At 44.1% G+C, this 288,358-nt stretch overlaps 1 protein-coding gene across 2 annotated transcripts; it reads right to left on the bottom strand.

The window, feature by feature from the left end:
• Positions 1–68,763: 68,763 nt before the first annotated feature.
• On the bottom strand, positions 68,764–251,687 carry SEMA3E (semaphorin 3E). 2 transcript variants are annotated; one of them, XM_028728769.2, is made up of 17 exons: positions 251,056–251,687; positions 148,302–148,462; positions 138,172–138,231; positions 135,609–135,728; positions 108,478–108,571; positions 101,781–101,909; positions 98,382–98,524; positions 95,984–96,098; positions 95,070–95,139; positions 94,127–94,271; positions 88,769–88,991; positions 86,582–86,673; positions 84,494–84,535; positions 81,817–81,983; positions 77,971–78,038; positions 73,169–73,308; positions 68,764–72,042 (listed from the first exon to the last, which is right to left on the bottom strand). In XM_028728769.2, exons 1-17 carry the CDS (start codon positions 251,165–251,167, stop codon positions 71,590–71,592), a joined length of 2,334 nt encoding a protein of 777 aa, XP_028584602.2. In that variant the 5' UTR covers positions 251,168–251,687; the 3' UTR covers positions 68,764–71,589. The 2 variants fall into 2 exon arrangements, with proteins under 2 accessions (XP_028584602.2, XP_028584603.2); XM_028728770.2 differs by having other exon boundaries at positions 101,790–101,909; positions 251,056–251,686.
• Between the last annotated feature and the right edge of the window lie 36,671 nt (positions 251,688–288,358).

Genomic DNA, 288,358 nt, shown 5'->3' with positions numbered 1-288,358 from the left:
CACACATTCTCAAAAGTAATATACACCCCCCTCTCTCCCTGCTCCACTTTTAAAGGGGCTTCTTATGAAACGAATGCCTCAAATTGCTTTTCTTTGCCTAAATAAGTCAGAAAACCTAAAATATATAATCCACCAAAACCAAGAAAGACAAGGTCTAATTAGTTATAAATTCTCCTTCACATAAAATTGTTTTACAGCCTTTAAAATGGTATCTGAAGAAAATGGTATCTGAAGAAGTGGGCATGCACACGAAAGCTTATACCCAGAACAAACTTAGTTGGTCTCTAAGGTGCTACCGGACAATGTTTTTTATTTTTTAATTTATTCCGACTGTGTCAGACCAACACGGCTACCTACCTGAATTTAAAATTGTCATTCATGTTATATAGTGTGGAGCTTTCTTTAGAACAACAACCAAGTAAAACGAAACAAAACTGGACAAATCTTTCCATCAGAACTGGATTTGGCCCAACTTGGTAACATATGGAAATTCTGACCACCCAAATGACACTAGTATCATCCCGTTCAGAAACACAGATGATGTCACAGCTTGTTCAGGGCAAACTCACAGGAAGCACAGAACCCAACAGTGGGAAAATGACTTATCAGTGGCTGCCATGTGGCTCATGTACCATTTGGGCCTCAGTCGTCACCAGCATAGCATTTCCCATAATACTGATATGTATCAAAGCCATTTCAGTCTTCCTCTGCAGCTGACTCTCCTCTTGCAGCACATTTACTCAAAACGAGTTACACCATCAGGGATACAACAGATTGATTTGATTGAGGATTGAATTGAAACATTGGGATGAGTCACTTGTATGACTGGACCAGGACTGAAATGACTGCTGGAAAGTTCATGTTGCTTCTCAGCACCTGAAAACTATTTTTTATTTATTTACTTTTATTCCAGTATTCATTTGGAAACTTCGATTATCACATTCTAAGATTTATTAAACTGTTATTTGCTATTTTCTTGAAATGTAGAGTGTATTCACACATTCAGCTGCCAGTCATGAAGTGTAAAGTTATGAAACACAGGGAAACCATGGTCACTTCCAAACTGCCAGCATTTTGTGTGCCTCTCTCACCTGCTCAGGTAGATTCTGGTATTTATCCTTTGCACAACAGAGTGCATGTTTATATCCAATTCCCAAGAAAGTGGGTGCATTGTGATAAATAGCAATAGCAATAGCAATAGCACTTCAGGACTTTTCCATTTTTTTAAATTTTAAAGTGTGATTAGAAAAATGATGGGATAAAGCACTGGAAAATTTGGAATAAATACCACTTGATAGTGATATCATATAACTTGCATGTAAATTTTGTGGGGGGTGGGGACCCAAGATGAATGCTCAATGAACAGGTTGTCTAGAAGCAACCTAAGTGATGAGGAAGTATATGTGAATGAAGCCAAGTTGTTGCTGCATTGATATGATTGATAGAATTTGCTGATAGTTTCAGAATACAACCTGCAAAATTACCACATAGTCAGAAGGTGAATGAAAGAAGTTCACTTCTGAATGGCGACCTGTGATTGTATGCATATAACCATTTAGTTTGATCTTCTCTACAGCCTTTGCAAATAGTGAGGATCTTTGTTGTTCTTATTGCTCTTGTGCTTCCTTGGATTTCTGATCGGGTGCTGAAGTGTGTTAGCATTTGGTAGGACAATACAGATGTTCAGCTTATCAACTGGTCATGTGGACCACCAGCAAATGACCATCATATAGATGGTAATCCGAATTCAGCCAAAGTCTGTATGTTGTTGTTGTTTAGCTGTGTCCGACTCTTCGTAACCCCATGGACCAGAGCATGCCAGGCACTTCTGTATTCCACTGCCTCCCGCAGTTTGGTCAAACTCATGTTAGTAGCTTCAAGAACACTGTCCAACCATCTCATCCTCTGTTGTCCCCTTCTCCTTGTGCCCTCAATCTTCATGGATCTCTTCATGGATCACTGCCTTGTCATGGCGAAGGGGCTTGAATAACTCGGAGAAGCTATGAGCTATGCCGTGCAGGGCCACCCAAGACGGACAGGTCATAGTGGAGAGTTTTGACTAAACATGATCTACCTGGAGGAGGAACCAGCAAGCCACTCCAGTATCCCTGCCAAGAAAACTCCATGGACAAAAACAACAGGCATATAAAAGTCTGTACAGATGTTACTAAACACGGACATAGGAAGATCAGAGGTCTAATACAATTTAATATAACTCTTTTGATATTTTGCCTGTTCTGGACTGGAGAATATGTGCTATGTGAACTTAGGGAAAGCAGTCTTATAGGTGATTATATAGTCTTTACATAGATCACCAGATAGTATAATAAGTCGATATCAATCTGCTGTAAATGTGCCTGTATGCTTTCCTCTCTTCAGTATCCAAAGTTTTTGAGTAGTTGCTCCTGCTTCTGAGGCAATATGGAATGTGCAAAAATACTAGGCAGTAGAGAGAGACATTAGTGGGACGCGGGTGGCGCTGAGGGTAAAAGCCTCAGCACCTAGGGCTTGCCGATCGAAAGGTCGGCGGTTCGAATCCCCGCGGCGGGGTGCGCTCCCGTTGCTCGGTCCCAGCGCCTGCCAACCTAGCAGTTCGAAAGCACCCCCGGGTGCAAGTAGATAAATAGGGACCACTTACTGGCGGGAAGGTAAACGGCGTTTCCGTGTGCTGCGCTGGCTCGCCAGATGCAGCTTTGTCACGCTGGCCACGTGACCCGGAAGTGTCTCTGGACAGCGCTGGCCCCTGGCCTCTTGAGTGAGATGGGCGCACAACCCTAGAGTCTGTCAAGACTGGCCCGTACGGGCAGGGGTACCTTTACCTTTTTAGAGAGAGACATTATTCTAAATTGAGATTTAGCCTTTGTATGCTGAGTTACTTTTAAAGGTCATACTCATTTTGCAGAATTAATCCCACGGTGGTCTTTAAAAGGTACAGATAAAATTAATAAGAGAAGCAGCAATGACAAATACAATAACAGTAAAAATAAAGAAATATTATATGGAAGGTATTTGCTGAACCTCAGTGTGTTATTTACATGGATCAGCAAGGAAGGATGATGAGCTCATTTGGGTTGATGTTAGACAGACAAAATGATAGCTATTTACTCTTTATTTAAAATTACAGCTTTAACTTTCATTGCTACTCTCGTTCCCTTTATTCCAAAGAAACGAATAGGGAAATATTTAAGTTGTGCATCTGTAGCAGTGACCAAAGGAGGAATGACCACTGGGAAGAGAAGAGAGAGAAGAAACGTGATGGTGCATCTGCAGTAACACAACCGGACACATTCCTCTGCCCCGGCTGCAACAAAACATGTCTCTCCCTTTTCGGTCTCTACAGCCACAGCAGGTGCTATAACCTTCCACCAGTTTGACTTTGTTCCAAAGACGCTCTCCTCCGTTGTCTCCCGAGCAGACAGATGCCAACAAGAGTTCAGGCTGGAGTTCAGGGGATGATTTTGGTTGAGGGAACACCAAGTGATAATTTCTCTTGCTGGTCTCAAGCAAATCAGTTGCTCTTTGCCTAACCCTAACCATTCCTCATACAATTGCTCATAGGTAAAGGTAAAGGGACCCCTGACCATTAGGTCCAGTCATGGCTGACTCTGGGGTTGCAGCGCTCATCTCACTTTATTGTACAGCTTCCGGGTCACGGAAATGCCGTTTACCTTCCCACCAGAGCGGTACCTATTTATCTACTTGCACTTTGATTGCTCATACAAATAAATAAAATAATAGCAATTTCGAACTCCTTGGAGGAAAGGCAGGTTCAAATGTAACAAATCCATAATTGTTATGTTTGAAACTCAGCTACATTAGTGCCTGCTTCTTAAAACTGTAAATCAAGTTTTTGACTAGCTGAACAAGAAAAAGAGAACATCTCATTTGTACATTTTCTCCGGTTATTTTTCCTTGTGAGTACTCCAGGAAGGTGCTGGCCGTTATTTCACAAGGAGGAATGTCAGTGGTTGGCAAAAGGCATTATAACCCTAGGGGATACCTCTTTAGTCCTATAACTTAACTACTTCAGCTTGAAATAAGCCGTATGGGGAATGAGAGTTCAGTAGACATTCTGCCGCTTTGCCACTGCAGTCAGAGCATCTTCAGAGCATAAGTTATAAGAGTCCTCAAGTGCTAGGATCTATCTTTAGTTCTCTCTTGTGAGTAGCTGGCACAGTGGAAGATTTAATAAAGTGTGTCAGCCTTCTTTTCGTGGAGAGGGTGTCTTCCTTTTATATTTAGTAGGCCAGCATACGAAATTAATAGCACTCAATAAGACTCCTTAAATCCTGACATCTCAGAATTAATGCTCTGCTTAATTCACACTACATGACAACTTCTTTACCAGTTATTATATCTGTTACAAGAAGTATTATTAGCTCTCCGTACAATACATCCTGAACGCACGAGCCCAGAACCTATATTAATTTTGAACTTGGTCACATTTTCCAGCCACATTTACCCCAAGGAGGTAAGAATATCCTGTATCCTAGGTATATTAGCCTATGTAGGTTAGGCTGAAAAATGAATGACTTGCGCATCAGCTTAAACTGGCGAGGAGAGCTCAGGTCTTCTCATCCCAAGTCCCACACTCTTATTCATTCCACCATGCAAGCTCTCTTTGGGCCTTTTCACTACAGTGGTACCTCTGGTTAAGAACTTAATTCGTTCCAGAGGTCTGTTCTTAACCTGAAACTGTTCTTAACCTGAAGCACCACTTTAGCTAATGGGGCCTCCTGCTGCCCCTGTGCCGCCGTTGTGCAATTTCTGTTCTCATCCTGAAGCAAAGTTCTTAACCCAAGGTACTATTTCTGGGTTAGCGGAGTCTGTAACCTGAAGTGTCTGTAACCCGAGGTATTATGTACTGAAGTTCTCACCCTGGGCCAGCAGGGGGATACTGTAGATAGTTATGCAAATAAGGGATCAAAAGTGGCGTTCAGTGATTGGATAGTTTTAGAAAGTTGTTACAGTTATGTTGTACTGGAGCTCCATATAAGCAGGCTGGCTGAACCCTTCAGTTCAGTTCTGTTCTGGCCTGTGAATAAACAAGAGCTGTTTGAAGAATCGCTGTGTCGTCTGATATGTTCACCCACAACTTATCACAAGGTACCATTGTATTTGCACATGGGCAAACCCTTGATTGTGACTGAGCAACCACAACAGGGAGTTGCAGCAAACCTCCTTTCCCTGATGAGTGAACCTGTGTGGCATGTTGCAAACACATTTTTGGCATGTTCCTATTTTTACCGTTTTATCTGTACATTAAACATGCAGAAATAGATCTAAAGGTCAGCGGAAGAGCACAGGTGCTGAGCTGGTATCTTCAGTTACAGGCTCGTAAGCAGAAAGGTCAGGAAACTCTTAGACCCTGGGATGTCGCTCAAAGAACACGATAGCCCTGGGCGAGATGGGTCAATTGTGTAAGCTGCATTATTGTAAAGCATTTGGGGACCATCCTGAAGTAATAGAACAAACACTTTGCATGCAGAGGATCCTAGGAAAATGAGAATGTGAGAATGCATGTGGCCACTTAGAGGAAGTGGAAAACTGGGTGGGGGAGAGAATGGGCATTTAAGAGAGCTGGACGTGGATGGAAATGGCAGGGGTAAGCAAGGATGAATTTCAAATATCCACTTGAAAATAACCAACCAGATCTTGGTTCTCAGGCCTCTAATGTGTCTTAGAGTTCAGTGCTTGTAAAAATCAAAGCACAGAAGTTATATATATATCTGAGAAAAGACTGCATTTCTGCCACTGCAATTAAATGAGACATTCGCATTTGAAAAACAGCACATCTTTAGATAGTTATAATTAACTGATAACACTGCACAAAGGTTGATTGTCTTTTAGAAAAGAGGTTAAATGGGTGCCAGAGTGCACTGGTGGCTGTGGAATTTGAAAGATTAATTATGGAAGTTGAGCTCAGTTATGTAAATGCAATGTGATAACTCAACACCAGTAGTCCTTTTCTCTTTGTGATATATTCCTGTATGTAGAGGTCCTATTGCTTTCCAGAATCCATCCTACAGAAGACAATATAACCACCGCTGAAAAGTAAAAAAGACTCTCTGAAATAACCTGAGTTAATTTTTCTGCAGTGGTCATATAAAGCTCAGCAGCAGCTGGTGGGGTCAAACAAAAGGGGCTGGTCATCACTATACTGCCCTACTTGTGAACTGCTTCCTTTGTGATGGTACTCACCAATAGCGGGTACCTGCTAGGCCTGAGCGATACATCGATATATAATCCAAAACCGGTTTGAAGTCCATATCGTGATATCGGTTTTATAAATTTTGACCTGGCAATATATCACAAATCACTTGTGTGTGTGTGCGTGTGCTTTGCAAAAATCACAATTCAGGAAAAACTGTGAAGCAAGTCAGTGCCTCTGCATAGTTCCATCCTTATTTCAGATATATTGGTATATCATGAGGTTTAGCTGGTGATATAGGCCAATGCTGTAAACCAGATATCGCCCAGCCCTAATACCAGCCCCTCTTTTTGGCTGCCATTTTGTGTTCACACCCACAGAACTTTTATCAATATATGAGTACTATATTTACCCCCCCCCCCCAAAAAAAAAGGGCACTGGCTAGAATTATCTGCTGGCTACTGTTGGAAGAAGAAGAAGAAGAAGAAGAAGAAGAAGAAGAAGAAGAAGAAGAAGAAGAAGAAGAAGGAAGAAGAGTTTGGCTTTGATATTCCGCTTTATCACTACCCGAAGGAGTCTCAAAGCAGCTAACATTCTCCTTTCCCTTCCTCCCCCACAACAAACACTCTGTGAGGTGAGTGGGGCTGAGAGACTTCAGAGAAGTGTGACTAGCCCAAGGTCACCCAGCAGCTGCATGTGGAGGAGCGTGTCAGCTTGGGACCAACATAAAATCACGCTGTCATCTTGGGACCAACATAAAATCCGGGCCTGGATTCTTACAAGAGACGAGGCCATGGACCGGGCACAGTCCACCTCAGCTCGCCTCTCCACGTGGCTCCCTAAAGTGAAAGTGGTAAGATCACTTGCCAACTACCTGATAGACCTGACAGAGCCCAATTTGAGAAGAGCGTTTACCATGGCCCGTTTCCATTCTATACCCACGGCCTTCTTGCAGGGGATTTACACTAAGACCCCTATTACTCAGCGTCTATGCCCATGCACAATGAATGAAGTAGAGGACTTCATACATTTCTTTTTCTACTGCCCTATATATGAGATAATAAGAACTAAGCTCCTCCTCTTGATCCCGTCCACCATCACATCTAAGGAAGACTGTTTGAAATCGCTTCTTGTGGACGCAAATCCCCAAATTACACGTGGGGTGGCAATCTATATGGTGCAGGCTTTGAAACTCAGGGCTACTCTGACTGGGTAGTGTGTTCTAGACCTGGACCTGTTTTAATTCTTTTATAACCTTTTAACCTAATGTGCCAAGCCTATTTTGGGCCAATATATGCTTTTATACATCTCCATTTTAGACTCCTGGCGTTGGCAACTAAATTTTTACATTATTGTCTTAGGGTAATTTTAAATGTCATCACGCCAGTATTATCGCTTTGAATTTTGTTTGGTTGCTTGTCTCTAGCATTTTTTTTTTTGTCTTATCCTGCTATGGCTGTATGCTAATGCAATAAAGGTTTTGTGTGTGTGTGTGTGTGTGTGTGTGTGTGTGTGTGTGTGGAGGAGCGGAGACACGAACCCGGTTCCCCAGATTACGAGTCTACTGCTCTTAACCACTACACCACACTGGCTTTTGGAAACAAAATGCTGGGCTAGATAGAAATTGAAGGGGTCCCACAGGGCAACTATTATGTTCTTTCTATTTAGATATCCAAAATTCTTCATGCTCATGAGCCAGCACACAACCGGAGGCACTTGAAGTTATAAGTTATCATTCAAAGCAAGACGGTGAGGCAGGTACTTAAGATTAGATCTCCCAACTTTCATAAAAGAGGAACTAATATTTATGAGGCCTTCGAGGTACAGCAGACACACCGTGAACTATTGCTGGGTGATCAGAGAGGCAACACCATGACCTCCCTGTTCTCCACTCACATTTGATTTTGAAATATTGAAGAAAGGATACAGCTTGTGCATTCAGTTCTAGGAACCATTTGTCAATGAATTTCTCTAAACCAAATTTCAGGAGTGATTTAGAGATTCCTGCTCAAAACATCATGTGAACCACTGCCAACAGTCTGTAGTGGTGCAGCCCAGACACAGGTTTGCTGCCTCAGGAAGAACTGGGCCCAGATCTCCATTCTGGACACCAATGTTTTCTTCCCCTTTCCATTGAGGATCTACTCCTTCCTGCCCTGAGTATCAGAAGCAGCTCAGTGAAAATGAAAGAAAAAAAAACCCTCCAGTAAATCCAGAGAGTTATATTGCTGAGAGGTTCTGAACAAAACTGGTTAGCATGACACTTTCTCCCTTTTTTTTGGCTCCTGGTTTATCCATGAGCTCTTCTATTTATCGCCAAATGATGAATGAGGCAGAAATCCTTAATCGACTTGATATTTCAAAGAAAAAGAAAGGATAAATGCTTTGCACAGTGTTGGAGTCGGCTTAAGCAATTCCGTGGCTCAGGAGGTCACAGAGTTAAATACTGAAGAAGGCTTTTTAAAGAAGTAGTGGATAATTAAATGCAGTATTATAAACAGGCTGAGTAAGAAAAAGTAGAAAGAGCAGAAACTTCCCCAGAGACTCTCTGCCAGTTCTTTTGAAGGGAGGCCTCCTTCTGGCGCAGTTTCACGCTCCTGCTTCAATGCTGTATGGCTGGGCGGTTGAATTTAAACATAATGGAACTCAGAAGTTGCCTGACTGACCATCCTCTGTTGACTACACCTAATATTTGAAAATGGGCTCCTGATAGCAATAAAAAAGTAACACAGCACACTGTTCACCCTGCTTTCCCCCTTCCAACTTTTAAGGCAGAGGAGAACTCAGTGGAAAAGTCTGGACAGCATCTTCTCCTTCCCTGGGTTAAGTGTGATTTGGCGTTCTCTCTTTCCAGGTCGCTCAGGGAAAGTCATGGAGTGTGGAGGCTTTCAACTGGCAGAGCCAGGCTTCTTTCCACATGGTCAGTGTAATGTGTTTGCCATTATGCCACATCCATTCTCCCATGGAGGAGATACATGCATTTAAAGCAGGGGTCAGCAACCTTTTTCAGCCATGGGCCGGTCCACCGTCCCTCAGACCATGTGGTGGGCCAGACTATTTTTTTTTTTGGGGGGGGGATGAACAAATTCCTATGCCCCACAAATAACCCAGAGATGCATTTTAAATAAAAGCACAGATTCTACTCATGTAAAAACACCAGGCAGGCCCCACAAATAACCCAGAGATGCATTTTAAATAAAAGGACACATTCTACTCATGTAAAAACACGCGAATTCCCAGCCCATCCGTGGGCCAGATTTAGAAGGCGATTGGGCCACATCCAGCCCATGGGCCTTAGGTTGCCTACCCCTGATTTAAAGGCTCATGCCACATAAATTTGTGGCATTAAAATTGTCTTTAATGAACCAAATGACTGTTTGTTGTCTTTCTTTCTCTCTCTTTGCCAGCACAAGTCAACAGCTATTTTCCCAGAAATTCTCCAAAATAGTAGTTTTGCAGCAGAGATGAGTCAATTTACACATTACTCCAACACCGTACATCTGTGGCCTTTGCAAACTGGGGTTGGTGCTATTTATATTAAAGCAGCATAAGACAAAGAATGAATCATGGATGCAAATGCTTCTGCTTTCTCTGGCAAAGGCTGAGCACAGTTACTGAACTGAAGCGAAGCATCATTGCAAAAATTGTAACTACAATGACCAGAAGATTTCCTAATGTAGTTCAGTGTTTCTGAAACTTTTTAGCTTGGGTCACCACTAAGCTTATTCTCTCATCTATTCTCCTCCCCCCAAGTTAGCAGCAACCTTCTGTTCCACATCAGAGTGTGTGCCAACAAACCCGCTGCCATGTGCAAATATTTTTGGATTGGGGTATTAGTCCAACTTCAGCATTGGAAGAAGAATAAGGCAGGGCACCACAGAAGACGGCAACATTATGCCCTCCACACCATTTGCCATACTGGCTTGGGCTGATGAGGCTTATAGGCCAAAATATATGGATGGTTAAAAAGGTAAAGGTAAAGGGACCCCTGACTATTAGGTCCAGTCGTGACTGACTCTGGGGTTGCGGCGCTCATCTCGCTTTATTGGCCGAAGGAGCCGGCGTACAGCTTCCGGGTCATGTGGCCAGCATGACTAAGCCGCTTCTGGCGAACCAGAGCAGCACAGGGAAATGCCATTTACCTTCGCGCTGGAGCGGTACCTATTTATTTACTTGCACTTTGGCGTGGTTTTGAGCTGCTAGGTTGGCAGGAGCAGGGACCAAGCAACGGGAGCTCACCCCATCACGGGGATTCGAACCGCCAACCTTCTGATCGGCAACCCTAGGCTCTGTGGTTTAACCCACAGCGCCACCCGCGTCCCTATATGGATGGTTACCCCTGCTCTATCCTGAATCCACATGCAAGGATACATCAAAAGAACAAAGGAGCAGCTCTTATTGGGCTTGCTTCTTCTCAAACCATGTGGGAATGTTGGGAAAGTGAGGAGGCAATTATCCCCACAAATCCATTGTCAACCAGTGAGACTCATCAGCCCGGGACATTCAACTCACTCACTGAGTGAGAGGAGTGAGTGGAGGAAGACTATGCCTGCCCCATCCATTCCTGAAACCTTGTGCACAATATTTCCAGGTGATCTGCAGTGAATCCCGGACACATTCAGCTTCCCCCCACCCCATGAATCTGCTTTGGGGCTTCTCCCAGACTACCCCCACCTGCACATTCAGCAGGTGGAACAGAAATCCCTGTGTTGGCAGTGTGATGCTGGAATGAACGCCATGGCAGAGGCTGGCAAGGTTTGTTCAACTTGTAGAAGTCAGTTGGCTGATAGCCTGTTAGTCTTCGGCCCACCATCTGTTGTTGATCCTACCCCACGCTTTGAACAGTGTGATCAGCAGAGGATGCACAGCTCCAGGAGAGTCTTCCAGCAGAGCATCAGAGTTTTTCTGCTTCCTAGAAGTCAGCATTCTCCAGAGTTTCTACTCAGTTCCTTTCAGATAGGGCCTATTGTCTCAGGACACAAGGCAAGCATAAACACTCCAGGCACGTTAACGTTGTTGTTGTTTAGTCATTTAGTCGTGTCCAACTCTTCGTGACCCCCTGGACCAGAGCACACCAGGCACTCCTGTCTTCCACTGCCTCCCGCAGTTTGGTCAAACTCACGCTGGTAGCTTTGAGAACACTGTCCAACCATCTCGTCCTCTGTCATCCCCTTCTCCTTGTGCCCTCCATCTTTCCCAACATCAGGGTCTTTTCCAGGCAGTCTTCTCTTCTCATGAGGTGGCCAAAGTATTGGAGCCTCAGCTTCAGGATCTGTCCTTCCAGTGAGCACTCAGAACTGATTTCCTTCAGAATGGATAGGTTTGATCTTCTTGAAGTCTATGTGACTCTCAAGAGTCTCCCCCAGCACCAGAATTCAAAAGCATCAATTCTTTGGCGATCAGCCTTCTTTATTGTCCAGCTCTCTCTTCCATACATCACTATTGGGAAAACCATAGCTTTAACTATACGGACCTTTGTCGGCAAGGTGATGTCTCTGCTTTTTAAGATGCTGTCTAGGTTTGCCATTGCTTTTCTCCCAAGAAGCAGGTGTCTTTTAATTTCGTGACTGCTGTCACCATCTGCAGTGATCATGGAGCCCAAGAAAGTAAAATCTCTTGCTGCCTACATTTCTTCCCCTTAACTTTAACTTTAGGAGATGCTAAAGTCTCTTTCTCCGCGAATACCTCCCACTCCTGCCCATGCTGCTGAAGGGAGCCTTGGCTTTATATTCCCCTCTGCGCGGACACATATTCCTTAGAGAAAGGGAGAGGGGGCAAGTCGTGCTCTAGGCATGGAGCCTTGGGCTGTTTCTCTGCCCCCCATTGCGGCTGTTGGGCTAACTAAACAAAATCCAGACATGGGAGATGGCTGCTCAAGACTGGGCCGAAGCAAGTAGGGCCATTTTGCCCATTTCAACAATTACGTCACCAGGGTTGAGTGTAGAGACAGTTCCACTTTATTCCACTGCACCCCCCCCAACCTGGCTCAAAGGGGGTGATGGCTGGATTGCAGCTTTAGCAGGAGAGGGGGGGAACATTCATAGTATGGTGGGGCACAGTCTAAGCTGTAGGAACCTGAAGCCGAAATCTGAGGTGAAAATGAGGGTGCCTTTTATTAGAGCACGCCCTGGGAACTCACACACTCAGTTTTGTTCCTACAGTGATTTTGCAATCACGTTTCTACTAGCAAAGGAGATTTAGCCCAAAGTGAAACAGTCCCTTAGTTAAATTATCCTAAGAGTATTGATCGATATTTCCATCTGAAATCCTGGCAAGCTTTTGAATCTGCTTTTCATAGCTGAGTCCCTGACTTGACAGACAAAAAAAACCAAACAAAAAAGTCAAATGCTGCCTTTAAGTCAATTAGTTTTTTTTAAAAAAACCCTATGCCCCTTTCTTTTACCATAAAACATCAAGCAACTGAGACAGAGAAAATGGATGTATTATATCAAGTTAAAGAACATCTGCTTATAGTATTTCATAGAATCATAGAGTTGGAAGGGAATCCCAGAGTTATCTAGTCCAGCCCCCTGTAATGCAGGAATCTCAACTAGATCATACTTAACAGGTCAACCTCTGCTTAAAAACCTCCAGTGGTTCCTAGGTACCTATAATGGTTCTAGGGGTTGCTTGTGCGTAAATTGGTGCCACACCTGGCTGGTTGCCTGAGTGAACCCTTTCTGTCTGGACAGCCACTCGCCCGTGGCTGTCTCAATCGCTGGCAGAATCCGTCAGTGGGCGTTTCTTAAACTTCTTCCAGCAAAGAAGTTCTTTGACGCCTAGTCTCCGCCTACCTTCCCTGCGCGGAAGCCTTCTGCACAGGGAGGGTGTGGGCATCGGAGGACCCGTGCTCTCCCCGCTGGTCCCCAGTGAGGAGTCTTGGAGCCACCTCGCCGATTCCCCCATCTGCCCCCCTTCTCCACTGGCGCTACGCTGATTTCCTTCCCCAGAAGATGTGCTGCTTCTCTCCCTCCCGGGAAGCTCTCCGGAATCCCTCTGGAGCCCTCCCTCTCCCTCTGGCTCCGATGGCAGTTCCCTGACAGTACCTAATATCACTCAATGAAAAATACGACAGTCTATATAACAGCAATGGAGCCATATATACTCTCTCTCTAATTAATATTAAATAGTATAAATATTTATTAAATATTAATATTAAATATTTATAAAATATTTATATATTTAGAGAAGGGCTGGAGAACCTGTGGCCTTCCAGATGTTGCGGGACTACAGCTCCCATCATCCTTGATGACTGGTGATGCTGGTTGGAGTCCAAAAACGTGGGCAGCCAGAGTACCCTCACCTCTGATTTAGAGGGTTCAAAGAGCTTCACTCTCATTGTCTCAACAACTTCACAACAGCCATGTAAGCTACGTCAGTATTTTTATCCGCAGATTTCAGATGGAGGGTTGAAAGAATGGCTTGCGATGTGTCCCCTAGTGCTGAGGAAACATCTGTAGCGGGGCATTCATAGAAATATTTCACACTACAACATAAACACACACTTCAAAAGTATAAGGAACTGAATGGTAGTTATGCCTGCTTACGTTATTTAAGTCACAGTCTAAACCTGCTGAGAAAGTCAAGTCTGGAAGCCAACAGAACCAAGTTATTTTTAGGATTCTTGTTCTCTTCCATTCCTATTAATGTTTCATGTCCCATCTTTTAGTCTTGTGGATTTTGTGATCATTTCCCAGGAAATAGTTTGTTCAGTCTTATCTTTCCATATGGTTAACTTTAGGTGCGCCTACTTCTAAACTTAGAGCCTCCACTGGGAAAGGAAAATGACATTTCATACACTGATGTAGAAAACGAATGGTTTCTTACAAGTTAATTTTTGCATGTACCTTATTAACTCTATTGCATTTTTCAACATGTAACTATTTTATTGACATATAATCATCAGAGAGAAAGGGACACATTTTCAGATCTCACTGGTCAGTGGATATATTTAAGTTTTCAAATGGCAAAACCCCAGCATATTTTAAGGACAAGTAAATCTCAACAGAGTTCAATGGGGCTTTCTCGCAAGGAAAACGTGTACGAATTGGGAACCTCTCTCTTTGTGATTGTTTTTTTTTTTTTTGGAAAATAATATTTATTACTTTTCCAACAATTTAAACACTACAAAACAGAACAATACAATACCGTACAAAAACACTACATAACACCAACACATTAAACTAACAAAACAAAACAAAACAAAAACAGTTTAAAACACATCAAACAATTTCAATATCTTATCTTTCATTCACTTATTTCAACAACATCCTCACGCCTCCCTTTTTGTATTCCACTTCTGTTAATTGTTTCAGCAATTCCTTTCCATCTTCCTCTGTTTTCTATCCTATAATTATATTAACACATTCTAACCTTATTTTTTCCTTTAATATTCTATTAATATATTTATACTTAATTCCTTATAACATTTCTACTAAAGCCATGTAACTTCATTCCAACATTCTTCTAACATTCATTAATTTTACAATATTTCAGTAAATAATCTTTAAACTTTTTCCAGTCTTCCTCCACTGACTCTTCTCCCTGGTCTCGGATCTCTTTGTGATTGTTAAGGCTAGCATGAGCATATGCAGATAATGTCTGCTCCTGGATGGCTGGGGTTTGCCCACTCACTTGACAGACTCTAGGGTTGTGCGCCCATCTCACTTAAGAGGCCGGGGGCCAGCGCTGTCCGGAGACACTTCCGGGTCACGTGGCCAGTGTGACAAAGCTGCATCTGGCGAGCCAGCGCAGCACACGGAAACGCCGTTTACCTTCCCGCCAGTAACCTGTCCCTATTTATCTACTTGGACCCGGGGGTGCTTTTGAACTGCTAGGTTGGCAGGCGCTGGGACCGAGCAACGGGAGCGCACCCCGCCGCAGGGATTCGAACCACCGACGTTTCGATCGGCAAGCCCTAGGCGCTGAGGCTTTTACCCACAGCGCCACCTGCGTCCCATTCATCTTCTTAACCCCCCCTCAAAAAAAACCCCCACAAAAATCCTTCCCAGCTTCAGTAACTAACAGTTCCTTAGTTTTACACAGAGAGCTTGAAAAATGCAAGAAAATAGTGAAACAGGTTGATGGTGTGTGTGTGTGAGAGAGAGAAAGAGAGAGAGAGAAAGAGAGAGAGAGAGAAGGAGGGATGCAAAAATAACTCTGAAAGTGGGGAATGGCTTCTGTCTCTCTCTCTCCTTCTACCTCCCTTCTCTTCCTTTCTACCTCTTCCTTCAAGCAACCCCCCCCCCTTAACAGTCACTGAACTTTATGGGGACAGGGAGAATGTGCCCTTCTCACTTTCATCCCCTATCAACAAAACATCTATGCTTCTTATCTCAACCCTGTTCTGTCCTCTCTACCCCCATGGGCACACTAATTTTGGGAAGGGCAGGCTGGGGCTGCCCTGCTCAATGCATCAGCTCAGCCCTACAGAGCAGTGGCTTTGCTTGGGTTCCCATTGGCGAATGCGCTCCCACTTATACCAAAAACAGTGCTGAAAAGGGGAATCCCCACTTACGCATGTCCTGTAACAGAATCCAGCATGTGTGGCTCCCACAGGGAAGTTGCAAAAGGATGTAGTTGATCAAGGGAGCCATGGACTCAAAAAGGTTGAAAACAACTGCTCCATAGTATCTCAAGCTGTGTGTAGCCCTAAAACTGATGCAGCCATATACAGTGGTACCTTGGGTTACATATGCTTCAGGTTACATACGCTTCAGGTTACAGACACTTCAGGTTACAGACTACGCTAACCCAGAAATAGCACCTAGGTTAAGAACTTTGCTTCAGGATGAGAACAGAAATCATGCTCTGGTGGCACGGCAGCAGCAGGAGGCCCCATTAGCTAAAGTGGTGCTTCAGGTTAAGAACAGTTTCAGGTTAAGAACGGACCTCCAGAACGAATTAAGTACGTAACCAGAGGTACCACTGTAAATCTGCCTGCTCAACTATTGTCAATTCCACACGCTGAGGATCTCCGATTGGTGACACAGCTTAATGCAGAATTGCCTCTGCAAGGAAAGTTGCTTCCAAAGGGAAGAGTGAAGATCTTGTTAAGCTTGCGGCGTTTTTTGTCAGATTGAATGATGACTCACTGAAGCACCTGGCACAAATTTAAAGCACCTTCAAAACCTTGGAGTACGCAGAACGTTTGCATGGACATTAGCTATGCAGATGAAAGCTTGCATATCATTCCTTATGAACCTTAAGAACAAACAGTGCTATCCAGAAAGAAGCTTTTTACTGTACTGTACTTTTTTTTGTACTGTGAGCAAAATGTATACAAATGAACATTTTGTATACAAATGAACATTTTGTCTTTGGAAATACCCTTCATATCCGGATAATGATAAAACACCAAGAGTGCAACTTGGAATCAGTCCAGTATCTGCTCAAACAAAATACTTCTCAATGGGAACAGTTCACACTTTCAGTGGAGTCATAAAACGATGAATGCGTGTGAATCAGCCTTAAGATAAAAGTAGTTGGCAATGTGTAAAACTGCCACATTCTGACACAGACAAGGCCTTATTGTGGTTCTGGCCCTCTAGCCAGATGTTAAGTTAAGCAAAATGTGTTCAAGTGAAAATGTCTGTCAAACAGCCGGAATCTAATCCAATGATAAATTTAGCCAATGCAGTCTCACTGCCCTGAGCACTCTTGCACTCCTTTTTAATGCTAAGAAAAAGAGAGTTAAGGAATGGTTCTGATAACCATATAGCCATATGGTGTGTTTTTATTAACGTCAGTAATGTGTTATTAAAATGCAACAACAGAGGGCGCAACAGAGAAATCAGCTACCAGAAACTGTAGACCAGACACCCCCAAACTTGACCCTCCAGATGTTTTGGGACTACAACTCCCATCATCCTTAGCTAACAGGACCAGTGGTCAGGGATAATGGGAACTGTAGTCCCAAAACATCTGAAGCGCCGAGTTTGGGGGTGCCTGCTGTAGACCTTGTGGAAAGAAAGCAAAAGTGAAACTAAATGGTACTCTTCCTGTTTTGATGTTTTAGAGTGATACATTTCTAATATCGTTCTAATAATGTTTAAAAGGTGAGTGGACTGTAAACCCCTAGTGACACCAGCTCCTTGCTATGGGTATCTTCATCCATAACTGACCTCATTGCAGTGGGGTTTTCACTTTTCTCAAGGCATCAAGTTTGTGTACCATTTGTTGTTGTTTTCCTCTTCAAAACCTTGACTAGTGGATGTAGGACATTGGGCAGGATCAAGAGTCATATAGGGGCATAGGAGCCAACTCAACAGTTGAGGGGCCTGCCCCTCCAAAGTTGATGGCCATTGCCATTGGAGCCAACTCCTAGGGGCTATGGGGTCTCTGCCCCCATGAAATATTTGAGGCCCCCCCAAGTTAGTAGGCATTGCCCTTCAAACGGTATGCGATGCGCTCTGTCTTGTGATCGATTGTGCGGTGCAGGGCTTACCTGCCCCTCAATATTTTATTCAAGTTTGCACCCCTCTTTAGACTCCCATAAGGAGTCTTTTGGCTTTGACCCAGCTCCTGGCAAATAGAAGGGAAAGAAATGGAGGCAGTGAGAGATTTTACTTTCTTGGGCTCCATGATCACTGCAGATAGTGACAGCAGCCACGAAATTAAAAGACGCCTGCTTCTTGGGAGAAGGGCAATGACAGGCCTAGACAGCATCTTGAGAAGTAGAGACGTCACCTTGCCAACAAAGGTCCGTATAGTTAAAGCCGTGGTTTCCCCAGTAGTATGGAATTGAGAGCTGGACCATAAAGAAGGCTGATCGCCGAAGAATTGATGCTTTTGAATTATGGTGCTGGAGAAGACTCTTGAGAGTCCCATGGATTGCAAGAAGATCAAATGCACCCATTCTTAAGGAAATCAGCCCTGAGTGCTCACTGGAAGGACAGATCGTGAAGCTGAGGCTCCAGTACTTTGGCCACCTCATGAGAAGAGAAGACTCCCCGGAGAAGACACTGATGCTGGGAAAGATGGAGGGCACAAGGAGAAGGGGGCGACAGAGGACGAGATGGTTGGATAGTGTTTTCGAGGTTACCAGCATGAGTTTGACCAAACTGCGGGAGGTAGTGGAGGACAGAGGTGCCTGGCATGCTCTGGTCCATGGGGTCACGAAGAGTCGGACACGACTAAACGACTAAACAACAACAACAACAAAAGGAGTCTTGGTTGGGGGCTGTTTGGACTGCCATGCGCCTAGCCTAGCTCAGGGTGGTGGTGGTAAAACCGGCTGTCATTTAAAAGGGATAGCAGTAATGACACTTCATTTTGTTAGAAAACTGAAAGCAAGCCAGCACTGAAAGCTGGTCAGATAAATCATAAATCTTAAATGATTCAGGTTGTTTCTATTCCCTCTAGCAAGGTAGCATGGATCTGAAAGATGGAGAGCCTCAGGTGCCAATGATTTTGAAAGTCTACTTTTTCATTCAGAGTTTATGTTTCCTGTCCTGAATAAAATGTACAGGCCTATGGAGGTGCAATATAGAATTATCCCTGCATGAACAAGTGTTAGGATTTTAAAGAATTCAGAGAGTTATACTGAGGTACATACTGTGCCAGGAAGCACCCGAGGTTGTGGGCAGCATAACTGGAACAAGGAGGTGAATTTGGGCTAGATTATGACAAGAAAAGCTCAGAACTGGTTACGAGTTCAGGACAAATAGCAGGCTTGAGAAGGGAGCTATTGAACTGCTGGCTGACAGCCTATTCTGCCTTCCTGTAACAGGGCTGTGTCTGAAAAATGGTAGCCAAACAAAGAAAGATCAACTCAAGCAAACTTGTGCTCAAAGGCAGTTTGGGACAGAGAAACAATTTTTCCCTATCAGCCCACCCATTTTCCCTCCAGCAGAAAGCAACCTCCTTTCTTAAATTAAGGACCCATACTTAGGGGCCACTATGGCCCTTGCCTGGCTTATTCCACAATGGGATCTGCCATCCTGGAAGTGACTCAGGCACCATCCAGCCTAACTCCCCATCCCCGCAAACTCGCAACACCACATTATGCATAAAATCAGTACAGTGAAGACCAGCAACGCTTTGGCCACAATGGAAAATACAAATGAACCGATGTTATGATGCTGACCAGAAGAGGCAGTTCCTTTGCAGCCTGAAAGTTGGCAAAAGAAAGAGAAACTGTCTTCATTTAGAGTTAAAGGTAAAGGTAAAGGTACCCCTGCCCGTACGAGCCAGTCTTGACAGACTCTGGGGTTGTGCGCTCATCTCACTCTATAGGCCAGGAGCCAGCGCTGTCCGGAGACACTTCCGGGTCACGTGGCCAGCGTGACGAAGCTGCTCTGGCGAGCCAGAGCCACACACGGAAACGCCGTTTACCTTCCCGCTAGTAAGCGGTCCCTATTTATCTACTTGCACCCGGGGGTGCTTTCAAACTGCTAGGTTGGCAGGTGCTGGCACCAAGCAACGGGAGCGCACCCCGCCGCAGGGATTCGAACTGCCAACCATGCGATTGGCAAGTCCTAGGCGCTGAGGTTTTACCCACAGCGCCACCCGCGTCCCTCAAAAAAAACCTACCCTTCAAAACCTTTCCTATAATAAATGCATTTTAATTATTTTTCAATGTTTTTAATCATTCTCACTGTTTTTTTTTATTGATTTTTATTTTTATTTTTTACCACTTAGAGGTTTTGCAACAGTCAAGCAGTATATAGATTTGTTAAGTAAATAATTTCAGCTGCAGTCTCAAACTCTGTGTTTGTTTGCTGCTTGCCTGAGACTGATGGTCTATTACTATTAATAATTCTTCATTAAATTTACATAGCACTTTTCATCCAAAAATCACAGGGCAGTTTACAGTATAAAAACTATAAATTATGTGCTTGTTTAAAACAACTTCTGCAATAGAGGCTTTAATTGGAACATGGAAGAAATTTGAAGAAGTCTAAATTTTAAAGATTAACCAACTATACTTTAATAAAATAGAAGTGACTGAATACTTTGGTCTGAGTAGACTTTGGGGGTTTTGAAAACTTGGCTTTCTGTAGCACACTACAGACAGAGTCGGAGAAACACTTATGTTGAAGTGATTAATCTTTTTGAGAAATCCTACCATCTGTTTGCCCTAAGTTCATGCTGCTTAGCTGGGTGGCAGAATGGAAATCGTCTTGGAATGAAATTATGTTTTCCTAAGCTTGTTTTACAGTTGAACGCAAAGGGCAAAAATCAAGGTGTTAGCTGTGCATCTCCATTAGGCAGCACATACAAAAATGAAAATGAAAAGACCCACCAGTGCAAGTGTATTAAAAAGTGAGATACTAGAAGGTTTCTGATGCTTGAGGATTTTATTTTTTTTAGCCTTGCTTGCCTTAAGAAAACATTATGTCCAGTATATAATCTAGCTCTGCCACCTGCAGGTATCATACCTGCTTGTTGTCAGTTCTTCTTAACAGATTTTTCTCTCATGGGGATCCACAGTCACAGACATTCAGTTCATTTCCCATACTGCTGGGTCAAGTTGTCTGGATATTCTTCTATTGATCCCAGTAAATCAGTGGATTCCGATTCAATACCCGATGGCTGGATGTTGGCATCCATCGTCTTGAGAGACAACAGAGTGTGCCTTTGGGGGGTGAAGTCCAGCCACTGTGTTAGCAGCACCAAAGTGACCTCCCTAGGGCCAAGCCTGAGTGGTGTGTCTGGGGGTCATGGGCTGCCCAGATGACAAGAAGCCCCTCTTGGCTTGGCTGATGTGGTCCAGAGGAAAGCAGAACAATATGTTTGATACCAGCTTGGCTGCAGGAGTTGCCAGAAGGAGGCATACATGGCACTGTCCAACCATCTGACTCTACTTCAGATCTGTGTAGGGTTCAGTTCTGAGACTTGTCTTCTCCTGCAAGGCAGTGGAGCTACCTTCCCAGGTTGACAAGCCCCGTCTGCCCCTCACTTCCCTCCACAGCACATACAGAAACCGCCTTCTTGTCCATTGGACCCACGATTGGTCTTGTTTGCTCAATCCACCGGAGCCTGTCTAGGCATGCAGGTGTGATGGCCTGGGACTTGGGGTCGGACTCGGAGCCAGAGGGGTCTCAGTCCGCACTGGATCCTTTGCCTCAGGTGGCAGCTGAACCTAGTCTGGGGCCTGATTCTGAAGAGCCCCAGTCTGCACAGGTTCCCCTGCAACAAGCACCAGCTGGGCCGAGTCAGGGGCCTAAGCCTGCCCTGGCTCCAGATGCAGGGATGACCTCGTTGCCTTCAGCTGGGCAACCACTTACAGCTGCTCCACTACCAGTTGGGTCAGGAGAGGCTGAGGCGGCCTCTGGGTCTAGTAACCCACTGACATCTCCCAAGCTGCAGAGATGGAGGTCTGAGAGAAAGAGAGACCTGAGTACTTGCAGGAGGAGTGCTAGCCTTTGGGTGAGACAGGGAGGTGAGTCACTGGGGGATCAGGACTGGCTGTTACCCCGACAGAGATAAAAGAGTGCTGGTCCCTGCCCCAGGTTGTGGGAGCAACGTTGCTGCTTGCCAGAACCTGCCTGTGATCCTGTGCCTGACCTTGCCTGGTTTCCTGTCTTGGCCCTGTCAGACTGACTCCTCACAGAACCCTTGGATTCGGGACCGGACCTGGACTGTGTTACTCGGGTTACCCCTGGGCCCAGCACAGCAGGGAAAGTCCTTCACTCTCTGACAGTTTGAGACCCATTGGCTATGCTCACTTGGTTTAGCCCGTCAGTCAGAGCTAAAGCTCATCCCACTTAAGGGAAAGTTTTAGATGGCAGATAGGATGAGCAACCATGAGGGAGGTGTGTTGCCTGTTCTAGATGGGTCCGCATCCTCCTTTAGGACCAAGGATTTTGCACGCTTCCTAGGTAGTCATGAGGCAGCTGTCACCTGGGTTGCCTATTCAGATTTAGTTGGTGTACCTAATCATGGAAAAGAGGGTCCTTGATAACTTGATGACTATTCTAATGGATTTGATGTGAGGCTGTGCATGAAAATATTTTAGAAACTTCAGATGTTCATGTGGTACCATGTGCCACAACTGACCCCAACTGACCCCTTTACTGGTAGTACTCAGATAATGAAATGCCTAACCCCAACCCTAACCCCAACCCCAACACTAACCCCAACCCTAACCCCAACCCTAACCCTAACCCTAACCCTAACTCTAACCCTAACCCTAACCCTAACCCTAACCCTAACCCTAACCCTAACCCTAACCCTAACCCCAACCCCAACCCTAACCCTAGCCCCAACCCTAATGCTAACGCTAACCCTAACCCTAACCCTAACCCTAACCCCAACCCCAACCCCAACCCCAACCCCAACCCCAACCCCAACCCCAACCCTAACCCTAACCCTAACCCTAACCCTAACCCTAACCCTAACGCTAACCCTAACCCTAACCCTAACCCCAACCCCAACCCCAACCCCAACCCCAACCCCAACCCCAACCCCAACCCCAACCCCAACCCCAACCCCAACCCCAACCCCAACCCTAACCCTAACCCTAACCCTAACTCTAACCCCAACCCCAACCCCAACCCCAACCCCAACCCTAACCCTAACCCTAACCCCAACCCTAACTCTAACCCTAACCCCAAACCTAACCCCAAACCTAACCCCAACCCCAACCCCAACCCCAACCCTAACCCTAACCCCAACCCCAACCCCAACCCCAACCCCAACCCTAACCCTAACCCTAACCCTAACCCTAACCCTAACCCCAACCCCAACCCCAACCCCAACCCCAACCCCAACCCCAACCCCAACCCCAACCCCAACCCCAACCCCAACCCCAACCCTAACCCTAACCCTAAACCCAACCCAAAACCAAACATCCTTCTAGTTTGACTATTTTAATAGGAAAAGTGGCCTCTAAATGCTTTAATTAAACATAATTCATTTTTCTTTCCCTATCCATTTCTGCTGGTTCCTAGTGGAAGAATTCCCTTGAATTCTGAGAGAGCGAGAGAGGAAATCATTGTAATGTGCACATCTTATGTCTGGGAGAATATTTTTGGCCATGGCATCAGGGAAGCTAATAGCTAGAGCTAGAAAAGGAGGAACACACACACACACACACAAATTAGTAAGATCTGCATGCAGAGCATCACTCCACATATAAATCTTCCAAATGCCAGTCTTGCTTTTATATTCAGTACATTGTGCTGCTAGTTTATAGATTGCCCATAATTTGTCGCTTGCAAGTGTTCATTTTATGGCCATGCAGTCTGTCTACATTGTGTTTTCATGATAAGGCTGTATTTCTAAAGATTAATGCATACTGCAATTTAAGCTGCACAGAAGGGGAAGCTGTTGGTAGCTCTTCTTAAAACTGTAGCAGGAATCAAAGTGGTACCATTTGTGACCAGTCTTTGGATGGGTGTTCTTTCCTCTCAGAGGGGAAAAAAGAGAGAATTAGACCTGTGCACAGCACCATCTAGTGAGTTGGGAAGGAAAACTCTTCAGCAGAGCAAATCATTGGGCAAGTATTCATGTAGGAAAAAGGTATACAAGCCAGACATAATGTACCAACCATGTAAAGGCAGCTCACAAAGCAAGGAACTCAACAACTCAACAACTCCTGTTGTTTTTGCTTCTGCCATGGCCAAAAAAATATGGTGGGCAGTCTACAATTCAGCTCTTGGGCCACAATTAGTTCAGGCATGCCTGAAGGGTGTGGTATCAGCGGCAATTTACATATCTTCTTGGAAAACACTGTTCTGAATAAATCCCATTTTAAACCAACACTTGCTAAGTTGTCTTACAGGGCAACTTTACAACAATTTTTCTCAGCCAAGTGGCACGACAAAATTCCCATCAGGTATTAGATGAACTCATAATTCTTCCAATATGGCAAGATGTTCTACTTTTCCTGAAAAAGTGAGTGCCAATCATGAGCAATTGGAAAGAGCTGGAAATTCCTTCTTGTCTGTGGGAGATATTATTGCATGAGGTCTGGGAACGTAACTTCATCAACAGCTAGATGCCACAGAAGTAGGGTAAGAAACTAAAAAGGACTTCTAATCTGAGGTTTTTTGCAAGATACAACAGAGGTGCAGAAAAGAAAGAAAGAAAAAAGATAAACATATAAAGATTGGATCCAAAAGGGCTCATCCACACAGGGAAGTATCTTCTGCCCAAAGAAAATTTATTTACTAGAGTATGCACAAGAAAAGAAATGAAAGTACTGTAGTAGCTATGATACAAATGGCATCATGATAATGACTACTGGACTTCTCTATTACAGCACAGTAGAAAGTCTCTTGCTAGGAATTGCTGAAGAGTTTTAGCAACTGTTTTCATTCCATTTCTGCATCTTTAGATTCAGTCCATTATATTTGCAGACAGGACAGCAAACCCACCATTTATTTAGAGAGCTTTGAACAGTGCTGAACTAAAAATGTTGAAGGAGCCCTCCCCCATTTCTGAATGGTTTTAAAACCATGTTTTTAAAAGTATTCTTGAAGCTGTGGGGCAAGAATGTCCCACATTTCAAAAAGATAGTCGCCAAAAGCCATTAGCTCAAAAGAGGCCTAATTAGTAAACGAGGGCTTGGCATTTTATATTCCCCCCCCCTAACTTTGTCATAGACACCTGGGACCAAAGAAAGATGCAAGAGACATAGTAAATCAACTGTAGGAAGGGAGGAAGTGGGGGAAAATGTTCTGAATTTTCCTGCGACTTAAAAACAATCCAGCTTGAATTCAATTAAGGATGCATTTTGTGGTAAATATTAGGGTTTTAAAAAATAAGATAGGCTTACTATTTGCATAGTTTCGGGCGGGATGAGATATTTTATTTACTGCTCACAAGAAGGCTCCTCTGTGTTCAACAAGGCTTGTATCCTAGCTCAGTTGGTAGAGCATAGCAGCATAGATCTTAAGGTCATGAGTCCGAGCTGCTCGTTGGGCAAAATATTCTTGCATTGCAGAAGGTTGGACTAGATGACCCTAATGGCCCCTTTCAACTCTATAATTCCAGCTCTGTAGCAAGGGTAGCCATGAACATGACTGACAGGTGTTGCGAGACTCTAACACCCATCAGCCTCAGTCAGCATGGACTCAGTCAGTGGAGATGGGAGTTGGAGTCCGGCAACATGGACAGTCATCTTGTTGGCGATCCCTGTTGGCCTTGAATTGCAGTACAGTGGTACTTTGGTTCTCAAACTTAATCCATTCTGGAAGTCCGTTCCAAAAGCAAAGCGTTCCAAAACCAAGGTGGGCTTTCCCATAGAAAGTAATGCAAAATGGATTAATCCGTTCCAGACTTTTAAAAACAACCCCTAAAACAGCGATTTAACATGAATTTTACTATCCAACGAGACCATTGATCCATAAAATGAAAGTAAGAAACAATGTATTGCAGTCACACACTCATCAATCAGTAGCTGAACTGGGTTCCACACAGTCCCAAAAACAAAAAGCCACAAAAATGCAAAATAAATAGCAAAAACAGACAGACCTCAGCATAACACTGAAAACGGAAGTGTGGCACTCAAAACAGAGCACGTTCAGCTTCTGAAAAAAGTTTGCAAACCAGAGCACACACTTCTGGGTTTGCAGTGTTTAGGTTCCAAGTTGCTTTGAGTATCAAGGTGTTTGAGTTCCAAGGTACCACTGTAAGTCTAATTGAACTCCATGTAATTTACTTCTGACTAGACATGCATAGGCTTGCACTGTTAATTTTATGTTCTACATTAAATCCAAGGTCTTACTATGTATTTTTTTTCTGTTTAAAGAAGTATTTTTTTCAAATAAAGAAATGTTTTCACCAGGAGCTAAAAATCAAAAGTAAAGTACTTGAATATTAGAACAGCACTTAAAGGGCTAATGGAAACAAATTCTATGGGTATTTTGTGGAAGCGAGAAGATATTGTTCATTTAGTCTGGTATTTCTTGTATTTGCCCTCAAGTTGATGCTACACTTTGTCTCTACAGATTATAAATATCACCTGAAACAGATGCAGCCATGTGATGAAGGTCTGTATTGATATTGTGATGTAGATCAGCAGTGCCACATAGAGAGTCTGGGGTTTCATATCGCTGCAGAGAAAACAATGTCTTGGGCCTTTCATCCCAAATCCTTAGTTTAACTGTTTTCCACAAAGACCATCTAGCCAGAGGTGCCAGGCATGCTTACCGTGCCTCAGTGTTTGGGACAATGAGGCACAGCAGAGACTGTGGTGTCATCGTGATATATGGTTTATTTACACATATATACAACCTGAACCTAGATGAAGGGATTGCCGAGGATCCGCATCCCAAGTGGGTCTGGCCTCATCCATAAGCGCAGCATTGGATTCAAAGAACAGTGAAAGCCATGCATGGTGTATCCTTTATCAGAACCTGCCACCATCAGCCCACATCATGTTCTGTGCCCCTTTTCTCTGCTTCCCAAACAGCTTGCAAAACTAACACTTTCCCCCCATTTGCTTATGTAATCTACCCTGAAATTCTAAGCCCCCTTGGTCTCTGCCTACAAGTCGGAGAAGACCCTGCCCCTCTGGCAGTCTTGCTCTCTCTTGATGGGCCATCAGTCTTGTTTCTTCCTCAATGGCTTACACTCCACTAGCTCTGCCAGGCTAGTCCGGCTCGTCAGTGGCGTAGCGTGGGTTGTCAGCACCCGGGGCAAGGCAAGTAATTTGCGCCCCCTAACCCGTGGATTTGCGCCCCCTAACCTGTGGATTTGCCCTAACCCCAGATGTTGCGCCCGGTGCGGCCGGCCCCCCCTGCACCCCCCACGCTACGCCACTGCGGCTCGTTAGCATAAGATAAACCCAAGAATTTCTGTGTTTGGCACAGTTTAATCAAACCTTGATTAATTCTAAGGTAAATCATTAGGTCCAGTCATGACCGACTCTGGGGCTGTGGCACTCATCTTGCTTTATTGGCCGAGGGAGCCAGTGTACAGCTTCTGGGTCATGTGGCCAGCAAACCAGAGCAGTGCACGGAAACGCCGTATACCTTCCCACTGGAGTGGTACCTATTTATCTACTTGCACTTTGACATGCTTTCAAACTGCGGGACCTCACCCCGTCGTGGGGATTCGAACCGCCAACCTTCTAATCGGCAAGTCCTAGGCTCTGTGGTTTAACCCATAGCGCCACTCGCGTCCCTTGATTAATTCTAACATTTACTAATTCTAACATTTACTTGCACCCACAAAACCCTGGCACCTCCGCACATATGGTAAAAGGTAAAGGTCCCCTGGACAGTTATATCCAGTCAAAATTGACTATAGGAGGTGGCACTCATCTCCGCTTTCAGGTCAAGGGAGCTGGTGTTTGTCTCCAGACCATTATTCCAGGTCATGTGGCCTGCATGACTAAACCACTTCTGGCGCAACAGAACACCATGATGGAAGCCAGAGTGCACAGAAATGCCCCAGGGTTTGTTTTTTTTATGGCACACACAGAAGGAGATTAGTGTGATTTTCATGCAACATGCTTGATCTTTTTATTTTGGCAAAGTTTTATTGGCTTTTCTTTGGTTTGTTTGTTTGCTGAAGTTGTTGAGCTTATCACATATGGCAACCCTTATCCTAGGTGTATCTGAAGAAGTGTGCATGCACATGAAAGCTTATACCAGGCTTCCTCAACCTTGGCCCTCCAGATGTTTTTGTCCTACAACTCCCATCCTCCCTAGCTGGCAGGACCAGTGGTCAGGGATGCTGGGAATTGTAGTCTCAAAACATCTGGAGGGCTGAGGTTGAGGAAGCCTGGCTTATACCAAGAACAAAATTAGTTGGTCTCTACGGTGCTAGTGGACATTTTTTTTTTATTGTTTTATATATTTTGACTGCGTCAGACTAACACGGCTACCTACCTGAATCTAATCCTAGTGCAATTGCTAATTCATTCACTGAATTCATTGTGGAATAGGTTTCTGGCTTGGAAGCCTTTCAGCCCAGTATACATCAAATTACAGCACCAGGAGAGTGTCGGGGCCATGCCTCCAAGCTGATAAACCAGTCTTGTTGTGGATTGAGTCCTGCACAACATCTCTAGGGTACAAAGTCATTGGCAGGCCAGTAGATCATAAGTCAATGAGGTTCTGAAAAGGCCTGCAATCATTCAGAACTCATCAGTCCCATTTTGAATAAGGTAGGTTTTCAACTAAGTGCTCATAAGAGAGTAAAATTTTTGGAAGTCCCTGATCCCACGCCTCAGTTCAATATTCTTGCAGTTCAACAAAAACTCTGTTTCAAGGAAAAAATTGGGATGCAATACTCAACATGCTCAGATATTCTTTTTTTAAAAAAAAAATTAATATGCTGACTTCTTACATGTTGGGTGAAATCTTAAAATGATACAAAGATTTTGGAAAGGTGTATTAAAATTGTTAAATTTCTCTCTTCTTTGCCATCCTCATGACATAGGCCAGTGGTGTCCAAACTTTTTTCAAAGAGAGCTTTTTTTAGGATTGAGGTTGTTGAGGATTTCTTAGGATTTTACCCCAGAAATATAAACTGCTACAGTGGTTGGATTAAACCGGCCGGCAGGCCGAATTAGACCCTCAAAACGGACTTTGGACATGCCTGACGTAGGCAATATAATTGTGTAAAAGAAAAGCAGATGATTAATTAATTAGCAAATGCAAGCACAGTAATTATTTCACACAAGTGGCAGAAGACCATCTGGAGAGAAGCAGAGCAAAAAGAGATGGAGCTTGATGATAATGGCTATTGTTAATTACAGCTTGGTAATGACGGAACATTGATGAAGTTTGTGAATGAATTGCTCCAGCACTCTTCCTTAAATTCGTAGTATCTTAAGAACAAGCAGCAGCATCTGCAGCAGCTACTGAAAAAGTCTGTCCCATCAACACGGTTCAAGTACAAGTTTAATGTAAGAAGCACACGTTCTGGGTAAGGTTGGATGGGAGGTAGGTGTTAAGTGCTTTGCTGGATTTCCGCCAGAGCCTTTTGCATCCTGCCAAATCATTTCCCAGTGACTGGAAACTGAAGATTGAAGTTGATACTACAGCCTCTGAACCAACTCCTTGAAGTAGCAGGAAGTCTATCGTGCTCTGTATCAGTAGAACCACTTGAAATACCAGACCCATATTGATTTGTATGCTGTTGGTGGAGTTTTGCCATTGTCTTGTTGGGCTGTGTATGTGATAAAGGGGAGCCATACCGGGGTGAAGGTGTCTTCTTCTATTTGTCCCCGTGTCAGTTTCAGTTTATTGGTTAATTTTTCTAGTAAGGCTGTTTCCCATACTATTTGGTACCATTGGTCCATGCTTACAGTGTCTGGTTATGGTGTTTCTGGCAGCTGAAAGTAGGTGGGTTATGAGTTCTTTGTGGGGTAAATGAGCATTATTGTCTTGGAAGATGTTTAGTAGGGCCAATTCTGGGGTGATTTCTAATACGTGCTTAGTTATTTTACATATTTCTCATATGGCTGTTGTCCAGAATAGTTGGATTTTGGGGCACTCCCACCACATGTGGAGGTATGTCTCAACAAATGAAACTGATCTGTAAAAAATGTTACTTGGAGAAAAAGAGAGAGAGAGAGACATTGCACATAGTTTTGTAAACTAAGAAAATCTTTAATAAAAATACATTAAAAAAAGAAAGAAATACCAGATCCATAAAAAGCTTCCCATTTCAGCGAAGACAAAGTGAAAACAGATCGCTTTGCAGCATTTTCAATACACTAGGGATCCAGAGCCAAAGACTGGACCAGCTGTTTGTTTTGTTTATTTATTTTATAATACTGGGTTTTCTGAAAAGGTAACAAAAATCACAACAAAACAAAAAAGCAAACACTAAGAAATACTACAACAGCAAACTAAAAAATAAAGAGAGAGAAAAAGTTTGCATCAAAACAATAACATATCCATAAAATGGGATTATCCAAATCCCATGACTTCGCTCTTCCTCCCCTGGTTCCTTAAAATTCTTTTTAAACTACATATCATTTCTACTCCAAATTTCTATTTTAGCCTCAAGTTTCCTATACCATCTCTAAAATTACAAGTGTTTTTAAAATCCTGCCAATGTATTAAGATGTTTGCAATGACCGCTCCCCACATCAAATGGGGGTGGGGGCGGGCACCTTTTGCATGGTCATATGCAGCCCCCCAGATCCCAGTGCGGCTCTTGGTAGTTCGGGCTGGCTTCATCCTCCCCAGGCTGGATACCTGGAGGTCTCCGCCTACCTCAGCCAATCGCCCAATCCTGCTTGGGAAGACGTTGCCAGGAGATTGGCGAGGTAAGGGGAGGAACCACCCTGCCCACACAACAGAAGGTAAATCTTACCTGCGAAGCATCAGTTGGCTCCAGAGCTTCTCCTACCCTGCCCTCCCTCAGGTAAGTCTTCTTTTGCAGGATAACTTCTTTTCCACAGGTACACAGGCGCTGCTATGTCAGAGTCGCTGTTGAAGGGCCGGAAAGGAATTTTCCTGCATTGGCAGGTTTTGCCTTTCCCATAGCAAAATGTCACAACTTTGGCGGTTTCAGGCGTTGGGCGGAATCCTTTAGTCTATCTTCCTAAATGGGGGGGAGGTGCGTGAAGCGGTGACCCATGCCACCCTTGCGGCGGTGATCTCAGGGTTCCCCATTAAAGGGGTCTTGAGAGGAAGCATTGGCCATATGCCGAGAGGTTGTCATTGCTCTCCCCTGTGACAGCGGCGAAAGGGGGGGCGGGCTCTCTGCTTGAACATATGTTCTCCAGAGCCAGTCCAATTCCCACACATTCTGGATAACCTTGATGTCTCCCAGACCCCCAGCTGGGGACTGGGAAGGATAAACACGCCTGAGCCAAGGCCTCCCTACATCTGAAACTTAATAAAGTTGTGGCCAATTTTAATAATAATAATAATAATAATAATAATAATAATAATAATAATTTATTATTTGTACCCCGCCCATCTGGCTGAGTTTCCCCAGCCACTCTGGGTGGCTTCCATAGAAACCAAAAAACACTAAAATATCATACATTAAAAACTTCCCTGAACAGGGCTGCCTTAAGATGTCTTCTGAATGTCAGGTAGTTGTTTATCGTTTTGACATCTGATGGGAGGGCGTTCCATGGGGCGGGCGCCACTACCGAAAAGGCCCTCTGCCTGGTTCCCTGTAGCTTTGGTTCTCGCAATGAGGGAACCGCCATAAGGCCCTCGGCGCTGGACCTCAGCGTCCGGGCAGAACGATGGGGGTGGAGACGCTCCTTCAGGTATACAGGACCGAGGCCGTTTAGGGCTTTAAAGGTCAACACCAACACTTTGAATTGTGCTCGGAAACGTACTGGGAGCCAATGTAGGTCTTTCAAGACCGGTGTTATGTGGTCTCGGCGGCCGCCCCCAGTCACCAGTCTAGCTGCCGCATTCTGGATTAGCTGTAGTTTCCGAGTCACCTTCAAAGGTAGCCCCACGTAGAGCGCATTGCAGTAGTCCAAGCGGGAGATAACTAGAGCATGCACCACTCTGGTGAGACAATCCGCGGGCAGGTAGGGTCTCAGCCTGCGTACCAGGTAGAGTTGGTAGACAGCTGCCCTGGATACAGAATTGACCTGCGCCTCCATGGACAGCTGTGAGTCCAAAATGACTCCCAGGCTACGCACCTGGTCCTTCAGGGGCACAGTTTCCCTATTCAGGACCAGGGAGTCCTCCACACCAGCCCGCCCCCTGTCCCCCAAAAACAGTACTTCTGTCTTGTCAGGATTCAACTTCAATCCATTAGCCGCCATCCATCCTCCAACCGCCTCCAGGCACTCACACAGGACCTTCACCGCCTTCACTGGTTCTGATTTGAAAGAGAGATAGAGCTGGGTATCATCTCCATATTGATGGACACCCAGTCCAACCCCCCTGATGATCTCCCCCATAGCACATTGTCTTGAGTCATTATTCTGCTCAAGGGTTGCCTGGGCTTGGGGGGGACTCCGCCTGTCCACGCAATACTTTCGTAAATATATAATAAACATTTCCCATTCTTTAAAAAAATTCTCTTCGTCTTGGTTTCTGAACTTTCTAGTCAGTTTCGCCATTTCAGCATAGTCCATTAACTTGGTTTGCCAATCTTCTTTGGTTGGGACGGCTTCCTCTTTCCATCTTTGGGCTAACAGTATCCGGATACTGTTTTATTGTATTTATGATTACGTTTGCACAGGGGCGAAATGGATGTGGGGAGATGTCGTCAGTACTTTTGTCCCGGGTGAAGCCTCCAGACGGCGCCACTGAGGTGCCTAGCCTGCCAGCCATTTTACTGTCAGGGCTTCAGACAGACCAGTAATTCCTGCCCCTTTGTGTGCGGCTGTGAGTGGGAAGGGCTTCATTGACATGTAACCCCGAAAATTCTGGATGCCCACCAACTGATGCCGAAGATTAGTACCAGTTTTGTTCCATTTTGTGCTGTGAGCTCCATGTTCCATGTTGCCCCCAAACTGAGTAATTGACACAGCACATCGGAGTCACAGGTTAATGCCCCCCCAAATCCAGCCTTGCCTGATTGACTCCAAACAGGTGCCAAACAGGTGATAGTTTTGTGTTGCAAACCAAACGTTTTGTGCCTCCCTGGAAATGGAGTCATTGACACTCAGACTAGGGTCACAAGTAGATGGCCCAAACCCCAACCTTGTCCGACTGACTCCAAACTGGTGTGCTGGTTTAGTGCTGTTTTCATAGAATCATAGAATCATAGAGTTGGAATAGACCACAAGGGCCATCGAGTCCAACCCCCTGCCAAGCAGGAAACACCATCAGAGCACTCCTGACATATGGTTGTCAAGCCTCTGCTTAAAGACCTCCAAAGAAGGAGACTCCACCACACTCCTTGGCAGCAAATTCCACTGTCGAACAGCTCTTACTGTCAGGAAGTTCTTCCTAATGTTTAGGTGGAATCTTCTTTCTTGTAGTTTGGATCCATTGCTCCGTGTCCGCTTCTCTGGAGCAGCAGAAAACAACCTTTCTCCCTCCTCTATATGACATCCTTTTATATATTTGAACATGGCTATCATATCACCCCTTAACCTCCTCTTCTCCAGGCTAAACATGCCCAGCTCCCTTAGCCGTTCCTCATAAGGCATCGTTTCCAGGCCTTTGACCATTCTGGTTGCCCTCCTCTGGACACGTTCCAGTTTGTCAGTGTCCTTCTTGAACTGTGGTGCCCAGAACTGGACACAGTACTCCAGGTGAGGTCTGACCAGAGCAGAATACAGTGGCACTATTACTTCCCTTGATCTAGATGCTATACTCCTATTGATGAGGCCCAGAATTGGATTGGCTTTTTCAGCTGCCACATCACACTGTTGGCTCATGTCAAGTTTGTGGTCAACCAAGACTCCTAGATCCTTTTCACATGTACTGCTCTCAAGCCAGGTGTCACCCATCTTGTATTTGTGCCTCTCATTTTTTTTGCCCAAGTGCACAATCCCCACATTCTGAGCTGCCCCCCCAAACTCAGTAACTGATGCTCAAACCAGGGGCCATAGGTACTTGAATGTCCACAGAATGAAAGATGGAAGGATCCCCAAGGTAGTGCTCTGCAGGGAGCTGACTTCAGGCACCAGGCCATTGGCACATCAAGCCTGGCATGTGGGAATCCAGACAGTTGCAGAGCTTCATGCTCTGGCACCGGGTGCAAAGAGCAGGCGGGGGCATGGCTGGCGTGCCCCTGGGGGGCGTGACACAGGTCCCGGGGGCATGGTATGCTGCCCGCAGGGGCATGGCACGTGTCCTGGGGGACACGCCCCCGCCTCCTCTTCCTCCGCCAGTGCTTGCAGACAACCACAGTGTCTAGCGATAGATGGACAGGTGACCAGGTGAGAAATGGCCGCTGGGAAGAGTGCAGAGGGAAGAAACATGATGGTGCATCTGCAAAAGCACAACTGGATGCCTTCCTCTGCCCCAGCTGCAACAAAACATGTCTCTCCCATATTGGTTTCTACTGCCACAGCAGGCGCTGTAACCTTCCAGCAGTTTGACTTGGCTCCAAAGGCGCACGCCTCCATTGCCTCCCGAAACAGATGGGTGCTACCATATCCTTGCAAATGGCTAACAGCAGGCTGCTGCAAAAGACTATTGCAGCTGCCTTTCCTGTGGGCAAAGGCAGCCGTAATAAGAAAGCAGATCTCTAACTCAGGAAAGTTCGCTGAGGCTTTAAAGTGAACAGGAGGAAGCTTGAATCCCAGCCAGCCCAGAGGCAAGTTACTTACCCAGTTACAAAGTACGTGATTAATTGTGCCTCTGTTAGCACATTCCATCACCTCGGAAAACTGGGACATATCTCACAACAGCATCTGCAGTGGGAAAAGCCACAGTGCAGCAGCCTTATGTGTAAAAGTAGACCATCTTGACTTGGGAAATGTGGCATGATTGTCTTTTAAAAAATCCCTAGAGACACTTCAACTTTGTTCATCAAAATGGAAATAAATTTTGCTTTGTTTCTGTACAAGAAAAATGCTAATGCAGATAAAAATCTAACCCTCTGTCATTCAGCAATTTATTTTCAAAGCTAACAAAAATGGATGCAGTTGTCTGTAAAGAAGCAGGGCTTTCTTTTTAAAGGGAAGATAACTTCCTTTTTGAAACTTGCAGTACCCAGAGGGAAATGTTGCTTCTCTCAAATTGATCTGCAGCCTTTATTTCTCAGAACAGCAAGCACTGGATTATATTGTCTGGAACTTTGCAGACTGTATTGGCTGCAGAAGGAAAACGACAACTCGGCTGGTGAAGGCTGAAGAGGGCAAAGAAAAGCAGAGAATTGGAGGGACCGTCTTTCTAACTGCAAAGAGGACATTGCTCCATGATGCTGGGTCAACCACAGGGCTGCAGGCGGCCTCTAAGGTTTCCTGGCCCTGAGTTGTTCACCTGGGTCTTTTCCAGGGAGTCTTCTCTTCTCCTGAGGTGGCCAAAGTATTGGAGCCTCAGCTTCAGGATCTGTCCTTCTAATGAGCACTCAGGGCTGATTTCCTTAAGAATGGATAGGCTTGATCTTCTTGCAGTCCATGGGACTCTCAAGAGTCTCCTCCAGCACCAGATTTCAAAAGCATCAATTCTTCACTGATCAGTCTTCTTTATGGTCCAGCTCTCACTTCCATACATCACTGCTGGGAAAACCATAGCTTTAACTATATGGGGTGTTAATCAACCACAGGCCTGGTTGAAGAGGAACATTTTTGCCTGGTGCCTAAAAGTGTGTAATGAAAGTGCCAGGCGAACCTCCCTGGAGAGAGCATTCCACAAATAGGGATCCACCGCTGAAAAGGCCCTGCTCTTGGGTTGCCACCCTCCGGACGTTGCGTGGAGGAGGCACATGAAGAAGGGCCTCAGAAGATGTTCTCAGGGTCTAGGTAGGATCATATGAAGAGAGGCGGTCCTTGAGGTATTGCGGTCCCAAGCTGCTTACTCATTGGGATTTTGTGATTTTGTATGTGATTATATAACGTGTAAGGGATGCGGGTGGCGCTGTGGGTAAAAGCCTCAGCGCCTAGGGCTTGCCGATCGAAAGGTCGGCGGTTCGAATCCCCGCGGCGGGGTTTGCTCCCATTGCTCGGTCCCAGCGCCTGCCAACCTAGCAGTTCGAAAGCACCCCCGGGTGCAAGTAGATAAATAGGGACCGCTTACTGGCGGGAAGGTAAACGGCGTTTCCGTGTGCGGCTCTGGCTTGCCAGAGCAGCTTCGTCACGCTGGCCACGTGACCCAGAAGTGTCTCCAGACAGCGCTGGCCCCCGGCCTCTTGAGTGAGATGGGCGCACAAACCTAGAGTCTGTCAAGACTGGCCCGTACGGGCAGGGGTACCTTTACCTTTATATAACGTGTACTGTATATAGTTATGATCAACAATGAGCTTTGACTTCTGCTAAGCCCTTTCCTCTTCTGTTCTATGTGACTACATGGGGAGAAAAGATGTCCTTATGTCACCTGCATAGCTCCTCTGGAGAGGAAGAGCAGATGGCCGGCATCCTCTCTCTCTTTCCGAGTTTACATTAGCACTGCGGTGCAATTTGCACTTCATTTCTCATGATTACTTTTAAGCATTTTGCAATGGAAGAATGAGTTTTGATCTACTTTCTGGATAGTTGCGTCTTTTTGTAGAAGCCTATTCTACCGTGATAAGTGCACAAAAATGGAAGACTTCGAAATGGAACAAAGTGCGGAGGCTCTTTGACCTTGGCTATGTCACTTCTCTCTAGCACCCAACCTCCTTCAGAAATTAGCAAGCAGGTGTAATTACCCTAATGGATACTAGGGCTTTGCCACTGAGCTTTAAAAGTAATTGTCGGATGAAGCCAGTTATTGCTGCCTTGGAGGGGTGTTTTTTTTAAAAATGTTTAGTTTTGATAGATTCCTTTCCCAACAAAAGCTGTCCAGGGATATCAACAGCAAGCGGTTGAGAGCCTTTTCAGTTATTTATCACTGTAATCAATATATACAATACAATAAAGGGAGCTTTCTTTTATCCAAACCTTCAGAAGCAAAGGTTAAAAAAACACACACAGCATTGGATGTGCTGATTTCCCCCTCTCCAAAAGGCTTCATTTCTAAGTGATCATTACCTACTAAGACAATAGTAATTGTAGTGATTAACTTACCCAAACTACTAATTAGCAAGAAGAGTAGAAGACAAGGAAAGGGTTTGTAGGCAGCCAGAAGGTCTCATTGCTTCGCCTAATTTCTTCTGATTGCAAATATTTATTCCTATTCACAGATGGAGAGATCCACAATAAAATGTTTCACCTCCCAAAGTGTAAGGGTGGGCATGATCCAGCCTTTGCTCAATTTAGTTAAGTTAAGTTAAGCCTTTGCTCAATTTAGTCCTATACATGACGTAAATCATCTGGATCTCTTCCCAGGTCAGCGTACCTAGGGAGGCTGGTCCCCAGGTACTAGGCAGACTTCAGCATAGCCTCCCCAAGGAGCAGGCCAAACCTTTTTTTTTAACACCCCCCACCCCAAAAAAGCCACACACCTTTTACTGTCCTCCACACATTTTGTATTTCTGTCTGAACTTTGAGAGGCTCTGCAAACATTTCTGTCCGTCTCCTATCCTTTGGCCAGGATGGGAAGGAAACCAGAACATGGTCTCACACACTGCTGTGATATCTCTTGGGCTCTGTGCCCAGGACCTCTTAGTAGCCCCCAAAGGTACAATGGGCACCAGCCACCATTTATTGCAGGTTGGCATCCAGCTGTCTTGGGAGCAGGGGTATAGTGGGGGGCAGGGGGCCCGTGGCCCCAGGCACAGGTTTCTGAGGGGGCACAAGGCGGCACAAAACCAGGCGCCACCACAACAGGCTTCCTCATCAAGGCCGGAACTGTGGGGAGGCAAGCCAAGTCATGCCTGGGCTGGGCCTTCAGGGCTGGGGCAGAGGAAGCACACCCTTCTGCTCGTGGCCTGCATGCGCCCCACCCCATGGCTGCCACCACCACTCACCAAGGGGGGGGGCAGAGAGAGGCAGGTGAGAGAATGGCAGTTCTCCCGTCAGACTGCCATAGCTCAGTCGCTCTGGCATTGGCGGTGAGAGCCGGGCTGGCATGGTGCGCTCCATTCACCCTCCACGGCCCGCTGCCTGGTGCGCCCTGCCCCCTGGTGCACGCACACACACCCAACGCACACATGCCTCCCTCAGGAGCCGTCAACCCATGCTACACCACTGCTCAGTAAACAATGGATGCATTGTGTGCCTTTGAGGGGTGCAAAGTCAAACTGTCAGAGAGTTACCACGCCTTCTGTGGCTATAGAGGCTGATATGGGAGAGACACGTTTTGTTTTTTAAATTTTATTTATTTCTTGATAAATGATACAGAAAATAAACGTAAAATAAACAAAGAAATACTGATACAAAATTGACCCCCCCCTGCAAAAACCCCCACATATACACCCTACACTACAAACATAAACCCTACACCCCCCATGACTTCCCTCCACCATGACTCGACTTCCTTTAGTTCAAATTTGAATATTGTCATTGCATTCTTTGGATAATACATCTTATACCAATTTCTAATTTATATGCTCGATTATACTTTACATACTTAATCCATGCATATCAACATATTCTTCTTAGAGCAGTGTTTTTCCATATACTCCTCGAAACACTGCCATTCTAATCTGAATTTTTGATTTGTCTGGAGCCTTTATGGCTTCTGTTAACTTTGCCAATTCTATAAATTCCCTTAATTTGCATATCCAATCTTCTTTTGTGGGTATTGTCTCACCTTTCCATTTACTAGCAAGGACTATTCTGGCGGCTGCCGTGGCGTATAGAAAAATTGTTTTCTTTTCCTGTGGGATGTCCTTCCCTAGTAAACCTAGTAAATACGTGTCTGCTTTCTTTTCTATGGGGATTTTAAGCATCTTTTTCAACTCTTCATGTACCATATAATACCCCCAAAATTATTAGTCTTTTCACAGCTCCACCAAACATGAATCATTGTCCCTTCGGCTTTATTGCAATTCCATACAGATTGGACTTTAATTTATAAATCTTTGAAAGTTTTGATGGTGTCAGGTACCACCTAAAGAACATTTTCATAAAGTTCTCTGTAATGGTATAAAAGGTAAAGGGACCCCTGACCATAAAGTCCAGTCGCAGATGACTCTGGGGTTCCGGCGCTCATCTCGCTTTACTGGCCGAGGGAGTTGGCGTTCGTCTGCAGACAGCTTCTGGGTCATGTGGCCAGCATGACTAAGCCGCTTCTGGCAAACCAGAGCAGCGCACGGAAACGCTGTTTACCTTCCCGCTGGAGTGGCACCTATTGATCTACTTGCACTTTGATGAGCTTTCAAACTGCTAGGTTGGCAGGAGCAGGGACTGAGCAATGGAAGCTCACCCCATTGTGGGGATTCGAACTGCCGATCTTCTGATTGACAAGCCCTAGGCTCTGTGGTTTAGACCACAGCACCACCCGCATCCCTTTACTTTAATGGTATAGCAGCGATAAATCTGATATCCACTCGCCAAAGCCTCTCCCACTGTTCTAGGTAGATCATATGGCCAATATCCTGTGCCCATTTGACCATTACCTCTTTTACTACTTCATCTTCCAAGTCCCACTCTAGTAATAAGTCATAAATTTTAGATAGCAATTTCTTCTTATTTTTTAACAGTGCCGTATGTAATATAATGTAGATTCCTCTTTACCAAAGCCTCTTTGGTAGAGGCATGTTGGGAGAGACATGTTTTGTTGCAGCTGGGGCAGAAGGCGTTGTGTTGTGCTGCTGCAGATGCACCATGACGTTTCTTCTCTCTGTGTTCCTCCCAGTCTTCATTTCTCCTCCAGGAAGAACTTTCAGACCGTAAGAGCAGTTCGAGAATGGAATGGTCTCCCTCTGGAGGTTGTGGGCACTCCTTCCTTGGAGGTTTTTTAATCAGAGGTTGGATGGTCATCTGTCATGGATGCTTTAACTGAAATTCCTGCATTCCAGGGGCTTGGACTGGATGGGGGTTCCCTTCCAACTCTACAATTCTATGAAAACCTAAGAAATAGCCATGCCACTGCTCCATAGTACACTTGAACTTCTGATTCTGTAAGCCCTGGTAACATGAGGCGTGGAGCATTGATTTTTGTTTGCTGTTTTCTACACAGAGATGATAATCTTTGGCGATTTCAGTCCCTGTGCTGCTGCTGAGTCACTGCTTCTGTAGTACTTGCCTACATGTTTCATGAGTCATAGAAGTGCCACAAATGATCAACACTAGCAAGGAAGGAGAGGGACACAGGTGGCGCTGTGGGTAAAACCTCAGCGCCTAGGACTTGCCGATCGCATGGTTGGCGGTTCAAATCCCCGCGGCGGGGTGCGCTCCCGTCGTTCGGTCCCAGCGCCTGCCAACCTAGCAGTTCGAAAGCACCCCCGGGTGCAAGTAGATAAATAGGGACTGCTTACCAGCGGGAAGGTAAACGGTGTTCCGTGTGCTGCACTGGCTCACCAGATGCAGCTTTGTCACGCTGGCCACGTGACCCGGAAGTGTCTGTGGACAGCGCTGGCTCCCGGCCTCTAGAGTGAGATGAGAGCACAACCCTAGAGTCTGGCAAGACTGGCCCATACGGGCAGGGGTACCTTTACCTTTACCTAGCAAGGAAGGAGAGGGGGAAAGCAGTACTGTGTGAGGAGAAACACCATAGCTCTAGGTAGGAACTTCAACCAAAAACAAATATACATTTCCACATGCTTTCTCATGGCAGAACTCCTCTGCCAAGTCATCACTCATCATCTTGTTATAGTCAGACATGCCCTAGAATGATTGAGTGCAACAGAGGCTTTTGTCGAATTTTTCCCTGGAGTTTGCAACGCGCATGGATGTAGATTGAAGTTGTGGGGGGAATAGGAAATCAACAAGGCAAAATGTAACCAGGATACCCCAATATCCAAGACCAGTGTTTTTCCTTTTCTTTTCTGGGTGGGACGCAGGGGTACGCATACCCCTAAACATTTTGTGAACTTTTGTACTTTTGCCCATTTACTGTATTTATTTTCCCCAACTTGAACTATAAAATGGTGATTTTCTTGAGTCAAAATGAGAGTACCCCTAAACACTTTTTTTTAAAAGAAAAAAAGCTCTGTACAAGACAATCTTGTGGTTCCTGGCATCCTTCTGTTTCAGGAGACAATGGAAGAGTGTGCCTTTGGAGGTGAAATCAAACCATTGGAGAGTCACAGCGCCTGTTGTGGCTGTGGAGACCAATGCAGGAGAGACATGTTTTGTTGCAGCTGGGGCAGAGGAAGGTGTCCAGTTGGGCTGCTGCAGATGCACCAGGGCCTTTCTTCCCTCTGTGCTCCTCTCAGCATTCATTTCTTCTCTCGTTATTGCTGTGGCTGTCTGTCTCCAGGCACTGCAGTCATCGGCAAGCAAAGGATTCCCACCTGACAGGGTTAATGTTGCCAGGCTTCATGCCACGTTTGCAGAAATCTTTGTAAGGTAGAGTTGGTCTGCCAATGGGCCTGGTGCCGGAAGCCAGCTCCCTGTGGAGCACATCAATCAGACCCTCTCTCAATCTATTCATCATTCCTTACTCAGCACAAATTTCTAAACAAAAAACAACACCGACTTCATCAAAAGTTTGGGAAATATCAGCAGGGGAAAATATCACAAAGGTTGGGCTGATTTTCTTTCTCTAATATGTGGTGACTCTGTATAAAAGCTGACATAACCCTTTCTGCGAAATGGTAAAGGTAAAGGTACCCCTGCCCGTACGGGCCAGTCTTGCCAGACTCTAGGGTTGTGCGCACATCTCACTCAAGAGGCCGGGGGCCAGCGCTGTCCGAAGACACTTCTGGGTCACGTGGCCAGGGTGACAAGCTGCATCTGGCGAGCCAGAGCCGCACACGGAAACGCCGTTTACCTTCCCGCCAGTAAGCGGTCCCTATTTATCTACTTGCACCCTGGGGGTGTGCTTTCGAACTGCTAGGTTGGCAGGCGCTGGGACCGAGCAACGGGAGCGCACCCTGCCGCGGGGATTCGAACCGCCGACCTTTCGATCGGCAAGCCCTAGGCGCTGAGGCTTTTACCCACAGCACCACCCGCGTCCCCTGCGAAATGGTAATGGAAGCTATATATTAATCAATTATATATATATATAATTGAAGAAATATTAATCCTACAATTACCATTAGATCCACTTAACATGTCTGTTAAGTTTTGTACGGTCTCTTGTGCCTGAAAGATAACGTGAATTGCTGTTAAATGTATTAGTAGCTATAGGGCTGATCTTTGGTAGATTCTTCCAAAGAGGAATGATTACAAAAAGCATGAGAGTGAATGCTTCTTATCGAGTTAACAGCTTATCAAAGATCTCACGATGAATTTGTAAGGTTAAGAGAAGCCTGGAGTCTATTTGCACCATATCTAATGAATCAATTTTCTCTTATGGGTAATAATTCTGAATGCCTGGATATTCTTTAATAAACTAGAATACGATAAAGTTGTGAGAGCGGTTTTCTGATTAAGGTTTCTGGCATTTTCAGCCTTCTGTCATTATAAATTAAAGGCAATTGGACTGATGGTATGAAATTTAGAATGGGTATCCCACACAAAGGATAATCTGGGTACATTCTGATTATATTGTATCTTATAGTAGACTTGTTTCAATGTACTGGCTATTTTAGTGTTAGTTTTAAAGCATGTCTTGTTATTGTACATTTTTACATTTGTGAGGATTCTTTTTAAGGAGTGGGTGTCAGTTTATTAAATGAAAAAAGTATTTAATTGGCACTAAAAAGAGTATAAGGAAGGTGCCACGGTAAATAGGGTGCCACCACCCAAAAGGCCCTCTCACCAGTGACCACCTGTTGCACCTCACTTGCGTGTACCAGAAGCCTGCTTCACAGATGAGCTCCGTCTTAATTCTTTACCTCTCCCCTTTTCCTGTTTCGGAAAGAATTCTAGGGCATGTTCTAGGTAGTTAGCAAGCCTCTTAGACCTCACTATCACAGCATACAAAACTGACAAGAGTGGGTGTCAGCATGCTCACAACACTTCCGTTGTAGGTGCACAAGTCTTCCAGGCAACTTGCCCGCCATTACTAAACTCCTCCTTGAGGAATCTCTGACAAGCTGGTGAGGAACTCTGGGTTTCCTGCAATGCAGCTTGAAAACCACTGCACTAGATCCTTACTCAACCCTTGGGCCATGACAGATGTTACAGTTGCCATGGGAATGCTGCTAAAAATGGCCTTCCTGTGGAGAGTGATCTTTCCAGGGACCAGCCAAGAGACGCAGTTGCTACCTAGAATTGTGTCACAGAATCTCATGCCTTGATGCTCTGCTCACTCTCCTAGGAACCATTAGAAGGAAGAGGGAGATTTGTAAAGCGTGTTCTCCATAACAGAGAGCTTGTGTTGTGGTGGGGGCTTGCAACCACCCCACTGTTATTTGGTTCAAGGCCACGAGCTGTGATTGGGCACAAGTGTGTTGCTGGGGAGTTTGTTATGTTGCAAATTGGTGGGAGAGGTCAGAGGGCTTAAATACAGGGCACACAGCTTGGGGCTTTCTCTTGGGCTGAGTGCACCGGATCACCCGCCCACCCTCCCTGAAAAGGGGGGGGGGGTTCAGCTCTCTGACCTTGCTATGCCTGTCATGGGGTCGTCTGCCTTGGGGCAGGGGCCTGGTAGGAATTTTGTCCATTTGGCTGATTGGCTGGTGCCATTTGGTTTTTGCCTACTGCGTAGCAAATCGTCACAACTTGTAAGGTTGGCGGTTAGGCATTGGTTCAAATTGGTTGGTGGAGGGTAAGTGCCTACCCCTCCAATGGTGGTGCTGCATAGGGAATTCTGTTAAAGGAATCCAGGGGCTTGCCTTCCTTTCATCCTAGTCCCTGGCATCGGACTTGGGCCGTGCAAGCCCCAGGGGGCATGTAGGTGAGAGATGAGGGACTGATGCCCAGCTTCTTTTCTCCCCAATATTGTTTTCCCTGACTGGCTTCCACTGGAATCCAGAAGTCAGTTTTGTCCTTGGGGCAAGGACAGATGGTTATAACCAATGCCTAAGCAACCACTCACATGTGTGTATTTAAATAAAGTTGTGGCCAAATTCATGCCAAAAACCTTAAACAAAAATTGATGTGTGTGGTGTGAGTTATTGGGGTGGCTTGGGGACCTCGACATGCAATGTGCAGGACAGTCGCCACAGGGAGGGTAGTTGAGTGAGGTGTGCAATACAATCTTGGTGCATATGACAAGCCGTGGGTGCGTTTTGCACATCCAGAAAGGATCAGATTCACACATCAGAAGGTGAGTGATGATCACCAGCATGAAACGGAAGTTGATCAGGATCCTATAAAAAGCAGCCTGTCAGCAGAAGAAGGGAATGGAATCTACTTTAAGGCCTGTGGAAATAAATTTGATTCATTGAATTCAGTGGGTTATGGCAATGCATGGAATTAATTTAACTGTGTTTTGTCAGCAAATCTGTTCCTTCCCAACTCCACATCTAATTGCCCCTCAAAGCGTATGTTCCACTGCATGTGTTCACTGCTGATCCTTATTTAGCACTTTAAATGAAATAGACAAAATAACTCAGTCAGAAGAGTGTTCTGTTGCCAGGGGAAATAAAGCTCCATTTATCTAGTGAATTGCAGTGCCAGAAAAAGGATGCTACAAATGCCCTGTTATAGTGTTTGGTCATCATTCTTGATCCTCAAAAGACCAGTCTGTGCTACTTTCCATTTGTTCCTTCCCCAGTCTCAACATAACTGCTTGACGCAGCTCATATCTTCTGAGTCTCTGTGCCATATGGAAAGAGAACTGTCAGGAGTTAGCCACTTCACATCGGTGAACAAAAAATCAGGAGTGTATCCATTGCCTGGGTTGGCCATGATTACTTAATTCATAAATGCAGCCTTACAAGTAAGCAATGAGATACTGGGCATGGCTGTTACCTCATCTCCATCACTTCCAATCAAAAGGTTAACACAGCATGAATAGCAGGACAAAACCCCTTCTCCCAGTTGGGTGAAACAGCCAAAGTGGTGTCAAAATGTTCAGCATGCTGGTTTCTTCAATGAAAGGCCACTATTTCAGTCCAGTTAATTAAGGAAGGGTGCTTCCATACAGGAAATGGATTGATTGCCTGTCTCTTGCTATGATTCTGGGATGGATCATTTTATCATGACTGGGCACAGGTATTTAAGGGAACCTGAATTAGAGCAACTAGTAAGAATGTAACGCACTTCATAATAATTAAAAGCCTGTTGGATTGTTTTGTTTTTTTAAAAAAATATTGATAATGTGTCTGGTCTAATAATTGTATTTTGATTGTAAAAGAAAGTTAGGCTAAAATTCTGTACCTGCCTCCAACTTAAGGGGACCTGCTTCTGAATAGATATGTATAGGATTGCATTATTAATTTAAAAACTATCTACATTTTGTTTTAATGCACAAAAGACATCGACGCATTCCTAAAGTGATAAGCAACTTGCCCAGGGTTGCCTTATTTGTTATAGTTTTATTTTTGCTATAGTTTTGTTATATTTTTAGCTTGCAGATGAAAGCAATAATAAAAAAGGATACAAGTGTGAAGCAAAATCAATAAGTGCCACCAAATTGTTCCTCCGGGAGACTATAGTCTGTGACAAAATGCTACTTTGAAGCTTTCAAGCGACTTTCCTGCAAGCTCAACACACACACACGAGCAAAGAAATCCATACATTTATTCAAGCTCGAAGGTTTATGTTCTTAAGGCTCTGTCTTTTGAAATACACGATTACTGTGCAAAAAGAACTCCATTAATGAAGACCTCAAAAGAAATGTTCAGCGCAGTTATACAGAATTGTCCCCCTCCCCATACAAGTTCATTGTTTCTCCATCATTAGCATAGATACTGGTAACAGGCTACGGCCAACGCCTTGGTTCTCTTTTCCAAGATGTGAAACGGCATTCTTCTGGTACTTACGAAGGCGATGGACCCAGCTGAGGCTTGGAAAATACTCTAACGATTGCTGAGGTGGGTGGTGCGCAACTCAAACCTTCTAGAAAGCCATTGTAAACGCAGGGTACATTTCAGCATGGTATGAGAGGAAAGTGGCTAATTGCTACCTTTAACTGAATGTTTCAAATGCAGAATTATATCTTTATTGAAAATATATAATTACTGGATATGGAACTGCATATGTATGTGGTGTAAAATCCTCACTTGGAAGCCTCTGAGACCCTAGTTAAGGGTTGCTTCTCTTGCCACCCACCCATCAACTCTGGGCTCTTTTCTTCATGGGCAAAGTTCCTGGCCTAAATTTCCCCCACCTCCCAGATTCAACTTCTTTTATCCTGCTGGACAGAATTTGAAAAGATTACAGAATAAGCCGAAGCATAGGAGGAGGACACAGAAACCAGGTGATTCTGGAGTTGATATAAGGGGTGATCACTGGTTATAAACTCAGGGCAGTCTGAAACAGCGGGAGGGGTAAGTGGTTGGTCTGATAACACCAGCAGGCATTGTTTTAGGGTTCATTCACACCCCCACTTGCCCTGCTGCTTCCCCCTGGGGAAACCCACTGTTTAACACTGAATTGGAGCAAATGTCAATCAGGCAGTGGTGGAGGAACCCTCTCTGCACCCGGGGCAGGATGCCGAGTGGCGGGGCGAACCACCCGGTAGCGCGCACGTGATGTCTGTATAGACTGCGCATGCGCGGCAGCCCATACGGAGTGTACACGCATGGCAGCCCATACGGTCGCCGTGTGAGAGGCAGTCCATACGGATGCTCAGATGGACGGCATGTGAGAGTGGCAGCCTGTAGGGTCGCTGTGCCAGAGGCAGCCTGTACGGACACCTGTATGGACAACATGCAAGAGTTGCAGCCCGTACGGATGCCCAGATGGATGGCATGTGAGAGTGGCAGCCTGTACGGATGCTGCGTGAGCAACGCCCATAGTAACTGTGCGTGCCCTTGGCCGCTCTACTGCTGGGGGAAGGCAGGGGTCATCTTGTCACCACCTCCCAGAGTGGCACCCAGGGCGACCCACCCCCTCCGCCCCTCACTTCGTACGCCCCTGCAATCAGGTTGTCTCTAGATTGACATTTCCTCCAATTTAGTGTCAAAGATGGGTTTCCAGGGGAGAGCAGGGGGGCAAGGACAAAGACCCTGGGACCCATGTCTAGTACGGCATAAGCAGAAAAGTGCTCCAATCTTTTTTTTTATAATAACATTTATTACTTTTCCAACAATTTAAACACAACACTACAAACAAAGAGAAGAGAAATGAAAAAAAAAACACACCAATACAATACAATACAAAAACACTACATAACACTGACACATTAAACTAACATAACTAAGCAAAAACAGTTTAAAACACATCAAACAATTTCAATATCTTATCTTTCATTCACTTATTTCCATGACCTCCTCACACCTCCCTTTTTGTATTCCACTTCTATTTATTATTTCAGCAATTCCTTTCCATCTTCCTCTGTTTTCTATCCTATAATTATCTTAGCACATTCTAACCTTATTTTTCCTTTAATATTCTATTAGTCTATTTATACTTAATTCCTTATAACATTTCTACTAAAGCCATATCACTTCATTCCAACATTCTTCTAACATTCATTAATTTTACAATGTTTCTGTAAATAGTCTTTGAACTTTTTCCAGTCTTCTTCCACCGACTCTTCTCCCTGGTCTCGGATTCTGCCAGTCATTTCCGCCAGTTCCATATAGTCCATCAACTTCATCTGCCATTCTTCCCTGGTGGGTAAATCTTGTGTCTTCCAATACTTCGCGATAAGTATTCTTGCTGCTGTTGTTGCATACGAAAAGTGCACCAATCCATGGTGCCTAGGCATGGGGCAAGGAGCAGTGTGGATGACCTCTTAGTTAAGCAAACTCAAATGACCTCTGTTCAAGACCAAGAGTCTATAATGTGTCTATCCTTTAGAAGAAAGGACAGCTGGGAAGGACTGGATTTGCTCACTGCTCCTGTACAAATCAGATTATCAGCAAAACTTATCCTATGCAGGCTACAGCTGAATACATTTGGGAAACATCTGTGCAAAGCTTGTGTGAGTGTGTGCTTCTACATCTAGCTCGGGATATGTGTGCAACAAAACACTAAAATACAATAACCTATTAAACATTAAAAGCTTCCCTAAACAGGGCTGCCTTCAGATATCTTCTAAAAGTTTGATAGTTATTTTTCTCTTTGACATCTGGGGGGGGGGCAGCGTTCCACAGGGTGGGCGCCACTACCAAGAAGGCCCTCAGCCTGGTTCCCTGTAACTTAGCTTCTCGCAGTGAGGGAACTGCCAGAAGGCCCTCGGCACTGGACCTCAGTGTCTGGGCAGAACGATGGAGGTGAAGACACTCCTTCAGGTATACTGGACCGAGGCCGTTTAGGGCTTTAAAGGTCAGCACCGACACTTTGAATTATGCTCAGAAACGTACTGGGAGCCAGTGAAGGTCTTTCAAGACCGGTGTTATATGGTCTTGATGGCCTCTCCCAGTTACCAGTCTAGCTGCCGCGTTCTGGATTAGTTGTAGTTTCCAGGTCACCTTCAAAGGTAGCCCCACATAGAGCGCATTGCAGTAGTCCAAGCAAGAGATAACCAGAGCATGCACCACTCTGGCGAGACAGTCTGTGGGCAGGGATGGTCTCAGCCTGCGTACCGTATCAGCTACCATTTTATTATCCCATAATGCAATGCTAGGGAGCATCCAATTGGCAGTGCTGGAGAACTCTCCCAGGGGGGTGTAGCCATGAGTAAGGGGGATTAAGCACCAGCTCAGGTAGATCCAGCTGAGGCCCTTGGCTGCTGGGGTGCTCAACTGCCTTAAATGGGCATGGATGCTGGGACTACCAGCTGAGGACCTCCTCTGAGCCTTTTGGGACATGGCATCCTGATTATGGGACACCCAGACAATATGTGTGCAGAAGGCTGTTTCCACATGTGTGTGTGTGTGTGTAACCAGATTGAAGCTTTCAGTCAGATTCTACAATCCAGGTTCTACAATACTTGGACTAGAAACAAGATTTGAATGGAGTCCGAATCTCTGAGTGCTTTGGAGAGACCCTGGGCTTGTCCGAGGTGAAACGGGATCTGTACAAGGTACCTCAAATCAAAGCAGGGACCCCCTGAAGTTTTTAACCTTCTCAGATAATGAAAAAACCAGGGAGGGGGAGTGGGTTAGAGCAAATACCAGGGCAAGGAAAAGGGGGAGCAAGAACTACATTGTGATTGACAGGTCAGGCTTGTGATCAGAGGGGGTGATTTTACTCAGACTCTCCAAACCCAGCACTTTGGGGGAGGAAAGTTAATCCCTTTGGGTTAATCCCAATCAAATATAAAGAAGCCTGGCGCGCGCACACACACGCAATGCTGAACCTGTTTGCCTGTAATTTAACAGGTTCCTTATCTCAGGACACCTGTCTCATGTCTGCGGTTTTGAGGCCAATTTCTCCCAAAGCTCTAGGGGAGAGAAATATTCCTTTTTTACCCCTTCCACCCAAAGAAATTGCAAAGGCTACACAGGTGGAGAAACCACTGCGCCTATCATTCTGAAATTTGGCAGGTTTCATCCCCTCAGGAGGGGCTACTATGCTTGCAAATTTCATCCAAGTCTGCCAAAAATAAAAATTATAGACATTTCCTTTTTATATTTTTAAATGAAGATTTAAAAGTGTCCAGTGCAACAAAATTCTGAATCTAGTTGTATTTTGAGAGGATTAATCTACCTTTTAAGGACTACTGTGCTTGCAAATTTCATCCACTTACATCAAATGGGGGGTGGGGTGAATAGCAAATAGGGAATGTATTAGGATGGGACAATGCACACAGTGACTTGCGATCTCGGTCACACGCAGTCTGTAGTCCGCTGGCAGCAGGAGTTCAATATGGGTATGTCTTTGAGTTAACATCTTACATCAAAAACTTGACAGTACCTAACTATCGAAGGCTTTTCACCAAAGCCAGACTGAATGTCTTCCCCTCTGCAGTGCTGGATGGTAGGTTGAGAGGAGTTCCCTACCAGGACAGACTTTGCTCATGTGCTCAAGACATCGATTCCATAAATCATATTTTGTTACATTGTGCGAAGTATGAGCAGGCCAGGGCTGAACTGATACTACCCTTGCTGGTGCCTTTCCCGGGAAAGTCAGAGGCTCACTATGTCAGGTTCCTACTGGAAGACCGGGCAAAAGCTAGACCGTTGGCAGTGGCAAAGTTTTTATCGGTGGTTGCAAGAACAAATGAGCCCTATATTCCAAACAAAGTGTTTGATTAACCTGGAGGTAGGCTGTATGAACTCTGTATTGATTTGCAATGTTTTGTTGGGTCTCTGGACCGTAATAAAGATAGTTGTAGTTGTATTAGGATGCAGCGAGACTGAGGCACCTGAGCCAAATCAGGCAGCACCTTGAGGCAGGCTGTTTTCCAGAGAATCAAACTGAGGCCCCAACCAAATATCGAGGTTTCTGCTCTCCGTACTAGAAACATGTTACTGCATGCCTTACTTATCTGAAGGATATGAACACAGTCTACTTAAAGTATAATTGTTTAATACACACTGAAATGGAGAATGCCTGTGTGTATTGCTGAAAGGGCTTTAACATGGGGAAATTCCACTGGAGTATACTCAGTTTTCTGCTAGCTAACACGTGAGTGTTTAACCTCAGATCAGGTAACAAAGGTTTGCCATTTTGAAGAGAGTTTCCTTTGAGTCTTTTTCCCCAGGCTCCATGGAAGTAAGGATGCGTAAACAAAGCTCTCCAGGAGCGCACCGCCTTAGGCTGTAATGGAATTTCATGTAGAGTTATTTTTCAGGTGCTGAGCCTGTGCTGGACAGCACAAAATATTGTATGGAATTATTTGGATCTTTGATGTTTTTTGTTCTGTTTGGAAGAAAATTCTGAAAGTAAAACTTTAATTAAACTTTTGGGCCTCGGCAATGTTTTATTTCCAGAAGGAGTCAGCTTTTATGCATTCACTTGCTTCAAGCTGAACAATATTACTATCTGCAATGGTCTATTTGAGAGAGAGAGAGAGAGAGAGAGAGAGAGAGAGAGAGAGAGAGAGAGAGAGAAAGAAAGAAAGAAAGAAAGAAAGAAAGAAAGAAAGAAAGAAAGAAACAAACTGAACCATATTCCTATGTTGTAAAGAACATCAAGGCACAGTACTTGTACAAAGGCTGATTAAAATACCATTTGCTATTTGGGAACAGTATAAGGGCATTTGCTTCCTTTATATCTTGGGTTCATATTAGTCAGCTCGGGGGGGGGGGGGGAGAGACATACTGTGGCTATAATAAAGCAAAATATATCCACAGCCTAAACATGCAATGTAGATACTATTCTACACCTCCTTTTTGAGCAGTGAGGATACGTCATGACTGAATGGACCCCATTATTGTTGATGATTGAAATTTTCGAATACTATATTATGAGTTGGAAGGCTGGAACATAGAGGACTCATACCTAAAGGAGCATGCAATCATTAAAGGGAGAATAAATATAGAAACTCTTAAGGTCATTTCTGGTGAATCATCCTTTTTTCATTTGAAGTGGAAGTTTGAGAGAAAAATTTAAGGGTGTGGAGGTATTGTTAAAGGTATTGTCAACCAAATGCTGAATACTTGTGATGCTACTAGCACTATATCATGTTGTGACTTCCTTCCAATAAAAGAGTTAAATCCATCCTGGTGTTGGTGGTGGTCTCTGTTCACTGCATAATTTACACTGCTAACCATAGAATCAAAGAATCAAAGAACAGAGGTTGGAAAGGACCTCTAAGAAGAGATAACTTCTTAGAGCAGATTACCAAACATTCAGAAAGGAGAGATGTGGTAGTCATGGCAGACTTCGACTTCCCCAAGTATCTGTTGGAACTCAAACTCTGCCAAGAATATAAGGTCTGACAAATTCCTCCATTACCTCACTGACAATTTCAATTCCCGTCTTTATAAACGACTTGGATGAAGGAATTGAGGGGAAGCTTATCAAATTTGCAGATGACACCAAACTGGGAGGGGTAGCTAATGCTGCAGAAGACAGAAACCAGATTCAAAGTGACCTTAACAGATGGAAGAATTGGGCCCAAGCTAACAAAATGAATTTCAATTGGGACAAATTTAAGAATGATAAGCACTTCAGTGGCTCATAGAAGCTTTCCTCAAAGGAGAAGAGAACTTTACAAGCCCTGAAATTCTTCTCCTGCTCTGATGAGAATCCAAACTGGAAAAGAACTCTGGCTTCCCTGACGGACAAGTCCTTTGCGTGTGGCACAGAGAGACACCTCTCTTATCAAGCAAAGCCTGGGGTGGCGAGGGATCATGGGCATTTTGGTAGCCCAAGATCCACATGCTAAAAGAGTTGCCTCCACACTGGATCACTGACATCTAAAGCTCTTAATCCTGAAGTGGCCGGGTGCGTATGGGGACAGGGAGCCAGCACCACTGGTTGTTGGGTAGAAGAGGAGGAATTCCTTCTTCTGCACAAATATTAAAGGTGCAGAAGTCCTGCATAATAGGCTGCTCTTGTTACACGATGCAGCTGATGGAGGAAGCTGGGTTTCCCTATGGCCATCTATCAAGTTGAGAAACATTTTCCCAGCTCTTAACTCACGGCTGTGGACCTGTAGCCTACTCTCACTTTCTGACTCAGCAGCAGCTCTCCAGTTACCACCTAGGAAAAGGTGAGCCAAAATATGTGGTGCATGACTCAGACTTTTTATTATTATTATTGTCGTCGCTCCTATGGGACACTTCTGGCTGCCACGTCTTTTATTACCTATTGTGACGTTACTAGCTCCGTTATTTGCACAGTCATTCAAATTTTACAGCCAGCTCATTCTCATCTGACTGTGGTTGTCTTAAGTGCCAGATTCTGATACTGAGTTGCTTAAGAAATAAATATCTGCCAGTCAAACGCAGCATAAACCGGATGGCTTCTCTCTTCTTCTACCCTTTTGTTGTAAAATATCTTTCTCTAGCATTCCCCTCCCTTTATTAATAGTCTTACAATACATTACATAAATATATGATACATCTCATAAAGTAAATTGAAGTTTCAATCATATACACAAAAAAGGAAAGAAAAACATATACTTTATCTTTTCTTACCTATATATAAACCTTGAACTTCTGCTGTATTTATGTTACCTTTTATGCTATTATTAACAAAAATTCTTATCAAAAATTATTAACAAAAAATATCCTAAGGACTTTGGACTTCCTGTCAATTCCCGTTGTATAATTTTATTTTGATAGCGAATGTACCTACCATTATTACTCTATTCTTTATATGTTCTCTAATACAGTCTTACAACAATTTGTACCATTGATCTTATTTCTCACATGTTTCTTTATCCAAAGTCAATCAACTGCTGCCATAGACGATAAACCACTGGCATATTTTTGCACATATCTCTTATATTTGTCCCATTTCCCCCCCAAAATTCTTGTCTTGAATTACCCCTTAAACTGTTGGTCAATTGCACCATTTCCACATATTCTTGTAGCTTATTCTGCCATTCCATTAAACTCAGAACATTTTCCCCTTTCCAATTTTTTGCTACTATTGTTCGGTCCGCGGCTGTTACGTTGTGGGCGAACATACCAGACGACACAGCGATTCTTCCAAGCAGCTCTTTATTTGTAAGCTGGAACAGAACTGAACTGAGGAGCTCAGTCAGCCTGCTTATATTTAGCTCCAGAACAATGTAACTGTTGCCATTTTCTAAAACTATCCAATCACTGAACGTCACTTTCGATCCTTCATTTGCATACAAACTATCCAATCACTGAACGTCACTTTCGATCCTTCATTTGCATAACTATCTACAGTATCCCCCCGCTGGCCCAGGGTGAGAACTTCAGTACATAACAGTGGTGGTGGCGTATAAAAATATTTCTCTTAAGTTTTTCAGGATATCTTTACCAACAATACTTAGCAGAAACGCTTCTGGTTTTTTTTAAAAAAATGTTATTCCAAAGATTTTTTTCCCAGATCGTCATATACCAGGCCCCAAAATTCTCTTATTTTTCTACACGTCCACCACATGTCTCCATTGCTTTCCCCACACCTCCAGCAATCTCTCTCTCTCTCTCTCTCTCTCTCTCTCTCTCTCTCTCTCTCTCTCTCTCTCGCATTTCAGCAAATTAAATGCTGGTCTTTCACTATCCTGCCATAGTTTCTCATGTCTTGTTAATATGTGGCTTAGATTTCAGTGACGGGTTATGCCTTTGCTGAACATATATTATTTCACCTACAAGACTTCTGCAGACTGGGGCATTGCTCCTGAAGCAAGGACTGCACCAGGTTTAGCATAGTGGCATGGAGAGACTCCCCAGTGCTATTGCTGCTGTCTGGAGCTGCCATCATGTGTTAGTGGTTTCATTGACGGAGGTTGCTACCGCCTGCACAGGGTAAAGCCTGCAGAGTTTTGCCCCACCAGCTTGCCTGGGAATGCTGGCCTTCTTCCTAAAGGAGCCAAACAGCCACTTGCCTCTAATAATAATAATAATAATAATAATAATAATAATAATAATAGTAATAATAATTTATTATTTATACACTGCCCATCTGGCTGGGTCCCCCCAGCCACTCTGGGCGGCTTCCAACAAAACACTAAAATACAATAACCTATTAAACATTAAAAGCTTCCCTAAACAGGGCTGCCTTCAGATATCTTCTAAAAGTTTGATAGTTATTTTTCTCTTTGACATCTGGTGGGGGGGGGGGCATTCCACAGGGTGGGCGCCACTACCGAGAAGGCCCTCAGCCTGGTTCCCTGTAACTTGGCTTCTCGCAGTGAGGGAACTGCCAGAAGGCCCTTGGCGCTGGACCTCAGTGTCTGGGCAGAACGATGGAGGTGAAGACATTCCTTCAGGTATACTGGACCGAGGCCGTTTAGGGCTTTAAAGGTCAGCACCCGACACTTTGAATTATGCTCGGAAATGTACTGGGAGCCAGTGGAGGTCTTTCAAGACCGGTGTTATATGGTCTTGATGGCCTCTCCTAGTTACCAGTCTAGCTGCCGCATTCTGGATTAGTTGTAGTTTCCGGGTCACCTTCATTTTTTTTTTTTAAACAATATTTTTATTGGTTTTTTCCAGATACAAGCTATAGAAAAAGAAAAAGAAAATAAAAGACAAAAAGCGAAAGAAAGAAAAAACCATCTTTCCAAGATATTTTTCTCATAACCAACTGGACTTCCCCACGTCTCCCTCCCCCTGCATTCTTTACAATAAAGATATCAGCAAATTATTACCTTGTTTCATGCATTCCTTTGTACTTTCCAATAGTTATACTTTATGTTTAAGAAACTTATTGTCTAATTACTTTGCCTTAAAATAAAAATGATGTTACTTTAAACATTGGTCCTTTCGTACTTATAAACTTAATTTCCATATCACCAAATCTTGTTGCTGAAGCCAAATTTTCTGAGTCATGCAAACTCTTAACATTCATATAACTTATAATATTTTTGTAGATAGTCTTTAAATTTTTTCCAATCCTCTTCAATTGTTCCTTCTCCCAAATCTCGGATTCTGCCAGTCATTTCGGCCAATTCCATGTAATCCATCAATTGCGTCTGCCACTCTTCCAGTGTGGGCAAATCTTGTGTCTTCCAATATTTTGCAATTAATATTCTTGCTGCTGTTGTTGCATACATATAAAAAGTTCTGTCGTTCTTTAACACCTTCTGGCCGTCGATGCCCAGGAGAAAGGCCTCTGGTTTCTTAGGAAAGGTGTATTTAAGCACCTTTTTTAGCTCATTATGAATCATTTCCCAGAAGACCTTCACTTTTGGGCAGGTCCACCAGAGGTGAAAGAATGTCCCTTCAGCCTCCTTGCATTTCCAACATTTATTATCAGACAAATGATATATCTTAGCAAGTTTGACTGGGGTCATGTACCACCTATATATCATTTTCATAATATTCTCCTTCAAGGCATTACATGCCGTGAATTTCATACCAGTGGTCCATAACCTTTCCCAGTCTTCAAACATAATGTTGTGCCCAATGTCCTGAGCCCATTTTATCATTGCTGATTTGACTGTCTCATCCTGAGTGTTCCATTTAAGCAGCAAGTTATACATTCTCGAAAGTACTTTAGTCTTTGGTTCTAACAATTCTGTCTCTAATTTTGATTTTTCCACCTGGAAGCCTACTTTTTTATCCAACTTAAAAACCTCTTGTATTTGAGCATAATGGAACCAATTTTGCACCTTATTTTTTAATTTTTCATAACTCTGCAACCTCCAATTTTCTCCAACTTTTTCTAAAATTTCCCCGTATTTCGGCCAACCAACCTCCATATTGGGTTTTTTCCAGGCCTTGGCCTCTGCTGGTGATAGCCACCTCGGGGTCTTACCTTCTAGTAAGTCTTTATATTTTGTCCAGACCAGAAATATTGCTTTTCTGACAATATGATTTTTGAACATTTTATGAACCTTTACCTTGTCGTACCACAGATATGCGTGCCAACCAAAAGCGTTGTCAAACCCTTCCAGATCTAGGACATCAGTGTTCTAAGTTGAGTCTTTTCAGTCTCCAGTTTAGGTATCAATGTGATGAAGGCTTCTTTCCACGTTTCCGGTGCCTTCTTCCCCTCCATAATCTGGTTACAAACCTCCATTAGTGGTTGTATCAAGTAGTCTTTTAATGTCTTATAATATTTGGAGGTAAGTCCATCAGGGCCTGGGAATTTGCCCAGTTGCGTATTCTGAATGGCGCCCTCAATTTCCTGTTGTGTTATTCTGTAATTCAAAATTGTTGTCATCTCCTGGGATAGTTTTGGTAATCCATTGGCTTTTATAAATTGGTCTATCTCAGTCTCTTTCGGGTCACCTTCAAAGGTAGCCCCACATAGAGGGCATTGCAGTAGTCCAAGCAAGAGATAACCAGAGCATGCACCACTCTGGCGAGACAGTCCGCGGGCAGGTAGGGTCTCAGCCTGCGTACCGTATCAGCTGCCATTTTATTATCCCATAATGCAATGCTAGGGAGCATCCAATTGGCAGTGCTGGAGAACTCTCCCAGGGGGGTGTAGCCATGAGCAAGGGGGATTAAGCACCAGCTCAGGTAGATCCAGCTGAGGCCCTTGGCTGCTGGGGTGCTCAACTGCCTTAGATGGGCATGGATGCTGGGACTAGCAGCTGAGGACCTCCTCTGAGCCTTTTGGGACATGGCATCCTGATTATGGGACACCCAGGCAAACCCCCTCAGTCACACTTGGGACTGATGGGAGCTGAAGTCTAGGAACATGATGGGTGGCCCAGGATGCGCACACTCTGCTGTACAGGATGTTGCTTGAGTGCCATAAATGTCAGGGAGCAGTTGGTATCAAATGTGACTGTCTCTTTGGACTCTCAAGGGAGGAAACTGCTGAAGATACTGGGTCAGGCTGTCCAGGAGGATGAGGAGGAGAAGGAAAGCAAACGTGGCATTGTCCACATAATGTGTGATTTGTAACTCCTGGTATTTCCCCCTGTTCTCGGTTATTATTGTTGTATTGATATTCTCCTACAGAGGCACTGCAATATCTTTTAGTTTAATGTTCTCATTTTGCTGATCTGCCATCTCTATATTAGAGTTATTACAGAAGTAAAGAAAAATGTGGCATGCCTTTTTTTAAAAAGAAGTTTAAAATATTGCAGTTTTCAGGAAGAAACTTTACTGGTAAAAGGCTCTCATATCCCCCCCCCCCCCAGGAAGGATGTATTAGAAAAGTACTCTCTCTTTTAGTCGAGTTACGGTTAATTATTATTAACTGCAAAGTGCTGTTTATAACAGCATCCTATAATTTGCAGGTCCAGCTCTCACAGAAAGCAAAAGGTCATTTCATTCATTTCTACATCTTGACTCTTCCACAGGAGAAAAGGAAAAGAAATAAGCACAATTTGCCATTTGGCCAACACACATGAATGGGCCGTGCTGTGTTGACTTGCCTGAGGCTGCAATCCTATGCTCACTTACCTGGGGGTAAGCCACAGGAGTGAAGTGAGAGCTGGACCATAATGAAGGCTGATCGCCGAAGAATTGATGCTTTTGAATTCTGGTGCTGGAGGAGACTCTTGAGAGTCCCATGGACTGCAAGAAGATCAAACCTATCCATTCTGAAGGAAATCAACTAAGAGTGCTCACTGGAAGGACAGATCCTGAAGCTAAGGCTCCAATACTTTGGCCACCTCATGAGAAGAGAAGACTCCCTGGAAAAGACTCTGATGTTGGGATGGATGGAGGGCACAAGGAGAAGGGGACGACAGAGGACGAGATGGTTGGATAGTGTTCTCGAAGCTAGCATCATGAGTTTGACCAAACTGTGGGAGGCAGTGGAAGACAGGAGGGCCTGGCGTGCTCTGGTCCATGGAGTCACGAAGAAGCAGACACGACTAAACGACTAAACAACAAGCCACATGAAATTCAATGAAAAGGCTGAGGAAGCATGTATAGGATCACAGGGATACTTAAGTCCCATCCATGCCTTACTTGTGTGGAGTGTGTTATTTGGAAATAGGGCTTTTAGCTCCACTCCTGATGTTACATTGTTCACTGTTGTCTGGAGTGACAAGCCCAAGGGCGGAGCTTCTGCTTGTGTCAGCACTCCCCACTGGTTAGGGTGCACACGCCCCAGTTGCACGGAGCCACCTTTGCATGTGAGTAGTTTGTGCTTTGCACTTTCTCTTCAAACATGCAGCTGCCTAGGGAATGAGTCACAATATTCGGGGTGTTCCTTAAAATATAGGTCTGCTTCAAGTACACATGGTGATCCCCTACATGAGAGTAAGACATGGAGAGGCCTTTTCTTTAACAGCAAATGTCTATATTTTTTAATTCCCTGTATGTACATAAGAACAACCCACCCATTAGCTGTACTTTGTAGTGCTGCCAACATGGATCTGAAGCAAAGGCAATCTTGTGGCATCTGAACCAAAGTGCAGCCAATTATTGAAATTTGCATTACTCTGAATTTTCCAGTGGAGTTTTCCAACCAAGAATCTGTGCAGAACTGCATATATCAATGAAAATAACATAAAAATACATTATATTTGAGGAACCGTTTTTTTGCGGGGGGAGGGGGGTTTAAAAAGAGAGAAACTGAAATATGCAAATGTGTCCATCCCTAATTTTCATTTAACTAATGGAGGCTGAAACTCAAATAACTTATTGAATTGCAACTTCAGAATAAAAAGGAGCCTGTTGGTTTTCACAGGGCTTTTGGGAGTAACTATCGATCAGGGCATGACTTGGAGCGCAAATACCACTGCTCTGGTGAAGAAGGCCCAGCAGAGAATTTATTTCCTCAGACTTTTGAAGAAGAACAATCTGAGTGAGAGACTGCTGGTGTCCTTCTACCGAGGCTCCATAGAGAGCATTCTTACATACTGTATTTGTGCTTGGTTCTCCAGTTGTACAGCTAGGGAGAGGAAGGTGCTCCAGAAGGTCATAACCACAGCCCAAAGGATTATTGGTCATCCTCTCCCATCTTTGGAAGAACTGTACGGTTCCCGTTGTCTTAGGGAAGCAAACAACATCCTGCAGGATTCATCTCACCCGGGACACAGTCTGTTTGCACTACTGCCTTCTGGCAGGAGATATAGAAACATCAAGTCAAGGACAAATAGACTGAAAAACAGTTTCTATCCAAGAGCTGTGGCCTTTTTGAATGCTGTAACTCGATAGTGTGACCTGGGAGTTTGATGGGTGTTGGTGTGGGTGTGGCTGGAATGTGGTTTGTTTGGTTGTTGTTGTTGTTTTGCTTTTGTTGTTTTTAAGGGATGGCATCCAATTTCGTTGCACTTGTGCAATGTTGCACTTGTGTAATGACAATAAAGAATCTATTCTATTCTATTCTATTCTATTCTATTCTATTCTATTCTATTCTATTCTATTCTACACATTGGGATGGGGGACTGATATCATTTGCTGTCCCATTCATACTGCGGAGGGTGTGTTTGTGTGTTTGTACAGGGAATCATTATGGATATGGTGCTGAAATACTGGTATTAAATAGCTATTAGTTTCTTGCGTTTGATGCATCATAAACCTGTCCGTTGTTGCATTTCCACTAGTGCACAGGTAAATTACTTTCTGGGTTGCGGTGACAGAGGGGGGAAATCACTTCTGAGTGCTAATAGATAAATAAAAATCAGCTAAAATGGGAGAAATGCAGTTCCATCCTCACCAACAATTTGTCACAGGGTCTACCCCCCCCCCCCCCGGCACATCTAAAATCTCAAAGAAAATGGCAATTTGAACTGAAATAGATTCAGAAGGCTGACAGGAATTACAAACATCCTGCCTGGTTACAAATGTGGAAAGCTCACTTTCAATACCTGTTATCTGGACAGTGCAGCTTTCAAAACCATCTCTAATGTTTTGAACCTTGAGACATAAGGAGGTAGACATATCTCTGACCTCATTGCTGAAGGTAAAATTAGACGAGAAAAAGACTTGGGTTTCAAAAAAGAAAACATATATGGTTCAATGGCATCCTAAAGGGTGTGTGTGTGTGTGTGTGTGTGTGTGTACACACACATATGATTAGTTCTACCGCTATGTCAATTAAGCTGGAATGCAATCTGTGCACCATTTCAAAAAATGAATGTTTGACGCACATAGTCAACCAGTTAAAAGGGACTGGAAATCTATTTCTGTCCCTTGAAATCTATGCCAGGTGACAGATATAATTGCTACCAAAAAATTGCAATTTGGAACCCAAAGATGACACACACAATTCTGCAGTCCAGAGTCAATGATATCTGTATTAGCAAAGTCACTTAAATAACGCAGAAGGACTCCAGAGATAAAAGTCCTGATAACACTTTACTAAGCAAAATAAAAAACGGTGTATAATTAGAGGAGAAAGGAACAGAGAGTTTGTGTCTCAGGTCTTGTACATAGCAGGGAGAAATGTAACTAAACATAAAGAGGAAGATTCCCTCAGAACTACCCAGCCAATTAGAGCATGTGTTACCTCAGTGAATATCATGCCGCTCTGCTTGGTTGCTAAGCACCTGTCCTCCCTGCAGCTACTTGACTTGAACATTGACAGAATTAATCCATAAGTTACAAACTGAATGATTCCTGCTGTTGCATTTCCAACAATATGTGAGAAAACTGGAGATGGGTACCCTTTTGAGAAATTAACTATGTAACGAAACACAGTGATAGAAAGAAAGGCCGCCTTTCATACTGGCTGGATCTACACTGATCTGGGAAATGCTTAAAAAAAAATGCTATTAAAAAATATAGCTCCTAATGCAATTCCCCATTGGCGACAGATCACTGCTCTTCAGCGCCCTCTGGTGTCACATTTTTATAACACATTTTAAATGTTGTAACTCACCAGTGTAGATTAGTCCCCTGTTCCATTCCCTATTACACAGCAGTAACACACCGATATGCCTGTTGTCTTTGTCCATGGAGTTTTCTTGGCAGGGATACTGGAGTGGCTTGCCGGTTCCTGCTGCAGGTGGATCACGTTTGGTCAAAACTCTCCACTATGACCTGTCCATCTTGGGTGCCCTGCTCGGCATAGTTCATAGCTTCTCTGAGTTATTCAAGCCCCTTCACCACGGCAAGGCACTGATCCAGGATGAACTGGACCATAAAGAAGGCTAATCGCTGAAGAATTGATGCTTTTGAATTCTGGTGCTGGAGGAGACTCTTGAGAGTCCCATGGACTGCAAGAAGATCAAACCTATCCATTCTGAAGGAAATCAGCCCTGAGTGCTCACTGGAAGGACAGGTCCTGAAGCTGAGGCTCCAGTACTTTGGCCACCTCATGAGAAGAGAAGACTCCCTGGAAAAGACCCTGATGTTGGGAAAGATGGAGGGCACAAGGAGAAGGGGACGACAGAGGACGAGATGGTTGGACAGTGTTCTCGAAGCTACAAACATGAGTCTGACCAAACTGCGGGAGGCAGTGGAAGACAGGAGTGCCTGGCGTGCTCTGGTTCATGGGGTCACGAAAAGTCGGACACAACTAAACGACTAAACAACAACAACACACTGATGCCAAAATAGCCTTGATTGAAAGGGGAAAAAATTGCAGCACAATGACATTCATTTTCAGAACGGCCCATCTAGGTTCTGAGTTGTCCCTCACATTGAATTGCTTTTTCACGTGACAAAAAAGGGAGTGCCTCTATACACGTAGCAGTGGTGGTGAGTAACGCTTGGTGTTATGCATTTCAGGCCCATATGAAAACTGAGCTACCTTGTTATTTCAGTTTTGGGAAACCATATATAACGAAATGAAAAAAATGTTGAGATATTCATTTAGGAAAACACCAGAAGGTTTTCTATTGGGAACAGTACCAGGAAGCCTAGAGGAAGAAGACAAGACCTTATATTTATACGTAACAGTAGCTGCAAGGCTATTGATTGCAAAAAATTGGAAAAGTGGTATTGTACCGACCAAAATAGAGTGGCTTGCCAAATTATTGGAGTACTACAATATTTCCAAAACAATGGGAGAAATTGGAAAGATCTCAAAAGAGAAGATAGATAGGGACTGGAAGGTGTTTAAAAGATACTTGCAAAACCATATCGAAAAATCAGAACTCCTATTAGAATAAACAAGTTCCGTTTCAACTACTGAAATACTAAATAAGATGGATAAAGTAAAGGTAAAGGTACCCCTGCCCGTACGGGCCAGTCTTGCCAGACTCTAGGGTTGTGCACTCATCTCACTCTATAGGCCGGGAGCCAGCGCTGTCCACAGACACTTCCGGGTCACGTGGCCAGTGTGACATCGCTGCTCTGGCAAGCCAGCGCAGCACACGGAATGCCGTTTACCTTCCCGCTGGTAAGCGGTCCCTATTTATCTACTTGCACCCGAAGGTGCTTTCGAACTGCTAGGTTGGCAGGCTCTGGGACCGAACGATGGGAGCGCACCCCGCCATGGGGATTCAAACCGCCGACCTTTCGATCGGCAAGTCCTAGGCACTGAGGCTTTAACCCACAGCGCCACCCGCGTCCCTAAAATAAGATGGATAACAATGTGTAATAAAAAAAGAAGTATGAAATTAGGTTAAAGGTGTGTGAAAGAAAGTAATAGAAGTGGAAAGAAAATGCAATTGACTAGATTGGAAGTCTAACACAAAGGTGGGGTGAGGGCTGGTGGATGGTGATGGGGAAAGGAATTATCTGTGGGAATGAGTGTAGGTATGTTTGAACACTTTTAAGGATTGTATGAAATGTATGTCTGTATGCTTGTATATTTGTAATATATGTGTAAAATTAAATAAAAATATTTTAAAAAAGGGAAAAAAAGAAAACTGAGCTACCACTTGAGCGGATAACCAATGGAATCTCCGGCCAGTATCTGATGCACAGCATTTCCTCCACCACCTCTTCAGATCCCTTATGCATCCTGCTAAAAATAAAGCAGCCCTTAAATAAGAGGACTCGCTAATTTGCTCGAGCTCCTGTATTCTATTTTTATTTATTTATTATTTTTTTTATAATAAATTTTTATTAGTTTTCCATAATTAGAGGAAAAAAACACACAACAAAAACATAAACAAACATAAAATGGACCTCCCCATACCACCCCTTTTCTGCATCCTTATTTCAAATTTTTCCAGCAACCCTTTAGTCATAAACGTATTTTACTCATTTCATAAATTTAACTTCCTTAACTTATTAATAACAGCTGTAGTTCTTTATCTCTTATCTCCCTGACCCTTAATTTTCATCCAAGTTACAACCGTTTTTAAGATATGCTTTAAATTTGTTCCAATCTTCTTCCACCGCCTCCTTCCCCCGGTCTCGAATTCTGCCAGTCATCTCCGCCAGTCCCATGTAGTCAATCACCTTCGTCTGCCATTCTTCCAACGTGGGTAGTTCTTGTGTCTTCCAATACTTTGCTAGAAGAATTCTTGCTGCTGTTGTGGCGTACAAACCTGTATTCTATTTTTAGGCCAGTTGCAAATACTATGACATTTGTGAGATTCTTCCCTCCTGCTTCATTTGCCGGGCCTGTTCCCTTCCTGCTGGTAGACCTAAAATAAATTAGCACCTTCTTCAGTCCCAGGAGAATTTCAAATTATAAGGAGGAAATGTCTGCGTGTAAAAACACTGATACAGAATAAGGCCCACCTTTTTGAAGGGGGGGAGCCTTCTTTAAAATGCTTTCTCCATCTAGGTTTTGTTTTTTTTTAACATTCAAATTAATGTACAAAGGCCACTCAAAGGATCTGGCTTCCTACTGCATTTTAATTCAATTAACTTGAGTGGCTTCTCTTAAAAGAGTTGAGCTTTCCGTTTCCCAAAATAGCTTCCCTGCGATGAGGAGATGATACTGCAAAGCATCTACTTCCCCCCCCTAAGGCCCCGCAGAGATATTTAAATCAGCACCGTGATGTTCTTGCATGTCTGAAATCCATGTTCCTGCCACCCCACTGCAGATCCACCTTGCCATGGCTCAGCGGCAAGGTCGCAGTGGCAGCAGTGTGGGCAAAGGTGCTGTATTGTTGACGCTGGCAAAGCCCCAGTGAGGCTGGCAGTGGTGCAATGATGGGGGCGGGGTGTCAGCTGGGTGGTGGTAAAAATTTGCACCTCCCGAAGCAAATGGCTTCATCTCACTGAATGCAGAGACCACCATGAGTGAAGTATCAATGTAAGATTCAGCTGCCAATGCACTTAGCTTCTGGAATTGTGGTGAATGTGTGTGCATGCACGCACCATCTTGTTTCATTCAGTTCCCAGACTGTCTTGAGCTGGTTGTGCTTGTAGTTCCAGGGGGAACAGGCCTTTTCTATGGGTCGATCTACATCAGGCACAGTCAAACTCGGCCCTCCAGGTGTTTTGAGACTACAATTCCCATCATCCCTGACCACTGGTCCTGTTAGCTAGGAGATGATGGGAGTTGTGGTCCCAAAACATCTGGAGGCCAAGTTTGCTTATGCCTGATCTACACACAGGAAAAAACCCGCTAAGTCAGAAATTAAATGGTTATAACGAAAGGGAAAAAACGCTATGGAAAATCTCCTAGATTTTTTTTGCTCTCTAGCACCATCTGGTGTTGCATGTTTATAATGCATTCAAAACACTGTTGGTTTTTTTTACTAGTGTATCTGAGTCCTGTACTTGTGACCTAGGAATTGCTTCTTCTCTAAAATGAAGCATCCAAAAATGCCTAAGCTGCATTTCTCCACTACATTTCCTGTCTTTGCTTCCAAACACGAGTCTTCACTGCATTACTCAGTGATTTACTCAGATAAGACCTCAGTGATTTGCCTCAGTTTCACAAGCTACCTCCCTTCTCTTTTTTGTGGCTCTGCTGGGTGACTGATAAAGGTATAGGCTTCATCCTTACTAAGCAGAGCAATTTAGGAACTAGATAAGGAAACAAATCTCTTCAGGTTCCCAACATCCCTTTGCCTTTTCCCCTTCCCATCTTGAACTGCCACTCTTATAATTCCTTTTCCCTTCCTTTTCAATCTTCATGCTCCATCCAGTGTTGTGTCTTTTTGGGGTTTTAATTTTATTTTTTTGCATCAGTAAAAATTATGCTGCACCAGACCTGTTGCTTAGCATTCAGGAGACAGGTAATATATATATATATATATATATATGCTTTCGTAGATTTTCACGGGTACAGGAATGCAGGTTTTGGTGTCCTCGGGTATCTTCCCGTGTAAAAGTTGGGGTGTCTAGGCGACGTTTCGACGAGTGAGACCTCGTCGAAACGTCGCCTAGACACCCCAACTTTTACACGGGAAGATACCCGAGGACACCAAAACCTGCATATATATATATATATATATATATATATATATATATATATATTTAATGACATGTTTCAGTAAGTCAGATGTTAGTTTTCTAAATCTTGGCTAAAAATTGCAGAAACGTTATTGCCTTCTTTCTTGTTTGTTACTAAATTGAATTCATGCAACACATGAGAGGGAGAGGGAGAGGGAGAAGGAGAGGAAGAGGGAGAGGAAGAGGAAGAGGGAGAGGGAGAGGGAGAGAGCACTCTTACAACATTATCTGAAGTGTATTTGCTTGGAAGCAAGTGCCAGTGGTGCAGTGGGCAGAAAAGGCAGGGAAGCATAGAGCCAGGATACCCACCCCCTGAGCAAGAGTGATGATGTAATCTTTCAGCAGAGGCTAGGTACTCCTTTCTTTTTTCTTTGATGGGGTTCCATGCTGGCACCTTAAATGGTTAAAAATGCAAAGGACCCCGACAGTTAAGTCCAGTTGGATAGCTAAGGTCTAATCCAGGGGTAGGCAACCCAAGGGCCTTGGGCCGGATGCGGCCCAATCGCCTTCTCAATCCAGCCCGCGGATGGTCTGGGAATCAGCATGTTTATACATGAGTAGAATGTGTCCTTTTATTTAAAATGCATCTCTAGGTTATTTGTGGGGCCTGCCTGGTGTTTTTACATGAGTAGAATGTGTGCTTTTATTTAAAATGCATCTCTGGTTATTTGTGGGGCATAGGAATTTGTTCATTCCCCCCCCATATAGTCCGGCCCACCACATGCTCTGAGGGACGGTGGACTGGCCCACTGCTGAAAAAGATTGCTGACCCCTGGTCTAATCCACTCATTAGTCTGGTCTTTTCATTTTCAGAGATCTAATCCTTCAAGCACCTTGAGAAATAATCCATTGTGGTGGAAGGACAGGTGGTGTCACGGGAGAAACATAACTTTTTTCTGGTCTGCAGTTCTGGTCTGGTCCATTTTGTGGTGTGCAGTTGAACTTCTGCATCAATACAGAGCACAAACATCCTGAACTTTTGCAGGAATTCACACAGCGACAGTGGCTGAGTGATGAACAAGCCTGGAGGGCAAGATGCTTCTGCAAAGCAAGAACTTAATGTGTGTCTTCCTGACTCTTCTGTTGCTCTAGGGCAATCGGTGGAAATGGAAAGGTCTTTGTGCTAGAACTTTTCTGGCAGGCATTAGACAGCTGAAGAAGGAAGTTGCTTTTACCTATTGTTTCCACTGTTATCAGGTGCAACTTGCCTGGTGGAGCAGAGTTGCAGTCACAGCCTCCTGGAAGCATCACTGGGACCCTTGTGCAAATTAATTGAAACAAACAATGTAGTTTATTGTACAAAACTCACATATACGTACATTAGTAATGGATATGACTTCTGCTATTTTTAAGCAGCATTTGAACACGGTTTGGCATGGAGTCTACTAGTTTTGAACAGTCACTGTTGATTTTCGGATCCCTGTACCACACTTGAATCAGTGCCTGAATGAGTTTCTCCATAGTCATACAGTCTACAGCACGGAGGCAACTTTTGCATATAGCCCACAAATTCTCATTGGGATTTACGTCCGGGGAATTCCCTGGCCAATCAAGTACCTGTATTTGCTGCTCTGACATGAATTTCTTCACCACTTTCGATGTGTGACAGGGGGCTAGGTCCTGATGCAATATCCCAGTACCGGCATCAGGATATCTCTTTTCCAGCTCTGGAATAACTCTGGAATAACTCTCAATATATTGTGGCGAGCGCATCATTCCTTCTATTGGCTGCAGGCTTCCAACACCGTAATGATCAACTGACTTTTCGTGTTTGCTTTGAGTACAGGATTACGAGTAAGATAGAAAACATGCTTTGTTTCAATTAATTTGCACAAGGGTGTAGCAGTGAGACCACCAGATTGGCCCCACCAGTGTCCCCACACAGTCCCCTGGCCATCACCCGTCTTAGCCCATGCAGCCCCAACCTCAGCATCCCTTTCTCCTCCTGGTAGGCAGCAGGGATGCTGCAGTGGTGGTGTTCCTGTAGCTGCACCTCACTGGGTGAGTTGCTTGTGCTATTTTCTACACTTTTGATTCATTGACTATTTAGGTGTTTGTTCGTTTTTGTTTTTAAGGATTGTGTTGTTTTCTTTTTCTTTTATGATTTTTGGAAATGCCTCCAGCCATGGGATGAAAAACAATAGTAATAAAGGAAGAGCTTCAGAGTACAGAAAGGGTTTGCCAAGTTGTTCAATTGGTTTTGTTATAACACTTGAAAAATAACTAGAAACTGAAAGCTTTGTCTTGCTTTTTTCCAGAAAACTAATTTGGGAAAGTAAAGGTAAAGGTAAAGGGACCCCTGACCATTAGGTCCAGTCATGGATGACTCTTGGGTTGTGGTGCTCATCTCGCTTTACTGGCAGTGGGAGCTGGCGTACTGCTTCTGGGTCATGTGGCCAGTATGACTAAGCCGCTTCTGGCGAACCAGAGCAGCGCACGGAAATGCCGTTTACCTTCCCGCCGGAGCGGTACCTATTTATCTACTTGCACTTTTGACGTGCTTTCGAACTGCTAGGTTGGCAGGAGCAGGGACCGAGCACGGGAGCTCACCCCATCACAGGGATTCGAACTGCCAACCTTCTCATCGGCAAGTCCTAGGCTCTGTGGTTTAACCCACAGTGCCACCCACATCCCTTGGGAATAAGCAGCTTAAAGATAGCAAATCCTTCTGGTACATGGAAGGCTAAAGGACTGGCCCATCTCTCTCTCGTCCTCCCTAAGTGCAACTGCACACAGAGGAGCACTTGGCAGGGGCCTCAAAAGATCACTCTCTGCCTTCCTGGCTAGCCACCACTTCCCCAAATCTCTCTAATGGTGAGCTTTTGGGGAGTGAGGCTCATCATTTAGCAATGGCAATACAATGGTACCTCTAGTTACAAACTTAATTCGTTCCGGAGGTCCATTTTTAACCTGAAACTGTTCTTAATGAGAGGAGTGCTTTCACTAATGGGGCCTCTTGCTGCCACTGCGCCGCCGGCACCCAATTTCTGTTCTCATCCTGGGGCAAAGTTCTCAACTCGAGGTAACTCTTCCAGGTTAGCGGAGTTTGTAGCCTGAAGCGTTTGTAACCTGAGGTGTTTGTAACTTGAGGTACCACTGTAGTACAGCTCCTTTCCCCCCAGATCCCCCCCCTGTTAGTTTGCAAGTGGCAGCAGTAGAAAATATGCTGGCAAACGAGCCGCCATCTTGCATCCCCATAATGCCCCAGAGCTGGTGTCAAATGGCCACTACAAAAAATAAAATAAAAAGATATCAATTATTCAGAGAAAAATATACCAAGTGGCTTTCTTTTCCAGAAGAATGAGGGGGAAAAATACTCTTTGTCTTCTGGGGCGGGGGGAGATCACCCTCATGTTGAGGACACTTTCCTCAACATGTCCAGTTGGATGAAAATTTATGGGAGGATGTGCAACAGTGTGTGTTAGCCTATTATCCGAACAGAATGTCAGTCCATGGGTTTCATGACGAGTCCACGCACAATAAAAGGAAATGGAGAATTCTGACCATTTACTTCACATTTAATTAGCCTATAACAAAGAGAAGCAGGTATTAGACAGGAATGGTATTCAACATCTACATGGACTTCCATTTTATTTCAGTAAAAGTGTCTTAATTGGCAAACCCACATTGGCAGACTCTTTTTATTCCACACAGCCTGTTAGTCCATCGGGCGAGTCTCTCTCAAAGGAGCAGAGATGTTGCTCACCTAGATCTTTCGCCATAATGCCTGCTCCACGCCAGGTGGCCAGCCTCGTGGCAGTAGCGGTGAGCCAACGACACCAGAGCCAATCTTACGGAACACCTGGCAGGATTGTCAAAATTGGTCTTCTGTAAAATGGGCAAAGGAATCCCGGCTCAGTCTCTCCCTGCAATGGGAATGATCCACTGGGGGGGGGGTTATCTTTCTGTGGACTACACCCACACTTCCACCTGCCTGCACTTTCCATAGGGAGGATGTTGAGGTCTGCATGAGAGGAGGGACACCACTCCAGCAATGAAGGTCAGAGCAGCTGTTTTGGACCTGCTGGAGGGAGACTCAACATTTGGAATGCAGCCTTAGAAAGACGGATCTTGCAGAGGGACTCCATTTATTAGCCAAGCCCCCACACCAAGGTACAGCTTTCAGCCTGCATCTACTGTAAATGTAAAGGTAAAGGGACCCCTGACCATTAGGTCCAGTCGTGACTGACTCTGGGGTTGTGGTGCTCATCTCGCTTTATTGGCTGAGGGAGCCGGCGTACAGCTTCCGGGTCATGTGGCCAGCATGACTAAGCCACTTCTGGTGAACCAGAGCAGTGCACGGAAACGCTGTTTACCTTCCCGCTGGAGTGGTATCTATTTATCTACTTGCACTTTGACGTGCTTTCAAACTGCTAGGTTGGCAGGAGCTGGGACCGAGCAACGGGAGCTCACCCCGTTGGCATCTACTGTACCCATCGGCAAAGTGTGCCTGCTCAGGACTGTCTCGGTGTATGAATCAGAAGATTAATTTAGAACACTAGTGGACTTAATTATCCTGGAGTTACCTTGGAAGAAAGGATACTGCAAGTTTAAACAGCAGTTGGGGCAAATGAAAGCCTAGTGGTGAGGGCAAAACTGATTGGGGAAAGAAAATGACATCAAGAACATCTGAAACAATGTGAACATGTAGTTTTGGAGTGTCGATTGGAAATTGCCGAAAAAGAAAAAGAAAATAGAGAATAAGAACCTTTCTATAGTTTTCCTGCAGTTCTAATAACCTTTTGCTTCATATTGAAATTTAGAATCTATATACTGCACAGAGCAGAATGTAATGCTGTTTCATTGCCACAAGAGGGAGACCACATTAGCTTTTGAGAGAGGATTCTTTGCTCCTTTGGTAGGTGGTTATACCGACCTCCCAGAGAGAGAGAAAACATCTGGCATAATCAAATGGTACTACTTGGCTGCGGTTCAGATGCAAATGGAACCAATCAGTCAAATGTAGGAATAAGTAGCAATTTTCTTCAGGCTTTTAACAATATTGATGGCTCTAAGAACCAGGGATGGGCACCCTGTTCATCATTTCCAAATTAAGAAAATGCATTAGTGTGAGGTGGAGTGCCAAAACGAACCTGATTGCATTTGTGCCGCATCTTATGCGCCTAAGTGTGATCCAGGCTGAGCCGCCTGCAGAAAAAAGATGCAAGCCCTGTACTGATGGGAGGCACATTATGGCAAGAAAATCCTTTGTGGCAAGGGGTGGAGGAAATGGACTCTTGTGTTAATCTGAACGTAATTTTAGTAAATTTGGAAAATTCCAAATTGTACGTGCTGGGCACACAGCACCTGGATCCTAAGAAGCCTTGGTCCATCCAGATCAGTACTCTTCACACTGATTGACAGCAACTCTCTAGGATTTCAGAGAGGGAGTCTCTCTTCCAACCCTCCCTGGAGATCAAACCGGGGACCTTCTGTGTGCAAAGCAGGAGCTTCACCTCTGAGCGGTGGCCCTTTGTCCTAGAAAGACGATTCTTCCTGGTTAAGTTATTCTCCCCAAAAGAGGACACTGGAGTCAGCCTTCAGAATTATTGGTAAACGGGGCACAGAAATTGAACAGAGGTATTTCGGGCACAGCTACAATTAGTCATGATTAACTGCCCTTGGTATTAAGTAGGATTTGAGTTAGTCCCAACCAATTCCATTGCTTTCAATGAGATACAATCATTGCTTGCTTTTGCTATATTGTACTCAGTCCCCCCCCCCTTATTTGTTTTTAGTCCTTTTATTTATGACCCTTCATCATTTCTGTTCACAGCCGTGGCTACTGTCACATACTCAAAATGGATTTCAGCAGCAATGAGCCCTAGAAACTGCTCTTCAGAAATGAAAACTGGAACCCGTGGGACACAGGATATACGCCACGTCGAAAATTAGCAAGATGTTTGTGAAATCAAAACGAAACCATACATTGTTGCTTTGTGATGCTTTAGCATTTGTGTTCACTTAAATATCCCCAACAACACACTAGAATATACAGTACAAACATGGTCCATGCTTGATTAATTGGACTAAATGTTGAATACGATGATTGTCAGATTGTCCTTAAATGGAAAACTCATGGTGGAATGATATAAGCAGACCAAAGAATTAAGCAGATTTGCTTTTTAAAAAATGCATCTAAACAGACATGAAGTGTATAACTTACTAAAAACACATTTTCCCCCCATTTCCAGTCTCAACGTTTCATATATATATAAACCTGTATTCGTCACTAAATCCAAGAAGGATTTCCCTTTCCTTAGGTCCAAAAGAAAGAAAGAAAGAAAGAAGCTTCCTTGAATCCGTGGGATTTCTTTTTCCCATCAAGAGTCAGCAGTGTGCCTGGGAACACGGTAATGGTCAGGTTTGATGCGTGCCTTCTTCTCTTGCGGATTGGCATACTTCCACTTGGATGGAGACATCTTCAGCTTTTTCCTCTTCTTGTCCGTGCACCACACTTTCTCACAATACTCCTCCACTCTCTGGAAGTTGCTGTAGCCTATTAGCTGCAGGAACTCCTTGTACCAAGGCCTTGAGCCCTGGGCTATGCTGCTCTGAGCCGGGCAGGGCATCTTATGCGATGCATCCTCCTCATAGTCTTTGTTGAACATGTCGTCCACACGCTCTTCTTCCACAACTTCTAGTGTGATTTTTCTTACTGTGTGAACAATGCTGTGCTCCACTGTCTGGCAGAAATACGTCCCGGCGTCCATCCTGTGGAGCCTTAAGAACAAGAGGCCAAAGTCCACTTTGAGTACCCTTTCATCAGTCTTCACCTGAGGGTGGGCAACAAGGAAATGGTGTTATTCAGTGGAAATAAAGCAATACTGTAATATCACATGGGTGTGGTTTTTAAAATAATATAATAATAACCAGGAGAAAAGAGGTAAAAAAGTATAAGGGGAATTAGAAACACTACGGCAGGATAACAGAATCGTGGAATTTCATTGGGTTTCTGGGAAGGGTTTGGAAAGCTTATCAGGAGCAACTTGAGTGCAGAAGTTGGAGCAAACGGATGCATAATTTGTGTGTGTTCATTTCAAACATCTTTGGGTTCGATGCAGTCAAAAACTAATCACCTTAAGGTACCACTCATTTTAATAAGAGAGATCAACTCTTTAACTGAAATCAATGATATTTGGGGTGGAAGTTGATGTGCTCGTGGGGGATCCATGTGTCAGAATAATTATCTATAAAAAATATTATTTATAAAAACTGCAAGAGGTGCTTGATAACACAGCATGAGTGGGTAAGATGCAGATCTTGGGTTTTCCTGGTGGATTACAGGCTCGACTCTAGAAAGAGTGCACAAGCTTATGGCCTGCTCCTCTGACCATGATGCGCATGGCCTGCCTATTCATGTCATGTGTGAACTGGTCCACAGAGAAGGGATTACATATCAAAGAAAACTGCATCATTCCCAAGTACCCTTCCCCACAATCTAAATAAACTGGTTATTTAAAGGCAGTATAAATATTTACAGAGCAACCTTTCCTTTTAATTTAAAAAGAAGAAGAAGAAGAAGAGTTTGGATTTGATATCCCGCTTTATCACTACCCGAAGGAGTCTCAAAGCGGCTCACATTCTCCTTTCCCTTCCTCCCCCACAACAAACGCTCTGTGAGGTGAGTGGGGCTGAGAGACTTCAGAGAAGTGTGACTGGCCCAAGGTCACCCAGCAGCTGCATGTGGAGGAGCGGGGAATCGAACCCGGTTCACCAGATTACGGGTCCACTGCTCTTAACCACTACACCACACTGGCTGCAGTAGGCACAACAGAACATTTCACAATATTGCACAATATTGTGATGATAAGGATATGATGATGGCTGCAAAATGCCATTAATACTGGAGGGTGTGCCCATGCAAGAGAGGTTACCCCCTTCCATTCAGTGAGAAAGTACCTCTTCCTTCCGTGCTTCGTGTGCTCTCTGTACAAACCAGATCACTTTGGCCTGCAAGGTCCTTGGTATACATTCAAGGAGAGTGCTGTTGTATTCTATTCCGTATACCAGTCGCTCTTCGGTCTTATCCAGGATGTCTCCTATAAAGAAGGAAAACACACACAAAAACCTGGTATGGTCCTTCATAGATACTCATTTGTCTTCTCCCGGGCCAGCCCAAGCCATTTTGCCATCTGAGATGATAAAGATGGGCACTACGGCATCCCACAGGGCTGACAGCTGCTGCCCACTGCTGGCAGCAGAGAGAAAGGGCCTCAGCTCTTGTGAGGCTTCACCAAAACTCCTGGTCAGGCAGCTGCTAGCAATGGAAGCTCAAGGGGCAATGGCAGTGCCTGGCAAAGGCACCCACTCTTTCTGGGAGACCTGCAGGGGTCTGACAGGCAGCAAGAGGCACTCTGTCTGCTGTCTCTCCCAATCTGCCGTCTGAGGCAGGTGGCTCAGGGTGGCACATGATAGGACTGGCCCTGGCCTTCACACTGAGCCCCCTCCAGACTTCTAGGAAAAAAATTAGGCTTCACTTTTCAAACACAAAATAACAAATAACTTCCATTATAATGACTGGTGGCAATTGAGGATTTATCAACATACACCTTCCTTGAGCAATTTATGATTGTACTGATTCCCAAGATCATAGAAAGTGACCTTTTGTTTTAAGGAAAATGTTTGCAAATGGCTTTCCGATTAGAAGCAGGTTCTTTTATTAAAAGTGCTAACAAAGCAGTGTCTGCCAAAGGGCTACTTTAGATAATATGTTTTTTATATAAGCATTGCATATGTCTGTGTGACGTGAATGGCACTGCCTCTTTCCTGAAGGAAATGAGTGGTTCTGTGTCTGAGTTGCAGGATTTTGCAGAATGTGCATGCCTAGCAGTACTAGCTTTTAGCCCCTCAAAGTGCTCCACAGAGCTACAATGCCAGATTGAAATAAAGCATGGCACTTGCATCAACAGGGCAGCGGGGCCAGGCATGCAAATTTCACCCACTTCTGTCAAAAGGGGGAAAGGTTATTATCATTTTTTTCCATTTCCCATGAAAGGAGATGCTCTATCTAGTAGAACAGAGATTCATCAGTAGTCTATACTCATACCCCTTGATCCAGCTAAATGCTTGTAAACGGGACTTCTCGCTTTCACATTCAGGAGTTAAATTAAGTCTGAATGGGCCACTGCTTAACAACTTGGTGGGATCAAGTCTTCAGTGGCTGCCACTGAGCAAATGATTTTGTTGTCCTGAGGCCAGAAATTAGTCATCTGCTGATCTTTATAAATTGCATAAAGCGTGTTCTCACTAAAGGAGAGCACGTGTTGCGGATGCGGCCTAACAAGACACCCCATAGTTGCCAGGCAGGATAAGATAGAGGGGCCTGGCAAGGATTGGCTGTTTGTGTTGCTGGGGTAAAATTGATGTTTCCAATTTGGGGGTGGGAACAGAGGTTATTTAAACAAGGTTCACAGCAAGCTGCTTTCTCTTTCGATGTGGGAACCGGATCACCCGCCCGCCCTCCCTTTTGGGCTTGTGCTTTGACCTTGCTATGCCTGTCATGGGGTCGTCCGCCTTGGTGCGGGGGCCTGGTAGGAATTTTTCCATTTGGCTGATTAGTGTGTGCCATTTGGTTTTTGCCTACTGTGTAGCAAATCGTCACAACTTGTAAGGTTGGCGGTTAGGCATTGGTTTAAATTGGTTGGTGGAGGGGTATGGATTGGCTGTGCCTGCCCCTCCAACAGTGGCATAGCGTGGGTTGTCAGCACCCGGGGCAAGGCAAGTAATTTGCGCCCCCTAACCCGTGGATTTGCGCCCCCTAACCCTAACCCCCAGATGTTGCACCCGGTGCGCCCGGCCCCCCCTGCACCCCCCACGTTACGCCACTGCCCTCCAATGCTGCTGCTGCACGGGAATTCCGTTAAAGGAATTCAGGGGCTTACCATCCTTTCGTCCAAACCCCTGGAATTGGGTTTGGGCCGCGTAAGCTCCTGGGAGCATGCGGGGAGTAGCTGAGGGTCTGTGTTGCAGCTCCAGTTATCCCTGATCTTGTTCCTCCACACTGGCTCTCGCTGGAATCCGGGAGTCAGTGCTGCCCCCCAAGGTGGGGGGGGGGGACAGATAGTCATAACCAATGCCTAAGCAACCACTCACAATTTGTATGTTTAATAAAGTTGTGGCCAAGATTATGCCAAAAACCTTAAACAAAAATTTATGAGTGATGTGTGAGTTATTAGGGTAGGGGTGTTTTGGGGGACCTCAGCACGCAAACTTGCCAAGAGAACTTGCAGCCCTTTGCAAAACACATGCCATGCTGAATAGAAGGCTCTTTGTGGAAACCGTCCTCCTGTAGGCTGCATTTAGTGCTAGAACCATGAATGCCCACTCAATGGTGCTTCTTGAAGAATAGGAGGCCAAAGCAATGTCTTTTGTCTCTATTTTATAATTTGCCTTTCTTCCATGATAAAAACTTCAGTTTTTCTTAGAATTATGACTCTGCTACATTCTAATCTGAAGGTCTCTTGAGTATCTTACAACCCTATCTAAAATTCCAATGCATGGGGTTTTTTTTACAGTTCAATATGACAGTGTGCTATATATTCTACTGTCAATGTTCAGCAGCAAACTCTTCAGAGAATTGCATCAAAACCCTAAACAGTATGGAATTTCCTCACATCACCAGACAAATCTGAAAAATATTTGCGTTGTGAAATATTTCCCTTCCAGATTCTAATCTGCCCTACATGGAGTCACGATTCCATCAAAGCTTTCTCTGGCAAGTTATTTAGCAGGAGAAGGGAGGGCCAAGCTCTTTGGGTTCGGTCCACAAAATGATGCCTGCTATCTAAATGGTGCACTTGGGAAAGGAATTAAAGAGATCGGTAATTGAGAGTTCTAGGCAGGTTCAAGGGTATGAATGCATTATGCTTCTGGCTCCTGCTAGCATTTGTTTCTCTCCAGATTTATAGCTGCTTCATTGCAAATTCTCTTTGGAAACTTCATGTTAGGTCCTAGCACTCAAGATTAACAGAGGCAGAACCATTGGAGGCAAGGGCCAAGTCCAGGAGAAGATGGCTGCTACATAGAGGACAACTGGTAGCAAAGCTGACCCAACAGACAGATGTGAAAACTGGCAGCTAGAGAGGGCAGCAGTTGCTTAGGGAGACTAGGCAGGTAGAGATACTTAAACAGAGTGGCAGGCAGCTGTTAGGCTTGGCCTGGAAGGATTTATTGCCAGGCCAAGTTAGGAAGAACTAATGAGTTCATTTGTCTCTCATTTGCACCGAACGCTAAGCCAAAATTTGGCTTACTGAGAATGAGTAAAAGTGATTCTGGAGAGGAGATTGCAGCTGTTATGCTGCTCCCCAGTTCCTTTCTTGGTGTGCAGTGCTGAACTAAGCAATGATTTGGCTTAGTGCAGGGGCCACCAACGTCTGGCCCGGGGGCCAGATAAGGCCTGAGACCCTCCTTTATCTGGTCCGTGGTGACCACTGCCCTCCTGCCCCCTGCCACTGCCCGCTCTTACCCGTGCGTTGCAGTGCGGCACAGGGACCCACTTATGGGTCGGAGGAGCACAGGAAATAGCTTGTGCGCATGCGCAGGGCCCTCCTACGCGTGCACAAAAGCTATTTCTGGTGCTTCTCCGACCCAGAAGTGCACCGGAAATAGCGTGTGCACATGTATATGGGACATGCTTCCCTGCCCTCCAGCCTGCCGCATAATCGTAACTGGAGACACTGGCCTGAGGCAAGAAAAGCTTGCCAACCCCTGGCTTAGTGTGTTGTCCAAACCTGTGTTCACGGTTTAGCTACCCCAGATAAATCACAAGACAAACCATTCTGGAAGCCCATGTCTGCTCCTTCATGCTAAGCAAGTCATGGATTGACTTAGCATTTTAACACACACACAAAATGGCTGGTTAGCACTTAACACTAAGTCATCTCTGGGAGTTGATTTGCTCATTTGCATTAAACCATGCTTTGCCTTAGCATTCAGTGCAAATGAAGGCAATGACAGCCAGATTAACCCACTGGTTCCTCCTAACTTGGTTGGGCTAGAAATCTAGGGCTGCTATGCGTCCCGGACATTACCAGGATTTCACATGCGGAATTGACGTCCTGGATCTTAGCCAAGTCAATAAAAAAATTGATCTTCCTAAAACCGGGGTCTTCCTAAAAATAAGCTTTCGGGATGTCCTGGTTTTTACTTTTTGAAATATGGCAACCCTATAAAAACCATCCCAGTCTATAAATCCTACCAGTGGCCAGGTGTCCATATTCACGTTCCAGCAGATCCTGACACAAACTTGCATAACTCATCAAGTCTAGAACTCAAAAGGTTTTCTCTTGACAATTTAAGAACATTTTCTTGGACCACTGAAAAAGCTACCTAAAGGCTCCATGTATCAAAGACCTTTGCCTAAGCAATAACCCAAACCAGATCTCCTTGGTGTATACATTTATATACAAACTTGTATTGGCAGATAGTCAGGATGATGTACCTAAATTAATGAAATCATTGATTTAAGTTCTCATAGGGTTCTTCTTGTAAAAGTATGCATTGCTAAGTTCCCTGTATTTCAAAGGTGGGGAATCTGTGGTCCCCACGCTGTTTCTGAACAACAAATCCCTTTGTCCCTGGCCATTGGCCATGCTAACTGTGCCAGTGGGAGCTGGAGTCTAACAGCCTCTAGAGAGCCACAGGTGGTCCATCCCTGATGCGCTGATCCACTAAAGCATTCTAACGCACAGCATCAGAATTACCAAGAAATTGCTGGCCAAAGCACTGCTGAGCTGCATTTCCATGACGGACATCTTGTCTGCGGAAACGTCTAGGGAAAAGAAAAAACAAAAAACAAAAACAAAAAACCAATTTGAAAAAAATACAACTTGTGAACAACCCTCAGAAGCCTTCCCCAATTCCTGTGGGAAATTCATATGTTTGTGTCATCTTGAGCTCCTTTAATTGAAAATGCTCTTCTAGAGTCTGGAAGGAAAATGTCTAGTATTTTAGGGAAACACATAAGAGGTGCTTATGGAAATTTCATTTCCAGAATCCAGAGTGACTACAAAAGGTCTCTAATCTCTGCTTTGATTAAAGGACCACTCACCCAACCTTTGAGATCGGAGATCCAAACAGCATATAAATAAACAGGAAACTAGAATATTTGGAGAAGCCTAGGCCAGAACCTTTCCCCCTTACATCTAGCATTCTTTGTAGATAAATTAATTATCTATTATTAGGTGTGGAATAAAATTTCATCATGCGAACACCTCTTCCCCATAGCCTGAATGGTACAGCCTAGACATAGGTATATCATTGGGTTGATATTCTGGGCTGCATCAATATGAGTATAGCATCTAGATCAAGGGAAGTAATAGTGCCACTGTATTCTGCTCTGGTCAGACCTCACCTGGAGTACTGTGTCCAGTTCTGGGCACCACAGTTCAAGAAGGACACTGACAAACTGGAACGTGTCCAGAGGAGGGCAACCAAAATGGTCAAAGGCCTGGAAACGATGCCTTATGAGGAACGGCTAAGGGAGCTGGGCATGTTTAGCCTGGAGAAGAGGAGGTTAAGGGGTGATATGATAGCCATGTTCAAATATATAAAAGGATGTCATATAGAGGAGGGAGAAAGGTTGTTTTCTGCTGCTCCAGAGAAGCGGACACGGAGCAATGGATCCAAACTACAAGAAAGAAGATTCCACCTAAACATTAGGAAGAACTTCCTGACAGTAAGAGCTGTTCGACAGTGGAATTTGCTGCCAAGGAGTGTGGTGGAGTCTCCTTCTTTGGAGGTCTTTAAGCAGAGGCTTGACAACCATATGTCAGGAGTGCTCTGATGGTGTTTCCTGCTTGGCAGGGGGTTGGACTCGATGGCCCTTGTGGTCTCTTCCAACTCTATGATTCTATGAGAACTTGGCTTTAGGCTGCTTTGCCTCGTGGAGGGGACCATCGCTCTCATGTTCAATGAGCTGCAGGCCCAGTGCTCCTCCTGTTTGCAGAGTGCCTGATATAGGTGTGTAGATTAAGGTCGTTTCCTTCTTAGTGGCTATTTGGTATGCAATATATCCTGCAGGAGCTAATGACCCCTAGGCGAACAGTGCTATCTAAGGGGGTGCATCTCGCAGTTAGAGATGTTTCTTGCATTTGTGGTCTGCAGCAAAGCTAATAGACTGAAAATGGCCATTGTAGGGTCTCCAATCCCTAGTGAAATTAAGGCCAAGTACATGTAACTCAGCATTTTCTTCCTGTTACATTTCTTCCCCTCTGTCAGTTGCCTACCTTCCCTCTGTGCTGCTAGACAGAAAGTTCAAATAACAGTATATGGAATTACACCACACACACATGCCTCATTTGCAATAAACATTGCTATCCAATCAAGGTGCACATGGTAGGGAATGATTCTTCATATTTCCCAGTCCAGATGGGGCAATGCATCACTTACTTCTATGTGGGACAGCCAAATTCTACTTGATTTAAGCACATGAAAAATCTAAAGTTATTCTGTTGGGAATATTTCCCCGAGTGATGTTCAGAAAACGTGACGACAAAGGCAGAACAGTTTTGGAGATTCCCACTTTGTCTTCTACATTTAAACAAAATAATTGGAAAAGAATATTTCTAAACTTTGGTCTGGCCAAAATATGAGCGTAATCAAAGTTTTCCTTCATGTCTTTTCATATCTCTACATAATAGTGAAAAACTCTCTGGAAGGGATTTTGTGGGTGGGTCAATCATGTGTTGTTATAATGATGTCATTTGATTGACAGGTGGCCAACCCCACCTTCTTTCTTTCTTCTTCTTTTTTGCTGTTGTTTCCATTGGTCTGGATTGGAAAAGGAGTGGCAGAAAGGGTGTTTAAAGGGTGCTTTAGGGGGTTTTCCCCAGTTAGAAATTTTTGCTTATGCACGTGGGGGCCTGGAATGTAACCCCCTGCATAAGTGGGGGGAAATCTGTATACTGATTTAATGTGTAGAAATGTAGACATCTCCATGACTACACAGAAGATACATAGTGCTAGTTTGGTAACAGATGCCCTGAAGTCTGTCCCAAGGATTTGGGAATCATGTATTTTGTGGAAAAGGAAATACAATTTATGCTTTTAGTAGGGTAGCCAACCATCATGCCGCACTTGCAAGCTTCACAAGGACATCTGCTTTGATGGCCTCAGTCTAGGAAGCGGTTTATCGATTTGAAAAACACAACACAAATTGGGTGTGCATGTGACCAATTATGCATTGGTGTGCATTTTTGTGTGAACTGAAAACAACAACAGTGAATACCAATTGTTTTCTTTGGATTGATTTCCATTCTTCACATGGGACCAATAGGCAAACATTGGACATTTCCTTTTCCATTGAAATTCCCAGACATTCTTATTGGCTTGGCACCATTGCTCTTGAGAAATGGGTTTATCTCCCTCCCCAGTTTTCCAGGCCTGTTTCAGTCCTATTCACCTCCTCCCTTCTCCCACCAACTGCTTTTAAGTGGAGGTGGGGGTGTAAGAAAAAATAGGGAGGTCTGATCATGCTTCACACATCTATGACTCTTCAGATTTGAAAGTAGAATCAGATTTCTCTGAATCTGCTCTGAGCAGTCGCTTCCTAATATCATCTCCCAATCCATGAAGAATATTTGATTGTAAGTTTCTTTCTTCTACAGCCAGACATACCTCACGGTTCAATGCCTGAAACTGTTGAAATGAATCAATGCACATAGTTGTTCTTTCTTTCTTTCTTTCTTTCTTTCTTTCTTTCTTTCTTTCTTTCTTTCTTTCTTTCTTTCTTTCTTTCTTTCCTTCCTTCCTTCCTTCCTTCCTTCCTTCCTTCCTTCCTTCTTTCTTTCTTTCTTTCTTTCTTTCTTTCTTTCTTTCTTTCTCACCCTTTAAACATTTATTATTCACTATATTGTATCTCCTGAAATACGTTCTAAAAACAAGTGAAAAGAAGTGCAGGGCATCTGACGGTAGAAGAACAATCAAAATCAAATATTCTGTACATCACTGTACACTGATAAATTAATTTACATCTCCAAACACTATGCTAATAAACAACTGCCTACGATGAGTTAATTCAGTTTCCTTGTACAATAAAGCCCCATCTGCACTATAAATTTAAAGCAGTATCATACCATTGTAAGCAGCAATGGCTTATCCCAAAGAATCCTGGGAACTGTAGTTTGTTACGGGTGCTGAGAGTTGTTAGGAGACCCCTACTTCCTTCACAGGGCTGCAGTTCTCAGAGTGTTTTTACAGCCGGTCCCTCTTCCCAGGCAACTATGAGAACTGTAAGGAAGCCATGGCTGTTTAAAGTGGTACGATTCTGCTTTAAATCTATAGTGCAGACAGGGTGATGGGGGTAAATTTCAGAGTCATAGTACCAGAGGGACCTTGTAGGGCATCTACTCTGACCCCTTGCTTGATGCTGGGAATCCAGAGCTGGTGTATTTTTTAATGGATGGCTGCCCAAACTCTGCTAGAAGACCTTCAACAAGAGAGAGAACTGCCAAAGGCACTTCCTAATTCTGGAAGAAATGGAACCATCTCAGCCTGGTATGGAGAACCTATTGCAGAATGCGAATCTGCATGCAAGAAAGGAGTCCCACCTCTTTGCCTGCGTTCCTGTTGGGTAGTATCTGGAACAAGAGATCCCATCCCAAGCACAGTAAGGATCCCTTGCGAGGCAGCAGTCAGCGCAGGCTGTTCCATACATGTCACACTGGTGGAACTTCAGTTGTGCAACGGCGGACTCAGACCCAACATAAATTTGTTGCTGTAAGGAAAGCACCAATATTAGGAGAATGTTGGAAGGCTCCTTCTGTTGACCCATAACAGCCAGTCCCCAGAGTTCTATAGCTTGGTGGAAAAGGACCAAGAAACAAAGCGTATTTAGGGGATCTGTTCTCCTTGAAGGAGCAACGACACCCTCAAAGTGTAACTTAGCTTTGGTGTAGGGAAACAAGAGGGAAGAGGCAATACGGTGCCTGCATACCCTCCAACATTTCTAAGGAAAGGCAGGACATTCTGGGATCAAATCAGAAGCCAGGACGGCTTCTGTAAATCCGGGACTGTCCCTGGAAAATAGGGGCACTTGGAGGGTCTGGGTCCTGTGTTTCCCTAACTCAGGAGCTGGCAACCATCATCATCAACCTTTTATTCGACCGTCAGTCAGAAAAAAGTACATTTGTCAATACACAGTTAAAACATCCAGGAAGATTTTAAAACTTAGCCAACACTAAAATGGGCTAAACAGATAGCCCCATATCAATACAGTCAGTTATAGTCTTGCGACGCTTAAAAGCTAAAAAAAGAAATTTGGCCACCAAGGAAGGTATAGCTCTAGTGACATTATTCAGCAAGTGTAAAACCTGGTTTTCTCCGGGTAGGAAGCTAAGTTGACATAGGAGTGGGTCTATAAAATTTTGTCTAAGCTCTGCATAAGAAGGGCAAGTCAAGAGAATGTGTTCGGTGGACTCAACCACACCCATGGCACAATGACAGGTTCTCTGGGCATATGGCACTCCCCTGTACCTTCCCCACAATATCGCAGAGTCAAGGACATTTAATCTAGCCGCTGTATGAAGTCTGCGGTATTCCACATAGTGGATTTCTGCAAGGTAGGGGGCTGGTATGGTCCGATAAATCTGGTCCCCTAGGAACATCCCTGGTTTTACCTGGGCTATGTCCTCTTGTGTGGCAATGTCACTCAGTCTCCGGGAGATCACAGCTCTAGCTTGATTGTACGTCATAGACTCAAAGTAAAGGTGAGACAATCCGCAGGATTGAACCTCGTTAATGACCTCCCTTTCCCACGATGATTGGAAATCGTCCCTCAATATCAAGGGGGCAATACCCACTGGTTTAAAACAAAGCTTGAGCCATAGCCAGAGCTGGCTTTGGCCTCTCTCTAGGGCAGGGTGGGGCAGCTCAGGCTGACAGAATGGTGTCTTGCCTAATCTCATCTTGGTCACCTGCACATCAGCATATCATCTTCAGAACCCCCCAGAGAGATTTCCATTTTGCGGCCACACTAGAGTGTGCTGGAACCACGGAAATGCTTTGATACGATGCCATGATATATATATTAAGGTAGATAGACTACAGAGTCTGACTATTTTGCCTTAAAACACTTAAACCCTCAGGTTTCTTCAGTGAGCCGTGCTACATTTATCAGCCATTGCATTTTCATCAAGTTCCCATTTCTCTCATGAATCAGGATGGCTGCTTGCTTACTTTGCAGCCGATGTGGGGCACAACATTTAAAACAGCTTAAGACAAGTGGGGGCGGGGCGGGGGGGATACATCTGAATATTTCATAGGGAAACAGTGCATGAGAAAGTGTTGATATTCAAAATTCCAGCATCACTCCATGGAAACTCATTTTAGATGGCATATTAAGTCACACCACAGTAGCAATGACATTTTATTATCAACACAGAGGCATCCTCCCGCTTTCTGAAGTGAGGGGAAAGACGGCAACAGCAGCCGTAATGATCAATGCCAGTAAAAATATGATGCTGTGATCCTAATGTTATTTAATGAAATTATGCTGGTTTTTAAAATGTTTACATTTAGGATTGCCTCCTTAAGCACATTTTGGTTGGCCTAATAAAGGTATTGCCCTAATATGGATTATTATTATTATTCATTGTGCTGTGGGCCAACATTGTGACCCTAACTTTTTATGTACTCCAACAATGCGGTGTGTTTATCTGTCGGTTCTTCTGCATCCACACTTTGGAGATTCTCAACTCCTGTAGAGACGTGGGTTGCTCCTGAGCATGCCAGCCTAGCACAAAGGCTGCTAAGGTGTTAAAATGAGACCAGAGGAGGGAATATTGAACTAATACTGCAATGCAGACAATGAGGAGAGGAGTACACACACAACTCCTTGCACCTTAGTCTGGGATTCTGAGTCTTTTCTCTCCAGCTCTTTTCCAGACTGTTGCCTCAATCTATTGACAGGTAAACTCATCCGGTTTACTGGTAATTTGTTCCATCTTTATCAGTTTTCTTCCACAGGTTTGCCTCCTCAATGAGAATGGGGCTATAGAGATCTGTGAAACATCTATAAGATAATAATCTTGCTTATCTAAGTTATTTTGGCTTCCAACGTGCTTTCACTTCCTTCAAAAATTCTTTTAGTCATTTCGCCAGAGCATGATTCTCAAAATTCACTCTGAATTTTGCTTCCTATGAAACTCAGTGGGAATTCTAATTTATACATGGTATACATGATCACAGTCCTGAGTCATGTAGTCTTATACACAGAACAACACTCACCCTTTTGGAAGAAATCTCCATGGATATAACAGGAGCTGGCACCTGAAAGTAAAGAATTTTCTTTGATTTAGGAAACAGACCACTTCTGTAGATTAAACACACACACAGAGTGATGTTGAGATAGATAGAATGATTAACAAAATGTTTATTATTTATCTATTTATGAAGCTTCTGCATTCATCAGTAGCGCTGATAAAAATGAAAGGGTGCTGTTGCCAAGGCAGCAGTTACAGAGCTTTGAGGATGAAAAGGCTTCATTTGCTAAAGATAAGTGATGGTGGTACTGTTCTCCATTTGGCATCAAATGTGTCCAGTGTGCACATTCAGAAGTTATCCCTCTGTGCTTACACTGTAGGATCAGTTGGCATCTCTGTTGCAGTTATTGGTAAGTCTGACAGGCTGCGGTTCGCAGAAGTGAGGTTTTTGGCAACTGGTTGCTCCCTGTTTTTTGGACAAAATGGCAGATTTCTGGTTTCTGAAATGTGTGTGTAGGTCAGCAGTCGTCTTACCTACATAGTGGACATCACAGTAATGTATATATTGCTTTAGTGATTAACCAGTTCTGATGCATTTGTAACTATATTTTGACAGAGAATGAAAAGCACTTGAGTTATTTACAGGTGCTCTACCAATGTTGCTGAATATTCTGTTCTGCAAAGTATAATAATAACCTGGACATCATCATCTCATTGTTTGGGAGACAGGGATTATGACGCATGGTGTAGAGGCATGGATTTCTGAAGAAAGAAAACCAGAAGAGGAGAGCAACAAAGAATTCAAAGGAGTGTTGAGGGTTGCCCTTGGGATTATTATCACCTGGTGGGGAAAAAGAAGGAACAGGAACATGGAAGCCGTGCCACTGACAGCTTTCTCAGACCACCAGTGTCTTTCATAGAATCAAAATTCTAATGATCTCAAGTAGGAAATTTGTTTGGCTATTTACATGGCAGTTTTGTGTTGGAGTTCAGGTAGAAACCATAATCAAAATCGTATATTACAACAATACATTGCAGCTTGGTGTGCCTTTTCTTCATCATCATCATCATAGAATCATAGAGTTGGAATAGACCACAAGGGCCATTGAGTCCAACCCCCTGCCAAGCAGGAAACACCATCAGAGCACTCCTGACATATGGTTGTCAAGCCTCTGCTTAAAGACCTCCAAAGACGGAGACTCCACCACACTCCTTGGCAGCAAATTCCACGGTCGAACAGCTCTTACTGCCAGGAAGTTCTTCCTAATGTTTAGGTGGAATCTTCTTTCTTGTAGTTTGGATCCATTGCTCTGTGTCCGCTTCTCTGGAGCAGCATCCTTTTATATATTTGAACATGGCTATCATATCACCCCTTAACCTCCTCTTCTCCAGGCTAAACATGCCCAGCTCCCTTAGCCGTTCCTCATAAGGCATCGTTTCCAGGCCTTTGACCATTTTGGTTGCCCTCCTCTGGACACGTTCCAGTTTGTCAGTGTCCTTCTTGAACTGTGGTGCCCAGAACTGGACACAGTACTCCAGGTGAGGTCTGACCAGAGCAGAATACAGTGGCACTATTACTTCCCTTGATCTAGATGCTATACTCCTATTGATGAGGCCCAGAATTGCATTGGCTTTTTTAGCTGCCGCGTCACACTATTGGCTCATGTCAAGTTTGTGGTCAACCAAGACTCCTAGATCCTTTTCATCATCATCATCATCATCACATTATTATTACCACCACCACCACCATCATCTCCAGGACAGTTGTTAAAGCCAATCCAAGAAGCTGCATTGGCTTTCCCCAATTCTTCCCCAGACCTCCAAAACCTTGCAAAATTCAGCAGTTTTCATAGTCACAGTCCATACACTCTGCTAGGGAAAATGTCGTGGATGAAATGATTTCCAGTTTTATACCGAAACACAGTCCAGTACAATGTTACCAGTGCAGATGATACAAAGGCTAATTTATAGGCTTTATGGCTGAAATTCTGTGCTCATTCAGGGTGCTTAAAACTTATATACCCCAATGAGCTTTAAGTAGCCTCATGTGTGTGCAGGACTGCGGTCTCTGCGGTTTGGTGGATATGAAGTCAGACAGAAAAGAATGCCTTACTTTGAACACTTGCAGCTCTTCAAGAATCACTTCTTCCATCGATTCTGTGTCCTGGTTGTAAATTGTAATGACTTTCAGTACAATCCCATTATCTGCAGATGAGTTTCAAAGAGAGAGAGAGAAAGAGAGAGAGAGAGAGAACTCAGGACTAGTAACCATATTTATTTGTACACCAGTAAAGTACAAAATGCTTCCAAACAAATATGACCAAAAGAATTCTGAAGGGAAATAGAATATGATTTTTCACCCACTCTAAAATATGAAAATACAAATGGCCAGAGACACAAGAAAAAGGCAAAGTTTTCTTCCTCCCATCTGTGAAGTAGATTTGGCTGAGAGAGAGAGAGGCCCAATATGACCCCAAAAGCTTCTGGCTGAGTGGAAATGGGACTTTCTCTTCCTACCCCAGCTCAGAAAAATCATTTGACAGCTCTGTAAGGTAGGTCACTCATGAATATCCTACAAAAGTAGACCCTCCAAGTGTCTTCTTCTTATTATTATGGAATAGGATATTCCTATTTTCATCGGAAAAATGTTGGAGGGTATGCAAAATGTGAGGTGGCAACTCTGCTACAGCCATGCAACTGAATTTGTGGCGAAACTGTGATGTGAACTGGTGACCTTCCTGACTGACCAGTATCATTGATGGTAACAAAATGGCAACAGTACAGTGGTGCCTCGCAAGACGAAATTAATCCGTTCCGCGAGTCTCTTCGTCTTGCGCTTTTTTCGTCTTGCGAAGCACGGCTATTAGCGGTTTAGCGGCTATTAGCGGCTTAGTGGCTTAGCGGCTATTAACGGCTTAGCAGCTTAGCGGCTATTAATGGCTTAGCGGCTTAGCGGCTTTAAGAAAAAGGAAACAAACTCGCAAGAACTCGCAAGACGTTTCGTCTTGCGAAGCAAGCCCATAGGGAAATTCGTCTTGTGGAACGACTCAAAAAACGGAAAACCCTTTCGTCTAGCGAGTTTTTCGTCTTGCGAGGCATTCGTCTTGCGGGGCACCACTGTATATAACAGACTTGTATTATTATTATTATTATTATTATTATTATTATTATTATTATTATTATTATACTGACCTATACCCGGAGGTCTCAGGGCGGTTCACAGAATAAAATCAAAATATAAAACCACAAAATACAGCTCTAGGATTATTTGACACAGGCAATTATCCTAAAAGTCTTAGGAACAATGTCACCAGAGTGGTTTGAAGATCACAGCTAAGGTCCCTTTAGAAGAACGGAGTTGTGGAAGACAGCAGACTTCACCGCTTCTAAAAAACTTTTAGTTAGAAAACGCAGCAATAAATCTTCAAACTGAGAAAATGGCCCCATTTAGAAGTCTCCTGCGGCAGGAGAGGCCTGAGGAGGAAAGAATTCTACCCCAGCAAAGAGCGGACTGAGTTTTAAAGTAATTGGACACTAAAGTGATCTGACAAGCGTTTAAACTATGTTACTCCCTCACAACTCACAGCATGCAAGTACTCAATAAATCGGAATCATGCCCAGAATTCATAGTGCTCAACTTCCAACAATTTGTTCAAGTGCAGAGCGGAGAAGCCACATCTCAGCTAAATCGAGACCTCCAGAACATCTGGCATGAGGGACCCCAGGAGCCAAGGCTGGAGGAGGGCAGTGAAACGAGTAGCCAGTTGCCCAATGGCCATGATGACAGAAGTGTGGCCCTGCCCATCACAAGGAATTATATCTGAAGAATACTAGCCTCATTGCCGAGCAACGGACATGCATGCCCTAGTACAGGGGTCGTGAAGTTGTGAAGTTGAGGGACTCAAATGGCCACCATCCCAAGGCAGCATGGCCAATGGCTAGGTAACACAGGAGTTATAGTACTACAAAATCTGGAGGGGCACAGGTTTGTGATTTTAAATCTCTCACCCAAGAGTACTTGCCCCCAACCTGGATCTCAGGCATCCAGGGAATTCTCTCTCTCTCTCTTTAAATATACTATATCTTTTCCTTTAACAAAAATACAAAAAACCCACGAAGTGAACATTGACTAGGGAGAAAGCAGAGCGTGAGCATCAACTGGGAGCCAGAAATTCAGGCCTGCAGGAAGCCGGGCCAAGGAAGACTGCTCAGAGTTCACCTAAGTGCATGGAAGCTGAGTTGGGGAAGAAAAGAAGGGAAAGTGGGTGCTTTTAACCCCTCCTCTTTCTTTTTCATTTACCTGTCCCAATAAATAAGACATCGTATTGCCCGTCTTCTGCTTCCACTCTGTCTACGACTATTTGTTTGAGGTTGTATTTCCCATCCGTCTTCACAAGAACTGGTCTCTTATGAACAGGCCTGACCGACTGATACATCAGTGGGTGACTCCTAGCAAAACGGATTGCTTCATCCGGATAGTCTTTGGTGCTCACGTACAGACCTCCATTCACTTTGCTGGCACACTAGGAAACACAAAGTAGATTACAGTTATGATGCCCATAGCCGTCCATGGAAGAAAATGGAGCTAGTAAAAGGTGGGTCCTGCTTTATTTTGTAAGATTAAGCCTGCCCTCGTATACACATTTACTAAGGTACAAAAATCACTGGACAGATTAGGACTCACATGCACTGCACAGCATCCAGATTTTGGCTAAGATCAAATGATATATTTTGCAATAAGCATTGCGGTTTGAGAAAATACATGGAATAGAGTAGATTTCTAGGTTTTAAAAAATGGAGTAGATAGAAAGTTGCAACTGTGAACTTGTGATCACTTTCGAAGTTGGATAATGCCAAAGCTGGAAAAAAAAGTAGAAAACAAAGCAGCTGCAGAACTTGAAGATTGAGGGATTTGTTCCGACCTGTGGAGAGCAATGATGCGTTTCAATGACTTTCCCTTGAAATGTAACTTCTCTAGCAGTCTGTCTCTCAAATGACTTTCTAAACATCTCTAGTCCAAGAAGAGTACAATAGTTGATGGGACAGATTCAAAACAATATTGTTAAGAGTTGTGGTGCCAGGGTTTGTGGGTGCAAGGCTCCCTTAAATCCCTGGGCCTCATAGGTGCTAGAATTTAATGAATGCTTGGAGAGTTAAACTGGAGGTCAGACTCTGAATAGCTGGACTCAGCCTTGTGTGTTCAGGAGATCGCCTGAGGGATGGGCCATTAACAAAGTAGAGATGGGTCATTGGCAAACTAAAGACTCTGTGCCAGCTGGCAAACGGGTTGAGTCCCTCCCTGAGCTCTGAGATGGTTCACAGAGACAAAACAGAGTGGAGAGTTTAGGATTGCCATTGGGGATGATGTGGGCTGGAGGAAAATAGTTGCAGTCTGTAAAAATGTGGCAAGCTGGAGAGAGGTTGAGCCACATCTGGAGTCTTTTTGAATCCAAGGCTGCTTTGGCCATGGCAGAAGTCAGACCCTCTTGGAGTGTAATGCTGGGAACCCCTCAATCCTAGGTTCAGGTATGTGTGCAAATAAACGTGTGCATAGATCATAAAGACACCACAGTCTCCACCGTGCCTCATTTCCAAAGGAAACCTGAATCCTTAATAAGTGCTTGGAATCTCGCAGAGCTTGGAGATTGGGGTGCCGTGCAACAATAAATTATATGGGTCTGATAGGGGGAAAAAAAGATGTTAAGTTTTCCGTTTCTTCAAACATGCAAATGCTAATGCTGTTTTTTTTTAAAGAAAAGAATTGGTCAGCAATATTTGATTCCGATCCCTAGCTTAATTTCCTTTGATTTACACCCATAGCCTTGCAAAAGACAGATGTGCTGAGTGAGCACCCCTCAGAGCTATAGCACATGCCAGTGTTTCTATCCTCACCCTAAACATCTTATAAAATACAACCAGGGGGTAGGATTCAGCCCCAGCCATGCATGTCAACATTTTCTCCTGCAAGAGAGGGGTACTGCTATGGAACTCCTTTCTGCACATCAGGAAAGTAGAAGATTATACACCAGCAATTTGCTGTTTGCTTCTAGGGCAGAGGAAGCTGTCGACCCCCAGACACTGTTGGACTCCCAACTCCCATCAGACCAGCCAGCAGGCTCAAGAGTCAGGGGCAGGAGCAATTGCTGTCACAAGTTTAAGTTCACTAACTGTACTAAAATAGACACGTTTTTATCCTGAAAAGGAAGCTTTAAATTAGTCGATAGAAGTAGCTCCTTATAGAGTCTTATGTTCAAAAGTTACCTTGTGCACTTTAATTAGAACCATTTAAAGTTTTTGCTAGAAATATTTCAGTAATCATTTATTTCCTACATGGCTGTTGAAAACAGTGTGGTTTTAAGAGATGGTTCAAACCCAGCCACAGTAGCAGGCTCTCCCTATTTAAATTGGATTTTCAATCAATAAAGTGAAATAAAATACTCTTTATGTTTACTGGAAACATTCAGTCTCAACTTGCGGCAGGGGCTGTAATTGACTCTAATAAACTCCTGCACTTGTCAAATGGGGCCGTGTTTATTTTCTTTTCCCTGGGTCTTGGCTATGCCCTGGCTTTTTTGCTCAGCCTCGGTTTTGAAGTGCATTTTCTAATCAGCCAGCAGTGGGATTTTCATCATAAAAGGCGTTGCATGTGGCTTTCAAGCAGGAGCTTGGATGTAAGGTTTCCCATGTGCAGCTGCAAGCCAATGAAACAGAAATGCCAAATCCTGTTGAAAAGTTCCAGCTTGAGCAAGATTTGAGAACGTGTTATTTAGATGGATTTAAAACAAAATGTTTGAAAAAAAATATGTGTAAATCGCTTCAAGGCTAACTTAGGCCATCAGCACATTTTGGGCGGGGGGTTTATTATTCTTTGGGGTTGCTTTGTAGTGCTGTATTTGAAAGCACCATGCTGGGCATTAAGCAATTAAGCCGACTGTTTAGAGAGATGCCAACAGCAACAGGAGAGGCTCTGCGAAGCTCTAGCAGGGATTTGCCTTAGAATGAATCAATGTTTAAGATCCAGTGCAGTGGTGTGCAGTCAGTGGACTAAGGGGGAACAGGCTAGTCCCCTAAATATTCCCAGTAAATTAGAGTATTAAAGTATCAAAGCCTGGTGCCTCCTTTGCAAAGCCCAGGAAGCTTCTTCCTGGCTTAGGGAGGCAGGCGCGATGCTCCGATGGGGTCCAAGAGCCCTCCCACCACCTCCCCAAAGCACTCCTGTCTTTGGGAAGGAGGCAGCAGGGATCCAGCATTCTGTCAGAAGCCTGGACCCTCCTCCCCAAAGCCCGGGAAGCTTCTGTCCAGTTTAGGGAGGGCGGTGCGATGCCCACGCACATGATGTTGCTCTCCCACATCACCCTCACAACCTGGCACCTCCGGCCCTAACTGTTCCCCTACAAAAAAATTCATTGCATGCCACTGATCCAGTGGCTCAAATACCATTTCCCCCTGTTCATTTGCACCAAGTCTCTGCTTACTCAAAGGAGAGGTGTTCTGACTGAGAAGGCAGTTGCTGCAGTGGAATTTTAACTGGCCAAAATAAGTAAGTTAAGGAGTGTGCAGTCTTCCTTTCCTAAGTCAAAGTATTTTATGTCCTGTTCCCACTTCCAGGTTTGCAGCCAATAATTCCCTTAACTACACCCAGTGTTGAGAGGGATGCGGGTGGCGCTGTGGGTAAAACCTCAGCACCTAGGACTTGCCGATCGCATGGTTGGCGGTTCGAATCCCTGCGGCGGGGTGAGCTCCCATCGTTCGGTCCCAGCTCCTGCCCACCTAGCAGTTCGAAAGCACCCCTAAGTGCAAGTAGAATAAATAGGTACCGCTTTATAGCGGGAAGGTAAACGGCGTTCCGTGTGCTGCGCTGGTGCTGGTTCGCCAGAGCAGCTTCGTCATGCTGGCCACGTGACCCAGAAGTGTCAGCGGACAGCGCTGGCCCCCGGCCTCTAGAGTGAGATGAGCGCACAACCCTAGAGTCTGTCAAGACTGGCCCGTACGGGCAGGGGTACCTTTACCTTTACACCCAGTGTCATGATAGAAAGGGAGAGAGTCCCATGTAGATGTTCCCCACCCCAGACGAGCCCTAGTCACCCACAACATCTAGGAGCTCTGACAGGCCCCTCCAAATCAGACACCATGCCAGGTTAGAACAGAGGCAGGGCAGAGCGTGGAGGGACCTCTGCTCTAGCTACATGCGGAGAAACTGGCTTCTTCTTATGGACCTTCCTTTCTGGGCCAGGGAAAGGTCTTATCTCACTTAGGATTTCTGCCAGTGGGAGTCCCACTGATATGAAGCAGGTTTTGCCCCCTCCAGAAGCAAGCTCCAAGTGCAATGAATGGCAGCCCTTTGTTCATATGGGGGAAAGCAAAGAGGGATGACTCACCTTGCAGCGAGTCATCTGGAGAGACCGGGGAATTATGTTAGAATGTTGTTTACTGATCATAGCTCGGCTTTTAATACCATCCTTCCGGACATTGTTATCAAAAAGCTGATGGAATTAGACCTTTCTTCTACCATCTGTGACAGGATTAAAGACTTTCTGAGGGATTGGACACAAACAGTAAGGATTGGGCCTGTTACATCTACCTCCATGAAGCTCAGCACTGGCACATCGCAGGGATGTGTGCTGAGTCCCTACCTGTACTCGTTGTATACATATGACTGTATTTCATCTGATCCATCCACTGTAATTATTAAGTTTGCAGATGATACTACCACAATGGGTCTAAATACAGGTGGAGATGAATCAGCGTACAGGGAGGAGGTTCAAAAAGTATCTACATGGTGCTTAGAGAATAACTCGCACCTAAATATTAGCAAGACAAAGGAGATGGTGTTGGACTTTTGGAGGAAGAGAGGGGAACTAGCCCGTTGTATATCGGGGGGTTGTGTGGAGAGAGTTTCTTCCTTTAAATACCTGGGAGTTTACCTTAGTGAAGACCTCACTTGGAAAAACAATAGAACTCAGGTGGTTAGGAAGGCCCAACAGAGACTCCATTTTCTCAGCGTCTTGCGAAAGAACAATGTTAAACAACAATTGATGACCTCCTTCTACTAGTCCACAATAGAAAGTGTCCTCTCATATTGTATCACAGTGTGGTACATTGGCTTGACAGCCACGGACAGAAAGTCTTTACAGAGGGTGGTGAACACAGCACATGATACCATGGGCTGTCCCCTGAGCCCGCTAGATGACATCGCAAGGGATCGTTGCCTTAGGAGGGCGAGAAAAATTCTCAGGGACAATTCACACCCCGGCCAGCACCTCTTTAATCTTCTACCCTCGGGCAGGAGATATAGAAGTATAATCAGTTGTACCAACAGGCTAAAAAACAGTTTCTATCCGTGGGCTATTAGGCTGCTGAACGGAAAATAATATAGTGCAACTGACTTTCGGGGTTGGTGTGTTGTGCGACAAGCACACAGAGTGCAATGAGATTGAGTGTTTGAGGGGGGAGGGAGGCTCGGTTAATTTCATTGTACACAGCTTGTACATTGACAATAAAGGCATTATTATTATCGAAGTCAGAGGTATGTTTATAGGCCAACCGACCAACTGCCCCGGCAACTCCAGTTCTTATCTACAAGATTTGTCTGTTTTTTGTTTCAACAGTACTCTATTTTATGATATTTGGGGGATGGAGGGGAACCTCTCTCACTTACTGATCCAGGCCTTGGGTATGGCACTTTCCCTTCATACACAGACCAGTGGTATTCAGGTCCCTCTTTATGGGCATATGGTCCATTGAAAGCTGCCCGGATGCTAGCCATGTGATAGACACATATAGCATATCCTCGGAATATGTTGCTGCAAAACAAAAATCAAGAAAGACTCTGGTAACCTCATGTTCAGATTACTGCAATACACTTTACATAGGACTTTCCTTGAAGGCAATGCAGAAGCTGCAGCTGGCACAGTGTGTCACTTTGCGAGGTGTACCGACCATAACACACCAATTGTCCAAGAATGTCATTGGCTACTGATATGCTTCTGGACCCATTTATATGCTGACACATAAAGGTCTGAACAAATACTTGAAGTGGCACCTCTTCCAGTATTTGTCAGCCTGGATGTTAAGTTCTGCAACGATCTCTCCAATGAGTGCTATCTCTTGGGACCTTCTATGTGGTGGAGTCGTTTTCCCTGAAGATGCACCCAACATTTCAATGTTGAGTTTTCATTGCCAACTGGAGACGTACTAATTCACCCAGGCCATTGGGATACTCTTACACTTGGGCCTGGGTATTACTATTGAGTTGGTCTGCTTCTATAATGGTATTATGGGTAAAAAACCTGAAAAAAATGGGTTCTTAAATTGTATTGTATGTTACAAATGCAATCACAATGGTTGCATTTTTGTGCTTGTTTTATTGAAATATTGTGGTCCACCCTGTGATCAGTTGATGAAGGGCAGTCGATAAATAAATACTTTCTATTCTATGTCCAAGTCTCAGTCCACTATGTTGACTGACACCTCAGAAAATATATCTAACCAGACCCTTTCATTTGCTAATATGGCATATGGTGTTTTCACATTCACCATAAAGCAGGTTTCTCAAAATGTATCCGTCTTTCATCTAGGGTGGCTACATCACAATGGCTTACCTTGTAGTGTTGAAGAGTCCGAATATCACGGGGTTTTTGTTATCCCGAGTGTGGAGCAAAAAGACGTCCTCTGCAAAGTGGAGGCATGATGCTGGTTAAGTATGAATAAACCATTTATGGAAGAAAGTAGTCTTAGTGACTGCTTATAAAGCCTAGTAAATGAATAGGTTTACACTCTTATTTCTGTCTCATCACCACTGACACACAGGGCCATTATGGACGTCATGGCAAATCACAATTGAACACAACCAGAACAAGCTGCCATGTGTCTTCCCTCTTCTCTCCTGATATGAATGTGAGGACAAGTTGAGAAGGTTTTGCTTCTGTTTGTGATCGTCCACAATTTAGCGCTACACCAGACGTTTTGTTGTAGCAGGCAACTTTGCCATCGATGGTTTCAAACAAACTATAGTTAAGATTAGCCACAATTTCCTGGGTTTGGATGAAACGTCAAGCTGCGCACTATGGCCAGGGTTCAAATCCCCACTCAGCCATGAAGCTCACTGGGTGACCTTGGACCAGTCAACATCCCTCAGTCAGGCTGCTGTACCTCACAGAGAGGAGGAGAGCCAGTCACAGCACCTTGAGGAAAAGGTGGCATATAAGTGTAATATATAAATGTAATAAACCAATAGTTAATTAAAAAAAAAAAAATAGAAGGAAAGAATCTGTTTTCCTCATGGCTGTGCCAGAGGAGGAAAGGTTTGGTGTGAAGCATAAAAGGCCAATGCAAATTTTGACTCATTCTCAACACAATAAACCATGTTTCATCATGATGCTCAAAGTCCCTAAGTTCATAGGAACTTAGCATAAGATTAGTGATACCAGTCACTTACGCACAGCTGTGAATCTGCATGAGTTTACAATGGGCTGTGTTTCTGTGTTTCTGTGTTCCGCAGAAGCAGGAAGCTCACCTAGCTCATCGAAATGTGTGTCGATTCCATTCATTCCTGGCACAGAGCAGATCAACCTGGTCTTGAGGAAAGTGGTCCATTTATTCACCAGCATCCGTTGTCCACCCATGTCATTCTGGAGAGGACGGAACAAGAAAGAGAAGACAAACACAGGGACAGGTTAGACGTGTTGTATTCTCCTGCTATTGGAGGGGAAATTTTGGATCACAACTTTGCTGCTACGAGTAGATTTGACACTTCCAGTGTGTATGAAGACTTTATGGCTTTAACACCATGCCAGCATTTTTTCTTCCCTCACTTGCTTTGCATAGTATCCAACATGATGAAGAGTTCTGGAGAATCTCAAAACCTGCTCAGTATTTTGTGATTTTTTGGTTGGTCCTAATAAATACCTTTCCCTATAGCGGATTCCCCCCTTTTTTTTCTTATGTCCTACCTACAGTGATCACCTTTGCTTTTTATATAGCTTACATTATTACTCCAGAGTCTACATTTTATCTAAACTATCAAAGTACTCATTAAAAGCTGCAGTTTGGTAAGCGTTTTTTAATGAAAACCATGCCAATAACAAGTTTTAACTGTCTAGATATTATTAATCCCTTTCCGATTACTCAATTTTGGCACATCTGTGAAGCAAATATGCTAGCCAGTTAAATTCTTTGTTTTATTAATCACTCTTAGCATTAGTTCAGTGAGATTAAGAAATAATGACCCTCACATTTGTTTATTTCAGACTCGAGTTACTTCATGGAACTCATTCTGGGTGCTGTAATCCTAAAGTAAAAAATCTTGTATATAATGACTACAGTTACTAATTACCCTCCTTTCCTAAGGGTGCAAAGAAACATTTCCCTCTCTCCCCAGGGCTGAGCTATAAAATCATGCCTGTTCTGCAATTCTGCATTAAAAGCTGGCTATGAATGGTGCTGACTTGCCCTATTCTGTGACATGTCTTGTGATTTTTTTTAATTTTAATTTTTAACGTTAATATAGTGTTGAATGAATGGTTGAGCTTCTAGACTGGCTATTTATTGAGCGTCCATGTTGATATGCTGACACAAAACCTGTGGGGAAGTTATCCACCCCCATCGTTCAGCCCGGACATTGAGGTCCAGCTCCAAGGGCCTTCTGGCAGTTCCCTCACTGTGAGAAGTGAGGTTACAGGGAACCAGGCAGAGGGCCTTCTCGGTAGTGGCACCTGCCCTGTGGAATGCCCTCCCAGCAGATGTCAAGGCAATAAACAACTATTTTACTTTTAAAAGACAACTGAAGGCGGCCCTGTTTAGGGATGTTTTTAATGTCTGATGCTGTATTGTTTTTAATATTCAGTTGGAAGCCACCCAGAGTAGCTGGAGAAACCCAGCCAGATGGGCAGGGTATAAATCATAAATTATTTATTATTATTATTATTATTATTATTATTATTATTATTATTATTATTATTCTGTTTATTGAATGTTCCAAATATGTTCATGCAGAGATTATACGACATTCCAACTAGTGATTCTTATGTCAAACTTTCTGAGGGAATTTCCCCTCCCTGTTCTTATTTTGGTTTTTTTTGCAGTTAGAAAAGTGACATTTATGAGATTCTGCACATATTTACATAGAGGTATTTCCCACTGTTTAACCAAACCTTCTTTTGCAATCCTACGGACATTCATTGAGAAGGAAGTATCATTCATTTGCATTGGCACTTTCATTTGAGTAAACATGCGCAGGACAAGGCTGGGAAGCTGCAACCCCAAGCACATTTATGTAAAAGCAAGTTGCGCTGAAATAAATTGGACTCTCCACTAAGAAAACATGATTAAGATCAGGCGTGGTGGTGGTGGTGGGATCTCCAAAGCATGCAAAGCTCTTTTGGTTTCTTCTATTGGGCTTAATGCTGAGCTTTTGTAATTTTATTTTCCCTCAACAGAAGCTCTGAGTTAAATTTAGGAAAACACACACACACACACACACACACACACACACACACACACACACACGATAAGGAGCAGACCAAAATTTTGCATGCGGCCTGCCACTCAAGTGACTGTTTTCTTTCCATACCCATTTTCTCTTGATCCCTTTTATGTTTCTCCTCAAGTTTTACTTTATGCCACTCAATAGGGAATGAACTCCACAGATGCAGCTCATTGCTGAGCTATGCCAGAACCACAGTTAGGTGGGTGGTCACAACCATCTCCCACCCTGTCTCTGGACAAGGGGCTCTTTAATATGGAGCCTGGAAGAAAGTCAGAATTCAGGCTTGGATGTTGTGTGTGTGTGTGTGTGTGTGTGTGTGTGTGTGTGTGTATATTACTTTTAGCTTTCCCAAACCCAAAGCATCGAAACAAAAGCAAAAAGAAGGAACACACTGTAAGCAGAAGTTTTATCATTAAAGGTTTCTTACGGCACACATTCTTCCGACTCTGGAATAGATGGCGTGAGCGCCTGTCTCGGCCTCTAACGCTTTCTCAGTAAAGAAGAAGTACACCTTGTTATCTTCCCGGTCTTCGTTGTCAGGAATCATGAAGGAGCTTACAAATTTTGGTTCTTTAAAAAACCAAAGAAAAAAAGGGGGGGGGGGGAGAGGAGATACCAAAAAAGCAAAAGGAAAAAGGGATGAATCAAATTTATTTTAGAAAAACACTGGTAATCATGCATATATAAAAACATGTATAAGTGCAACCAGATAGCACACTTTTTGTTCCAGATATTATGGACTGGCCCAAGGCAGACATGAGCACTGAGCTATCTATGGCTTGAGTTTTGGATTTGATATCCCACTTTATCATTACCCGAAGGAGTCTCAAAACGGCTAGCATTCTCCTTTCCCTTCCTCCCCCACAACAAATACTCTGTGAGGTGAGTGAGGCTGAGAGACTTCAGAGAAGTGTGACTGGCCCAAGGTCACCCAGCAGCTGCATGTGGAGGAGCGGGGAATCGAACCCGGTTACCCAGATTACGAGTCCACCACTCTTAACCACTACACCACACTGGCTCGCTTGGGGACGGGGGTTATAGGTCACAATCCAGGAACATTTTGAGATCCCGAAAACCAGAGTGCCTTCATTTCTAGTCTCTTGATGTGTATCATTAGGAACTAAATGGACAGACTCCGGATCACAGTTGGGAAAGGGAACAGGAAGTCTTCCCATTCAAGCTGACAGACCTGGGTTTGCACACTTGGAACTGAGTGAATTCAGGCACACGTCTGCAAGTGTTTTATCTCAATGAAATAACAGGACTGCGGATCTAAGCTTGCCAAACTGCTGCAGGGCAATGCAGTCATTGCGCCTTCAACTGCGGTGATGAATTTGCAAGGGCTGCTTGAGGTTAATAATTTTAGAAGGAGTACAAATGATGTGGACTGGCCATAATGTGGCCTATACATCATACACAGGATGCTGGCACATTAGCATTGACCGTGCGGCTCATGATAGATTGCTACGGGGGGCCTTAAGTGGCGAGCAGGTAAGCCCACAATGAGATTCTCTCTGCTTTTTGTGAGATAAAGGCACCAGAAAGAGAGAAGCATTTACCAGCATCTTCCCAATTCCTGCTTAAATGTGGCCACAAAGTGGGGCACTGGGAGGTACTTCAAAAATGCACAAAGACACAAGTCTTAGTAATATTTGCATCTCCAAATGTATATGAAGAGGAAGAAATTAAACACTTCAGTTCCACAGAGGGCAGGCCAAACAATTTCCCACTCAAGTCACTCCAGACAAATTGTTAATTTCCACCCTACTCTAAATCACCCCAAATCTGTTCCTCTTCAATTCATTTACCCCCGGTTAATTTCCCAGTATATCCTGCTCTAAATCAAATAAATTCCCCTTCACTTACACCCATTCCATAACCCCCAAATCATCTGAAAAAGTAGTCTTACATTAATTCGTTTCCTAAAATTAATATCCTACACACATACACACCCAATTCAATTTATTGCAAATTCATGAATGACCCAGAAGCACGTGGGACACTTCAGGAAAGATTTGGGGGTCTCTACCTCATGGGTTTACCCTAGCAATACCTCTTGGTCCAGATCCTGGCTCACAGAGAGGGGAAGCCAAATTTCCTCTCCAGTATACTGCTCTAATATTTGGAATGTGCCTAAGTCCTGAGGAAGATAGCCTTAAGTACAAACACACTTTTGCAATAGATATTTCTAGTAAATATGAATGGAACTGCAAAGCAATAACAACCAAGATCTCAAGGGGGACCAAAAAACAAACTTTAAAACTGTTTCATGCAAGTGAATGAACATATGGAGAATATCAGCTTTGAAAATATTTGTGTAGCTCCAACTTACATATCAATATTTTTTTTCTTACACACATACACACACAAAAAAACCCCCCCTAAGATCCTTTTCCAATCTTACTCTCTGGGGTTCATTTATTTTAATTTATATTAGCCTGAAACTTGGCATGCATTTGATACAACCATCTGTGGCTGTATACAAAACAGGAATCAGAGCTGTTGAGGCAGACTGATTTGCCACTGGGGGTGGGGGTGGGGAGAGCAAGTCACTGTGCGAGAGGGATGTGCTGATTTGAAAGCATTTCGCCTCTTTTGTTGTCAAATTGGAACCATGTGACTTTGCCATGAGATACCAAACACTGATGTTTACCCTTGGGATAGATCAGAATAACTCAACTCATCAAGGCTCTGTAGGGACGATCCTTTGACAGTCATCATGGCCCTCAATCTACATGACGCTCACAACTCAAGCAAAAATTAAGAAACCCAAGGGAATGAGTCTTCCAGAGCGCACATTCAAAATAGCTCGGGGCAATAAGAGCGAGGCAGTTCACACACTCAGGTGCATGAGGACCTAAGTATGCATGGTAGGTGAGCTGTTGTGCATGTCTTACTTCTCCCAAGCCTGACGTGAGCAAAATAAAGTGTGGCGTTATGCACATCCATATACCAGATGTCTGACTTCCCCATCCCTTTTCGCAGGGGAAGGATCAAACAAATCATGTCTACAAATGCGCAACTCAAAGGTCCAGGGGGATGGGACATGCTGATTCTTTCTCTGCCTATGGAGTCCTTGTCAGCTGACTGAGTGTGCAAATTTTGTTTCCTTTCTCTGTAGAATTAGCAGGGAGCAATTTGGGTCTGTATGAACTATTGGCATTGCACAATTGGCCAAACGCATGATGTTTATGTGTGTAAAAGCCTCAGCGCCTAGGGCTTGCCGATCGAAAGGTCGGCGGTTCGAATCCCCGCAGCGGGGTGCGCTCCCGCTGCTCGGTCCCAGCGCCTGCCAACCTAGCAGTTCGAAAGCACCCCCAGGTGCAAGTAGATAAATAGGGACCGCTTACTAGCGGGAAGGTAAACGGCGTTTATGTGTGCAGCTCTGGCTCACCAGAGCAGCGATGTCACGCTGGCCACGTGACCCGGAAGTGTCTGCGGACAGCGCTGGCCCCCGGCCTCTTGAGTGAGATGGGCACACAACCCAAGAGTCTGTCAAGACTGGCCCGTACGGGCAGGGGTACCTTTACCTTTACCTTTAAAGGACCCAATGCACAAGTTATAGCTGGACTCCCCAGTGCCCTCCCCAATCTGGACTCTCAAGCAAAAGTACTGTTCCCCTGAGATCTTTTCGAGGGATCATCACTGATACTGCAAATATTGACTGCTAAGGGGATTAGCAATGATTTGGAGAGGACTTTGCAGGGAGGATAAGGCTAGAACCTTGTGTCGCCGAAGCCTTTTAAACCTCCTGGCGCATCTAGGCAAAACACTATTGTTTATTTTTATGATTGCTATTATTAAACAACGAAGATTTCTTACGGACCCCTTGTACCTTTCAGCAGGCGCTCATCGTCTGGCTCAGTCCGGATGTGTGCCGCACGGCCCATTGTGCGGAAGATGGCAGCATCTCGCCCCCAGTAGTCACTGTAGAGCCCAGCAAACAACTCACCACCTGAAGGTCAGATGCATCCGTGGTAAGTGGAGAGAGGGTTGCCACACTCACACGACATACATGTTACATCACAGGTGAGGCGTTTGACCAGTCCTGTGGACACAGATTTTCCTGGATCGTACCATTTCAGGGTGAAGGCGAAGAGTTGCATACTTCAGTGCTTCTCTACAGCCCTTCTAGGGGAGGTCAGGGGTAGAAGCAGGGCAGGGACAGTGGGGGGGGGGGGACATGACAAAATATAGCAGGGAGGTTTCAATCTAGACTTCTCCCTGGCATTTTCCATGCGCAGGGATGTCGATGCTGTTGTCAAGGCCCAACTTGTAGGCCCAAGCGTTACAGGAAAAGCTGTGCCCACGCACATATGAAGCTGGCGTAAAAGCTTAAGGCAATTTACAGTAGCAGGGATAAAAGTCCCAATGTGTTTTATACATGATACAAACAGAGACATCAACAGGACATCAATGGATAACCTGCACTTAAAGAAGTTGAGGTATTTCATCTTTTATCACTGATGTATCTTTAAAAAACACCTTTTGAAACACGAATACAGTAAGTCTGCACTTTCCTTTCTCCCAAATCTCCTCGCCCCAACCATGCTGAGCGAGACCAGAATTTTCTTCCCTACATTAAATTACTTGTACTCTACATTACGAGTTCAGGATTCCGCTCCAGAGTGAACTGCAAGGCACTGGCTGCCCGATGACATTTTCTGCCTCGCTTGTCTTTTTAAAAGGGGATTTCATAAGGTACTTGGTTTTTCCCCTTTCTCAATGTGTCTTACAGTTATTTTCCACTGGATGGCACCCGAATACCACAAAAGCAGCAGAAGGAAGCCATCCTTTCAGAACGGGAAGAAAATTAGCCCTTTGACAGTCTAAATTAAACTGTGCAGATATTTTACTGCCCTCTGACAAAAAACTGAATACTTTCAACCTTTTTTTAAAGCTATAAGCAAGCATATTTGACTAACTTTACTGTTACTGTTATGGTTTTTAATTATTATCGTTATCACTATTACTGGGAGTGACTGGGAGTGGCCGCCGGGACCACATAACACCGGTTCTGAGAGATCTGCATTGGCTCCCAGTACGTTTCCGAGCACAATTCAAAGTGTTGGTGCTGACCTTGAAAGCCCTAAACGGCCTCTGTCCTGTATACCTGAAGGAGTGTCTCCACCCCCATCGTTCAGCCCGGACACTGAGATCCAGCGCCGAGGGCCTTCTGGCGGTTCCCTCATTGCGAGAAGTAAGGTTACAGGGAACCAGGCAGAGGGCCTGCTCGGTAGTGGCGCCTGCCCTGTGGAATGCCCTCCCAGCAGATGTCAAGGCAATAAACAACTATTTTACTTTTAAAAGACAACTGAAGGCAGCCCTTTTTAGGGAAGTTTTTAATGTCTAATGCTGTATTGTTTTTAATATTCAGTTGGAAGCCGCCCAGAGTGGCTGCGGAAACCCAGCCAGATGGGCAGGGTATAAATAATAAATTATTATTATTATTATTTGCAATCTTTTACTTGCTGTCTGCAAATAAGTGTGGATCTGATTTCAGTGCAACTGATGCATTTGGAAGTAATGATGCTGCCGTTCCTAATACTGTAATGACCCTAAATATTCTGCGGAAGTACAGCAGATACGGCAAACCCAGAAATCTTTCACTGGTGCTAGCCAACCCACGCGGAGATCAGCTTCGCACAGGAACAACACCTTAGCAAATAAAGTAAATAAGTCACAGCAGTTCTTGAGAAAAAGGAATCCTTATGTATTTGAGATGGCATGAAAACTGAAGTCTCCAAACACCTGAATAATCACTCCCAACTTCGCAAGGTGCCTGGGTTTATGTAGCCAAAACAGTATGACAGCTCACCCTTGCAAAAAAAAAAAAAAAAAAAAAAAAAAAAAGGGGGGGGTGTTATCAGCATCCTTGGAAGAAGCATTTGCGTGTGTTTTTGTAAGCCTGTATGTTTGCGCTGAGGCTACAGTTTGGCTTAGCATTACATGCGAACTGTGTAGTGTACAGCTTCCACAAGGAAATTTTCTACACATGTGTGATTTTCAGCCTTTCTCAGACTACGGACATCCTTGGCAGAATGAAGGTCATGCATGACTTACAAAGCGAATTCTTAAACTAAGTTTTAAATTCGTGAGGTAACTTTGATTTCCCAGAGGAAGCGTGTGTTGGTCGAGAGCCAAGGGCTTTACAGTTCATTACGTGGAGGGTCTTCCCACTCTGCCGTGAGATAAGGGAAATTTGAGCATTCGTAGAGGCATTGTCACTTTGCACACTGGTGTTTATTTTCTTACTGGAGAGAACCTAAAGCCCTGGGATAGCTGCTTTGGGGCTGCCAGCACTGATTGCAGTCACATGCGTGAGAGAGCCTGCAGACTCGCTTCAGTGTCAGATGCTGTTGCTAGATGCCAAAAAGACTCAGTTTAGGCATTTCACTACATACATCTTGTCAGAAGCAAAGGGAGAAATCAAGCTGAAGTTAAGCACTTCAAATTCCCCACCAATTTCAGTGGGAGGTGCTGAAGCAAGCACTCTTATTCTTCTGCCGGAATCATAAATCTGGTGGGATCACGTCCACAAAGTACTGCAATTTTAGAAAAATTAAAAGGGGATATTGGTAGCATTTCAATTCCACAAATATACTTTGGATTGTATCCAATGTGTTCTTCCATTCATGGAGTAAGAATAGAGTTTGCAGTCAAGTGTTAGATGGGCTATGTAAAAATAGACGTCGTTTCATAATTGCAAACTAAACTATCTGGATCTAAAACTGTAGAACAGGTAAGTTTTCTTTGTTAATAAACATGTGCAGAGGGGAATGGTCGCAGCTCAGTAATGGAGCATCTTTTTCGCTGCTGCATCTGCAGATAAGGCTGGGGAAATCCCCTAGAAAGTGGTTGCCAGTCAGTGTAGGAAACAATAATGAACCAGGCAGAACAACATGTCCTATATTATTGTGCATACAAAGCATGTTATTCATATTGTTCTTACTTATTTAAAATATTTATATCCTACCTTCTAGTTTAAATCCCTAAGTCAGGAAAATATACATATGGAAAGGGCACCTAAATGGGTGTATTATTTTTAATATATAACTAATGACAAATAGAAGGGTGGGGTAAACCACAGAACAAAACCAATGGAAATCATGCTTCAGTGTGAGGTAAAAGCTCTCTGGAGTTATTCCCCGCCCCCTCTCAAAAATGTCCTGAAGAGTAAGGAAGTTTTATGTTGTTCAGGGCACTTATGCTGATTCTACATATCGAAAATGTGGCATCTTAATGTTATTGTGTGGTTATTGTGGCCTTTTAATTCTTGCAATTACTCTTCACCTGACCCATCGCCAAAGATGAAATACAAATGAATTGATTTTGTATTGTTATATACTAAATATATATTGTTATATATATGTCGGGGGGGGGGGAGTGTGCTTGTGTTTACTGGAGAATTTTATGGCCTGTACATACATAGAACTATAAAGACTGGTCCCTTCAATAAATCTCTGAATTGATCTAGCTGGGAGAGTTGACACCCCTGGTTTCACAGGGCCCTTCTCTGAACTGGTGCTACTCAGAGACATGGCACAAGCTGAGACCAAAGAACTCTGGGGGGTTCCTGGGATAAGGTGAGGCACAAGAGCTGTCCTGTTGCACAAATTCGCTCCACTTCCCAGTGGGGAGGAGTTGCGGTGGACCGTGTGGCCACCTACTCCCCACCGGGGATGGGGGACTTTGTCCCCCATTGTCTGGGGGATCCCGGCTACATCAGAGCCCAGCCAGCCAATCCAGAGCTATTTAAATGGAGGAGTGAGCCAGAGGACTTCCTCTTTGGTTCGCTTCCTCAATCACCCTCCCTCCCTTCCTATTTTGCAGGTTAGGCAGTGACCTTGCTATGGACTTCGGTTGGTCGCCTTGGTTGTCCGAGGGGCCTGGTAGGAATTTTTCCACTTGGCAAATTGGCACTGGCCACTTGGTTTTCGCCTACCTCGTAGCAATCGTCACAACTTTGTTAGGGTTGCGGTTAGGCATTGATTGACCTTGTGTGGGGGAGGGGAGGTGTGGCCATCACCTGCCCCTCCATGCTTAAGGGTATTCTGTTAAAGGAATCTGGGGGTGTTGATCTAGTCTGAAGCCTGGCTGGGGGGCTAGGGCCTTGATACGACCCCGACGGGAACACCAGGGGGAGCTTGAGTTGGTTCACATTGACAGGGCTCTTACTGGACTTCCTGCACAATGGGCAGGAGTCAGATATAGTCAGGTCCAAGCAATGCCTAAGCCAATACTGCTCACATTCTATAATTTCAATAAAGTTGTGGCCAAAATTTGCCCAGTAACATAAACCTAATATCTGTGTCCTTGTGTGAGTTATTTCCAACGAGGGGGTAGCTGCGGGGTCTCGACACGCAAGTTCGAGCAGAATGAAAAGCTTCAGCATCAAGGTCATGCCCAGGGCTGCTTCACCGGCAGCGTGTGACATGTGCTGGCTCTGTCTCCTCCACTCAAGCATGGACCATTATCCAACACCAATATTTCCTTCTGCTGCTACTTGAGATCCTTTAGCTGGAACTGTCAGGGGTTGATCTGGGCACTTCTGCATAAAAAGCATTTGCACTGCTACCCAGTCATGGGGATAAGTCACATCTCAGTCTCAGCAGCAGAAAAGATCTGGGCTAGAAAAGACGCAGATAACAGGGCTGCTACTACTGTGTGCTACATATCAAAAGCCACGCGCCTGAAGAAAATTATCCTTTCAAGAACTTCTGTGGTCTCTGTCAACCTGCCAATGAGATCTATTACCAAGTAGAGCTTTGCTTTATTGGAAACAGACAGGAGAATTCATTTGCTTTGGGTACTTAGGTCCAAAAATTCTTTATGGAATTTATCTAACCATTTAACATTTTTATGTAGCATTATCTGCGGTTGAAGGTCTGTTCTGTTTCCTGATTGTAATTTACAACTTACTCTGAGTTTATTCAGAAATGAAATTGTTCCTTGCTGCCTCTTTCCTTAGTACCAGGTCAAGAGAAAGTAAGTTTTGAAGGTAATTTAAGGAAAAAAAACCTAAACAATGGAAAAAAGGAGGAACGGAAATCCAATCCAAATTAATCACTTTGCAATCACAGTGCAAATTAATCACAGTGCAATCTGTGTGAATACACAGTGCAAAAACGTGTGTATTCAAAAGGAAATCTCACTAAACCGAATGGGGTTTACTCCCAGGTAACAGCGCAACCCTGAAATCTTGTCTATTTCAACAGAAAAGGCAAGCAGCTTCCTCGGGTCTTAGGCATGCTTAGTTTTGGCTAGATTGTCCCTAGTATTTTTAACTAATGAACTGAAAATCACCAAGAATGAAGTATCGGGGATTGTCCTCTGCCATGGATCAATCTCTGTTGAAGTCATGATAAACAAACAGGATTTTAAAAACATAACAACTGCATGTGATATTTTAAAATGCCAACATGTTATCATATCATTTTGGGGGGAAGGTGTGCCAAGAGGGTAAAGCTATAGTCTTGTCTATGTTTAGCCCAATCCAGGTAGGAATAGGCTTATGTTCTTAAATCACTTTTTAGTATCTAGTCCATGTGCCCAAACAGTTATGGAGCTCTTTGCCCGCTGAGATTAAGCTGGCACTGCCTGTCATATCTTTTAGGACACAAACTTGAAACTTGGTCCCTCCAGAAAGCCTTCACTTGGAGATGACCCACCCATATTGCATAGCTGTGACTTTCTGTGAACATGCTGCTTCGTTATGCTGTGTTGATTTGTTTGTTTGTTTTTGTATTGGTATTAAAGTTTGTATTTTGTACACTGCATAGATATATACAGCAGGAAAACTGAACAACCAAGCAATAAAGTTTGGCAGCACCTGGGGTGCCTGAATTGCACTTGGACAGTGATCATCAGCAAATCTATCCCATCATTTCCCAACAGATAATTCACAAAGGCAAAACTGCCATCATGAACCATCAGTATTTCACTGAGAGAGATGATAGTGCGCTGAAAATTCAGGCATGGGCTACTGACCTGCAAGATGATCTCTGGAATCAGGACCAGGGTCAACAGGCTTATTGCGGATCTATGTCCCTACTCAAAATCAACATCTGTACAAAACTTTCCTACCCGATTTCGTCCAGATGTTTAGCACTACAGCTGCCATAATCCTGGGCCATTGGCCGTGCTGGCTGGAGCAGATCAGATTGCAGTCCTGATCTGTGATGGCATATATGGAGGGCATTATTTATTTATGTATTTGAATCTAATATACAGTGAATCAGAACTCAGTGGGCAGTATTGCTTTGAAGTTAAATTACTGTGCCTGAAAAGTTCCCTAATATTATGCAACCATTGCATGTCTACCTATCAAACTGGCAAAAGAAAACAGAAGAACATTGGCTATAGGGTTGATCTAGTGAAACAAAGAGAATTAAACGCAACATAAACGTAGGCACAGGTAGAACAGACACATCAAAGGCATGTAGAAGAATAGTGACAACACCTTAAGAGAGTTGGGGACGAAAACTCAGAAAGACATTTTATAACATACGACAAGCCATTACCAAATAAAGTGGAGATGAAGGAGGAATTGGGGTCAAATGGGCACCGTCCACGTCCCCTCTCCAGTCTGTGTGCTTCTAGATAAAACAGATGATCCTTTGAAAAGAAGAAGTACAGAAAGCATTATATAAAGTTCTGGTTTACACAAATGAAGCTGCAGCTACCTATGTACCAGTGCTGCGGCTTAGGAACAACTAAATCACGAGCCCTTGTTCAAACGCTTAGATGGCTGATGATACACTAGGCACATGTTGAAATTGTACATCCAGGTACTTTTTCATACTGTGCTCATTATGAGAATTTCCCCCTGTATATTTGATTCATCTAATTGAATTGATTTATCCATGTGGAAACACAACTTTGGTACCCCCTCCCCATGTGAAAAGTACTATAGAAATACTTTTATAAAATAAGTAATACAGAAACTCATTCAAACAAGACTCAACGGAGGATACTTGTGAATGTAAGACACTCTCTTATTAATGTATGTCCACCTCTAGCAACATGAGTACCACAATCGTGGGTGCCTGGGGCCATGGGTGCCATGCAGCATGCATGGCCCTGGCTCCGAAATTTGTGGGTGCCCAGCCCCTTCAGGGGGAATTTTGTGGGTGATCGCGCATCCAGGGGTCCCAGGAAATTGGCACCTATGTCTAGCACAGTAGTGCATTCAACACTGTTATGCTTTAGAGAATGATAGACCACTCCTTTATGCCAGCTTTTCTTCCTCCTTCTCCTTTTGGCCATCTTAAGTAAGTTATTAGGATACAGGTGGCACTGTAGTCTAAACCACAGAGCCTAGGGCTTGCCGATCAGAAGGTCGGCGGTTCAAATCCCCGTGACGGGGTGAGCTCCCATTGCTCGTTCCCAGCTCCTGCCCACCTCGCAGTTCGAAAGCACGTCAAAGTGCAAGTAGATAAATAGGTACTGCTCTGGCGGGAAGGTAAATGGTGTTTCCGTGCACTGCTCTGGTTCGCCAGAAGCGACTTAGTCATGCTGGCCACATGACCTGGAAGCTATCTGCGGACAAAATGTCGGCTCCCTCGACCTATAGAGTAAGATGAGTGTTGCAACCCCAGAGTCGTCTGCGACTGAACCTAACAGTCAGGGGTAAGGTAAAGGTAAAGGTATCCCTGCCCGTACAGGCCAGTCATGACCTACTCTAGGGTTGTGCGCTCATCTCGCTCAAGAGGCCGGGAGCCGGCGCCGTCCGAAGACACTTCCGGGTCACGTGGCCAGCGTGACGAAGCTGCAACTGGCGAGCCAGCACCAGTGCCGCACACGGAAACGCCGTTTACCTTCCCGCTATAAAGCGGTACCTATTTATCTACTTGCACTTAGGGGTGCTTTCGAACTGCTAGGTGGGCAGGAGCTGGGACCGAACGACGGGAGCTCACCCCGCCATGGGGATTCGAACCGCCGACCATACGATCGGCAAGTCCTAGGCACAGAGGTTTTACCCACAGCGCCACCCGCGTCCCAGTCAGGGGTACCTTTACCTTAAGTAAGATAATATCTTGTATCATGATTTATAAGCTGCTGTACATTCAGAAAATATACTTGAGCAGTGTTCAGAAATAGAATATCAAGCATAATCCAGCTAACAGAAAATCCACAGAAATAAAAAGGCCGAGTGGTGAATGGTCAAGGATGATGAAAGTTCCCAGTCCAGCAAAATCTTCAGGTCTGCCCACCTCAGTCCAAAATACCATGCTTAGAAGCAAAGAATACTTATCCATCTTCCTAAAACCTGGGTCTCCAGCTGTTGTTGGACTACAACTCCCACCATTCCTGACCACTGGTCCTCCTAGGGATGATGGGAGTTGTAGTCCAACAACAACTGGAGACCCAGGTTTGAGAAACAGTAGCTTAACTGGAAGGTGACAGGCTTGCCCCATGTTTGCCCATCGCTGGTAACGCAAGTGTCATAGTTGTCCATTTCTGAAACAGTACTTTGCGGATGTTTAACAACCATCAGCATCTGCATCCTGGTGATGGCGCACTTGTTCAAAGGAGAAAAACAACAACAACAGAAGACTAGTCTTTGTCCTGAGAAGCTTACAATCTAAACCATCACAGAGAAGCAGATAAAAGAGGAAATGAAATGAAAAGCAGGGCTAAGTGTGTACAAATGCAGCTATATATACACTCAGGTTCTGTTCTATGCAGGTCTATGCATGTTTATCTCAGTGCAGTTGGTGAGGAGGAGTGCAATTCCGCACTTCTGCTAGTGCATTTGCACCATGCTGACCTTGTCTCCACCTTGCCCCTCCTTCTCCCACTAAGCCCTAGCAGTGCCTGTGACGGAAGGTCAGGTAAGAGCTGCTGCCTTGCCCATTACAACTGTATCAGAGTCAGTCCCCCACTGAGCTAAAGGAGACGTACATATTGAGTATATCTGCATAGGATTATTTCTGTAGAGGGTCAAGCCAAAGCAGTGGTGGATCTTGGGGTTGGAAATTTCAGTGGCACCCTGTGAGACGCCAAAATCTGGCACCCCCTGCCTCTCACACTCCATTCTAAATCATAGCTGCATCTCTCCCAGTGTGGTGTAGTGGTTAAGAGCGGTAGACTCGTAATCTGGAGAACTGGGTTCGCTTCCCTGCTCCTCCACATGCAGCTGCTGGGTGACCTTGGGCCAGTCACACTTCTCTGAAGTCTCACAGAGTGTTTGTTGTGGGGGAGGAAGGGAAAGGAGATTGTTAGCCACTTTGAGACTCCTTGGGTAGTGATAAAGCGGAATATCAAATCCAAACTCTTCTTCTTCTTCCCAAGGTCCTGCGCCCAGAGCAATTGAACCAGTTGTGCTCCCCTAAACCCACCTCTGGCCAAAGTCTCATAGAAGAGGTGAATCTTGAAAAGCCATTTCAGGAAACAGTATATTTTTAAGCAAAATGACAACTAGGTGAAACTTAAAGTTGTGCCTTTTTCTTTTAATCTGCCATCACTCAACTCTCAGAACTAATACCGTATGCCCACAACTTCTGCACATTTAACCTGTGCGCATTCAGGTTTATGTACTTGGCAAAATATAAATTTAAAAGGGGGTGACAAGTTTGGGGGACAGAGCAACTGGAGCTCACCCCGTTGCAGGGATTTGAACCGCTGACCTTCTGATCGGCAAGCCCAAGAGGCTCAATGGTTTAGACCACAGCGCCACCCATATCCCATGACCCACCACTGCACCCAATGTGTTTTGGCTATATGGGATTTTAGCTTTAGGCACCACCCCCAGAATGTAACCCCATGTAAGTTGTCAGGTTACTGTGGTTCTATAGCTTTAGCAGTAGCTGTTTTATGTACAATGTGCCTTAGTTGGATGCTGGTGGTTTTTTTTTAGGGGGACAGCCCCCACAAATTATATATGGAAATATGGCTTATGTAAACTATAATTCTTTGAAATTATTAGCTGCTCAGGTATTACTCCATGAAAAGGAACAGCTTTACTCAATCTGGGAAGCAACCCCTGGAAAAGAAAGAGTATTGCTATCGTATTATTTTTCTCTTTATGACAGCATGAAATTTTAAACCAGCAGACTTTAAGAGAATTAAGCAGAAATTAGTAGTTAGAAATGAAAAATGAATTCTATAGGGTGAAGACTGGGAATATTATACTTTTGTATTATTATTCTGGAAATACATTTTGCAGAAAAGAATCAATGGAAGACTAGCTGAATTATTTGAACCTTCTCCTGTTTGCTGGGAGTGCACACAAGCCCAAAATATCAGTCTCATAAATCAAAGCTATCCCAAGATGTGTGTTGGGGGGGGGGGGAGAGGGAGGGGGAACCTGGTTCTAATAACATCTCAGAATAAATCAAGGCAACAGTTTCTTGTGTCAGTTTCTTGTGGCTGATTAGCTGCTCTCTCTGGGCAAAGGTCAGAGGGGGCAGGGCTTCTGTTGAGGTAGGTGATTAGCTGTGGGAGGAGCTTATCAGAGCTTCAGGGCAGCGGCGCGCGCCTAGCGGCGCGCGCAGTTTGATCCATATTTTAGATTTAGGGGAGCTAGTCTCAAACATTTGTTGGGGGAGACCTAGGTTTTTTGGGAGGGATTTATTTGTCCTGTCTCCACACTTTTTATGATAGAGGACCACTGTAGTCACCCCCAACGACACGTTCCCAAGATGGAGGGTGAGGGAACAGCTGCAGTCGCCTGTGGTTCCTGCGCAATGTTTGCCATCTTGCCAAAGGTTGCAGGCAGCTTTACCTGCAGCAATTGCATGTTGATTGCCCTCTTAAAAGACAAAGTCCAGCAACTGGAGGAACGTGTAGCTACGCTCCAAAGAATTAGAGAGCTGGAACTCTTCTTGGAAGCAACAGAGCACACCGTCTCCACCAAGGAAGAGACAGGGGACTCCCCTGAGAAGGTGGCTAGTTCACCAACACAGGAGCCAGATATATGGAGAAACGTGACTCAAAGAAGTAGGAGGCCCAGGGTTCGCTCTGATTGTTTAGAAATACGCAATCGCTTTGAGGTCCTTTCCCCTAGCATGGAAGACGAAGAGCAGACTCCATTTGAGGATCTCTCCCTCATTACAGTCGATCAGGTATATGAAGACGAGGAGCAAAGGCAGTCCTCTGGGAATGTCCAGGCGACCTTGGAACCGACAGCTCACAGAAGAACCCCGACCAGACCTAAGAGGAGGCGTGTAGTGGTGATAGGGGATTCCCTACTGAGGGGAACAGAAGCAGTGATCTGTGGGCCTGACAAGATGTCTCGGGAAGTGTGCTGTCTCCCCGGGGCTAAGATCCAAGATGTAACTGAACGACTGCAAGGAATCATAAAACCCACTGACAAATACCCCTTCCTCTTGGTTCATGTGGGAACCAATGACACTGCAAGCAATAGCCTCCAGAAGATCAAAAGAGATTACGAGGCTCTGGGCAGGAAATTGAAGCAATTAAATGCACAAATTGTCATCTCATCTGTCCTCCCAGTTGAACGACGTGGCCCAGGGAGAGAGGGAAAAATAGTGGAAGTGAACAACTGGCTTCACAAATGGTGCAAACAGGAACGGTTTGGATTCTTAGATCACGGAATGCAGTTTCTTGAAGATGGACTTCTGGCAAGCGATGGGCTGCACCTCACAACGGTTGGGAGGAATGTTTTTGCAAAAAATCTCAGAAACCTCATCAGGAGGGCTTTAAACTGACTAATGTGGGGGAGGGAGACAGTGCTCCTGAAGGTAGGAGTCTATCAATTGATGAAGATGATCATCCAAATGTCATAGACCGAATGGAGCAAAGAGCATGCAGACCTAGTGGTGGGAGGAGAAAATCCTTAAATAAGAGACACGGGGGAATGATTAATGGACTTCAATGTCTGTACACTAATGCGCAAAGCATGGGAAATAAACAAGATGAGCTTGAGCTCCTGGTACAGCAAACTAAACATGACATAATAGGAATCACTGAAACCTGGTGGGATAAATCCCACGATTGGAATGTAATAATGGAGGGATACAATCTATTTCAAAGAAACAGACCAGACAAGAAAGGAGGAGGAGTGGCGTTATATGTCAGGGATGTGTATACCTGTGAAGAGATCCAAGATTTAGAACCTCAAAGCCAAAGTGAGAGCATTTGGGTCAAAATTAAGGGAGAGAAGAATAACAGTGACCTCATTGTGGGAGTTTACTATAGATCCCCAAGCCAAACGGAGGACATAGATGATGCCTTCCTGGAACAGATGGCCAAGCATGCAAAAGGAAGGGAGATAGTAGTAATGGGGGACTTCAATTACCCGGATATTTGTTGGATGTCAAACTCAGCCAAGAGCATAAGGTCAAACAGATTCCTCACTGCCCTTGCAGACAACTTCATTGTCCAGAAAGTGGGAGAAGCAACAAGAGGAACAGCCATTTTAGATCTGGTCCTAACCAATGTTGATGACCTGGTTAGTGGGGTAGAAGTGGAAGGATCATTAGGCGCGAGTGATCATGCTCTTCTGAAGTTTACTATACAGCGGAAAGGAGCAGCCAAGCATACTAGGACTCAATTTCTCGACTTTAAGAAAGCCGACTTCATAAAGCTTAGGGAAGTGCTGGGTGAGATCCCATGGACAGTAATACTAAAAGGAAAGGGAGTTCAAGATGGCTGGGAGTTTGTTAAGAGGGAGATAGTAAAAGCACAACTTCAGGCAATACCAATGAGACGGAAACATGGAAGGTGCCTAAAGAAGCCAGGGTGGCTATCTAAAGAACTTTTAACTGAGTTAAGATTAAAAAAGGATGTGTACAAAAAATGGAAAAGGGGGGAAACCACCAAAGAGGAATTCAAACAAATAGCCAGCACGTGTAGACACAAAGTCAGAAAAGCTAAAGCACAAAATGAACTCAGGCTTGCTAGAGAGGTTAAAAGCAACAAAAAAGGCTTTTATGGGTATGTTCGTAGCAAAAGGAAGAACAAAGAAACCGTGGGGTCACTCAGAGGAGAAGATGGTGAAATGCAAACAGGGGACACAGAAAGGGCTGAACTCCTCAATGCCTTCTTTGCCTCAGTCTTCTCCGATAAAGAAAACAATGCCCGACCTGAAGAATTTGGAGCAAATGATTCAGCAGAGGAAACACAGCCCAGAATAACTAAGGAGATAGTGCAAGAATACTTGGCTAGTCTAGATGTATTCAAGTCTCCAGGGCCAGATGAACTGCATCCAAGAGTATTAAAAGAACTGGCAGATGTGATCTCAGAACCACTGGCAGTCATCTTTGAGAATTCCTGGAGAACAGGCGAAGTCCCGGCAGACTGGAGGAGGGCAAATGTTGTCCCTATTTTCAAAAAGGGGAAAAGAGAGGACCCAAATAATTACCGCCCAGTCAGTCTGACATCAATACCAGGGAAGATTCTGGAGCAGATCATTAAGCAAACAGTCTGTGAGCACCTAGAAAGGAATGCTGTGATCACCAATAGTCAGCATGGATTTCTGAAAAATAAGTCATGTCAGACTAACCTGATCTCGTTTTTTGACAGAATTACAAGCCTGGTAGATGAAGGGAACGCAGTGGATGTAGTCTACCTTGATTTCAGCAAGGCATTTGACAAGGTGCCCCATGATATTCTTGTAAAGAAGCTGGTAAAATGCGGTCTTGACTATGCTACCACTCAGTGGATTTGTAACTGGCTGACTGACCGAACCCAAAGGGTGCTCATCAATGGTTCCTCTTCGTCCTGGAGAAGAGTGACTAGTGGGGTGCCACAGGGTTCTGTCTTGGGCCCGGTCTTATTCAACATCTTTATCAACGACTTGGATGATGGACTCAAGGGCATCCTGATCAAATTTGCAGATGACACCAAACTGGGAGGGGTGGCTAACACCCCAGAGGACAGGATCACACTTCAAAATGACCTTGACAGTTTAGAGAACTGGGCCAAAACAAACAAGATGAATTTTAACAGGGAGAAATGTAAAGTATTGCACTTGGGCAAAAAAAATGAGAGGCACAAATACAAGATGGGTGACACCTGGCTTGAGAGCAGTACATGTGAAAAGGATCTAGGAGTCTTGGTTGACCACAAACTTGACATGAGCCAACAGTGTGACGCGGCAGCTAAAAAAGCCAATGCAATTCTGGGCCTCATCAATAGGAGTATAGCATCTAGATCAAGGGAAGTAATAGTGCCACTGTATTCTGCTCTGGTCAGGCCTCACCTGGAGTACTGTGTCCAGTTCTGGGCACCACAGTTCAAGAAGGACACTGACAAACTGGAACGTGTCCAGAGGAGGGCAACCAAAATGGTCAAAGGCCTGGAAATGATGCCTTATGAGGAACGGCTAAGGGAGCTGGGCATGTTTAGCCTGGAGAAGAGGAGGTTAAGGGGTGATATGATAGCCATGTACAAATATATAAAAGGATGTCACATAGAGGAGGGAGAAAGGTTGTTTTCTGCTGCTCCAGAGAAGCGGACACGGAGCAATGGATCCAAACTACAAGAAAGAAGATTCCACCTAAACATTAGGAAGAACTTCCTGACAGTAAGAGCTGTTCGACAGTGGAATTTGCTGCCAAGGAGTGTGGTGGAGTCTCCTTCTTTGGAGGTCTTTAAGCAGAGGCTTGACAACCATATGTCAGGAATGCTCTGATGGTGTTTCCTGCTTGGCAGGGGGTTGGACTCGATGGCCCTTGTGGTCTCTTCCAACTCTATGATTCTATGATTCTATGAACATCTAAATCCAAGCTCAAACTTGCAAATCAATAAGCTGCAAGGAAGAGGTTTATGTCAGGCTAACAAAAACCAACAATGTGTCCAAATGGAAAGACCTGTTGATGGCAATTTACACTCGTTGAGGCAACTACAACTATGCCAGAAGATTCTGCAGGAATACCCTGCAGCAGGAAGCAAAGGCCCAGGTATATCCCTGCTCCTTCTCTCTTAACAACAGAAATGAACTGCTGGTCCTTGTCACCAGTACCTATACAATACCTTTCAAGAGCAGTTCAGGGAGCACCACACCCTGTCAAATCAGCAGCAAACTATGTACCTTTCTATACCTCCAGGAATAGGGCAGTATAGAAATTCAACACATAATAATAAAAAAGCCCACAAAACTAGGAGGGTGCACTAATGAGCTTGTACTGGCGTGCCCTCCCTCATGACATATATTGGTATTTTGAGAAGCATTGATTCTCAGACTTCATCTGGATAGCTCAGTTGGTTAGGTCATGATGATGACAAACACCAAGGTTGCAGGTTCAGTCCCCGCATGGGGAAGCTGGTTGTTTGAACACTTACTTTTAACTTGGCAATTAAGTTGTGCTATTTCTAAATTGCTGCCGGTTTTAAACATCACATTCTGCTTTCATCGTTTACAACAGTTCTGCTTAAGACTAAAAATTTGGGTTGATGAAACAATTTTCACCGACATTAGGTTTTTACTCTTACCAAACCAAATCTTCTCCATTTATACCATAAACGAAAATTCTCTCTTGTGCAAAATGCTCAGTGTATTGGCTTAAGCCTAACAAGTAAATTAGGCGGTGCTCGTACTGTCTTTTGTTATCTATGTTTGCACAGCTGCAGTTTCTGATTGAATAATGTGGTTTACATTCTTCAAGGTACCCTTCCACGTTAAGGTGGACCACAATTTATATTCCACTGAAACAGAGAGATGTGTTTTTTCAGTAAATCTTACCCGATTTGACAGAAACCAAAGCATATTCTTCATAAATGTTTGCAGATGCGCAGGATCGCTGGGGAAATGGTCTGCAAAATTTCAACATTGACTTTTTTATTTTCCTGTAGAGTTTTTCCATCTCAACCTTTCAGGACATTGTGGCCTACAATGCTGGCTGCTCCGAAGCATCCAGCGCTGGTGTTTTTCACCATGAATCGAGTGATTTGTGTGTGTCAAGTTCCACATGATGCTAATTTCAAAGGAAAACGGTTCCCTACTAATATCAGTTTCAAGGACTAGCACTGTAATTTTAGCCACTCTTTGCCATTTGTGAGAACAGTGCTGTAAAAGAAATGTCAGGAGAAAAACTGACACGCTACAGGATATGAGGTAGCACTTTGTTGCCATTAGTCATGTCTCCGTCTCTTTCCAATGACTAGGATAGAGTCATAGAGGAAAACACAGAAGAGGAACTAGAGATTATTCTGTCTCAGTGTAGCTGGGAAGGAAAAGGTTTGATTTATGGTACCTATGACTTAAGAAACCTGAGAAGTATTCATCGGGCATTAACATTGCCATTTTAAAAATAAAATAAAAATCACCACACTATTTGTTTCGTGAAGTCTTAGCTACTCTGTAACATAGCAACAGGGTATGAATCAATGACATCAAAAGGCAGCACTTGCCAAAGGATGATATATGATAAAGAGAAACCACGTCCCATTCAATGAGCTCTCTTCTTAGGACCAATGACATTATTTTGTTGTACGTAAGATTTTAAAGCTAATCCTTTCTATTGCATAAATGAGACAAATGCACGTTTTGGATTTCGGACACACCCTTTGCCATAAGATCCCAGGACAGGTTACAATAGAAAAACACGATATTAAAATCTGTTAAAATGTATATCAGACAGGCATGAGCGTAAGAGACTCAGGCTTTAACATCCAGCTCCTTTAATACATTCTGACTAAGCATCTGCACCCACAATAACTTGGTTCGCGCCCTAATTTCCACAGATGTGAAAATGCATATAAATCAGTTTTGAAATAATCCTATAAACTCAACCCTTATGACAGGAACAACTCAGGGTGCTCCCCAAAGCATAAGACTCACTCTCCAAAGTTCGCCAAAACCCCTGAGATTTTTAAGGTTTTGAGCGGCTGATTCCCCCCGCCCACAATTGATTTATAATGTATTCTTCTATTATTTACATACTTTACCATACTGTGATGGCTGCTTTAAGAATAGCAGGCAAGAAATAAAAAAGGCTCACTGGTCTAACCCAATAAGTTAGTTGTTACTTTCTTAACCGTATGTTTTCCCTTAGATCAATTGTGTCCATACAGTACATCTCCCCATCCTTTTATGAAGAGCTGGAACGTTCAGCTTAGTGAGGTCACCGAGTTAAGAGTTCAGTTTGGAGCCTGTGCTTGGATTTAAACAAAACACTAAATTTTCTGCTGATTTACTGACATGTCCTGTGGTTTTTCAGGTTTAAAAATACCGTGTACAAGTCAGAGTTCAGCTGATATAGCCAACCTCAATAAAGCTTCTGTAGCATGGATTTAACATCATTACTGCAGATGGAGGGGAAAGCTGCTAATTTTGGTTTCCCCCCTATACTTCAGAATATACAGTATTTACAACAGCATTCAAAAATAGTGTTAAATAGTATATTGCCCTTTAATAGCAAATAATAATAATAATAATTTATTATTTGTACCCCGCCCATCTGGCTGGGTTTCCCCAGCCACTCTGGGCGGCTTCCATAGAAACCAAAGATACAGTAAAATATCACAGATTAAAAACTTCCCTGAACAGGGCTGCCTTAAGATGTCTTCTGAATGTCAGGTAGTTATTTATCGCTTTGACATCTGATGGGAGGGCGTTCCACAGGGCGGGCGCCACTACCGAGAAGGCCCTCTGCCTGGTTCCCTGTAGCTTTGCTTCTCGCAATGAGGGAACCGCCAGAAGGCCCTCGGCGCTGGACCTCAGCGTCCAGGCAGAACGATGGGGGTGGAGACGCTCCTTCAGGTATACTGGACCGAGGCCGTTTAGGGCTTTAAAGGTCAACACCAGCACTTTGAATTGTGCTCGGAAATGTACTGGGAGCCAATGTAGGTCTTTCAAGACCGGTGTTATGTGGTCTCGGCGGCCGCCCCCAGTCACCAGTCTAGCTGCCGCATTCTGGATTAGTTGTAGCTTCCGAGTCACCTTCAAAGGTAGCCCCACGTAGAGCGCATTGCAGTAGTCCAAGCGGGAGATAACTAGAGCATGCACCACTCTGGCGAGACAGTCCGCGGGCAGGGAGGGTCTCAGCCTGCGTACCAGGTAGAGTTGGTAGACAGCTGCCCTGGATACAGAATTGACCTGCGCCTCCATGGACAGCTGTGAGTCCAAAATGACTCCCAGGCTGCGCACCTGGTCCTTCAGGGGCACAGTTACCCTATTCAGGACCAGGGAGTCCTCCACATGAGCCTGCCCCCTGTCTCCCAAAAACAGTACTTCTGTCTTGTCAGGATTCAACTTCAATCCATTAGCCGCCATCCATCCTCCAACCGCCTCCAGGCCCTTCATTGCCTTCAAATGAAGGCAAAGCTTGAAAACACACATCAAGACAACGTGTATCTATTTCCTTGTAGTTTGTGAGCGAAGAAGGTCAGGACTGAATGTCAATTCCTCATCATGCAAAACCCTACTCCATTTCTCGTTACAGGTTGCACATTTGAGGAAATAAGCAATGTTAATATTAATGAGAAAATTATTATCCTAAGCTGTTCTTGATAGCTCTTCAAACACAGAAATACCCTCTGGCCCTGATCCTGCTCTGCATCCAGCTAGCTATTCTCTATCCACTCGGTCTGTGTCCATGCAAACTTCATTCTGTTTGCATTTCCCCTCTGCTCTTTTGAGACAACGGCCTTCATATTACCGCTAAAGACAATTTAGCAAAGGCAAATAAGAGAAATAGTGGACGCTCCATGGAATTAGGAGTGTTGACACTGATCCACAATAGGGATGCTTCCAGTCACCTCCATGAAAATTGGAATATGCATTATTGATGTAGCTATAAATGAGAAAAGGGGGTGTTTCAAATGCCCCTCCCATGTGAATGTTGCTGAGAAGCTCTTCTGCATGCAAATTTTCCTGGCTGCATGACTATCTCTCATTCCACCATCTTTTGCTCACTGCGCTTGAGGCACTAGTGCAAACAAGAAGTATTTCTCACTTCTAACTTCTACTAACTGCAGCTCATGATGTACAGAGGCCACTTACAAGGGACCCAGAAATGTACCGCACTACCTGTGGGATGCATCTAGACAAATACATATGGAAAGAAGCTTTAAGGGAACTTCTGTGTGGAGTATGATCATGAGAAGAAATATCTTGGGTGGTGTTCTTGTGTGAGCTGGCACTTGGGATTAAATATAACAAACACAGCTGACCATAGATGTAAAAACTTGAGCAATGCACCTTTCTGTATGTTATGTACTGAGCTGAATAGGATCCAAAAGGCACCAGTCTGATTGGTCCTAGAACAATAGGATCCAAAATGCAGCAGTCTGATTGGTCCTAGAACATTAGGATTCAGAATGCAGCAGTGTGATTGGTCCTAGAACAATGCAGAAGTATGATTGGTCCGCAGGAGCCACCCAGTCCAGCTCCAGATGGAAGTGAATCCGCAACCTGATTGGCCCACGGGAGAATCCCGGAATTAGCCAATCACGTGCAGCCCATTATGTAAATAATGTATATAAAGCAGATATTTTGGGGGAACTTTCATTCCTCACTACTATGAGCTGAATAAAGAGCATGAAATCAACACTCGACTCAGAGTATATTTCACTGTACCTCACACCACTACAAGTGCAACTCACTTATACTTCCCATCTCCTGCATCTAAGTAATGTTGATGTACTGTACCAGGTCACACTCCAGCAGTTCAAAGTAATGCTACCTGATTGCCAAACCATAGACTGGTAACCAGAAGTGCCCCACAAATTTATATACTCCCTGCCCACCCACCTCCTCCCCCCAGCTTGCTGTGCTCTTTCCCCTCTGTTCTCCGCTGAAAGTTAACAATAGGACAGTCTTTGTTTATTTGCACCCCTTCTTTGTGAGTTAAAAATGGCTCACATGCAAGTTTAAAGCAATACCAAATATCAAATATCCAGGCGTCCTGTCCCCCCCCCCACTTATGTAGGGGTTACCTTCTGGGGCCCTGTGTGCATAAGTGGAATAGCGTAAAGTGGGGAGCACCCCACTTTAATAGGGAGGGCCCATGGGGGAAGGAGAGACAGAGGGGAAGAGAGACTCTCAGCTTGGAAAGCTTAGCCTGTCTTGAGCTTGCCTGCCTGCGGAGAACCAGTGTGTGTGGCGGCAGCTGGACACAGAGCGCGAGGGCTGAGAAGGCCACCCAGCAGAACTGGTGCCAGGATGGGGGAGCAGATGCAAGGTAGGTGGTGGAGACTGGTCAGCTGAGGGCAAATCTATTTATTTATTTTACAGCCACCTTCATAAGTGTGGGTGGGTGTGCATGTATCAATAGAGAATCAGTTGCAAGATGCATGAACCAACAGATGAAATAACCTTCAGCAAAATGTTAAAAGTTTGGGCAAATGGGAAGGGTTATGCCTGGTGTCTGAAAGAAAACAATGTTGGTGCAACATAAGCCTCCTTGGGGAGTGTGCTCCATAGCCAACAAAGTCCTCTTGCTGCACCCCACTTCAGACAAAGGTGGCACTAAGAGAAGGGCATTAACGGATGAATACAGAAAACAAGGAGGTTGATATGAACCGTGTTATGTCAAAGCTGGGTAATTAAGGCCAAAGGTATCAATGGAAAGTATGTGTAAATCTGTGCTGGACTGAATATTCAGGGACTTAAGAAACTGAAATTTCTGAAATTTCTAATCCAGAACCCGGAGTATCTGCAAACAGGCAGGAAATTTGTTTTTGTCCTACATTTTCATATTATGCTTTTAAAGAACTTTTGAAGGACTGATACTTCACATTATTTAACATGCTTCATTGTATTATATCTATTGTAAGTTACTTTGTGATGCAAATCAGATTAATCAAATCAAATATAAAATGGTCAGACTATTACAGCATACATAGAAAGTTCTCAGTGAAATATTTGCTGAAAGAATATTCCTTATGCTATTGATTATGTGTGGACTTTCAAACAGGTGAGCATAGGGAGATCTCTGTGGTGTTTAGACACATTAAGAACTTTACTACTGATGGCATATCGGGCCAAAGGGACACTGAACTTGAATTGTTTCAAACACACTGAAAATTTAAAATCAGTTAATATAAAGCTACGTAGAATCATCTGTTCCTTTTCTACAGAGCATGTTGAAAGTTAATACTTTGCAGCCATTTCCCCAAAGATCTGTTTTTAATCTTCTTTACTATTGAAATTTATTGAATAACAATAGTGCTAGGTCATGAAATCTTTATTATTAAAGATAAACAGCAAAAGAGAGATAATAAATCATAACCTAAAGTATGATTTTGCAGTCTATATTTTTGTTACACATAAATGATATAGACAATATATGGAACTGTAAAGTAAAAACAGACTGGAGAATCTGGAGTGAAGTTGGGTTTCTCCTTGTTGTAAGTTTAAAAATTTGGGATTCCTATCAAAATAGCCATCCTGATTGCTGTGATCAAGAAATGCCGGTTTGATTTAATGCATACTGAGCGCACAAATCCATGCATGTATCAGTTCTCTCCCTCCCCCTCTCCTTCCCCTCTTTTTTCTCCCAGTTGTACTTTTCTCTGCTTATTTGTCTGTTTTGTAACACAAGAAATCTTTAATAAAACCTAATTTTTGAAAAAAATGCATTGATTAGCTTACTGCTTGGAGAGCCAACTGCACAGTTAGGGATTCAAAATGGTAACCATGTCAACAAAACAGCGTTTGAAAATTGCCCAAACTTTTCTTTGCATGGGTGTATAGTTCACTTTAATGATGGTAATGACGATGCTGTGAGCCACAGCAGTAGCTGACTTCTCATGCTCCATTCTAATTCATAGTTCTGGCATCCCCTGTGGTGCACCCACAGCTCAGCGCCTAGTGTGACCAAACCAGTTGCGCTCTCCTAAATCTGCCTCTGGCCATGGATAACTAACCTGTGGCTCCCAAGATGTTCCTGGACTACAGCTCTCATCATTCCTGACCACGAGCCATGCAGGCCAAGGCTGATAGGCTTTGGAGTCCAACAACGTTTGGAGAACCACAGCTTTCCTACCCTTGCCGTATTTTTCTTGCTTTTGTTGAACACCGGGAGCTCCACCATCCCATGTTCCATCACCACTTTGTGAAGATACCACAGTTCAAAATGCATTCTGCCTAGCTAAACCATACATTGCAAATGAAAACAGTGAAGGCTCACGTAGCACCATAAAGATTAAACAATGTATTACAGCATAAGCTTTTGCGGAATAGAAACAGAAAAGCTAGTTTGTTCCCTGCTTCCGTCAGGCTCCACCAGGCCAGACTTCTAACACAATCCACCAGCTTCTACCCTCCCAGATTCTGTCCTGCTAGAATATGCAAGCATGAGCTTAGAGATTCTTCCAGGCTCAACCTCTGACTTGGTGGGATTCAGTACGACCCCACCCAGATTGCCTGTCTTTTGAAAAGAAAGACTTGCCACCTGCAGTTTCACGGAAGGTGCAAAACCCTTGCTTAGTACAGCAGGAAAGCAAAAAAAGGAAAACAAGATTTGGTTACTGGAAATTGTAGAGCTTATCAGAAGAACAAACAAGCAAAAAAACCCCAAAAACTAATGGGAAGTGTAGCATAGCAATTTTTCAAGCCTATGAATATTTAAGATGTAATTAGCATTCCACATGAATGACTGAGTGAAAATGAGGAGAATGAAAAGATGGCACACCTAGGGGGGGTGACCTTTTTGAGATAGGGAAAAATGAGCAGTGAAGAGTCTCTTGATAAAAACCATTAATTAATTAGGGATACTTCCGGAATAATTCTCAAATATTATTAAATACAGATTTTTTAGTGTTTATTCCGGTTGCCTGGTACTTTACAGCACAGTCAGCTCATGAATATCAGCAGGAGTCTGAAAGATTAATTGTCAGATGGAGCTAGCAGAATGAAACCCGAAGACAGGTCCAAAATCAACTTATTTTCTTATTTTCTCACATTTGCAGCAATTTGTCAGTCATTGGAAGAATATGAAAGATCACGTGAAGATGTCAAGTTACATTCGGACTGCTTTTTTTTTTTTAAAGACATCATCATTAACCTGAAGCTACAAGTGCCATGTTAATGAATCTAGAAAAAATATTTGTCGGTCAACAAATATTCATTTGTCCTGCAGAACTTCCATGCATCTTGACAAAGAGAAGCGAAAGTGGGGAGAGCACTGTTTGTCTTTAAGGAGTGGAGGATCACAGACATTCAATAAATGAGTAGCCAGGCCCAGGGGACGTACATGAAAATGAGCAAGGGGCTTTGGGCAAAGGAAGCTTTGCTTCTGAAGGCTTATTTCCATTTTTCAACTCTGAGCAACTCTCCTATCAGTGTTTTGTCCACTTGGAACCTTCTGCACTGCAGAATTCAAGGGAACAGAAGTGTTCCATCCCATCTCATCTGCAATGTGTTCAAAGAAATGACTCCATTCAAAGGACTTGCAAAAGTGGAAGAACGTGGACAGCTGCCTCATGGTTTGTGCCCTATGCAGAATTACCAGGAAATAACTCCCAATGATCCCAGTGGGTCTTATTTCTGAGTCAACACATTTGGGATCAGGCTATAACGGTGCCTACACATGTCACAATCACTCTTGAATCGAGCTGCTGCCAAACGTTTGAAGCAGGCCCTACCAATGGAGCCATTTTCTTATTTGGTTGTTTTATCCTGCCCTCTCCCCAGAGGCTCAAGCACTCTGTGCAGCAGTTCAGAGCTTCCTCCAAGTAAACTTGGCTGTCCGGTTGCAACAGTCCAGGGTGAGCAGGGCTTCACTATGAAGCAAATCCCAGGCTTTATGAGCGAAGCATTTTAAGAATGGGTTGTAGAAGACACACACAGAACACGGTGATTCTGAATGTAGGCAAAGCCTAGAGAAAGCGTGTTCTCCTTCATGGAGAGCACGTGTTGCGGTGGGGGCCGCCAGGACACTCCAAAGTTGGGGGGCGGGCTAATTGATCGTTGGCCACTGATGCGATTGGGGCTTCCCTTGTTGTTGGGAAGAAGTTAATGTTGCCATTTATTGATTGACAGCCAGAAATAGTAAAACTCCTGGCACGAGGCTAGGGCTTCCTCTTTTCGCACGTGCAGCGGATTGCCCGTCCCTCCCTCCCTAGAATTAGGGTTGTTCGCTTTGACCTTGCTATGCCTGTCATGGGGTCGTCTGCTTTGGAGCGGGGGCCTGGTAGGAATTTTGTCCATCTGGCTGATTGGCTGGGGCCATTTGGTTTTTGCCTACTGCGTAGCAAATCGTCACAACTTGTAAGGTTTCTGTGTGATGTGTGAGTTATTGGGGTGGACCTGGGGACCTCGACACGCAACCAACCCTAGTTGTAAAGAACATCAATTTAGGTGGGAGTGATGAAGGTTTGCTTATGATATTTCTTCACATTCTTTCTCAATGGCCTGTGCTCACTTTCCTAATGGCTTGTCATGAATGTAACCCACCCAAACCTCATCGATTCACTTGAGAGCCGTGATTGTACAAATATTTATTTTTGTTATTCGAAGCTATCTTTTTTGACCTATCATATTGCAATCCAAACCAAGGCGGCTCTGTGCAATTATTTCTCCTGGATCCGTTTCCTTATGACCTCATCTCCACGGCCCAACGTGCAGGGGCTTAGGGAGGCAGAACATCTGGTTTCGCTGATCAAACAGGAGTCAGCCCTTCACTAGATGAAGAGTGTGACAAATTCTTACCCTGAGCGTATTCAGCCAGACACACTGCTTATGTGTGCCTGAGTATGTCATTGTCTGGTCAAGGAGCCAACCATCCAGAAAGCCACCAATTAGGGCTGTTTATCAAGCAAATCCAGTTATATAATCAAATATGCAGTGCTAGTTACTATTGAAATTGTTTGCTTGCTGCGCTCTGCCCTTCAGTCCACTGTTTATGTGAACTCATTTAGGAAGTTTTGAAATTATGGCATGATTTCATGCACTTAACGTGGTTCTGCATGAAGTGGCCTTGCAAGAACAGCAATTTGTAAACTGCACTCCTGTACCAATTCGCCACGAGGAAAAGGGCTGCCATCCTAAATCTGGGAGGAAGTCCCAATGAATGCAATAGACTTCTGAGTGGACAAGTTTAGGATTGTGCCGCAAATAAAGCAAATCAATTAAACAGGCAAAGTCCAAAGTATCTTTGCACACATTCTTGCCCTGCCCTTCTTGTCAATCAGCCTGACCTGGGGCAGAATCTATGCAGTGGGTGTGATTTGTCATTCACAGTCACCTGATGCAAAGATGTGGCAGGACTTCTTGCTGCTCTGGGCTAGCCTTCATCCAGCAGACACTGTTAACAGGAGTTATTGTGAAAACGCCTAAATGCCTCCATTTTAGCAATGGTTTCAGTGCAAACAGCTTCATGCCCATGGATCAAGACATGTTCCAACCACCCATCAGCTGATTGGCAGTAGAAGCGTGCCTTGCACCAACAAGCTATGTATTGCCATACCAGGTAAAGGTAAAAGACCCCTGGATGGTTAAGTCCAGTCAAAGGCGACTATGGGGTTGCGGCACTCATCTCACTTTCAGGCTGAGGGAGCCGGTGTTTGTCCACAGACAGTTTTCTGGGTCATGTGGCCAGCTTGACTAAACCGCTACTGGCACATGGAGGACCGTGACGAGTGCCAGAGCGCATGGAAACACAATTTACCCCCCCCCAGTGGTACCTATTTATCTACTTGCACTTTTTAGTGTGCTTTCGAACTACTAGGTTGGCAGGAGCTGGGACAGAGCAACGGGAGCTCACCCCGTCATGGGGATTCGAACCGCCGACGTTCTGATCAGCAAGCCCAAGAGGCTCAGTGGTTTAGACCACAGCGCTACCTGCGTCCCATGTTGCCACATCAGCAGATGATCCGCACCATCATATAGGTAAAGTGTGGGGCAGGTGGGCATGGTTTTTGAAGAACAGCTCTCATGCCATATGACCTGAATATGACCTGTGGACCAAAAACTCCTCTCCACCCTAAAGCCTATGTTTGAAACACAGAGACATGAAGGCAGCAGTGGGGTTCCTCTGATTAGCCCTTCCTGAATTTGCCAGGGACTGAACCCAGGATCTTTTGCATGCTAAGCATATGCTCTGCCACAAAGGGAAGAAAAGTATCTCAGCTATTAGAAGACACAGAGCCTAGAATGATAAGGTAGCACCGTGACAATGATATGCAGTGATATTTAGGTCAGACCGATGGTTTATGCATCAGCCACCATTTCAAAATGAAATTTTAATTTACCTTTGCCCAATTCAGGAACAAGGCAGGGACCATAACAGCACGGATCCACTCAAGTATTCTGTTAAATTTGGAGTACATTATTTATCTTTTCATTTTGACAGAAGCATCAGATCTCTGTGCTGTAGCACCATGCAATTAACCCCAGAATGGATTTGAGGTCCTGATGATCAAGAACAGCAGCAGAGCACATGCTCAGCGAAAGGACTTTGCATGCTGTTCCAGGTTCAGACTCTGGCAGCTCTTGCTGATAAGCTTCTGGAAGTAGGAAATCGTAAGAGCTTCTACCAGACAGAGTAGATGACACTATGCCAGACAAATAGTCTGACCCTTATAAAATATGAAAATTTGAATTCTGAGGTTGCGTTGAAACTTGCCCATTGTTCCTTTGGCTCTCTTATGAATCAGTGAGGCCACAGAATGTAGGTGTCATCAGGCAGAAAATAATTTATTGCTCATGAGGACAATCTTACATCAAGAGTACTGAAGAACAGAGAGGGTGGTTAACAACCGCAATGTGCACCTCGTACAGAGGATCACATCATGTGGCTCTGGGCTTACGATGGAACTCTAAACAATCCATATGCAGGTAAGTTTCCCTTGTGCAAAGCTTGCACCTTTTTTTGCCCTGGTGCTTGAATCACACGTGCAGATGTATATACATAGACTTCAGGTCCCTTTCTACTTGTGTTGTGCACAAGAGTAGAGCACAAAGAAAATGCATGAACCTAAATCTTATCCCCCCTCCTCACGACAAGCTGGGGTTAAGTGTGGACCACAAACTATAAGCCCACTCTGCTTCTTCTGGTTTTGGCGTAGTTAGATAAATGTCTAAATGCTCTTTGGACGATGTACCTAAAGGCTGAGTGATTTCACACATCTGGCGTGACCACCTGAGAGAAAGAACAGGCAGTGGGTCATATGGAACCAGGAAAGGCTGTGACTAGACTCTTCAAAAAACAACAACAATGCATTTTTACTCCCAGTTCTCATTTCACACTGGCAGGATGTGCACAGAGAAGTGTATAACAAGACTTCTCCATGCCTTCTCCAGCTATCCACACATCCTATGTCTCATACAAAGACTCCTTCAAAACAATGAGACCTGACTTTCTCTGCAGTAGTTTGCTCAAGAAGTATTAATAAGTGCCTTCATTACAAAGGTCAACTACTCTAGTTTTAAAGAACCAGCTGAGTCAATAGTCCTCATTTTCTTTACTTATTGCTACAGTTTTCTCACTCTCAAAAGCCTCTTAATCAAATCACACATCATGCCTGCAAGGAGGGAACAGGGCACACACAGCAGACCCATGCAGTCAACCAAAACATTTCATTGCTTTTTGGGTGTAGAGGTAGCCCCCCCCCCCCCCAGTTTTAATCATAACGTTAGCCTATAAATATTTTAAAATAAAGAAATAAGTTTAATTACTTATTATTTCATATGCCACAATGCAAAAATGGCAATTTATAAGTAAAAAAAAAACCCCAATTGCACATTAAAAGATAAATGTCCATAATTAACAGCTCCTCATTCACGCAGCAGTGATTGCTATGGTCTCTACATACCAAAATTGTTAAAACAAAGCCTTAATATATGACTCTTCCATCAAATGAGCCGACAGGCATTTATCTACTCACTGAAGATGAGGCACTTTTATTACTGGCAGCTGATTACAATGTGGTTGGTGGGAAAGATAAATCTGGGCTCTCTCACACTAGAAAGTGATGGTTACAATATAGCTAAGATTGGGGTGTCTCACTGAACCACAACTCACATCATCCCCAGCCATGGGCCATGTTTGCTGGGCACAATGGGATTTGTAGTTCGGCAACACCTGAAGGGCTCCGCACCCCTGAGCTGAGAGGATGAAAACTTTGCCTTGGGTAATGTGGGCCATTGTTACAAAGGTAACTCAAAATTATAAAACAAGGTGTCAGGTGTGAGGAATTCGCTTCCTCCCCCAATGGCACCAAGAAGCAGGGAGGAAACAAGAAAGTTCTTACTTATGATTTTATTCAGTCATCACGGTGAAAGACAAAGAATCCAGCCATTCCCCAATGATGGCGTTGCTCACACTGAGCTCCGCCCCTCTCCCTTCTAGCAACAACACCTGCCTCTGTGGTGTCAGTCCATGGTCAATGGTCTTTGTGCTCTTTGTTCTTGCACTTGTAACAAACGCCACATTTGGGGAGAAGGGTGGTGGTGGTTATGCTGCCCACTGACGTGTCAGCTAACTGCTCTGCCTCCCCTCCTCCTTCTCCTAATACCTCATAACTTTGTTGTTTGCCTCTCTCTGAGCTGTTATCTTCCTTAAAGCCCTGCTGTAATTTGAGAATGCCTTCCTTTTCTCAGGGAGCTATAGGGGAAGGGGGGGGGGGCAACCTTCAGTTCTCCCCTTCAGTCCAGTCCCTGACACGAGATTTAAGTATGTCTTATGAAATTGCCCTGCAGCAGAGGTTTCTCAGACTTTCTTCTCCACAGATCACTTACATTGCTAGGGATATTGGTGGACCACTTAAAAAACTACAAATCAAAACACACAGAATTTTGAGGTAATGGGCAGCATTGCTGCCTCAAACAGTACCCTATTATGAAAACCATGCGCCAAAGTTATGAGCCTCATTAGCCAGTTTGATAATACAGCTTTTGTAAAAGGGTCTCAATCTCCATGGTCAGAAAAAGAAAATCAAGCACAGGGTAGGAATAAGGAGAAAAATTTGGTTCAATTTGCATTTATGAAGCCGTGGAATTGGAATTCACTAACAGATTATGCACCATGAACTTGACCTGGGTCAAATTCAGCTCTGCAACATGGACTTCAGAATCCTGGGAGTGGGAAATGAATGAATGCAATAGCCCTTCTTTAGGTGTTCCCTTCAACCACAGAACTTCCTAATCTGCTCTTTACCAGTGGCTGCTGGTCACTCACTAAATCTTGTACTACTTTGTTTTGCAAGGACAGGCGGAGACCCCCCAAACCCCAGACGACCCCTGGGAGGAATAATGACACCTGACAACGTGTTATGGGATTAAAATCGGCCACAACTTTATTAAATTCTCAGATGTAGGAAGACCTTGGCTTAGGCATTGGGCATTTATCCCTCCCAGTTCCCAGCCGGAGATCTGGGAAACATCAGGGTTATCCAAAGTGTGTGGGGATTGGGCTGACTCTGGAGAACGTCTGTTCAAGCAGAGAGCCCGCCCCCCATTTTGCCGCGTCGTAGGGGAGAGCACTGACAACCCATTGGCGTATGGCCAGTGCCTCCCCTCAAAACAACCCCTTTAACGAGTAACCCTGGGATTGCCGTCGCAGGGGGGGGGCATGGGTCACCACTTCATGCCCCCCCCAATCGAGGGAAGATAGACTAAAGGATTCCGCCCAAGGCCTACAAACCACCAAAGTTGTAACGTTTTGCTACAGGGAAGGCGAAACCTGCCAATGCAGGGAAATTCCTTCCCGGTCCATCAATGGTGACCATCTAGGACCGCAGCAGCGCCTGCATAGCTGTAAAGAAGAAGGTTAAACTGCAAAAGACTGCATAAACTGAGGGAGGGCAGGGTGGGGGAAGTTCAGGAGCCGACTGAGGACCAACAAGTAAGTTACACCCTCTATTGTGCGCGTGGGCGGTCCTAACTCTACCTGGCCAACTCCCTTGGCAATGCCCCCCCCCCCCCGCCAGGATTGGCTAATTGACGAGGCTAGGTGGGAACCTATAGGTATCCAGCTCGGGGGGCAGCGAAGCCAGCTACCTTGCCGGGGGTCTAGTAGTCTTCGGGGGGGGGGGCTGCGCACGACCATGCAAAAGCCGCCCCGCAGTTAATGCGGGGAGTGGTCATTATCCTGTATTATTTAACCACTTTGCCTCATCAGTTAAAAAAATCAACAACCCTTCTCTCATTACACCAATTTAGGTAAATACTTCATGCCTTGGGTGAAGTCTGGCTCATATAAGCTCACGCCACAGAACATTTGTTCATCTTTGAAGGTGCCACAGGACTTGGAAACGCCTCTCCTTTTCTTTCAGTTGCTGGATTCACGCAAGCGTTTCATAACTTACTATGAGGTGAAACACATTTTTCAATACTTTTGTCACATGGCCTCACGGTTGACTAATATCACTAATCCTATATAACAGATGTCTTATTAATATAACAATATCCATTTATCCACATTTCCTTTACTTGTCAGATGTGCGGAGCGGGGAGCCACAGCATAAATTTTGGTTATGGAGACAATTAATAAAAAGCATTTCAACTTGTCAGTTTTAAATGCCTGGTTTTTTTTTTTTTAAATAAAAAAGCACAACACCAATACATGCATGTCCAAGGACATTCCATCGGCCACATTTAGGTCCTGTGACAGCTGTACAAGTTTATTTCCCAGTTCCCTTCTGAAAGTTGTAGCACTTTGCCTGGGTGCCTATAACTACTGAAAGAATTAAGGGAATCTATTTGCAGGTTGCATGAGAAGGACAGAGAGCAGAAACAATGAACTGAAAGAAAGTCTGTGAATTCAAACAATGCACTGGAGCTCAACAGATAATAAATGGCAGGTAAAATCTCCATTCATGCACAGTGCAGTTGGAAATATAACTTGGCTGATGCTGGGCTCAGGTAGATTTACACCCTAATCCTAACCTTGTTTGTGTCACATTAAGAGCTAAAACAGGTGAGCAGCAGCCCCTTATTGTTTCATGGCAGCGGAAAAATCAAATACAAAACAGAAGATTCAGAGAAAGGGTTCTAGATTAGCATGCTCCCCAGAATGCTATGAAAATGTTTGTGCACTTCTTTTCATCATGCGGGGCTCAAACTCATCCGCTACAGCTCTAAGGCTTTAGTCCTAAGGACAGTTACTTATGAGTAAGCTCCTCTGAATTCAATGAGATTTTCTGTGCATTCCTAACCACGGCCACTCAAAATCAAGTCCTATTGAATTCCTTCTGGCGTACTGCCTACTGATATCAGTGGGATGCACTTTCACGTCTACATAGGGAGAATTGTAGCTTTAGCATTCTGTTTGTTTTTTTTTAAAAAAAAAAAACAAATGAAGAAAAAGCCCAGTGGCTTGAAAGGCTAGGGATACGGTGGGATCAAACATCTCAGTACAATCCAGACAGAATTAACAACACCAGCAACCATTGCCTCCCGTGGAGCACTTTTGAGTGTTCAAAATGCTTCACGGACTGAGTTTGCTGTAATCCTTACACAACAGCTACATAGGTTAGTGAGCATAACTCTCATGTATGTACTGGGGAATGAGGCTGTGTGTCTGAGTTCATGAGTTTGTGGAGGAGGTGAAATTTGAACTGCTGTCTTCCCGATTCTGAGCTCAGTCTCTTAGCTGCAGCACTACATCCCTCCTCATTTTATGCATTTTTCATTTTAATTGATTGATTGATGAGGAAATACATGGAAGCTCACAAAACAGCGAACAGAACCAAGAATGAGAAACAGGCCTGCAAGAATTCACTGAGTAATTAATTACAGAGCATTTAGTCAATGCTGAAGCGGAACAAACCATTGGCAGCCTTTTCAACTGGATGCATTATTTATTTCTAAAATCATTTATAGGCTGCCTCTAGGGGACGTAACCCACCCAAGGAAACTCACAATATCATAGAAGTAGAGTGACTACAAATAATTAAAAACACTAAACAGTCAAACTGACATTTTGTTTGGTTGCCACCTTTCCAAAGTTAAAACCATGCTCAGGCAGCTTACAACATATAAGAGATTGCATAATTACAAACATAAAAAGTAGTCATAAACAATAAAATCATCAAAAAGTGCACAACCAAATCGAACAATTTCCACGTAAACTAACGAAAGTGATAAAGTGAACAGGTAGCACACTAACATAACAACTAACATTGTTAGATAGATTGTAAAATAGCTCTTTGCGGGTGGGAACTTATTTAAGAAATGGCAATCCAAGAAAAGGGGTGTGTGTGCAATGGCTGGTTTGAAATGGGTGGGTGGTGGGGAGGCAGATTCTGGTTATTTGTTATTATCTATATAGTTCATCTGAACAGGGTTGGAGGTAGAGGGACTATTTAGCTACGTATCTAGGCTCTTGGCTCTTGATAGATGTATCTTGAAGCAACAACAAAGTTTATTGATCAGACCACACACACACACACACACACGCACACATATTGGCAAAACAAAAAATGCAGCCTAAGAATAAAAATATACAAAGTGCATTGCTGTACTAGGGTGATTGTGAACATTTCCTCACAAAACCAATAGTATATCCATTGACATGTATGGTCTTCAGAGGTTTTTGCTTCCCTATAGCCTGTTTGACAAACAAGACTAAGGTAACAGCTCCAACTGGCAGGCCTTAAATTGAGAATGCAAGGTATATTACTGCTATAGCGAGAACGTTTACTCAGGCTGAGCACGCATAAACATGGATGTCATTCCTATAGTAATGTCTCTGACTGAAACCACACTTTCAAAACAAGTGTAACATTTGATGAAAAATATATGTGATTTGTATACAGTATTTTTACACCAATGTAAATATCGCTCACGAATTCTGCTCCAAGCAATTAGGAGGAGATTTTCAATATCCTAGGAAACAGCAGATCCTACTCAATCCATCCAAATCTTTCCCTAGGAAATCATTCAGCGATACTTTTTTTCTGTTGGGAATTATGGCTAGAATTTATATGTACACACTCTTTGATTGATAGTTTATAATAAAATGCAAACTATTCTGGCAAACATTCTGATATGTTTGGATAAAAATTGTAAATGGAAAGGACAGTCTTTGTAACTGCATATATTTTCTAAGCTTCTTTGCTGTGTCTGTAGGGATGTCAGTTGATGTTTACCCCTAAGCTGGTAGGCTCTCTCTGCTACAGCTGAAAGTTCATGCAAAGAAATACATTAAATCAAATCTAATGCTGCTTTCTGAACATTATATCCTTTTCTATTTTCTTATTGGGAGAGTATGAATGATACAACAAAACTAATCACACTCATGTAAGAATCATGGTGGTCTTGTGACCATCACACTTGGCTCTGGAATTAGAATGGCAGCTTAGAGAGCCAGTAGGTCTGGCTGTCTTGGTCTTCACAACTAGCTTTCCTTCTCCACAGACGCATTCTGACCAGAATGCAGGTCTCCTGAGTAATAATGGTCTTTATCTCTCTTCATGACCACGTTGGCTGTCATAGTATGTATCACTTTCCCCAAAGGCTTTGTCAATGAAGCAATTCAATGAAGCTGGGAGCTTAGGAGCTGTAGACCTTTCAAGGCTCATGGCCTTGTCTTCCTCTCCTTCCAAGCAGCTTCATCTACAACTAGCTGGGTCCTTCAGCAGTGGCTCTGAAGCTCCTGTCTAGCTCACCATCTGTGGTTCTGCAGCCTTAGGGGAAAGGGTGGTTTCCGAGAGCTGATAAAGAATCCATGCAGCTGGTGTGGGGACGTTCACTCCTCGGACAGCAGCCACAGAGACCTGAAGGAAGACTACACAAAGTTTCCCCACTCCCATACTCACAGAGGACTTCTTTGGGCTAATTGTACAGAGTGTTTCTTACCTCTGACTGATGGCCAACTCGGATAAAGGCACAGACGGGATCAAAAGCTCCTGTCCCACAGGCCAGCAGGTGTGTTCGGTTGAATCGGTGCAGGGCACGGATGTAATTTGCGCACTCTTCCTAAGAGGAGAGATAAGAACTGCAATTAAGTAGGCCTCATTTAAAAGCAATTCTTCTGTTTCTTGAGGTTACATCAAGACTGCACTTTGAACAAATTTCCTCTATCCATCTGGCATATGGATGTGCTTTCCAACTCTAAATGGAAGTTCCCCTTCCACAGAGGAGAAAGGTGAAATAAGTGAGAGTTGTCAGGTCTCCGGAGGGAATCTGGAAGAGGAGCCTGCGAGAGGAGGGGGGGGTGGCCAAATTGGGAGATGATGGAGGCAGAGAAAAACATCTGGTGCATCAGAAGCAGAGCCTGATGGATGTGAGAGAAGAAGTAATAGCAAGGAATCTCATTCCTTTCAACAAGCCAAGCAGAAAAGGGGCCTAGGCCTTCTTTCCATATTCTAATGCTAATATTATATACTGCTTCTTGGAAACCCTGAGAACGAAGGTGACAACACATGACTATACTCAGTCCTACTCAAAAGCATGTCCCTTTGGGGCTTACTTCTATAAGATCACAGCCTAACCCCCCCCAAAAAAACCCCCACATCAGGCCAAACCTGGAGGCCTAGGTAAAAGGTAAAGGTAAAGGTACCCCTGCCCGTACGGGCCAGTCTTGACAGACTCTAGGGTTGTGCGCTCATCTCACTCTAGAGGCCGGGAGCCAGCGCTGTCTGCAGACACTTCCGGGTCACGTGGCCAGCGTGACAAGCTGCATCTGGCGAGCCAGCGCAGCACACGGAATGCCGTTTACCTTCCCGCTGGTAAGCGGTCCCTATTTATCTACTTGCACCCGAGGGTGCATTCGAACTGCTAGGTTGGCAGACGCTGGGACTGAGCAATGGGAGCACACCCCGCCGCGGGGATTCGAACTGCCGACCATGCGATTGGCAAGTCCTAGGCACTGAGGCTGTTACCCACAGCGCCACCCGCGTTCCTGGAGGCCTAGTAACTCTTAAATAGGACAAGACACCATTGCAAAAATCCCCCTTTCTAACCTACTGTAAGGGGTCTCATTTCTCTTTGCAAAGGTGTTGTGGCTGGCCAGGTATTCGACTGCCCCTAATTTTTGCAGTTCCAAACAGAATCCAAAACCAAGTCCTGGTGGGAAAGTCCTCAAAGCTGAGCTATGTTTGGCTTGGCATTTCACAAGTTGTCCAGGCCTGCTATCAGTAGTGCTAAATCACTACTAAACAAGTGATTTAGAAAAGCGTGAAAACATCTGCCAAATGTTCTATTGCTCTGGACTGAAGCAAGTTATAAGCAAGGTGCATCAAAATTGACATGTTTTGAGTTATGCATTTTGAAAGAATTTTGAAGGGGATGTTTCAGGAATGATTTAAATTATTATTTTTCTGAAACAGATATGAGATAAAAAGCTTAGGAAGTCAAAAGGAGAAGTTATTTTAAATGGTAGAGAGAAAGTGACTTCAGTATTTAATATTTTTGTAACCTATCCATGGTAACATCTTACGCTCTTGAAAACTATAACCTTAAAGATGGTTTCATGTGCACCCTTCTGAACTGTGAAGTTCAGATGGGCCTTAGTGTCAAATTAAAATAACAGAAGAACTCTTTACATACACCTAGGAGACTCCCTCAGTCAGTGCTATAACCTTTATGGAATATACTGTTGGGCGGATCTCTGATCTGATCAGCTGTTACACCAGGTATCAAAGAGCTGTCCCAGGTGAGGTGAGGCTGCTCATCTCTTGTACCCACCAGGGCTGCTAGAACAATGTGGCCTATGATGCAGCTGGTCAGCTTTTTTTATAACATGCTGATAACAGGAATACACCTGTGTGCCTCTCCTGCATCTAAGGTGGTCAATTCAGGGCTTAAGCCTCATTCCTATGATCTTGAAGGAAAGCCAGAATGAAGGCAGGGTCAAGCTCTCTCTCTCTCTCTCTCTCTCTCTCTCTCTCTCTCTCTCTCTCTCTCCCCTCCAACATTTCTCCGATGAAAATAAGGACATCCCATTCCATAATGATAATATTACTATTTATACCCCACACATCTTACTGGGTTGCCCAGTGGCTTCCAACATACATAAAAACATAATTAAACATTTTAAAAAAACCCTTCCCTATTCAGGATTGCCTTCAGGCAGCTCAGGGGTCAGGTAACTCCATACCCTCCAACATTTCTCCAATGAAGATAGGGACGTTCTTCAGAAAAGCAGGACATTCAGAGATCAAATCAGAAACAGGAATGACTTCTCTAAATCAGGGACATTCCTGGAAAATAGGGGCACTTGGAGGGTCTGCAACTGGGGGCTGTGCCCTCATGTTCATGAGTGGATGCTAAAGGAGGCAAATATCTTCAACCCTGTTTGAGTGCCATGTAAAATGGGGGCCCTGTGCATGTGGGAGAGAGGGGTCTTGCATAAAGAGGGGTTCCCGGCTCTGATACTCCCCTCCCTTCAGTAAATAGGAATATTCCAGTTAATACATACAGCATATCTTCCTTTGATTGTGCATTCCTCCACCTGCAGGGATGTAGTAGGCCAATGAATCTGTAATAAAATGAGTTATTTAATAATCTGGATAAAGGATCTGTAATTCTCATCTTTCCTTGTATGGAGCAGCCTCAACAACAACAACAACAACAAATCTTTATTATAGTCGTAGACCAGCATAAGGAGGGAGGGGTAGAATCATTTAAAATCATTTAAAATCTTTTTTAAAAAATGTTTTTTTAAAAACAACAACTAAAAGGAGTTAAAACAGAATACATACATAAAAATCCATAAGAATCCAAAAGAGGCTAAGAAAGTCTAAAAGAAGGGTTAGGAACATCAGACAAGGGTGAAAGAGTGCAAAAAGCTAGTATATACAAGACCACAGCTATCAGTCTACAGAGCACTCCAGTACAAGTGCTCATCACATCCAGCCTGTGGCACAGGTTATCATCTGACAAATATTGAACGCTGCTGTGCAGAATGTGGCAACGTTGTCTGCTGTAGCAGGATTGGTATCTGAAACCAGCAGGGAGGTATAGAATCGTCCTGTGAGCCCTGGGAACTTATGCAGTGATGGTAAAATGAGGCTATAATTCTCAGTTTATACTAATCCAACCTTTTGCTCATCTTTCCTTGTATGGAGCAGCCTCTGTTCTTGACTGAACAGAATGAAAGTGAAAATTTATCAGAAGAAACCGAGGTTATGTGAGAGGCAGTACGAATTCAGACATTTACAGAAGTTCATGGATACTTGAGGGAGAAAAGATTTTGGACGGGTTGGCCTACTCAATAGGCAAAATGAGGCTTTTAAAAATTATTAAGATTTTTCAAAATGCAATAAAAAACAAACTAATCTAAGCCCAAAAATAATTTTAAAAAAGCAAAAAAGGAGGAGGAGAAAGGAAAAGTCTGCTCTCACAGGTATATCTCAACTTTTGTCCCAAACAGAAAAAAGGTGAGTCCTATCAGCAGGTAACAAAGAGATATGAAACAGAGAAAGATAAGAAGAAAAAAGAAATAGGAATAGATGGAAAGAAATAAAAATACCCAGAACTTCCAGCTATCTGTCTGTCAGTTGTATATATGTACAGGATTACTTCAAAATATTTAAAATGTTCACTCCAAAATAATATCCAGTTGTTCTTCCTTCTGCTAGATGCTGTTTTTCCCATCCTCTATTTTTGAGGGGGAGGGCGTTATGTTATCTTGCACGCTGGTATTTTTTATTTATTGTTTTTATGATAAGTAAGCCTCCTCAAAAATGGTTTTTGATGGGGTGGGAATCAATATATCATGTAAATAAACACATAAACAGATAAATAATCTAGCCTCCATACAACTGTCCAATAAGTCAATTCATTCCGCAAGTGGCAGTATGGGCCAGGGCATTCCCAATGGACAGCCAAAATCCAAACCATTATCCATTTCCGACTGAGTTTTAAACAGTTTATGTTTGAAAAGCAGGATGACGTTCAAGAACGTGGAAACTTGCAACTTCTCACCAGCAGATTATGGAGCCAACTAAAGGGTATTACCATGGATAAATCCATCTTTCAGCCGAAGAAAGTAACTTGGCCAACATCCTTTTTGCACATATGCACAGACAGCACATGAGTGGATTTATAGCCTTTGCACAATGCAGTCCCTCTCCTTGATTGCAAGTGTTTAATTGCTGAATATTTTCCATGCAGATAATGTAAGCTATGTTTGCACAGTACATAAAGCCAAAAACTAATTGATTGTAAATGGTGGCCTTTAGCCCTCCATGTGTGATTTTCCTAGGTATTATATACTGTTGGAGAATTCCTCATGATGACTACATCCTTAACTTGGTATTGGGTGCTTGCCAAGATGACAACCTTTTGGCAAACTGGCAACCCCTATCGCTCAGTGATTACTCTAGAGCATTTGAGCTGGAATGATATTATACTAGCACACATTTTGTTGGCCTTTGTGTGGGACTTTTTTTTGTTCAAACAGAGTTATTCAATAACTGTCATGGCCATGAGTCAGTGTCTGAAGCATTTTGTAATTTTCAACACTAGCAATTTTTCTTTATCCCTCACATTTATTTCACCTTTGAAATACACAAAGCATGCAAGAAATTTATGCTGGGGGGGGGGGCGGGAGAGCTGAAATGATAGCAGGAAGTAGCTTTGAAATATATCTCTAGAAATGAGTGACTTAAAATTATCCCACTTTTTTTTTTAAGGTGTACACTACAGACAGAGGTGTGGTGGCTATCCAGCGTATTGCATAGTCATCTGTGTTTATTCAGTGCCGTAATGACCACTCCCCGCTTAAAACAAGGGCGCCCTTTGCGTGGACGCGTGCAGCCCCTAGATCTGGAGCGGCTCCATCAGCATAGGCTTGGCTTTGCCTTCCCTCAGGTGGGATACCTGGAGGTCTCCGCCTACCTCAGTCAGTTGTCCAATCCCACCTGGGGAAAGCATTGCCAAGGAGACCAGGCCAGGTAGGGGAGGGATTACCTGCCCACACAATAGAGGGAGGATCTTACCTGGGAATCCTCACTTGGCTCCAGAGCTTCTCCCACCCTACCCACCCTCAGTTAATGTCTTATTTTGCAGGTTAACTTTTCTTCACAGGTTTTGCAGGCTAGCTTTTCTTCACAGGTATGCGGGCGCTGCTACGTAAGGTCGCTGTTAAAGGGCCGGAAAGGAATTTCCCTGCATTGGCAGGTTTCGCCTTTCCTGTAGCAAAACGTCACAACATTGGCGGTATCAGGCCTTGGGCGGAATCCTTTAGTCCATCTTCCTCTTTGCGGTGGCGATACCAGGGTTCCCCGTTAAAGGGGTTTCTGAAGGGAGGCTTTGACCGTACGCTGAAATGTCGTCATTGCTCTCCCCTGCGGCGGCGGCATAACGGGGGCGGCTCTCTCTGCTTGAACATATGTTCTCCAGAGCCGGCCCATCCCCCCCCCACACACTGGATAACCCTGATGCTCCCTAGGTCCCCGGCTGGGGACTGGGGAGGGAAAATGCCCAATGCCTGAGCCAAGGTCTACCCACATTTGAAATTTAATAAAGTTGTGGCCAATTTAATCCCATAGCACGTTGTCTTGAGTCATTATTCTACATGACGGGGGGGGGGGGGACCGCTCGGGATCTGGGGACTCCGCCTGTCCACGCAAATCACTGGCCCTTGGGAAATGGCTCTATTCCCCTGAGGCCTGGAGTAGCTAAGAATTACAGAGAATTTGGTGGACAAGGCCTTTTGTGGTTGGGACAGCTGTGCCCTGCTCCCAGGGGGACATTTCCGCTGCTGTCATAGAGAATAAGGTTCTTGGATAAGGATGATCCCCACAAGTTAGGGGATGAGCAGTTATCCTCTTGGGTCAAAGACAGACCTCTAGAGGTGGAAGAATTTTGATAGTGGGCAATTTGAAAGTTAGGGATGTAATTGGGTGTGTGATGGGCAGGCAGACCATATGGTCACTTACCTGCCTGGCACAAAGATTGTGGATGTATCTAGAAAGTATGGCGAATAGTGTTGGGGAGGAGTGAGTGGCCATGGTGCATGTTGGCACCAATGACATGAGAAAATGTAGTCAGGCATGCTATGATTTAACAGAGAACGTAATGAAGATGCAGTATAGATGGTACCTGACCCCAGTCAGATTGGCCAAAATGTATAAAAACTGTAGTGATGTTTGCTGGAGATGCAATAATGGGGCAGGCACCTTCTTACACATATGGTGGGAGTGCAAAGAGATAGTAGGATTTTGGGATAATATTGATAGCAAACTGAAAAATATGTTTAGATTTTCATTTGAAAAAAAGCCGGAATCCTGTCTTTTGGGAATCATGACAGAAGAAAATTAAAAAAACGGTCAGACCAATATTTATGTATGTGACCATGGTGGCAAGGATACTATTCACCAAAAAATGGAAAAGTAGCAGTGTCCCCACAAAAACAGACTGGTTATCTAAAATGAGGGAATACTTTCATATTGCTGAATTAATGGGGACAATTAGAGGAAACATGGTACAAAAAGTTAATAAGGAATGGACTATCTTTAAGAAGTACCTTAAAATCTATGTGGAGAAAGTAGAACTCCTGACAGATATTGATTGAATCCAGAAAAAGCATAGAATGAAATTAGAGTAGAGTAGAGATGGAGGAAGAGATTAAAGAAATAACGAAATGCGTTTAAGCTAATAGGAAAAATAAACTAGTGCAATGAGAATGGTTGGAAGTCAAGTCACTACGTGGGTGTTCGTGTGGGGTAGGTTTATAGGTATGTATAGTATAGTTTTGTGTAGGTACGTTTTATGTTAGGAGGGTATTGTATTGTATTGTATTGTATAGTGTCATATTGTATTGTATTGTGTATGTCTTATATGTGTCTTATATGTTACATGTAAAGTAGATCTCAATAAATAAATAATAATGATTTAAAAAAGAAAATGTAGTCAGGTTCCATGTCCTGCTCTTGAATATATTAGATAGTACAGTGCAAAAAGAAAATGTGGGGTAATTAATAAAATAATTCACTGAATCCCTAGATCCAAAGTGAGGGGCTAAACACATTCCTCAGCAAGAGAGCCCCCAGCAGAGTTTAAAATCACTGAATAATGCAGCACAGTGAAGCATGGGATTAGTAGGCTGTTAGACCTTTTCAATATCCTGTTCTAGTCTGTTTTCAGCATTTCCCCTCTCTACCTCTCTTGCAAAGAACAGACTACATCATTAGTAAGTTTACATGCTTTACTTACAAACTCCAAAGATCAGATTCATATGTTATTCCATGCAGCATCAAAAGCACAGGCAAAAATATTGGGCTACAAAAGTCCTATCTTGTAGTAAGCAAGCTCAGGCACATCTTATCTCAATGAGCTCACATAGTGAGAGAGCGCGAACAAAGGAGGAAACTTAATTTCCTTCCAGGGGAGGGGCGTGACCTAGCTGAGTCTCGGAATACAGTTCTGTGATCTTAACCCCTTCATGCATTAACTAGTCCTAAGTTTGGTAGTTATATATTTGACTGCAATTTTCCACAAAAACCTACTGGGGATGCAGTTTTTTCCAGTGTGTTATCTGGGACTCAGCTACACAGCTGCAAATAAAGCGTTTTAAATGTGTTGTAAAGTGTAATATACAAATGTGACACTAGATGGAGACATTGAGCTATGCAAAACTTTTTTTTAAAAAAAGCATTTTCACAGCGTTTTTTATATGTGTGCATATTCCACCCTAGTTTGGAGAAAACGATAAAATGGGCTATCTATATCCCATTTTAGATATATGTACTTAATATAAAAAGGGACGCGGGTGGCACTGTGGTCTAAACCACTGAGCCTCATGGGCTTGCCGATCGGAAGGCTTTGGCGAGTGGATATCAGATTTACCGCCTGCTATACTGGGTTAAACCACAGAGCCTAGGACTTGCCAATCAGAAGGTCGGCGGTTCGAATCCCCGCAACGGGGTGAGCTCCTGTTGCTCGGTCCCAGCTCTTGCCCACTTAGCAGTTCGAAAGCACGTCAAAGTGCAAGTAGATAAATAGGTACCACTCCAGTGGGAAGGTAAATGGCGTTTCTGTGCGCTGCTCTGGTTCGCCAGAAGTGGCTTAGTCTTGCTGGCCACATGACCCAGAAGCTGTACGCCGGCTCCCTCGGCCAATAAAGCGAGATGAGCGCCACAACCTCAGAGTCGGTCACAACTGGACCTAATTGTCAGGGGTCCCTTTACCTTTACTTAATATAACATAAATGTAACCAAGTTGAGCATAAAAAAAGAGCAGCTATACAAATGAGACATATACAGTAGTACAAAATCCCATCTAACCTCTATGTAGCCTCACAAGAAGCCCTAATCTTATTTGAAAGGAATGCTTGGCATATTGTAGGTAGCTGATTGAGCGGTGAAGTGAATGGAATCTCTTCCAACCGAGCTTAAATGTGATAGTTCCTGAATCTTCCTGAGCTCCTTGGATGATAGAGGGGAAAATATGGGGATTCATAGTAGAACTTTTTTGTACATGTGTTTTTTTTAATACACACACGGACACACAAACAAGCAACTCACAAGTGCGAATCTACTTAATTTATTTTAAATGTGTTTCTTGAACCAAGTGACCTTTGGGGACCCGAAGAAATAGCCATAAAGCAAAGAGCCCAGAGAGAGTGACCACCTTACATTCTTTGCCAATTAAGTTATTTTCAAGTTATGGCCTCATAAAAATCCAAGTGCATTTTACATCCACCCAGGTTTTTATTGCTTCATCCTTGGAGATTCCTAAACCATTCCTTCTTGCTGAAATTTCTAAGATATCATTCAATTGTTTAATGAGAGAGCGAACACATCTGTGATGAACATGTTCCCTTTCTGTTGTTGAAAAATATTTGTTAATCAGACTCATCCATCAGGTTGAAGCCAAGCCGGCTAAATAAAACCTCGGTTCATAGCCACTCTTGGAAAAATGTGAACAGCACAGCAATCTGACCGAATCCAATACAATCCCTTTTCATGGGACTGAAGATAAAAAGAGATTTATTAAGACTGTGCACCATTACAGTAATTAAAGTATTTCTGTTAGTTCTGCTGACTTTAGTCTTTAGAGGGGGAAAGTAGACAGGATTATTTACATTATTATTCCTCACTATATCAGATTGTAATTGTGGGTTACATCCAAAACTATTTCTACTCAGAGTAGACACACTGGAATTAATGACCATTATTTACTTGGGTCCATTAATTTCAATAGGTCTACTCTGTGTGTAATTTAGTTGGAGTCAACCCATTGCTTCCACTCTTCTGCCTTTAATAATGAGAAAAACTCCTCCAAGATAGCTAACAAATCATGGCAGAAACATTACAATGAATAAGCTGGGCCCCACTTCCCAAAACTGACTATTTTCCTGGAAAATTGTCACGGAAATGTCATTCATTTTTTCTGCTGAAGACTGGGACTGAACATTTTAGGAGGACTCCAACTCAGCCCTAATTTTTTAATCTTAGTACTTCTTTCTTTCTGTAATTGGGAATGAAAGAGAAAATATAAAAAATGGCATTTCCTTCCAATAACAAGTGATGTTATTTGTTAATGAAACTGCAAGTTGTTTGACACACAAAAAGGCAGCTGTGGTGGATTTGCTGCAAACTGAAAAGCCGCTATTTGGATGGGTTTAATCAAGATTTCAGTTAAGAGGCAGATGACCAATCAACTACACGTTCGTTAATTGGAACACAATCCCTAGTTGGAATCTGACAGCATTAAGGTAGAATTATTTTTTGTTTAGTCGTTTAGTCTTGTCTGACTCTTTGTGACCCCATGGACCAGAGCACGCCAGGCACTCCTGTCTTCCACTGCCTCCCGCAGTTTGGTCAAACTCATGCTGGTAGCTTCGAGAACACTGTCCAAACATCTCGTCCTCTGCCGTCCCCTTCTCCTTGTGCCCTCCATCTTTCCCAGCATCAGGGTCTTTTCCAGGGAGTCTTCTCTTCTCATGAGGTGGCCAAAGTGTTGGAACCTCAGCTTCAGGATCTGTCCTTCCAGTGAGCACTCAGGGCTGATTTCCTTCAGAATGGATAGGTTTGATCTTCTTGCAGTCCATGGGACTCTCAAGAGTCTCCTCCAGCACCAGAATTCAAAAGCATCCATTCTTCAGCGATCAGCCTTCTTTATTATGTAGAATTATTATTAAATGTAGAATTATTACATGCAAACATTTCATGTATATACTGTAAACTGCTCTGTGATTATCCTATGCTATAGGTCTCAGGTCTGTTGAGGAGCCTGTGCAACACATCACTCATTCATAATATGACCTTTTTTCTTTCTTTTGCACATTGGATAACTCAGGATAGAAATTTAAAAAGAGATGAATAAGGAATGCCTCTGCCCCACCCTATCAACTGCTAATGTTCTGCTTGCTTCCACTGTGGTTCAGGTGTGCATTGGAAATAAAACATTTTTCAAGATACTGTAAAACTCCAGTTGTCTCTCATCCAAAGGACACTAAAACTTGCAATGCTGCGTCTCGACAGCATAATAATATAGACTATTTTCCTCTACACATCTCCTTCCTTTCACATTTTTTTTGCATAGTGTTTCACAAATACTTATTATTTATTTGGCTGTCTTGCACTGAAGCCTCCAGGCAAAACAATGAGCTATGCAGGAAGTGAAGCAATAGTTATGAATCTAAAGAATCTGTTCAAACGGAATAAATATTCCTCCTGCAAACAGACATTGACTATTCAGTGTGTCATTTCATAGGATACAGACTTGGTCTTAATAGCTGAAAAAACACATTACTTTCTAAATGCCTTTGCATCCTCTTGCAATCCAGGATCCGTATGCTATCAGTGGACATAATCAGATGGAAATAATAGCTTGCCTTACAGTAAATTTTCCCTATTTTTGTCTGGAGGATTTCTGATGGTACTTCTTATAGAGATTGCTTTCCTATTGAGATAAACGTATATGGGCACCTCTTGAGGGTTTGCGGCACCTGCTTATCACCCTGAAATTATATACCATGGTAATCAGATAAAGCTGCTTCTTTAGATGTGCTGTAGATGCTTTGAATTGATGCAGATGAAAGGCTTTTTAAAAAGATAATTCACAAAATAGGTGGATTCCCCACTGCTGGCATGTAAGTGGTGTAACATTCGTCGTTTCCCAAGCTGAGCTAAAAGTCACAGGCAAGAGATGGCAGTAGAGCTTCTGAAGTCTCCAACAAGCTGGAAGGATGCCCATCCAATTTCCAAGCGGTGGTAGAAAGGTGAAAGATGTCAAATGAAACCAAAACCTCAGATCTAACATCTTTGAGGTTTCATGTCAAATGGCATGTAACTTTTGTTATTTTTGTTACATCTCTGCCAATCTCTACCTCCAGCACAAAGCAATCCTTCCTTCCTTAAGCTTGCACAAACATTTGTGGCTTAAAACGCAGTCAGGTCATTCTTTCTCTTAGTTTGGATTGAAGCTGGCTTGGGGCGGAAATGTATCAAAACACGGCAGGATAGATACAGGATATGTACGGATAGTGGCCGACATCATACATACACTGCTTTCTAAATCAGCAGTGGGGGCCACGGATGCAGAGCGAATGGGAGCATGTACACAACTGAATTTAGTGGCAACTTTATCTACTAAGAGACAGAGCAACGGAGAGGCAAGAAACTGCAAAAATTAACCCACGAGAAACTGTGCACTCAAAGTAAATGCAAGAAGTGAATGCCAAAAAAAGAGAAAGATTATGTACAATCCCTTTCAATTACCCCAGTTATGTGTTACATTCAAGGTAAGATCTCAGCACATGAGGAAATTAATAATAATAATAATATTTTTTTATTTATACCCTGCCCTTCCCCGTTCAAAAACCAGGCTCAGTCCGGCTAACAACAAATTTAAAACACTTAATTGTAAAAGCAGCATAAAATAAGGTATAAAAGCATGAATAACAATAAAATTCAAAATTCAAAAATCAGTTAGATAATCCCCAGGGTTAGCTGGCTGAATTGGTCCGACTTGCGCCACCGAGGAGGCCATGTGAGAATTAGCTGTGGGATCTCAGTGCGGGTGATCTTCATAAAAAGGGAGGGGGAGGGAAGAGAAGGGAAATAAAAGATCAGGCTGAATTCAAATTAAAGGCCAGGCGAAATAGCTCTGTCTTACAGGCCCGGCGGAAGGAGGTTAAATCCTGAAGGACCCTAGTCTCATGAGACAGAGCATTCCACCAGGTCAGAGCCATCACTGAAAAGGCCCTGGTGGAGGATAGTCTGACTTCCTTAGGGCCTGGGACCTCTAAGCTATGGTTATTCATGGACCTTAAGGTCCTCTGCGGCGCATACCAGGAGAGGCGGTCCCGTAGATACGAGGGCCCTAAGCCACAAAGGGCTTTAAAGGTCAAGACCACAAAGGGCTTTAAAGGTCAATTAACACGCATAAGGCCTCATTGAAGTGGACATTTTGGAATGAGCTTGCTCAAATGGTGCTCCCAGAGTATTGTGCTCCTTGTATTCCATTTGGTAAGACAGCCTCCTTCCTGCTCCACAAGAGAGAGAGAGAGAGAGAGAGAGAGAGAGAGAGAGAGAGAGAGAACCCCACATTATAAAGAATGTCTTGCTATTACTGTAGCATATATAGTTACTGTACCTCTCTGTAATTTTCACTGACTCGGTCTAAACTGAGAGAATATACCAGGTTCTTTCCTCCCACAAAGAGCCGGTCTTGATACTCATCCAGAAGCATTACATGAAGGCCGAGGTATCCAGATGGACTATGGAAGACTGATGTTCTGTTCAAATCCCAGAGCTCTGAAACACAACCAAAGTGTACATTATAAGTGCTGAAAAGCCTTACACTCATATTCCCTTGGGAAATTAGGGAAATGGTTCCGGGACAGTTAGATCTTCCCAAGCTTTTAACTTTATGGAATACCTGGGGTTTCGTTTTTGAATTCCCTTAACCTTAAAGGAAGGCTGAGTGGAGAGCTTTCCAATTCAATATTGGTTCTCAATGCATCACTCGTACACTCACACAATAAAGAGAATCTTCTTTTCAAGAAAGATATCTTTAGAAAAAATCAGAAAGGTTAGATTAAATCAATTGAAAGTCCTCTTTCATCCTTCTACTTGCCAGAGCTATACAACTGTATTGTCCTGACATAAATTGTCTAATGCCTAACAAGCTTATACTGGGGTAGCTAGATTTTGCACACAATTATATGCTGACACTTACTACAGGACTAAGAGTATAGATTTGTAGATTATATATCCTAAATTAAATTCTTCTCAAAAACCCCCAACACCCTACAACCACCAAAGATGCCATAATAAAGGTATTACAAGATACTACAAGACATGTCCATGTCTCCAAGAGGTGTAACCATTGCTGTGATATCTTTGGTGACTATTATTCCAAAATATGCATTCTAGTCTTATGGTTCTGTCTTGAACCTGTCAACCTCATGTTGGCAAGGATGAAAAAGCAAGGCCGTTTCTTTTGCAGCCTTGGAAAAGGATCAAAACAATTTCTACTTCAGAACCATTGCCATAAAGAGCTGCAAGTTCTTGTGAGCCTTAGACATGTAGACTGCTTCTGCTATTTGATATTGTTTTGATTGATGTATTTTATGTATTCTACTTTCATTTTATATTTATTTTGCATTAGCCTTTGGGCCAAAAGGTATATAAATATATGTGGTGACTAAAAATACACTACCACACCATCAGGTCTGATGTCTGATGGAGCAAAGGTTGGAGCTTAGAAGCACACAATTTCAAAGATAGAAAGAAAGATCTCAAGTGATGAGTGATGGTGTAGATAATGTCATTATGCAGTTTGGTCACTAAGAGGTACTAAACCTTAGCTATACCTGGGTTCTGTCACAGATGTCCTATTGCTGTTCTTAGTTAAGAGAAACCCTGTCCTTCTTCCTAACTTGTCTGTTCTTGAAGCCTTCCAAGTCAATGACACTTGGCCCAGCTCAGCCTAACATGAGATTGTTTTCCAGTCTACTCTTACCTCTCAAGCAAGCTTACACTTGTGCACTAGGGGCAGGAGAACATTAGCTGGGGGCGAGAAAAGCTTGCAGGTGAAAGGAGATGCTTCATCAGCCTCATCTTTAAGGTATGAATGTTCTGGAAATACTCAAGAGTTGTTTAAGGATTTTAGTTTCCTTCTGAATAGCTTTGGGGAAAGAACTAAGATCTCAGGTGAGAAACCTTCTAGAAGGAAGGGGGAAAGCTAGTTTCCACAGGACCCATCTTGAGGCCCTGTTCAAAAATTCAAACCAGATGGCTTTTGTACTTTGGCTAAAAGAAAAATACTAGATAAAATAAAAAGGAGAATTACTGGAATCCTGGGTTCAGGTTTGTGGCAAGTTCTGTTGGGTGAGAGAGCCCTAGCAGAGACTTTTCAGTCCTGTTCTCATGCGACCAGACACAATAGGCCGTGCATAAATATTTACAATATTCAGCATCCTTAGTACATTTTTTTTACAGAATCTTAGTACATTTTGATGTTCATTTTTCAATAGCACCAATACATTACAAGCAAAAAGGATGTCATGGCCAATGCTTTGCACTGAAAGTAAAACAGGTTCTCAACTGAAAAACATGAGGGGAAAACAATATTTTCCTCCCAGTTTGATTCGATGTGTATTTAAGCAGATACAGGTTACTCTTAGTCTCAAGTAAGTGTGAAAACTGACAACATATTTCATTTTAATAATGAGCACTCACACTTTACATTGCGGGTGCCCTTTGTGGGATCGCTCATGGTGCTACAGTTCCCAGGGAGCTTACTGGCAACAGGGGCTGGCTTGCCTCTCAGTGTTAATTTTTGGAGGTTCTTGCCCAGCCTCAGTAATCAAGTTTCTTGCGGGGAGGTGGGGCCAGCCCCATTTATAAATAGGGGGTGGAGCTGACAGTAGCCAGGCAGTCGGCTCTGGAGCTTCACCCACCCAACCCTCCCTTTGTTTAATGTTTCTTGTTTGCAGGTTAACTTTTTCTTCCTGCTTAGCAGGTGATGCTACGGTCTTTGACTGGTTGCTGTTGAAGGACCGGGAAGAAATTTTCCTGCATTGGCAGGTTTTGTCTTCCCTGTAGCAATTCGTCACACCTTTGGCGGTTATGGCCTTGGATGGAATCCTTTAGTCTTTAGTTCTTCCCTATATGGGGGGCGGGGCGTGAAGAGGTGATTCGCCCCCCTGCATCAGCGATTCCAGGGTCCCCTCTTAAAGGGGTTATATATATGGGTGTCCCTGGCCATACATTGAAAGGCTGTCAGTGAACTACCCTGTGTGCAGGGATATGGGCTGGGCTGCCTGCTACACTTACATCTCGCAGAGCACCCCCATATCCCATTTACCCTGATGAGCCCTGGTTCCCCCCGGCTGGGGGGCTGGGAGGGATACACGCCCAAGGCCTAAGCCAAGGTCTTCCTATAGTCAGACGTTCAATAAAATTGTGGCCTAATTTTAATTCCATATAACATTGTCAGAGTCTTTATTCCTTCCTTATGATCCCTGGGGGCTGGAGCTGTCACTGCCTGGTCATGCAATGGGAAGCTTTATAGAAAGGTGACTGAGGTTAGCACCAAAATGAAGAAGAAAAAATTCTCTTAGAACAGTGAATCGTATGACCCCCGATAGTTTTTTAGTGGAAGGCACCTCAGTCATTATCTATTGTACACCTAGTTGATATTCCAGTCAGAGCTGTGAAGACATTTCTGACAGACAGACAGGTGAAAGATTTTACAGAGTATATCGTTTGCACAAGCAGACCTACTTCACACATTCTGTAACCTCTTGTGAAATCTTCCTCAATCTCAAGTAATTATATGGAACATCCTTCAAGGAAGATGCCTTCCAGATGTGGGGCACTGGTGAGTGGCATTTTGAACTCATCAATATGCAAGGGACCCCTTTCATGATTTCTTTATGGAGCAACGGTCCACGTTACCATATGTCCCAAGCAATAATATCCCAGACTGTTTAATGTAATAATCTACAAAGTTCATGTAATGTGAGCAGACCATCTAACGGGCATCTCGTGTCTTCAACTATCAATTTAGGAAAGGGCTGTCAAATGGATTTCCTGCCATTCTTAAACCTGGGAATATTTGTCAGGATGTTGGCAGGCTACCAAGACATTTAATTTGTCTACGTTTCTTGGTACCTGCTGGAGAAGAGAATGCAAAAAATGCCTTTTTAAAAATGATAGACTTAGTCAGGTGTGGGGGGAAGACAGAAAGACTTCTTGTTTGGAGGAGGAGCAAAATTAGATGACAATCCAACCTCCTGGCCAGTGGTGGCAAGGCCTGATGCAGAACTTCTGTCTACACAGCCCTGCTGCTCGTGCCACCCAGGGGTGTGGGGCGGGGTGGGTGTGGAAGGGACAGTACAATGTCCCTTTCTAGATTTCACCAGAAAGTGGAAATGGACCAGATACCTCAAGCAATCTCGTCCATGGGCATGCATAATTGTTCAAAGTTGTGCTTTATTTTAAAGCATTCCCATGCCATAAATTGGAGGTGCAAAAGCGAATTGTAATTCATAAAGACAAGTCAACATCTGAAATTAAATGGAGTGATTATTGTTCTTAGAGCAGGTTAAGTGTTTCATGAAGTTCAGAAATTTATCCTCACACTTTAAAAAAGAAAAGAAAAGAGTGGACCCTTTTTTCCTTTTTTTTTTACTGGAGCCATCCTGAAGACAAGCAAGACAGAGTGGTTTACATTTCCCCTTCTCAGTTGGATCTGGTTGCTATTACTGCACAGAATCCAAAAGGCTGTAAAAACACGAGACACATCTACACTGTAAAATTGGTTACAGCCTGTCTAGATTTTTAAGCGGCTCTGTATGACTGAAATTATTTTCCTAATTTTTCCTCTGTCATCTCCTATAAGAACTTGGTTTATGCTCCTTTGTGAACACATATCAAATTCAGCTAGTGTCATTGAAACTGATCTGTTTTTAGATCTTAACAATGGAAATATAAAACATAACAAACCTGCCAAGATCTATGGCAGGAGTCTTTTTATAATCCTACTGAAACCAAAGTTCATGATCACAAAGAATTATGGTGTTTGCTTCCCCTCCTAGGTTTCCACTGGGAGATTGGAGTTTCCATGAAAGGGGGTGAGGCAGAAACTCTACATATGAACATTAAGCAACTTGTATAGCTTCAGATTTTACAATTTAGCCTTAGGAACAGGTTCCTCTCCAAACAAATAAATGAGCACCCTTTCAAATAAACTAATTCAATAACAAACTGGTAATTATAATCTAATAAAATCCCTAATCTAATATTGAAACAAACAAGTTCTCTAGTATCCTTTTTCAATCTTCCTTCAGATTTTTTGGAAGAGAACAGCATTAAAATGTTAACCATTTTATTGGTGGTCTCTTCTCAAAAAACAAACTTGAAAGAGACATTTCTTTTTTAAAAAAATGGGAGTGAGGGTGGGCATAAAGTTTACTGTTTGGGAGGGTTCTTTTGCATTTCAGAATATCTATATCTACATCTACATCATCTACATCTACATCTACATCTACATCTACATCTATATCTATATATCTATATCTATATATCTATATCTATCTATCATCTATATATCAGAGGCTTACAACTCATAATCTCCACACAGATGAAAGGTTGAAGATTTTGAGACTAGATAATAGAGATTCCCATTGTTCTGCCAAATCAAAATTCCTATTGACATCAATATGTGACAGACAATCTCACTGTCAGCAACGTACTTGATGTCAACTGTACAGCTAAGTCAGATTTGAGACTAATGATTCAGAGAAGCAAATTTCCAAGAATTGTCTAAACTGGAACATGTGATGTTCCCTTACGCCAAGTCAGACAGTTGACCCACTCAGATCCGGTATTATTTCCTCTAACTGCGAGTAGCAATTCAGGGTCTCAGGCTGAGGAACCTCCCAGCCCTGCTATCTAAGATCCTTTAAATTAAGGTGGAAAGTGAGCCTGAGACCTTCCTTATTGCAAAGTCACATGCTGTGCCACTGAATTATAGCCTCTCCACCGAGGGATCACAACATTATGGAGAAGGGGATATGATATACCTATAAAACCAGCCAGCAACACTGCCATACTAATCTTGGAAATGAGTAAGAGAACACTTCTTTGTACACTATCTGAACATCATGGTCAACTCCAGCAGGACGCCTTCCTTGGTGGCTGCTCCACAGTGACCTGCCTTCGTAGAATAGAGCAGTATCTCTACAGAGAAGTTCAATGCCAGGAGCTTTTAGCCCCATCACAATTCTGGGTCATATGTATCAGCTAATCACATGAATGTATGGAAGTGAGAGCTGGACCACAAAGAAGGCTGATCGCCGAAGAATTGATGCTTTTGAATTATGGTGCTGGAGAAGACTCTTGAGAGTCCCATGGACTGCAAGAAGATCAAACGCATCCATTCTTAAAGAAATCAGCCCTGAGTGCTCACTGGAAGGACAGATCGTGAAGCTGAGGCTCCAGTACTTTGGCCACCTCATGAGAAGAGAAGACTCCCTGGAAAAGACCCTCATGTTGGGAAAGATGGAGGGCACAAGGAGAAGGGGGCGACAGAGGACGAGATGGTTGGATAGTGTTTTCGAGGTTACCAGCATGAGTTTGACCAAACTACGGGAGGTAGTGGAGGACAGAGGTGCCTGGCGTGCTCTGGTCCATGGGGTCACGAAGAGTCGGACACGACTAAACGACTAAACAACAACAACAATCACATGAACTGACTCCAATGAAAACTTTGAAGTAATGTTAGAGAAATGAATTCATACAAGCAAGCCACCATTTGTCTAGTCATGAACATTCAGACAGCAGCGTATTCTGACTTCCTGACATTTCCTTACGTGGTATTTTACACAACCTAAAAGTGTCTTCTGAAAATCTAGTGGAATCTACTGGAAGCTTAGTGATCATTTCCATGTTAATTGCTTCCAGAAAAATATATATGCAACCCTGTTAATCAGGAGCTTTAATTTAAAACCCAACACCTGGTCCAGAGCAGTTATAACTGACACCGTACACCAGTGTTTGCTTGTATTGTCATAGTTTACTGTTCTAAGGTAAAGGTAAAGGTACCCCTGCCCATACGGGCCAGTCGTGACCGACTCTGAGGTTGCGCGCCCATCTCGCTTAAGAGGCCAGGGGCCAGCGCTGTCCAGAGACACTTCCGGGTCATGTGGCCAGCGTGACAAAGCTGCTCTGGCGAGCCAGCACCAGCGCAGCACACGGAAACGCCGTTTACCTTCCCACTATAAAGCGGTACCTATTTATCTACTTGCACTTTAAGGGTGCTTTCGAACTGCTAGGTGGGCAGGAGCTGGGACCGAACGACGGGAGCTCACCCCACTGCGGGGATTCGAACCGCTGACCGTACGATCGGCAAGTCCTAGGCGCTGAGATTTAACCCACAGCGCCACCCGCGTCCCCCACTTTACTGTTCTAGTTGTATGTTAAAAACAATCATAATGAAGAAAACTTTTTTGGGGAAGAAAGGTTAATATTTTTCTCTGATCAACCACTCATTCTCAAAAAGCTTTCACCAGAGTCAATGCCTCTCATTAGTCCTTGCGTTCTTGGTGATTTATTAATACACACTGAGTAAACTATTTTGCTTTATTTTTGCTTTATTTTTGTTTTGCTTTAAACAAATACAAATAAATATAAACAACCAAAATTACAAAAGAAAAATCCTTGATAATAATAATGGAAAAAGCTAAAAAAAAACTACAAAAAAATGAAAGTACATGGCATAGAACATAAGCCATTATGGGAAAGAAAAAAGAAAGAGGAAATAAGGAGGAGAAGGAATAAAAAAAAAGGGGGGGGGAATGAGCCAAAACACAAGAAGGCTCGTCTATTGTACGCTTCTATCAAGGTCACAACAGATCATTATTCTTATCAGTTCTCTCTATCTGCATTCCATAGAATCCCTCATCTTGGTATCAGGGAACATAAGGCAAACGAGTAAACTATTTTGAACATCATCAAAACCTCCCTGAGTCTTGAATGGGAAAATTTGGGAGAGGGGGGAATTTGGGGAAATGAGTGAATGCTTCAGCGACCTTTAAACCAGGCATAGGCAAACTTGGCCCTCCAGATGTGTTGGGACTGCAGTTCCCATAATCCCTGACCACTGGTCCTGTTAGCTAGGAATGATGGGAGTTGTAGTCCCAAAACATCTGGAGGGCCGAGTTTGCCTATGCCTCCTTTAGACCCCAAAACTTGAAGGTCACCAAACATGGTATTTCGGGGGAACTAAGGTACTGCTTTGCAAACTAGCACACCTATCTCATTGCCCCCTGTTCAACATGTAGATTGTAAAATGAATAGGCATTCAATACTTCAATACTCCAACACTTTTCCTGTCAAAAGGTCACGGAAACATTTAAACAGTCCGGAATGTGGAACAATACTATGCTCTTTTTATCTGCCAGCAGTGTGGTTACGAATATTTTATAATGCACATCAAATTAAAATCATTTTAATAGTTGAAATCATGGATCATTATGTTTTAGAAAGCACGCGTGGTTCAAATAAAGCAACGTATTTCTTCTGATCAGCCACAGACAGACAGGTCCTTGGGGACGCTGGTTTATTAAGGTGTACCAGTCACTACACGCTTATTACCAGTTGAGACAGAGTGGAATTCTTCCTACAGTGTTTTGACAGAAAAGGTATCTGCTGCCTTCATTTAAAATGAAGATGCCGAATTTGAAGAGGTGGGGGCAGGGAGGGTTGGTCTTCGGAATGATGTTTAAATTGAATTTCCTTTGAAATAATGGATAGAAGCAATCTATCCCTGGAGAGTTACACTGGGCGTTCAATCCACAGGCTAGCATGGCATGTGACTGGCAGCTCATGTAAAGCTATCTTGATCCCAAAACATCTAAAGGAATAACAACACAAAAGCAGCATTGTACTGACAAGGAAAGGGAGGGGGCAGAGAAAGTAATGGAACAACAACAAAAAAAGGACATTTCCCCTCCCATAGAAACCCATAGATTTCAAGTTGCGCCGTTAAAACTGGGGATGGGGAAAAAATTATGGCATATCCGTTGAAGAATGCAAAGTGACAAATTGAGTCCAGAATCAGAAAATATAAACAGTTAATAAATGATGTGTAAAAAGAAAGTTCTCATCATTTCTAGGATCAATCCTTTCCACGTGGAGCAGCAGGATCTTGGACTGATACAGTTTTCAAAAACAGTACAGGGGCAGCGTCTTTCAGTTGGCGTTAACAACTGGAAAGGCGCCACTCATTCCAATATGCAGGGATTTACTGATTTGCACGGGATAAGGCCACATGTTTCCTATCTCATGCAGCCTGCGAAACGTGACAGTTGATACAAATTGCTGTATTGTTATGTACTGTCCCAATAAGCCCCTTCTTTGCACGTTCAGACCTTCGGCAGAGTATCAGCAGGAATTCTGGATGCACACAAGCACACCATCATTAGCAAAATAATCCAGCTAAATCAGATTGTGAATTTTCACAAGTCTGATTTATTAGCACGTTATTTGCACAACCCCCCCCCCCAAAGTCCTACTGCATTGTGATGCACTTCCAAAGGAATTTGGGCTCCAGAGTGACTTCTGTGCCCATAGAGGAAAACCGATGAATAGTACCAATCAGCTTCAGCTTACTGAGAATCTTAGTTTTTTGTTCCGTTCTGCCCCCCCCCCTTTTAAAGCAAGTTTCTGTGGCAGCTGAAATCTCAAAAGCTAAAGAAGAGGCTGAACCAGTTTTCCAGTGGTTTGCGATGATTCTTTGGCATCCTTGCCCTTCTCATGTTCAGCACAATGGGAGGAGGGAAAGCATACAAGCTTTTATAATTTATACAGGCTGTATAAATTTGGCTTCTCTTGACAGAAAATCTGGACTGACCAAGTGCAATATTCTGTTTTAACAGTGAGTACGTACAGCCCATTAAGTGGGTATATAATGTTTCATAATATGTTCAGTACATCTAAGATTTTACCACCAGCAAAATTACCATAATCCACATTGCGGATGCTGAGAGTGGCTTATCTAAGATTCCCCTGTGAGTTCATAGCAGAGGCAAGATTTGACCTTGATCCATATATTCTCTGTGCTGAACCACCTCCATTTATTTGATTTATGAAAAGTAAGATATAGGCACTCACACACATGCATCATCCGACTGAAAGCTTTTACATAGCTCTTTTGAAGCTGAAGGCACTGTCTTTGGACCTGCAAGCCCTAAATGCTGGTTATGAATACCCCATTCCTGGGCAAGGTTCTTGATAAGGTGCCTGCCAACCAGATCCAGGCAGTTTGGCTGAGGCTGTTTTGGGGGATCCATTTCATTCAGGGGTTTGGCTCAGTTTGAGCACCTCTGAAACCACCTTGGCCGACCTGTGCTTGTCCGGAGAGAGAAGGGGGAGTGTGACCCTGTTGATCCTCCTTGGTCTCTTGGCAGCTTTCAGTATCATCAACCAGGATATCCTTTTGCAGAAGTTGGGGAGCAAGCCCCACTTTGAGTCAGGCTCAGACTGAAGGGCATTGGCCCCAACTCAAAACAAAATCACCTTCATTCATTTCAAGCTCCGCACATCTTGAATACCTGCCTCATCCCGTGTGTGTGTGTGTGTGTGTGTGTGTGTAGATTTTCAAAGACTCCAGAAGTCTGGAAGTCACTGCTTTTCTGTTAGATTTAGATTTCTTCCTTCTCAACTTTAATAACAGAATTGTTAAGCATGACTCATTATTTTTTTTAACCACTTGCATAGCTGAATAGTCTCGCCTATAAGATCACATTATAATTTAACTTAAGTAAGGGCTGGAAGAAACAGACTTTGAAATTATGGCTCTGAAGGAATGTCTGCAGCAGTGTGTGGGGCCTTCCGCAATAAGTACACTCCCGCCGAAAACAAAATTTAGTGATATATTGTAGTATTGTTAAGGATTGAGGTTAAACAATCTAAAACAATGAGTACAGGAGCAGGCCCAGTTGGAAACGGCTTTCTTTAGTGTGCAGTTTGAAGCCATCTACCATGAAGCCATCTGCAGATCCACTTGAATGGTCCCCACAAAATTTCCTACAGCAAATTAAGGAGTAGCTGCTTCATATGCAACTTGTGACCCCTCCAGCCATTCACTGTGGTCTGCCGAGTGTTAAGATAGCTCCTTGTTTTTGCAGCAAGCAGCTCCTACCACCTTCTCCAGAGGCAATGTGTCCTCAGTGTCAGAAAGCTTGCCCTGCCCTGGAGAGCTGCTGCTAGTCAGATTACCGTATATTGTGCTGGAAGATAAACTATAGACTGACTTAGTACAAGGCAGCTTCCTGTGCCTTTCTGGACCACAAGTTGAGGAGGCTGCTATGGGCGATGGTCCTGTAGGAAAGCTTGAGTTCCTGGCAGTCTGCCCAGAGGACGACCATCTTCTAGAATGGACCTTGTCTACAGCAGTAGAATGGTCTCCCCAGGGAGGCTTGCCTGGCGCCTTCACTACAAATCTTTAGGCGCCAGCTGAAAACTTTCCCCTTTGGCCTTTAGCTAACTATGGCCTTTTAGAAGTGGGTGGGATGTTTTTAATGTATTTCTCTTTCCTCTTGGTTTTAATGTATCTCTGTGGGGTTTATTGTCTGGTTAGTTAGTTGGTTGGTTGGCTGGATGTAAGTTTCTTTGGGTTGTCCTGGGCAAGATAAAGCCAATAGCAAATTTAATTAACAACAACAACAACAACATTGTTGGTCTACATGGAGCCCAAATTCTATAGTCACAGTTCAACAGATTTCACAAGGGAGACCCGATAGACACACAACCCAATGGGACTATTTGCTCTTATATTTACATACTGTCCTCTTGTGACACATCAGGTGGTGTACAGCAACATGCAAAACAATTAAAAGCAGTACAGAACAATCATTAAATGACTTGACTACTCCAGAAAATTTTATACCGTTGCATAGGCCTGTCAGCATATGTAATAGGTGTGTTTGTGAGGATAAATTCCAGGCACTGCCTTGATGTGGATAAAAGTATGATAAATGAAATGATTCATTCATTTCATATACAGCTGTTGTTTCTGTAGTCGCCATAAGCAATTGCAATGCCTCACAGATGCTAACCTTTCAGAAACTAGGGTGGAATATATATTAATAAACGCTGGGAAAATGCTTTTTTAAAAAACAAAAAACAAAGCAAAAACATTTTGAAAAATACATTGAATTTTGCATAGCTCACTGTCTCCATCTAGTGTCACATTTGAATATTGTACTTTACAACATATTTAAAACGTTTTATTTGCAGGTGTGTAGCCGAGTCCTAGGTATGAAAAAACATGGTAGAACATATGTGCCCAGACTTTGTGTACTTGGAGCCAACAATCTCTTATTATAGACTCAGCATTGCCCAAGCTCAAGGCTGCTTAAGAAAACAAACACGGAATGTTCTAGCTTCCATCACTGGGTTTTAGCTGGAAGTTGTTTGAGGCTGGCTTCCTTTGTGTTTCCTATCAGAGCTTAGATCTATTAAGTACTTCATGCATCCGTTCATCTACTTCACACATAGCAACATGCACAAAGCAGGGAGCTCTGCCACTTCGGCTTTTTTGTGGACAGAAGCTTTGCAATAGAAGCACATTGATTAATGTAGAGCACATTTAGTTAGCAGGGACAAGTGAATGTTTGTAGTACCAGTGAGAGCCAGTGTGGTGTAGTGGTTAAGAGCAGTGGACTCGTAATCTGGTGAACCGGGTTCAATTCCCCACTCCTCCACATGCAGCTGCTGGGTGACCTTGGGGAAGTCACACTTCTTTGAAGTCTCTCAGCCCCACTCACCTCACAGAGTGTTTGTTGTGGGGGAGGAAGGGAAAGGAGAATGTGAGCCGCTTGGAGACTCCTTCGGGTAGTGATAAAGCGGGATATCAAATCCAAACTCTTCTTCTCTTCTTCTTCTACCCTTGACAGCTAAACCTCCTGGACTGAGGCTCTTGCTGTCTTCCTTCCTGCTGAGCATGCCAAACATATTGCTTTCCTTTTCTTTGGACCACTCCAGCAAGGCTGGGGTGTCTGTGTCTTGTTGTCAGGGCAGCCCTGGACCTCCAGACACACTGCCCAGGCTTGCAACCTGGGAAGGTCACTTCAGCAGTAGCGGAGTATCATGCTCCAGGACTGGGGGGCAGAGAGCAGGCGGGGCAGGGCTGGCGTGCATCCCAGGGGTGTACTCTTCAGAACAAACTTAGGAAGGCCCCAGTCCTCCAGAGTCCTATTGGTCACAGGGCCTGGCTCCTGCACGCACACCTGACATCCACAACTTAAGACCGCCACATAGAAAGATCTAAAGTGGCTTCTTCCATGCGGCAGCCACAAGATTAGCCTGCCTTTATCCTTGTTCTGGAACAAGTAGTTGCAGTTCTGAATTAAAGTGGTGCACAGGAGCGTGGCCTTGCATTTGTGATGTTTTATTCTAATGCCTGTTTCTCCTGAGCAGAATTTCTGTAGGTGCTGTCAAGAACTCCAGAGGCTCAGAGGGGTCTGGCGAGGTTGTTTTCTTATGTAATTTCCATGATATCATTCACACTCTGCGATGGATTTCTTTGATGGCTTAAAGGGAATTGGTTGTGGGTCACTGGCTGGAGTAGAGACCATTGGGACAATATAATCATGAATGGCAAGAAGACTAAACGGACACCATTGCATAACCCATCTCCTCTGCCAGTTCAAACAAAGATCAGAAGGGGAAGGCACCACAGCCCATAAAAATGTGTATGTTTTAATTATAACGTATGCATGTAGCAAAACATTCAGTGCAGCTGGTGCCAGCTGTTTTATAATGTGAAACTATTTTAGTGGAAGAGGCCGTTTGCCATCACAAACAGTGCTGGAGGAGTGGGCAGAAAAACCCATGTTGCCAAATTAACACGTAAAATAGCAACCCAAACAAAAGCAGACTTATATTTTTCATATGAATTTAGGCTGGGTGTGAGCAACTGCTGATAATTTTAATTTGGCTTGGAAACAGAGAAATGGCAGCCTTAGAAAATGCTACTATTGTATACTCTGGACTTAAAATATTGTTTCTTTTTCTTTTTTTACAGTAAAGTACCCATAAAATGCTGTGCTATGCCATGTAAATACACTATTGCAATTAAGCCATTTTGCTTATATTTTCTGGATTCAAAGAATTTTTCAGCTGCTGTTAGTCATAAGCCTTGGGGCAAACTGAACGTTATGTTTAAATCCTTGAGGCATTCTTATTTACATTTTCCTTGGCCGTTTCAGGAAGAGGGAATTTCAAGCACGGAATAAGTGGGTGGGGAAACAATTAAATACCTGCCTTGCAAGTGACAGAGTCAGGAATGCCTATCACTGTTTTTCACATTCGATAGCAAATTGTGGTCAACTTTGCAACCACACAAAATTTTCTTTCTTCTTTTTCAATTCTCTAATTTGCTTGATATTCTTCACGCCCACACATTTTTCACATGGTCACTATGCAATTTAATGGGGGCTAAAGTAAGGCAGCATGTTTCTTTTCTTTTTCTAAAAAAAAATGTTAGAAATGAGTAGTATTTTCCCCCTCACCAGAAAAAGGCCCTTTAGGGAAATCCCCCAAATTAGCAGCCACTGTAGTTATCTCAAGAAAACTGCCAGGTCTCCCCGGTTGGCATGTGATGCCATTTCAGGTAAGTCCTGGACACCTGCCCCACACCTGATGTCATATATGTGTTCGTCTTCTTCTTTGGCGATCACTCGTACCTGAGTAAGACTCTCTTCCATAAACATGGTTTTAACAGTGAGCCCGCGAAGTCCCACACACCAGGGAGCAGCGATGGAAGAGAAATCCAACTCCGGAAGCATTTAAAGTGAAATTAATCAAATCTGCACTATACAAAGCAATATAAGCTGCGAAGCACAACTATCATTTGAAATTTGCGCTTATCTGAATTTTTATACGCAGTACTCCAACCAACGTTTGCGCGAAAATAATACATTAGAGAAAAATATGCATAAAAATGAAGGCGTTAGCGAAAATAACCTTAAGCGATGCATATGGGGAAATGGCTTGCAACAATGTGTACATTTGTCAAAAATGCAGATAGACATGGGTTTATTGGGAGAAATTCATACTAAAATATTGAGGAATTTTCATGCTGACTAAAATAAATAAATAATGAATTGCTGTAAAATGCAGAGAACTGGATTTAAGATTGGAAAAACATGAAAGTGAGAGAACCAGAACTGGCAGCTCCATCCAACCCTGCTGATAAGTACAGTATAGGCCTGGAACAAATTTTGAAGAAGACCTTCTCTGTTAAGAATAGCCAGATTATCCTCATGCCTCTTTTCTCCTTTTCAAATTCTCCACATTCTATACTGGGAAATATTTTAGTGATAGACATTTATGTGCGTACTCTGTATACACTATGCTGCTTATGCCTCTTGAAATACTGGGTTCTAAGTGAATTCCATTAAAGACATGCAAGAAATTTCCTTTATTTAAATATTTACTTTATTCTCACTACTCTATCCAGTTTAAATTGTTTTAACCATGTGTTGTGTACGTGGGAGGGGAGAGGCGAGGGGAAGAAGAGGGCAGAGTTCTTGCACCTTTAACTGTGCTATAGCAGGGGAATGTCAGCCGGTTTGGCCTGGCATGCCAATTTACATTCCCTCTCAGAAGCTGGACTATAAACATTCCGACCACTTTCTTCTCCAGGGGCTTCAAGTCTTGCTAATGCAACCAGTTGGTGCCAGAAGCGGACTGACTGCCGCATGCACATTACAGTATAGACTGAAAATGTTTTGTGAGTCTTTATATTTAACAAAACACACCCTTTAATGGAAATTCAAATTGCCCCCCCCCCTGAAGTGCGAGCATTAAAACTCTGCTCCTGCAATGACATTAAAAAACAAGCAGATGCTTCAGAACTCCTCCGAGAATCCCAGTGGGTTTGCATGGGAGCCTGCCGACTCAAATGCTGTGGCCAGGGCAAGGGCTGAGAAAGTACAAACTCCATCCAAAACCACTGAGCAGCGACGGGAGCAAAAACTGAACAAGCAAACTGTTATGTACTGAAGTTCTCACCCTGGGACAGCAGGGGGATACTGTAAATTCGTTTCCTGCTTGGCAGGGGTTTGGACTCGATGGCCCTTGTGGTCTATTCCAACTCTATGATTCTATGATTCTAAATAGTTATGCAAATGAAGGATCAAAAGTGAGGTTCAGTGATTGGATGGATACTGTAGATAGTTATGCAAATGAAGGATCGAAAGTGACATTCAGTGATTGGATAGTTTTAGAAAGTTGTTACAGTAACAAGGTACTGGAGTTCTATATAAGCAGCCTGGGTTTCCGCCTGTCAAGCGTGCCAAGAATCGAGGCCTGCGCCACTGGCAGCTAAGGGACACACCTGGGAGACGCCCAAGACACCCTGGTCGAGGGTGCACATCAATCTGGCCGGCCCCTTTCGCGGCCGGACCTTTATGGTAGTGGTGGACGCCTATTCCAAATGGCTGGAGGTGGCCCTGATGCCCTTTTTGGGGGTTGGCCAAACCAAGCTGAGTCCCTGGATTCCTTTAACGGAATACCCTTTGTTATGTACTGAAGTTCTCACCCTGGGCCAGCAGGGGGATACTGTAGATAGTTATGCAAATGAAGGATCGAAAGTGACGTTCAGTGATTGGATGGATACTGTAGATAGTTATGCAAATGAAGGATCGAAAGTGACGTTCAGTGATTGGATAGATACTGTAGATAGTTATGCAAATGAAGGATCGAAAGTGACGTTCAGTGATTGGATGGATACTGTAGATAGTTATGCAAATGAAGGATCGAAAGTGACGTTCAGTGATTGGATAGTTTTAGAAAGTTGTTACAGTAACAAGGTACTGGAGCTCTATATAAGCAGGCTGACTGAGCCCTTCAGTTCAGTTCTGTTCTGGCCTCTGAATAAAGAAGAGCTGTTTGAAGAATCGCTGTGTCGTCTGAAATGTTCACCCACAACTTAACACAAACTGAGGCTAGATTCTGCGTCATTTTTATGAATCAAGTATGCAAAATGTCAGAAAGCTTCTTTTGGGGAGGTGGGGGGCAGAAAAGGATACCTGTGAACAATTTCATGACCGCTTGCTTTCTGGGTAGCTAGCTTTAGTGACTTTTATATGCCTGTTGTCTTTGACAGCATCTTAAAAAGCAGAGACATCACCTTGCCAACAAAGGTCCGTATAGTTAAAGCTATGGTTTTCCTGGTTGTGATGTATGGAAGTGAGAGCTGGACCATAAAGAAGGCTGATCGCTGAAGAATTGATGCTTTTGAATTCTGGAGGAGGAGACTCTTGAGAGTCCCATGGACTGCAAGAAGATCAAACCTCTCCATTCTTAAGGAAATCAGCCCTGAGTGCACACTGGAAGGACAGATTGTGAAGCTGAGGCTCCAAGACTTTGGCCACCTCATGAGAAGAGAAGACTCCCTGGAAAAGACCCTGATGTTGGGCAAGATGGAGGGCACAAGGAGAAGGGGACGACAGAGGACGAGATGGTTGGACAGTGTTCTCGAAGCTACCAGCATGAGCTTGACCAAACTGCAGGAGGCAGTGGAAGACAGGAGTGCCTGGCGTGTTCTGGTTCATGGGGTCATGAAGAGTCGGACACGACTAAATGACTAAACAACAACAACAAGCTTTAGTGACATGAAAGAAAATATTGGTCATATGTAAATTGTGTCTTTCTTCTCTTATTTAAATTTAATGTTGGCATTGTCGAAAGGATGTAGAGCAGGCATGTCCAAAGCCCGTTTTGGGGGCCCAATCCGGCCCGCCGGTCAATTTAATCCGGCCCCCGTGGCAGTACATGTCCTGGGGTAAAATCCAAAGAAAAACTCAACAAACAACTTTGGTAGGCCCTCATGCATGTTCACTTCATCAAATCTGGCCCTCTTTGAAAAAAGGTTGGGCACCCCTGACAGAGTAACTGATCGCTTTTTAGACTTAACAAGGCCCCAAATGCAGGTTCTGGGATGTTCCTCAGCCAACGGCGGTCCCTGTGGTTGGGTGCAGCCGGCCTTTATATGTGGCGGGTAGACCAGAATAAAGCCTGCTCCACTCCGTTCTGCTCCCAAGCTCTGCCTACTTACCCAGTATGCAAATGGTCAGCCAGCAGAAAAGCTGGCCAATCAGAGAGGCTGACCCAGGAATTCCCCAACTGCCAGCTGCCCAACCCCAGCTTTGCTCTCAGCGAAGTGAAAGTGCCACAATGGGCTGCAACAGCCGTCCACCCCATTAGCTGGGTAAGCAGCCATTGTGCGGCAATATCTGAACCACCTCATGAAGCTCTCTGTCAGGGCCCCTAACATTCTCATGCCCACATAATTTGTTTGACACCCCATAATTCTTCCTAATTTCCTCCAGGAGTGTAGACCAGAGCCATTTATCTGCTACTGGGTGCTGGAACGTTCCCTGTCAACAAACCTTTGGATTTCAGATGCACAGCAAGTTTGCTTTTCTCTGTAGAAATCACAATGCCATATGTATGTCAGCTCAAAAGGCAGGAGCTCGTTCTACAGAGGAAGCCACATTATTAATGCCTTTATTTTGGTTGAATAATAGGACCCAGCACTGCACCTCCTGTAACTTGTGGAATGTAGAATTGTTTTCCCAGCAGAGAGTGGGAGAGAAAGATATCAAGGTTGACTGGATGTGGGGTGCAATAATGGAGTCTTTTGGAAGTAGGAAACCTATTGGTTGAGAAGGCAAAGTCCTGGGGTGAACAGACAAGAAAAATGATGACTGATATGAAGTATGATGAACTCCCCCTGAACATAAATGAAATAAGAATGCTCATCAAAGCATTGCTGTGCCCTTCAACTGTGAGGTAATAAGAAAGTGCAAAGATGAATAAACTTAAGGCTGTATCTCATTAATCACACATATCTTAAGAGTGGCACCACTCCTTTTGCTTTTCATTTATACATTTGCATGGTGAGGTACAGCTGATGGGCTCCTACACATTTTTGCAAGGTAGCCAATGTGTCAGAGCTTGACAAATGAGTTCCCCCCACTCCAAAGCTCAAATTATGTTATTTCTAAACAACGTTGACTAATGTCGGAAACCAAAGTAAGATAAATTATTTCAAAAATCGAAAATGATTTTGGGCATTCTTGGAAAGCAGAAGAGGAAAGGAGACATTCCACAACACCGGATAAATGAGGTTGTGCCACTTCCATGTTGCCAAACTCTATTTCTATATATTTAAGGTATCTCTGCATGCCACCCTCCAGGCACAAAACCTCAGAATGGCCCACCATTTCTAGATGTTCTAAGTGCATCTCAACGTTTCCAGGTAGTTTTAATTAATTTTTACTTTAAATTGTGTTGTGCTAACATTGTGGCATTTGCTACCCTGGGTTCCTTTGAGAGGAAGTGAGAGGGGTGGAGAGATAGAAATAAGACTTTTCAATTCAAATGCAACCAAGTTATTAAAGGACTACGAAAACACAAAATAATAGCACTTTCCAATTACATCTAACAAGCAAATCAGAGAGCAAAATCCTTTTCTGAAATACATTCCCATTTGTTCCAAAGCAATTAATTTCATTTGTAATGTATGAGAGAATAAAACTGTTTCAGCCCGGGAACAAAGGAATTACTACGCGGGCACCAGCCAGAGGGGTTACCAGGATGGCAGGGGGTTTGTGGGTTCACAATGTGGAATGCCGTGTGCCCTGATTTCAATGCCGCTCTGCTCCGCTATCACTGGTGGAGGAAGAGGAGTGCAGGGGGAGCGCACAGCCCCTGGCAGCGTGATCCCGGTGGGGTGCCATTGTGGCTGCCCCCTGCCCGTGCTGGGTGCCACACCCCCGCAGGAGGCGTGCCACACCCCCGGGATGCACACCCCGCCCCCATCTGCTCTCCGCCTCCCCGGTGCCGGAGCATGAAGCTCTGCCATTGCCTGCTATACCTTGGTACAGGACCGTGACATGGCTCCTGAGAGACCACATTCATGCTGCTTCCCCTCCCTGCTGGCCCTTCTTGGGCACCATACAATCTTACCTTCCTAAGGTACAAAGCCCTTAACAACTTGGGCCCTAAGTATTTGAAGCGGTCCCCTTCTTGTGTGCTAAGATTGTCTTGAGAGGCCCTGCCCACTGGGCCACTACCAAATGAGATTTGTTGGGTGGTGGCACATTTGAAAGGACATAGGATCAACCCAAGGCCTGGTTGAAGAGGAATGTTTTTGCCTTGCATCTAGAGATGTTTATGAAGGTGCCAGGCGAGCCTCCCTGGGGAGAGCATTCCACAAGTAGGGAGCCACTGCAGAAAAGGCCCATTCTCATGTTGACACCTTTTTGTGGAGGTGGCACATGAAGCAGGACCTCCAATGTTGACTGCAGGGTCCAGGTCCAACGTTGGTGACTGAGTGGTATTTACACTGGCGTTTCTATACATTAATACTTTGCTATCATCCACTTATTAAAGCAATTTGTTATTTTATGTTTTTTTTTTTTACTGCTACCTATATTTAGGGTTGGACGCGGGTGGCGCTGTGGGTTAAACCACAGAGCCTAGGGCTTGCCGATCAGAAGGTCAGTGGTTCGAATCCCTGTGATGGGGTGAGCTCCTGTTGCTTGGTCCCAGCACCTGCCAACCTAACAGTTCGAAAGCACGTCAAAGTTCAAGTAGATAAATAGGTACCACTCCAGCGGGAAGGTAAACGGCATTTCTGTGCGCTGCTCTGGTTCACCAGAAGTGGCTTAGTGATGCTGGCCACATGACCCGGAAGCTGTCTGTGGACAAATGCTGGCTCCCTCGGCCTATAGAGCGAGATGAGTGCACAACCTCAGAGTCGTCCACGACTGGACCTAACGATCAGGGGTCCCTTTACCTTTTAATTTTCATTTTCAGGGGTACCTTTACCTTTACCTATGCTTAGGGTTGCCATATGTCTGGAATTTCCTGGACATAGCCAGGATTTGGCTGTTGGAAGCAGCGTCCAGACGGAAATCACTAAAAATGTCCAGGAAAATCCAGACATATGGCAACCCATGTCAGAAGTGTAGATTTTGGTGAATTTCCTTAAAAATATCTCAATAAGTTACGGTGGTTTGTTTGTTTTTTTGAGATTTTGCAAAAAAATATATATCAACAACTTTGGGCAAAACTGATTTCTCCTACCTCCCCACACTCCAGTTCTGGAATCAACAGTGGGAATAACACACTGATTATTTATATGCATTTAAAATTGTATTTCAAATTGTAGCCCCAATCCTTGCAGTCCAAGCGTATGGGTTTACTTGATAGCAAGTGACACTTGAGTTCAGCGCACCTTAACTCTCAAGTGTCTCAGTCCTCTTTATTGCAATTACCAACTTCCTTTCATGTGGTAACATAAATAAGTATCATGAGTGAAAATCATGTGAACCACTGCCCTATGTTGCAGTCTGCCCCATGCTTCGCCTTTTTTGGCATACATGTGTTCACGTTTAAACTCGGAAAGAAGCAAACTGAAAATGATCACGTCTAACGACGTGACAAGAATTCTTGGACGGTATATTATTCCTACCCCAGAGACGACTTTATAAACACAAGCAATTCTGTGATTCAAATGGGGAGAATGTAGGCATTGCAAAAGGCACTCCCCACAGTACCATTTCTAGCAAGGAATCAGCCAGAAGCTAAGAAAATATCTCTAGGAGTTAAAGACATTAAATACGAAGATAGGAAGAAAAACAAACAGAGGATCTAACGCCTCTGCTCAATTGCATGTATTAAAACACATCTCATAGCCTAGATAAATATATGAACAGGATTCCCTGCTGTTTATGCCTAACCATTGTTTGCACGAATATGTGATATATCAGCAGGACCTCTGCTCCTTCTCTATTTAGTTATGCTCAAAAGGGCAAACTCACTCTGTTATGGTTTAGAGACCTGCTGATTGCACATGCAAGATTTTGAAATATGTGTTTTTCAGGAAAAAAATAATATTTTCTACTATTACTACGGAACAGATATTCTCCTTTGTTTTTCTTACTGCTGAAGGTGTTTCCGTAACGGAGGGGGCTCTTTGTTCTGCTGCCTACCTGCTCCTGTTACTAAGTGCTTCTGCTAAAGTTATATTTTTTGAGGTTGTAGATCTGTTTCTATACTACAGCAATATACCCTCCAAGTGCCCCGATATTCCAGGGACAGTCCTGGAATTACAGAAGCCATCCCTGTTTCTGATTTGGTCCCGGAATGTCCTGGTTTTCCTTCCCTTCCCTTCCTGCCTCAGGCAACAATTAAAATTTGCTGTTGTTGTGTATAGGTGGGTAGGCAGGTGCAAACACGGAGTCCTGTTTCTACTGAGAATAAAATCCCTGCACCAAATGAAGGAAATGGTGAAGCTGGTGTACAAAGCCCTTCCTACCCTTTTGAAGGGAAAGGTCACCAATTCACTTTAAATAGTGTGAGTGGGCTGCAGGAGCAGTTTTCCCGGGCGCAAAATTGTTAGGGGGGCACAATATTTCAATAGCTGGTGCTGCCTCAATACAGTTGCATGCTTCCATCACTAGGCTCCATTGAAAACGGCTTCTCCATGCAACCCAGGATGTGACCTCTCCAGACAACAGAACGACTCTTCTTTTCATATCTCTTTAGCTGCGATCTCTTGGGTGATGCGGACACCATTAGGCAGTTGAATGAACACATGTACTCCTTTTTCCTCCCTCCCGCCCCAGGGGCTGGCAACCCACGCTATGCCACTGACAGCAAGCAGCCTTTTTTTTAAGGAAACACATGGAGTGTTTATTCCTTTCCTGTAACTTTGAGTATTGAGCCGTGTTGCTGGGTGAAGAGTGGGCAGCCTCACACTGCAAGGTGACAGATGTATATGATGTTTGTGTGCAGCCAGATCAAATGCAGGAGAAACTTCTTGATGTAGAAGAGGACCTCCCTATTTTCTTCTGAGAAATGTTGCAGGGTAAATAAAGTTAAAGGGACCCCTGACCATTAGGTCCAGTCGTAACTGACTCTGGGGTTGCAGCACTCATCTCACTTTATTGACCGAGGGAGCCAGTGTACAGCTTCCGGGTCATGTGGCCAGCATGACTAAGCCACTTCTGGCGAACCAGAGCAGCGCACGGAAACGCTGTTTACCTTCCCACTGGAGTGGTACCTATTTATCTACTTGCACTTTGACGTGCTTTTGAACTGCTAGGTTGGCAGGAGCAGGGACCAAGCAACGGGAGCTCACCCCGTCATAGCGGGGATTCGAACTGCCGACCGTCTGATTGGCAAGTCCTAGGCTCTGTGGTTTAACCCACAGCACCACCCACATCCCATGCTGCAGGGTAGCGTTGCAATATTTCAAAAACGCCTGGAAACTTTTTTGCGGGGGAAACCACCGAAATTGTTGTGCTTCATTTCCATCTTTGATTCATGTCTGGGGAAATGGCAGCCCTATTGGAGGGTGTGTACCAATGCACATACCCTGAAAATCTCGGCAAGGATCTAACCCTCATGACTGCAAAAATATACAATCCTTAAGGTAAAATCTTTATTTTTTATTTTTGCTTCGGATAAAAGAATCATATTAGTCCACTGCCATAGGTATTAAAGATAGGAAACCCTAACCCTAGCAATACCCCATAAATGCCGTATATCCCAGCCACACCCCAAGCAGAGACTTGGTCAGCATTCATCTGAAGGGAGTGGGAACTCTGGTCAATTAAAGTCCTTGTCCCCATTTCTGAAAAGCCTGCGCATGCAGAAGGCTCAAACTGATCTTCTCATGTGTCACCTTGACACTGCCTCTGAGGCACCTATTCCTGCAGGCACTTTCACACACCTGGTACCCAAGGACACCAAACACCCAAACAGAGCTTTGATCTAAACTAGCAAAACTACAGGCTATTTTGAATATGTGAAAACCATTACCTGGTAAACCAGTCTCTCCACTGCAAAAGTTAAAAAGGGAACCGCCTGGCGATAACCTCATTTTAGCCACATGGATTTGCGAACAATGAGGGCTTAGAGCAAAGGAGGGGAGCACCGGAGAAGTTAACTGGAAATACTTAGCACTTGAGAAAACACTCCTATTTCATTTCCATCTGCTGGGGTGACAAAATTACGCTGGGAATATAGTTGCTCCTGGGAAATTCAGAGTTCATAAATCTAAAGTCTTTAGTGCTCCGTGCTTCTAATATAATCTGCTGTCATTACGTAGTGCTTTCACATTTCAGAAGGCAGCCGGAGTTAATGTAACCGTACACATTAATCTAACGCTAATGCAGAATTATAGGCACAGGCTGCCTCTCGATACCAGAAAACCTTAGGCATCTGAATATATCGGTCTCCCAAGCACATGATTCATAGCACTTCACGCAGCAGCTCTGACACGGGGCTGCCAGAGGCCCAGCCAAGTTCGGCCGCTCATTGCTGCACAGCAAGCACCCTCGCTGCGAGTCACGGAGGCCGTCCGTGCTGCAGTTTGTTTGCATTGCCTTGAGCAATGTGCACGGGGGGACTTGCATGTGTTATAATGTCAGAAGGCAACTCAGGGAATGACTTTAATGTTGAATGGCCTCCTAGAGAGAGGGGGAGGGAGACTGGCCCCTGGCACCTAGGGGTTTGATTTTTTTTAATGCAAGTCAGACACTATACCCTGGGTTTTATTACACTGTAGCATAGCAAAGATATGAGATTTTCAGGGAGGTTTTGTAGAGGAAAAGAGGGACCTGTGTGAACAGGAGCTGGTTAAGTCCTCTGTGCCCCCCCCCCCAGCACAAAATGAGCTGCAATGGGTGGAGTAAGAACAGGGCCAGGAACATAAAGAAACGAAGCCAATGTACTCCAAATCGTGTCCTCCCTAAAAGAGGGCACGTGTTGCAGTGAGAACTGGAGACTGACCTCTTGGTTGTGGGTGGGTCTATTGGATAGCCACAATACCTGATTGGTAGGTCCCTTGATGCTGGGTTTCAATCTGGCCAATGGGGTTGTAGTCTAAAGGGATCAAGGGACCTATATAAACCCATGCACGTGACCCAGAGCTTCCTCTTTCAGCTTGAACATCCGCCCACCTCTCCCTACTTTTAGGGCATTTTGTGATTGACCTTGCTATGCCGTTGTGTGTCGTCTGTCATTGGGACAGGGGCACGGCAGGAATTTCCCCACTTGGCTGATTGGCTGTTGCCATTTGGGTTTCGCCTACCGCATAGCAATTCGTCACAACTTGTAAGGTTGTGGATAGGCACTGGTTCATGTGATAGGGATGGGAGAACGGTCTCGCCATCCCTATGTGAAGGGTATTCCATTAAAGGAATCCAGGGATTCAACTTGGTTTGGCTAGCACCCAAAAAGGGGTTGTGCCCATGCCTGAGTCCAGGGGAGCATCTGGGGAGTGAATAGAGTCTGCTCCCGAGCTTTTCACCCTCCTCAGGTGTTCACCCTTGGCTGACCTATGATGGAGCTCTGGGTCAGCGCTACCTGCAAGGGTGCAGGGAACTAGTCAAACCAGAGCCTATGCAACCGCTCACTTTTCTGTAATCAATAAAGTTGTGGCCTAAAATCTGCCAGAAACCAAAACTAAAATTTGAGTCAAATGTATCTTTATTTAAGGAGGGAGTTCTCTTGGTCTGAACTCACAACTTCCTTTTTCCAAAACGGATCAGCCAGATGCTTCTGGAAGCAAAGTGGCAGGGTAGGAAAGGGGTGGGACAGCATCCTGCATCACACCAAGGGATGCAGCCCAGCTAAGAAGATGCAGTTCTGCCCTCCAGCAACCTTGCTGCTGCTTGAGGCGGCTCCCTCTTGCAGTGCTTACATCACGGGACCAGAGTATCTCATGTGCAGGTGTGGACTAGGCTGGCTGCCTCACTCCCTGTCCACCTGGCTGGGGGTCTTTCCCAATGGCCTCTGTCTGTGGGAAGATAAGTGGCAAGATCCGTCAACCAGCCCCACCCAGCAGCAAGCAAGCGTCATATCATGGCGCCAACTCAGAAGGAATTGACAGGATGACCAATGCCCACACCACAGCCAACTCATTCTCATTCTAATGTCAGGGCCAGACCCTTCCAGGGAGAAAGTGTAAAAGTACAGCTTCTCTCTGGAATAATGGGTTTCCTTAATATCATACAGAGATGATATCTGACAAATCACGTTTAGCGATATTTAGGCGTTACCTTGTTCAGTATCCGAAACAAAAGATGTTTAAAAGACCTTCTTAAAAAAAACAAATACCTTCCTAATGATATCCTTGTGTCCATCAGTACCTCGTGTCTGTGTTTCCTTTGCTGTCAAATTGTACTTAAAAATAATAAAGCCTCTAATACGAATCGAAATTAACCCCAGATGGCTTTCTGCAGCTAGTTAACATTAACGGCCTTCCTTACTTTATTTAACACCCATTTTTTAAAGGCAGGATTTCATTGGCCCAGCTAAATAACCCTGATAACCGTACACTTTGTCAAAGGGGAAATGAGCCCAGTCTCGTAAGTGCAGCGGTTTGCACAATCAGCTGCATTTGGCAGGTTGAGGCCACGTCATCAGGTTTTGGTTTTCAAGAGCAGTCATCTTTTGAGCTATTTCTGAATACGTTGCATGGGGAATGCACCAGACGTTGGGTGCTTCTAAGTGAAAAGGGATGCAGAGAGATGGATGGAAGGAAGGGGAGTTATTGGGAGCAGGGGACCTGCAGGGAGAAGCAGAGAGCTTATTGTCTCTCACACGAATCTTCCATGCAATCCATATTTGTTGAAGTTTCTACATAATGGTGTCTCCTTTCTCACTTTGAGTTTGGTGGGGTGGGGTGGGGTGGAGCAGAAGCATCAGAGCAGAAAGTTGTCCAAGCTGGAAGCCTTGGCAAGGCCAGATACTACAAGGGAAAGGAGGGCTTTACTGAAAAACTTAATCAAGGAGAACTCGGTCTCAGAGGAAATCGCTGAACAGCAAAACTCAGCCCTGACACTGGGCCTGGAGTAAAGGGTTTGTTTTGCATGCAGAATATTCTAATTAATTATTATTAATTAATTATTATCATTATTATATCATTTATTTATTTATACTGTATACCAGCTTCCTCTCAGAGCTGGGGTTCAAGGCAGCTCACAGCACTTAAAAGCAGCACAAATGAAACGCAGAAAGCTAAAAATGTATAAAATATAACAGCTGAAAAGCAATTAAACTATAATAGAATTAAAATGAAGTAAAAACAAATCTGGGATGCGGGTGGCGCTGTGGGTTAAACCACAGAGCCTAGGGCTTGCTGATCAGAAGGTTGGTGGTTCGAATCCCCGCGACGGGGTGAGCTCCCATTGCTCTGTCCCAGCTCCTGCCAACCTAGCAGTTCGAAAGCATGAAGTGCAAGTACTGCTCTGGCGGGAAGGTAAACGGCGTTTCCGTGCGCTGCTCTAGTTTGCCAGAAGCGGCTTAGTGATGCTGGCCACATGACCCGGAAGCTGTACGCCGGCTCCCTCTGCCAATAAAGCGAGATGAGCGCCGGCTGCAACCCCAGAGTTGGCCATGACTGGACCTAATGGTCAGGGGTCCCTTTACCTTTACCTTTACTAAAAACAAATCTATTAAAATACAGGCAGTGAAAACAGAACGGCGCTATGAAAAGCCCTTTCCTTAAAAGCTGTCAGTTCCCCCAGGTCTGCTGGAATAAAACAGTCTGCACCTGCCGGAATGAGCGCAAGAAGGAGGGAGCCAGTCTAGCCTCTCAAGGAAGAGAATTCTGGGAGCAGCCACCAAGAAGGCTTTCACCTGCATCCCCACCAGCGTCCCTGTGAGGGTGGTGGGATGGAAAGGAGGGCCTGCTTGAAGTGGGAGAAGGATGCAAGGCCTTTCTCAACATGCCCTGTTTCCATCTTCTAGACCTGCCCAGGCCAGAGCTGTTAGTGGAGCTGAGAGAGCCAGCAGCAGGCTTGGGTGATCACCAAAATAGGGGTGCATCCCCAAACAGGACAGATTTGCATAAACTTCACATATGCTACTTCATATGTAGAGATGCAATTCATATGTAGAGATGCACAGACCATCTCTCCACAGTGGAGGCATTTGCCCAGGTGCTAACTGTGGATGGGAAACTTCAGGTCTCCAGCTCTTCCTTCTTAAGGTTCTTCAGCTTTTAAAGCAGGCTGCCCTTCAAAGAGAAGTCTTCTTCAAATAAGGACTGCTTCTGTAAGGTAGGATGCATTGCTACCCTACTTCAGACTGCCTACAAGGGCTAGTCCAGACTTCTGCTTGTCCTGCTGGTTCTCCCTGAGAAAACCTGCTCTTTGCTGCTGAATGGAAACAAAGGTCAATTGGATTTTCCACAGATGGATGCTTGCTCCAATTCAGCACTAAAGAGCGTGTTTTCCCAGGGAAAGTGGCAGGGCAAACAGAAAGCAGCTCAACCCGTGCTTTCTAAGCACAGGACAAGCAGACATGTGGGTGATCCCTAAACGTGGGTGGGAAGAAGTCTTTGCAGTTTCCTTATGTTAAAAAGAGTGTCTATTCAAAAACGGTATGGCGTTCAGAAAGTGAGACTGAGTAAAGCTGTAAATAGAAATAGAAGACATCTCACCACAGAGGGAAAGGCTGTGAGCGGGGGACCTCTGTTCCTATTCAGTCTGCAGATTAGGCAGAGCTAACTGTTGATGGGCAACTTCAATAGGCTTGCTCTCCATTCTAATGGTTCTGTATCTTTATATCAGGTTGGGACTAGAAAGCTCCTCAAAATAGAGAACAGTCCTCTAAGCAGAGGACTGGCTTCTGTAAAATAGGACACTTGGCCAGCCTATAGAAGGCAGATGCTTGCCTAGATATAGCTTACTGTGTCAGGCAATTGTGTTCATGGATTGTCCATGGGTGAGATATTTCTTATTTAATTCATAATTCATATTTAATATACACACACTGCAAAGAAAATGCAAATACAGGTTCCAACATTTTCAGGTTGAGGCAGTCTATAACTTTAAATTTCAAGGTGGAGCTATCCCTAAAGCCTCCCTGTGTCACTGCTTTTATTTAAAGGAACAGAGTAGCTATTTTTCCGTTCAGGTAGATGGCTCCATGGAACCAAGGGCTGGGCTAGGTTATTGCTGCAGTTAAAATGATATCTAAATACAATTGCACAAAATAATCATAGTCCAAAGAGAATTTGTAAGCAGTCTTTAGAGAAGACTGTGCAGATAAAGATGAATGAAATGGTCAGATCCAGCTAAGTAAATTGCTAGAACACTTTGTACCTGTTGTAGGGTCGTTTTATGCTGATATATTACATACTCTAATGTCCTTCTTTTAACAAAGGCGGTTTATTTTTTCTGTCCTACATGTGGGATCTTAAATCATGGTACTCAAGCTGCAGGGTCATAAAATCTCTCTCTTTCTTTCTTACTTACTGTTAATGTTATGAAAAGATACTATCAAATTATTTGATGGATTAAGTAAGGCAAAAAGAAACAAAAACAAAATGCGCAAACCACATGCACTCAGCCATAACATACTGCCGCATACATAGTTCATAGCTTGGAGAAGCACAAGAATTTCATTCTAATTTACATGCCTAGCGAATGGGAGAATAATTCTTCAGCTATGTAGTAATCTTTCAGCTAATAAAACACATCCTAACAGGTCTGAAAACAAAATCAGGTATCTGCAGAGGACATAACTTAATTTAATTAAGCAGTTTCAAAAATGCAAGTTTGGCTTTCTAATTCATAGAACAAAAACAGCCAGAAATATTTACTTCGAACACATAGCATTTCTTATTGACCTTAGATTGAATCTAATTAGAAACAATACATGTGGTGCATAACTTTCCATTGCTGTTGTTAAAAAAACACTACGAAGCAGGTGCAGTCGATACAGCAAGTTTCCAAGCCCAGCTCTGTCCTGCAATGGAGGGGAATGACAGGTGGTCTCAGGAAGGATGGTCAGGGGCATAGGAGCCAACTTCTAGGGGCCAAGGTCCCTTTGCCCCCCGCTAAAATATTTGAGGGGGCCGTCTCCCCAAAGTTGATGAATAGCATTGCTATTCAAATGGTGTGCATGCTCTGTGTCATGTGATCGATTACGCAGGGCAGGGCTTACCTGCTTGCCCCCAATATTTTATTCAAGTTGGCATCCCTGGTCAGGAGGCTGCATGTGCCCCCTGAGGAGACTGCCTCACTTTGCCTAGTGGTAGGACCAGCCCTGCTATGGTCATCAATATAAATTTGGTAATACAAATTTGCTTGACAAAACAGTCAGAGGAACCATTAAGGCTTCAGGTGGTCAGAGAGTGGGGTCTCAGGGCCTTTGGGTAATTCATTGTCTTTCCCTTTGAAGCAGAATATATTATGCAAAACTAGTGAAATTATTTAAATTGCTTGTTTTGCACAGGACACAACATTTAGTTTCCTCCTGGCACAGAATCTGTGGCACAGAATATTTACTGCCCTGCCTGCCTACCGCATCTGTGTCTTGGCATTTTCCCTCAAAGTACTTGGAAGTTTTCTTTACCTTCCTTTTCTCTAAGGATCACATGGCATCCATGGTTCTCCCCCACAGCAGCCCTTTGAGGTAGGTTAGGCTGAGAGGCAGTGATTGGCCCAAGGTCACCCAGCAAGCTTCATGGCCAAGTGGGGGATTTGAACCCTGGTCTCACAGGTCGTAGTCTGACACCAGGGCTGACCCCAGACCTGAGGCAAACCACAAAATGGGAAGAAGGGGTGAGAGAATATTTACATCCAGAGCAAGGAAGGAATAAGGATCTACATTGGGGAGGGAATATCTACATTGGGGGGTAACAGGAGGGTGGAAAACAACCTCACCCAATGGTTGAAGTGGGAATCAAAGGCTGTCATGGGGTGGCATACATTACAACATTTCTTCAATGAAAATAAAAAGGTAAAGGTACCCCTGACCGTTAGGTCCAGTCGTGGACGACTCTGAGGTGGTGTGCTCACCTCGCTCTATAGGCCGAGAGAGCCGGCGTTTGTCCGCAGACAGCTTCCGGATCATGTGGCCAGCATGACTAAGCCGCTTCCAGCAAACCAGAGCAGCTCACGGAAATGCCATTTACCTTCCCACCGGAGTGGTACCTATTTATCTACTTGCACGTTGATGTGCTTTCGAACTGCTAGGTTGGCAGAAGCAGGGCCTCACCAACGGGAGCTCACCCCGTCGCAGGGATTCAAACCGCCGACCTTCCGATCGGCAAGCCCTAGGCTCTGTGGTTTACACCACAGTGCCACCTGCGTTCCACCCAATGAAAATAGGGACACCCTATTCAGTAGTAGTAGTAGTAGTAGTAGTAGTAGTAGTAGTAATAGTAGTAATACTATTTGTACCCCACCCATCTGACTGGGTTGCCCAAGCCATAATAGAACATTAAACATTTAAAAACTTCCCTATGTAGGGCTGCCTTCAGATCTCTTCTGAAGGTTGTATAGTTCCTTATCTCCTTGGTTCGGGGGTCACATACCTTCCGACGTTTCTCCGATGAAAACAGGGACGTGTTAAGGAAAAGCGGGATATTCCAGGATCAAATCAGAAACCAGGACGGCTTCTGTAAATCCAGGACTGTCCCTGGAAAAGAGGGCCACTTGGAGGGGCGGGGGCTCTGAATCATGTAGTGTGGGCCGACCAGCCCTGTCTGGCACTCTTACCACGACACCAACAAACCTGTGATATAGGTGGAGCTGAGAGCAGGCGCACAGAAGAGGCCCGAGGTCAGCCAAGGAGCAGGAATCAAAACCCCGATTTCCACGCAGCTTTTAGCTGTCCCAGCCCCTCGCAGTGGCTTTGCGATCACTTAGGCATCCGTTTGGAAGGTGTTTTGCTTCAGGGCGTTCCACAAATCTTGCTGACAAGTTAGAAGCAACTCTTCTAACACAACGCCTTTATTACTATTGCCAAGAAGCTTTAAAAAGAAGTCCTGTGCGCTTCATTCCATCCCTCCAAAAAGTCTCACTTTCATACACTATTTTTCAAAAATGTACACAGGAGGGAATCGTTTTCCTTATTTCAGAGCTGCTTGGAAATCAGGACAGACAGGGGACGCTTTAAGAACTTAGGAGGATGATAATAAACCCTATAATATATTTTTTTTTTTAACTGTGCATCACCCGAATAGGCATTGACTAGTCTGTTTTCTGTCAGGCCATTATCCAACAAATTAGTCATTAATTGCTGTTGAAAATCAATTTGCTGGAATAATGGCTTAAATGTATTGCCTAGTGGTTTGTCACAAAGGATATGCAGCAAAAGAGCCAAGAACGCCAGAATTTCACGTTGCAATCCAGAAGTTGTGTCTGGGCTGCCAATCATTTTTTAACCACCAGGGCACTTTCTTCCACCCCCCAGCGGTAGGAAACTCTGTCAACATTTTCACAAGAGCAAAATAATTGAATTAACGACAAACTCTCAACATTATTCCTTTTCAGGCACACTGAAGAGAAACAGAATTACACTTCTGAGAAATGCCGAAATGCTTTAAGACAGGATCAATTAGGCGTCATAAAAGCAGGCTGACCCCACTAGCCGGATTCCAAGCACGGCTAGATCTCAAGGCGGCATTATCAGAAAGCAGCTGCAAATGGGAACATGGCTTACTGGAGAAAGAAAGCACTGAAGCCAGGAAGAGAATCAACCCCATGGACTTCAGTAGATCAATATTATTGTAATTTTGCTCCTAGATTTTCTGAGCCCTCCACTCACAGGCTTCATGCAGCGTAAGCACTGAAATATTTGACTTCAGCAGAAAAGTGGAGCAAGCTCCTTTGGGAGACCGAAAAGGCTGTTTTTCCCGTGAGAGGGCAGTTACGTCTAAGGAATGACACGTTGAATGTTTCTCAGTTTGATTTCTAATAGAGCTCTAAGTTCTACCGCTGTCCAAGTTCATACATTTTAGAGATGGAAAACATATTAATTGTCATTCATAAATAATGCTAGATTGGGTACATAGCATTTTAGATAATTTTGAGGGAAGATGTTGCGTATTCAGCCCTCACCTCCCCAAATTGGTGTGCTTGCAGGCCACATCCCCTGATATCTTCACGTTCAGCCATAGTGCAAATAATAATAATAATATTTTTTTTAAAAAAGGCTCCATGTATAAATGTGGTTCTCTGTTGCATGGTAGAGCAATGCAATAGATCACTTTCACCCTTATGCTGAACACGTGCATTTGGGAAAAACCAGAGACAGCATGTGGAAGCAGTATGGACATTGGAGAAATGGATGCATATCTGGTATCAGAGTATGGCCCCTCCCTGCTGTGACTTTGGAAACAATGCTCTCAATGGACTTCAGAATATCATTTTAATCACCAATAGGTTCCCTTATCAGGTTTCTTTTTTTTGGGGGGGGGGAGAATCTTTTATGGTCTTTATTTAATTTTTAAGATTGCTATTGGTTTTAATTTTCTGTTGTTTTATTACATCATTGTAAGCCAGCTGGTGAGCATGTTTGCTTATTAAAAAACAGGGTAGAAATATATGAAAGCAAAGAACCATTGGGTCCTCCAGTTCTTTGAACACAGAATACAATGGTCCAGCCCCACTAGTCATTGGTGGCTTCTGAGGAAAAGAAAATAGTTTACTTTCTTCAAGCATCCTGGTAAATATTCTGCCATTTTAAACGGGAATGTTGGGATCATTTTTATATACCAACAGTGGATTTGGATAAGGGTTTGGCTAAGTGAAAATATTATTGATTTTCAGCCAAACCCTGCGAATTTTCACATGACAGTGGGCCAGCTGTGTGGAATGAGACTTACTCCCTGGTAAATGTGTTCAGAATTGCAGCCTGTATTTATGAAATGCTTTGCCCAAAATAAGATTCCTTTTCAGGTTCACCAAAAACACAATTACGACACCAAAAAACCAATCACATTTTTAATCCTTATACAGTATCAAACAATTGATTTTATGCAAGCTGAAAGCACATCTTGCCTTTTAAAAGCTGATTGGCCCCTCATCACAGCTACAAAGTTTCTGATCTACAGTTGGAAAAAAATGTACCTGCTTGATCACAATTACCTTGATGTTCTGGGGTGGGGAGGGGAAATAAAATATTGACAGAACCTTTCCCCCCCCCTGCCACCACCTGAAATATAAGTTACCCCCAAATTAATTTAAAGTAAAAAATTGAGACCAGAATGGGGTTGAAAGGGTGCTGTGGTGCTGAAACAAAATGATTGGGCTTTTTTTTTCTCTACCTGCAAGTTTTTTTCCATGGAACAAGTTGGCACCTGCCTCTCTCTCTGCCAGAGGCAACAGCGCAATCTGAAGCAGGAAGGTGCAGATGAGCACACCATATTTCACCTGCCTGATCCCTTTGATGAGAACATCACACAGCGATGAAGTCTGTTCACTAGGGAGAAAATGATATACATCGGAACAAGGTTGCACAGCATTTCTGGAAAGAACATGCTAAATCCGAATGGATATTTTCCCACAGTGATGGTCATGAAGGGGACTATATAATGTAATTATATAATAGGAGTGGGGTGGTACTTTTATAAAGCCCAAAACTTTCTGTGGAAATTGCGAGTGCAAAATTTGAAATTCATGGGACGTTATACTTGAAAACCTAAGTGTTTCAGTACTGCTGGCATCTGAGTTTTTTTAAAAAAACATGACAGGTGTCAAATATGAAGCCATGAAAGCAGTCAGCTAGCCCATAATACTGGGACTCTGTCGGGAAACAACAAAGGTTGTGACATGATTGAAGCCAAGCAAGTGTAGGAAGAACTGCCAGGAGGAAGGCAGACTGAATCCATCATTCCAAGCAGCGACCTCCTATTATATGGTCTCAAAAAAATCAAAGAAAAGTTCGTTCCCAAGGGAGAGGGAAAATGCCACAGGATTCTCCTTAGTTAATTAGGCATTATTATTTTATTCATTTATTCAGCCTGCTATTGCAAATGTCATGCTAGGAAAGCAAGGGAGGAACTAAGAAGTAGAAGACACACTGTTAGGTTTAGCACTTCTCTCACACAAGACATGGGCTGCTGGCAGTTATTCTAGTTGAGGTTTATTTAGCAGTCCGAGCTTCCACAATTCATTCCTCACTGTCGGAGTCAGTTGACTCAACTGACTTCTGGCTCCTCCCAAGGCCAGATATATGCCATATCCTCTTCCTGCTGCTGCTGGTCTATTCACTTGCTCCGCCTCCTACTTCTTGGAGACTCAGGTGCGGCCAATTCCTACTCCTCTGGAGCTGAATCCAACCCCCTCCTACCGCCTGCCTCCTGCATCTCTGTGCTGCTGCGAAAACCTACAGGAAGCATTCCAGACTGACAAATCATGTCCTCCCTAAAAGAGGGCACGTGTTGCGGTGAGACCTGGAGACTGACCTCTTGGCTGTGGGTGGGTATATTGGACAGCCACAACACCAGATTGGTAGGTCCCTCATTGCTGGGTTGAATCTGGCCAATGGGACGCAGTCTTAATGGGTCGAGGGACCTATATAAACCCATGCACATGACCCAGAGCTTCCTCTTTTGGCTCGTGCATCGGAACACCTGCCCACCTCTCCTTATATTTAGGGCATTTTGTGATTGACCTTGCTATGCCGCCGTGTGTTATCTGTCATTGGGACAGGGGCACAGCAGGAATTTTCCCCACTTGGCTGATTGGCTGTTGCCATTTGGGTTTCACCTGCCGCATAGAAAATCATCACAACTTGTAAGGCTGCAGATAGGCACTGGTTCAGGTGATAGGGATGGGAGAACGCTCTCGCCATCCCTATGTGAAGGGTATTCCATTAAAGGAATCCAGGGACTCAACTTGGTTTGGTCAACCCCTGAGAGGGGGTTGTGCCCGTGCCTGAGTCCAGGGGAGCATCTGGTGAGTGAACAGAGTCTTTTCCCTGGCTTTTCACCTTCCTCAGGTGTTCACCCTTGGCTGACCTATGACAGAGCTCTAGGTCAGCACTGCCTGCAAGGGTGCAGGGAGCTAGTCGAACCAGAGCCTATGCAACCACTCACTTTTCTGTAATCAATAAAGTTGTGGCCTCTTATGTACTGAGTTGAATAGGATCCAAAATGCAGCAGTCTGATTGGTCCTAGAACAATATGATTCAGAATGCAGCAGTCTGATTGGTCCTAGAACAATGCAGCAGTAAGATTGGTCTGCAGGAGCCACCCAATCTGGCTCCAGATGGAAGTGAATCCACAACCTGATTGGCCTACAGGAGAATTCCGGAATTCGCCAATCACGTGCAGCCCATTGTGTAAATAATGTATATAAAGCAGATACTTTGAGGGGACATTCATTCCTCCTCACCACTATGAGCTGAATAAAGAGCATGAAATCCACTCTCGACTCTGAGTATATTTCATGGCCTATATTCTGCCAGAAACCAAAACTAAAATTTGAGTCAAATGTGTCTTTATTTAGGGTGGAGGTCTCTGGGTGTGAACACACAAGGGCTTCTCTCACTTTCATGGTGTGAAAGAATCAAGTTCCTGTTTTCCTCTGCCTCTTCCTCCCCCTCTGCAGACTCTTCTCTGCTGGTCATGTCTCTGACACAGACTGATGCTGAAAAGAGCACCCCAGCTGTTAAGTTGTGGGCGAACATATCAGACGACACAGCGATTCTTCCAAAGCAGCTCTTTATTTGTAAGCTGGAACAGAACTAACTGAGGAGCTCAGTCAGCCTGCTTATATAGAGCTCCAGAACAATGTAACTGTTGCCATTTTCTAAAACTATCCAATCACTGAACGTCACTTTCGATCCTTCATTTGCATACAAACTATCCAATCACTGAACGTCACTTTCGATCCTTCATTTGCATAACTATCTGCAGTATCCCCCTGCTGGCCCAGGGTGAGAACTTCAGTACATAACACCAGCCCATGGCTGCACCCCCCTCTGTGAAACATAGTAAAAAAAATTCCCACTTTTCCATATATTTTTGCCACCTGCTGTGTATGGAAAGGCAGGGAAATGCCTGTGGTAACATCAGGGAAAGTTGTGGTACATGCTAACAGGTGGCAACAAGGGAAATTTGAATAGGGGATTCGTTTCAGGTACCAGCCCTGTGCGTCTGTGGACAGGCTGCTGATAAGCTGCATTGACTATTCTACCAGCACGCCATGACTTCACCAAGTGGAGCACCTGCTTGTGAGCAAGTCTGTTTTGCTTCTTTGGACCACCCCCAATGTTTTGCACAGAGCAACAGAGAAGAAGAAGAAGAGTTTGGATTTGATATCCCGCCTTTCACTCCCTTTAAGGAGACTCAAAGCGGCTAACATTCTCCTTTCCCTTCCTCCCCCACAACAAACACTCTGTGAGGTGAGTGGGGCTGAGAGACTTCAAAGAAGTGTGACTAGCCCAAGGTCACCCAGCAGCTGCATGTGGAGGAGCGGAGACGCAAACCCGGTTCCCCAGATTACGAGACTACCGCTCTTAACCACTACACCACACTGGCTCTCTCCCTCCCTCCTTGTGAGCATCCCTCCTTGTGAGTCCTCTTGAGCTTGCGAGAAGCAGGCTTGGTTCAGGCACCCCAGAGACACCTGGAAGGAGGAAGCGAGAAGCTGGCCTCCCTCCCCCTCTAGCGTCCCAGAGAACACAGGAGAGAGAGGAGAAGCTGGACATTAGCACAAATAATTTGTGGACCTCTAATCATTTGCTTTGGTTTATAAATATATCAATGAGAAAAGCTCTGTTTAAAAATTATTGACATTGTTGTTCATTTATACCCCTCTTTGCGGTCCTAGGGCCCCTTAAGTGGTGAACAGTATATTGTTGCCACAAATAATATTTTAAAATTACAATAATTCATTCATACAAACACATACATTCCCCATTTCCATTTCTCCCTTTTTCTCTCTTTCCCCTTTCCTTTTTCCTTTCTCTTTCCTTTCCTCCTTTCTTTCCTCCTCCATCTCCTGCTCTATCTTATATACCCCATTCTAATTACTATTATTAGTCTTAGTTTTATTTCAACACACCTTTCTCAATCAATTTCCTTTGTGTGTGTCTCTATAGTTGAATATACTAAAATAATTACTAATGGATGCGGTAAAGCAATTAAGTGTGTAATCACATCTAATGAAATATGCTTGCTGTATTTCTCTCTATTTACTTGCACCCCCTTGAAAAAAGCAGTGATGAGACACATGACAGTAGAAAAGCATTTATCTGAGCTTTTTTTTTAATAAAAAAAAAGTAGAATAAAAATAAAAGGTACAATAATTCACTCGGCAATATAAGATAGCAAAATCACAACATTGGGGGAGCAAGTATAACTGAAGACCTTTCTGAGCTCAAGAATTAAAGTGTGCTCTCACCAACCTTCTATCTACCATCCTTAGGAGATAGAAACTTAAACAGACAAGATATGCTAAATAAAATTTACCCCAGCTAGAGGAATTTAATGATGCTGTCAACATCTAACAATGCAGGGGATCAAGACAATCTGTTCATTAAACAAACTTTTTTTAAAAAATGGAAACAGATCAAGTATTAAAAGTTGAGATAATCCAGTTGCTGTCTAGGTAAGTACAATTCCACAAAAGCCTAAGCTAAGAAGGGTGAAGTCCTTTCCCCTGTGCCAACACAACAGAAGTGGAACGGCAGCAATACCCCAGTGGTGGCAGTCATCCCAAAAAAATCAGTGCTGATTGGCATTCTGGATAGATGTCAACAAAGCATTAATCCTTTTTAAAAGGATTATCATGAAGAAATCAAGAGAGGCAAGAGATTTCTGAATCCTTTACAAAAACTCATTAATCAAAATGATGGCACAAAATACTTTTTGAAATTACACACCCATTCAGCATAAGAGGAGGCAGCAAGCAGAGCCAAAATCCTGTTTTCCAAAATTAGGTCAACAGGAATATGAAAATAAATTTCAAGAGTAGCAGAGCAGGATAAGAAGTTTAGGATAAGAAAAGAACTTTGGCTTTTAAAAAATGGCAGCTATCGATCCTTTAAAATCTTATTTATATTATTTCTAAATGCATTTTTAACAACCTTCACATACCTCTGAGAGTATCTTGTCCTTATTTTGCAATCCCACATCCTCTAACCTCTCTAATAAACTCTTATTAGGCCGTCCTCAAAGCAGTAGATGGGGAACATTTTGTTTCCAGATTTATTATCAAGAGCATATGAATTTTCTGATGAAGACGACTCATGCAGAATGACCTTTTGCCTCTTTCACCCAGTTCTGAGATTGATGCTCAAGATTTAAACTCCCAACAGGAGTGACCCTGACTCTCAGAATTCCTAAGAGCAAAGGTCTGAGAAACCTTTAATAGCTTATGGAAGAAGCAGCAGATGTCAAAGTCTTGGTTGGAAACAGAGTGGCTGGATTAAATAACAATAGTTTATTTTATGTTATATGGTGTCCAACCTAGTGGCAAACATGCAAATGCCTTGTTCCATTTTCTTCCTGTAAACTTTGGATTATTATTATTTTTAAGCAGTACCACGACTTTAAAAACAAAAGGGTCTCAGGCTGCAGTCCTAACTCCACTTACCTGGCAAGCCCCTCTGAATTCCATAGGATTTGCTTCATAGGATAGGGATGTGAGTTAAGAATATGGGTTATGGGTTGGGTAGGAGGCTTAATAAAGGTGTCCTCAGTCCATATGAGTGGGGGAAAGAAAAGAGACTGGATCTAGGTTCAAGAGGAAAGAACGAACAATTTACAAGAATACTACTTTCAGGAGCAATCCCAAATACACAATAGAGTAAGCTCCTTTGAACTGGGAGGAACAAACTTCTGAGTAAACATCCTGAGAACTGTACTCAGTAGTCCCTTATAAGAAATTGTTGGAATGGCATACAAAGGATGAAGAAGTTGCAAAAATGTATAAAACATGTAAGAAATGTTGGAAATGTAAAGAAAAGGATGGCACTTTTTACCATATGTGGTGGGAATGTAAGAAAGTGAAGAACTTCTGGGAATTGATATATAATGAATTGAAAAAAAATGTTGAAATATACATTTGTTAAGAAACCAGAGGCCTTTCTTCTAGGAATCATAGGAAATGAAATAAATAGAAAGGATTGTAAACTTTTCCAATATGCAGTAACAGCGGCAAGAATATTTTACTGGCCCAGAAATGGAAGCAGGAACAAGTACCTACATTGGAGGAGTGGAGAATGAAGCTGATGGACTATGCAGAACTTGATAAAATGACAGGGAAGATCAGATATCTACGAGATCAAAAGTTTATTGAGGACTGGGGAAAGCTAGTGGAGTATTGGGGATGTATAAGTGATAATGAAATAACGTTAGTGGCATTTAAAGAAGCTCTGTAAAAACTCAAGAAATATTGTAAGAAAGAAAAACAGGTGTGGAAGGGTATGTCAAAAGGCAATAGGAAATTTAGGAAATGTGTAATTAAAAAGTTTAATTCGGATGATTGTCAGAGAGGCTGAAGGAAGTCCAAAAATGAGAAAATTTGTTAAGTTGTAATGTATATGTATTTCTCTTGATGAAAATTAATAAAAATATTAAAAAAAGAGAACTGTACTCAGTAGTCCCACATGTGGGTGGACCCAGTGCTTTTTTCTGGAGGTATGCAAACCCCTAAACATTCTGTGAATCTAAGTTTGGCTTCATTGAGGGGCAGTATTTCAATATGAGTAGGAAAATGAGAGTACCCCTAAATATTTTTTAGGGAAAAAAGCACTGGGTGGACCCACAAAGCTGCCCTCTTGGAACTGGTGTCACTGCTGCTTACCTGAATGGGGCCGGCGTGAGGCAGGGCTGGACCAGCCCTTTCCTGTATCATCATGTCCTCGCAGGCACAAGGTCCCTACTGCTTTGCAGGTTTGCAATTAAATCGGAAGTGAGTGACATTTAAATTAATGGGATACAGTGGTACCTTGGTTTACAACCATAATCCATTACGGAGGTCAGTTTGTAAACCAAAACAGGTTGTAACCCAAGGTGCGCTTTCGCCAATGAGGGCTCCAAAAAAAATATTGGTCCGTAATCCAAAAAAATTGGGTTGTAATCCCAAAAAAGGTTGCAAACCGGGACAGGCACTTCCAGGTTTGATGTGTTTGTAATCCTAAACGTATGCAAACCAAGATGTATGCAAACCAAGGTACCACTGTATTAGCACAACCCACAAAATGCTGTGTTGGTTGGCTTCACTTCCAAATAATTGTGTATATGAATAGAAGTATTGGGTGTGTGTTTTTTGCCATTGCTGGAACAAAGTTTAAAAAAGCTTTTTGATCAACACATCACTTTCTAAGCACATCACAGAGTTACATCAAAGGTAGCTTAAAGGCAAGAAAAATAATATATACCTAGCCCACTGTTGGCTAAATTCCAGTAGCGGTGGAAATTCACCTTTATAAAACAACAAAGGCTTGCTAGCAGGGGCCAGTCAGGTTATAAAGCTTCTCTCTTCAAATGCTACAAGTCAATATTTCTCAAAAAGAAATGCAACATGTAATGTATTATTCTGTTAATTCTCCTCCGTTCTCCCAACAGCTTTAGTCTTCCATTCTTGGAACGACACACAGCACAGCTGACAACTGGGATTTTCCTCAAGAGCCCTCTAAAGCACGAGCAGAACTTCCTGGCAGAACACTTTCCTAGCCTGTAACACAGTTTGCTGAGTAAATGTGAGCATGCAAGGACCCCATGTAAGAAGAAGAGAAGAAGAGTTTGGATTTGATATCCGCTTTATCACTACCTGAAAGAGTCTCAAAGCTGCTAACATTCTCCTTTCCCTTCCTCCCCCCACAACAAACACTCTGTGAGGTGAGTGGGGCTGAGAGACTTTAGAGAAGTGTGACTAGCCCAAGGTCACCCAGCAGCTGCATGTGGAGGAGCGGAGACGCAAACCCGGCTCCCCAGATTACGAGTCTATCGCTCTTAACCACTACACCACACTGGCTCTCATGGAAGGGATGCAGATAGCAGAAAGCCATTATCAAAAGTCGCAGCATTGTGCTGCTCTTTGCTTATATGCGGTATGTCAAACCTCCTCTCTTGTCAGATTCTTAGTTTTCAAAGCAAGCATTTTGAGAATGGAAGTTGTTGACTCAATGAACTTTGACATAGGGAAATACAATGAATTTTTCATCAACAACTATTTCATATCTGCCTTATTCTTTCTCATGGCTTGATTTTTCTGATTTTATTGAAAACACTGATTCCCTTCCCACTGCCGGAACACAACCTCCTTTGAACTTTGTGGCTTGCAAAGGAAGAATCAGAAGCGCGCTCTAGGTGCACTCCCAATTCTTCCTTCCCTCCGGCTTGAATAAGAGCTGCGGCTGCAAAAGAAGATTTTAACACTATAGCCCTGGCTTGAATTCAAGCCAAGGCTGCAAAGGTAAATTACTTATTTTCAAGTCATGGCTGTGGCTACAGAGGAAGTCCTAGTACAGGATTCGAAGGGCACTCCCAGTCCTTCCTTTCTAGCTGTAGCTCAGTGCTTCTTGAATTAGGTGTCTTCTTCTGTCTCTGCAGAGTTAAAAAAAAAGACACTCAATTCAAAATCTGCCAGTATTCACCAACCACTGGTATAATTTGGCCCTGTGGGTCACGTGACACCAGGTGATGGACAGGTGGGAAGGTCTGGGGACAAACCACACTGTGACCAAATGGGGAGTCCTGGCAGGTCTACCTGGGCCTGAGATTCTCCATGACTGTCTTAAACTGCAAACCATTGTTTTAAAATGTCAGCTGCCTTGAGCGCTTTGGAAGGAACAAAACACACAAAGACAGTTATTAAAACATTCATTGTCCTCATCACACATGCACAGGAGACAAAGAGTGTGGCCTGAATATTTCCTTCTGCTGTGCTTGTTTGTAGAGCATATGAACACAGCAAGACCTATCAGTGAATCCAGAATCCACCAGAGTGGAAACTATTAGTTTTCCCCAGTAATGCGGCTAAAACATGAGGGTAGGCAGTGCTGAGAAGAGTCAAATCAAGCTGATCCTGTAAAATAAAGTAATTAAAGAGGCTGTATTTCCCCCATCAAATGTCAGATTAATCTGCCATATATTTTATTGTGTACAAGATGGGCTCACTGTAGTTCAGGTTGACTTTTAAACCTCCAGTTTAATCCCTAACTTTGCAACACAAGGAAAAGGAGATTTGGGACAAGAATGAGTTATCATGCAAAAATGCTAAGATGATTATACAGTCAAAGTATACCACGGCGTACACCTGGATATATCCTGAGATCCAAATAACAGGGCACTTCATCTGTAGATTGCAAAGCTTATGCTTGCTGGTAATTTCTGACAGTAAACCAGCTCGTCAGCATTTATCCTCTGCTTTCAGAAGACACATTTGCTATTTATAATTTTGCCTTTCGTACCTGCTTGCTTGACAAAGAGCAGCCTGCAGACATCACTGCTCATTGCATTTCTCAGTGTCAGGATATTTCTGATTCCTGTATTGTTACAAGCAGATTTCATTCCAGAGATGAGCTAGAAGAGCCAGAAATTTTTAAACCTATAGATACGTTCAGTTCCCAGTGATACACGACTCATCTTTGTCACAGCTGCAGACTGAATATCTGACAACAGGCAGACTCTGACAGCACCCACAGATGCTCCCATCTTCCTCTTGAATTGGAAACTTTTGATCTGGCCCCGTTCAAATCTTTCTACTTCCACTCTCCCTACCATTCAACTTGACCATTCACTCAACTGGAAAACGCTCGCTCATTATTAAGAGTCAGAAAAGGTCCATATGCACAAGCTGGATTAACTTTATGACACAACCCTGTTTTAAAAATAGGTAGAAAGACCTTTATGTGGAAGTCTTTGACGCCTTTCCAGGTTATGGGTTTGGACCAACATCTGAATAGGGTGGGCAAATTCAAAGTGTTCCATGCATTGCTAAACACAAGTAAGCGGTAGTTTCTAGAACTTAAACATATTGAGTGGTAGTCAACTCACAGTAGACCCATTGAACTTAATGGATGACTAAGTTAGGCCCATTAACTTTAATGGGCTACCCTGAGTAAAAGTTGAATGCCACCAATTTTCACCCACTGTGTGTATCATCGGTACCCTCAGGGCACATGGAAGATCTGCCCGGTTTACCTGGCCTGCCAAAGCCAGCAGTCAGCTTATATAAGTGGTTCTCATACAGATTTAAGATGGATATATCATACCTCCATGAGTGGAATAGGCAGCTGGAATGTCCTGTTCAACTTAAGCGGTTCTCCATCACACTCTCATCTACCTCCTTTGACCTGAGCATGCATCTGTTACAACAAAAGCTGATATTCTGCAGAGGTATAAGGTAAAGGACCCCTGACAGTCAAGTCCAGTTGCGAATGACTCTGGGGTTGCGGCACTCATCTTGCTTTACTGGCTGAGGGAGCCGGCGTTTGTCCGCAGACAGTTTTTCTGGGTCATGTGGCCAGCATGACTAAGCCGCTTCTGGCGAAACCAGAGCAGCGCACAGAAATGCCGTTTACCTTCCCACCACAGGGGGACTTTGACGTGCTTTCGAACTGCTAGGTTGGCAGGAACAGGGACCGAGCAATGGGAGCTCACCCCGTCATGGGGATTCGAACCACCAACCTTCTGATCGGCAAGCCCTAGGCTCTGTGGTTTAGACCGCATCACCACCCTATTCTCCAGAGGCTCCATGATAAATGGTTAGCTCTGTCCCTCAGGTGTTGGCAACGTGGAGCAGAAATTAGACCTCTTGTCCACATGATGTGAAACTGCCTCACTGTAGGCCAGTTTGGGGTGAAGTCATTTCAGAGACATACACGCTTTGTTGAATTAAAGGTAAAGGTAAAGGTACCCCTGCCTGTACGGGCCAGTCTTGACAGACTCTAGGGTTGTGCGCCCATCTCACTTAATAGGCCGAGGGCCAGCGCTGTCTGGAGACACTTCCGGGTCATGTGGCCAGCGTGACGAAGCTGCATCTGGTGAGCCAGCGCAGCACACGGAAACGCCGTTTACCTTCCCGCCAGTAAGCGGTCCCTATTTATCTACATGCACCCGAGGGTGCTTTCGAACTGCTAGGTTGGCAGGCGCTGGGACCGAGCAACGGGAGCGCACCCCGCCGTGGGGATTTGAACCGCCGACCTTTCGATCGGCAAGCCCTAGATGCTGAGGCTTTTACCCACAGCGCCACCCGCGTCCCCCTTTGTTGAATTACATTCCTGTTATTTTGAGTTTACTACTAGGCCATGAACTAAGCACTGGGCACACGTACACCAGGATCAACCATCAATACTGTACTTCAACATGGAAGGAGAAGTCATCACCTTCCACAAACCAATGAATTAACTATTTGCAGTCTGTGTCCTCATTTGAACCTGCAATGCATCAACACGAGCACAGCAAAGAAAACAGACTATTTGGTTGAGACTTACGTATCATAGTATGTGCCCAGTAATAATAATAATAATAATTTATTATTTATACCCCGCCCATCTGGCTGGGCCTCCCCAGCCACTCTGGGCGGCTTCCATAAAAACCAAAAATACAATAAAATATCACATGTTAAAAACTTCCCTGAACAGGGCTGCCTTAAGATGTCTCTTGAATGTCAGGTAGTTATTTATCACTTTGACATCTGCTGGAAGGGCGTTCCACAGGGTGGGCGCCACTACCGAGAAGGCCCTCTGCCTGGTTCCCTGTAGCTTTGCTTCTCGCAATGAGGGAACCGCCAGAAGGCCCTCGGCGCTGGACCTCAGCGTCCGGGCAGAATGATGGGGGTGGAGACGCTCCTTCAGGTATACTGGACCGAGGCCGTTTAGGGCTTTAAAGGTCAGCACCAACACTTTGAATTGTGCTCGGAAACATACTGGGAGCCAATGCAAGTCTTTCAAGACCGGTGTTATATGGTTTCGGCGGCCGCTCCCAGTCACCAGTCTAGCTGCCGCATTCTGGATTAGTTGTAGTTTCCGAGTCACCTTCAAAGGTAGCCCCACGTAGAGTGCATTGCAGTAGTCCAAGCGGGAGATAACCAGAGCATGTACCACTCTGGCGAGACAGTCCGCAGGCAGATAGGGTCTCAGCCTACGTACCAGATGGAGCTGGTAAACAGCTGCCCTGGACACGGATTTGACCTGTGCCTCCATGGACAGCTGTGAGTCCAAAATGACTCCCAGGCTGCGCACCTGGTCCTTCAGGGGCACAGTTACCCCATTCAGGACCAGGGAATCCTCCACACCTGCCCGCCTCCTGTCCCCCAAAAACAGTACTTCTGTCTTGTCAGGATTCAACCTCAATCTGTTAGCCGCCATCCATCCTCCAACCGCCTCCAGACACTCACACAGGACCTTCACCGCCTTCACTGGTTCTGATTTAAAAGAGAGGTAGAGCTGGGTATCATCCGCATACTGATGAACACCCAGCCCAAACCTCCTGATGATCTCTCCCAGCGGCTGCATGTAAATGTTGAAAAGCATGGGGGAGAGGACAGAACCCTGAGGCACCCCACAAGTGAGAGCCCAGGGGTCTGAACACTCATCCCCCACCACCACTTTCTGAACACGGCCCAGGAGGAAGGAGCGGAACCACTGTATAACAGTGCCCCCAGCTCCCAGCCCCTCAAGACGGTCCAGAAGGATGCTATGGTCGATGGTATCAAACGCCGCTGAGAGATCCAGCAGAACTAGGAAACAGCTCTCACCTTTGTCCCTAGCCCGCCGGAGATCATCAACCAGTGCGACCAAGGCAGTTTCAGTCCCATGATGAGGCCTGAATCCCGACTGGAAGGGATCCAAATGGTCCGCTTCTTCCAGGCGTGTCTGGAGTTGTTCGGCAACCGCTCGCTCAATCACCTTGCCCAGGAATGGAAGATTTGAGACTGGGCGATAGTTGGCCATCGTGGCCGCATCTAAAGATGGTTTTTTAAGAAGCGGTTTAATAACCGCCTCTTTCAGCGGGTCTGGGAAGGCTCCCTCACGGAGGGAAGCATTCACCACCCCACGAAGCCCATTGCCCAGTCCTTCCCGGCTAGCTTTTATAAGCCAGGATGGGCAAGGATCCAGGAGACAGGTGGTTGGTTTCACTCGTCCAAGCAGCCTGTCCACATCCTCGGAGGTAACAGATTGGAATTGATCCCACTCAACTTGACTAGACAGAACTCTAGCACTCTCCCGCCCCGGCCCTGCTCCCACGGTGGAGTCTACTTCTTCCCGAATCTGAGCGATTTTATCTGCAAAAAACTTTGCAAAATCATTGCAGGAGAACATGTGGCCCGTACTGGGCCCCGATGTTGCAGGTGGTTCCGCTAAATTGTGAACCACCTGAAAAAGTCTCCTGCTGCTGTTTTCTGCAGATGCAATAGAGGCGGTGAAGAAATTCTTCTTCGCCGTCGCTATCGCCACTTGGTAGGCTCGACGTTGAGCTCTCACCTGTGTCCGGTCAGATTCGGAATGAGTTCTCCGCCACCGGCGCTCTAGCCGTCTCAACGATTGTTTCATTGCCCTCAGATCCGTGGAAAACCACGGGGCTGTCCGGGCTCCATGCAATCGGAGAGGGCGCTTCGGAGCCAAACAGTCAATAGCCCTGGTTAACTCCACATTCCAGCGGGCCACCAGGGAATCAGCTGAAAGGCCATCAACATGGGATAAAGCATCCCCTACCACTCTCTGGAAACCATTTGGATCCATTAAGTGGCGGGGGCGGACCATCCGAATTGGTCCCACCTCCCTGCAGAGGGGATGGGTCGCAGAGAAGTCCAGTTGCACCAGGAAGTGATCTGACCATGGCACTTCTTTCGTTTCGCTTTTACTTAGTGTCAGATCACCAACATCCATAGAGGTAAACACCAGGTCCAAGGCATGTCCACGGCTATGGGTTGGGCCAGACTTATTCAGGGACAGCCCCATGGAGGCCATGCTTTCCACGAAGTCCCGAGCGGCCCCTTGTAAGGTCGTGTCGGCATGGATGTTAAAATCCCCTAGGACGACCAAGCTAGGTGTCTCCAGGAGAACATCCGCCACGACCTGAAGCAGCTCGGGCAGGGAATCCTTGGTGCAGCGGGGAGGTCGGTACACCAAAAGGAATCCTGTACTGCCCCTATTGCCCAACTTCCAGAACATGCACTCAGAAAACTGGGTCTTCCCAACAGGACGCCCGGTGCAAACTAATGACTTCCTAAAAATCACTGCAACCCCCCCTCCCCGTCCACATGACCTGGGTTGCTGTGCGTAAGAGAAACCTGGTGGACAAGCAGCGGCAAGGACAGGCCCATCTGCTTCATCCAACCAGGTCTCTGTTATACACGCCAGGTCAAATCCTCCATCCATGATCAAGTCATTGATGGCAGTGGTCTTATGAATCATTGACCTGGCATTGCACAGCAGCACCTTCAGGTCATGACCAGTATATTTGCATTTCCAATTTCTAAGGTTAGATAATCTTCACCTATGTACCCGTTCTCTATTTTAACTTTTGTGCGTGTGTTGTTTTAATGTTACTTCGCCTTGTTCAAAAATTGTAATAAAAAACTTTGGTTAAAAAAAGAAAACACTATTCCCGGCCAACCTACGAACAGCGTCAGGAAACAGGGAAGGAAAGGCTAATGCTGTATCTATAAAAAGAATTCTGTGCTGGAGAATTCACTAGGCACCTTTCGTCTTAGCAGCTACTTATTCTGCACTTGCCTTGAGGCTAGTCCTGGAGGTAAAATAATTTAGATGGAATTACTCAGTGTTGCCCTTGAAACAAAAGAAAAGCCACCTCAGGCAAAGGGAAAGTTAGTTTTAAATAACGTGAGTTGTGCTTGCATGAAATCCTTCATTAGTATGAGTAACACACCAAATCCATTAACACGGCTTTAAGAGTGAGGAAGTTGTTATCACAAAACCTCAGGGGGAATCCAGGACTGCTGAACTAATTCACTTTCTGGAACATCCAAACTGGTGCTGATGCTGCTATTTCACTTGCCACTCTTTTACAAATAATTTTAAAAAAAATCAAAATGGAGAGTGTTCTACTGGATTCTGCATTCACCTCCTTCAGAAAAATCTTCTTGGGCTGCAGTGATTCATGGTGTGCAAAAATAATGAACACAAGTTAGAACTTATTCTATTAAGCTCTCTGAGTGATGTAATTTCAATATCCAAGGGGTGATATGATGAGTAATGGGTGGAGAATCAAAAAATATCCCTTGGTCCAAAACCATGTGGGTTTCTATCTTGTAAATATTTCAGTGTTTGTTCTGACCACAGGCCAACATGAGTTTGTTAATCTTTTTTTTTTAAGCCTCATATTGGCTTATTCTCAAGTTCCTCCGAAACTCAAAGTGCAGTGAGCTTTGTGGCTGCCTCCGCATGGCATTGGTTCTCCTGCAGTCGGCCAATCTCAGAAGAGCTCTGTGGACACCCTAAGCCCACAGTGTAGTGTGCATCAACTCCATCAAATGCTAGACTCCTTCCAATACTATTTCACATTACAACATAACTGGACACAAGCAATGCTTGTGGTGTGTATATCAGGCATAGGCAAACTCGGCCCTCCAGATGTTTTGGGACTACAACTCCCATCATCCCTGACCACTGGTCCTGCTAGCTAGGGATGATGGGAGTTGTAGTCCCAAAACATCTGGAGGGCTGAGTTTGCCTATGCCTGGCATATATGCATACAGCATGAACATTGTTGGTAGAGCAACAGACCGAGTGGCAGTCACGCAAAGCTACCAATAGCATGTTTGCTGGAGGAGCCAATAAAACCAGCTCACCATGATTTGCGGTGGCCTTCCAGGTAGGCGGGAGAAAGATCACAGAGATTGGTGGTGTTTTTTTTCTGGGGGTACGCAGGGGTACGCATACCGCTAAACATTTTGTGAATCTAAGTTTGGCCTCATTGAGGGACAGTATTTCAATATGAGTAGGAAAATGAGAGTACCCCTAAACATTTTTAAAGGAAAAAAAAAAGCATTGGTGGTATTGTACAGTATGAAGCCCAGCACAACAGACTTAAATGCACCCTCAAAGTTTGGAGGCTTTGAGCATCCCTAACCTGAGATTTCCAATTTATTTGTACCCTGCCCACCTGGCTGGGTTTCTCCAGCCACTCTGGGCAGCTTCCAACAAAGATTAAAAATACATTAAAATGTCACACATTAAAAGCTTCCCTAAACAGGGCAAGAGGAGAGCGCAAAATATGGTCTGAAGCTCAACATCAAAAAAACGAAGATCATGGCCACTGGGCCCATCACCTCCTGGCAAACAGAAGGGGAAGAAATGGAGGCAGTGAGAGATTTTACTTTCTTGGGCTCCATGATCACTGCAGATGGTGACAGCAGCCACGAAATTAAAAGACGCCTGCTTCTTGGGAGAAGGGCAATGACAGGCCTAGACAGCATCTTGAGAAGTAGAGACGTCACCTTGCCAACAAAGGTCCGTATAGCTAAAGCCATGGTTTTCCCAGTAGTGATGTATGGAAGTGAGAGCTGGACCATAAAGAAGGCTGATCGCCGAAGAATTGATGCTTTTGAATTATGGTGCTGGAGGAGACTCTTGAGAGTCCCATGGACTGCAAGAAGATCAAACGCATCCATTCTTAAGGAAATCAGCCCTGAGTGCTCACTGGAAGGACAGATCGTGAAGCTGAGGCTCCAGTACTTTGGCCACCTCATGAGAAGAGAAGACTCCCTGGAGAAGACACTGATGCTGGGAAAGATGGAGGGCACAAGGAGAAGGGGGCGACAGAGGACGAGATGGTTGGATAGTGTTTTCAAGGTTACCAGCATGAATTTGACCAAACTGCGGGAGGTAGTGGAGGACAGAGGTGCCTGGCGTGCTCTGGTACATGGGGTCACGAAGAGTCGGACACGACTAAACGACTAAACAACAAACAACAACAAACAGGACTCCCTTCAGATGCCTTCTAAAAGTCTGGTAGTTGTTCTTGTCTTTGACATCTAGGGGGTGGGCGTTCCACAGGGCGGGTGCCACTACTGAGAAGGCCCTCTGCCTGGTTCCCTGTAACTTGGCTTCTCGCAGTGAGGGAACCACCAGAAGGCCATTGGCGCTGGACCTCAGTGTCTGGGCAGAACGATGGAGGTGGAGACGCTCCTTCAGGTATACTGGACCGAGGCCGTTTAGGGCTTTGAAGGTCAGCACCAACACTTTGAATTGCGCTTAGAAACATACTGGGAGCCAATGTAGGTCTTTCAAGACCAGTGTTATGTGGTCTCGGCGGCCGCCCCCAGTCACCAGTCTAGCTGCCGCATTCTGGATTAGTTGTAGTTTTCAGGTCACCTTCAAAGGTAGCCCCACGTAGAGCGCATTGCAGTAGTCCAAGCGGGAGATAACTAGAGCATGCACCACTCTGGTGAGACAGTCTGTGGCAGGGAGGGTCTCAGCCTGCGTACCAAATGGAGCTAGTAGACGGCTGCCCCGGATACAGAACTGACATTCGCCTCCATGGACAGCTGTGAGTCCAAAATGACTCCCAGGATGTGCACCTGGTCCTTCAGGGGCACAGTTACCCCATTCAGAACCAGGGAGTCCTCCACACCAGCCCGCCCCCTGTCCCCCAAGAACAGTACTTGTGTCTTGTCAGGATTCAACCTCAATCCTTTAGCCGCCATCCATCCTCCAGGCACTCACACAGGACCTTCACTGCCTTCACTGGTTCCGATTTAAAAGAGAGGTAGAGCTGGGTATCATCCACATTCCACCCAGTGCACCAGACTGATTCTGTTATTTAAAAGGTGCAGTTTTAATGTATATTTTGCACTTAGGAGTCAGGCAGATTTTGCAGCTTGGAAGAAGGAGAGACCAAGTACCAGTCACAGGAGAAATCCTGATCTTGCTGGTATGCTCTGGTCTCCCCCCGTCCTCCCAGCCCAGCTTCTTCCCTGTAGTGCTTAATTTCAGAGCTGTCAGGGCTGAAGCTGACCTGTAAATCACAGTCTCTTTTTCCAGTCACTGGCTTCTGGATGCAGTTAGGCACTCAGAAAGTAAGGGGAGGAAATGCGCAGCCTCCTCCACAGCAGCAATCAGAAGGAAGAAACCTGTTCCCTATCCTCTGCAGCAGCCCATGCGCCAGAGTCAATGTTTAGGTGTCTGGGTTTTGCATCCCAGATATATATATATATTTGCAGAGCAACATAAGTGAAGTACAGGGCAAAATCCTGGCATGCTAGCTTTCTGTGTGCAGGGATGTTCTTAACTGGCCAAGAATCCTAGCACAATCCTACAACTATTGGGAATAAAGCCAGTGTGTGTTGACAGGCTTTCTATGTGACTGAGAACAGAGGACCAAGCACGCCTTTCTCTGGGGAGCTGACACATAAAGGCCCAATGTACTTGGATCAGACCAAGGATTCTTTAAAATAAGTTTTCAAACTGAACTCTGAATGTGCTTATTTGGATTAGCGTGGTTTCTTCAAAAGAATCTCCCGGCCACTTATGCTGTGCCAACTTGTGTTTACTGATTTTTTTTCTCCTTAGCGCCTTTCTTCTTTCAATATTTCTCCCTTATCATTTGTATACAGACCTTCCTTATGTTTATTGGATGTATATACACAATAGGAAAAGTGGAATGGAATGATTTATACGGTATTTACAACGTAAGTCCTTTCCAGACACTGTTTAAACATACATGGGGTGGGCAATTATCTGTGCTCTACCCAGAACTGTAACGCCAGTTTGAAGGTCAGGATGCAACCCACATATGTGGAACCGTTCACGTGTAGGACGCTCTCACAAGCAATAAGGAAACTTCATTTTTAGGATTTCAAATCGCACAGAGAGAGGCCTATAAGTATATAGGTGCTATTCTGACATTCAAATGAATATATGCATGGTAGGGGTGGAACCTACACTGTAGCTCTGCTCCACAGACGAGGTGCAGCATCCCTCCACAGATTATGCCTCAAGGAAAGGGTTAAACTCTTCTCCTGAAGCGAGGGTAGCTCCAGTCTGCTTTGCACTCCCATCTCCTCCCCCCCCCCCCACATTTAAAATACTTTATTGAAATTCATAGGTAACATACACAATATACCAAGATGAAAACAATCGTGTACTAATAATCTTACATAAAGGTAAAGGTACCCCTGCCCGTACGGGCCAGTCTTGACAGACTCTAGGGTTGTGCGCTCATCTCACTCTAGAGGCCGGGGGCCAGCGCTGTCCGCAGACACTTCCGGGTCACGTGGCCAGCGTGACAAGCTGCATCTGGCGAGCCAGCGCAGCACACGGAAATGCCGTTTACCTTCCCGCTGGTAAGCGGTCCCTATTTATCTACTTGCACCCGGGGGTGCTTTCGAACTGCTAGGTTGGCAGGCGCTGGGACCGAGCAACGGGAGCGCACCCCGCCGTGGGGATTCGAACCGCCGACCTTTCGATCGGCAAGTCCTGGGCGCTGAGGCTTTTCCCCACAGCGCCACCCGCGTCCCAAGAATAATCTTACATATGTTTACATAAATTAAATTTATGCAATCTCTTTTTTCCTATATTTTTACTAACATAGAATAGACTTCCTATCATTTCCCGATGCATATAATCTTTCTGGTGATGAATGTGCTTACCATTATTACCTTACTCTTTCTGTATTTTCTAATACTTTATTACAACAATTTGTACCTTTTTGCAAGTTTCTTAACAGTTTGTTTAAACATGGGTCATTCAGACACTGCCATAGATACTGTACCACTCAGCGGCGTAGCGTGGGTTGTCAGCACCCGGGGCAAGGCAAGTAATTTGCGCCCCCTAACCCGTGGATTTGCGCCCCCTAACCTGTGGATTTGCGCCCCCTAACCCATGGATTTGCCCTAACCCCAGATGTTGTGCCCGGTGCGGCCGGCCCCCCCCTGCACCCCCCACGCTACGCCACTGGTACCACTGCTGTAAATATTGTTACCATTCTGTAAATACAGTGGTACCTCAGGTTACATATGCTTCAGGTTACATACGCTTCAGGTTACAGACTCCGCTAACCCAGAAATAGTGCTCCAGGTTAAGAACTTTGCTTCAGGATGAGAACAGAAATCGTGCTTCGGTGGCACAGCAGCAGTGGGAGGCCCCATTAGCTAAAGTGGTGCTTCAGGTTAAGAACAGTTTCAGGTTAAGTACAGACCTGCGGAACGAATTAAGTACTTAACCTGAGGTACCACTGTATCTCTTATACTTTATCCCATTTGCACTTTGCTTTGCACTCCCATCTCAATGCTGCAAGCACATTTTTAAACCTGCTGCAAGAGATCCACAGTTAGAGACATCTTGTTTGACCTTAAGCGATTGTGCTGAAACCAAGCCCAAGCAAAACTAGCAAGGATTGCCCCTCTCAAGAGTCTTCAAGCTAAAAGCTCACTGTCCCAAATCCTCCAACGCTTCCATAACACAAGTCTTCAAATACTTGCTTGAGCCAAAATCTCACCACAAGATCCGCCGCTAAATTAATCTAAAGTACTTGGTGCTTGAACTTCCTGGCACTAAATCAGCTGAAGTTCAAGCAATCCAGCCTAATGGGGTTATGGGTAGGTTGTTAAGTAACCAACTGCTGCACACTAAAAATAGAAAAAAGGACCTTTTGGTGTTTGCAGACAATAAAGCCACTAAGTGATAGAAAATGTTCTGGCTCTCCGTTTCTAAGGGATGGCATCTTTTCCATTACCATCTAGGTGATCAAATGTAGCTTGAAGTAGCCGTAGGGGAACTTGGGTCCTATGGATGTTGCTGAATCACAACCGACATCCTCTCTGGCCACTGGGCTTGCTTGCTCATGGGAGCTGTAGCATAGCTGAATCTGCAGGAGCAGCAGTTCCCTACACGTCCCTATTGAAGGAACTCTGAATGGGTTATATAGATGAATCTCATTTTGCTCCCATAACAATCCTGTGAGAGAGTTTCCGCTGGGAGATAATGACTAGATCTAAGCCAGCCAATGAGTTATAATGAGTGAGGAAGTTGTGAATGCAGTTCTACTCAGGAGCTTCACAACTACACTAGTGCGGTAGATTAGGCTGGGATTGAACTGCCTAATTCAGGCATAGGCAAACACGGCCCTCCAGATGTTTTGGGACTACAACTCCCATGATCCCTAGCTAACTGGGCCAGTGGTCAGGGATGATGGGAATTGTAGTCCCAAAACATCTGGAGGGCCGAGTTTGCCTATGCCTGGTCTAATTCAACCTTTTCAGACCCAGGACCCACATTTAAGCCAAATGTGCATTTGGGGACCCCTTTCTTAATCTTTTGCCATATTCTTGCATAGTGGGACTGCTCCTGTTGTGACCCACCTTGGAGCAGGCCAAGACCCACCAGTTGAAGATCCGTGGTCCGAGGCCACGCAGAGAGCTGTATAAAATAGGTTGCCTTCACCCTGTCCTCATCTTAGGCCTGTGGTCCTTCTGCTGAGCTGTGCTGTTGCATAGCTGTCAACTTACAGATTTGAAAATAAGGGACCAGCAGCCAAAATAAGGGAGCAACACAGCCAAGCAACACAGTTGGAGCTTCCCTCCTCCCTGGCCGGCAGGGAGGGAGGGAGAGGAACTGCTTCCTTTGAAATTTAAGGGACATCATTTAAGGGACATCCATCAATAAGGGACAGCAGCGGGACATGGTGCTGGAATAAGGGGCTGTGCCTTCAAATAAGGGACACTTGACAGCTATGCGCTGTTGTGCTTAAACAGCGTGAATGGGAAAGTGTTAAACCGGAGATGGAAAGCACTAATGCTATTTAAATATTTCAGTATTTCCGTAGCTGCAAGGTAAGTAGCCACTTCAGAGGGAAGGGGAGAAAGCTATTTTAAGTGGAGCTGCTTGAGTGTTTGAATGAAGTACCAGGTGTTGATCACGCATTCTTTCATTTAAAAAAATAATTACAAAGATTGTTTGTTTTGATGTCCTGACCGAAGCTCAACCAATTCAGAAGCCCAACCAATTCAGGTCATGTTTTTATTGTGTGGATTTATTTCACACGCCTTTTATTTTAATAAACGATATCCTTTACAGTGGTACCTCAGGTTACATACGCTTCAGGTTACATACGCTTCAGGTTACAGACTCCGCTAAACCAGAAATAGTACCTCGGGTTAAGAACTTTGCTTCAGGATGAGAACAGAAATCGTGCTCCGGCGGTGCGGCAGCAGCGGGAGGCCCCATTAGCTAAAGTGGTGCTTCAGGTTAAGAACAGTTTCAGGTTAAGAACAGACCTCCGGAACGAATTAAGTACTTAACCTGAGGTACCACTGTAATTGGCATTAATGTGCGCAGGCTGGCTAGAGGCAGAGACATATCCCAATTTCCCCATCTTTAAGTGTGATCAGTTTGTCAGATATAATGAGAAAAAGAAGGGGAATAGAGTGCTTTGTTTATTGACTGAGCTGCCGTGCATGTGTTGCATTGTTTATGCCTTCCCAATGGTCAAACCCATTTGGATTATGGATGTGCTGCCTGCCGTACATGATGAAACCGATCCCTCAAGATGCAAACAAGTAGCCCCATGGATGTGGGACAGATGAGACATTTCAAACTAATCCTTAGTGAAATGAAGAATATCGTCCCCCCCCCATTTAATTAATAGGCCAGGAAGTTGGTGGGCTTGTACTTCATGGAAAGCAGAAACACCAGGGAGCTCTCATTCCTGAATACCCCATAGGGAACAGCAATTGTTACTTATGCACCCGCCTTCAGCACCCTGCCGGCTGCTCACAGCCGAAGACTTGATGAGAAAATTGAAAGTATGGAACCTGCTGCTCACCAGGGATGCGGTTTTTCTGGCAGTGGGGGGGGGGAGTCACCATTACAAAATTGTGAGGCAGGAGTTGGGGCTGATAGTTAGAAGCTGAGTACCTTCTCTGTCATAACAGACTACAAAGGCCATTCACCCAAGATTTCTTAAACAATAATGGTATGGCAGTTCATCAGTTTGAGGAAAGGTTGAAGGAAAAGGCTTCGGGAAACTAAAATGATGGAATCATAGCTCCCTTAAAAAAACGAAGACCTTTGAAAATGTTGGTATCTGCAGCATATTTTCTGGCCTTGCCCTAAAATAAAGAAATTCTGGGGCAAGGTGCTAAATGAACCAGAAACAGTCACAGGATATATGCCTCCAATGGATCTACTACTTATGCTTTTAGGGGATATTAATGATTTAGTTCCAGCAATTAGGTTCTAAGGAATAAATGGTTATTAATGTATTAACTGCTAAATAACTGGAGAAATGTGGGATGTAATCCACTGAGAGCAGTCAAGTACAGCATTCCTTGTAATGCTAGAGAAGACATGCGAGGGAATGTTTGGTCTAGCCAGTTGAAGCTTCCTGTTCCTCCTGGCTGGAACATCCTTCCTTTTGCATGTGATGGAAGGTGGGTGTGACCTAACCTGTCCAGGTAACAAAAAGATGAGTCACGCAGCACACCTCTCTCTCCCTCTCTCTCTCTCTCTCTCTCTCTCTCTCTCTCTCTCTCTCTCTCACACACACACACACACACACACACTTCCATCTTCGTTCGACCAGCTTTTTAGCTAGGAATGCTGCACTGGGATTATCCCCCCCATATGGGGTAGATCCACATGTACATATTTATAACTAAGTCTGCCTTCAAGGATCCAACCGTGAACTGATGTAAGTAAACTTCTTTTATTGACTTTGAATAAGATTGTGGCGTCTTTATTCTTTTAAGAGGGATTCAAGGGAACTTACCAGGAACGCACAATTCAATCTGAAGACAGATTGAATTGTATAATAGTCAGAGGCTCACACAAGCCTGCAACCAGCTATCTGCTGTGCATGTAAAAGGGGAATGTAAACTCTGCTAAGTAAAGGAACTTGCTAGCACAAGTTAGGAAGGATATTAATAAATAATATATCCTCTCCTGCCACCCTGAACATTCCCACAAAAAATGTAAGGACTCCCACCAGGGTTGGCCCAAGACATGTTGGCACCTGAGGCGAACCACAAAATGGCATTCTCCCACCAGGGAAGATGGGGCGAGTGAAGAGCTACATTGGGAATGGGGGATCAGGGTCAAAGCAATCTTACCAGATGGTTGAAGTAGGAAGCACAGGCCATTGGGCAGGGTGGAGGGCACACCCTCATGGCAGGAGGAGAGCAGCAGCACCTCCTATTCACCGAGAGGCCACTGCAGATGTGGAGTTGGGGGACAACTGCTGATAAGGTATATACAAATTTAGGAAGAGGAAGAGGAGGAGGAGGAGGAGGAGGAGGAGGAAGAAGAAGAAGAAGAAGAACCAGTCTCCAAGGCACATGATACAGCCATCACTGCCCTGTGGCAGATGTAGCGACCAACACATCTGGATCTGCTGCCCCAGTGGATCCTGCCACCTGAGTTGGTCACTTCACCTTGCCTCATGGATGCGCCGGCCCTGACTCCCACACTGCAAGATTGGATAATGTTGTGTGGGGCATAATAAATACGATTAAATTGACTGATCTAGGCAAAGTTTAGAGAGGGCAGACAGTCTTATGACTGTTTCATGGGGTGTACTTAGAATGTACTGGAGTAATGCAGTACAGGAAAATGTTGAGGCATGTAATTTGGGTTGTATCCAGTGGCAGTTCCATTGGTGTTAATGGGTGTGACTAACTTTGGTTCATTGGTTTCAATGGGTCTACTCTGGATACCCTTCATTTCCAGAGGAGCACTGTTAGACATCCCCCCATGTTTATTTTATTTATTTATTACATTTTTATGTCACCTCTTCCAAAGAGCTCAAAGTGGTGCACATCCTCCCCGTTTCTCTTCCTCCGCCCCATTTTATCCACATAACAAACCTGTGAGGCAAGTTAGGCTAAGAGATGGTGACTGGCTCAAGGTCACCTAATGAGCGGGGATTGAGTGGGGATTCAAACCCTGTCCTCCCAGGTCACAGTCCAACACTCTGACCACTAGGCCACTCAGAGACCTAACTGGCGTCAGCAGAAAGTTGGGCATTTAGTGTCTCTGGTCCCGTGCTGTTGAACCCTCTTCCAGCAGAGATTTAGCAGGGAGCTTTGCTTCTGTTTTTCAGGCATCTTTGGAAGACAGGCCTATGAAGTTGTTTGGATTCTTCTTGAGTAGCCAGTCATTTTAACAACTGCCCTGTGCAGTTGTTTTAATGGGTTTTTATATTGCTGCACACTGTCCTGATATTTTATGCGAAGGCACTATATAAATACTTCCATTAATAAATAAATAAAAGATCAGTAATACAATTTATTTTGGCGCATAACTCAGTATATACAGAGAGAATAATTGTATTTTGCATGTTGTGAAACAGGATCACAATTTTTTTTTAAAGTTCGACATCAGATTTTGACAGATTGAGAAGGTTCAGTCCAAAACTCAGCAAGCTCTAATGAATATGTCCCTAAATCAAGCCTCTGTGGGTCAGTTTACATGGAGGGAGGCTCTCACATGCCTCTGGGCGCAGGACCTACCCCCATCCTATTCTTTCGGCGGCAACAATTCCAGGAGCCTGCATGAAATCATGAAGTGGAGGCCACACAGAGAATGTGCAATGCCACTCTTTTAATCGGAAACATTTTACAGAGGGAACATACCGTTCATCAGGCTGCTGCTTGCACTGCAGAACGGAAACTAACCAGCACTCACAGCTGAGAGCTGGCTGGTCTGGTCCTCACAGGACAAGCCAGGAAGACAGATACACCACATATTAGCTTGTCCCAGCCTAGGGCCCTTCAGACGTTCTTGGGCTCCAAACTCCCAGCAGCGCCAGGCAGTGTTGTCAACAGTAAGGAATGATCAGAGCTGTTGTCCAAAACTTCCGGAGGGCACCAGGTTGGGGAAGGCTACCTTGCACTGACTTCTTATTTTCATATGCCTTTGATGGACAAGCTTTTAAACTGCAGTTGCTCCATGTTTTACACCACACAACTGTTGGTTGGCTTCTACTGGACTACTGTTCAAATCCAAACTAGAACCTGTTTTATATGCTGGTGTGTTAAGCTTAAATTTGTAGGTATTTGTCGTACTGTCAAAGCGCTCGTGTTGATTCTTAGATACCCTGGAAAGACTTTTTCCTCTAGAAAGCAGCATAATAGATAGATAAATAGGACTAGGTTTGCTGCTCTGATGCAGGAGGGCCACACCAGCAGGACACTGGCTACATGAAAGGCGTCCGAAAAGGATTACATTCTTTGGCTATATGGCCTACACAGATATAAATCTCCAGCAGACTCCAGCCTAATAGACCAACACAGCCTGGAGAACATCAGTAACTATGACAACTTCTTCCTAAAGCTGAAGGCCATCACATCAGGCACCTATTTCCACGATCGCTTGCGAACAAACCAAGGCATGCAGATTTAGATAAGAACAACTGGCTTCTGTCTGGGGTAGAGTTCTGCAGGCAGTCTGAGAGGGGAGTCAGAAAGCAGGTACCCTCCTACTAAAGAGTAGCTCACTGTGAAGAAACACCTCATGCAACCATTTGATAAGAAGGCTGAGGAAATCTACTAGCTAGCTGGTGTCATCTGACCCTTGTTGAAATAGTAGCTGCAAGACTCATTCTAGTTATCTGCGGTGATGGCCCTGAAGCAGTCCAGCAGTACCCTCTTGTAGAGCTAAGGGTCATCTAGTTCAACCCCCTGCAAGGCAGGAATCTCAACTATGGTAGCAGACTGATGGCTATCTGAGCTCTGCTTGAAAACCTCCGTGGAAGGATTTGTCCTGCATGTGAGCTCCACTTCCAGAGCAGCTGTTGGGAGTTCACTTTAACTTCCTTGCTCCTCCTCTATGGCCACATCCTTACCTGCCCCCATGACATCACATATGTTGTCAGGTGTGGGGCAGGTGGGCATGGCTGGGGGGGAATAGTCTCACAGGCCAAAGTGGGATCTGTGCTGGTCACATAGGCTGGAGTTATCCCACCCCAGAGAATAAAGCACTTGTGCCCGAGCCTTTGAACGGAGATTCTTGGCATACAGGTATCTAAGAGGGACCACCTCTCCTTATGAGACTGCCTCTCCTGGTATGTCCCGCAGAGGACCCTAAGGTCCATGAATAATAATAGCTTAAAGGTCCTGGGGCCCTAAGGAAGCCAGACTATCCTCCACCAGAGCCAGGGCTTTTTCAGTGATGGCCCTGACCGGATGGAATGCTCTGTCCCACAAGACTAGGGCTCTGTAGGACTTGATCTCCTTCCGCAGGGCCTGTAAGACAGAGCTATTCCACCTGGCCTTCAATTTGAATTAGCCTGATCCTCTGTTCCCTTTCTCCTTCATGGATCACTGCCTTGCCGTGGCGAAGGGGCTTGAATAACTCAGAGAAGCTATGAGCTATGCCGTGCAGGGCCACCCAAGATGGACAGGTCATAGTGGAGAGTTTTGACCAAACGTGATCCACCTGGAGCAGGAACTGGCAAGCCACTCCAGTATCCCTGCCAAGAAAACTCCATGGACAAAGACAACAGGCATATAAAAGTTATGACGCTGGAAGATGAGCCCCTCAGGTCGGAAGGTGTCCAACATGCTACTGGGGAAGAGCAGAGGACAAGTACAAGTAGATCCAGAGCTGATGAAGCGGCTGGGCCAAAGCCGAAAGGACGCTCAGTTGCGGATATGCATGGAAGCGAAAGGAAAGTCCAATGCTGTAAAGAAAAATATTGCATAGGAACCTGGAATGTAAGAACCATGAACCTTGGTAAGTTGGATGTGGTCAAAAATGAGATGGCAAGAATAAATATTGACATCCTGGGCATCAGTGAACTAAAATGGACGGGAATGGGTGAATTCAGTTCGGATGACTATCATATCTACTACTGTGGGCAAGAAACCCGTAAAAGAAATGGAGTGGCCCTCATAGTCAACAAAAGAGTGGTGAAAGCTGTACTGGGATGCAATCTCAAAAATGATAGAATGATCTCGATACGAATCCAAGGCAGACCTTTTAACATCACAGTAATCCAAGTTTATGCACCAACTACTGGTGCTGAAGAAACTGAAATTGACCAATTCTATGAAGACTTACAAGACCTTATAGAAGTGACACCAAAGAGGGATGTTCTTCTCATTATAGGGGATTGGAATGCTAAAGTAGGGAGTCAAGAGATAAAAGGAACAACTGGCAAGTTTGGCCTTGGAGTTCAAAACGAAGCAGGGCAAAGGCTAATAGAGTTCTGTCAAGAGAACAAGCTGGTCATCGCAAACACTCTTTTCCAACAACACAAGAGACGACGCTACACATGGACATCACCAGATGGGCAGCATCGAAATCAGATTGATTATATTCTCTGCAGCCAAAGATGGAGAAGCTCTATACAGTCAGCAAAAACAAGACCTGGAGCTGACTGTGGCTCAGATCATCAGCTTCTTATAGCAAAATTCAAGCTTAAACTGAAGAAAGTAGGAAAAACCACTGGGCCGGTAAGATACAATCTAAGTCAAATCCCTTATGAATACACAGTGGAAGTGAGGAACAGGTTTAAGGATTTAGATTTGGTGGACAGAGTGCCTGAAGAACTATGGATGGAGGCTCGTAACATTATACAAGAGGCAGCAACTAAAACCATCCCAATGAAAAGGAAATGCAAGAAAGCAAAGTGGCTGTCCAACGAGGCCTTACAAATAGTGGGGGAGAGAAGGCAAGCAAAATGCGAGGGAGATAGTGAAAGATACAGGAAATTGAATGCAGATTTCCAAAGAATAGCAAGGAGAGACAAGAAGGCCTTCTTAAACGAGCAATGCAAAGAAATAGAGGAAAACAATAGAATGGGAAAAACCAGAGATCTGTTCAAGAAAATTGGAGATATGAAAGGAACATTTTGTACAAAGATTTCCATAATAAAAGACAAAAGTGGAAAGGACCTAACAGAAGCAGAAGACATCAAGAAGAGGTGGCAAGAATACACAGAGGAACTATACCAGAAAGAAATTGATGTCTTGTATACCCCAGGTAGTGTGGTTGCTGACCTTGAGCCAGACATCCTGGAAAGTGAAGTCAAATGGGCCTTAGAAAGCATCGCTAATAACAAGGCCAGTGGAAGTGATGATATTCCAGCTGAATTATGTAAAATTTTAAAAGATGATGCTGTTAAGGTGCTACACTCAATATGCCAGCAAATTTGGAAAACTCAGCAGTGGCCAGAAGATTGGAGAAGATCAGTCTACATCCCAATCCCAAAGAAGGGAAGTGCCAAAGAATGCTCCAACTACCGCACAATTGCACTCATCTCACACGCTAGCAAGGTTATGCTTAAAATTCTACAAGGCAGGCTTAAGCAGTATGTGGACCGAGAACTCCCAGAAGTGCAAGCTGGATTTAGAAGAGGCAGAGGAACCAGAGACCAAATTGCAAACATGCGCTGGATTATGGAGAAAGCTAGAGAGTTCCAGAAAGACATCTACTTCTGCTTCATTGACTATGCAAAAGCCTTTGACTGTGTCGACCACAGCAAACTATGGCAAGTTCTTAAAGAAATGGGAGTGCCTGATCACCTCATCTGTCTCCTGAGAAATCTCTATGTGGGACAAGAAGCTACAGTTAGAACTGGATATGGAACAACTGATTGGTTCAAAATTGGGAAAGGAGTACGACAAGGCTGTATATTGTCTCCCTGCTTATTTAACTTATATGCAGAATTCATCATGCGAAAGGCTGGGCTGGATGAATCCCAAGCTGGAATTAAGATTGCCGGAAGAAATATCAACAACCTCAGATATGCAGATGACACAACCTTGATGGCAGAAAGTGAGGAGGAATTAAAGAACCTTTTAATGAGGGTGAAAGAGGAGAGCGCAAAATATGGTCTGAAGCTCAACATCAAAAAAACGAAGATCATGGCCACTGGTCCCATCACCTCCTGGCAAATAGAAGGGGAAGAAATGGAGGCAGTGAGAGATTTTATTTTCTTGGGCTCCATGATCACTGCAGATGGTGACAGCAGTCACGAAATTAAAAGACGCCTGCTCCTTGGGAGAAAGGCGATGGCAAATCTAGACAACATCTTAAAAAGTAGAGACATCACCTTACCAACAAAGGTCCGTATAGTTAAAGCCATGGTTTTCCCAGTAGTGATGTATGGAAGTGAGAGCTGGACCATAAAGAAGGCTGATCACCGAAGAATTGATGCTTTTGAATTATGGTGCTGGAGGAGACTCTTGAGAGTCCCATGGACTGCAAGAAGATCAAACGCATCCATTCTTAAGGAAATCAGACCTGAGTGCTCACTGGAAGGACAGATCGTGAAGTTGAGGCTCCAATACTTTGGCCACCTCATGAGAAGAGAAGACTCCCTGGAAAAGACCCTGATGTTGGGAAAGATGGAGGGCACTAGGAGAAGGGGACGACAGAGGACGAGATGGTTGGATAGTGTTCTCGAAGCTACAAACATGAGCCTGACCAAACTGCGGGAGGCAGTGGAAGACAGGAGTGCCTGGCGTGCTCTGGTCCATGGGGTCACGAAGAGTCGGACACGACTAAACGTCTAAACAACAACTGTTCCCTTTCCCCTTTCCTCTTCTATGAAGAAACCCTTCTGGGACCCCACATTTAAATTCTTCCCTGGTCTCCTTGCTGGCCCTAGTAGGACTAACTTGGCCAGTTAATCCTGGTGATCATTTGATGTCTACTGACTGGGTTTTTTCTTTTTCTTTCCAAAATGACCCCTGAATTTTTGAATTTTATTGATATTGATGCTGCATTTTATGTTGTATTTTATGCTGTTTTATGCTGTTTCTAAGTTGCATTTTAACCAATATTTTATATTTGCTGTTAGCCTCCCTGAGCCCGGTTTTTAAACCGGGAAGGGTGGGTATAAATAAAAAATTATTATTTATTATTATTAAGAGGACTAACATCAGAGCCCTTGGGTTTAGGTGCCTTTTATGTGGATATAAAGTGAATTTACAAACACCACTGGTGTACACAAAGAGCAGGATTCAATGAGAGCCATGACGAACCTCTCCCACTCCATGCTTCAAGCACCTTTTTGGAGCAGCAGGAAGGCTCTGTCTCTGCGCCTGGCTAATAGAGGAGGATAAATGGGTGGCAGATGGGAACAGTTAGTGCCTTGGGACCCTGGAATGATTTCTCTGAGTGGACAACAACAAGGCTCTTTTTATAAGAGGCTTTAAGATGTTCTGGCAGCTAGAACAGCTAATGGGGATGATATCCTGAGATTCCCTGGGTTAAAAACATTTGGGTGAATTAAACATGGGCATGAGCGCAGGGCTCAGAGATCTGGAGAAGAAACCCTGGCAATGTGGATTGCGCAGGAGCATCTGTGACAGGTGTGGTGAAAGCAGAAGCTGTTGTCCAGGTAGGGTGGAGCTCCTATGCTAGATACTCAGCAGGTAAGTCACTCAACAGGTAAGATACTCAACAGGTAAGCCATCACAGGGATGGAGAGGAGGAGGGCAGAAGAAGTGAGGAGGTCAGTGCGCTATGGCAGGACCATAGGACTGGCTGCCTCCCCACGGCCTCAGTCCTTGGCTTCTTCCTGGTAAGCAAGACCAACCCACCAGCCGGAAAACTAGTCCAATGAGCTGAATCTGGGTGAAAGGATAACCAAGTGGGGGGTTAACAAAGAAGATCATGCCAGATGAAAATTCAGAAATCATGTCCATGTTAAACGGCTATAAAGAGCTGTGTGTGACGTGGCAGCTAAAAAAGCCAATGCAATTCTGGGCTGCATCAATAGGAGTATAGCATCTAGATCAAGGGAAGTAATAGTGCCACTGTATTCTGCTCTGGTCAGACCTCACCTGGAGTACTGTGTCCAGTTCTCGGCACCACAGTTCAAGAAGGACACTGACAAACTGGAACGTGTCCAGAGGAGGGCAACCAAAATGGTCAAAGGCCTGGAAACGATGCCTTATGAGGAACGGCTAAGGGAGCTGGGCATGTTTAGCCTGGAGAAGAGGAGGTTAAGGGGTGATATGATAGCCATGTTCAAATATATAAAAGGATGTCATATAGAGGAGGGAGAAAGGTTGTTTTCTGCTGCTCCAGAGAAGCGGACACGGAGCAATGGATCCAAACTACAAGAAAGAAGATTCCACCTAAACATTAGGAAGAACTTCCTGACAGTAAGAGCTGATCGACAGTGGAATTTGCTGCCAAGGAGTGTGGTGGAGTCTCCTTCTTTGGAGGTCTTTAAGCAGAGGCTTGACAACCATATGTCAGGAGTGCTCTGATGGTGTTTCCTGCTTGGCAGGGGGTTGGACTCGATGGCCCTTGTGGTTTATTCCAACTCTATGATTCTATGATAAACCATTTGGACTTGAGCTGGGATGGAATGAGTTGATCCACGCCTCCATATTTAACTTGTTGCTGTGTCTCCAAGGGAGGGAAAAGGGAAATGGGACCCCAAGGCTTCTGCTCTGAAATATTGCTTCTTTCTATCTGAGGGCTGCCCTATTGGCGTTGACCAGTGGCAGGGCCTTTTCCGTGGCCGTTCCCTGTTTGTGGAATGCCCTTTCTGGTGTGGTGCATCTGGCGACCACATGACTTTCAGGAGGTATTGGAAAATATGCGATGCCTGCAAGGCACTGTTTTTGGCAATCCAGAGATCACTGTTTTTAACTGAAACTCTTTAGATTAAAAAAAAGAGCAAGCTTTATTGTGGGTGTGTTTGCTTCTTCGGGAGCAGGGCCGGATTTAAGTTTGATGAGGCCCTAAGCTACTGAAGGTAATGGGGCCCTTTATATGTCCAGCTGTCCTTTGTCAACAACAAATTGTCGCTGTTTTTTGTTGTCGAATATATGCTATATGGTCATTTATGGACCTCATAGGTATCTAAAGCCATTTGCACATAACAAAATATGCATTTTATCAAAGTAACTGTTGAACTGAAATACAATTTAGAAGTGTATATTAATAGTGAAATACAATGAAGAAGTATATTAATAGTGAAATAATTATTAAGTTCTAACTTAACATGATTTTTTATAAAACATTGGCATTTGGCAATAACAAAAGTTTCTTTAGAAATGAGCAAACCAGTGATATTTTAGGGAGCAGGTTAGCAGGTGGGGCCCATGACTTACATCATAGGAGCCTGCACAACACAAAACATGATTGCTGTATGTAGGTTTTATTTTATTTGTTTTTTATCTTATATTTTGGAAATGTACATCCAGTTCTTTTTTCCTTTAAATTTTTGGGGAGCCCCCAAGAGAGTGGGGCGCTAAGCTATAGCTTAGTAAATCCAGGACACACATTGAATGAATGAAATCCACCTAGTGGATTGAAAGCTCTTGGTGCTGGTAGTGAGGATCTGTCTGCAATTGTGGGGATGGGAAGCCCTGACTGGTTAATGGTCTCAAACCTCTGCTTGAAAACAGCTTGAAATCTACATTTTGGCTAAGCTGGAGGGACGGATGCAACTTCCAGGACTTCCAGACGGTTCTTCCTTTGCTCAAAATGTGGTCCTTGTCCTGCACTTCCAAGTGCAATTATCTCATCACCTATCTTACTGCAAAAAGCCCAACAAGGAAAGCGACATGAAATTGTACTGGAGGGCAGTGTTACAATCTCCACATGAACACGGACACTTGGATTTTCACATGTTTTTATTCCAGTTACAGGATTTCTATTCCCTTTTTCCATTTAAAATCATTTGTATATCACTTAATAATAAAAAAATAGTAATAATTAAGTGGTGCATCTCAGAGCTTTTTTGATGTCACAGTTGTATCTGCTGCCCCCCCCATTGCCCATATATACGTGTGTGTGTGTGTGTGTGTGTGTGTGTGTGTGTGTGTGTGTGTGTCGTATTTTTTGCACCATAACACTCACTTTTTTCCTCCTAGAAAGTAAGGGGAAATGTCTGTGCGTGTTATGGAGTCAATGCCTATGGGTGACGGGGGGGGGGGGATCTGCTGCAGTGGTAAGCAGAGGATCCATGGTTCCCCTTCCTTCCCTCCTCCGTGGCTCGCTTTGAAACAGCAAAGCGGGAGAAGAGCCGCTGAGTGGGGAGGAGAGAGGGACAGAGAGCTGAGTGGGGAGGAGAGAGGGACAGAGAGCCTGCTTGCTTTAAAGGAGTGTAAGCGGCTCCTGTCTGGTTGGCTCCTTTAAAGCAAGCAGGCTCTCTGTCCCTCTCTCCTCCCCACTCAGCTCGCTAAATAGCATTATTAGCAGTATCCTTCTCCACACACCCCATGCGTGCTCCTTGTCCCTTGAGTGCTTTTCCTTCCCTCCCCACTTAAAACGTGGTTACAAAGCACGGATCCACATGGATTCTCAGGATTTTTGCACTGGGTCACCCCAAATTCACCATCAGATCACATAGCATGTCCATGGCTACATCTTGCACCAAAAAAATCACGCACCCACTGTTGCCTGGGGTCACAGTGGTGCAAAAACGTGGTTACAAAGCATGGATCCACATGGATCCTCAGAATTTTTGCATTGGGCTACTCCAAACTCACTGTCAGATCACATGTCTGTGGCCACAGCATGAACCACAAAAATCATACATCCACTGTTTCGTTTAGAATATTTTTTTTCTTGTTTTCCTCCTCTAAAAACTACGTGCGTGTTATGGTCTGCTGCGTGTTATAGAGCGAAAAATACGGTATATGCTACATGTGTGTGTGTGTTTGTGTGTGTGTGTGTGTATATATATATATATATGCCACAGTCAACGGAAGCTTCAGTTATCTTCAGAGCTATAATCAACAAAAGCTTATGCCACAACCAAACAAAACGTGGTGTAGTGGTTAAGAGCGGTAGTCTCGTAATCTGGGGAACTGGGTTCGCGTCTCCGCTCCTCCACATGCAGCTGCTGGGTGACCTTGGGCTAGTCACACTTCTTGAAGTCTCTCAGCCCCACTCACCTCACAGAGTGTTTGTTGTGGGGAAGGAAGGGAAAGGAGAATGTTAGCCGCTTTGAGACTCCTTATAGGGAGTGAAAGGCGGGATATCAAATCCAAACTCTTCTTCTAGTCTTCAAAGTGCCATAAGACCCTTTTTTTAAAAAAATGAAAACAAAAAAATGGAGGAGGGGAGTTTGCAACAACTAGAAGTAATTTAAATGCTGTATAGGAAATGCAAGTTCTGTATATTTTAAAAGGGAGACAGAGAGAAAGAGAGAGCTGCCAAACTTATACAGCCTGAACTGTGACACAAGGTATGAAAAAATAATTGACACTTCTACAAAAATAAGAAGAAAATGGTTGAAAGGTGTGCAGCCATGTTTGTTAGGGTAGGTATTTCCATCTTGAGGAGTTGACAATTCCCTGTTCCCCAGATCTCATATAAGAACCATTCTCATGCAGTACAGCTAGCAAATAACAATTGGCTCAGGGAAACTTTGCATTTCCCAATTTGGAAGAGTTTCAGCAATATAAATCTCCTTTATCTCTGTCTGAATGAATTCGTTTTGTCATGGCTCAGCTGATTGGCCCAGCTGATTCTAGCTTTTAAAGCAATGTGACAAGGGGAAATGCTAGCAGATTGCTGTCTTTTCTCTCTCTCCTCTTCATCCCCAGAATTGCTGGGAGGTGGGAGATATGTGCAGGACAGGGATCTGGAAAGGCTGTTTTTTAAATAATCGAAAGCTGGCACGTGGCAGTGAAAACTGAGGTGAAAAGTAGGGTCCTGTCTGAGCCAGGAAGGATGTTTGGACTGAAAGGGTGATCAAATGAAAATTGGTCTGGGATATTTACAAGAACTGAAACACGGGAGAAGCAAATCATGAAAAAAAGAAACTTACCGCACCATGCAATTTAAACTCAAACCAGCCTTCGTCAACCTGGTGCCCTCCAGGTGCACTGTTCTGTAACTTCTTTCAGTCCCAGCCAGCACAGTCCCGGTGGATGGTGTGGATGACAGCTAAGGAGCACCAGGTTGATGGAAACTGTCCTCCACCCTCCCACCCTGGTCCTACAGCTTGCTGGCATTGATTTAAGCAAATTCCAGGCAATGTTACAAGTACACCCATGCCCTACTGCTATGCTTTTATTTCGGTGAATGGTTGCCTGCAATCCTCTGTCCACTTCCCTGAGAGTAAGTAGGTTGGAACTCCTCCCTTAACTGAAAACAAGCCACGGAGTTACTACTAACCAACCAGGAGAGGTGGGGTCTTGCCTTTTTATCATTTTACAGGCTTGAGAAAACACAACTGAACAAAAAATAAAGTTTGCATCCCTGACAAGGTATGATTTAAGTGTGGTTACTTACACAGCCCTATGTTTTTTAACTGAATCCTAGAAGCACAGAATGGGAAGGAACTGTCAGGAGGTCCTACACATGAGTAGGCATCCAGCAGAGGCACATGCCCGACTGGCATGTTCTCTCCCTCCTGGTCGGTCATTCGGGAGCTTCAAAAGCTTATAAGACGTGACTGCAACACGGGGGGATGAATCCTAACAGGGACTCCCTGCAACACAGGAATCTTTTGCCCAATGCGAACTGAGAAGTGAGCACAGGACTGAAACCTCCTAGATGCTGCCCTTGTGACCTCCTGGATGTCCCACCGGGTCTAGATTCCACCTGCCTCCATTGTTCCAGTTGCAGGAGTAAAAAAAAGGGTAAAGGGACCCCTGACCATTAGGTCCAGTCATGACCGACTCTGCGGTTGCATGCTCATCTCGCTCTATAGGCTGAGGGAGCTGGCGTTTGTCCGCAGACAGCTTCCGGGTCATGTGGCCAGCATGACTAAGCCACTTCTGGTGAACCAGAGCAGCGCACAGAAACGCCGTTTACCTTCCCGCCGGAACAGTCCCTATTTATCTTCTTTCACTTTGACCTGCTTTCGAACTGCTAGGTTGGCAGGAGCAGGGACTGAGCAACTGGAGCTCACCCCGTCGCGGGGATTCGAACCGCCAACCTTTTGATCGGCAAGTCCTAGGCTCTGTGGTTTAACCTACAGCGCCACCCGCATCCCTCTTCCAGTTGCAGGAAGAGGCTACTAAAAGAGCCTGGAGCCGGATCTTCTGGAAACAGCTCTCATGATGCTCATGAAGTAGACTTAGGAATCTCAACTCTTAGTGAAGGGAGCTTCATTCATTCGTTGCATAGGGTAAGAGCCTTTTCTTTCCATTACACAAGAACAGAGAATCAATTATAGGGAAACACACCAAAAACAAAACAACAGCTGCACCACTTGGTATGGTTCCCAGTGCTTTATCTTCATTGCCTTACACTATTTCCTAAACGAATTACATGGAAATAAAACCTACGGATTTCAGAAGGGTCCTATCTCCATATAAGTACATGCCTAAACCCTGGCATATGGATTAGCAGAGTATCACAGATCCACGGGACACTGGTTTTCCAGATAGGTAGGTCTAAAACTGATAAAGTGAAACGTACTTGAAAGGTGCCCTACTTACTGAAGGAGTCTGTTCTGCTTGGGGGTGGGGATGGGGTGGGGGTGAAAGTGCTCTTAAGATTCGACAAAGTAGGTCCCATGAAATTTACTTGAGTAAGTTTTTAAGTGAAACAAAAGAGAAGACCTCAAAGGTGCACTGCAAATATTTTATTTAGCTCAATGCATTTTAGAGTCAGTTATTCTCCTTTGTTGTTGTTGTTTAGTTGTGTCTGACTCTTCGTGACCCCCTGGACCAGAGCATGCCAGGCACTCCTGTCTTCCACTGCCTCCTGCAGTTTGGTCAAACTCATGCTGGTAGCTTCGAGAACGCTGTCCAACCATCTTGTCCTCTGTCGTCCCCTTCTCCTTGTGCCCTCCATTTTTCCCAACATCAGGGTCTTTTCCAGGGAGTCTTCTCTTCTCATGAGGTGGCCAAAGTATTGGAGTCTCAGCTTCAGGATCTGTCCTTCCAGTGAGCACTCAGGGCTGATTTCCTTAAGAATAGTTAAAGGTAAAGGTAAAGGTACCCTTGCCCGTACGGGCCAGTCTTGACAGACTCTGGGGTTGTGCGCCCATCTCACTTAAGAGGCCAGGGGCCAGCGCTGTCCGCAAACACTTCCGGGTCACGTGGCCAGCGTGACAAAGCTGCATCTGGTGAGCCAGCGCAGCACACGGAACGCCGTTTACCTTCCCACTGATAAGCGTTCCCTATTTATCTACTTGCACCCGGGGGTGCTTTCGAATTGCTAGGTTGGCAGGCGCTGGGACCGAGCAGCGGGAGCGCACCCCGCCGCGGGGATTCAAACTGCCGACCTTTCGATCGGCAAGCCCTAGGCGCTGAGGCTTTTACCCACAGCACCACTAAATCCAGTTGAAGTCAATGGGATTTACTTAGCTATGACAAAATCCCAGAGTAAAACAGGGCATGTGACAGGGTTTATCTGTGTTTGTTTAGGCTTTTGGTGGTAAGGATAGGCAGATCATTCCATTTCTTTGTTCTCCATTTTCTCAGTCTTAAATTCACTTCTCCGTATTTCTGCATCACTCTGAATTTTTTAAAACAGTCCTCATAAAAATTCACCAGCATTTTGGTGCAAATTTATCATAGACGTTTTGTGTGTAATTTTGCTTTATATAAACTTTTTTGCATGCATTTTCCCCCAATACAAGGCATTTTCTGTTATTTCCACTAATATATGCACATTTTTATGCATCCTTTCCGCCAATGTACACTTTTTAAAGCATTATTCGGTTGGGGAACTGTCACAAAATTTGGGAAGGTGTGCATTTTGAATGAAAGCTGTGTTTCAGTTTAGATATTGTTTTGGTAGGTGGGAATTAGGCAGGTCTGCATTAAAAATCGAACGGGATCAAATTTCTACCCATCCTTTATTTGCTGGGCAGATTTTAAAGCTGAACCTTGAACTTGACTCAAAGGGACAGGGTGGCCCAAAAGTAAAATACATTTTCAAAAAAGTTCTTTACCCAATAGTGTTCTGTACAACTGGAAGGGAGTTGCTTGATGCAATTTAAATAATGTGCTAGTAATTGATGGCAACAGATATGGGCGCTTTTACTGACGAGTTGCTTGAAAACAAAAGTTATTTCAGCCCTTACAAATGAAATAATTTTAGTGGACACTGGGAGTTTCCTGTGTGTTTGCCTCTGTGTGGACATGGTGGCGCTGTGGGTTAAACCACAGAGCCTAGGACTTGCCGATCAGAAGGTTGGCGGTTCGAATCCCTGCGACGGGGTGAGCTCCCATTGCTCGCTCCTGCCAACCTAGCAGTTCGAAAACACGTCAAAGTGCAAGTAGATAAATAGGTAACGCTCTGGTGGGAAGGTAAATGGCGTTTCTGTGCGCTGCTCTGGTTCGCCAGAAGCGGCTTAGTCCTGCTGGCCACATGACCTGGAAGCTGTACGCCAGCTCCCTCGGCCAATAAAGCGAGATGAGCACTGCAACCCCAGAGTTGGTCACGACTGGACCTAATGGTCAGGGTCCCTTTACCTTTACCTAAAGGAATCTTAACCCGAAATGACTGTTTTAGCTATGGAGTTGTTAAATTTCCCTTGCTTACCTTGTAGTCTCCCTCAACATTTAGCCTGGGTTTATATAAATAATGAACAGGCCCTTGTCAAAGCAGGAAAAAAGAAATCTCAGGATATAAATCCAAAGGCAGAGAATTAATGCATAGTAGTATGCTTGTCCTATTAGAGAAATAAGATACTGAGCAAAAATGGTGCCACGAGTGATGGAAAAAGCAACAAAAACTAATAAATGCAGAATAGTGGGTGGCTAGCTCCTTGGATATAAATTTAGCATATACTTCATCATCTGGTGTGGGCTTGAGAAAGACGATCTTCACGCCTCCATGGTAGCTACTTCCAAAAAACACCGTAGGCAGAGCAAATAAGAAGTCTTGCCCTTAGCACATATTTCAATAATGGAGCAAAGTACTAAAGAATCATGTAGCAATATCTGGTGGACTATGTGATGGCTAAGCATGCGATGTTAAATGGGCATCATGTGCTGTTTAATCAGCTGCTCACAATAGTCAATGTAGAAGGCATGACATCAGTGTAATGTGATCTTGGGAGTGGGGGCCATGGATGGCCATTTGGGTGGTATCCACAGAGTGTGAATATAATAATAATAATAATAATAATAATAATAATAATAATAATAATAATGGAATGCTTCGAACATTCCAAATGGAAACTGTAAAGAAGAACTGCACATTGCCAGTAAAATTAGAAGTCCAGATGTGCAGCTAAAACCCCTTTGTATTTAGAGCTGAAGAGAAACCAGAGACCTCATTTCATCAGAGGCCACCTCATTCACCTCCAGATGGAGCCCCCCAAAATAAACGGCTGCAAGGAGACAAAGCTACAGCACCAAATGTCCCATCAAGTTCAAAATACTGTTGGGAGTTTAGCCAGGAAATGCAAGAAGAAACCTAGGAAGTTTCTGCACAACAAAATCCTCCTTTATGCCTTGAAATGGGGTAGCTTATATTAGTGGTTAATCCCACAGCATGGTAAACAGCAGAAGATCTGAATCATCCAACTTCGGTCAGACAAGATGTGCCGCTTATTTCATGTTCAGTGAGATTCCTAGGCTTTGCCCATGTGGCAAATGTGCCCAGGACATTGCTCTAAAAAAGCTCCCTTTGCGAGAGTCATGACTCCAGGCTTATTTGTGGGTAAAGCAGGGTCTATGTTGTGGGTGAAGCTGGAGCTGAGTGGCAAATGCAAAACCAAGTATCTTTCCAGGATGTCTAACGAAGTCAGCCCAAGTTTCTGCCAGCACAGGAGAACCTCTACTCACAACCGCCTCCACTCGTGGACGTTCCAAGTTGCGACCACAGCAAACCCAGAAGTAACTGGCAGGTTTGCCTCTGTTCGTGCATGCGCAGGAGCTGCGATCCCCGTTCGCGCCTGCGTGGAAGCGGCAATTGCCATTCATGCATGCGCAGAAGCAGGCAATTGCCGCCCGTGCTTGCGAACAATGGCTCCTCTCCCAGCGACCCATTTCGCCATAAGGACGGGCCTCTGGAACGGATTGTGGTTGTGAGTTCCACTGTAGTGGCGTTCCTCTTTATGCGTCCTGACTGCAGAAAGCCCTCGCTCATTAAATTTCACCTCCCTTTTTTGAGAGTTGTAAAGTGGGGGACCAGGGCATCAAATGGTCCAGTTGCATCAAGTACCGTTTTAGCAAAATTCAAAGTGTTGGTGCTTACCTTTAAAGCCCCAAACAGCCTCGGTCCAGTATACCTGAAGGAGCGTCTCCACCCCCATCGTTCTGCCCGGACACTGAGGTCCAGCGCCAAGGGCCTTCTGGTGGTTCCCTCACTGCGAGAAGCCAAGTTACAGGGAACCAAGCAGAGGGCCTTCTCGGTGGTGGCGCCCGCCCTGTGGAACGCCCTCCCATCAGATGTCAAGGAAATAAACAGACTTTTAGAAGACATCTGAAGGCAGCCCTGTTTGGGGAAGCTTTTAATGTTTAATAGGTTATTGAATTTTAGTGTTCTGTTGGAAGCTGCCCAGAGTGGCTGGGGAAACCCAGCCAGATGGATGGGGTATAAATAAATAAATGATGATGATGATGATGATGATGATGATGATGATGATGATGATGTGAATTGCCCTGGGATCTGCAGATGAAAGGCGGTATACAAATTTAATAAATGATAATGATCACGATAGTGAATTCACACAAAGCAGAGCATCACTGCTGGCAGCATATGAATCAGGGAATCTGAGAGCAGATGCTCTATCAAAGTGCAATTTCACTTTGCCACCAGAGCTAAGCCTTTGCACATGGAGGTCTATGCATGGATGAGACAGGGGCTATCAGGGCCGCCCAATGCCCCATCATCATGTGAAGCCCTCTTCATGTGTACAATGCAAATGTGCTGCACATGATGATGGGGCATTGGGTGGCCCTGATAGCCTCTGTCTCATCCATACATAGACCTCCATGTGCAAAGGCTCCACTTAAGCTGGAGCCCATGCAGGTCTCTGGGCACAGGCTCCCCTGTTGCAGTTGTCCACCTTTATGTGAGGATGCTGGTAGGTGATGCTGGAGACACCTGTGGCAGCAGGTGTGAGACCAGGGACACAGCCTCACTGCCACCTCAAGATGCAAAGATTTCCCTTCATGTGCGCTACATGTGAAGGGGGCACCAGTCAAGGTGCAAGGAAAAAACCAAAACCATTCAGTGGCTTATAAAAAGCCATGCAGTTTGAGCTGTCCTTTCTTTTCCATGCTGCCAGATACACAAACATACTTGTCCAAAAAACCCCAAACAGCTTAAATGGGATTTGATTCTACACCTTTGCAGAATATTGGTGGTGGTTCCTTTGAAGTTCTTGTAAATGGAAAGTGTGATGTGAGATGAAAAAGAGATAAGAGGCAAGACTTTTTAAACACCTACCACGTGAATTTCTCACTGAAAGAAGATCCCGAAACTAACACCACGTCTTATAAGCTTTTTGGCTTTTGAAATCCGTCTAGCTCCTTTAGAGCACCACAACAGTCTAAACCAGCTGTTTCAATGCCTGATAAAGAAAAGAGGCAATTTTATGTTCTTTTACTCTTGCTTAATCCACTCACCCACAATGTAACATCCAGCTTAATTATAAATGACAGCAGCATGTAAAGTCTAGAGTACTGAGTAACAGTTGTTTCTGAACTGCAAAAGCATCATAAAATTAAGCAAACTTCTCTCCCTTTTCCAATTATAACAAGTTGTATCTAATGTTAGTCATATTCAGAATAAATCCACTGAAATTAATAGCCACAACTCATAGAACTGTGGAGTTGGAAGGGACCTTGAGGGTAATCTAGTCCAATCTCCTGCAATGCAGGGATCTCAGCTAGATCATACATGGCAGATGGCTCCTCAACCTCTGTTTAAAAATCTCCAAGGAAGGAGAGTCTGCAACCTCCTGAGGGAGACCATTCCTCCATCAAACAGCTCTTACTGTCAGAAAGTTATTCCTGATGTTGAGTTTTAATCCCTTTTCATATAACTTGAAGCCATGGGTTTGAATCCCACCCTCCAGAGGAGAAGAAAACAAGTTTGCTCCATCTTCCATGTGACAGCCCTTGGGATATTTGAAGATGGCTATCATATCTCCTTTCAGTCTCCTCTTTTCCAGGCTAAACATACCCAGCTCCTTCACCCGCACCGCATAAGGCTTAGTTTTCAGACCCTTAATCATCTTGGTTGCCCTCCTCTGCACACATTCCAGCTTGTCAACGTGCTTCTTAAATTGTGGTGCCCAGAATTGGACACAGTATTTCAGTTGTGGTCTGACCAAGGCAGAATAGAGTGGGACTATTACTTCCCTTGATCCAGACACTAGACTTCTGTTGATGCAGCCAAGAAGAGCATTGGCTTTTTTGCTGCTGCATCACACCATTGACTTATGTTGTCGTCTACTAAGACCCCTGGATCCTTTTCACATGTACCCGCTACAACCAGTCAACCAGCTACAAATCCACCTAAACAGGTAGGTCATTCAACCCACATTTTACTAGCTTCCTTGAAAGAATATCATGGGAGAATTTGTCAAAAGCCCTTGCTAAAATCAAGATATACTGCATTCACAGCATTCTGCTGATCCACCAACACTATAAAAAAGGGAAACAAAGGAGATGGGTCTGGCATGCCTCATTTTTAAGAAACCCATGCTGGGTCTTAGTAATCACAGCATCCTTTTCTAAGTGCTCACATATTAATTATCTGTTCTAGGCCATTCCTGGTCTTGACAATAAGCTAACTGGTTGGTAATGGTTACATTGATCTTCATTTTCCCCCTGTTAAAAAATGGGGAAAACATTTGCCTGCTTCCAGTCCTTAGGTACCTCATCTGTTCTCCAAAAATTATCAAACATCATAGACAGAGGCTGTGAGACTACACCCGCAAGCTCGTTTAGTATCCTTGGGTACAGCTCATCAGGCCCTGGATTTGAATTCATTTAAAGTAGCTAGGTGTTCATGGGACGCAGGTGGCACTGTGGGTTAAACCACAGAGCCTAGGGCTTGGCGATCAGAAGGTCGGCGGTTTGAATCCCCGCAACGGGGTGAGCTCCCATTGCTTGGTCCCTGCTCCTGCCAACCTAGCAGTTTGAAAGCATGTCAAAGTGCAAGTAGATAAATAGGTACCACTCCAGCGGGAAGGTAAACGGCATTTCTGTGTGCTGCTCTGGTTCACCAGAAGTGGCTTAGTCATGCTGGCCACATGACCCGGAAGCTGTATGCCGGCTCCCTTGGCCAATAAAGCGAGATGAGCACCACAACCCCAGAGTCGGCCACGACTGGACCTAATGGTCAGGGGACCCTTTACCTTTAGCTAGGTGTTCCCTTACCACCTCTCTTCCTAGATTGGACTGCAGCATCCTCCTTACTTATTCTATTATCACCAAGGTTGGGCAGTGCTTCCCTTTTGTGTTTTTTTCAGTAGAGGAGGCGTTTCCTCTAAACTTCCTTATTGTTTTTACATTATAGTTGTACCTTGGAAGTCAAACAGAATCCATTCCAGAAGTTCGTTTGACTTCCAAAATGTTCAGAAACCAAGACACGGCTTCTGATTGGCTGAAGCTCCTGCAGCCAATCAGAACCTGCGTCAGACATTTGGGTTCCGAAGAACGTTTGCAAACCGGAACACTCACCTCCGGTTTGCGGCATTCAGACTAGTACTTATTGATTGGGTCACATGGCTAATTGCTTTGCTCGTCAAGTTGCAAGCAAGTATCAGAACTACCCAGCATTAGCAGGAGGAACCACAACCAGAATTGAAACCAAGGTGGAATCCAGACATATATAAATAACGCTGTGGAAATGCGATATATATATATATATATATATATATATATATATATATATATATCGCATTTCCACAGCGTTATTTATATATGTTGCCCTAATATATAGGGCAATATATATATTGCCCTAAGCTCACCATTGCCATCTAGTGTCACATTTGAATAATGCACTTAAAACACACTTAAAATGTTATATTTGCAAGAGAGTAACAACCATGAGAGCCAAGTGTTTGCTCTGGACATTTGAAGTGTCAAGCTTGTAGGATTAAGTGTGGCCATGCTCAAGAAACTGAACACAAACTAAGTGTTAGATTGCAGGTATTGAGGTTGCTATGTGCACGGTGACAAGTAATGTCATTATGAATGTTATGCGTGCCTATTGCCCAGAGTTCTTATCATGCATTTTTTCTAACCATATGCTGAATACTCAGAAAAACAACAAATAAAGCTGATTATTACCCTAGTTCCAGGATGTACCCAGGCTCTGGATATATCACAGTCCCTTTTGATAACGGTCATATGGACAGCTCCTAGTCAAGTTGGTCATTGCTGTTTGCTCTGACAGTGCCGGTAACCATCTGTTCTGAGACAGAAGGGGTTGAATTTCACCTTCTTCCCCCCCAAATGGATTGCAGCTGCTGTAAAAGGTGCAGCAAAAATCATCTTGTTCTACAGGTAAGCATGCCAGCTACTTAATCTCAGGCCAAATATCTTTCAAAAATAAGCAGCCATAACGTTTTTCAAGCCTTCAGAAGTACAGCAAGTGATAATAGTAATAAATTGAACAAAGCCACCAGCAAACTATCTCCTGTTAATATGGTACAGTTGTCGGCTACAGTCTTGTCACTCCGGAAGCCTAAAAAAGGGGGATCATGACTTTATAGATTGTAGCTCTTCTGCTTTGTTTCTTGATTCATCAGTAAATAAATTACACCCCTCAGTCTCATGAGCAGCTACAAGTCAAATGATGTACAGCTGCTTCTCTCTATTTTCGTAAGCCTGCTAAATAAATCTGTTGCACATTACAAGGAACAATTCATATCCCGCATCCTTATAAAACAAATTTAGAACCATTAAGAAGCTTCCCATTTGACTTCCAATAGAAGTTTAATTGCATCACAGTTTGAAGCCAATAGGCCTTTAGATAAAAAATAAATAAACAGAAGAGAGGGGAGTTCGGAGCAGATGCCAAACTGCAGAGGGACTTGGGATTCTATACGCCTTTCTTCCCAATATTAGTTCGCTGGCTTGCAGAACTGCCACATTTAACGGCTTGCCAAAAATAATCATTACCATATGAAAGGGTTTCATTTAAGTCCCTTCTCAATCTATTAGTAAATATTCATTTTGCCAGGAATCTGGAAACAGGCAAAATGATAAAGTTCAGTTGATGCACTCATAGGACCATACGGCTTGGAAAATGTTGCTGCTTCCGTGTTGATGAAACTTTCAAAAAATGTGAGCAATGCGATTTCGTAAGGATCACACACTTACTGTGAAATTTCTTTTCCTCAACAGCTGCCGCTTTACTGTAGCCCGTGAGTCCAGAGAGGACCATATATCTGCCCTTTCTCAGGGCATTGGCATACGACCAAACATCATATACTGAAGCCAACAGGAAGGGAGTTTAGCAAGATGCTGAGCAAATAATTCTTAACAAATATGCTATTCAGTGAATTATCCTTACTTCCTGATGAAGATTGCAATTTCCAGCCTACTTACAGTTTCGAGGAACACTCATTCATGCTATGCTAAGTTTGGATTGGCTGCAGACATCAGAGTATATCTCTGCCTCAAACGGAGGCATATTACACTATGGACAGCTGTCAAAAACTCACAGAAAGAAACATAAGTTATGGAACTATGTTGGCCTACAAACCAGTTACAATACATCTGGATCCTTAGATGACTCACAGCACACAGGAATGTCTACCTGTGTGGCATGCAGCCGCCAAAACTGATCAAAAGAAAGGAGAGTGGTTTGATGTTTCAGTCTGACAACTGACAACTTGCCCTCCTACATTACCACTAAGGCCCAGATCCATAAGTGAAAAGCCCAGCTATGACATGCAAGGGACACACGCCCAATGAGGGGCTTGGGCTGCAAACATATGTGCACATATATTTATGGGCACCTGCAAGGAGCATCCAGAATGTTAAAGCTAGGGACCACAGGTATGAAATTCACAGCATGTAATGCCCTAAGAGAAAATTTAATGAAAATGATTTATAGGTGGTACATGACGCCAGTCAAACTTGAAAAAATTTACCATTTGCCTGAAAATAAATGTTGGAAATGTAAGGAGACTGAAGGTACATTCTTTCACCTTTGGTGGACATGCCCAAGGATTAAGACATTCTGGGAGATGATTTATAATGAAATAAAAAAGGTATTTAAATATACCTTCTTGAAGAAACCAGAGGCCTTTCTCCTGGGCATGGTCGGCCAATTGGTATTAAAGAAGGATGGAACTTTTTTTATGTATGCAACAGCAGCAGCAAGAATACTCATCGCGAAATATTGGAAGACACAAGATTTACCCACCCGGGAAGAATGGCAGATGAAGTTGATGGACTATATGGAACTGGCGGAAATGACTGGCAGAATCTGAGACCAGGGAGAAGAGCTGGTGGAAGAAGACTGGAAAAAGTTTAAAGACTATTTACAGAAATATTGTAAAATTAATGAATGTTAGAAGAATGTTGGGATGAAGTTATATGGCTTTAGTAGAAAGGTTATAAGGAATTAAGTATAAATAGATTAATAGAACATTAAAGGAAAAAATAAGGTTAGTTTGTGTTAAGATAATTATAGGATAGAAAACAGGGGAAGATGGAAAGGAATTGCTGAAATAATTAATAGAAGTGGAATACAAAAAGGGAGGTGTGAGGAGGTCATTGAAATATGTGAAAGAAAGATAAGATATTGAATTTTTTCCCCTTTTTTGATGTGTTTTTAAATTGTTTTGGTTTTGTCTTGTTAGTTTAATGTTTTAGTGTTATGTAGTGTTTTTGTGTTGTACTGTATTGTTTTTTATTTGTTTTTTATTGTAGTGTTAAAATTGTTGTAAAAGTAATAAACATTATTAAAAAAAAACAACAATAACAGAATGTTAAAGCTAGTTTTCCTCAGGCTGCTGCATGTTAGGGCTGGGTGATATATCAATATATTGTCCAAAACTGGTCCACATCGTGATATCGGTTTCACAATTTTTGACCTGGCGATATATCACAAAACATGATGTGTATGCTATGCAAAAATTAGGATGCAGGAAAAACTGTGAGGCCAGCTGGTGTCTCTACAGAGCTCCATTTTTATTTAGCACATCATTGATATATCAGTATTATTATTATTATTATTTATTCAACTTATACATCAGTATATATATATCAGTATATCACAATGTTGATCTGGTGATATATTGAAAAATAGATATCTCCCAGCCCTAGTGCATGTTTTCTGTCAATGCCAGAGAGACATTTGACAGTCCAACACTTTCTTTTGTTTGTGTGTTTTATAGATAACCACCAAGTGTGTAGTTGTGGATGGACCACTTGCTTGTTTAGTTTCACTGTATCTGCAAGGATTTGTAACTAGCCAATGGTCCAGGATGTTCCCTGAAACACAAGGAGATGCACAAAGCTTTGACTTAAGGCATTCACTCTCCAGAATGAAACTATGCAGATGCTTGGCTGGCATTTGTTGCCATCTGGGTGACCTCGGAAACTATCTAGAGGCAAGAAACCCAAGGGCAAAAGGAATGTCTCCGGCAAACAGGAGAGTGCTTAAGCATTCCTTCTTTCCTCTTGTGGCCAAAGCTGTTTGCATCTAAGAAGTGATCGACTCAGGGCAAATACAGTTATCAGAACTGAACTTGACAGTGGACATGAAGACTGTAGAAGCATTTTCTGAAAAGCAGTTCCTGTGTTTCTTTAAGAAGGCAAAAACAGGATCCTAAAAGTATAGGATAGGAGACTCTGAGATGGTTCACACTTATTTGTACATGGACACACAGAACGTAACCCTGTTTCCCCCCTGCTTCCTCAGTCCTGGGTGTGACCCAGTACCAGCTGCTCGCTGAATATTTTCAATCCCAAAGCAGGGAATAGTAAATAAAGTAATAAATGTATTCAGGGGGGGGGGGGAAATAACAAAACACAAAAATTCAGAAATCGTAACATCAGGTCCAATAAATAACAATGACTTAGCAGCTGCATCATAAGGCAAATGAAGCTAAACCACAGTGAAGACAACAATTAGAAAACAGATGTGAGAAGAACCTCTCAAGCAAGTCTCTCCTCCTGCAACCCATTCCTTAGGCTCTTTCCACCGCACTGCCTCTGGAACATGGCAACAAAATGTGCAGCATCCCAAATTCAATGAAGCCGCCAGTCATACATTGTGGCCTGACTAATTACCCAAGTTCCAAGTAGGTTAAAAAATAATTTTAAAAAAGGGTGGGCCTCTGTACATGGCTGAAGGGTTGGATTCCGCTTGATGAGTCACAAATGATGGAAGCCTTTTTGAAGCATCAGGGGTTGTGACACCAGGTGCCATGGAAATGCACCCAGCTAATTTTTTCTTGGGATGATGTGACTAATAAGTTTCAATGTACACTGGCAGTGATCCTAACTTCCTCTTCCTCCTCCTCCTCCTCCTCCTCCTCCTCCTCCTCCTCCTCCTCCTCCTCCTCCTCCTCTTCTTCTTCTTCTTCTTCCTTTCCCCATTATTTGTGTTCTTCTGCACCTGTACGTCACTTGAGGGACATGGTGGGACTGACCTTGGGAAGGGCTGCCTTACGTCTGGTTTCCCCTAGAGATTACCTGGATTTCAAAGGCGAAACTGATATTCAGAGGGAATTTCCAAAAGGCAGAACTTTGTCCTGGATCTTAGACAAGTCAATAGAAAAATCAGCAACTTTCGGGTTTTCCTTTAAAAAGCTCAACAATTTTCAGGGTGTCCTTGTTTTTACTTTTTGAAATATGTCAACCCTAAAGGTGGGTGAGATAGCTGGCCCTGCCTGACAGGTTGTAATACATTTCTTAACTGTGGCCCACAGACTACAGGTTGCCCGAAGGGCATTTTCAGGTGGTCTCCCAGACGAAAGTAGATGAAAATGCCAAGTTGATTAATGTTGATTGATCCGCACTTCTACATCTCAGGCAGTTCTGCTGAATGCATGCAGTGATGAAAAAGGGGAAACAATAGAAGGCTTGCTGTGCTGTGTCACTATTCTTTTAACTTTGTCACTATTATTTCAGTAATGCTCACTCAGCAACTAGCCAAGCTTCCCTCTCTTGCAATGCTTCACCTTCTCCTGTCCCTTAATTTGGGAGTGTGTTGAACTGTCATGACTATTTGCTCTGGTGCTCATTTGAATATCTGTGAGCAGGATCTGGGTGGACACAACCCTGATGGTATCCCTGTTGTGAACAAGACAGTGGCCATCCTGAACCTCCAAACTCAGTGCTGTCTCTCTTAGCCCCAGTCTCCCCAGAAACTTACCTTGGAGCAGGTGGAAGGAAGAGATGGGTGAGGCAGAGCATCTTTCCCCATGACAGATGCAGGGACTTAGATGCCATTCTCCTCACCATCAGGAACAAAGTGTCCCACCACCACCACTTTCTCCCTTCTCCAACATAATATTTCTGGGAAGCCTGAGGGCTCTCCCCATGTTTGACTGGAGACTTCTGGGATGTTTTTATTCCATCTTCTACATCATTTCCTATACTTTGTGGAGGTTCACAAAGAAGAAGCAAACCATAACAGTGGTCCCCCGTGCAACAAAACTTTAAGAATTGATGGACTAGATGGTCTTTTGGCCTCACTATTTTGTGATACAAAGCTCCCCATCTGTTTTTGAACAGGAAACTCCATTTCATGCCTCATCAGCCCTGGAATGTTCAGTGCCATTCCATCTCAACAGCTTGTCTAGGGCCTAGTTCATACATGCTAAAATCCCCCAGGCTGCCATCCTTAGTAGGAAGAAATATACGAGCAGTCTGACTACACAGCAGGTAAAAGAAATGTGCCACTGGTCTCATGCAGGGTGCTCCTGGCAAACTCAGTGGCCCATTTGTCTCGTATGCTCCTTCTTCCATGCTCCTGTGGCTGCAAAACTGCCCCCCACGGGGGATTTCAGCGGACTGGACATATGGCCACCAGCTAAACTGGAAAAGAGCTTCGAAAATGAACAAATGTTTCAAATGGACTGAAGTGGTTTTCTATCCTTTTCCTCTCCCGGGGAAGCATGTTTCTTAAAAAAAAGACGAGGGATTCCTAATTAGTGCTGACTGCACACTGCCGTTTCATCATCGTTGTCTGGCAGCATGAAGAGAACCAGGACACCAGATTTAATAATGCTAAGTATTCCCAACTGCAACGTTTTACAGTACTCGTTGACCCAAGGTTCCTCAGGAAGGCTGAAAACAGATGTGTGTTGCTGCACAGCATACAGTAAATCACCTCGAGAATATTAATGCGACATTAAGTAAAACTTTTGTTTCTAGCGGAGCCCTGGCTTGCACCATAAAGTTTCCAACAGATGGTGTTGTCACTTTGAAAGCAGAGAGATAAGAGAACAGAAACAGCCACATCCAGCCCATTCATGTTTTGTAACTTCAAGTGACACTCAGTTCTTCTCCAACGTAAAGAACAAAAGCTGAAAACAGCCTGAGGAGTGAAGTCGACGCAGCTTGCCGTCTTCTTCATGCCAAGCAACTCCAAACCCTTCCAAGTCCTGCTGCACAAAATCCACAGAAGCTTTTGTTGACAAGATGCAGTTATGAGAGGAGCTGAGGGGAGATCTAAAGCATACAAAGCCCAGCTCGGCTTCAGATAAACCAGGAGACAACAATCCTGAACATAGCTACCACGAATCTGATGGCCACTTTGCATGTTGCCAAATCAATTGCTTTAAGTTACTCACGGAATACAATAAATGCTTTCAAGGGTCCATACAGCCCAGCATTCTGTTTCCAACAGTGGGAAGTCAATGCCACATCGGGCCCATGAGCCGGACATGAAGAGGGCTGACCCCAGCATCTGCTACTCCAAGGTGCAGTCTTTGCAAGTGAAGGTTGCTTCAGAAACAGAGGCAGCCTGAACATCACAGCTGACAGCTATTATTAAGGTAAAGGTAAAGGGGCCCCTGACCATTAGGTCCAGTCGTGACTGACTCTGGAGTTGTGGCGCTCATCTCGCTTTACTGGCCGAGGGAGCCCGGCGTACAGCTTCCAGGTCATGAGGCCAGCATGACTAAGCCACTTCTGGCGAACCAGAGCAGCGCACGGAAACACCATTTACCTTCCCGCCGGAGTGGTACCTACTTATCTACTTGCACTTTGACGTGCTTTCGAACTGCTAGGTTGGCAGGAGCAGGGACCGAGCAACGGGAGCTCACCCCGTTGCGAGGATTCAAACTACCAACCTTCTGATCGCCAAGTCCTAGCCTCTGTGATTTAACCCACAGCGCCACCCATGTCCCGACAGCTATGATTAGACCCATCCAAAATATACCTTTTCCTTTTAAAGGGCCGTCTAAGCTTTTACCACAGCTTCTGGCAAAATAATAGTGATAATTAATGTTATTCCATATGTGAAGAAGCACTGCAGTTGTTCGCCTCGCTCCCCAGTTCTCTTGAGTAGAGCAATTCTAGAGGAAAACTAAGGATGAGTCCGAACAAATACAAGGGATTATTTGTTTTTTTGTAAATATAACCGACCTTTCAAGAAAGCACCTCCACAAGGCAGCCCACAATGATAAATCACAACAATATGGCAATACAGGCAATTCTGAACTTATGCAGGGCATTATGCATAAAGCCAAAACCATATATAGTCAAAACACATTGGGTTCCAGAGTGGGTGGGATTGCTTGTATTTTATTCCTAGAGGTCCCCACTCCCTTTCATTTTTTTTTAAAAAATTGTCAAGCGTTTAAAGCTGCATGCACACAAGCTAAATGCGCATAAGTTGCAAGTTATCTGTACATAATAATAACAAATCATTTCCCTCAAATTTTGAGCAGTTGCTGCAAACCTGGCCAAGATAACAAATCGTGTTGTCCTCCCAGAGAACACATGTTGTGGTGAGATCATCAGGACTGACCTCACTGCTTGTGTGGGTGGGAACGATTGGATAGCCACAACAACCCTTGGTTGCTGGGGTAAATCTGGCCATTGGGATCATTTCATACATTAACCAAGAGACCTTTATATACTGCTGCACACTGCATTGAGCTTCCTCTTTTTTGCTTTGTGCATCAGATCACCTGCCCACTCTCCCTATATTTAGGGTCTTGCTATGACCTTGCTATGCTGTTGTGGGTCATCTGCTCTTGGGACAGGGGCCAGGTAGGAATTTTCCCATTTGGCGGACTGGCTGGTGTCACTTGGGTTTCACCTGCCGCGTAGCAAATCATCACAACTTGGTAAGGTTTGGCGGTTAGGCATTGGTTCAAGGTGTGGTGGAGGGGAGGTTGTCACACCTGCCCCTCCCAATGTGTGATCGGGTATTCCGTTAAAGGAATCCAGGGGCTCGCCATGCTTCTGTCCAATCCCCTTCCAGGGGTTAGGGCCATGCCAGAGCCCCTGGGAGCATTTGGGGTGAGCTTGAGTCTGAGCCTGGTCCAATGTTCAAGAAGGACACTGACAAACTGGAACGTGTCCAGAGGAGGGCAACCAAAATGGTCAAAGGCCTGGAAACGATGCCTTATGAGGAACGGCTAAGGGAGCTGGGCATGTTTAGCCTGGAGAAGAGGAGGTTAAGGGGTGATATGATAGCCATGTTCAAATATATAAAAGGATGTCATATAGAGGAGGGAGAAAGGTTGTTTTCTGCTGCTCCAGAGAAGCGGACACTGAGCAATGGATCCAAACTACAAGAAAGAAGATTCCACCTAAATATTAGGAAGAACTTCCTGACAGTAAGAGCTGTTCGACAGTGGAATTTGCTGCCAAGGAGCGTGGTGGAGTCTTCTTCTTTGGAGGTCTTTATGTTAGGAGTGCTCTGATGGTGTTTCCTGCTTGGCAGGGGGTTGGACTCGATGGCCCTTGTGGTCTCTTCCAACTCTATGATTCTATGATTCAATGCTCCCCCTGGATGTTTTCCCTTACTGACGTCTGCCGGAGTCCAGGCGTCAGTGCTGCCCTGCTGAGGTCAGGTGTAGCTAGTCAGGAACCAATGCCTAAGCAAACCAGTCATGATCTGTAATCAATAAAGATGTGGCCAAAATTATGCCAATAACCTTAAACTAAATTCTGTGTCAATCGTGTCTTTATTTATTGGGGGAGGTCTTGGGATCTTAACACGCAAAAATCATGCAATTGGAATATAATTTTGAGCTTGATTGATCAACAGCATCAAGTTTTTGTCTGACTATATATATATGGACTACTAAGTTACAAAACAGAGTGGAAGTAAATAGTGCTTAGTACAATTGCATTCTTAGAGGACTCAAGAATGTCACAGACAGCTTGCTGTGTAGCCTTTCCCAAACACATATAAATTCCGATTATCATTCCTGTTTGTATTCACACTCCATATAAGCTCTCGCCATAATACAATTCTCACCTTTCCAAACACTATGAGCAGCCTACTTTTGTGTGTGTGTGTGTTTCCTGTGCTTTCCATGTTTGTTTCTCAAGTCTATATCTGCAGGCAGAGAAAAAGGCGTGTAAACAGATACAGTACGGCTTAATATAAATGTGCAATTGTCTCTGTGGGCCACGTGAATAATTGCAATTTGGAAGACTTATCAGCGACAGGCTAGACCACCAGAGTAGAATTAGATCCATGACATTAGGCTACCAAAGAATAAGACGATGCTGAAGCCATTTTATGTAGCTTCTAGGATCTTGTTACAAGCCTAAGAATTCCAACACTTACATTTCTCACGAAATCAAAAGGAAACAAGTATGTGTTTTTAAATGTTTTAAACACGTTTTCATTTAAATGGTATTGTCTTGCCATTTTAGTTTTGGCTGCCCTGGGCTCCTTTAAGAGGAACAGCAGGATATAAATTGAATTTACAACAATAACTGCAATTATCCCATGATATGTGAAGTTGCTGTGACCAGTCCTGCGTCATAGACACAGATGTTGTTTTCTCACAACATTGAAATGCTCATGATTTTGTCCTTTACATGTAGGTCCCACTGAGGCCTTTTGGGTAACTCAGAAGAAGGAGACCCAATTTGCCATTGTTAGCTCCAGGTACTAGGGGTGGAAGAACAAATCTCTCTCACACATGTGTGTGTCCCACCCCCACCCAGCATTGGGATCTGTGAGAAGGAAAACGTGGATACGAGGTGTCCCTCAAGGGGTTAAAATAGAATTTGCCATACTTGGCAACATGCTTTGGGGCTATTCCATGGTGGGTGCTTAAAGTCTAAATAACATGCAGCCGCTGGGAGAGATCATCAGGAGGTTTGGGCTGGGCGTTCATCAGTATGCGGATGATACCCAGCTCTACCTCTCTTTTAAATCAGAACCAGTGAGGGCGGTGAAGGTCCTGTGTGAGTGTCTGGAGGCGGTTGGAGGATGGATGGCGGCTAACAGATTGAGGTTGAATCCTGACAAGACAGAAGTACTATTTTTGGGGGACAGGAGGCGGGCAGGTGGGGAGGATTCCCTGGTCCTGAATGGGGTAACTGTGCCCCTGAAGGACCAGGTGCGCAGCCTGGGAGTCATTTTGGACTCACAGCTGTCCATGGAGGCACAGGTCAATTCTGTGTCCAGGGCAGCTGTTTACCAGCTCCATCTGGTACGTAGGCTGAGACCGTATCTGCCTGGGGACTGTCTCGCCAGAGTGATGCATGCTCTGGTTATCTCCCTCTTGGACTACTGCAATGCGCTCTACGTGGGGCTACCTTTGAAGGTGACTCAGAAACTACAACTAATCCAGAATGCGGCAGCTAGACTGATGACTGGGAGCAGCCGTCGAGACCATATTACATTGGTCTTTAAAGACCTACATTGGCTCCCAGTACGTTTCCGAGCACAATTCAAAGTGTTGGTGCTGACCTTTAAAGCCCTAAATGGCCTCGGTCCAGTATACCTGAAGGAGCGTCTCCACCCCCATCGTTCTGCCCGGACGCTGAGGTCCAGCGCCGAGGGCCTTCTGGCGGTTCCCTCATTGCGAGAAGCAAAGCTACAGGGAACCAGGCAGAGGGCCTTCTCGGTAGTGGCGCCCACCCTGTGGAGCGCCCTTCCAGCAGATGTCAAAGCGATAAACAACTACCTGACATTCAGAAGACATCTTAAGGCAGCCCTGTTCAGGGAAGTTTTTAACGTGTGATATTTTAGTGTATTTTTGGTTTCTATGGAAGCCGCCCAGAGTGGCTGGGGAGACCCAGCCAGATGGGTGAGGTATAAATAATAAATTATTATTATTACCAGGCCTCAATAGTAAAGTAGGAAAGGGTAGGGTGAGGAAGTTGAATACTTAAAGCCACACTTACAAGACAGATTTGTGCAAATCGCAGGCTAATTGTTGGCCAATTGCAACAAATAAATGATTTTCCCATCCAGATTAGGCTGCTAAATTGAAGAAAGCAAAGTAGGGCAGGACTTTTGTGTGAACTGTGAACTCAGGTACTGAAAACAAATTCCTAGGCTCAGAATGTGATCAGAGGCGCCCTGTAGTTTAATTGTACCTGACTCACCTTGGTAGATCTTGGGATACTAGTAGAAAGAAAAGAAGAAGAAAAAGATGGCCCAACAAGCCTCAAGTTTGCCCACCCTTTTGTGTACCCAGTCAACATTTAAGGTACAAAAGAGATTAGAAAGGCAATTTGTCTCCCTAGTCTTGGGATTTGTGCAGAACATTGTGCAAAGTCTTAACTTTTCGTTATGCATGTAATACACAGTAAGTTGCTGTTCAGCTTGCTATTGATTTTCAAGTTGGCCCTTATCCCTTGTTGTGGAAGATGAGCATTCTTGCTCTCTAGCAACCATAAGATGCAATTCTCCTCCACCAAAGCTTTCTTCGGGCGTTGGCTGCATGAAGAGGGTCAGGGTGCTAAAAGAGGCTTTGAGTTCATGTGTCCAGCCCCAAAGTCACACAGCTGCCCCTGTGGCCCTGATGGGCATAACTTCTCAAGCAAGGATCCTGCTCATAGGTGGAAGCTCCCCTTGTGATTTAGAACCCTGGGCAACTATAGACCTTCTCAGGCATTACCAATAAGTGTTATGTCATCATGTGATGGGGCAGCATGGACAAGCGTGGTAGCTCTGCCACCTCATCATTGTTCTCGTCAACCCCCAACATTTGGAGGGTCAGCTTATGAAATGGGAAGCCTGTTGTACTTACAGCGGTTCCCCATGTATTTTAGAACCCTGATCTTTTCCCAAGGATCCCCCTAAAACATCTGAGCATCTTCCATGGACACAGGATGCTCTCAGTTTAGAAGATCACCCTAAATGGGTTGGAGGATGAGGACAACAGCTATGAGCAGGGAGAGGAGCTAGCATGCTAATCCCATGATAACTTAACACTTACTGGCGCAGACTACCTTCCTCAGAAATAATGCCCAACACAACAGGAATGGGAGGAGATGTGTGACTTTGGGGACAGGGCTAATCCCCTTTTACCATGCTTGCACATGAGGAATTCCTGAAGAAGACTCAAGTGCTTTTCTTATCTCTTTCTTTCTTTCTTTCTTTCTTTCTTTCTTTCTTTCTTTCTTTCTTTCTTTCTTTCTTTCTTTCTTTCAAAATAATTTTATTAAATATTTTCTTGGTTTACAAAAGTCTATCCATTATCTCTTTTTTCTAACCTGGAAAAGGCAGCAACCACAATATATGAGTCAAAGTTAGTACGATACTGAAACCTGACATCCTAATTCCTCAAATTTCCCCTCTCCCCCAAAAAAGAGGCCTCTGTGTTTCTTCCTTGTTCCCAGAGCACTTCAGAATTTCTCCTTAATTTCGGTGTGTATGGGGTAGATAGTACCATATCATTGTGAGATGGGTGAGGGTGACTTGTGTGTGATTTTATTTCCATTAAATATTTTCCCAGCACCCTGCAGCCTCCCTGACTGCCTTCCCCATGAGAGAAGTTACCAGACAATGTCTTCTCCTGTTCTGTACCCAAAGTATGGGGGCCTGGGGAGGCTGTCTACCAAGGGCCTGAGACTGGTATTTGTTAAGATGTGGGTGAACATATCAGACGACACAGCGATTCTTCAAACAGCTCTTGTTTATTCACAGGCCCAGGACAGAACTGAGCTGAAGGGTTTAGCCAACCTGCTTGTATAGAGCTCAACTACAATGCAACAGTAGCAACTTTATGTAACTATCCAATCACTGAACATCACTTTCAATTCCTTATTTGCATATGTGGACCTGAGTGAAAACTATCTACAGTATCCCCCTGCTGGCCCAGGGTGAGAACTTCAGTACCTAACAGTATTCTTACTTGTCTTGTTTTTAAGGGAAGCCCTTCATTCCATCTTAAAGTAAAAACCCCACCCATGAGAATTTCACTAAAATGTTCAACTGCAGTTTCTTTGTAAGATGCTGCTGAATCACGAATGGCTTCATGAAAACATGCACAGGGCACCAATTATACTGTTCTTCCTAACAGGTTTCTGCATGTCAGTTTATCACCAAAAGCAATTACGAGGGAAAGTCGTGGCAAAATAGAAGATAAAGATGTTTGCAAAAATGCTAATATTTACAGTGCATTCTCAAGAGTTCAGAACGTGACTGGCAAGTTGCTGAGTGATAAGTGGGCTCTTTCTTACCTGAGTCTTAATGTTAGTCATTCTCCGCAAGCAAAACAGATGGAAAGCAGTTGTTTAAGAAGTTACACCTCACAAATGTACATAACTACCTAACACTTCATAATACTGCAAGTGTAACAAATCACTGGCCATCAACAAGACAATAAAAGACCAGTTGATGAAGGAAACAACTTATTACTTCAGAGTGGAAGGTATTATTTATGCCTGTCTCTCTCAGACACCTCATTTTATTGCTTTCTGCAGTAACGTTTCTGGAAAGCCTGTTCAGCCATCTAACTAGTTAAGCATTTATCTGCAGGAGTATTTGAGTAACGTAGACTGAAGTGAACATTAAACACCTTTGGGATGGGTGAAATATTTTAGCATTCAAATTTCACAAAAAGCGAGCTTAAGTCATCTGAATCCCAACTATGTGTACTTCATGCTGTGTCTGGAAACAAGAACAGAATTTGCCTTTTCCCAATAATTCAAGCTTCCATTCAAAAACAAGAGCCTGCCCTCAGGCTTCTCACAGAGAGAGGGGCAGTTTGCACAATCCAATTAGTGCATTGCGAATGGGGCTGGGTTTGGCCTGTGGCAGAATCACTGTAATTTTTCTCTTAACCTTCCAGTACAATTTTTTGGGGTGTGTCTTAATGTCATAGTACGAATTTCTAACACCTGGGGAAGTGAATAGCCATCTAGGCAGTTTTGTATAGAGTTTTAAGGCTGGGTCACGCCAATCTGCTGATTCTAAACAACATGGTTTGGGATTGAGGCTTGATCTCTATGTTAGCATGTAGTGCACAGCAGTGCTTTGTGTGCAATACAGTCCCGATGTGTAGCGTGGCTCATTGCCATAGGCAAATCTAGAAAGTGGCCCAATAAGCCCTGAGCCCTGGACACTTCATAGGAGGAGGAAGAACTTGCCTGGAAGCTCAGGGGAGAATATGAACCCCTGGAGCAAGACCCAGTGGCGGAGCTTCATGCCCCAGCACCGGGGGGTGGAGAGCAGGGCTGGCGGGCGTCCTGGGGGCATGGCACACCGCCAGGGGCATGGCACCCAGCACGGGGGGGGGGCAGCCGTGATGGCTCCCCACTGGGATCACGCTGCCAGGGGCGGTGTGCCGCCCGCTCTCCCCTCCGCCACTGGCAAGACCACCTTCTGAGTTAAGCACCCCTTTCCCTTAGCCACCTTGGTATGTGCTTCCAGTTAAGATAAGTCAGCCGTTGGAAGGATAGAGTTGCTGGGCTCTTACAAAGCCTAGTACCAGCCTACCACCTGTCATGGGTGCTTTAGTTGAGATTCCTGCACTGCCACCATAGGGTTGGATTAGATGACCCTAGGCGTCTCTTCCAACCCTATAATTCTATGATCCTATTATTATTCTTATAGGGCATATCCACACCGATTCTGCACATCACTCTGTGGTTTCTCTTCAGATTGCAGAAATCTTTCACCTTTTACCAATTCTGCACATCACATGATAAAGAAAGCACTGGGTGATGAGAGGGCTGGTGCTTGGTTTTGTTTAAAATAATAACTCTCCATTGTGCTTGGCCACATCATAAGAACTCTGCATGCGCTCATTAATGTTGAACACTGAGTGCTAATAAGAATGTTATATTTTAGGCACACAGTGGGATTAATTACAACGAAATGGCAACTTGCTGCAAAGCTTAGTCTGTCTTTGCTGAAAAGGTTGTGGTGCAATCTCCACATCTTTATGTTTTTGTGCCCTTGGCACCCCCAGCAACACCCTCTGGACTATACAATTCAGATGGGAGACAATCATGCACACATGTTTGAGTAGCACCAGCAGCATTTGCCCATTGTTCTTGTGGTTCTTTGGATTGGGAGAATGGCAATTGCTGTTCCCAGGGTACAAGCAAGTCTTCTGCTTCGAATTGCTTGGGCCTCCCCTCCCCATTGCTCTGACCACCACAACCCAAGTTGCAGCCGCTTACTCGTGATAAGTAGCTTGCACTATCTGCTTTTGTAAAATGCACATGGAAAATGGACCTTTAACCTGACAAATTCTCTTCATATTGAAGAATGCATTGGGATGAATGGCAGCTGACTCAAGTACAAGCAATATCTAGGAAAGACATTTTTTCATGTAAAAGAATTGCCAGAGTTATGATGTGCTGCTACTGATTCCCTGCAATACTTGAAGAAAAACATAGTGAAATGCACTATTCATTTCAACCATCGGGAAAACATTTATGCTAGCAAGTGAATGCAGAACCACCAATACCAATAGCAACCTAGCAGGAAGCCAGCCCAAACTGTCAACCAATGTACTGCTGTGCAGAAATACAAAAAGAGGTTTATTTATTTCAGACAGTAACACACGCACCTCAGACACAAAACCGCACACAGTCAGTCTAAAGTTATGTCCACTTTATGGGAATTGACTGTTGTGCATTGTGATAGTTGCAGCACTGTATTATGTGTGGATGTCAATTTGAGATCAATGGGGTTTTATGCAACCGTCTGATTGCCGCAATTATTTCCAGCGAGGACAATTGTTTGGTTAATAGTCGCTAGGGTAATTTGAAATCCCTGTAACCAGAGATTTTTTCATCTATTTTTTAAAAAAATGTTTATGGAAGGAACGGGGAGAATCAATCAAGCCATTTCCTTTCAGTGAGGACAATCGATGACTTGTTTGTTCAAACGATGAGACATTACTTTTACCTCTGGGCCAGAATGAAACTCAGGTAGGACAGTATAAATGCACATGACAGGAATGTTCCACCAGCACTGCAAGCACATTGATTGGTGCCGATGTTTAGATCCAGACAAATCACAAATCTATTTTCTTATGGGGTGCCCCATACAACTGTGCTTCAGAGAGCTTTGTGGGGATGTGCTATGTAAACCATAGTAAGCCGTGTGTGATTTTATTAATCATGCAATTCTATCAATGTTTATTTTTTAAAAATATATATATATATATGTGTGTTTAGCTGTTTTTATTTTTATATAAGCTATGTTGAGTCCCGTCAAGGGAAAAGGTGAGGCATAAGCAAACAAACAAACAACAGCAAAATCAACCTAATCTAGAGTACTGGCTGAGCAAAACACTCTGATAAATTAGAATAGTCAACTTTGTTGTTCATTCCATCTTTCTGTTTTCTCCTTGCAATTAGCAGTTTCTATCACTCTACGAAGCATAGTTGCAACTCAAGGATGCATACTGAAGATCAGTTCGCAGTTTCCTCTTGGCAACCTGTCGTTCACCTGTCACCACAACTAGAATCAAACTGGTCAATGGAGTTTCCTCTTTCCACTCTCCTTAGAAGGCATGCCTGGTGTCAAAATGGGGGTTCTAACTCACAATAGTGAGTAGAGAACCAGGGAATGGTGAGCAATTACTCTGGTTCATATATGGCTATAAGCATAGCGTTAATATATGGCTTAATATTATATGGCCACCTCACCTCACTCATGTGTTTCAGATGCTAGTGAGGTTGTTAAGTGAGGTGGCCATATAATATCAGTATCATCCCTGTGTAAAGCACATTACTCAGCTTCAATAATGACAAAAATATTACGTATTTTAAACACTCCAACTGGTGATCAGTAAGAAGAAATCTGAGAAGCACTTTAAGATTAATGCAGCAGTTTTCTAATGTCTGAAGTCTAACCATTTAAATAGTTCTATTACCTATAGTTGGGGACGCGGGTGGCGCTGTGGGTAAAACCTCAGCACCTAGGACTTGCCGATCGCATGGTCGGCGGTTCGAATCCCCGTGGCGGGGTGCGCTCCCGTCATTCGGTCCCAGCGCCTGCCAACCTAGCAGTTCGAAAGCACCCCCAGGTGCAAGTATATAAATAGGGACCGCTTACCAGCGGGAAGGTAAACGGCGTTTCCATGTGCTGTGCTGCTGCTGGCTCACCAGTGCAGCTTCATCACGCTGGCCACGTGACCCGGAAGTGTCTGCAGACAGCGCTGGCTCCCGGCCTATAGAGTGAGATGGGCGCACAACCCTAGAGTCGGACACGACTGGCCCATACGGGCAGGGGTACCTTTAACTTATTGCCTATAGTTTGGTTTGAGAAAAGTACTTGCCAAGCTGGGTGCCCTCCAGATGTTTGGACTACAACTCCCATCAACCCCAACCTCCACAGCTGCTGGGGTTTGTAGTCCAAACCATCTGGCGGGCACAAGCTTACTCAGAAGCAAGACGCACTGAATGACATGAGGTTTATTCCCAAGAACGTGAACACAGGTGTGGAGCCTTAACAGCCAGGCCCTCTCTATGCGTACTCAGAAGCAAGCCCCACACAGTTTGATGGGGCTTAGCTCCCAAGTAAATGTCTGCACCCTCTCTTTGGGGTAAGCTTCCCTGAACAAAGTGGAACACGTGCCTGTATACATATGCAGAGATGTGGCTTCACAGCTGCAGAACTATTTCCATTAACTTGGTAATAAGCCCAACTGAACACAATGACACTTCCTTACACATGAATAGGATGAGGCTCAATGTAGATTTGGTATTTGGACATTGAAGCACCATCTGTTGCAACCATTGTAGTGCAAGTCAGGGTGCAGGCATGTTTACCCAGAGGTATGGGGGCGGGGGCCCTTGCTCCTGGGTTTATAACTTTTCAACCTATGCTGCCTCTGCAAGGAACTAGGCAAATGCTCAGCCCCTGCTCCCTAGAAGCCACAGGTTAGCCTGTCTGTCAAAGCAGCCTTTCACCAAATCCCATCATGAGCAAATGAGAGTCTAACTTCCTGGGTTGCTGCAGGCATTATGTGTGGGATGTAAACACAGGAGCAGTCAATGACAACATTCCTAGAGTGTACATGTTAGAACATGGGGGGATGTCTGTCCAGCAAGCAGGTAAACTTCCTGGGGACGGACTTCCTCCACATGTGACCAGAGGTGGGTGTGGCCTCACCTGTGCAGGTAATGACAAAAAGCACAGGGCAGGCAGCCATCTCTCTCTCTGCCATTTTACTTCGATGAGGAAACATCTAAGGATGCTCTCTTGGCTCCCAGCCAAGAGAGGAGATAAGGCCTATCTTGCTATAAGATAGATCCTAAATGTATGTAACCTTTTTAAGCTGTGCCTTCTGGGATCACATTGTGAACAGAACGTGAGTAAACTCTTTTATACTTTTATAAAGACTGTGTCGTGTCTTGTATTTTAAGAGGGAACTAAAGGGGAAATTACCAGGGTAATTATTATAGAGGTTCTAGCGAACCCGTGCAAGCGTTACCGTTGCGCACTTAAAGGGGAATGTTTATAAACTCTGCTGATATTTTGGGAACTTGTTAGCACAAGTTGGACAAGGATATAATTAGTCAATATATCCTCTCCTGCACCCCAGAACATTCCCACAAAGGGTTAGTGGCCCCAGTATTGCATATTTCTGCGTATTTTTGAAGGATTGCGTTGGATTGTGATTTTGAGTTGAGTAGTATTTTTTCTGACTTAACTTCCTGGTAAGCACATGGTCCTTTGTTCCATTGTGCAGTGGGGATTAAGCAACCCACCCCCTTCCCTCAGAGTTCACAGTGACCCAAGGCAGTGAAGAATTGTTTTGTATTTTGAGATTTTTGAGATTTTGATTTTAAAATTTTGAGAAATTTTGAAGAATTTTCAAATTTTGGATTTTAAGATGGCTAGAGCAGCTTTTGATAGTGATGCAAAGCTTGGAATGCCTGTGCTGAATGAATACAATTTCATACACTGGAAGCAGCGCTTGATAGCATGTTTAGATTATAAGCACATTTTGGAAGCTTTAGACCCTCAACCTACGGGATCGTCTGTGGGAGATTTAGCCAAGATAAGTGCTTGGAAACGCATGAACAGCGAAGCTAGACACATAATTTTGAGTGGACTTCGTGATGAGCAGCTATCATTAATAAATAGTACAGATGATGCATCTCAAATCTTAAGAGATATTGAACGCGTGTATGGAGAATCTAGCATAAACAGCTTCAGAAACTTGGTGTGTAAATTAACCAGATTGAGGATGAATTCAAAAGAGGAATTCACAGAGCACATCAACAAGTTTACTGAGATTATTCAAAGAATTGATCTGACTCCCAAAGCTTTTGATGAGGATACAAAGATAGCATTTTTGTTATCATCACTTGGACCACGCTTTAGCGCATTTGTAAGTTTGATGGATCATAGACAAGGTCTGACTTTTAAAGACTTGATTGGTTATTTAAAAGAAGAATGCAGAGATAGAGCTGAATCTCCAGTGAGGAATGCTAGAAGCAAGGACAGCAGTTATGCATCTAGGCAATGTACAAAGTCCAAAGAGATGCCTAAGAAAGTGATTTGCTTCAATTGTAACAAAGAAGGACACATTGCAAAGAACTGCAGAGCTCCTAAAGCCAAGAAACCCCACCCCTTTCAGCCAAAAGGGGAAAAGAAGGGGAAATGTGAATGCACATGGTTACTGCAAGAAAGGAACTTAGCTGTCCAGAATCGTGAAAATAAACGTAACAAATGGATTTTAGATTCAGGTGCCAGTTCGCATTTTTCATATAAAAAGGACTATTTTAATGAGATTAATGAAATAAATGATGAAGAAGGATCTGAAATTGAGATTGCAGATGGCAACATTGTTAAAGCAAAAGGTGCAGGTTCCATGAGCCTGAAATGCAATATAAACAATGAATGCATTGAGAACACAATCTCTAGAGTTTTGTATGTTCCAGAGCTGAGTTGCAATTTAATCAGCGTGTCCACTTTGGACAAGAAAGGTTTCCAGGTCACATTTGGAAATGGAGAATGTAAAGTGACTAGAAGTGGCAAAGTGTTTGCTCAAGCAAAGCTAATAAATGGTGTATATGAGCTTGATCTTTCAGAGAACCAGTCTGCAAAAGTGGCACATTCCAGCCAGAAGGATGAAGCGGATCTGGACTTATGGCACAAAAGGCTAGGACACAGGGACGCCAGCCTCATTCTGGATCTACAGAAAAGAGATCTTGTAAGAGGTTTGCAGGTAAAGCAGAGCAACAAAGCTCCAGCAAAGTGCGTAAGCTGTATTACTGAGAAGGCTGTAAAACCTTCATTTCCACGTTGTGCAGAACAAAGAAGCAACAAAGTGCTTGACATAGTGCACACTGACATATGTGGACCCATGAATGTTCCCTCACTGGGAAAGAATAGATACATTTTAATATTTCTGGATGATTTTTCAAGATTTTGTGTTGTGTATTTCCTCAAAGAGAAGAGTGAGACAGTGGACAAGCTCCAGGAATACATTGCCATGGTCAAGAACAAATTCCAGAGAGCTCCAGCTGTGTTAATGAGTGACAATGGAGGTGAGTACTGCTCAAATGAAGTGCAGGCTCTCCTGGCCAGAGAAGGAATTGCACACGTAACCACAATTCCTTACACACCACAGCAGAATGCCATAGCTGAGAGAAAGTTTAGGTCCATTATGGACATGACAAGGTGCATGCTAAAGGATGCACGTTTGCCACAAAAGCTGTGGGCCGAAGGAGTATACACGTCAGTCTATTTGCAGAATAGACTGCCAACTAAAGGTGCAGAGCGCACACCATTTGAACTTTGGCATGGGAAAGCTCCCAATCTGTCGCACATACGTGTGTTTGGAAGTCCGTGTTACTTCCATGTGCCCAAAGAACACAGACACAAGCTTGACTCCAGGGCAAAAGCAGGTATCCTTGTGGGATATGCTTCTGGAGGCAAAGGATATAGAATTTTGGACTTACAAACTGGTAAGACAAATGCATACCATGCAGTTTATGTTGATGAATATGGAAAGGTAGACACTAAGAACACTGTTGTGGATTCTTCAGATGAATCAGAAAGGACTCAAGAGTTTGTATATTTCCCTTTTGAGACCCCACAAAGTAATAATCTGCCTTCAAGTGTTACAGCGCCCCCTACAGGCGACGCACCAGAAGACGCAGAGGACCAGAACCCTGGCGGCACCAGAGACGAAGATGAGGACTCAGATGGGGACATGCCTGCGTTGGAGGAGGATGAGGAAGCTGATGCGGTCGCAGAACCAGAGGTCAGGATCTCATCCAGAACCAACAAAGGTGTCCCACCATTACGGTTGTCCTACTTTGCAGGGTCGGCGTTTCCACAGGAACCTTCCACTTGGGAAGAGATACAGGAGATGCCAGCTGCAGAAGCCAGTCTCTGGAGGAAGGCCGCGCAGGAGGAGATGGATGCACTGCATCAGAACAAGACCTGGACACTCACTGAGCTGCCTCCCGGTAAGAAGGCCATTGGCAGTAAATGGGTTTTCAAGGTTAAGAAGGGGTCAGAAGGAGAAGTGCAGCGCTACAAAGCTAGACTTGTAGCACAGGGATTTTCACAGCGTTTTGGTGAAGACTACGATGAAGTTTTTGCACCAACTGTGAGGTACAGCAGCGTAAGAATGCTTTTAAGCATTGCAGCCTCCAAGAAAATGAGGGTGAAACACATTGACATTGCTACCGCTTTTCTACATGGGCAGATTTCTGAAGAAATTTATATGAAACAGCCCAAAGGTTTTGTAAAACCACATGAGGCACATCTAGTGTGCAAACTACAGAAAGGACTTTATGGACTTAAACAGGCTGCCAGAGCCTGGAACCAGAAGTTGCATAAAATGCTGACGCAACTTGGGTACAAGCAAGGCGACGCTGACAAGTGCTTGTACAGTAAGTCAAATAATGGACAATTCTCATATATCCTAGCATTCGTTGATGACCTGATTATTGCCACAGCAAGTGAGAAAGACTATACACAGATAGTAAAGCACCTTAGTAAAGAGGTGGAGGTCAAGGAGCTAGGAGATGTCCAGTACTACCTCGGGATCCAGGTGGAAAGAGAAGAGGACGGATCATTTCTTCTTAGCCAAAGACAGAAGATCCACGAGCTAGTTGAGCACATGCAGATGCAAGACGCACATCCAGTTGCTACACCGATGGCTACTGACTTCCTGAAGAATCAGCAGGATTCGAAGCAGTTGCCAGACAACAATGACTACAGGTCGGCGATTGGTAAACTTTTGTATTTAGTTACCACATGTAGACCTGACTTAGCTAATGCTGTGGGGATTCTTAGCAGAAAAGTGAATTCTCCCACTGAGCATGATTGGGCAGGTGTAAAGAGGGTGGTGCGATATTTGAAGGGTACCATGAATTGTAAATTAAGGTTACCAGCCGTCAGAGACCCTAAGTTGATTGGGTATACTGATGCTGATTGGGCTGGGGATAATGCTGACTATAAATCAACAAGTGGTCATGTTTTCATGTTTGGTGATGGACCTGTTTCATGGGGCAGTTATAAACAGAGCTGTGTAGCATTATCTTCCACAGAATCAGAATACGTTGCAGCAACAGAAGCCTGCAGAGAGATCGCCTGGCTTGATCAACTCATAAAGGACTTTGGGTTGGTGAGGAAAGGGCCTGTCAGCTTGCTGGAGGACAATCAAAGTTGCCTGAAGCTGACGCAGAGTGAGAAGTTCCTGGCCAGAACAAAACACATTGGGGTTAAGTACCACTACATACGCCAGATGATCCAGGATGGACTTGTGGAACTATCCTACTGCAGCACCCAAGAGATGACTGCTGACATCCTGACGAAACCCCTACCAAGAGAGAGTTTCCAGAATCTACGTGTCAAGCTGGGACTCTGGGTGGTTGAATAAAGTTGTTTATATTTTGTATATGTTGTATTGCCTGAGAAGGGGTATGTGGGATGTAAACACAGGAGCAGTCAATGACAACATTCCTAGAGTGTACATGTTAGAACATGGGGGGATGTCTGTCCAGCAAGCAGGTAAACTTCCTGGGGACGGACTTCCTCCACATGTGACCAGAGGTGGGTGTGGCCTCACCTGTGCAGGTAATGACAAAAAGCACAGGGCAGGCAGCCATCTCTCTCTCTGCCATTTTACTTCGATGAGGAAACATCTAAGGATGCTCTCTTGGCTCCCAGCCAAGAGAGGAGATAAGGCCTATCTTGCTATAAGATAGATCCTAAATGTATGTAACCTTTTTAAGCTGTGCCTTCTGGGATCACATTGTGAACAGAACGTGAGTAAACTCTTTTATACTTTTATAAAGACTGTGTCGTGTCTTGTATTTTAAGAGGGAACTAAAGGGGAAATTACCAGGGTAATTATTATAGAGGTTCTAGCGAACCCGTGCAAGCGTTACCGTTGCGCACTTAAAGGGGAATGTTTATAAACTCTGCTGATATTTTGGGAACTTGTTAGCACAAGTTGGACAAGGATATAATTAGTCAATATATCCTCTCCTGCACCCCAGAACATTCCCACATTATGCAGAGATGAAATATTAGCAGATGCGCGGTTTTAAACTCTGGGATTTGGGAAGGTGAGGTGCTTTCTTTCTGACACTCTTGCCTTCACTAAACCTGGAGAGTTGAGAAACAGTTCAGAAAGGCACAGATATTTTCTAGTCAAGGAACATTTGACTTTGGGCTATATATTTAAGCTGGAAGCAGACTGCTATTGGCAGTCAGTCAGCTTAATTACAGTGTGATGACACTTGTTCGTTTGGAAGATGATTCATCTGGCGGCTTAGGAATCCAGCCCACCCCCACTCTGCCAAATACTCAGCCTAGATCCAAAAAGAGAGATTCAATTTAGCCTGCTAATTCTTAATGGGGACCAGTCCTTCAATGGCAGGGCAATATATAGACCAATTTGGGGTGCCCTAATGATTATTTTGGGGAGCCCGGAAGTGCAAAGTTGAGCTGCTTGCTTGGGCTGGTTCTGCTTGAATCAGGACGCAGCTTCACAATACAGAGAAGTCTCAGTACATCCCTCCCTGAACTTTATATTTTTAAGGGGCAAACTCCTAGAATTCAGACATCCCCACTTTGCACGGTAATTGAACATATTCCAGGTGTGTGATGCTGGCTGTGTTAGCCTCGTCCACCAGTTCATCTTAAAGAGGCTGCTACATCACAGCATCTAGACTTGCTCACACTTGCTGAGGGTGAACGTGAATGAAAGAGTTTCACGCTCTGCTATCTGCATCTTCAAGACACACAAGCTCCTGGCTGGTTCAGTACAACGCAGGTGCACGTGTTTGCCAAGAGTGGAAACGAAGCTGTCCTGTGAAGGCAAATCCTTAAAAAAACGCATCAGAAACGCCTGGGGAAAAATGGCACTTACGGCTGGTGGCACAATTCCATGTCAATGAGAGCATTCTTTATTTTTATTTTTAAAAAAGGCATTTCACACAAAAAGACAGAAGTTGCCTTACCTTTATGTGACAGGCGTAACCTTGGCTGGCTTGTGTCTGTCGTGTGGCACGGACTCCAGAAGTCTAGGAAAACACTAGACAGTGCCAAAATGAAGAGGTCTGTAGCTGCCATGCTGTCCCAGAATAATGAGGATGTTCTTTGTTTTAATGGGTTAATAAATCGATAATAGCAAAGCTCAGAAGTTCCGCTTTTCACTCCGAAGAGTACTTAGATCTTTCGCACCCCAGGTTCCCCGTGGAGCATTTCATGGGAAATCCTTCAGGAGGAGAAATTCAGGGATCTCCAGAGAAACAGTCATTTTCTTCTTCCTCTTCTGGCCAATATCATGAAAGAAAGGAAGAATGAGGAAGAAAAGAAGGCGCCCTCCCCTAAGACGGTGGTTTCTGCACAAGCAAGGCGTCAAGTGGGCTGCGTTGTTGCGTCTTGTTGGGCTCGGTGGCAGCAAACTCTGCGACTTGAGTCCAGGAAGAGGCTGCGATTTTCGCTCGCTCCGAGGCAATTCCTTCAGAGGCGAGGAGGTGCGTGCGCGCAAGCGGGTGCTGGAGGAGAGAAGCAGCCCTCTTCGGTCCTCTCCAGAACTCAGCCCCTTGCTCGGACTTGCCAAGCAACTCCTTCCGCCCCCCCCCCCCCCAATCCGCAGCTCACCTCCACTCCCTCCCTGTCTCCCTCTCCCTCTTTCCTTTGGCTAATTGGAACCGAGAAGGGCTCTTGCAGTTGTCGGATCCACCCCCGAGCAGGGATGCAGCTTGCTTTCCTGCAGTCACTGGCAAAGTTCAGGGCGATTTGGCGAGGTGCCGGCGCGGGGAGCGGTTTCTTCGAAGGAGCATCTCCGGCCACGTGCAGATGTGCGCCCCCGGTCCTCCCGGGAACAGGGGCTGAATGGCCAGGGACGAGGTCCACGCTTCTCTCTTCCCCGCCCCACCACCCTTTGGGGAAATGCAGCAGGGAGCATGTTCCTAAAGCCCGGTTTGAGCCACCACGCAAGCGATGCTGCCGGATTCCCGGTTCGAGTTCTGTATCTGGAGAGCCAGACGCACAGACAGATAATTAGACGGGCTGTCAAGCCATTAAATAATTGTCCCCCGATGCGCACTAATCAATTAAATGGGAATGAATTTGCATTTTGCATATTACAAAGATATCCGCAGAGGAATCTTTCTTTTCTAACACATTAAAGGGAAATAGGAAGGTAACCATTTAATGCACTCAAAGATCGTAACGTCTTTCTGCTTTCAGCCCATATTGCAGTAACGTAGGAGAGCCTAAATACTCTTAAAGAAACACATTTAACTTATAGTCCCGTTGCATAAAAGAAACTGCAGGATACAATTCTATACATAGCTACCTGGGAGTAAGTCCAGTTGTACTCAATGGGGCTTACTTTTGAATAGAAATGCTGCCTAAACCAATTAATGGTATGGATAAATTTGTGTGTGTCAAAGGGGGTGGGGGGCTGGACAAAGGGATCAGATTTACTTGGAAGTTAAGTCCCATTCATTTAAACGGGATTTCCTTCCAAGGTTATTTCCAGACTCCAATGCAAAGAAAATATTTCTTCTGCAGAATTGAAATACTGTATATGAAACAAAAAAATGACAGGAGTTGATCGTCTTTGTAGGATGGTTAGCAGTTTAGTGTAATCATTCAGTAAAGTAGGGGCCTATACATTTCAAGTCCTCATCAAGCCCACACTGCCCAAAGGACATGTTTGCCCTCCAGTCCTGCTTGCAGGCTTCCCATGAACATCTGATTGGCTACCATGAGAATGGGATGCTGCACTAGACGGGCTCTTCGCCAGATCCAACTGGGCTCTTCTTATAAGCACAGTAAACCTGCAGCTTACATGGCGGGTACGTTTTAGGGATCATGCCTAAAACCAAAATCTCGTAAAACCAAAATCTTGAGTTCAATGGGGGGTGGGATTGCCAAAGTCATATTCCCAGAACCCTGCTCCCTTTCTGATTCCTCCCCCCCCCCCACATACACATGTGAAGCTGAATGTGCGCAAGTTAAATGTGTGTGAGTTGCAGGCTTACTGTATAGTGCCCATGATCTGCACAAAGAAGCATTATACAGAAATAATCAAAATGTGGCAGGAGTGGCTGCTTTCGGCCCCTTTCCCATTCCCCTTTCCCTACAGTGGCAGGCGAGTGATTTTTTACAATAAAATGTGTGCAAGGGTGAGGGCAAGGCAGTGAACCTGTGGACCTCCAACTCCCATCAGTCCCAGCCAAAATAGTCAATGGGGAGGCGTAGTGCAGCAGAATCTGGAGGGACACAGGTCTCCCACCCCTGGCTGAGTGGATCTGAACCTTAAACATGCTGTTGCCTTTCTCCCTCAGGCCTTGTTACTATAGGCCCTTTACTCCCACCAGACTGAGAAAGAAACTTCTGTCCTTCAGTGTTCAGCCAAGTAAAGTGGGGAAGAATTCTGCTCCTTTCACCCACTCCATCATCATCATCATCATCATCATCATTATTATTATTATCTATCCCATCTTTCTTCTGTCATGCAACTCAAGGCGTAGTTCCTAACCCTAACCCTAACCCAGGGGTCTGCAACCTTTAAGACAAAAAGAGCCACTTGGACCCGTTTCTGAAGGAAAAAAAACTGGGAGCCGCAAAACTCGTCATTATAAAAATAACTTTTTTGTCACTTTTTTTTATTATTTCTTTGTTTTACCCCTCAGAATTACTCCTCCTCATAGAAATAAACGTTAAATTAACAAGTTACCTTTTTTGTGTGTGTGTTCTTCACTCCCCTTCAAAACAGTGACCAGCGTACATGGCCCCTTTCAATGCAGTGACCAGCGTACATGCCCCTTACAATGTAGCGGGCAGGCGGGCGGGCAGGAAGGTGACATCGGGATGGTGCGTGACTAACGCACGCACCGCCCCCTTGCGATGTCACAGCCAGTACAGCGCCCGCCACAGTGGGGAGTGTCGGGGCACACAATGCGCCTCCTCCCCTCGCTAGTATCCGCCCCGGAGCCGCGGCAAAGGTGTAAAAGAGCTACATGTGGCTCCGGAGACGCGGGTTGCAGACCCCTGCCCTAACCCTAACCCTAACCCTAACCCATCCAAGCCCTAATCAGACCCAGACCTGCACAGCTTCAACAAGGTGGCGACCTCACGTGCTTTAGCTGAGATTCCTGCATTGCAGAGGTTGGGCTAGACGACCCTTGGAGTCACTTCGAACTCTACAGCTCTACAATTCTACGATTCAAATTGTCTATTGCTGCCTGGATAGCTCAGTTGGTTAGAGCATGGTGCTGATAATGCCAGTGTTGCAGGTTCAAACCCCGTATGGGACACTTGGCTATTTCTGCATTGTGGGGAGTTGGATTAGATGACACTTAGGGTCCCTTCCAACTCTATGATTCTATATCCTGGGACCTCTTGTGATATGAAGAGGACAGACATCTGAATATGGGCAGCTCCCCATTTATGCCTGTTTAATAGCCCGAACTCAGAGGTGACCCCAAAAAAGTCACAAAAGGGGTGGAATACAGTGGTACCTCGGGTTACAGATGCTTCAGGTTACATACGCTTCAGGTTACAGACTTCGCTAACCCAGAAATAGTACCTTGGGTTAAGAACTCTGCTACAGGATGAGAAGAGAAATTGTGTGGCAGTGGCATGGCGGCAGGCGGAAGCCCCATTAGCTAAAGTGGTACCTCAGGTTAAGAACAGTTGCAGGTTAAGAATGGACCTCCGGAACAAATTACGTTCTTAACCCGAGGTACCACTGTAGGGCGTTAGCAGCCATATCCGATGGTGTTTCAAATATATGAAACTTCGTGTGTGTGTGTGTGTGTGTGTGTGGTGCCTTGGGATGTAACCCTCACATAAATGTAATAAGAAAACAGCTGTTGCACTTAGCTAGCTAGGAGACACTGAACAGGCACAAGCCCAAGGCTGTGAATGAGACCTTGCCTACTTAGTATTATCATCATCAAACCTTTTATTGGCATCACATACAAACATCAAAAACAAATGAATACAGAATTATCACTTTCCCAGTGGTACAAAACATTTACTAAAAGAAAGGAGGCAGAGCAGTGTATCGTCACATCTCTAGGTCTCCAGGGAGATCAGACGTCTGCAGTGTATTTCGACAACAAAAAACCATATAGAGATATTTAGCCACTAACTTGGTGAGCGCCTGATCATTCCCCAGTACAGTGGTACCTCAGGTTAAGTACTTAATTCGTTCCAGAGGTCCGTTCTTAACCTGAAACTGTTCTTAACCTGAAGCACCACTTTAGCTAATGGGGCCTCCTGCTGCTGCCGCGCCACCAGAGCCCGATTTCTATTCTTATCCTGAAGCAAAGTTCTTAACCTGAAGCACTATTTCTGGGTTAGCGGAGTGTGTAACCTGAAGTGTATGTAACCTGAAGCGTATGTAACCCAAGGTACCACCGTAATAGAAAATGTATGACCTCCAACTCTGGTTTCCATTTGGGGATACAGAGTTGATCTAGAAATTGCTGGCGGAGATCAGCATATAGTTTACAATTAAGAACCATGTGTGTAAGGGTTTCCACCAGATGGTCTTCACATGGGCAAGTTCTTTCTCCTTCCACCCTGCCTGAGAACCTTCCCCAAAGGAGGTTTAGCATTATGGGTAGAAATACCATATTTTGTCCTCCCCATGACACTTTCCCCAAGTCCAGGATTTCACTTTCATTTATACTTGGAAGAAATACAGGGTTACATTCAAAGATGCAATGGTGGTAGGAACTCAACTAAGCCCTGGTGGCTTCCAGTTCCACAGGGAGAGGATCTGGCTCCCCCCCCCCCTTTCCCCCTTTCAGTAATGCCCCAGATTAAAGCTGCATAATTCAGTCATGGGAGCTGGCTAGGTTCCCAAAATGCAGCCACCTAGCTGAATTTTGCTGGCAATGTGACACCAGCATGTGATGATGGATCCTGGGCTTTTCAGAGTTTGATAAATGGAGAGTATGGCTGTGTTCACACTCCCATTTACTGTGCACTCTGTGTTTCCAGTGTGGGGTTTTTAATATACGTTCATAGGACGTTATCCAAAATGCATGTGTGTGTAGGATAAAGACTCCCCCACCCTGTCAGTGCTCCTCCCCCCCCCCCCCGGCGTGAACACAGAAATGAATGAAGCCTTGCTAATGTGAAGAGCTGGGGGGGGGGGGGAGGAGCACTGACAGAAAAGGCTAGTGTGCCTTTTCTTCTTTTGTTCCTTAATTACTAGCCAAACCATGGTGGCACCTCCGGATGCTGCACCCCCCCGCAACCCCTACACAGATCTGGCTGGCACAGGCCACAAAACCACAGCTCGCCCCTATACACGAAGCCAAGCCAGAGCACAACCAAATGCAGTACAGCCATCTTCTCAGAAAAACTCTTCACAAAGTTCAAGAGTTCAAGACACAAAGGCTTGAGCAACTAATCCACACCTAATGACCCACCTAAGTGGGATTCAGGATATCACTCAAGAAATCACTCAAGATATCCCTCAAGTAATTAAGGAACAAAAGAAGAAAAGGCACACTAGCCTGGGAACCTCCTCTCTGCCCAGAACATTGGAGGCTATACACCACACCTTCAACAGTATTTATAGGAACTCAAACACTGAGATCCTGCTCTGTTCCAGTAACAAGAAGCCGAAAGCACCAGCCTGAAGATGACGAGTGAGACCTCGTCGAAACGTCGCCTAGACACCCCAACTTTTACACGGGAAGACACCCGAGGACACCAAAACCTGCATATATATATATATATATATATATGTATGGTTGCCATTAATTTGATTTGAATTAATTTTATAATGAAACAATTTTAGAATGTTGTATTATTTTATTGTTGTTAGCAACCCTGAGCGGGATATAAATAAAAAAATATTTTTATTATTATTATATGGTTTTTTGGCCTTCACTGTCATTAGCAAGGAAAAAGTGGTTTCTACTTCTCGATTTCGGAGTCTCAAAACATGACAGACATTTCCTTGTGATGATGATACATTTCTGGTCCAGCCTTCAGGATTGAACAGGCAGCCCACTGTTGAATGGACATTTTGCATATTGACAAAAAAACACAAAACTTTATTCGATACATGACTCCATCATTAAGGCAGGGTATGATTTTTTTTCTTTTGTTTCCCTGCAATGCTATAAATATTTATTGAACCAGAATAAGCACCATTATAATTTAACTACAGATTGCCCGATTCAATGCTCATTCTGCTCTCAAGTCTTCTAAGACAACCCCTGGGAAAGGGTGGGGGGCTTTTAACACTAAACATCCCTCCCAAATTTGCCATGCAGAGGAGACACATGTACACTGAAATGTAAATTCAGCGACATGATCTAAAGCATGACGCTGAACAACAAGACATTATAATAAATTATCTGTGTCAAGTCTATAAAACAAAATGAAGTTTTGTTGTGAAGCCCCCAGGCCTGGGAATTGGTCAATGTATGTCCTCACCGTATTTTAAAAACTAGTCTAGAAAGTTAACAGCCTGTTATAAACACAGAACCTCCTGTCAGTCCTTGGAGCTGGGAACCCCCTTTCCTGCCCTCGGGAACAGAAAGGGGAACATTTTAAAAAAGCATATTGTTCACCTTCGATGGCTTAAACCTCACCCTCCACATGCACAAGGGCATTTTAAAGAGCCATGCCATTCAATGTTGATGGCTCTGATTCTTTCTGGAGCGCAGTTTCCAGAAAGTGGACCTGGAAGTCTCATGGCTGAGTTTTGTCTCTCATGCTTTTTTTGTGCCAAGGAAATAACCTGTTCAGGAATAGCTCCTCCAAAATGGAATGCTCTCCCCAGAGAAGTTTGCCTGGTCCCTTCTCTGGTAGCATATTGGTACCAGGAGGGGACAGCTCTTCTTTCCCCAGACTTCCTGATCCACTTTTTAAAAACATTTTCTAGATCTGCTGATTTTATTTTATACGGGTTTTTAAAAATTGTAATTTTTAAAAATTGTATTTTGGTTGTTTTATGTAAGATGGTATGATATTTACAGTAGTACTTTATCAACTTTCCTGTCAATAGTGTTTACATAATCTAGCACTAAAGCTGTTAGCAGAAGGCTTCTATACACAAATACCATTCATTTTTGAGAAACAACAGTGGTGGGGAAAGCTTGCCAAACCCATAAAACAAAAACAAAATGAAACAAAAAATATTAATGGCTGCAGGACAAGAAGGTAGCTAAATTTCTGTGCTCTGGAACTACCTCCCCCCCAATAGTTTGCCCAGCTGACCCCAAGTTAGAAAGCCAATTTTTCGACCTCTATCTTACAGCATGCCCTCTTTCTTCCATTTACTCTAGAGCATCTAGGGCACAGGAGTTGAGCTTTCCCAGTAAGTACTGTTGGTATAAAGTGTCCCCCTTGGGCAAAGACATTCCCCCAGCTATTTGGCTTCCATCTCATGGCTTTGTGGAATTCGCTCCGTCAGTTTCTAAGTGCAACATCCGAAGTACATCAAAAGCTCCTTCTCTAAATCTAGTTGACATCAGTTGCTGAACCATGATCTTCCGGAGTTCTTTGTTTTTGGCCAAATTCCACCCCCCCCCCAGCCCCGTAATGGGAAGAGTTTTTCAAAGGTGGATGCCTTTGGACAGGACCTAGTTTTCTGTCTAACGGTTTTTAATAAACCTCAAGCTTTCAGTTCAAGTTGCCAAAAATGCATTCTTGAGGTGCCGTTTCCATGTTGTTCTTGGTTTCTTTTTGACAAACAAGCTGTGACAATCCATCGTGTTCTTTTTCTAAGATGGATTTTATTGCTTGTCTGGGTGTGGAGAGTTATCCTGAAACCTCTGTGTATCTGATTTTAATTTATTTTCCGTGGCGGGGAGGGATGCAGAAACTATTGCACAGAGGGCTGGGCATAGAAGCTCTTGCACAAGAAAAGCAGAGAGAGAAAACAGAATGCATAACAGAATGCCACAATCTGTCAGCACTGATTTACTTCCAGTGAGACATGTGTTCGAATGCACATTCCTCTCCACAACTAGAGAAACTAGTGACAGCTAATGCTGTCCTGCTGCTATGATGTGCACACATTTGAACACCTGTTGAAGGAGGACAGTCCCTTTCTGCTTTAATAATAAAGGTGCTGTGCCTGTCCTTTTTTATTGTCACTTAGACAGATACATGCTCATTTCCGATTGAGAGAAATTAAGTGCTTTTTAAGCACTCTAATTTATGTTGATTGGTCCCTTTGTACATCACCGAGACAGGGATACGACAGACGCCCCATCCCCAAATATGTCAGATATACTTGATTAGCTTCTTAATAGCAAATCCTGATCCTACAGTATTTTATATCCAACCCTGAGGTCATTTTTAACATGGCTATTTTGTTAAATGTAACTTAAATGATAAATAATAAACCGTTTTAATCACAAATTAGTTTCAGGCTTGAAACCAGTTTCAGGCATCTAAAGTTTCATTTGAGAGATCTGAAAATCAGTTCTACTTTTGACATCCTAATGTCAAAATTGCAAGAAATTATAAATTATGAGTATATTAATTACATTGGGGATCATATTTGCCATAACCATGGATTAAGGCAGCTTTTAGACAGGCAACGTTGTTCAGCTGTGGGAATATTTTGCTGCTGATTTCTTGGTGTGTGAACTATGCTTTACATCACATATCATTTGAATTGTTTTTGGGAATTTCAGGGGGACTGTTTTATTCTGTTACATTTTCTGCATTCTTATCCCCCACCTTGGGGCAATTTTTATTAGGTAAGGCAGTGTATAAATATTTTTAAACAAACAAACACATAAAGAGTTGCTTCATTTTTGCAAATGCTATGGCCATAACCCCAAATACACAATACAAAAATTCCATTGTAATATATTGGGGGGGGGGGGGGGAGAGTGCAATTTTGTGCACACTTGAATCCTCTTGAAATGAATGAGGCTTCCTTCCTAGGAAAGTGAAATAGAATTGAGCTATAAAAGACAGCTCGTATTTTGCAAGAGCCAGTTCAAATGCTCATTTAACTCTTTGCATAAATAATCTGCACATGCAATCATGTTGGATGCACCAGAGATTCCAGAGCAACTTGTGTGTGTTGTGGTTTTTTTAAAATTTTGAAACTCCCCTCTCCTTTTCTCAAAGACACTCTGCAGGTTGGTTTTCTCATCCATGTAGTTCTCTGGGATGATGGTGATTCAAATAACAAATACACAGGAGAACAGTACTCTGGGCACACTGTGGAATCTACTAATTCAAGAAATGTATTTAGCTATCGATGCTTCATGGTGCAATTGATGCATACAAACCAATGACTTGTGCCAGTTTTCATTTATCCTTAAATAGTGCAAATAATGGTTTTTAACTTAGTAAAGGTAAAGGCAAAGGACCCCTGACAGTAAAGTCCAGTCGCGAACGACTCTGGGGTTGCGGCGCTCATCTCACTTTCTGGCCGAGGGAGCTGATGTTTGTCTGCAGACAGTTTTTCCTGGTCATGTGGCCAGCATAACTAAGCTGCTTCTGGTGAACCAGAGCAGTGCATGGAAACGCCGTTTACCTTCCCGCTGGAGCGGTACCTATTTATCTACTTGCACTTTGATGTGCTTTTGAACTGCTAGGTTGGCAGGAGCTGGGACCAAGCAATGGGAGCTCACCCTGTCACAGGGATTCAAACCGCCAACCTTCCGATCGGCAAGCCCAAGGCTCAGTGGCTCACACCACAGTGCCGCCCATGTTCCTTTCAACCTAGTAGAAAGGGATAAATAACGGTAGGAGGAAAAGTTAGCAAAGGAAACCACAGCTAATAAAGTAGTCATCACTAATCTGTTGTCACTAGTATTGGGCTCACATATCTACTAAAATTGACAAAAGCAGAAAAAAATATTATTTTGTTTACTGAAGTAGTGAAGGTTCTGAAAGATCACAAACTTGTGAATGTGTTCACTACCAGTTTGTGTGAAGGCAGAGGACTGTGCGTGATACCACGTTTAATCCTTGAATGCATATTTGCACTGGTTCCTCTACTGTCAGGGTTCAAAACATGTTTTATTCAGGAGTCGGAGATAAACTCTTACACTGTCAAGAGACCTGGGTTCTGTAATCAAGAATAAAGATACCCAAGTTTTGACTATTGATCACAGACGGATTGTGTCCCTTTGGTATTTGGACACTGGGCTCAGAGACTTATTGGTAACCAACATTTCCATCTTAAGTTAACTCAGTACAATCAATAAATATAAGCAGTTTACTTCAGATTCATCATTTTTTCCAGCTGCAGTCCCAAATGTCAGACAAGTTACCAATGGAAAATCCTAAAGATCTAACTGTATTTGTCATTCATTATGGCTGGATTAAAAACATTTGCCAGAACAATGAGCACAGGGTGCATTTTCTTCCAAACAGAACATCTTGTGAGAGCATAACTCACTGGTTCTTTTTCTGCATCGCTTGAGAGCGAGAGTCTCTCTCTTGGGTGATCATTCTACCAGAAACACTTTTGCTGATCATTGTTATTATTGTTACATTTTACACTTGACATCAGCCGCTGGATGTATATTTACTTGGGCAGACTCGCAACTACTACTTTAAAAAAAATATAAAATCCAGTGGTTGAAGAGGCTTGCTTTAGTGGCGATCCAACCACTTCATCTGCTAGCAGGAGGATATATGACAAGACATCAAACAGCATGTGAGTAATCCTTTAAATTATGACCTTGTGAAGATGCAGAAGTAGCAGTACCTCCTGTTTCAGCTGCTAGATATTTGAACACTCCTATCTTTGGGGAATTGGTTGGCACCCTGCAGAGAACATTCACATCATTAGCAGGAACGGATGAGCAAGGCACTGCTCCCTATCTTCAAAACGTTCCACAAATCACTGCATGGAAATCCATCCAAAAAGAGAGAAGAGGGACTGTGGTTTCAGACGCTGTACTTTAGAATCAAAATTAAAATCCATTGTCAGAATGCTGTAATTCTTAGGATTTAAATAAAGATACAGGGCTCAAGTGCTATTTGTTGAGTCAGCAAGAAAGCAAGCAGACACAAATCGTGTGGAAATAATTACACGTTTGTCAATAGTGCAATGGAATGCAAAGTGACTGTTCCAGTTAGGCCACTGGTGTGTTGCAGTGTGAAAGCACTTACTGCTCTCTCGTATCTCAATGCTTGATTGGCAAATCTGGATGGCTGGAAAGTGGGGGGCATGACTTTCTAGAGGTGCCGAAGACAACTTTTAAGGCACCAGAAAATATAGGTGCATTTTTTGACATGCAATAAGACATCTGGTGTTTTGAAAGTGACCTATAAAAAAGGAGATTAAATTGTACTATGCCTTGAACCTGTAGCATAACCAATGTCAGAAAATAGATGTCAGATGTTGACATAAAATGCACAGCTTATCTGGGGGGAAACTAGTCAGGCCAGCAGAGGTGTGTTCCCTGCTGAATATTTCACAATCTAGGGATCACGTATTTGTGCTGTTGCTCAGATTTGACATTCTGCAGAATTCCACAGCCTGCTTGCTCACCAGGGCAAGACAGTTTGAGCATATAATTCCAATCCTGGCCCTATAAAGCACCAAATGGCTCAGGACTGAAATACCCCAAGGACTGCCTTTCCCAATATGAACCAACTCAGACCCTACAGTCATCTTCTGGGGCCCTCCACAAGAGGAGGCAACATGAGAACAGGCCTTTTCTGTGGTGGCTGCCCGTTTGTGGAATGCTCTTCCTGGGGAAACTCGCCTGGCACCTTCATTACATATCTCTAGACACCAGGGAAAACAACCCCTCTTCTCCCAGTTCTTTGACTAACTAAACCATCCATGCCCTTTTAAACTGGGGTGGAGGTACTCTTTTTGTTGGTTATTATATTCAGGTAGGTAGCCGTGTTGGTCTGACGCTGTCAGGGAAAAATAAATAAATTGTCCAGTAGCACCTTAGAGATCAACTAAGTTTGTTCTGGGTATAAGCTTTCGTGTGCATACACACTTCTTCACATACTTCTTTCCACATGAAAGCTTATACCCAGAACAAACTTAGTTGGTCTCTAAGGTGCTACTGGATGATTTTTAAATTTTTTTATTGGTTACTATGTTATGTATTTTTGTGTTTTTATGTTGTAAACTGCCCGATGATCCTCAGATGAAGGGCGGTATAGAAATTTAATAAATATTTATCATCATCATCATCATCATCATCACCAGTGCTATATGAAAGTGGAGGAAGTAGCAGAGCTGAAGTGAAGGGCAAGGGGACACCAAGGGAGAGGGAAATAGCAGCTGGAATTGCAAGAATTCCAAAACTCAAAAATCCAAATCTAAATTATGCCCAGTGCATGTTATTCTGTTCCAAAATAGACTTCTATGTTTCATAATAACTGAGTGGCAGGATTTGGCAGGTGAGATATCTACAATCACACTGAGATCTCTGCAATGAGATATACACCCCTCAAGGGCCGAATAAGTTGCAACACGCAGCCCCTCAGTTTTGTGCTGCCACAGGGCAGTGTGCGTGTGTGTGTGTGTGACAGGGAGCCCCACCTAGTCACTGTCAGCTGTTTGGAACAGTTTCTTTATAAAAACCTATTTTTTGTGGGGGGGGGGGGACACCACTACTTTTGTTCAGTCATTATTCTGCAGGCAGTTTCCTGACTCACAAGCTTGTGTTTGGACTGAAGTGGTCTTTTCCCTCCAAACACCAAGGAGGGCATGACTAAAGCAGAGAATTGCAGACTGCCATTTGCTATGGCTTGGCTGCCCCTAACACAAAACACATGGCCATTCCCTGAAACAGAGAGGTAACAGTAGGTAACAGCAGAAACGTGGACGAAATACAGCTGCCTGGGGGATACCCTGATTTACATGTCAATAAGTGGTTTGACTTCACTGCGGAAATTTATTACTCCAAATAACTACCATAACAACTACCATGATAAACTTCTAAAAGGAGGGCTTATTCACTAGATGCTAATCTACTGCTGTCGTGAAATTAAGCCAGTTGGACAAATTATTCATGCCTTTTTTTATTAGCTAAAGAGGCAGCGGGAAATTCTATTACAATGTGTTCAACTCTTCGTTGTGTTTGTAGAGTTTGCTTTTACAATTGGTTGGAGAGGAAAGGAAAACTAACAACTTCCAAAGTCCCAAAGTCCAAAGTTGAATTTTTTGCAAGTCCGCCTCTAGGAAAGAGTCTCCGTTCCCTTAACAGTGAGTACTACCAGCCCAGGAAAGAAAGACTTTGCCATCAAGACTTTAGAGGGTGTTTGTGGTGGGTGTGTCCAAAAGCACAACAAATATGACTAGAAACATTTATATATATATTTTTAAAAATCATTAAAGATTGCATACAATTCACTCCAATACTTGTTTTATTCATACTATTCGAAGGGACAAATAAGGAAATTAAATCTAAAGAACTACCGGTACTTACCTTCCTGGTTCCTGCTGCAAGTTATCCTTAACCCAACACTGGAAGATCTCCAGTTTCAAAATTGGGACACTTGGAAGGTATGTATTGCTTTCAAAGTGGTGTGGCATATATCTGGGGTGGCCTATATTAAGCTCAGTTTGTTTTGCCTCATTCTTATCTAAACAGCCCTGTGACCATTTTGGTGATGGGTGGTATAGGTAAAGGGACCCCTGACCGTTAAGTCCCGTCACGGATGACTCTGGGGTTGCGGCGCTCATCTCACTTTACTGGACGAGGGAGCCGGCATTTGTCCACAGACAGCTGGGTCATGTGGCCAGCATGACTAAGCCGCTTCTGGCGAACCAGAGCAATGCACAGAAACGCCGTTTACCTTTTCTCAGAGACACTCTGCAGGTTGGTTTTCTCATCCATGTGGTTCTCCGGGATGATGGTGATTCAAATAACAAATACACAGGAGAACAGTACTCTGGGCACACTGTGGAATCTATTAATTCAAGAAATGTATTTAGCTATCGATTCTTCATGGTGCAATTGATGCATACAAACCAATGACTTGTGCCAGTTTTCATTTATCCTTATATAGTGCAAATAATGGTTTTCAACTTAGTAAAGGTTAAGTCCCCTGACAGTTAAGTCCAGTCACGAACGACTCTGGGGTTGTGGTGCTCATCTCGCTTTACTGGCCGAGGGAGGTGACGTTTGTCCGCAGACATTTTTCCGGGTCATGTGGCCAGCATAACTAAGCCGCTTCTGGCAAACCAGAGCAGTGCACGGAAACGCCGTTTAGCTTCCCGCCGGAGCGGTACCTATTTATCTACTTGCACTTTGACGTGCTTTCGAACTGCTAGGTTGGCAGGAGCAGGGACTGAGCAATGGAGCTCACCCAGTTGCAGGGATTCGAACCGCCAACCTTCCGATCGGCAAGCCCTAGGCTCTGTGGTATAGAAATGTTTAAATATATAAATAATGAGCAGATTCTCAGGGTAACCTGATAATGCTTCCAGGTTCCTAATACCAGCTGTTTTGGACAAGCTGGGACTTTTTCCGTAAGTGAAATCTTCTTAGGTGGGTTGGTGAACAGGCTCCCCTCCCTGCAGCCATTAGATTCCTAGAGGAATCTGACCCCACTTAGCAGCACAATTAAGAACCGTTGAGATAGTTTTAAATCTCCCTCCCCCCATCTTTGTGTGAATTTAATAAGAAGATGCTGAACTGGCAGCCTCAGGGGATAAAACTTTGGCAGTTGCTCTCAGAAGAGCCTCACCGGAAGGACGTGGAAGGCTTTTATCTCTCGCCCTGTCTTAACTCTTCACCTCAAATGGGCTGGAGCGCAATTCATTTTTCAGGGCTCATCCATTTTGTGGCTTTCCTGGTATGGCTATCAAAGATCGGTTGCATTTTTCCATCACTTAATTGTTCAAATGATTTGGAACCGTGACTCAACTTGTTTCTGAGAGGGAACCGAAATTGCAGTAAACACCTTTCAACCGTCCAAGGAGGCATTATTAATATTATGTACAGGTTCTCTTCTGTATACCTGTAACGTTACTAATGTCTCGTCATTCGAGATATCAATCATTCACTCCCACAACACACACACACACACACACACACACAGAGAGAGAATTAATTAAAACTATTTCTGTTACACCAGGGCTGGGGGAACCTGTGACCCCCCCAGATGTTGTGGAACCCTAGCAACATCTGAGGTGCCTCATGTTTCTCACCCCTCCTCATACACTAACCATATTTCTGCTTGCATCTTACTTGAAATACTTATTTTATTTGGACTGCAGAGAACTGCACAAGGTGGTTGAGGGCCAGGGGAAGCGCAGACCCACCAAGTTATCAACAGGTGGGAGATGTCAGTTTAATTTGGGGCCAAAATGGATTTTGCAGCCATGGATGGATTAAGAGGCCCCTCTGGCTATTTTTGAGACCTGATCCTGGAACTTCTCTCCAGCTATCTGACACACTCTCTGTGCACACATTACCATGTACTCTGGCTCCCACTGCTAGCTTTGTACTCCATTACCCACAGTGCAGAGCTATCCAGTTTCTGGAGAAATGCTGCTGTTTTCTGTGTTATCCCTTATACCAGCTTCAATCCAAAAGGAAAATTTAAGCCACATTCACATTGCAGTGTGTACATTTGAGACAGTCACTGCACCTGCTTGGATGGCCTTGCATGCACTGGTCATACTGCTAGACCAGTTAAGTGTATTAATTAAGAGATCTTTGTGAATGATAGCCATCAATGCAACTAGTGATGCTTCAGTGGGACTGAACCTGTGACCCTCCATATGTTGTTGAAGTCCAATGTTCATCAGCGTGGTGCACGAGCAAAGGTGATGGGAACAGGTGAGCCACCCTGGCTCAGAGAAAACTGTCTAGCAGGGCCACGGGATCCCACGTCCTGGCTTATGGGAACTGAAACATCAGTAGCGCCAGGAGGAAATGGCTATAAGGCTGCCATCCTGCACCTGGCAGTTGGACGGAACTCAGTGAGGCTTACTTCTAGGCAGGGCTAGACATAGGTTTGATGAGCTACTGAAGGTAACGGGGCCCTTTATATGTCTAGCTGTCCTTTGTCAACAACAAATTATTGCTGTTTTTTGTGTTGACTGTATGCTATATGGTAATTTATGGACCTGCATGTTGCCATGCAACCAGTCCATGCAGAATGTAGGCACCCTATACAGTGGTACCTCGGGTTAAGTACTTAATTCGTTCCGGAGGTCCGCACCCAACCTGAAACTGTTCTTAACCTGAATCACCACTTTAGCTAATGGGGCCTCTGGCTGCTGTAGCACTGCCGGAGCACGATTTCTGTTCTCATCCCGAAGCAAAGTTCTTAACCTGAAGCACTATTTCTGGGTTAGCGAAGTCTGTAACCTGAAGCGTATGTAACCTGAAGCATATGTAACCTGAGGTACCACTGTAGAAATGAGCAAACCAGTGATATTTTAGGGAGTAGGCTAGCAGGCGGGGCCCATTACTTACATCATAGGAGCCTACACAACACAAAACACTGTTGCTGTATGTAGGTTTTATTTTATTTGTTTATATCCTATATTTTGGAAATGTACATCCAGTTTTTTCCCTTTGAATTTTTGGGGGCACCCAAGAGAGTGGGGCCCTAAGCTATAGCTTGTTTAGTTTATACATAAATGCAGCACTGCTTCTGAGTAGATATGTAGGAGCACATTGTAAGATGTCTTTCACTGGGAGACTAAGAGAGCTTTTAACACAGAAATTCAGCTCAAGTATCTTTCTTCAGACTCAACTGCAGCTTTTAGAAGTAACTATTTTCTTTAATTCTCTGTGATGAATCTAACAACAGCTTCCCAAGCAAAGAGCCTAAAGGCACCTTTGACATGTCTCCAGTTATCAACAAGGAGGCCCTCATCTCTTGGTTATTTAATAAAAATAAATAAATCTATATTCAGAAAGCCATAATAATTGGTTTATGTCGGTACTAGCTGTTCAATCTACTCTCTGTTAGAACAAACTCTAATTGAGATAAATGCTGAATGTTATAAAGCTAATATCCAGCTTGGATAGCTCAGTTGGTTAGAACATGGTGCAATGATAATGCTACGGTTGCAGATTTGATCCTTGAATGGGACAGCTGCATATTTCTGCATTGCAGAGGGTTGGACTAGATGATCCTCAGGGCCCCTTCCAACTCTGCAATTATTCTATGATTCTATGTTTTTTGGAAGAACCACCACAAATAGAATGAGAGTGTTATAAATGAGAGCTAGTATTTGAATAAATTCGTGATGACTAGAATCTGGAAAAAGATAATAATACAGTTTAAATGTGATACTGTTACTAGTAAGTGTAATGAAAACTATGTGATGTTTAAAATAATATTTGGAATGATCCGGTCAAAATTAAACCTTTTAATTCTCATTTAGGGAAGCTTTTAATGTTTGATGTATTACAGTATTTTAATTTTTTTTGGGAAGCCGCCCAGAGTGGCTGGGGAAGCCCAGCCAGATGGGTGGGGTATAGATAATAAATTATTATTATTATTATTATTATTATTATTATTATTATTATTATTATTATTATTATTATTATTATTATTATTTTCTGTAAGAATTCAGCACAAGCTTAAGAATGCAAATCCTATGCACACTTAAGAGTAAGTCCCTTGGAACTTAGAGCAAGCATTTTTAGGATTGTGATGCACCTGTTTCAAATCACTGGAACTTTAACAGTTACATTCAGAAGTTCAATGAGCTTCTCAATGCATTGAGTTCAATGAGTCTTACTCCAAGGACCGTACTGTAAATTATTCAATTTTGGCAGGATTATGATAATTTAAATGTGAAAAAATGCAACCCACATTTAATCATTGTTCAACTTTCTTATGCTGGAAGGGATTGGGCTACATCTGCCTTGCATTCAAACTTGAATTCAAATGACCAAAATATAAATAGGCATTCTAGACATTCCGGTCCAAGTCAAAGAAGCAAATGCCAGCGCAAGTCTGCAATAGAACTTTAGCCTCACTCAAATTCAGAACCTAAAGCCCTTTGGAGTGGTATATTTAAGCCTGACTTTCAGCCAAATTCAAAGTTAAATTTGTGCACACCCCACTTTGTATGAATCTGCTTTACACAGAACTCTGGAATTTTTTCCTGACTCCGGAGTCTAATGTTAAAGAAAACAAAATCTCTTTGTACCGAATGTCTCAGTTGAAATGGAAATGGAAAAAGAAAGTGCCAGGTAAGCTTATCCTATGAAAACATCACAGGAACCTAAATATTAACTTTTTAATATAGAATTAGAATAGTAGTCCGCCACTTTAAGAGAGGGCAAAATTATTACCTGCTGTTTCATTATTAAAAAGTAGAAATTGATGAAAAAAAGGTGGGGTGGACTCACACTCCCTAAAAGCTTTTATTGCCACCCTAAGGTTTGTTGTCAAGAAATAAAAGCCATTATTTACCTGGAATTTGCTTCTAAGTGAATCTGGTTGGGATTGTGATCCCTTTCAGTTTATTAAATCTTCCTGCCTGATTGGAATTCCATCTTGCCATAGGAGTGTCGGCAAATGGCTGATTATAAGCCATTCCACTGTATATATCTGGATTATCAACAATGGTGAATTTTCTTGTAAGCCCCCAAGAGAACACTCTGCTTCAGACCTAACACTAAGCTATGAATTTTGGGCTCATATCCTTCTGCCCTCTACTTTTCTTCTCTGGCACAGCTGCGAGGAGGAGAGCAAAAGCCATCAATTCCATTTTCAGTTAAAGGCCGTTTAGTTATTATATGTGAAACCTAAATGGTGCTTAAACTATGAATTACTGAAATGACACAGCTTCATAAGCCACAGTTAGAATTTGGCTTGTTCAAGTGCACCATAGTTAAGACTAACCACAGTTTGTTTGGACTCAGACATCACACTAAACAGCAGTTAATTTAAAACTACTCCTGATCGCCTCTTCGCAGCTTTTTCGGATGGCGCAGGAGGAAAGCTTGACCAAACGTGCTTTTGGCTGTGCAATGGAACTTCCCCTCTGAATCCTCTCCTTGCACCCCCAAAATCTGTTCTGGAGGGTTGGGAGAAACCCCACAGCAGATTTAGGGAAATGAGGCTAGCAGTGAGAGGAGAGGGGGTGGGGTGAGGCGTTCCACTATGCAAGCAAAAGTCCTTTCACAGTAGGACTGTTTAGTTGAGTTTTGAAATTATTGCTAATGGATCTAAAGTACTGGATTAGAGTTTTGATATTAAGTCTAAAAACCCACAAGTTGTCTTCCGACACCCATGACATCAAATGGTAAAACAGAACTACCAGTCAAGTAGCAAAAGAAACAGTCAAATGAGAACTTCCAAGATTTTTCTGTGGACCTACCTGTGGGCCTGGTGTGAAAAGAACTACCTGAGAAATATCTATGGTGTTACTCATAGCTAAAGCACCAGTTACTTGGGTTCTCAAAGGAGGCCCTTGGAAATGTTAACGATCATTGGGTAGAAAGCAGACAGATAAAAGCCTGCACTTATATGAATGTAGGGAAAATGTGAAAAATAAGGGATGGCTGAATAGCCAGCTATGAAAGAAGTTCCAAAAATAGACCGTGCTTGTTTAGGAACTAGCACTAATTATGGGACCAAATCACAGTGTTGGCAGGAATTCTGGATAATTTCCACAGTGAGAAAGTTGAAAACACCACTTTACAGAGCCGTCAGTAAATTTCCACATGAACCATCAAGATTTGCAATTCTTTCCCAGGGCACGCCATAAACCAGAATTCTCCCTCCCCTCCCTGGTTTTGCACACTGACAAGTTTTAGATCTCACACAGAGCTGAGGTTTCTGGTCTACAGATGTTTTTCTTAAGATGAATGTGACATTATAACCCCCGATTTTACTATGTTATTGGAATTATACTATAAAATAATTATAGGGCATTCTATGAAATATTTAATAATTTTTAGCTTTGCACATAAAAAGGAGCAGTGTGTTCTTAATTCAGGAGATTGAATTTCTCTTTTTAATTTGGAAAATGAACCCACAATTCATATCACTTGTCTCCAAAATATCTTACTACCGGAAGCTTCAGTGCACAATTGCTGCAGGAAAGCCCTTGCCATTGTTGACCTTCCAGTCACACCGTCCTGTGAACACGCAAATAGTTATGCCGGTAGGTCCTTTGGTAAAGCCAGTGCTCCTCACACATTGTTCTGCACAGGGTGCAGTGAGCAGTTGAGCTCATCCACAGGGAATTCTGGAAACAGGATACCTGCTTGATTCTGTAAGTCATGGCCTTGAAGGTGGAATGTCACATGGGTGCAAATTTGTTGGGGTCTGTCAGTGTGCAGTTGTGGGACTCCAGGACACTTTCTCCTCTTTGCCTGCTCTGCAACCTTGCTTGGTTCTGCTGCATCAGTGTGGTGCTGTCAGGGTAGAGGTCCAGGGCCCCACTCTGCAGAATTAGCAGAAGCCCACCCCCCAGTGCTGCAGGGCTGGCTTACCAGATCAAAAGACCATTATGCCCAGAATCAAAGCCAATGTACACATTAATGGCTCAAAACACAGCAAAGTTATTTCCCTCTGCATAAGGTCACACGTTTATGTTGCTGTACACTTGCAGGGCTGAGGATGTCTCCACCCAATGCCCATTGCTCGATTTGTTTTCCTGTGCTGAACTCCAATTCACTAAAGCTGTCCTCTGCGCCTTTGCAATGGCTGTCTCAAATGTTGCCACCTCAGCTTAACTGTGAATTATGTTTTCGACTTGAATTGAAACTGGTTTGAAGGAAAGCGCACAGTATCTCTCAAGCGACTGCAGGATATATATGGGTTTTGGCTAATGTCATTTGTTCTTGGTGGAAATGCACTAGAGCCAGAGTAAACAGAAATGTGCAAATAGCCTATAATTACCTAAACCACACCGTGAACCATCAGTAGTGAATATTAAGCCAAGCAGCAGTGGTATCAAATGGTTATAACAGGGTGTGATTGGAAGGAACATAATACAGTTCCGCTTCTGGAAAATGGCAGATCTGTCCCTATAAGCTGTGTGACAGGAGACTGTCTGCAAACCATATGCAAGCTGCCCTGGTATTCTGGAAGAACACATAAATAGATTCATCAGTAACTATGTTCCATTGAATTGACCACTGGTAGTCTGCACTTTGGGCCACCACAGAGCCTAGTCACTACATTACAGTGTAAGAATCACACTGGTGTTTAGACTGAGAATCATCCCAGTGACACAAAGCTTATGCAAACTTAGCAGTGGTTCTGTGCAGTGTTCCCCTGGCTTCTCTGTACTTATTGTTTTCCATTGTGGCGCATGTTACAGCTGTACTGGTGTGCAGAAGGAGGCAAGCTGTAATTTAGAAGCCTTTCAAGTGGATTCAGTTCTGGGCTGTGCCGCATGAAAACATTTACAAAGCACAACCAGAGTAGAATAGAGGTCCAATGTATGACAAAGATGGAAGACTAGCCAGTTAACAAAACAAAAAGGCATATACGTGCGATACTTCGGTCATAGGTTCAGAATACTTGACTGCACGATCACAAATTTTCAGAGCAAGAAGCTGAACCAAGTCTTGCTCTTAACGGATGATAAGCCCATGGCAGAACCTTTACAGGAACCACTTCCCATGAGAAAAAGGATAATCCAAGCTGAAAAATAAACTTTTACCACTAAAGAAAAGAAGGACAAGGGTTCTTTTTGGCTAACAGTGTGGGAAGGGGAGGTTAAGAGAGCAGTAAAGGGTTTAACAATCTCTCTCTCTCTCTCTTTCTGGACTTTGGTTTTTAAAATTTCAGCGGCGCCCTGTGTGAAGCCACAATTGGCACCCCCTGCCTCTTGCCTTCCATTTTACGCAATTCACTGCAATGTAATTAAGTTGCCTTGCAGCATCCCATAAGCCAGGCGCTCAATGTGGCAGAACTGGTCCCATTGCCCTAAATCAGATGGCAGCCACCTTTTCCTGCTGTTTAGCTGAGCCTAGAAGCAAAATGCCTTCCCAGCATTATAGACAAATCACTAATTGAAACAACCTTCATTTTAAAAAGTGTTTGTTTAGATGTTGACATGCGCATCCAATTCATATTATTTTCCTCTCTTACACAACAGAACCAAAAGAAAGGTAAATCGCGATCACCTCTCGGTCAACCATTTCAAGGAGGATCGGAATAACCCTACTGGAACAGAAACCCTGCTTTCTTCCATTAGTGACTGGCTGTCACCGTGATGGGAGCACAAGAGTTATTACTTGGCTAATGTTTTCATCCCCTCAAGCCTAACTGAGATCAGGCTCTGACCTTATTTCCTGAAGGTTTGGCAAAGATTTTGAAGGCTAGCCCGTTGTTCGGCTGGATGTGCCAGGCCTCCCTCCTACTGCTTCCTAGCTGGCAGGAGATGTTAAATTAATTAATCATGCTCAAGGAATGACCTTTATTATTATTATTTATATTGCTGACTCTACTCCAGCACGAGATCAGATTCCTACCCAGAGGGCAGCGCTGCTGATCAGAGGGCACAAGCGGAAGAAAAAAGGGGAGAACGCACAGCAGAATTTTAAACCTTATAACCTGTGCTGACATCTGATGCCTTGATACAATTTAGAAGAGAGAAAATCAAATTTTGCCACCTTGACTGAGGTTAGGTATTAGTACCTCATTCAAAATTGGGGTCACTCAGACAGCTTGCAGATAGAAGCAGTTTTTCAGTGTAGAAGGATAACCAAGCAGATTTTAAAACCACCAGAGTGAGGACATTAAGAGACTCCAGAGACAACTTGAAACTGAATAGAATGGTGGGCTCTTACTAATTGAAATCCCCACCCTCTGAAATACACTGCTATAACATTATCCCATTTATCTTTGTATCACTTGTGATGATGCCAGTTCGCTTTCAATTCAGACTTATCTGGCTGGTTCACAGATGACTGCAGCATTAAGCCTCTCACAGTTGAGCCTGCAAACTAACTTCACTGAAAAGCATCATAGCTGTCATGCTCTGAGGTGTTTGGCCAGTGATGGTTCATTTGCACTTCAAAGCAAATGGCCCACAAGTCATGTCGCCAGAGCAACCACATTCTACATACACTGTTCTTCCCTCTGGGTTGGCAACTAGGGGGCGGCTGGTACTTCTCAGGGTGGACAACTTTAGTCCAGGGTCTTCCAGTTCTTGATCCCAACGACCAAGTCATTAACTTGTTAACTCCTTAGAGTTTCCGTCGCTGATAATTCTGGCAGGATAAAGTGGCAGAAAATAGATGGAAAGAAAACACATATGGAGACAAGCTTTCTTGTGACAATTTTGTTTCAACTCCACTGCTGTGGAATTCTTTATCTATCGACCGTTCCTAAAAGGCTGTGACATATCTGGTCAGCATCACTGTTATATTAGACATAGATGAGTTACAGCGTTTCTGCAAAACAGGAGAACATAGCAAGCCCTGTTTCAGTGTTTGTCTTCTGGATTAAATCAACAGAAAGGCGAGGGATGAGCATATTGAGCTCTGCCTTTACCTTGTTATTCTCTGCATTGGACTGTGGTGGGGTTCCTGCTGTGATGTACAATATAAAACCCTAGAAATGCAGGGTATCTTCAACTTTTGCAGACCCAGGACACACTTTTAACCCAAATATACATTTATTAACATTTTATCATATATTGTGGTAGTGCTCCTGTCTTGGGAGAAGGGCAATGACAGGCCTAGACAGCATCTTGAGAAGTAGAGACGTCACCTTGCCAACAAAGGTCGGTATAGTTAAAGCCATGGTTTTCCCAGTAGTGATGTATGGAAGTGAGAGCTGGACCATAAAGAAGGCTGATCGCCGAAGAATTGATGCTTTTGAATTATGGTGCCGGAGGAGACTCTTGAGAGTCCCATGGACTGCAAGAAGATCAAACGCATCCATTCTTGAGGAAATCAGCCCTGAGTGCTTACTGGAAGGACAGATCGTGAAGCTGAGGCTCCAGTACTTTGGCCACCTCATGAGAAGAGAAGACTCCCTGGAGAAGACACTGATGCTGGGAAAGATGGAGGGCACAAGGAGAAGGGGGCGACAGAGGACGAGATGGTTGGATAGTGTTTTCGAGGTTACCAGCATGAGTTTGACCAAACTGCGGGAGGTAGTGGAGGACAGAGGTGCCTGGCGTGCTCTGGTCCATGGGGTCACGAAGAGTCGGACACGACTAAACGACTAAACAACAACAACAACAGTGCTCCTGTTGTGGACTAACCTTGGACAACCCACCAGTTTGTGGGTTGACTCAAAGAGTCAGTGCAGATTTTACTGCAGCTGACTACCCACGGCAAATGCTGCTATATGAATGGTCTACTTCTGTGAGCAGAGTTGATGCCAGAAGATGGAAAATGACTGCTCCCCTCTGGTGAAATCATAGAGTGGAAGGGGCATTCTGAGAGTATGTTTGCAGCAGTTTTGTGACCCCAGAGCTGGACATCTCTCATGTAACCTAGCTAAAAGCAGCCCAATGACCTATCTGTGCTGACTTCTCCTTCCATTCCCTTATGTTTGCTCAGTGTCCAGCACAAAGGCCTCTCAACTCCAGTCTGAAACTACAGTAGAAAAGCAAACAATAGGGACAAGACCATTAATTATAGCAGCTGGTTCTTTTCATCTGCATCCATAGAATTCAGTACAAAGAGCTAGAGTCAAGATGTTCATTGGGATCAGGAGAAAATGTTCTAAAATGAAAGGAGGCTAAAATGAGAAGAAAAGGCCAGGACCTATAAATAACAAATATGAAGAGCCTATTCATTTACTGTTCTATAAATCTATTAGAAAAACTATGCCTTCAGTCAGGAGAAGGGATCCTGTTATTATTGCAGGCAAGAAAGTGTTCCATTTGTTTATTTTTTACATAATCTTAACTCTTTCTCTATTTGTAGCAATTGATTCCTGTTTTTCAGGGTCCCCTCCCCCATTGTTCCTACCTTAAAAGCCATTTGATTAAATGCGTTTCTCCATCACCATCCAACAAAGGAATTGATTTAGGATATTCATGCAAAAGGAGGAAAAAATGATAGGAGAATATTCAGAGAAGAAACAACAGATGGTGTCCTATGCAGTTGAGAAAGACAGAGTCAGTAATTTCAGATATGAATCTTAAGATTCTACTCTGTCATTCTTGGTTTGCCACACAACACCAATTTTCATAAATTTTAAACAGAAACACACACAAAATGTATCATGTTTGGGGTTTGACAATAATGATTTCCATATTTTGCCTCCAGGATATCCAGTCAGTTTGCCACACTCCAAGTTTCCAATTATTATCTGCAGGCTATGGATTAAGACAATAATTTTCTGGGTTAGTCGTCTATCACCTTACAATCTGGTCTTCTTCCATTCCTTAAAGGGGAGAAGCCCCTGGAGTCTGTGAGAGTCTGAAATGGCTCTAAACATTGTGAGGAAATAAGCAGCAGTTTTTGAGAGACTTCAGTATGGAAATGATAAAGGGACCATTGCCTCTTATTGACCGGGGCTCATTTCTTTTCTTCCATTGTTGTCTTAATTGAAAGCAAAACACATTTACCAGAGCTGACAGTAGGTTTAATGTGCAGAACCACAGGCAATATTGCCTTCATCAGATTGCCTGCAACGAAAGACTTCCATCTGCCTCTAGCCAGCCAATGCTATACAGTTGACAGGAGGTGCAGCTTAACTGTAACGTTTGAAGATTGGCGAAGAAACCTTAGTTTCCTTCAGACTTTTGCTATATTGCTACTAGCAGTAGCAAGAACGCCAATAGCCAGTCAATGGAAATCTTGCGCACCTCCCTTGATTGATTATTGGTTTCATAGAGTCTGGGATTTAGGTCTTTTTGAGCGCCTCACATATTAAAGAAAAGTAACTAGGGGAGTAATTAGAGCTATTTGGTCTGAAGTTTTGATATACATTAATACGACGGAACATAGGACCTCAATGATCCATTTAAGTTTGTGTAGAGGATATAGTTTAGAAGGTTAGGATAAAGTGATTTCTTGATGGATTGTGATTATGATTACAAACGATGTATCACACAAATTAATGTATGGTATTATTTTCCCTTTTCTCCCCCTCCCTCTAGTTTTCCTTTTCCACTTTTCTATCAGCATGTTGTTGTTTGTAGTTTAAAAAATAAATACAGTGGACCCCTCCAAAAAAGAAATGATATCATTGGAGACTTTGTTAAATGTTTTGCTGAAAATGCAGGTGCGCTAAGCCTAGGATATCAATCTGAGTAGGCAAGAGAAACTGGAGTGTAAGTGGGACTTATTTCCAAATAAAAGTGGGCAGGATTGAGCCAGAAGCATTATGGCTCATGACACCATAGGAACTTCCATCCTGTAAAATTCTTGTCAGAGGGTAGAGGAGAGCCATTAAAAACAGTTCAGCCTGTGCCTGAATAACTTCACATTTTCTGGATTTTCTGTCCTTTATGATGCATTGCCCAGTAAATGCTAAAAGAAAAAAATAAGTGCTTGAAATACACACCACTACTAAAATTCTTTTCACTTCCAATCAAAGCTTATTATAATGCCAAGCTGTTACACCCCTTCCCAGCCCCGACAGTTAACAAGTAGTTTCGCTTTTAAGCCTCGATACAAAGCTAAGCATTTGATATCCCGCCAAACTCCAGTTCTCAATCAACTGGTGAAGTTCAAAGAACTTTCATTTTGCAGTTGAATACAGAGCCTGGCTCAATGGAGCAAAATGTTGATTATGGAATCCCTTTGTTTATGCCAATTAGCACCTGTCAGTAAATACAGGGGCAGATGGTGAAGCTGCTTTCTTTTTGTCGTTGTGGTTTTAAAGAAATTTCCTTTGCTATGCACGTGCAGAAGTAGCCAAAATAAAAAGGCATGGCAATAACAAAGTTCACAGAAGCAAAGGAAGCATTTCAATCCTAATGCCACCGACTTAGAAGTGATCTCCGCCTAAGATCTGTGAGCCTCACTTCGTGCCTAACCTGCTTAGAATTGAGGTGTCTGATGTTCTTAGTAGTAGCATATGCACAACAGCAATCTAGTGTCTCCTGGAGGACAAGAGAGACGGTCTCTGCCCCAGGGAGCTTACAATCCAAAGAATTCCTGGAAAAATGAAATTTGAAGGATGTAAGAGAGGTAGTCATGTACGCATTCAGTTAGTTCTAGAAGCTGTGCACCATATACCCTAAAGAAGATCTGTGAAGCTGGTGAACAACCAAACTGACTACAGTCCACATCAATCCTATATTGCATCTTATGTGCTGCTTGATAACCCTGTTTTCCCAGTCCCAGGACAACAGCAAAGAACAGGGAACATATCAAGCCCCACCTTATGTTGCTGGTAGGCTATACTTGGCTTGATGAGTCAAAAGTTGTAAAGACCCAGGATGTGGGTGGTGCTGTGGGTAAAAGCCTCAGCGCCTAGGGCTTGCCAATCGAAAGGTCGGCGGTTCGAATCCCCGTGGCGGGGTGCGCTCCCGTCTTTCGGTCCCAGCGCCTGCCAACCTAGCAGTTCGAAAGCACCCCCGGGTGCAAGTAGATAAATAGGGACCGCTTTCTAGCGGGAAGGTAAACGGCGTTTCCGTGTGCGGCTCTGGCTAGCCAGAGCAGCGATGTCACGCTGGCCACGTGACCCGGAAGTGTCTCCGGACAGCGCTGGCCCCTGGCCTCTTAAGTGAGATGGGCGCACAACCCCAGAGTCTGTCAAGACTGGCCCTTTACCTTTACCTGGGTACCTTTACCTTTACCTTTACACAAAACTACCTGAAAGCTCTCCCTGAGTGGCTGCAGGGCTGGTGCTCTCACCAAGCGATGGTTCAGGCTTAGCCTCCTCTCACTTGCCACATTACTTTCTATATTAATGTAATTTATAATATAATCTTTAATGATAGTGTTAACAAAGCAACAGTGAATGTCGCACAGAGCAGATTTGCTCTGCCACCTATCAAACATTTCCCAAAACCACACTCCAAAGAATCGTGCTTCCATGTTATGCCATCCATCTGACCTTTTCACTTTTCCTTGGAAGAAAAAGCCAGTGGTAGTTAAGGACCCCGACTTAGGTCCAGTTGTGACCGATTCGGGGTTGTGGCGCTCATCTCACCGGAGCGGTACCTATTTATCTACTTGCACTTAGACGTGCTTTCGAACTGCTAGGTTGGCAGGAGCAGGGACTGAGCAACGGGAGCTCACCCCGTCGCGGGGATTCGAACCGCCGACCTTCTGATCGGCAAACCCAAGGCTCTGTGGTTTAAATCCAGTTGAAATCAGTGGGATTTACTTAGCCATGACAAAATCCTATCCCATTCAGGGTCGGCATCACTGCTGGCAACCTTGGATCTCTGCCTGGAACCCACAGCAGGGACAGCCTCACCACGAGGCAGACGGAGGCAGCCACGTCGAGTGGTGGAATCTCCAGCCCCACCTGCCTATGCCACTGAGAAATGAGGAGATGTGGCTTTTTCTTGCAGAACCCTTGTGACGCCTCATCACTGGTCACCGTTGCTGGAGAAGCAAGAAGAAGTGGCAGTGAGATCTTGCAGACCTCACCGGAAGCTGCAGCTTGTAAGCAAGGCTTCAGCCAGGGTGGGGATGGCAACACCTTCTTGTTTTGCTTCAGGCTGCAAAATGAAATGGGCCGCCCTGACTAGCAGGACCCACTGGCTTTCTAGGGAAGCATGGGAATGTCAACTTTCTAACTTACAGGTGTTCACTGCTGCCATCACTGACCTACGAGGGGTCCCCTTCAAACCTAGATCCAGCCAAGATCACTTGCAGCTTCAATGGAGCCTAGTGCCAACTGCTTTCTGTTAGATTGCGCCCAGCTTCTCCTGTGATTTTTAAGACTGAAGAATTAAGAAAACCCTGAAAAGAGTTCCTCTCTATCGTCAACTCAATATGAAAGGCAATACTTTGAATTTACATAAAATTCAGGATATGCTGTGGTCCAATTAAGTTGAAAATAAAATTGTTACCAGTGAACTATTGTTGTTGTTGTTGTTGTTGTTGTTGTTGTTGTTGTTATTTTAAAGAGTGGTTTTATCCTCTGAGAGTTTTATAAAGCTTTCAGAAACAATGCTGGTGGGGCACGTGGTGGAGCACATCTGCCGGGCTCTCTTCCCGACACCAGCCCCACAGCTTAGGAACAACCTTAGGAATAATCCTTGAGAAAACCAAGAAGTTTAATGCCCTCCTTTGTGTGTTCAGACCCAGAGACCTCTCCCCTAAATAAATACACACTTGACTCAAATTTTAGTTTTGGTTTCTGGCAGAATTTAGGCCACAAAGATTCTCCTCCTGCAAGAGAGGGGAGTGGTTGTGGTCGGGAGCCGGGCTCCGCCTTAAGCAGGGGGCGTTAGCCCCCTGCCTCCCACTCACCTGGCTGGCGCCCATGCCCACGGGCAGGCACCAACCAGGTGCCTGCGAGGGGGCGTGTTTAGCAGCCTAAATTGATGCGGTGCCAGCCTTCCCGGCCTCACTTTTCGTCGTCCCGCCGTCGCGAGTCACCCACCCTCCACTCCCTTAGAGCTCAGGGTTTCAGTTTCTTCTGGCCTTGCTATGGACCTTAGGTTGGTCGCCCTGGTTGTCCGGGGGGCCTGGTAGGAATTTTTCCATTTGGCATTAGGCTTTTGGTTTTTTCGCCTACCTCGTAGCAATCGTCACAACTTTCGTGGTATTGGTGGGTAGGTTAGACATTGGAATAATGTGTTGTGGTGTGTCAAATGGCTAGGTGTGGCCATCGCCTGTGCCTTCAATTTTTGGGTATTCCGTTAAAGGAATCTGGCAGTCGTGTATTCTGTCCGATGCCTGCGTGGCGGGAGGCTATGGCACGACCCTCGGTGACATCAGGGGAGAGCTTACAGTTGGATTAGCATCAACAGGCTCCACCTACTGGTGAATAAACCCCCCTGTTTTAGACTCACCCCTCTCTGAGGGGGTGGAGTCAGCTGACGTAATCCTATGCCTAAGCCAATACCTTTTCACTTGCTGTAATCAATAAAGTTGTGGCCTTTTCTTGCCCATTAACCTTATATCACGTGTCCTCGTGTATTCATTCCACTACGCGGGGATCGGGTCCTCGAACCACAACTTTATTGATTACAGAAAAGTGAGTGGTTGCACAGGCTCTGGTTCAACTAGCTCCCTACACCCTTGCAGGTAGCGCTGACCCAGAGCTCCATCATAGTCAGCCAAGGGTGAACACCTGAGGTGTAGGTGAAAAGCCCAGGAACAGACTCTGTCCACTCCCCCCGATGCTCCCCTGGACTCAGGCACGGGCACAACCCCCTCTCAGGGGTTGACCAAACCAAGCTGAGTCCCTGGATTCCTGTAACGCAATACCCTTCACATAGCGATGGTGAGACTGTTCTCCCATCCCTATCACCTGAACCAGTGCCTATCCACAACCTTACAAGTTTTGATGATTTGCTACGCGGCAGGCAAAACCTAAATGGCAACAGCCAATCAGCCAAGTGGGAAAATTCCTGCCGTGCCCCTGTCCCAACGACAGACAACACATGACGGCATAGCAAGGTCAATTGCAAAATGCCCTAAATATAGGGAGAGGTGGGCGGGTGTTCCATTTGCACGAGCTGAAAGAGAATCTCTGGGTCACGTGCAAGGGATAGGTCCCTCAACCCGTTTAGACTGCACTCCATTGGCCAGATTACACCCAGCAATGAGGGACCCACCAATCAGGCATTGTGGCTTATCTAAGTGACCCACCCACAATGAGGAGGTCAGTCTCCAGGTCTCACTGCAACACAGGCCCTCTTTTAGGGAGGACACGATTTATTTTATTTGTGTTGATGGTTCCATACATTCTGTCAGGGAACTGCCATCAGTGCCGGAGGGAGAGAGCAAGCTCCAGAGGGATCCCAGAGAGCGTCCCGGGATTGGGAGAGGCAGCCCATCTTCTGGGGAAGGGAATCAGCTTAGCTCCAGTGGAGAAGGGGGGCAGATGGGGGAATCTGAGAGGGGGTCACATGACTCCTTGCCGGGGACCAGCGGGGGGAGGAAGGGTCCTCCGCTGCCTACGCCCTCCTTGCGCAGAAGGCTTCCGCGCAGGGAGAGTAGGAGGAGACTGAGCGTGAAATAACTTCTTTGTTGGAAGAAGTTTAAGAAACGCCCACTGACGGATTCTGCCAGTGATTGAGACAGCCACGGGTGAGTGGCTGTCCAGACAGGAAAGGTTCACTTAGGCAACCCAGCCAAGTGTTGACACCGGCTTACGCACGAGCAACCCCTAGAACCATTACACATTCGTATAAAAGTGAATCCCAGGTTTGCACTGAGGGTGCTTTGTGGTTTGATGGATTGCTGCATTATGGAAGGAATGGGAATAATCAGTGTAGTTGATGGAATTTATTCAAAAGTGCAAATTCACACGAGTGTTTAATTATTTTGCAAAGAGTTAAAAACACAGATCATTACAAATGCTGAGGTGAAGCCATATTCCATGCTAGATTGATTAGTTTACTGTGCCAGATCCAACTCCCACTGCCTCCTATAATTATGAAAAATAAGAGCCACGTGATATTGCCAAGTCATGCATGTTTACATCATCTCCATCTCCGACTGAGAAAAAAAATGACTTTCCAGACTTCTTTGCCTAGAAGGATCAAAGGACCTTCCACAACAATTGGAGAAGGCAGTTGAGGCTTACATATTTTTGAAAAGTAATTGCGATGGAACCATGCCATGCCAAATAGCGCACAAAAAACTGAGTGCATCAAAGTCATTTGTGAGTCATGTCTCCTGAACATTATTTTGATCAATTTTGATTTTTTATCTTATTCTGGTCAAAGTCTTAGGAGGATATTGCATGTTTCAACCACAGGCTAAAAATACTAGTAAAAACTGGTGATTTAAAGGTCTTAAGATCCCATGTATTTGCATTTTTTCTTTCCTACTGTGAAAATGGGTGCCAGAGTTAAACCTGAAATGTTGAATAGTATCCTGAATGTACACACCACATTTCATTATGGCATCTTAGTCATCAAGGCATATCTCACATAAAAACATGTTTGGCTATTTCTTCCCCCAACTTTCCTGTCAAAATGGCTGCCCAGTTAAGGTGATGTTCAGATTTGAAACATTAAATTCAAGTGCACACCACTCCCTGAGGTTATATGCCCCTTTGCATTCCAATATCCTGGTTTTAAAGACAGATATGCCATTAAAATCTACTTTCCATTTTTCCTCCTGACCTTGAAAATGTATAAAGGTGTTGGGCTGATATATGAACTTCAAAGAGAATGGTGGCGTCAGTAGAAATACCATCTATCTTCATGTTCAAAGTAGTTATCACATTATGGTATGTTGAAATCCTATTTTTTTTAATTAACAGCTGCAACAGAAAAGTTGTTATAAGAGTTCGATAAGTACGCAAATGCTAATTGTTATTCCACACTTAGGTTTACTGATGAAAAGGGAAAGGAATGCAGATGGAAAGAGATTTATGGGAGTTTGATGAGTGTTTTCTTCGACAAGTCCAAAGCACTTTATAAACCAGTCTCTCTTTTTGTCCGGGGCCTGGCCTGTTACAATGAAGCAATTATAGGTTTATTTTCTCAAAATATTTGATTGGCGGCCTTTTGGATGGAAGGTGTTATTTTTAAAATGAGTTACTATTACACCTTCTTTGGGACCACAAATCAAATAAAGCCCATAGAGCGCAGTTATGGTCCGAAATAGACACAATTAGACAAATGTCCTGTCCAGTCCAGCATCTCATTTCTAATAGTGCTCAGCCAACTAGGAAGTCCACAGCATGGAGGCCTTGCTTACTGGGTGAGTTGTTTGTTTTTAATTTATCAGACCATCTTTTGTCACCAGCGTTTGGCTCAGTTCTTTCTGGGAAAATACAAAAAATAAAATAAAAAATGGTTCTGTATTAAGATATCATCATCATCATCATCATCATCATCTATCCAATAACTGCTCCAGATTCAAATAACTTGAACAGCGCCTCAGCAGTCTCCATATCATGGCAATCCTCTCACAAACTTTGCTCTCTGTCATCCAGTTGATAATAATAATAATAATAATAATAATAATAATAATAATAATAATTTATTATTTGTACCCCGCCCATCTGGCTGGGCTTCCCCAGCCACTCTGGGCGGCTTCCAACAAAGATAAAAAATACACTAAAATGTCACATATTAAAAACTTCCCTGAACAGGGCTGCCTTCAGATGTCTTCTTCTGGGCTGGGTTCCTGCTTTGGAAATATAGTACTAAAGGGAATTATGTTTACCTTGCCTTTCTTCCTAAAGAGGTTTTATCCTCTTTACAGAATTCATTTATGAACTGCTGAGGGTAAATAATGTTGCTAGCTTAGCACTGGCGGAGGAAGGGGGTGTGGGGTATGTGGTTTGCCCTGGATGTCATCCCTTAGGGGGGATGACATTGCTGTGCCGCCTCCCCAGGACACTTGCCGCCCCACCCCTGTGGGACGCTCACCCTGCCCCCAGGTGCACAGTGTGTGCATCGCTCTAGGTGCCAAAGCAGCTAGCTCCACCTCTGTACCTCAGCAGTGTATGGATCCATTACAACGATGGCTCCTTCCAGTTCCACTGAGATAAGGTTGAAAGGCTGGAGCTGGTGTGCATTGTGGGCCCTTTTATGGCTACTTCCTCTGCCAGCCCTGGCTTCTCAGGAGCTTAGACCATGGTCAGTGGCATCTCCCAGGCGACCTTTAGGCTTTCCAGCTCTTCTCAGTATCATGGGAAGACTGCATGACTTCCCAAGCAGCAGAGGCAACAGCAGAGATGGGCTTTCGTTCATCCAAGCCGTAAAGAGGAAAGAATATCCTGTATTCTCCACGGTGCATTTATTCAGGCATTTATGTATGCTTATTAACATACTACAAAAATATGTCAGGCATACAAATATAATAAAAGAGAAATTCCTTAGTCAATAGCTATTAACCAATGGGGATACCTATTCATCCTGGGGGAGGCAAGATTTATGTTGACTTGCCTGGTTCTAATAAGACATAATGAGTAGAATATATGAAAGGCCTACTGTAGTCCTTTTGCCAAGTGGAAAATGGTAACTCTAAAATACTAATTAAAATGTTACCATACCTTGCAAGCGTTTGAGAATCCAAACCGACGACACCCAGAGGGACCAGCAGTCTCCTTCTGATATCCTGCTTGCATAAATGTTGCCTTCATAGGTATTGCTAGGAAAATATATTCCCCAAACAAGAAAAACCTATGCAATTTTTATTCAAGTCCTTACCTGTAAGGTGAGGGCACAAAGTTGACTTCTATGGCTGGCAGCTGTGATGGATACTCCAGCCCTGCCAATTTAACAGGACATGAAAGAATGTCTAAAAGGATACTACTTGTTCCCAAGAGCACCTCGATATATTGAAAAATTCAAGAGAAAAGTCATTGCCTAAAACTTATCTTGGAGCCGAAGTATCGTGCAGGCCCAACAGAGTTTTCTACTTACCAATTTCCCCCACTCATCTTCCATATGAGAAACAAACATGTTATTTTTATATAGCCTTTCTTGAAATTATTTATAATCAGAACTCTGATTCAAAATGGAAGGTGCTTGGGGGTTGTGTTTCATTGCTGAGGCCTCTTGAGTTTTCTTGAAATGCTACAAAATTGGTCCCGATTCATTAACACCTCCTCATCCCCACTGGCCAGGGAGATGGCTTAGTTTAATCACTGAACCTATGTATGTAGGATCCCAAGTTCTACAGGGCTTTGTACACCAATACCTGCACCTTGAACCCAGCCTGGGAGCTCACTGGCAGCAAGCGCAAATCTTTCAGCAGTAGCATCACATACCGTATTTTTCGCTCCATAAGACGCACCTAGTTTTCAGAGGAGGAAAACAAGAAAAAATAAATATTCTGAATCAAATGTTGTACAGTGGTACCTCTAGTTAAGAACTTAATTTGTTCCGGAGGTCCGTTCTTAACCTGAAACCGTTCTTAACCTGAGGTACTACTTTAGCTAATGGGGCCTGCTGCCGCCATGTTATTTCTGTTCTCATCCTGAAGCAAAGTTCTTAACCCGAGGTACTATTTCTGAGTTAGCAGAGTCTGTAACCTGAAGTGTCTGTAACCTGAAGTGTCTATAACCCGAGGTACCACTGTACTAAACTATTTAATAAACTACCGGTATATCATAATATTTCAACCATGTAAAGTGAACAGCAGTCAAGAGTGGCATGAAGAACCATAATCACTGTCATTAACAAATGAAGAGAGTCTTTATCCCCTAGTAAGGGGGGCAGGCAATGGAAATATATGAGATTCCCACATTGAGTCCCTTAGATCTAAGGACTGTATGGTTTGGCCCTACACAATTATTTTAATAAAGCCAAAAGAAGTGTGACTTTCTTCCTTTTTGTTCATTGCAGAGAGCTCTGGGGGCTTTCATATGAGGGAGGAATGAGGGAGAAATCTGATTTAATTCCCATTTAAAATCAAACCTACCTAATTCACACCTTTGTACACAACACAAGGACCAAACCACAGCCGCCCTTCAAATTTCACACTTCTGCAATGGAAGGCACTACTGTCCTGGCAAGACCAGTGGCAGAGGGAGGGTCTTGCATGGCGGCACATCGCCTGTGGGGACGTGGGACATCGCCCACATGAGCATCGTCCCAAGGGGGTGGCATGCGTGCGCCCTCCCATCCCAATGGGGCGGCCAAGCGCGGGGGCAGAGGGGTTACACTGCTCCTGCTGTGCTTGCTTTACACCCGTGTAAGCAACTCCTGTCCTGCTTTGCTGCTTTAAAGCGAGCTGAGGAGGAGGGACAGACGGGAGCCATGGCTCCTGTCCTTCCCTCCTACCCACAGTATTTGTTGCATAAGACGCACAAGCATTTCCCCTTACTTTTTAGGAGGAAAAAAGTGTGTCTTATGGAGCGAAAAATATGGTATATGACAGCGATATTCTGCCTCAGGGAGCAGCCAGGCCCCCACATTTAGCAGTAGCTTCAGCTTCCAGGTGAGCTTCAATGGCAACTCCACAAAGGGCGTATTGTAGCAATGAAATGTAGAGATTGCCACCAATGCATTGACAACAGAAGTCAGCCTATCTTGAGCCAAAACTTGCCGTAGCTGTCTTGCCAACAGAAGCTGGTAAAAGGTACTCCTAGACACTGAGGTCATGTTCAAGAAGGGATCAGATAATGTGCTAATAAACAAAACTTAATAGTGTGTTGTGGGGCACATGGCTTTGTCCATGGACAGGGAAGGAGAATGGCCACGTGCCTCACTTAGCACAATCCTCTGCACTGGAATACAGAACTTTAAATATATTGACACCCCTCTCTGAATCTGCCACATTCACAGCTCCATTAAATGATTCTCAGAAACTAACAAATGACCGTAAGTTCACCATGTGTTAAGACGTTGCCATCCATTATGGAGCCACTGTTGTGTCCCTGGGCTCCTGGGGGTGGACATTGAACCAGACCAGTTTCTGCTCCTTTTCTGTCCCGCTCCACTCTGCAAAGGGATTTGCAAAATGCAAACGCCCCACAAATCAAGCGCACTTGACAGCAGGGAGTTGCGATTTACAAGCCACTGTGGCTGCACAAAGGCAGAGCAGCTGCGTCTGTGACAGATGCCGATGCACTCCTGGCACATTTTTCTCCTGTCGTCAAAAGTGGTTTATTAGGTGTAATCTTAATCTCTTCAAAAAGTCAGTGCCCTAAATATGGCTTGCAGCAACACCGTGTTAATAATAATGAATAGTGACAGCTAATTGGCAAGCCACTCGGTTCTTGGACTTTACAGTCAAAGAACGAGGCCATTTACCTGAATGAGGCCAAACCTTTGCAAATTTCCGTTGTTGCTGCTGAAAATCAAAATGGCCTAAAGAAACCCTGCTCACTTTGGGTCAGCTGCTGGGGCTCCAGCCCAATGGTGGTGGTGTTCAATTTGCCCCCCCCCCCCCGCCCATGATCAGTACTTGGTCTATAAAGTGGGATCACAGCAGGGCCAGAAATGTCTGGAGCTGAGCTATGGAGTTCTAGAGCAGGAACAAGGAGGTTGGCAGCAACAGAGCTGTGTGTTCCTGAACTCAAAAGGGAGCTGTTAACAGAGGTGGGTTTAGGGGAGTGCAACCAGTTCACCCACACTCGGCGCCAAGTTGATAGGGTGCTCCAGGGGTTGCTGCAACAATAACTTAGAATGGAAGGTGAGACGGTGCCAAATTTTGTCGTTGCAGAGGGCACCACTGACATTTGAAAGCCCAAAGTCCACAGTTCCACTTGTTTCATGCCTAGAAAACATGAGTCTGAGCAATCTTCATATTACCCTGCTCCTTTCCCAGAGAAGGCCTGCTCCTGACTGCTAAATGGGAGCAAACATCAAACCAGAGAAAGCCCCAATTGCTGTTTGCTCCAATAGAGCGCTAAAGAGCGGTTTCCCCCAAG

Source organism: Podarcis muralis, chromosome 6 (assembly GCF_964188315.1).
Source record: "Podarcis muralis chromosome 6, rPodMur119.hap1.1, whole genome shotgun sequence".
Taxonomy (NCBI): Eukaryota; Metazoa; Chordata; class Lepidosauria; order Squamata; family Lacertidae; genus Podarcis; species Podarcis muralis.
This window is presented reverse-complemented; position numbering and strand designations above follow the sequence as displayed.

Excerpts from the sequence above, each read along its gene's own strand:
- SEMA3E (XM_028728769.2), bottom strand. The coding sequence starts at position 251,167 with ATGGCAGCTACAGACCTCTTCATTTTGGCACTGTCTAGTGTTTTCCTA. Across the intron at positions 148,463-251,055 it reads GTTACGCCTGTCACATAAAG|AGCTCTGGGATTTGAACAGA; the intron begins GTAAGGCAACTT and ends GTTGTGTTTCAG. Across the intron at positions 72,043-73,168 it reads ACGAAGCACGGAAGGAAGAG|GTGAAGACTGATGAAAGGGT; the intron begins GTACTTTCTCAC and ends GCCCACCCTCAG.